The 247,197-nt window shown below is 40.9% G+C and overlaps 1 protein-coding gene across 3 annotated transcripts; it reads right to left on the bottom strand.

The window, feature by feature from the left end:
• Nucleotides 1-82,720: 82,720 nt before the first annotated feature.
• COMMD10 (COMM domain containing 10) lies at nucleotides 82,721-244,236 on the bottom strand. 3 transcript variants are annotated; one of them, XM_039545848.1, is made up of 8 exons: nucleotides 243,860-244,236; nucleotides 242,908-242,998; nucleotides 239,406-239,516; nucleotides 234,706-234,861; nucleotides 203,795-203,905; nucleotides 127,761-127,820; nucleotides 84,000-84,059; nucleotides 82,721-83,265 (listed from the first exon to the last, which is right to left on the bottom strand). In XM_039545848.1, exons 1-8 carry the CDS (start codon nucleotides 244,204-244,206, stop codon nucleotides 83,227-83,229), a joined length of 975 nt encoding a protein of 324 aa, XP_039401782.1. In that variant the 5' UTR covers nucleotides 244,207-244,236; the 3' UTR covers nucleotides 82,721-83,226. The 3 variants fall into 3 exon arrangements, with proteins under 3 accessions (XP_039401782.1, XP_039401784.1, XP_039401785.1); XM_039545850.1 differs by lacking the exon at nucleotides 127,761-127,820 and having other exon boundaries at nucleotides 82,722-83,265; XM_039545851.1 differs by lacking the exons at nucleotides 82,721-83,265; nucleotides 84,000-84,059; nucleotides 127,761-127,820 and adding an exon at nucleotides 160,866-160,952.
• Nucleotides 244,237-247,197: the final 2,961 nt, after the last annotated feature.

Here is a 247,197-nt window from a genome sequence, read left to right as displayed (position 1 = left end):
ATGGGCTTGTTCATCATCAAATATTTATGGCAGACTTGATAGTTTAAGAGCTCAAGGCTGCGATTTTATCGTTCATGGTCCACCAAAAATAGATCATTATACAGATGGGACTTCACTTCCCTGTTTTATGTATTAGTAAATTGGAGGGGGGGGTCACATTTTTCACATGGCAGGAATAAAACTATTAAATTTCATGGGCATGGTTTACAGGTTGTTATAACATCATATTAAACTTTAATTTTGCAAGAAAATGCTACTAAACAGTTAAAGAATAAAGGAGTTTATTTATCCATTCCTGGATGTTATTAAAAATTACCTGCATACTCAATATTGTGTAACAGAATTCCATAAATGTGGACCACTTTAAAAAAAAAGCTATTAAACCTTCAGATACCCATTATTTTAAGTTTTATAATATGAGTTTAAAGCTAATGGAAGTGAGGGCTACACTGTAATAATCAATGTTAGTCATCGTGCAGGCCATGCACAAGCTTTCCGAAATAGCTCTTGGAATGCAACTCACTCCTGACCTGCTATTCTGCCCCGATAGATCCTCATTACTAGCTCTCACATCTAGCAAACATCAGTTAATCCTCACAACATCCCAGTAAGATAAGGAACTACCGTTAAACCCCTCCCTCACCCCGCCCCCCATTTTACTTATGGGGCATTGGCCCATAGAAAGCTTAAAGATCTGATCCACTGTCCATTGAAATCAATGGGAATATTCTCATTGGCTTTAGTGGGTTTTGGATCATCCTTTAAGTAACTTGCCCAAGCCCATGCAGGAAGTCTGTGTTAGAGCCACAAACTCAAGTCTCTTGACCTTCTGTCCAGTGCCTCACCCACAAAATTATCCTTGCCTTTTTCCTGTCAGAACTAGGGTTTTCTTGAACAGATTTTGCCAATCATACTGAATTTTAGATGGGGCATGGATGCACATTTACTGATGACAAAGGTGAGTCTACCACATTCATTTGCATTTGCTCCAACCCTGAGTCTGATTCCACCAGAGGTTGCTTTCCCTCACTGGGAGTTGAGGGCTCTCAGCACCTCTCAAGAAGTGTTCAACATCTTGCATGATTGGCTCCTAGAAGTTTCATAAAAATCACGGAGTGTAGAAATGGAAACGGTCTATAGGGTACAAAGTATCCATCTCCTGCTAATGCATGAATATTCTCTCTGCTATGTTTTCTCCAGCCTAGTCTTAAATGTGCCAAATAATGGAGCATTTGCCACTGCCCTTGAGAAATTATTCAACAAGCTAAAAGATCTCACTATCAAGAACTTTTCCCTGATATTCAGTCTAAGGCTTCCCATTCATCCTATTATTCCTGGTTATTGTTCATATTAAATAAATAATTCCTCCATTTAGTGTTTTCCTCTTCAGATACAGCAGCTGTGAACTATAATCACATTCTGTCCTACTCTCATTAGTTGCTGCTTAACTAGGTTAGACATATTTAACTCTTTTCCTGTCCTCAGTTGTTCCAGCCCTCTAACCAGCCTCCAGCTGTGAATAGCTTTCCAGCAATGAGACAACACCCAAAACTGAACACAAAATTCTAGGCAGGGTTGCATTAGTGCATATAGGTAGGGACTATTGTCTAGCTAGGTACTTATACTGTGCTCTTCACTATACTAGCTGTGAAACTGCATTTACCTTTCTTGCCACTGTAACACATTCAAACTCATGTCTAATTTGCTGTCCACTGTCACTCCTAAGTCTCTTTCAACATTACTATTTTCCATGTTTCAACTTCCCATTGACTAATCACATCGGGATTGTTTTCTCCAGACATTAACATTAGCATGTATTCCATTTAAATTATACTATGCTAGGCCTAGCCCCATTAGCCTTTGGAACAGAATGAGAGGAAGACTGAGCTTTTGCTGTCCTGGTTTGCTTCAGAATACTGTTTCATACAGAACCTTTCTGCAAGTGAAAATTAAATTTATGGGGTTAAAAAAAGGAGGCCAGCTGGAAAGCCTTGTGCTGCCATGTAAGAGTTCTTAGACTGAGAGTGTTGCTGAGTTCTTAGACTGTTCAGCACTGAGGACAGAGAACACGTCAAACCCTGGTAGATCGAAGATTAGGAATGAAGGACTTTTTTGGGAACCCCACCCAGCTGTTTTCAGCAGAAGGATGGTAACGGCAAACCAAGGTCATGATGAAGAGGGTACAAAATCAGAAATCCTCTGTGGAAGACCCTTGGGGATCTGTAAATAATCTGCTTGTATGACAAAACATCTTTTTCTGGGATCAGGTGTAAGCCTCAAAGCCACTCTTCCTCCCGATCAACTTCTTCAAGGCAGTCTCTATAGTAGCATTAACAGTCTGTAGAGGCAGTCATTCATCCTGCTAATGTGCTGCAGTAATGGCCTAGTAGAGGAGGAATAAATGAGGAAGAAAAATATGCATCATGAAATAAGAGGCATTTTTCGTTTGCTGTTGAAAAAAAAATTGAAAAGGTGTCATTGAAGAAAATTAATTGTTGAGTACCATATAGCAGAAATTCCTCTGGTCTGGATGGGTCAAGCAAAAAGTGTCAGGAAAAAGCAATGGAGCTTTGAGCAGTTTAATCAATTTAATGACACAGTATTCATTGTTAATATTATTACTCATGATGACCTCATTTAGCATGTTATGATATGTGAAAGCTCATTGCAAATCAGCATTAATTTGCATAAATATTTTACACAAAATGAAAGATACTCTGGTAAATGAATCCAAAAAGTGGATTTTGTAGATACTGTAAATCCTTGTTCATTGGCTCCATTTAGGCCATTTTTACAGTGGTTAGCACTTACTATGATGGGTTCCCCAGGGTGCAACCTGAACTTGGGGTACTGCTGAGCCCTCTGTCTTACCAACCTGGGCTCCCTCTGACACTGATGCTGTGGCAAGCTGCAAACCCCTCCAGGTCCTGCACTTGTACAGACATCCACAGGCAGACACACATCCAACTGAGTTACATAAATGCTTTTTCCAGCCACTCATGAACCAACAATAGAGAAGCTCCAGCCCATTCCCCACAGCTCCCCAGCCTAGGACCCCAGAGCTGTACTGCCTTGTCCTGGTCCAACTGACCAGTGCCAGTTTATTACCCAGCCCACCCCTCCCTCAGTGTGGAGAGGACATGCACCAGCTCTTGTTCCTGAGCAGATTTCTCAAGTACTTCAAGCAAAACCCATTGTTTTAGGTAAAATATAAAACAAATTTATTAACTACAGAAAGGTAATTTTTAAAGGATTATAAGCAGTAAATGTACAGCTCAAAGTTTTCTCACCTAAGAAATAAAAGTAGAATCACAATCTGAGTTCTATAAAATAGACAGGATTTGAATCAAGCAGTATCTCACCCTATGGTATAGTTCCTTCAGACACAGGCTGGGATTCCTCTTTTCAGCCTGGGAGCACCTCCCCAGTTCAAAGTCTTTGTTCTCTAGATGTGTTTCCAGGAGTTGAGTTGTGAGTGGAGTGAGGACAAATGATAATGTCACTTCCCTTTCTTTATAGGTTCTTCCAGGTTCCTGGAAAGAACTTTTGCATTGATGTGAGTCAAGCAGTGTCCATTGTCTACATGCTCCCTCTGAGAAGTCTTCATTATATACAGATTCTGTAATAGTCCTTGTTCATGTGGATTCCCCTTAATGGTCCATCAATGCTGTCTGGCTTCTCCATTGTTGTACCTGAAAGGCTGGTTGTGGATGTTTCCAACTTCACAACACAACACACACAGAGAAAAACTTCATAACTGCACATACAATGATAGCTCATACAATTTAACAGGATATCAATGGTAAACTGGTCAAGACTTTTAAAATGATATCTCACAAGGCATACTTTGTACAAAACATATTATAATCATATCACCATGGCAAATATGGGGATGCCACGGTTTTGCTCTGGTGTACAGAGTGTGTCACACTCACATAAGCTGCTCCACTAAAGTCAATGGAACTATTATCATGAGTAAGTGTTCACCATTGTGAGGGATTGCACTGCCAGACACTTATGTTCAATTCATACAAAGGAGCCTAACCTCACAACGCAGACAGACATCAAAACATTTTTATCTGAGAAGACCCAGGCTTTGTACCACCTCCAACTCTAAAATCCATGAAACATTAAAGGCCACATTCACTGCCGTTGTGGTCCTAGGTCCTGACACAAGGACCTCTAACACGAGCAAGTCCATCAGGGCTGCCATCTCTTCTCTATTGCCAAAAGGGAGCCAACACAGCTTGAAGTTGGGTGGTTCTGGCCAGGCAAAAAGCTTAGCTAAACTGGCCTAGAAATGCAACCATTCAGTTTTTGTCTGTACTCATATTTTTGTTCAACAAGGATGAAATTCCCCCCGTATGTGGCCTGAATAGACTCTGCACTACAGAAGCCTTGCAGCACTGATGGTGCAAGCAGAGCAGCCACACCAAGGAGCTTCTGCACCATTGAGAGCTTTACCATTAACTTCAGTGGACACAGGGTTAAGCACCTCCTGAATTCTGAGTGTCGGACAGGAACACCGTGCCAGCCCCAGATAGCGTAGTGTGGAACTTCAGGGTCAGGTCAGAAGGAACAGTGGCCACAATAGCTGGGTACCACCACATGCAAAGGAACAGTAGCAAAGGAACAGCCTACAGTAGCTGCTATTTCATCTCTGTAGCCTGTCCATGGGTTGGGGTGGATTCTATCCCCACAAATCCTGCTTTATTCACCCCACAAAACCCATTTACTCTGGCTTTTAGTAGAGAGAAACAAATTTTGTGGAGTGGGAGCCAGGAAACTGACTGGAAAAGCAATAGATAAGCAATAGCTATTTAACTACTAACATGTATTTCCCAGAACTATGATACTCTTCCAACCAACAAATTGTGTTGCGTAACAGTCATATGCATCATGCTGATGAGTAGGTCTGCTAATTAGTCTCTTAGTAGTTTTTCTTTTTCTTTTTTTTAAAGAATGAAGTTAATTCTATTTCCCAAATAAACACTAAGACCATCATCACATGCCTTGAACAGAAAAAGGACAATGTGTTAGACTTATCTGTATGAATAGAAACAGGTAAATAGTCATCAATCCTTCTGACTTTGTAATTTAAACAGTGTAAGTCAGTAGGGAAGGGCTATAATTGGAGTCAAAGTAAGTGAGGTGAAAATTGCTAGGTGGCAGTGCCATCTGCATCTCCTTTTAATTAGGCAAGTTTATTATCTGTATTTAAAACTTTTGGTTATTCAAGGCTTTGGCTTTTTCTAACCATCAGTCTAAAGGGATTGTCACATGTCTAGGTGGGTGTGATTACTGATCAGCAAAGGAGAGCTATCCTTCCAAATGGTCTGGCTAACAGTTAACATGTCTGGGAGTAAGGATAAAAATACAACTAACCAAGATCACTGTCACATCTGCTTAGTGTTTCATGACAAACTCTATTAAGCATAACAACACCATTGTTAATTCAGTTAGATCAGTGTTTTCCTTTGCTGGTCATGATGCATTTAGAAGTTCAACAACTGTGTGCATAATGTGGATAGCAGTCCATTGCACAGAATAATAGCATCGTAAATAATAGAATAATAAAATATTGTCAGAGATCGTCGGAAATGTAGCTGAACTCTGGAGTACAACAAGAAAAAAAATCACAATGAGCATGATGGGAAATTATAACAATTATATATGACAGAATATGGGACTAGAACAGATCCATTAGGTCACATCTAAGCAAAGTGCAGTGGAAGCAAAGGCCAATCTACCTGCAGCAGTAAGTCATCAAATTGCTCAGAACTTGGCAGTCTATAAAATGGAAATTCTAAAGCTGACTTTAAACTAACTTTAAAATTAAAACAACAAAAAATGTAAAACTATGAACCTCAGAAATGTGAGCTCCCAGGACCCTACATCCTTCAGGGTTGAGAATCTGTAAGCTCTTCTTCACTATTCAGCATTACTGGTGATCTTCATGTCAGTGCAGCGAGCCTACAGATCCCTGTAGACAGTACCACTTTAAACCATAAGGGACAGATTCTTGTCTGGTGTAAATTTTCATAGTTCCTTTGACTGCAAAGAAGCTGGAACAATTTATACCAGCTGAGGATCTGCCCCTTAATGCAAGCTTCTTGCACTGGGGGGAAGCTCATCCTGCTGTAAGAGATGTCAGAAACAACTCAAGTCAGAAGAATATTCTTTCGTTCCTACCTTCTGAACCTTTTATTGCAGATGGGAACCCACAAATCAGCACATGCATCGCTCCTTGAAATAAAAACAGTGAGTAAAACCCAATGTCTATGGAAATCTTGTTCAAGTCTCTTGAATGCTCAGGAAGAAATAAATGTGTATTCCTCTCTCAAACAATAGTCTAGCATGGACATGCTGATAAGAGCCCCTAGAAATAATTTCATGGTTTTTTAATGTTGCCTTGGTGCACAGAAAAGACTTATCTACAAAAAAAAAAGACACACAAAGATTTTATTTCAGAGACTCCAGAAATAATGGCATAATCTTATCAATTTTGAATAAATTGAATCTAAAGCATGTAAGCCTCTGATAAAAGTATCACTTTCATTGGTGCCACAAACTGCAGATTAAGCTTTTTTTTTTAATGCTGCGTAAATTGCTTGTGATGCAACCTTTTATGAGATGTGATGGTTCAAACAATTTTGCAAAGGAGACAAAGAATTTGTTTTATACTGGACTGGTTTCCTAGGAAACACTGAAAAATGTAATACAATATCTCTTTGCGGTAGTTCAAGGACCAGCATATGTGTGTGTCTCTCTCTCTGTTTTTGTTTGTTTGTTTTGGGGTTTTTGTAGCATATAATATCTGCCTCTACCTTTCTCTTTAGAGGAAAGCCACAAGGACAGAACAAGTTTTGTAATACTGCAGCACTGAATCTGAAGGACTTCTCCCTGATAATCACGTGCCTGTTCTGAATAGAAAAGAAAAACTTTGAGCCACTCGAAGACTTCTTCATTTTTAGCAGGTTGGATCCACAATCAGGAAAACCAGAGACTGAAAACTCTTAGAGCAAAATTTCAGCCTTAGAACGATCCTCATGGCTGAGCTTGGTTATTTTGCCATCTGTATGGGCTCAAAGCTACACCACAAGTCAATGGTAAGGGACCTATAAATACAGAATGACCAATGTCTATTAGACAACTAGTCATGTACTGTAAAGAGATCAGAATATTAGTCTACACTCTGACTTGAGGGAAGAATTTTGCCCTTCTCCTATGTAAAATTAATGAGCCCCAGGAAAATATAAGTTATAATTCAGAAAAAGTCTGCCATTCCTCTAACCAAATAAGTACCTGACAGGGTCTATCTGGGTGCATGTTTCTTTTAATAACATTATTAATGCATTTGGATAATTATATATTTGCAATAGTTAACAGCAATACAGGGTATTAGGTGCATTATCCAAATTAATGCTAAAAGACTTTAAATACATCAACATGTCTCTCACCATGCCAGGGCCCATATATGGGTTAAAGACCTAGAAATAGATTCACAGATATGCTCTGGCTCCTTAGTTTGACTCTACTGATGCTAAACCCCTGTCAGTACAGGGTAAGGTGCCAGTTAAACTGGTTTTATGGTTGCTTTACACTGCTGTGGTGGCAGCTGGATTATACTGGTGACGCTATCCCCTAAACCAGGGGTGTCCAAACTGCGGCCCGCGGGCCAACTGCGGCCCGCGGGTCAGTTTTTATTGGCCCGCAGCAAATTCTGAAAATATAATTGAATATGGCCCGCACATGGCGCTTGAGCTCAACTCTGTTGCACTTCTCAGTTTCAACACTAGATGGAGCCAGTCACAGAAAAGGTGCTTCTCCACTAAACAAAATTAAGCAAAGAAAAATATTTACCACGAGTCACCAGAAATGGCAGCACCGAAGAAACGCAAGATAGCAAGTGAGTGTAGAAGATTTCAAACACGGTGGGAAAATGAATATTTCTTTAAAGAAATCAACGGAAAGTGTGTCTGTTTGATTTGCAATGAAGATGTTGCCGTGATGAAAGAGTATAATGTCCGTCGACACTATGAGACCAAGCATCAGAGCTACGCATCGTACACAGGTGCCGAACGAGCACAGAACTTCAAGCAAATGGCAGCTAGCCTGCAAGCTCAACAACAGTTTTTTTTTCGTGCTAACAAAATACAGGAAAACGCCACAGCAGCAAGCTATGAAGTCGCACAACTTATTGCCCAGCATGGCAAACCGTTCTCAGACGGTGATTTCATAAAGCAGTGCCTCATCAAAGTCACAGAAGTAATGTGCCCGGAAAAAGTGCAGGATTTCAACAACGTGAGCTTATCCAGAAATACAGTGGTGCGGAGAATCGAGGACTTGTCAGCTAACCTGAAACTTCAGCTGAGAGAGAAAGCTTGTGCTTTTGATTTTTACTCGATAGCATGCGATGAGAGCACAGATGCCACAGACACCGCACAGCTTTTAATTTTTTTGCGGGGAGTCGATGATAATTTTTGCTGTACGGAGGAGCTGCTTGATATGATGAGCCTAAAAGGCACAACGACGGGTGGAAATATTTTTGACGCTGTGTCAGAGGCAGTTGAAAAGATGGGGCTTAAATGGGACAAGCTCTGTGGAGTAACAACGGATGGAGCTCCGGCCATGAGGGGTGAGCGCAAAGGAATGGCATCCATGGTGTGCGTCAAGGTAAAAGAGAGCGGAGGTGAGGCTGTTAGGATGCACTGTATAATCCACCAAGAAGCACTGTGTGCCAAGACTGTCCAGCTGGGCGATGTGATGAACACTGTTGTAAAAACTGTCAACATAATTCGAGCTAGAGGACTGTACCACAGGGAATTTCAAGCTTTCTTATCTGACGTGGATGCTGAATACGGGGATGTACTCTACCACTCTGATGTGCGCTGGCTCAGCCGCGGCTCTTTGCTGCAGCGGTTTTATTCGCTGAGATCAGAAATCGACAAGTTTTTGAAAGAGAAGTGACCCTCTGTGGCTGGCAGACCTGGCATTTTTAGTTGATCTCACTCATCATCTGAATACACTGAACAAGAACCTACAAGGCAAAGAACAGCTGGTGTCACACCTGTATGCGCACATGAAAGCCTTCTGTGTAAAGCTCCGCCTGTTTGAGACACAACTACGAAGCTTTAATGCTGCACACTTCCCTGCGCTGTCTGAAATCAAGTCTGCTTTTCCAAAGGCAGACCTTTCTGCTAAAAAGGAGAAATATGCTTCTGTAATTACATCTCTCGTGACAGAATTCAACCAGCGTTTTCAAGATTTTTCTGTCATTGAAAAACAAATCAAGCTGTTCTCGACCCCCTTCCTGGTGGATGCAGAAGAAGTGGAGGAGAGTCTGCAGTTAGAACTGATTGAAATGCAATGTGATGATTCTCTGAAGAGTCAACATCAGCTTCTCTCCCTCCCTGACTTCTATCAGAGTTTGGATCATGCCAAGTTTCCTCTGATGAGACGCCACGCAAAAAGAATGATGAGCCTGTTCGGCTCAACATACATATGTGAACAAACATTTTCTCTGTTAAATCAGAACAAAAGCAGACTGAGATCCAGAATGACTGATAGCCATCTCTGTGAAGTCCGTGTCTCAACCACCAAACTTTCTCCTGACATCCCAGCCATCCTTCAATCCAAAGGACAGCATCACTGCTCCCACTGAGAGCAATGTTCTTCACATTATAGGTGAGTTAGAAATACACACAGTAATCATGTGTCAATATGTCACCTCTTGTGTGTGGCCCGGGCCTTTGCTTATTTTTCTGTATTTGGCCCTCACCAAAAAAACTTTGGACACCCCTGCCCTAAACTGAAGGATATGAAAAATAATAATGTGGGATCCATTTTGTTAGGAAAAATTATGGCTATCAATTAATTGCAGTTAATTCAAGCAATTAAAGCAAAACAAAATTAACTAGATTTAAAAAATAGTCGTGATTAATCACAGGTTTAATCACACTATTAAACAATAATAAAATACCAATTTAAATTTATTATAAATATTTGTGGATGTTTTTCCACAGTTTCAAATATATTGATTTCAATTATAACACAGACTACAAAGTGTACAGTGCTCATTTGATATTTTTCTTACAAATGTTTGCACTGTAAAAAAGGTAAACAAAAGAAATGGCATTTTTCAATTCACTTTATACAAGTACTGTAGTACAATCTCTTTATTGTGAAAGTGTAACTTACAAATATAGAATATTTTTTCACATAAGTGCACTCAAAAAGAAAACAATGTAAAACTTTAGAAACTACAAGTCCACACTCATTCCTACTTCTTGTTCAGCCAATCTCTAAGACAAAGAAGTTTGTTTACGTTTACAGGAGATAATGCTGCCTGCTTCTTATTTACAAGGTCACCTGAAAGTGAGAACAGGCATTCGCATGGCACTGTTGCAGTCGGTGTTGCAAAGTATTTTCGTGCCAGATATGCTAAATGCCCCTTCATGCTTCGACTTGTAGATTGCACTTTTATCTTTTTTTATAGTACAAATATTTGTAATAAAAAATAATAATATAAAGTGAGCACTGTACACTTTGTATTCTGTGTTATAATTTAAATCAATATATTTGAAAATGTAGGAAAACATCCACAAATATTTATAATAAATTTAAATTGGTATTTTTTATTGTTTAAAAATGCGATTTGAGCTGTGATGAATAACAACTATTTTTTAATCTCGCAACTGTGATTATTTTTTAATCATTTGACAGCCCTAGGAAAACATAATATTTCACATAACCTCAATTTGATTAATAGATTATAAGGCTAGTAGGTACCATTTGTTGTCTTCTAGTTTGACATCTAGTATAACACAGGCCACATGACTTCCCTGAATTCCTGTCTGAACTAGAGTATGTCTTTTAGAAAACCATCCAATCTTGATTTTAAAAGTTCCAGTGATGGGTAAACTATTCCAGCTTGGCAAATCTAATGATCCACCATTTCTGACATAGAGAGTCCTATGATGGTAGCAAGCTGTAAAGTGCATTCTAATTAATATGAATCTGATGCATTCACTAGCATGATAGGAACCGAACATACAACTGCAAATGGAATTAAAATAATTAAAATATACTGCTGGTATCAGGAAAAAAACACAAAATGAAGTCCTCAGATCTTAGCCCTTATTTATATCTGTGCAAAAGTCATTGAAAAAACAAAAGACTATGGACCAAGTTTTGCTTTCAAGTGTAAATGCTCTGGAGTAACTACTGAATTCAAGGGTGTGACACTGGAGTAAGCACACAGTAAATGAGAGCAGAATTTGGCCCAAAGTGTCCAGTTAACCTGGAAGAAATGGAAAGAATTACTGCTGAAAGCACAATTAGGCTGCAATCCAAAATATTTAAGAATGTTTAATTTTAAGCATGACTTAACCTAACCCTAGACTTTTTAGGCAAAAACTTTAATGCTTTTCTCAACTGGGGCCATGAAGAGCAGAACATACTAGTAAACCTAAGAACAGTGCTATCCTCCTTATAAACCATCTTACAGCAGATTGCCATGAATCCTCAGTAACAAGTCATTGCTAAAGCAAACAAACATCAAGGAATTATCTGACAGCATTAAACATGCAGAAAACAACTCTGTGCCAAAGGCGGCAAACTACTTATCTCTAAAAGAGATTCAGGCACTCAATCCTGCAGCCTTTGCTCACATAAGTAGTTCCATTAATTTTTGTATGGGAATATTAATTACTGTACATTACAACTACTGGATAGAGAAATAGGGTTGGGCCCAAATGGCAAAATCCTACTTATCTTACAGGCAAAATTATGGATTTTTTAAATGGTCAGTGCTTCAAATCAACCTGTAATCAGAAAAACAAGTTGGGTCCTTTCTGGCTTAATGCATCAAAAATAACGATTCTGCAACTGGAACTTGGTAACAATGCTCATGATATGTGAATCTAGTTTGTTCTTCCTTTTCTGTATTGGTTCTGCAGTGCTAATAGGAACAAGATGTATTAGACATATTTTAGTCATTAATGTCAGCAAATAAATACGCACAGCAAGCAGGTGCTACTATTACACAGTCATCTTTTCAGAGTAGAAACCTTGAGTTCATAGTATTTAATATATTTCATTGGATTCCAGGAAAATTAAACAGATCTGGTTTTAATCATTCACATTTATATTCCGACAAACTCAGTCTTTATAGAATTTTTATATCTAAATGTCTCGGAACTATGTTGAATTTGTATTTGATTTTTTTAAAGAACATTAAAAATACATTGCTGATGGAAATAATAAAAATAGGGCAACACAGTTAAATCTGATTTTAAAATGAAGGATTATCTTTAGATCTCTGTAATGATGAGGAGTTGGTAGAAATGCAGATCAGGAGAGTGACACCTGAGTTGCAGCTTGCACTGCTTTCTAAATTCAAATAGGATCCATTTACATGTTTTATATTAGCATTTCCAGAGGCAAATCTTGACCATAAACACACTTTTTGCAGGATCTTCTCTACTATTCAAAACCAGAATGCAAAATGCATTAGGGTGAGTAACAGAGCACTAAGTAGTCTCTTGGGTATTTCCTTTTAAACAAACATGACGTTTAACATAACTAATGCAACTCAATAGATTCTTTGTTCATCTTTTTTTTTTAACCTTTCAATACAAATCAACGATATGCAGTAGTCTATTTAAGGATTAAACCACCTTTTAATCCTTAAAAACCAGCTTTTAAAATGACGGAAGGGATGGCACACATCTTAATCCTAATGGTAGATGGTTTAAAAAAAAACATATTTAGAGTCTATGATTAATTTATATTTAGGTAAATACAGGGAAAATAGGAGAAAGAATAAACAGTGACAGTTTGTCAAATTAGTGAATAGGAGATCCCCCATACCACAACTATTTTACTACTACGTCATAAATAATTTAAAACTCTAGGATAGTGTGTTCTAAGTTCTCTACTATAGTTGGCATTCTACCATACCCATAAGAACCCTACCCATAGGACCCCTAACCCTAGATCTAAGTACCCTATCCATAGGAACCAGAATCTGAAGGTGGGGAGCCTTACCCATGGAAACCCAAAACCTTTGCTATAAGTACCTAACCCATAGGAACCCTAACCCAAGGGTGGGAAGCCTTGTCCAAAGGAACCCTAGCCCTAGCTCCAAGTGCCATACCCATAGGAACTCTAGCCCTAGCTCCAAGTGCCCTACCCATAGGAACCCTAACCCTAGCTCTGGAAGTCCTATCCATAGGCACCACAACCCTAGCTCCAAGTGCCCTGTTCACAGGAACCCTAACCCTAGCTCCAGGCACTCTCCCCATAGAAAGCCTAACTCTAGCTCTGTGCCCCATGCCCATGGGGACCCCAACCCTAACTCTGAGTGCCCTACCCATAGGAGCCCCAATCCTAGCTCAGACACTCCTGTCCACAGGAACCCCAACCCTTGCTCTGGGAGCCCTACCCATAGAAACCCTAACCCTAGTTCCAGGCATCCAACCTACAGAAAACCTAACCCTAGTTCTCGGTGCATTACCCATATGTACCCTAACCACAGCTCTGGGTGCCTGACCCATAAGAACTGTACCTTCTGTTTCGGGCCCCCTACCCATTTGAATGCTGACCCTAACTCCGGACACTCTATCCATAGAAGCCATAACCATAACTCCCAGAGCCCTACCAATAGGAACCCTAAACCTATCTCTGGAAATCCTACCCATAGGAACCATAGAACTATCTCCGGGAGCCCTAGAAGAAAAGCTGTAGCATGCTTGATTGCAGCATATCCCAGCCCTCATCCAAGTCCACCCTACTTTCCTTGCTCATCCATGGTCAAGAACTTGAGCCTTGCACTGCCTTCACCAATCAGAAGGGCAAGTGTATGGAGGGTAATTCCAAAGCATAGTCTTCTGCTCCACAACATTTTCTTATTTACCGTATATACTCATTCATAAGCAAAAAATTTTTAGTAAAAAAGGGAAGCACCAGAGAAGGGGGTCAGCTTATGAACGGGTATGGAGAGGGAGAGGTGGGACACAGCCCCTCTCCCCAACAGAGGGAGCAAAGAGAGGCAGCACAGCCAGCAGAGCCAGAAGGGAAGAGGCAGGGCCAGAGTCTCTCCGATTCTGGCCACACTGCTCTCCCCCCAGCCTCCAAAGCAGCTGCAGCTCCGGGCTGGCAGGCTGCAGGCATGCCACTCGGCCCTGCCCCCCAGAGCAGGCTGTGGCCGCACCGCCCAGCCCAGCCCTCTGGAACATGCAGCGGCCGTGCCACCTGGTCTGCCCCGCCAGGGCAGGCTGTGGCCACGCTGCCTGGCCTACCGGAGCAGCTCAGCCAGGCCAGAGACATCCTCCTCTGGCCCTCCCCAGATAAGGTGGGAAGGAATGTGATGGGGAGAGTGTGGGGGTCCCGGGCTAGGGGTCGGGTCATGTGGGGGGTAGTCACTGGGGTTACTCCCCTGACCCCCAGCATCTACCCCCCAAAAATGTCCCCACCAGTTGCTGTCCTGGCCTGTCAGGGTAAGCAGCTGGCGCGCCGGGACACTTTGTTTACTTAGGTTTACCTCTGTGCCTGCGGACGCTCGAGTTAAACAAACCATCTCAGCCCACCAGCAACTTATCCTGGTAGCCAAAGTTTGCTAACCCCTGAATTATAGGGTCGGCTTATGAACAGGTCATAAAATTTTTCCATTTTTACTTGGAGGGTTCGGCTTATAAACGAACCGGCTTATGATTGAATATATACAGTAATTCTTCGTATTATTTCTACGAAGTCCAAATGTGCTCCGTGCATTACAGGGAAAGAAAAGATGAGATTCCTCCCAAAGATGTTACTTGGCTAAATAATACAAGTAAGGCAGCAAGACAATAGGAGAAGGGGTAAGAGAAAGGAGAACATGAGGTTATACAGTAAGAATACGTGGTTACTTTGCTTCCCTCTGTATGTGTAACCCATGCTCATATGGTGTGGCTCTCTGATGGCCTTCTAGTTTTACTCCACATGTACAGATTTAAGAGTCTGCTACAACAGTAATGTGAAATTTAGCTCAGGCAGTAGACATTCATGCTTGTAGATTTAGAGGTGCTGGATTCAATCCTTGCTGGAGGCAACCCATCAAAAGGCATCATATTATATATACTTTGGCATTATATATATATATATACACACACACACATTATATATCTATTACTTACAAAAGCTATGTTGAAAGAACATTAAGATTGCAAAGTCTATCACTCAAAAGTTAAGAGAGGTCAGAATTAAAGTTGCATGGGCAACTTTAATTCAGCCCCCTTGTGCTTTATGATGCAGTCTTTAATTACATGGTCACATACTACTTTTCCCACAAGACCCCTGCACCATTCAGTGCATAGGGTGGAGGACGCTCACAGGATGGGTAGCTATTTAATACTTTTTTTTTACCCTCATCATTCAGTTTGTGGCTCCATTACTTATACAACACATATCAACCAAACCCTCCACTAAATGAGACATTTGTGAGTGGGTTTCATGATTATTAGTTGACAGCAGAGGAATGTTGTGACTCAGGAATCCTGGGTTCAATTCAAGATTCTGGAGAGGAGTGTGCTCTAGTCCTTACAGAGTCTTGCCCCTAGCCTGATTCCATCTGCCCTGTCCTCTGCTGTCTCTGCCCTCCCTGCTTCCCTCCACCTCTGCTACTGTCCTGTAACACACACCTGACCTTATCACACCTGTCCCAGGCTGAACACCATGCCTGACTCCATTCCTGACTTTTGCTCCTTACATTTCAACATTCTAGTCCAGCTGATTCCTCCTTCTTATCAACGCTACCTGGGTGCCAGCAGGGAAAGCACTGGAAGCACAGGAAAATAGTCTGTTACCAGACCAACCACCTGCCAGAAAAAGCAATTTCAGATAAAGGCCAGATGAGTTTCAGGCTGGAACATGCTCAGTGAGCTCTGTGGGTGGTGGAACATGCTCAGTGTGTATAGCATAGGCCTTTGTGAGCATGATGCACAAGGACTCCTTGGAGAATGTACCTCTACTGAGCATGTGCAAACAGTGATTTTCAGAAGGTTATATTGCAGCCAAATTTGGGTGGATTTTCACAGGGACAGCCAAAGGCACCTCCCTGACCACAGGGTGATCCTCCTGCCAAGTATCAAAACAAGGAAGCACTAGAAATTCTCAGTGACAGAGTTGTAAGAATTTTTTAACTGGCAAATGAACCTATTTCCTGACTTTGTTCACAGAAAAACCCATTGATCTTCGTAAGCGTCAGCCTTCAGCCTCATCCCTCTGTACTGGTTTATGCTATATAGTTGGAAAAAATGTTGGCTTCAATTAAAGAAGCCACTTTTTAATATATATTTTAGACAATGAGCTCTTTAAAACAAATTGAAATTTCAAAGAGAACTGAGGATACTGTGGTTGTGATATTTGCAACTATCACTTGCTTTATACTTGAGGAATAAAGAGGGCACTGAAAATGCTGCTTACTGGTAACATAAACTAAAATATTTGCAGATGAAACTAATCACAGAAGTAAAGGTTCCATATTTCTGCCTTACAAAGAGATTAAAAAAGCCATCCTGTTAGCAGAACAGACAACAGAAGGGCAGAAACCAACTGTGTCTATGAGATTTAGGGCCCTTAGCAACTTTCATGAATAGTGTAAATCTGTGAGGTATTTTGGTAAAGTACACAGTGTTTTTCTGTCCAAATCTGCATGATTGTTTCTGGGAAGAGACGTTGCCTTGCATAGAATGGGAGACTGAAAATCAGGATTCCTAGGTTCTATTCCAGTCACTCTTTGGTGTTAGGCAAATTACTTTAGCTCTTTGCACCTCAGTTTCCTCATCTTAAAACGGGAAAATCTTAAAATCTCTAGCTCAGAGAGTTGTTCTGAGGCTTAATTCATTAATGTTTATGAAATACTTTGAGATCCTTAAGTGGAAGGCATTGTAGAAATACAAAGTAGCTTTATTATTAATAATAATGTATTCACATCTCTAAAGTGCTTTAAGAACTATGGATAAAGGTGCTATGGGAGTGCAAAGTATTAATTATTAACGATAATTCTTTCAATTTTGTGTGTTTACTCAACCTTCATTTTATACATTGATACCAGATCTTAATACAAGATGCACAGAAGGCCTGAACAAATTTGTATTGGCTTATTATTTTGTCTGTCTTGCTCATGGAGGTGGTTGTATGGAAAACTTCTCTAGGAAAACGTACCTAATTCTGCAAGCCACAATGTAGTAGCTTTTCAGCTCATATGAAAACTCCAGCTCTTTAAGGAAAGTTGCAAACATCAATGTTATCTGAAAGATCAAAAATGGGGGGAAAAAGTTGATTTGCATAGTTAAAACACTTGCAGCTTCACTCCTTTGGAATGCCCTCACACATAAATGGAAAGTGAGGAAATTAAAGATTAAAGTGGGCATTAGGTCACATAAAAAAGAGACCAGACTAAACAATAAAGAGGACTGTGGTGGGGTCCAGGCAAGTCTGTTGCTTCTGATGGGCATTTTAAATGTATCTCAACAAGATGTCAGTCTAAGATCTAAAAATTTGGTACAAACTAATTAATTCCATTGTCTAGCTATGACAGGCCTGGTGATGACAGATCTAAAGAACACTTTAATGGCGTGTGATAGATAAGCACAGATATACCAATCAAATTTGTGGCATGTTTCTGGTACAATGATCAAGAGGAAAGTTGTTAACAACGTTGGCAACTATGCTTTTAAGATAAACAAGAAATGTTTACACTTTTTAGTTCTATTCTTTCATGTTATCTGCAGGTTTCCATGGGGGTTATTTCCATGCATTCTTCAGATTCATTTAAAAATAGCTTCTATCTATTCTGTCTGCAAAGGTACCCTATTAATTATAAAATGATGCAGTGTTGTCTTGCTAGCCCTGTCCACAAATGAGCATAATATATTTTGTGTCCACACCTCATTACAACGTGCCAAGAGCAATGTAACAGAACAATATTCAAACACTGCTAACAGGGCAGTTTCCATGGCTCTCACTGATTGTTATTGTTTGTCTTACAGTAGCATCCACCAGGATCAGGACCCCAAAAGGGCGAGAGGGGAAACAGAAATGAAGAGACTTGCCCAAGGTCTCACCTCAAGTCAATGGCCAAGTCAAGAATTGAACCCACATCTCCCAGTCTAGTACCCTATCCACTAGACCAGAGGTTCTCAAACTGGAGGTCGGGACCCCTTAGGGGGTCGTGAGGTTATTGTGTGGGGGGTCGTGAGCTGTCAGCCTCCACTCCAAAGCCCACTTTGCCTCCAGTATTTATAATGGTGTTAAATATATAAAAGAGTGTTTTTAATTTATAAGGGGAGGGGGGTCACACTCAGAAGCTTGCTGTGTGAAAGGGGTCACCAGTACAAATGTTTGAGAATCACAGCATCAGACCATGCTTCCGCTCCACTTGTAACAGTTTAGTGCCTTTGACCTTGTTGCAGACAAGCATTGTGGAAATGCTAAGCCAACTTTGAATAAGATTTCATTTAACATAGTTCAATGGTACACAAAACCCACTGGTAGCTTTTTGCTACGAGTAAGACAACACTCCCAGGTTATCTTGCAAACAGGAGAGTTAGAAATTTTATTTTAAATGAAAGCTTTGAAACTGCAGAACCCAAGAAAAAGCCAATGGAAATCTGTGGGAAGATTTTGGGAATTCATGACTTTTCTGCCTCCCCATGTGCCTACTATGCCAGGCCATGGCCTTTTAAAGGCTGCCTGATTTACAGAAGGGATAGCTATTAACAAGAAACTCTCATTTAAAAGAGAAAATAGGGCCCTATGCTTCTCAGGGCATTCAAAAACAAACAAACAAACAGAAGCACCATTGAACATGAACAACCAGTTATTGATTCAGGCTATGGCAAGACTACGGGTAGGAAATAGAGAGCAGCAGTAAAGATTCAGCTCCAAATTGGGTGTGTGGGGGAGCAGGAGAGAAGCGGAGCACTAAAACCAGTGAGTCAATGCTATCTCTCAGCCTCTACCCAGCAGGATTGTCTCAGCAACAGTTACAGCTCTGCTGCATGGTGGATATAGAAAAGACGCAGCTGGAAATGCCAACACTAGGCAGACACAGCTCAGCAACTTAAGTAAGCAGTTGAACTTGGCTTCCAGGCAGGCAGACAGTGTTCTGATAATTTTCTAAAGATCTGCAGATACTGCTAATAATTCAGTATACATTTTAAAATGTGCATTGCACATCCACATTATACTCCATTGGTTCCCCAGCTCTGCCCTCACTTACCCCTTACACATGTAATGCACTTCTTTACACCTCATGTTTAAATTACACATAATAAATGTTCTGTACTTATTACCATCCATCTCCTGTAAAGCCCACAGCAGGGTATGTTGACCTTACAAAATGGAACAATAAGCATCCAGCTAAAAGGGCTAAGAGCACATAAGGGAACAAAATTATTCATGTTATCCTTGTTCCAAAACAAACAACTGAACCCCACCCCCTAAAAAAAAAAACCCAAACACCACCACCACAACAAACTAGAGGCATCTGTTAGAAGTGATTCTAGACAGCTTTAATGTACAGTATCAGAGTGGTAGCCGTGTTAGTCTGGATCTGTAAGAATCAACAAAGAGTCCTGTGGCACCTTATAGACTAACAGACGTATTGGAGCATGAGCTTTTGTGGGTGCGTCTGACAAAGTGCCTATTCACCCACGAAAGCTTATGCTCCAATATGTCTTAATGTACAGGTTAACCCTGGGCTTAGATTTTTCACATAAACATAAGCTAATAAACTACACGGCTACATGAACACCCTCCTTTTCTACATCAGTCACTTATGCCTTCTTCTGTAGAATATTAACATTATGTGGCTCTGAAATGAGACAAGTGTGACATTCTTTAAGGAAACACTAAGATATACTGCCAAACATCAGGCACACACTAAAACTTAGATCATTAAAAGAATCCATTAGGGGAACAGCATTCAAATAGGGTAGGGGAAGTGCTGTGTGAGCACTGACAGTAAAGGAATCCGAAAGAACAGGTAATACGGATCCCTATACCAGTTACTGTTAATGACAAACTTCTTCTTTGAAATCCTATTTCATTCATTGTGTGTGCTGAAGCAAACTGTCATTCTCAGCCCTTTCTCAAAACAGAGAAAAAAATTGTTCTCACTTGTTTTCAAACTCGCAGAATTTTAATTTATCATTAACATCTTGTAATTGTGTAAAACAGTAATAAACCCACAATAAACATGATTGTAAGGGATCTATATGTTGGATTGCTCATTATACCCAACTAAATAATACCTAAAATATTTAAAACTATGATGGATCACTTTTCCAGGATTACCCACAAGATCACAGTCTACTTTGTAATGCAGATTCAATCATACTGCTTTCTCAAGTGCATTTCACACATAAAATGGCTTTTATTTGCCTATTCTCTTTTCAAATGATTGTGTTGTCTATAACAGGAGGAACAAGGGGAATATTATTAATTAATTATATTTTTTAAAATTGGGATTGCAGTAACCCTTAAAGGCCACAACCAAGATAGACTCCATAGTACTAGGTATGATATAAATATGACAGCATTTAAAAGAAAAAAATCAGATGATACACATATGATCAGCATATTGGGCCAATTACATTGAGATCAGTTGGTGTTTGCCTGAGTAAAGACTAAATAAGAATCAAGTAAGGCTCACAGGAGTTATTCCATTTTCTTGACAGATTCATGAATCCTTTCAAATCCTCTGAAAAAAAAAGGGATCTGGATTGAAGGATTGAAAATTTCTTGAGATCAGATAGCAGAGGAAGATTTCTTTATGCCTCTTATACTCTATGCAGAATTGCAGAGAGTGCCTGTCCTACACTGCCTAACTTTTTTGTTCATTGGTTTGAGCCAACCTACCAAATTACTGTTTGAGGACAGAGGCCATCAGGGACCACCTGAAAACCATGAATTAGTTTACTTTGGTATCCAGGCATGTTGTGGAACCAGTTGTCCCTTACATTGGAAATTAGATGAATCCAGGGTTTGAGTGTTTGGAATGTTAGGGGTGAGGGTAAAAGAATTGGCAGCTCCCAAGCACTAGCTGCTCTTCCCTCATTAAATAGTGGGTATGGATCAGGATAACCAGTGACATCATAGTCTTTCATAAAATAGAAATAGTTCATACTAAAATGACGCCTTTCATAGAATACAAGATCTGGAGGCAGCAGTAAATGGGGATGCCAGTGCACAGCAGGCAATTCAATTGACAAGTGAAGGACCTGCAAGGTCATGTAAAAAAGTCCCTTTGACCATGCAAAGCCTTTCTGGAAAAATTCCTATTACAGAAGCAACTATTCTCTGTTTAGCATAGCTATATCTGTACTTAATTATTCTGGAAGCAAGCTCTCTGCACTAGGGCAATACTGTTAATGGATGTTGTACTCACTGTGCTTTTCCCTTTCCCGTTTACATTCCCAGGAATTGGGAAGAGAGACAGAGACAGAGGACATAAGAATCTGCATCTATACTCCCTGAAATGAAAACCTGGGGAGTATTCAATGCAAAAGAATGAATTGTTGGCCTGCTTTCTTGTAAACTGATCTCTGATTTAGAGTCAGGCTTCCTCCCAGCCACACCCAACCTGAACTAGAACAAAGGAATAAAGCAGTCACTGGAAGCAAGTACCTTTGTGTTTGGGGGGAGTGGGGAAATATATCCAATCATTCCTGAGCTATAAACGTTACAAAACCCCACAGTTCAGAAGAGCTCATCTTCTAAGATGACCCTCCTGTAGCTCTGCAAATCCACTGTTAGATTGCAAATCAGGTGAGGTAAATGAAGGGGAAACAACAACAGGTATAAATACGAAATAGGCAAATATTTTATCTCGTTTTGAGGCAGCCTCCATCCTACTGAAAAGACTAAACTGAGAATAGGTTGCTGAGGAAATGTCCAGAACACAAGCAGCTGCGGTGCTCAAAGCCAAAGGCAACTAATTATCCCTGGCAAAACTTGGCATTTCCACGGCACTCCCATCTCATCAGAGACTGAAAGGACGATGGAGCAAAGAGAATCCAATAACTTGGGTTTGCTGTAGTCAAACAAGTTATTGGGCTCAATGCAGGGGTCAGGGGTGGCTCCAGGCCCCAGCACGCCAAGCGCGTGCTTGAGGCAGCATGCCGCGGGGGGCGCTCTGCCGGTCGCCGGGAGGGCAGCAGGCAGACAGCCTTCGGCAGCATGCCTGCGGAGGGTCCGCTGGTCCCGCGGCTCCGGTGGACCTCCCGCAAGCGTGTCTGCGGAGGATCCGCTGGTCCCGTGGCTTCGTGGCTGCCTTAATTTTTTTAAACAGATTTGACATAACAGCCTCAAGTAGCCTGGATTCATATGCAAACCAAATGGTGTATAGAGATCCATAATCTAGATATTTTGACTCGTCTTTCTCCACCCAGAATATGTAGGATAAGTGACAAAAAACTGTCTTCTACTGACTATTCTGACTTATTTCTCTTCCCTCTGCAATTTTAACATAGATTTGAAAATAAAGAAAGCCTAAATTTGTTTCAGAGGCATGAAATGATTAAGTTGAATGCGTCTCCTCACTGCTTCAGCAGTAAGCTTGCAACTTCTCCCTCCCTTTAGCACTTAAGTATTTCTACTCCATTTTTCCATGGTTGGGATGCAGTATTCATCTTTCAGGGAGATCTGTCCTCCTGAGAGGTTGGGGAGAAGGATGTTAAACAGCAGATGTCTCTGAATGAGATGGTGATGTGCTGGTTAAAAAAAGGAAGTATTTGGAGGGAAAAAGTTTCTAGTCTAAGCTATATTGGGTTTTTTCCGCCTCTTCAAGAATGTCCTTCTCTTTCTCACTCCGCATCGAGATATCTTCATTGATTTCTAATATTATCTGACCACACGTTGTAGAATGATGTGCTTTGACTGCTTGTGAGTCATGCAGCTTGGCAAAGGCCCAGTGACACCATGTGGTTCTGATTCTCCATGGCCTAAAGGAAAAAGCTGCTAACTGGAAAAGATTCTTCTGGAGCATAAGATGCTTTATAAAGATTAAAGAATACATTTACATGCCTCATTGACTCTCAGTCTCTTTTCAAATCTCATCTGAAAACTTATCTTTTTTCGTCTTCAGCTATGCCTCTTAATTTCCCACTCCCTCTGATATTATTTATTATTTCACCCTGCAGCTGTATTATTTAACTGTAAAGAAATATGAGATGCAGTTTGAATGAAAGAAGCTATACACAATAAAGTCATATTGTATATATTACTCTAAGACATTATGTTAAAAATGATAATGTAATATGTGCATCAAATTGTACTGTATGGGTTCTTACTTGAAATTGCTTTTAGTCCTTGTGTTCTTGGTCTCTGAAGCTACTGTAGAAGACGTTGGGTTGAAGACAATTTCTGGAGGTGGTACAAAAGGATGCAGTTAGGCCAGAGTACAATGAGTACTGAACTCAGACTTCAGGTAAGAGTGGTAGTGGGCTGTTTCTGGATTTTACTGTGTGAATACAATCACAGGACAAGATTCTGCCACACTTGCTCCTATTGAGCAGTAGTTAACTCCCAACTATTCAAGCAGTAAGGTACCACGCAGTGTCACCAAGAGTGGCAGAATCAGGCCCACTGTGGCTATATCAAACAAATATTAAGGCAAACAAGCACATTTTTATCAGAGGAGAGCTGTTCTGTTTTGCACGTGATCTACATTTTTCCTTGTATCACAGTATGTATGCACTGAGTTCATGTTGCATATGAACAGTAATTCTAAAATTTATAAGAAAGATATTAAAATACTCAAACATAACTGAACACTATGGGCCAGATTCTGGCACCTTTACGTACTTTACTCCATGAGTAGCCCTTTGATTTCAAGTCTGTCCATCTTAGGTGATTATATAAGCTCCATCACTAATATCTAGGTAGCTCACAATCTTCACAACAGCCTTGTGGGGCAGGGTGGTTCTATTATCCCCATTTTATCCAGATGGGGAACAGAGGCATGGAGAGACTAAACATAGTGCCCCAGTACACACTGAAGACTGGGGCAGAGCAGGAAATCCCAAATCCCAAGCTAGTACCGTAACCATGAGATGATCTGCCCTGTCCACTCAAACACCCTCCAAAGTCTATGGGGCTATTCATGAAGTAGGGTATTATTCATCGTGAGTAAAAGTGGCAGAATCTGGCCCTACATGATTATTACTACACAGGGGCCAGATCTTCAGCTGTTATAAATCCACTGACTTCAGTGGAGCTATGTCAGTTTAAACAAGCTGAGGATCTGGGCCATATGTCTATAAAGTATCTATTTCATATGCTTCCCAGAGCCCTTGTAACAAAACACTGGGAAATATATTGTAGGAAACAAATCTGCATTGGGAACAAGTTCAATTAGATTACCCAAGAGTTCTTTCTGTCTTTGTGATGACTACAGTCTCTCATAAATGCAGTAATATATACTAGTAAGTCCTTTTTGCATACCTGTGCAGTTCTCTGAAGAACAGACATACTTTGCAATTAACTTTTATTGCCACTATTTCCCATGTTATTCAGTTACATTAGGCATCTTAATTACTTATTTACAATGTGTTAGTGATGCCATGCCGTGTACCCGGCTTACTCAAGGACTGATGGCAGCTGGGCTCTCTTATACATTTGTTTTCTTTTCAGCATCTGAATTCAGTGGGCCTGTCCTACAAGACCCTTGTTCAGCAAAGTTTTTATGCATCTGGGTAACTTTAAGCACTTTGCTTAATTGGGGCCTAAATGAGACTGTAATATTTGGTTGCTTTCTGCGTTATCACTCTTTCTGTATTTTCCTGCCAAAGGTTTTCTCCTCTTGGAAGCAGAGGAAACAGTATGTGGTCTTTCATTCACCCTGCTGGTGTAGATATACTAACAGCAGATGTGGAAGCAACAGCAAGTCACCCAGCAGCAATATCAGCATCAGCAGAGAAAGATGTTGACATGGCTGTAGCAACAGCAAGAGGTTGAGAGAGAATCGCCACAAGGAATCCTTATTTATGGGACAATGTTTATAAAGCAAACAGATTCTGCTGCCATCATGCCTTGGGACCATAATTTAACAGGACTGAACACTTGTTCATCTTACCCATCTGGAGTTACACCTGTACTTAGGACTTTCCCTGTTTTACTTAATACACTGTACCCTTCATGTGTCTTTCCGAACCAGTATTGTCAGTTTACACAACCAGATGAATAATTGGGTGTATTAGATTTATCCTGGCCTCATAGATTTAGCAAACATTATGTTAGGTGATGCAAACCAAATATTGTATTAGGATATATTAATTTAAGGTCAAATGATCAGACTATATCTCTTTAACCAAAATACAGGCCTGACCTGACTCCCGCTTACTGCAATGGGAGTTTTACCATTGACTTCACTGAGGACAGAATTGATCCCTAAGCTCCCAGTCTTGTAAGTGGATCCACACAGCAAGCCCTGATTCTCTTTGAGCTGCTCAGGTGTGTATTGAACTGCTTGAAAATTGGAGGGGGGAGCACAGATTTCTGAGGGAATAGTTTAGAGAAGACACCAGCAGCTCAGTCTCTATGTACGTGGCTAGAATGACAGCTGCAGTTCCAGCATCTCTGTAAATCTCTGAATACTACCAGTTTAGTTTTGCAAGCATGGAGACTGCTCACGTTATCACCCAGCAAGGGAAGAGAGTGTGATTAAGAGGCAAACATAGCAACACCTAGAAGCAGAGCAAACGGGTAGCACTGAGGGATTCAAACCAAGAGGAATGTTGCATTTCCAGACCAAAAAAAACATTGCACAAGCATGGAAGTAGAAGCAAGGACTAGATCTATGAACAGAGCTGAACATGGGGGATAAAGATGTGAAAATGAAGGGAAAGCTTTTCCACTATTGCATTGAGTGTGTGGGAGAGGACAAGTAATGAGTGAGAGACTATTGCCAGGAATAACAGCCAAAATACTGCCACAGCTGATAAAGGTGTCTGATGACTACTGTGATCACAGACACAGTGTGATACTAGTGAGATATTGGTTTTTACCTGGAACTGAGAAGCAGAAAAGGAAATAGATATGTTACAGAATTGAGAACTCTGGCATCCATATGTAATTTTGTAGACATTACAGATTCCCTAATTAGTGACAGGACCATTTGTGGTTACGTGACTCCAGTTTACAGAGAGACTGTTGAGAGAAGCAGATGTAACCTGAGAGAAATGGCTCCAAATATCAAGGCATCTGGCCTGTCCAGGGAAAGGAGCACAACAATAACAGCCACTAGTGCAAAACAAATACACAGGCTCAACCTAAAGCAACCCAGGACAGAGCCAGGCCAACACAGAATGTAGAATGGAAAGCAACAGAAAAGGCAGAAAGAAAAATGCCCACTGGGCAACTGTACAAGGAGTCTGGGAGACAGAACCTCTTCATGTCCATATTAGTTCCATGCCCAATTTGATTTCAGCTGGATTATACAGTCAGCTGTCATGGAATCACAGCAACACCGATAAACAGCAATATTCGATTGGAGAAATGTGACCAGGTGCTGGTGACATACAGTAAAACCATTCTGCGGCTAGTGGACAAATGCAGGCTGCTGATCAGAAACCCACAAAACAAAAGACATTCTCACTAGGAGTTGATAGTAGCTGACACACTGGAGTCCCACTCCCTGCTAGGCAGCAGGGCAGAGTAAACCATGGATTCGATCATAGCACAGAACCAGCATATTCTCAATGTGGGAGAGGAGGAAGAACAGACACCTTGGCCCTGACCAGCATTCTAACAGAATATAGGGACATATTTTAAGGTGATGGACACCTATAGGGCAAACCAAATTTAGAAACAGACTCCCCAACATTCTGTCTGTGAGAATATTAAAACACAGAGTACCCTTAGCCCTGGGGGAGCTGTTGAAGAAGGAACTGGCAAGCCTGCAAAGAAGAGGCATCATTACCCCTTCCATGGAAACTAGCGCAGAGCAGATCAGCAGACTAGTAATTGTAAGAAAACCTCTGGGTAAACTGAGGATATGCATTGATCCAAAACCACTGCACAGAGCATTGACAAGAAGTCGCTACCCTTTACCAATGGTTGAAGACATACTACACGATTTATCCAGGGAAAAAATGTTCACTGTTTGGGATGTCAAGAATGGATTTTGGCATGTTGAGCTAGATTAGCAATCCAGCCTCCTGACAATCTCTGCGATAGGTGCTGATTCCGTGGGTGCTCCAGGGCAGGATCATCCATGGAAAAAAAAATTAATGGGTGCTTAGCACCCACCAGCAGCCAGTTCCTCCCGCTCCCCCCAGTGCCTCCTGCCAACCAGCAGCCCTGCTGATCAACTCCTCCTCCTTCCTCCCAGCACCTTCTGCCTGCCACAATCAGCTGTTCTATGGCAGGAGGCGCTGGGGGGAGGTGGGAGTGAGGAGGGTGCTCTTGGGGGAGGGATGGAAAGGTGGGGTCTTGGGGGAAGGGAAGAGGTGGAGTGGGGGCAGGAAGAGGAGGGGTGAGGGGGGGTGGGAGCAGGGGCGGCTCTAGACACCAGCGCGCCAAGCAGGCGCTTGGGGCGGCCGTTTCCCGGGGGGGCGGCATTTGGCTCCGGTGGAGCTCCCGCCGGCATGCCGGCGGCAGGTCCACCGGAGCCCGGGACGAGCGGACCTGCCGCAGGCATGCCGGCGGGAGCTCCACCGGAGCCGCGGGAAGAGGGGACCCGCCGCGGGACCGGGGAAGGGCGGCGCAGCGCTCCGCGCTGCTTGGGGCAGCCTACTGTCTAGAGCCGCCCCTGGGTGGGAGCGGGGCCTGAGGTAGAGGGGGACTGAGCGCCCCCGGAGCAAGGAGGAGGCCTATAGACATCAGCCTGGCTCCAAAGGTGTTCCAGTGTAAACTGAACCAGGCACTCCCAAACAGACATCGACATTGTAGCTCATGACATTCTTTATGTAGGGGTAGAAGAGATCAAGAAAGAAGCAATTCAGGGCCAGGATACTCAGCAGTGACAATTCCTAAACAGGAGCCAAATATTATTAGGCTGAATGCAACAAGCTGAAGCTGAGCAGAACTGAGGTTCCCTACATCAGACATGTGACTTCAGAGGGATGTTGCATGGACCCTGAGAAATTGAGACCCATTAAGGAAATGCCCAGACCAAAGGATGTGAAGGGAGTCCACAGTCGTATAAGGAAGAATGGTCAACTCTCTTCCCAGATTCTGCAAACCCCTATCAGAAGCCTGTGAACTCTTGAGACAGTTAGCGCTCAGTGATATAGCATGGGAATGGTCAGAGACCCAAAAATAGGCATTTGGAAAAGAGTAAAGAAAATCGTAAGTGAGGCACCAGATTTAAAGTACTACAGCCTGCAGAGCAGCTAGAGCTACAGTGTGATGCCTCAGGCGGAGGTCTCGAAGGAACATTCATGCAAAGCCAGCATCCTATAGCAATTCTTACTAGTGCTCAGACAGACACAGACAGGGGATATGCGCAGTCAGAAAAGTTGCTACTGGCTGTGCTCTTTGGAATGGAATGATTCCATCCGTTCACCTTTGGGCAGGAGTTGGATGTACAGTCAGATCACAAGCCATTACAAAGCATCATAGAGGAGTTGCTGCTGAGTGTACACAAGAGACTACAATGCCAGTTATTGCGATTCCAGTGCTATGATCTGAGGATAAATTCTGCTAAGGAAAGTCACCATTGATGGCAGATACACTGAATAGTGCATATATTCCAGAGGACAACACAGATGGCTCTGTGGGACAGGAGACAGTCCATCAGCATTCTGCAAAACCTTTGTATCTCTGATGGGAGGCTCCAGGCAATCCAGCAAAGCACTGAAGAGGATGGAGTGCTATAATATAACAGTTCATACCCCAAGGCTGGCTGGATCACAAGAAGCAAATGCCACAGTAAGTTACCCCTATTACCAAGTGAGCCATGAGCTGTGTGTTAAAGACAGGATTGTATTTAAAGGGAACTGAGCAATAATCTGAGAAGATTTCAGAGCTCCCATCAAGAGATGGTTATACATTGCACACTTAGGGGTACAGGCTTGCCTAAGACGAGCTAGGGAGATGTCTACTCTCTAGGCATGCCTGTCCAATTGAGAGTGTATAGGGAACAGTGTGAGGTGTACAAAAATTTAGTGCTCAGCTACAGAAGGACACTCTATGGCCTTGTGAAATCCCAAACTGATGCTGGGAAAAAAAGATCATAGCTAGATTTGAGTGGAAATGGTTTTCCTGTCCCATGAACATTTAAGATTTCCAAAAATTTTACATTCTGCATCAACAAAACCAACATCTTTTGACATTTTTGGGGGGGTGGGAGAGGAAACCAGTGAGAGACACACCACCCCAGAATAGCAGGCACCTGAACCTCTCACTTTTCCACATCTCATGTGACTGCCCAGACTGTATTCTAGAGTTCTCATACCCCCTCCCTCAACCAGGTTTGACCAAAAAAATCCATCCTGGACTTGAGAAACCTTCCAAACAGAAGTTTAATCAAAACTGACCCTTTCCCACAAAAAAAATGTTGGTTTTGACAAAATTGGCATTTTCTGACAAAACATTCCATCAAAAAAATCTCTACCAGCTCTAGTTGGAACCAGACCTGCTCAGTTTTAATCACAAGCACTACATAGTCACAGTAGATTACTATTCCAATTTCTAGGAGGTAGATCATCTGGAGGATACTCACACAAGACCTGTAATCAGAAAACTGAAGGTGCATTTTGTAAGCTATGACATACTTGACACACTATGCTAAGACAGTGGGCCACAATGCACTGCAGCAGAATTCAAATGATTCACTGCCAAGTGGGAGTATGAGCACAATACCTCTTCACCTTCCACAAAGCAACAGAAGGCAGAGTTATCAGTAAAGGCAGCCAAGAGACTTACTGGGAAATCCATCAATACATCCTCTGTGACATTACCCAGAGTATACAGTCTGGACTGATGGACAGCTGTTCCCTCAAATCTCCAACTTGGGGTGCCTTTTACCCTGTGTCATTGGGAGAGCAACCACTCCTGGCCGTCTGTCACACAGCCTCCCGCATGTAAATCACTCCCAGCTATACTGTATGAGTGCTATAACCAGCCATTTATGAATTACACAGCAGGGCAACACCAGCAAACCCCCAGTCCCAGACTTTTCCCCCAGAAATGTGTGTCTTGTACTTCCCAGCACCCTCCTCGACAATAGAAGCTCATATAAAGTCCATCACTTATTAATAGAAAATATGCACAAATCTTGTTCTCCCAAATGGATTTTCCCAAACACTTCAATCCAAACACACTGGTTTAGATGAAATTACTAAACAAGTTTATTAACTACAAAAAGATAGATTTTAAGCGACTACAAGTAATGAGGCATATATAAGTCAGAATTAGTTACAAGGAAAAAAAGATAAACCACAACTAACACAAAGGAAAGGTCTCTCTCTCCAGATGTTCCAGCAGTCTTATTGGCTACACCTCTTTCAGTCAGGATATCTCCCCTTGTTCAGTGCTGCTTCCTTTGTTCTTCAGGGGGTTGATGATACCATCAGTAGAGAGCAAGGGAGAGATGATTTGGGGGCATCTGCCCTCTCCTCTTATGGTCCTTTATTGTGCAGAAGAACCATCTCCAGCTGATGTTCAGGAGACAAAGTCTGTGTGGTCGGGAATCTTAAGCTGCTGCTTTGTCAAAATATAGATTTTTTTTTGCCCACACCCTCTCTCCTGCCACTTAATCAGCTGATGGTGCATTTGATCTCATTGATACCTGACTGAGGCATTGGCTAGCCTTTTTTCTCTGGGGAACTTGTTTGTGACTGCCCTTGAGAACATTTTGGATCATGTTTTGGAAATATTATACTATGGAATCTTATATCTTTACACATAATGTTGCTAAACATATTTTACCAGGACAATAATGATCAGCAGATTATGAGTTTTCAACTGATACATAGTATGCTTGGTACAAAGTTTAACATAGTCTTGTAGAAGGGATGAACACAGGGGTACAGGCTGTCACACATTCCCAGTCACTAGCCCAGCATGGGACTGATGGTTTGGAGAACCATGAGGGGATAGCCTGCTGCAGCCCAGCAGAAGAACAATAGACATAACACAGAAGTAGTTGAGAGAACACCAAAATAAGCAGGCAGCCTATTAGAAAAAGAAGCCAAGAACCCAAGGCTACTACACAGGTGAGCCAGTCTGGGCCTAAACTCCGAATAACCACACAAAGCAATGGCAAATGTAAGAGTCCAAGCTGCGGTGGGACATAGGTCATATGAGGTAGCTACAGACTGAGGTCAGTGGTAGAAATGACACCAAAGAACAGTGGCAAAGCAGCAGACAGCCAGCACACCCAGACAGACAGGGCCAAGGACAGGAGCAGGAGGGCATTGAAAGAGCTTCAACTATCAGCTGGCCAGATGCGGGAAAGTCAGAAGAAATTAAGTACGTGAGCAATGCAGAGGTCCACCCAATTGAATGAAGGCAGCAATAAGGTGGAAGCAAGTCTCCCACCAACAGCGATAACACAAACAAAAACTGGGAGGATATGAGGCCTAACAAGCTGCAATGGTATGGTGGTAAACACTCTGGCCCTAATGCCGGCTACGTACTAGTAACCTCTGGCTCCAGCAAGTCAGCAAATGCTTGCACAAAAGGCAATAACAACAAAACTGTTAAAAGGAAAGATAGAGCAACCTGCATGAAACTTTAAGGGAGGAGCACAGGTTGTTGGAGAGAAGAGTGTGGAGGTCATAGCTAGAATGCTAGCTGCAGTTGCATCATCTCTTTACATATTTCGCTTAATAAAAAGTCAGTTTAGTTTTACAAATATAAAATCCTTTAACATTATTTGCCTAGCACACAATACATGAAACAAGGGGCACTGAGCTTTTTGTGATGTGTGTGTTAAGTTCTCTAAAGCAACTATATGTGCTGAAGGGGAAAATGTAAAGCAAGGACTCTGAGGTTAACACCTACGCATAGCTGGAGATGTGAAGACATTCTGGAAACATTAGTACTAAATTTAACATAAATCTACAGAAACTACTATTATTTCATTATGCATTTTTTACACAGTGAAGAGGTTTTGATTGGTGAAAGAACTAATTTTAGATTTATTCAAATCTTGTGCACACAGTAAATCCCTATCAAATTAAGACCTGCCAAAAGAATAACACATTAAAATGAGGAAACACCCTCCCTGCTTTGCAGCTATGTATGCCAACCTGCACATAAGCATAAAGCAAAACCTTTTAAAATCCCATATATTGTAGATGCTGAAAATAAATCCATGCAAGTCAACATAATTGCATGCCCCTAACAGTAAAATATAACTATCAGCTTAGTTATAAAAATATCAACTGAGCTTTAATTTATACTGATGCCACAGAAAATTCTAAGTTGACAAATGCCTGCTACAGGATTACAATGTACTTAAAAGGTCTTCAATTTAACATGCACCGGAGAGGTGTGGAAAATTCAGAGCAAACTGACATATTCGATTTATTCTTCAAAGATCTCTGGAGCTCTGTCAACTTATCACAATTAATTCCAAAAGCAAAAAGAGCTTAATAGCGTTTGTGTGGTGGAAGAACTGGTTGATCTCTCTGACTAGAGACTATTTAAGATCAATGTTTGAGGTATTTTAGTTTCATTTCTTTGCTGTGACAGAGCAGCAGAGCTCACCACCACAAGATGACTAGTCTATGTTTTATTTTTTAAAACATCAGCAAACTGAAGAAGATATTACAAAGATTTTTCTCCTCCTCACCGTAAATTATGGCAGTTTAAGGAAACAGGAGTTGTTCCTCCAGGAGCTTTGAGCATTGTTACTCCACCACACCAGCAGGCTCAGACACTCCCAGATTCTGAACCCGCTCATATTGCACAAAACACTCTTGGATTTTTGAAAAATTTAGACAAAATATGTAGGTAGTAAGTGGCTCTCTCATTTTAATTATTCAGTGTCAGCCTTATCGCTACCAGAAATTGGGGCGAATCTCAGAAATCTTGGCCAGGTGGGAATCGGGGTTGGTAGCGATAGGAATATCCAAGCAGAGGAACTGGCCCAAAGAAGTTGCACATATTTGCATTTTACAAATTGCCTGCATCCTTTGGGGTAGAAAACATACTGGATGTGTAACGTAAAGCAGTCAGTAGCTTTAATTTGCCTGACTGGCACTCAGACAGGAAATCACTGCAGACCTCACTGACCTTGGCAATATTACAGGGATTTCTTTTTAAACAGGAATGAACCATTCCTGAACAATTTCTCCAATATATTAAATCTAAACAAGCCTTTCTTTCAAATCAGCCAAGCAGGTCTTCTGTGCCCAATCCTTTTGCTTCAAGAGAAACTTCCCTTGCAATCTCGACATTGTGGTCATACCGAGACATTTTCTCAGTTCGTTAATATTTGTTTGGGTTCATCTTAAAATAGCTTGGGGGCAGAGATGAAGTATAGAAGCTTGATCTTGCCTTTGTTAACACTCCAGTATAACAAAGGCACCTGTGCAGAGGTTTGATATTGATTTACCTTCGTCCTCTCACACAAAAATCCATATTATTATTTTGTCACGCAGATAAGGAGACTGCTTTTTGAGAAATCAAAGGTGGCAGGCTCTACCTGACTAATCTGCACTGAGAAATGTCTAGCCCTCCACCTCTCCCATAAGTGCAAATTATTTCAATACATTACGCACTGTTGGGGCTGCTTCTTGATGACAGAACAATTAACATGATTCCAGATGGCTAGATGGTGCAATGGGCTAACCCTCTGCATACCTGTGTACACAGAGGGGCCAGACTGTTTTTTAAGCCACTATCTGCATTATAAGGCCGTGAGGAGGGGCCACTCCCACAGGCGCCATTCCTGAGGCAAGTGTAATGAGTTTAGTTCTGCTTTAAAACTTTTACGTTGTTGTAACTATGATCAGAAATAGCCCCAATGACTCTAGAAATGCTGCAGCAGCACAAACCACAGTGGTTCCTATCACACACTTCTACAAATGCAATCCCCACATCTCAGCCCGCCTGTGAAAATTTGCACGTTCCATTTACTGCCATTTACAGTTGCTATTACCACTATTCCAGATTTATCAGCACAAATCAGTAGGTTACTCTTTCCATTAATTAAATAGATACTAGTAAATAAAATAAAGAGAAATACGAATAAGTACTTAGGATGACAATTTTTGTTACTGGCTGTATTTGTTGCTAAGTAAGCTGATTTTTGTGCTCCAGAAAGAGCACTAGAACTGAATTCTCTCTGCTCAGAACAAGTACCACTGAGTTTGGCAGAACAATTTCCGCATCTTGTTTTGCCAATATTTCCAAAATCATGCTCCATAGGGACCACATGCCAAGCAAAAGGATCCAGCAGTTCCCCCTTCAGCGCTCAGTCAGTCTTTGGCCTCTCCTGAAATTGCCAAACAACTAATGATATTGTTTGGGATGTGGTCACCTGTCAACTTGGGCATGGACTAAGACCACCAACTCATTTCATTTAAATGGTAATGATTTCTGGGTGCTACTAACCTAGGCTGAAATGAAACCAATGGCACATATTGATAGCTTGAGACCATCCATTCACATTATCAGCCATAAAGATACCTTCAGTCTGTGAGTTGTGAAATGTTTGGAACACACTGGAAAGCTGCATTTTGTAATGTTATTGTTCACTGATTTCTAAGATCCCTCAGTCTATCCCCTAAAATCTATTATGAAAACATCCTGACAACATCTCAGACTAAATATAAACCTACATTTTTCTTGACTACATGCATTTATCTATCCGACACCTTCACTACATGAAACTAACTATACTGCCAATGGATCATGAACTTGTATGGTGTCAATGTGATTTTACTTACCCTCTTAATGTACAACTTTGTAGTTAAGAAGACACTTCACACAAAAGAAAACATTTACTATGGAAGGGAATTCTGAAATCAACAAATGCAGCTTAAATTAGTGAGAGTCACAGAAAACGTATTGGGCCAAACGTATCCCTGGTATAACACAGAATTACACCAGGGATGCCTACAGCTCACTTGATAGAAATGGACCAAGAGACAGGGTAGCTGAGAAAGGAGACAGAGACAAAACTAGAAAGGTACACACAATTGTGGACTAATCGAGAACGAAGTTGAGCTATAGTCCAGATGTGCTTTTCAGAGTACCGAGTGCACGGCAGTGTAGTTCTAGTCCTCTCACAATGAAGAGTACTATCTAAAAAGAAAATAAATAAATAAATATGCAGGTTGCATTTGATGCCAAAAACTTATCAGCAATGAGGTCTAATGTTCCAATGAGTACTTGTAAGTTTAAGATCCACTTAACCTGATATGCAAATCACTTCACTGTAGGGTTATCTCACTAAAGATTATTAGTGATTTGGGGGATTTATATTATTGCCTAAACCTATATAAACACCATCTAGAACAAGGAATAATAATCTTAACCCTTTTTCTACCAGAAAGATGGTGTTGCATTTTTATATTGGATCTGAAAAATGCAAGTTCCAAGGGGGGAGAAAGCATTCAGTTTTCTTTTAATTCATAGACAATGATTTACTTATTACACATTTCTAAAGGGCTTAGTCCCGATAGGTCCAGTGGGAGTGGCAAGTGCTTAGTACATCTCAAGAGTCAGACATTTTGTGTATTATATACACTTAAGCAGTAACTATTTTGCAGTAACTAACATTATAACTATTTTTATTAAACTTTCAGGCAAGTCAGGGAAAATCATACTTGAAGATAAAACTGAATTCCTTCCTCGTATGATTCCATTGCAAAGAGGCAACCATGGAAGCCAAGGAATGAAAGCAGACATTTTAAAAATCTATTCTGGTGATGTCAAACCAAAATGACGATACAGGACTCATGTATTTTCATTCCTGGTGTCCTGCACACTTCCAACTATAATCAATTTGTGATACATCAGAATGCAGGTAAGAAACTGCACTGGATTTCCTGATCCCAGTCATGTGACCTGGGTCAGGGTTACACAGAACAATACCCATGTCACATGACAGGGAATTCCTCATATTCCAGGGGCCACTCACTTTTTAATGTGGCCACACTTCTGCACCATTCAATGGGACGAACTTGAGCTACAACATTTTCAGACTATCAGTTTTCCTAAATGTAAAAAGACATGAAGGCTTAAAAAACAACAAAATTCTGGAATTTGTCTGCAAGGTTCCAGAAGGAGAAAAACTTCCACAGCTGTTATTTAAACATATAATTAGTACTTTTAACCAAATGTGACACAATCAGTAATAGAGCCATGAAGTTGTGACAATTTGAATGAGATGGATTTAAAAAAAAATAAAATTTAAATGTTTCATGGAAGCAGTAGAATATATACTGAAACCCTTCATCATAGAGATTAGGGCTATAATGAAGCACAGAGGAAAGGAGAAGACGTGTGATGGTGCACATATAAAAATTTAGAGAAGGCGATTAGAGGGACATCTGTCCTCTGGGGAAAGGGGAGAAGATCTACAAACTCCTGGACCCTCTCTGCCTACAAGGTATCAAACATAAATATAAAACTAAATTATATTTACAAAAATTAAGGAAATACTACCTAAAAACTTCAGACCAGATCCTTAGCACTGTTCTCTCTTATGTCATGTGGCATAAATGGGCAGACAGCTGACTTCAATCCACAGAACCTCCTTGCGAAGGGAAATCTCTGGGTGGTGTGACAATGGCATAGCCAGCTGCACACCACCTATTTCCTGGCACAGGCAGAATTATGGGGGAGCCTGTGAAGGGCACAGCAGGAACATGCCATGTTCCAGTAGTATTGGGCTGGCAGGCTGCTCTAAATTGTGCAAGGACCAGACTGGATCGTGGTTGCCCCCTCATCTATTTGACTTTGTTTTTCCTCTTCAATATCATCCGCTCTCTCTCGTGTATGTGTTTTACACACACACACCCCCTCTAATCCAACTATTCCACCAACATGCTGGTAAGGAAGAAAGAATGATATACTGTTATTGTATTTGTTTTGAAATACTTGGGAAATGCTAAGATAATATGGTGATGGAGTTCATATAAGATATAACTGATGGAGAGACAGAAAGAAAGTAAACTCAAGGATGTCCACAGCTATAGAAATATTGATACTTCCGCAAATATTTTTCTTTCATAAATATTTGTATTAATTTTAATATATAAATACACAAGGCTCTCAAACGTACCCAGACAAGATATACATATTTAAATACAAGTAAAGCTCATGAACACAGACGTAGAAACCCATGGACAGTCTAATCTCCCAGACATGGGTGTAAATCAGGAGTAACACCACTGAAATCAATGGAACTACATTGGTGTAAAACTGACATGAGATCAGAATATGTCCCAGATGTTTTATTTTTTTTAAATTTTCATCTATTTCTTTCTAGAAATAATTCTCTATCACCACAGCATTTCCTAGAAAAAAACACTGGCATTTTAAATGGAAAGCTTGAAGAATTTTACCATTAGGTATCAGGATTTTCCCTTCGTTCTCTGGACTTGTGGATGGTTTTAGCATTCTCCTGGTATTACCTGCAGAAATACTTTGATAATACACTTTTGTGCTAGAAGAATGACAGCTCCCTGGAAATTCCTTCGCCAGAAACATTTAGACACACAAAAAATAAATATACAACAAAAAGGAAGGAAACATGATGTTCTAATTGATTTGAATTTAGTGATTTCACACCAGAGACTGCAAGTTTTGCAGGTGCCTAAAGTCAGATATGGCACATCATACTGAGACCTATCTTTGAAAGGAATTGGGTGCTTTAATAGATCAAAAAAATGTTATCAAGTAGCCTCAGGAAAAAAATGTTAAATCTCCATTGAGTATTCCACGTTATGTATAAAATCTAGTTATAAAATAAAAGATGTATAAAAAATACCCACTAGAGGCAACCTAAAGAATTCAGAGTTGGAAGGATGACAATTGCAGAATTTTAAAGGGATGTAAGAGGATGCTGGGAGGCCAGAGCCCTTTTTGATGCTTTTTTTTTTTTTTAAAGAGGTATGGTACTGAAACTTGCAATAGGTCGGAAAGGTACGTTAGTGGATTGGGCACTGGATTGGGACTCAGGAGACTTGGCTTCAAACCACAGCTTAGCTATGGAAATCATGTCTGAGCTACAGCAAGTTAATTATCTAACCTGTGACTCAGTTCCCTCCTCTGAAGGATGTTGTGAAGATACTAGTGTGTTGAGGCCCATGGAAGTACATAGACAGAGGATCACCAGTTCTTTGGCTACCATCCCCAAGAAGGCTGGACTAGCTAGTGCAAGGTTTGCAATTTGGTTCTGGGTTTTGAAAATAAAAATGTGAATTTAAGATTAACTTGATACAGATGGTCAGTCTGGAGTGGGAGAGCAAAATAATTGGGGAAAAAGAAGAAACCTCCAGAGATGGAGCAGAAGCAGCTGCTGCCCAGCAGTAGCAAAGTCAGTTTAATCCCAGTGGTGTATTTTTAAAATCAAATTAGTCTCCTGGCAGTTGGTAGCTTGATCCCATTTAGTCCACACAAATATCAAACTATTTTGTTTCTAAATAGACAAGTGAGAACTATTATGCAAATCCTACTTATCCTAATGCACAGGCAAATTATCAAATTAGAGTGATAGGATTCATCAATGTGATAGTTCAATTTAAAACATAAAAATACCAAGCTGACAATAGTTTTTGGTCTCCTTGTCAACCATACTCAACTATAGTATATTCCCTTCCTGCAGAAAACCCCTCTGGAGTGAGATGATGTACTCTGCTGCTGGAGCAAGGGCGAGCTGTAGCAGTGACCTCGCTCCAGCTGACTGAAAATCAGCTGTGTGAGCACTACATTTTTTATATCCTTTAAACCCTGCTCCCAATTAGCATACTGAGCAGAGCAGGTCCCTACTCGAGGCTTCTGCCATGTCTGGGGATTCCTGATTGGGTCTGGGAGAGAAAAGCTGCACCATCATGGTGCCCTTGCTCTCATTTCTTGATGCAATTAAATTAGCTTGATGGACCATAGTAAGGCTAATGCAATGTCACAAACTAGCTCTCATAAAGAACACCATATCCAGCAGTTGCATCAGAAGGGTATACAACAGGTATTCATATGCATGAATATAGGGACTACCCTGATGAATTAATAGAAGGTAAGATCACATTCTGTATTTCTAACAAGGAACTCCTTTCTGGATTCTAGCACCATAGGAAATGGCAAGTCCTATAATTTTACACCAGTGCTAAAATCCCATAAAATCCTAGTCCCATAAAAACTGGGCTTCTTAAGCTTTAAGGCAAAGTCTGTTGGCATTTGAGACTTTCACCTTCTTTTCTCTGCAGCAGCAGAGACAGCACAGACTGCTGTTTCACCTTCAACAAAAAAAAATCCATGGAAGATGCCTGATCATGATCAGATAAAGTACAGTAGAAGCAACACTAGGCTCGGACACAACAATTCTTGTAGAACACAATTTTGCTTTTGATCTCCGCCAGCTATACAGACATTTGTGGAGGAAAAAAAAAATCACGAGCAACTTTGGAAGTGAGATGGTTGGCTCTTAAACTCTTTATTTAAAAATCATTCTTGCTTTATTAGAAATATGCTACATGTTTACACCAGTCTTCAGTTTGGAAACCAGGTGGAAGTGAATGTTTTGTTTAGTTTGGATCATAGTGCATGGGGACAGCATCTCAACAAGGGCTGAAAAAGTTCACAATTTCTATTACATATAAACCCACTGCTTTTCTGCCTTGACCTTGAAGGGAAGCTGCTAGGATAAAATTAATATGTTATTAACAACCATCCTTATTTATGACACAAATTATATGACAAATTATTAAAAGAAAATAATAGTAACAAAGTCTAATTTGGATGTATGGTCATCGTTCCCTTTTGCATTTTACTTGGCTTGGACGATGAAACTACAGTAAACAGGACAGTTTCGCTTTCTCACAGACTAGGACAATGTTATGATGTTTGGGTTCACAACGCTGCTAGAGGATGTTTATATGAAAATATTTTTATTCATTTTGGCTACATTCTACCACTCTTAATCCCACTGAGTGGTACCTTATTCTGAGAGCAGTCTCATTTTATTCAATGGAGCTGCTTTTGCAGTAAATCTCTCTCAACAGGAGTAATTTAGGCAGAATCTGGACCATAACATTTTATGAAACTTTTTATTGTTAATATTATTTATTAGTAGTATTGTGGGAGCACTTTGGACTCCTAGTCATGGTCTAGGACCCCACTGTTTGTTGTGTCAGGCAACATAAATGTTGGTCTTATACTTTCTTGACAGAGTTTCTTTTAATTGAAAAGAGGCCATAAAAACATGGAATTCATATTTGCAGAAGAAGAAACATGTCAACATACACACAATCAAGGCTTCTTAACATAATTCTGTGAAACAGAATTGTCATCCATCCATCAACTTTACTGACTATGCTACACTGGAAAAATGATGATGTTAATATTTGTATCTTTTAAATATACTCAAGTATTTTGCTAAGCTTATTATGAAAATTTCCAAAAAGGAAGAATATTTTTAAATAAAAATATATTCTATGAATCAAATTTAAATGGTAATTGTTTTGAAAGCAACCTGAACAGGGTCGCCAGAGGGCGGGGCAAGTGGGGCAATTTGCCCCAGGCCCCGTGCCCCGCAGGGGCCCCCACGAGAATATGGTATTCTATAGTATTGCAACTTTTTTTTTATGGAAGGGGCCCCCGAAATTGCTTTTCCCCAGGCCCCCTGAATCCTCTGGGTGGCCCTGACCCTGGACAGGAATAGCATTTTCAGAGATATGTACTAAATTTAACTGGTAACTAGTCCACAACCACAATATATAGCCAACAGCCACATAAAATATTTGTCCCTAAGGTGAATGAAGTTTGGAATACTACCTTTCTTTGTGTTAAATGCGCATTCAACCCTGGAAGCTACTCAATAACAGAAAGAGTTACCAAACACAACGTGACCCCTCCCTAGTCAAGCATAGTTTCGGTAAAGCTTTCTTTTCTGCAAAGAGCGTAAAGAAAATTTATGTGATGTTGCTTATGAAAATTCATAACTAATACATCAATATTTTGAGATAAAACATCAAAAGATGGCGCAGTTTAAAAGAGATCACCTTTGCGTCATGTCTTCTACAAAATAAGCAATAAAGGTGTGTTCCTAACATTTGCTTACAATTCTACCTTAAGCCTATAAAAATGAGAACTTGTAGATAAGGAGCTGTACTTGTACTCCACTGAAAATGAAGAGCTGCTGAAGCAACGGCAGTGAAAGGGGAAAATGGTTTATAAGTGTAATAATTAATCTCCAGCATTGTACAAGATCTGGATTGCATACTCGATTAAATATCCAAACTAGAAGAAGATCTAATAACATAAAATCATGTCCTGCCACTTTCCCAAAATCTCATTCCCTATCCCTTAAAAAGAGTTTTGAATTGTGTTTTAGGGTGATTTTTTTCATTAAAAAGCTGACATCTTTGGCAGAAATTTAATGGTCAGGGGGTAGGTCGAATAGGAAGAGTTTTCTTTCCCCAGCAGTCTGGTTTCTCTTTTTTCTTCTATGCTTTACTTGGATCAGTGGGTAAAGGAAGGAATCCTAATGATAAGGAACACACTTTCAGTCCCAGGGTGAAAGAACGTAACAGGGAAATTAATTGGGATTCTGTTTTTAGCTGAAATATATCACTGTATATTCATCAGCATTGGGCATGACAGCACATAGGGAAAATCACTCATGTAGATGTGGTTTGTATAATAAAATATCAATCCGTGTCTGCAAAATAAAGTATTTCCTTGAAGGTTCATCCGTCAAACTTCTTTGGCACCCAGAGGTGAGGGGAGGGAATGTAACAGCACTGCAGTAGCACCACTTCATGTGGAAAGGTAATAAAATTATGGCACATTGAATGGTGACAGACAGGATTCTTTTTAGCACTTCACTGAAGTGTATTTCGAGAATCTTAGTTATTTCCATTTTTCTTCTCTCTGGTTTTCCATCTATTATTTGAATAAATATTGATATTTTTGAATATTTTACTTATATATGTTCATTCCTTACTCATCAGGAGTACCTGTGGCACTTTTTGCGGATACAGACTAACATGCTGCTACTCTGAATCCTTACTCATCGTAATTCCATCTAGTTACTAAGTGACAAGGCATACTGTTTCTGTGCTTCCTTTCTGTTAATTTGATGCTGTCATTCTCCAGATGCTGAAGAAAGCCTCAAAATAACCATTAGAGAAAATGTTAGCTTTATTTCAAGCACCAGATTTTTCCCACTTTTTTGTTACCATGTGACCCTTATTAATATAACAAATTTGTGGTCCCCTAGGAACTTTATTGTTGCTATTATGCTGTAAGCCATGGCTTCTCAGAGTTTCATGGTGACAAAGGGAATGGAATGCAGAACCACCTGTTCTAAAACTACAGTCCCCTGTCACTTGAGTTAAGTGAGACTCTTTTAGTTATTAGCTGTATAGTGAGTATGAACCATAGTATAGCAGTTCTGACTCCATCCAGAAGAGGACAGTAGAACTTGTATACACACAGCTCAAGACCAGTTCATGAGAATATTTTAGAATTCAAGTATTTGGATGATTTAATCACAATCCTTAGTTAACTGAGCCATCTCAGCTTTTACTCACATGCAGAGCTCAGATGAGACCATTATGATAATTTAATCATAATCTGACCTCCTACATAACCCAGGCCTTAGAATTTCACACAGTAATTCCTGATCAAACCCATCTGGGCATTAGTATGCAACATTTACATCAATAATACACTGTAACTTGCATACAGTATAAGACATTACAAATATGGCTGTATATTCATTAATGTTTATTCTGAAACAATCACTGATTTCATTTAACTGTACAGATACACTCATACCTCTCTCACATATATTAATCAGACTCCATATTAATGACAGCAACATTTTATTTTAAAGAAAAGAAACATGCTGAGTTATAGAACTGCAGTTAGAAAAAGTCCAGATCCAGCAAATATGCACATTTGCTTGTACTCCTGCTGCAATTTAAACATAGATGATTTTTTTAAAGGTGCTTTAAGGGATTAGACCTTGTCAGACAAGATTTTGGTTCAAGCCAATTTTTTCCAGTTGCTTATAAACCCCTCAAAATGGGTGTTCCTAATCCTATTATGAGCATAGTCAAGAAAGATATGGTTCTAAGTGAACACTTTTGTGACAACATTAATTACAGCTAATGGACGCATGTTAAGGCAAGCTTCATCTCTCTCATCCTATGTTGTATTCTCATGTTTCACACACTGCAAGTTATGTATCTCAGACCAACAGTTAGTTGATACAAACTTCAAATCTTGCTTTTCCTAAGCTTTCCTGTATTTTTTTAAGCTCTGATAGCAGCTGGTACCAGTACTTTGATAACTACATCTCCTTCTTTGTGCCTCTCATCCTCTCCCCCCGTCATGAGCCACTATGAGAGTTCTTTCACGATTTAATTGCTCTAGCTTAGCATGGATAGCAATTAATTTTAACAGGAAAAATAGTGAGCCAAAATTCACTGGTGCAGACAGAGAATTTCCAGTGAGGAAACCAAAAAATGCTCCTTGCTTCCTTTGAAGTCCAATTCCTGGCATGTTTAATTTAAAATGAATATCCCTCCTGCTGCGTGTATAGTCAGTTTGAAATTTGAAATGAAGTGATGTCAAGCTGCTCTGTGGTAATAAGTGGTAAATTTGCCTCAGCTTCCCTTCAAGAGGTATTTATTTTTGGTCTAAGAACTGTGCAGTTATTTTAAATAGGGCTGTTAGACTAGTGAACCATTAGTAACAATAAAGATTTTGTTTTTTCTATAGACATGACAGATAGACAGAAACTAATATTGTACCTTTAATTGTGCAGCTATGACAGATTCCTTTCAACTGTTTCTCAGGCTAAAGTATGTTTCCCTGTATGGGGTTATTTACTCTCAGATGCACCCTGTGCTTTATTTACTCATCTTTGGGGGAGACGCTGTACAGACAGCACAGCAGGCATTGCTCCAAATACGGGTAATAATTATTGGCCAAGGTAAAGCAGTCATTTTACAGAGTTTTTAGCAAAGGAGGAGAAGGGTAATGAGCTATTTCTCAGCTGGGATCTTTTGTTACATTTCTTTGTCCACGTGTTTGTGACATACAGTTCACATTTATCTATCAGGCCTTTTTCACTTTGCTTATCATGGCAGTATCTGAGCACCTAAAGTGAATGATTAAAAACAGAAGTAAAGAATGATAGATTCAGGCGTGATAGAGACAGATCAAAATAATCTTCAAAAAGAAGTCATCAGCCTTTAGATAGAAGCATTTTCATGTGGTATACTTAATAAAATCCCCTCCAGTGAATGTTAATCCGCATGATAAAATGTGACAGTTCAAAATGCCATCATATCTGTCATCAGCATTAATGTTTATCCTGATTTTAAATATATGTATTTTAGATCAATGAAAGTAAAAATTTCAGTGTTGAGATTCTATTTGTAGTTTAAAATAATTCTGTTTGAGTAACAGAAAATAAGTGATTTATAGCGCATCACGGATAAATTTCCAAGTTTCTGGATAATGGAGTTACCATTTTTCAGAAAGGTTGACTATTCCTGCATCTTTGATAGAGCCACCAGCTAGGACCATTGCCCCAACCAGCAAAAGGTAATCATAGGCAAAACAGGAAAACACTCCCACTCCAGCTGGTACTAGATTGAGGGTAAAGTGTCCATAACTACAGTGCAGTAGCTCAGGAAACCCATTGAAGCCACTAGCAACTGGTGTGATTGTGTGTGGAGAGGGGCTGATTGATCACAGTTTGGCTAGGACCTGAACTTAGCCTACTATTTGATGTGGAAGGACGAATAACCCTACTATGCACCATATTCTGCCACCCTTACCCACACTGAGTAGCACCTTACTACTGAAATGAATTGAACTATTCAAGGAGACAGGTCCTAAACGTGAAGGGATGGCAGAATCTGATAAAAAGCACTGTTTGACTAAAGAGGATATAGTGCCTATAATAACAAGAAACCAAGATAGCAGTATGTTACAGTATATGTGCTAAGACTTTCATAGTAATAGCTACATTGGCTTCTTACATTACAGGATATATATTGTAGACAGAATGTATTGGAGGAAGGGATGGGGGCTGACTCCTGGATCTTGCCATATCCTTTATGACCCAGGTGTATCACAGTTACTACTCACAAAGAGTATACAGCCCCTTTGTGCTAGCCCTATGGCACAAAGGGGTCACAAAGCTGCCCTAACTGGACAGATAAGCATGGCCCTTGGTCTGCACAAACTCCTATTTGATATAGAGCAGGTAGGACCTACCAGCAACATAGGGGTTATGTTGGGAGTGGGCCATGAAGGGGGAAGTATTGTATGAGAGAACTGCTATGCTCCAATCATCTCTAGCTGGCATAAAAGTCACCTGAAGGCCATTAACTGACCTATATCAGCTCAAGTGCAAGGCTGGCATATAACCACATTTCCTCTCCTTCCCTGATAGCTTGTACACACACAAGGATTGAGCTCTAGATGCTTTGGATTAACAGGTGGTGAATGTGCCGTACCCAAAAAAACATTAAATAGCAGCCAGATTCCTTAGCAGATGTCTTCTTTTTGTTTTACCATTAACTTTTCCATTAGTACTGTAGCAAAAATCAGGGAAATAACCCGACAGTTGTTAAACCTGGGGGAGGAAGTATGGGTCCTTTCCTCTAAATATTTAGCAGCTACTAGGAGGTGAGAAATTAAAGTGCAGTTCTACTCTGAAAATTGACTGCAGAAATGACACCTTCTCACATAACAGCTCTGCTCCCTCTGTGTATTCAGTCACGGTTGCTGACTTTAATGACTAAAATACATTTTTACTGCTTTTACTTGTTAGCCCTGAGGAACCAACACAGGCCAGAGAGCTGGATTCTATGCCTTCTTACACACCAACAGAATTGTTTACTAACTTCCAAAGTTGAAGACAATGAATTTCACATGTGCCTCTGAGGGTATAAGTTGCACTGCAGAACCTCAAGTAACCGGGTGATAAAACAAGAAAATGAAAAGCCCAGCTTAACATTCAGATCCCAGGTAATCAATGAGACACAAGAAATATGGAACCTTACAATGGCATCTTTCCAAAAAGAGTACAACACATTTTAATGCATTTATGAAGTTTAAAGGTGGTTTATAATACTGATAAACCCAAAACTAGTACCAGGGTTAAAAAAAAACCCTTTGTGTGGCAAAGCATAATCTGTAATGTCCAAAACCTATTCTCAAATCATCCTCCACAAAGATTCTTGGACATGTGGACGCATGATCACTATATATGAAAAAAGTCCACAGTTCAATTGCACTGCCATAGAATCTTTCTATCTGCATGAGTGGTCAGGATATATTATCCCAAATATGCCATTTTCAGGACCACATATAGTGGCATTGGTTCAGCGATAATGCAGAGGGAAGAGTGCCACCTACTGAATCACTAACATCACAGTACCCAAGTTTTCTTTGGAGGTTTTTCATTCAAGTACTGACTAGACCAGTTCCTGATTAGTTTATGACATTTGACACAACAGCTGAAGGTGGGGTGGCTACTGGGGTACTGAGCTTAGAGGGAGAATGAGAGAAGCTTGACTGCTTAACTAATAGAGATTGGGCAAATGAGAGAAAATCTAGGAAAGTGAGATATAACACTGTCACTATTGAGTGACTGGTTTGTTCAGTATAGGTATTTAGATACTACAGTATAAACACTGAAGAGATTAAAGATAATCACTTTCAATTGCACAAAGAAACACTGATGTGATAACAGAGTCTGCAACTTTATTTTAAACTATTAAACAACTGGATTAACAACCCCAAACTACCTAGCAGGGTTGTTCCTGTGTGGACCTCAACTGGCAACTGGCACTAATGGCCACAGGTATCATAAACTTGAGAATGGGTATGAAGGCCATGTCCTTTTGGAACCTCAGGTCAGCACTGGGCCCCTAATTTGAAATCAGGTTCCCTACCCACTCCCTTCCTCTACACAGGAGAGATGAGATAAGGGGAAGATATAAAATGAATGAGACATACGGTACGTCTACACTACCTGCTGGATCAGCGGGTAGTGATCAATCTCTTGGGGATCGATTTATCACGTCTAGTTTATGATACCTGTGGCCCTCTAGACGTGATAAAATCGATCCCCGATCGCTCTGCCGTCGACTCCGGAACTCCACCGTAGCAAGAGGCGGAAGCAGAGTCAATGGGGGAGCAGCAGCGGTTGACTCGATGCCATCCTCACGGTCAGGTAAATCGACCTAAGATATGCTGACTTCGGCTACGCTATTTGCGTAGCTGAAGTTGCGTATCTTAGGTCGACCCCTCGCAGTGTAGACCTAGCCTTAGACACATCTCCAGTCATTCTGCACTGCTGTTGTGCCCAGGTTCAAAGCCTAGGCAGCCCACCAAGTTACAGGGACCATTTTTAACCCACCAATCATACTGGAACCTGGCAAAGTTTTAATATAATTAATGCCAATCAACATGGGTTTATGGAAACTAGATCCTGTCAAACTAATTTGATACCTTTTTTGATTTGATTACAAGTTTGGTTGATAAAGGTGTTGATGTAATATACTTAGACTTCTCCAAGGTGTTCCATTTGGTACCGCATGACAGTTTGATTAAAAAAACTAAAAAGATGCAAAATTAACACAGCATACATTAAATGCATTAAAGGCTGGGTAATGATAGGATTCTAAATTTAACTGTAAACAGAAAATCATCATCAAATGGGCGTGTTTCTAGTAAGGCCCCACAGGGATTGGTTCTTGGCCCTACGCTATTTAACATTTATCGATGGCCTGGAAGAAAACATAAAATCACCACCGATAAAATTTGCAGATGATAAAAAAATTGGGGGAGTGGTAAATAATGAATAGGACAGGTGACTGTTACAGAGCAATCTGGAGCACAAAATAACAATATGAGTTTTAATGTGGCCAAATATGAGTTTATACATTTAGGAACAAAGAAGGGGGACTCTGTCCTGGGAATCAGTGACTCTGGAAAACAGTTGAGGATTGTGGTGGATTATCACCTGAACATGAGCTCCCAGTACAATGGTGTGGCCAAAAAGGCTTATATGGATCTTTGGGTATATAATAGAAGAATATCAAGTAAGAGTAGGGAGGTTATATTACCTCTGTATTTGGTCCTGGTGGGACCGCTGCTAGAATATTGTGCCCAGTTCTGGCATCTAGAATACAAGAAGGATGTTAATAAATTGGAGAAGGTTCAGAGGAGAGCCAGGAAAATGATTAAAGCATTAAAAAACATCCCTTATAGTGACTGAGCTACTTGAGTCAATCTATTTAGCTTAATAAAGAGAAGGTTAAAGGGTGACTTGATAACAGTCAGTACCTACATGGGGAACAAACATTTAATAATGGGGTTTTCAATCTAGTGGAGAAAGGTATGACATGATCCAATAGCTGGAAGTTGAAGCTAGACAAATTCAGACTGGAAATAAGGTTTAAATTTTTAATAGTGAGAGTAATTACCCACTGGAATAACTTATTAAGGGTCATGGTGGATTCTCAATAACTGACAATTTTTAAATCAAGATGGGATGTTTTTCTAAAAGATCTGCTCTAGGAATTGTTTGGTCTATGTTACATAGGAAGCCAGATTAGATTATCACAATTGTCCCTACTGACCTTGGAATCTATGACTCAACGAAAGTTGTTATGCTTGTAATTTAAAACACCCAAAACTAGAACTCTAGGATGCCAGATGGAAGGTGGAAACAATTTTGCCATATGGAAAGGATCCTTCAAGACTGCAAAACTGGTAATGAGCCTCGCCCCGGCATCACCAAAGACCCAGCATATTAGATTAAGGATGGGAAGGATCAGCTGAAACAGGAAGCCCAAAAGGGCTACTTGCCAAGGCAGCATACAGTAGCAACTTCTCTCACCCAAGCTTCTCCAGGTAGGAGCCAATCACCAGTACCATTACCACCCCACACTGCCCAAAGGCATCTTTGGTGGGAGAGACAGGCTCCAGTGCCTGGCTGCAGCATATGACACCCTTCCTCCCCCTGCAAACATGCCTGTACTGCAACATAAGGAAGGGAAGAGGGGAGGAAATAGAAAGAAGCAGCCCCCCAGCAATTTGGGGGTGGGGAGAAGCGTGTGGAGCACTGCCTTAACTGCTCCTGGTTTATATCTTATTCCTCCCTACTACTCCCCAATGGTGTTCTCCACTACTCCTGGCTCCACTTGCTAGTGAGATGAGCATTTTCCCCCTTGGTAGGATCCTGTGTTTCCCAGAGTGCTTAGATACTAGGCTGATGGAGATGGGGGGTGGGGGTGGGGATGGGGCATGTGTACAGATAGTGCTCAAGAACCCATATCATGCCACCCTCTTTAAGCTTGAAATCAGCCAACACCCTTCAAAGCCAGCCATTGCTGCTCCTTAAACAGGTGAAATGAACCACAGTTCAGCAATGTTGAATTACCTCCTTTCTCCAGAGCCTGCATGACCTGTCAACAGATTCCAGGCCCAGTGGAAAAAAGGAGAAAGGGACTGAGAAGTAAACCTGTGTTTCACATGTGCTAATGCAGAGCAAGACCAGTAACAAACTGTGCCCAGGCAGAAAAGCAGTTATTGCATGTGTTTCAGAATAAATGAGAAGCCAGTGTGAATTATGAAAGTCATGAGGGCTAGTGACTTTAAATCAGAGTTGTTCTTCTTCTTCAAGCCACTATTGATTCAATTACAAGCATTTAAAATGAAAATTCCACAAGAACTCAGTTATTTACTCGGAAAGGAGAGTATCACAAACATGAAATTTCACAGATGTGGATAAAAATCATCGTCATCATTTTCCACAAGGGAAACATGGCTTAGATCCTTAAGACCAGTCCCTGTGTACACAGCTTTACGCCACTCAACTGTAAGAAGTAGATTTTAATGGAGATTTGGGCAAGATTCTCAGCCAGTGTAAATCAGTTTCAGTGGAATGATACGAAGGATCTGTCCCTTTCATTTTAGGGATTTTTTTCCAATTGTTTGTTGCCAAAAAGAGGCAAAAAGGAATATGGGTGCATATCCACTTCTGTGACTAACTTTTCCAAAAATGTCCAAATTTTCCAGAGACTATCACTGTTACTTTATTGCTTAAGCAAGTTATACCTCTTTGGACAGGATTCCTATGTTCAATCTATACCTTCTTTTCACATATCCTTAACAGAGTCATAACGAGAGAGCTTTACATCCTGTGCATCTTGCCTTATGGAAAACTATAAATGAAAAGGGCACGAAGACTAGGCCTCATGTCTCAACTCAGGAGGAAAATATGAATCTGCCTACATTAAAAAAAAAGCATTATTAAGTCTGGAATAGAAAGAAAATATCTTTGAATATCTGATATGTACTGACTTACAAGAGTCGATCTATTCTCTTTGCCTAGTTCTTAAACAGGTAAATTATATAAAGAAAGCATCCAGATCAAAATCCCAAAGGGAAATCTTATCTTGTTTAAGACATAATGAATTCAGTCTTCAGAGACCATGAAGTCTAGGGGTTTTTAAGCTCTGTGATGTTGACTGAATAATTATCTAACCAAATGTGTATGTAGGTGAACTCCCTGTGATTTAGTTTCTTTCCTGTTACAAAATATAAGGTTGCTAACCTCTTGAGCAAAATATAGTGAAGCCAGGGAACATCAGGTTTGTATAAACATCGTTTCCCACTTGTATCCTTCAAGTATTATTGATATTTGATAAAACAACTCAAATTGTATAACACAGTTTTCTCTCCCAGTTGTATTTACAAACTAGTGGAGTGAAGTGTTAAAAAAAATAAAATGAAACACTTTGCCAATACATTATGTGCTAAATACGCCATCTTCCAAAAACCTTATGCTGAAGCAAACTGACATACTTCTTTTAAAGTAAAGGTAGGCAGAATTTATTTGGGTCAAATTAAACAAGGTGATTTTTAAGAAGCAAATCAACTACATTTACTTTAATTTTGTAAACTTAATTTAAATTAGAGCATTAGTTAAGTTGTAAAGTAATTATGTTCTTAATTTGATTACTCAATGTTTTCAAAAATGTTTTAAATTTAGGAAATAAAATCTGGCAGTGTGGTCCAGTGGGTAGGGTTCTGGACTAATAATTAGTCCATTAACTTGCTGTGCAACCATGGGCAAAGCTTATAATCTCACTGCCTACCTCACTTTCTTCATCTGTAAAATCGAGTTCATTGTGCTTACCACCCACTTTCATAAAGTGCTTTGAGATATACTGATAAAAAGATCTGTAAAAGTGATTGTTATTGTTATATGAACATTGAAATGCCAGTCATTGATTTCAAAAATAGCAGGTGGGACTGTCTCCTTGATTTTGGGATAAGGTTAAAATTACCAAACAAGACACTTGGATTTGAACCATCAGAAATTATTTCCCATGGCCAAAGGAGCAATAGACAGAAGCGCAATAAAGGTTGCATTCTCATATCCAATGGAAAAGATGAGCCTCAAGTTGCTCATGTGGCCAATCAGGAGTGGCATTAATAGTCTAAGCATATAGGTCTGATCCAATGCCAACTGAAGTCTATACAATGACTCCCACTGACTCCAATGGGCATTGGATTGGGCCTTGTAAGAGGATGCAATGAGGCCTAGTGAAATTGCAGATATAGTTCCCTCTAGGCTCTCTGTCAAAAAGTTCCAGATTTCACAACCTAGACTATTCTTTCTCCTTGACTTGAAAGCATTCCTAGTCTAAGACTATGAGGATCCATGACAAACACATCTGTATGAAGTTGGGGAAATCAGTGCTGGAGGAGGAGGAGGGTATGTGAACAAACAGAGACTCAACAAAAAGCAACAGGAGCATGTAGGAACATTTGCAGGATCCCACAAACACCTGCTACATTTTTATGTACTGCATGTATTTTAGATGAGAGTGGTAAGATAAGCATTTAGATAAGATGTTAGGAAAGTATCTTAACAGTATATGTGATCTGACAACAGACTGCCTACTATGGTAACTGAGGCTGTATCATTACGGGTGTTCAAAAAAGGGCCTGATAGACATCTAGAGGGATCTGGGTGGGTGGTGGAAAATTGTATGTGATGCAACAGGTGGAACTGAATAATATGAGCTTTCCTTCCTACCCCTTTCATTTGTAAATTGTGATGTCTCTTTAGTTACCTTAAATTATAGTCTTGATATCTCCCTTCCCTGTATTCTGCCTTCCCCTTTTCTCCCTCTTTCCACGGCTCCACATTCTCCCAATGCATTTTTTCTCTCTTTTATTCCACTCTACATTTCAGATGGCAGCAAAATAAAACTGACCAGAACTGTGATCCCTGACGCTGCTGTAAACATTGCTTAATAGTTTACTGTTCTAATTCAGCTTCATTTCGTTGCCAGCAAATCACCAAAAGGACAAATGTAACAAACTAAAATTGCAAACATCAAGGCACTGTCTGCCAGAACTTCACAGGTCAGGATTCTAGTCGACTTCACTGCTGCTCATCCAAAATAAAAATGGGAGGCGCCGATACAAAATTATTGTGTCACATTTGTTCATTTTCTTGTCTCATGCTGCCTGTTGTGTACTCACATGAGGCCTATCTATAATTTTAGAAAGAACTGAAGTTTTCTTTCATTCTCACTGCAGAAGAGAGAAAAGAACAGCCAGACTTCAGTATGCTTAATATGCTACATCTGTAGCCAGGATCCCAGGAAGACTTTAAACATTTTTTGTTTATTGTAAATCAAGAAGTTTTGACAAAATTCAGACTGGGCCCCAGTTCAGGAAGTATTTAAGCATACACCTAATTTTAAATATATGATTAATCCCACTCAAGTCAGTTGAGCTATTCACAGGCGTATATATTTAGGCATTTGTTTTAACTACATTGCTGAAATGGCCCGAAAAGCTTATTGATTTTCTAAACCTTCTTCTTAAGACTGCTTACTCTATACAACAGTTGTACTAATGTATAATTAACAACCCTCCCCCCAGTACTTACGTGATGTAGAGCACAATTTAAAAGTACAGGAAGAAACAAAGAGAACAATTGGAGAAAGATAAACATTACCAAGGCCTAGATTCTGATTGCCTCACACTGAATGACACCTTATATCGTGAGTAGCTCAACTGACTTCACTTGTGAAATAAGGTGCTATTTTGATGGGGGTAGGAATATCAGAATTTGACCCTTAATGAGCAAAAAAAACACAATGAAGAAGGCAAACAAAAAACAAACAAAGCACTAAGCAGACAAAGAACATTTGGTGCAACCCATGCTCCAGAGTCCACTTGCAAGATATTTAGAAGGGACCCATAGAAAAATAGTTTGGCTAAGCTGCTGAGTTTCTCATAAACTTGTCAACCGGGGAACACATTCCCTGTATTCAACCTTGTGCAGCCTTTGTGCCTGGTACACTAAGAGAAGCAACTCAGTGCAGCAAAAATAACAGACAAATAAACAAACATGTTTAATGGTTTTGTGTATGGGGGAAAACATTTCACCTATATCTGTTTTGCAGTGGTGCATTTTTGACTCCTCATATTCATGACTGAACTATGGACACAGAACAGTTCAGTGGGCAATATGTCATTCTCTTCTATCCCTGTTGGATATTTTCAGTGAATGCATGAGCATCATCTACTGCAGCCCCTGATACCAAGAATCCCAGTCACAAAGAAAGCCAACACTAGAAAGAGAAAATAATTTAGGGTTCAATAATAGCATTTTGTATAGGGATTTACAACTCCCCAGAGTAGAGAGTAAAACTTGTGTTTCCTTGGCTATTCAGTGCTTATACATTTCTTTAGATCTTACTATTAGCCTCATCTGTGACCCTGTGCAACCAATTGATACACTGGTGAAAAATCAAGAGTAACTACACTGAAGTCAATGTAAAAGCATTCTGAGATCAGAATTAGGTCCTTGGTTTTCAATCAGTCAGTTGTATAGTAGTATATGATGCTGATGACTTTGTGAAGAGGACCGCTGTCTTCAAAAACCACAATAAATTCAATTGTGAAGGGGTGAGATAGGCCCTGAGGCCCCCTGCTGGAGGCCTTGTGGCTCTGCCGCAACTCGCCCCAGAAAAGGGCAGTGGTGAGAGTTTTCCAGACTCCCTAGAGCGGTTGCATGGGACACAGCCAATGAGGAAAGAGGCTGCAGGGAGCAGCCAATCAGGCTCCAGCAGTCTTGTATAAAAGGAACTGCAGAGTGAGTTCAGTCTACTGGCAGGGACCAGGTGAGCAAGAGATGTTCCTGGCTGGGTGCAGAGGCAAACAGGCTGGATAGATCAATTGCTGGAAGGGACAGAGGAAGCCCAAGAATAGCTCCTGACTGGCTGTTGGGACTCAACTAAGACAGGCTATGGGAAAGTGGCCCAGGGAAACGCAGAGCAGCAATTACTAAAGGGACGCAGCATGAGGCGGCAATATTTAAAAGAAACAGTGGATTGGACCAGATTCCCCTAGTGGCTGGTGGGGGAAGTGTCTACACCCTAAAGAAGGGAATTAGAACTGTGACACCCCAGGGAAGAGGGCTGCACTACTGGGAGTGACTCAGCGGGGAGCTGGGGTTAGCAAACTGAGTTCAAGAACAGTGTCTCAGTAGGAAGGCTGGGGTCACTGAGGACTCAATTAGAGGCAAAGAGTCACCAGGGAAGAAGCCCTTGGGGTGCTGCTCAATACCAGAGTCAGAACTTTGCAATCTAGATGGACTGCTTAATGACTGAGTCCAGGGAGGACTACAGAAAGATGCACCAACTGCCAAGCATAATGGCTGATGGGGGCAGTGTGAGTGAAGAAAAAACTGCAGGCACACATGCACTCGACCACGGGATGCTCGTGTGGAGTGCACCCTGTTACAGCAATACACTCATTTAATTGTAGATATTGGGCAAATTAATCCTGATAGTATCTCCACTGACTTCAGAGGAAACGCACCAAGCAGAAATTTGGCTCATTAAATTGGATTTGAACTCAAATCAGAGAAGAGAGAGGATAATGTTTTATGAGTATCCATTAACTTAACTAGTGAAATATATAGTATTCCAGATTTTACCCATCTGATTTTATAAATGTTTTGAATAATAGAAACAAATCTAAACGGTGGATTTTATAAACTGTTCATCTGAATACAAAAGATGTGGATCAGCAGAAAAGTGGAGCATATGAAAGTTTAGCTTCAGCCTCCCTTTTGTTTTTCCCACCGTAATTTTTTTTCACTTAAGAATGATGCTTATTCTAGTCCAGAATCTGATTTGGAAAGAAACAGAATGAAATGAATCTGCCCTCTGGTAATTCTGGTATTGCCAGGCCAACTTGAGTCCAATTAAGAACTCTAACTGCAAAGCAGCTCTCAGATCTTTATGTTCTAGGAGTGAAAAACAGTTAAAATAGAATCAGAAGTGTTTTTTATAGAACAGTATATACATGTAGCATCAAAATGAACATAGGAGTGTAATTAATTCAAACAACAGAGTAACATCCTTCTTGGCTAAACTCTCAGTCTGGGTTGCAAGTTTGAAGGGCATGTCCATGAGAGCTAGAATAGTTCTTCTAAAACTACTGGTTTATAAACTAATAAACTTGAATAAATGAAAATCAAATCCGTAAATTAGCTTATTAGTATAAACCCAAACATATTTTAACATTAGTATTACTCCTGGATGGATGACAAACAAGTTGTGCCATTTCCCCTCCTGGCCAAGGTAGTTCTACTCCCTATTACTAGCGGCGTAAGCAGTATAGATGAATGCTCTTTCTCCCATGTGTGTCAGGTTCAGATCGTTGGACAAAGCTGAATGATGGAACTTGTACTGATGATGCATGTCACTAATAAAAATTGTTGCAAGAATCAGCCCCATTATTTGACTGAATTCAACATAATTTACAAGACATATGCTTCTGCATTACTTCACTCAAGTTCAACACTCACCTCCCACCCCAGAGGAATACTGGCTATAGCTATAGACAAAGTAAAGAGTCAAGTAAGAATGGAAAGAAAATAAGCTACTATTCCTCCTATTAAAGATAAGCATAAATACACTAGAGAACAAACCATAAAGAGCTTGGGCTAAATGTACAGTGAGTAACTAGAAACAGCATGGAATTCTTTATTTCCAAAAACTGTATCCCCTAAATCTTGAAGGTTTACCTTATAATGCTTTATAAAAGTACGGCTATTAAAATAGGTAACTGACTTTCAGATTCCCTCTGTAAAAGAGCTTGCTCCTTCTTCCCACGAGGCTGAAACTGAATTAAGAGTGTGTGCTTTAATCACATCTGGTGGCGATTTGCAGGCTTCAGATACGCAGTTTTTTAAGTCAACAAGTTAGTGTGGTTTTAAAGGTTTTCTTAATTTTGTATCTAGGCTGGAGATGTACAAACCGAGCTTGTGAAAGTCTGAAACCTAGTTCTCTTTAGGTACATTTTTAATGCCCTCCTCAGGGCCTCTGACACTAAACCTATGCCATAGCTTTTCTTTGCTATGTTTAGGTTCTGGATAGAATGATAACATTATGACCTGATCTACGAAAAACAGAATTCACTTTGAGAGTGAACTCTGCAGCAGTTCTTCATACTACACTATCCTGATGAATGCTGAAGAATTGAATTTCAATGGTCACAGCTCTTTTGATATTTTCCTTCATGAAGTTCTAACTTAACTGAAATGAAATATAAGGAATTCTTTCATCATTTATGTTGTAATAGCACCCAGAGGCCCATAGCTGGATGTGGACTTCATTGAACCAGACACTGTACAAATGATCCCTGCCCACAAAAATGTAGTTTGAGAAGACAAGTGCCATATGAAAGGTGTAAGGAAACAGATACAATCAAGCAAAAAGAATATACTCTAGAAATTATTTCTGGGAAGTTCTATGGCCTGTGTTACACAGGAGGTCACACTAAATGATCACAAGGGTTCCTTATGGCCTTGGAATCTATGAAGCATATACAATTTTTATATACACCTGTATTTTTATCATTTTAAACTGAGTGCAGCAGGTTTAGAAATTTTACTGTTACATTCTGTAGTGTAGATCAGTGGTGGGCAACCTGTAGCCCATCAGGGTAATCTGATTGCTGGCATCGACTATCTGCAGGCATGGCCCGCCACAACTCCCATTCCCGCAGCTCCCATTGGCTAATAACAGAGAACCGCGGTCACTGGGAGCTGCCGGAGGCCATGCCTGCAGACAGTTAACGACAGCAAAAATGTCTCGTGGGCCGCAATCAGATTACCCTGATGGGTCACATGCGGCCCACGGGACACAGGTTGCCCACCACTGGTGTAGAGCCTTAAGATAGTACTCCAAGAGTTAAGTAAATTGATGGTCCACAGGACTATTGTTACATAGAAAGAGTATGTATACATACAGGTTGAAAGGGGAGGGTTGTTGCAAAGGTGGTGTAAAACTCAACTTTGCATTCCTTTGCATTTGATTCATTGGGAATGGCCAGTCTTTAAAGGTAGGTTACAGCAGGGCTGCTAACGGGCCCAAACAACTGAAAGCTGAGCTGGGCATAAGACATAGCACAAGGTTTTCCTGACTCTGCCTCCCTTCCTTTAGCCATGCCCCATCTGGTAAAGGCAGAGTGATGGTGGTGTAGGAGCCTTTACGCTGCCTATATGCCATTACAGGATCCCACTACACCGGTTGATCCTCCCAAGGCTGTCTACACTTGCTTTATAGCAGAATCCATTGAGAGGATGGCACACATCAGCCACACTACACCCCACGATCTGGCCCAAAGAACAAATATGATGGTGAGATGTGGTATAAAGGTTTTTATCAGCATGAGCTTGGGGCGACTGCATTACCCACAAATGGAAAAGCACTGAATGACTTATGTTGGTTATCCCAAGCAAATGCCACTACATCCTGAATTCTGTACGTGTGTCACAGGGTCCACTCACCATTTGTTAGGGCACCTCCTCCTGGCCACTCTGGGGATTAGTTCCTTCCAGGGGCTGTGCCCTCCTCTAGCAGTCTCTCCACCCACATTCTCTCTTGCCCTGCAGCCCCTCTTGCTCCAGGAACAGCAGTTTTCTCTTCATGGCATAGACCTCCAGCTAGGTCACTATGGTCTTCCCCTTCCAGAGTATCAAAGTCTTTCGGGGAAAACTGCCCAAGGAAGTTCACTTTTCATGGCCTGGTCTGTGCCACTTCACCACTGGCTGGTAGGGGCACCTGGGCCTACTCTCTACTCCAGGTTCCAGCTCAGGGGCTCTCTTTTCAGCAGCCAAGGTCTGCAGTATCTCATTCCTTGCTGCTTTTCCCTGGAGCCTTTCCTCCTCATTTGCCAGCTCAAGTTCCCTCATCCCAGGGAGTAACTGTAGGGTACTTGCTTCATACCTCCAAACACACCTTCCTTCTCCCAGGAAGGGACAGCAGCCCTCAGCTGCTCTCAGCTCCTGGACTTTACACAGGGCGCTCCAGTTCCTGTCCAGCTGAGCCTCATCTAATTAATCCTTGCTCCCTGGCTTCTCCTCCTTCAGGTGCAGCCTGGGCAGTTAATTGGCCCCCCTAGCCACCTTAATCCTCTCAGGCCTTGTGTGGGGTGGATACACCAACAAAACATGCTATATATTTTACAGGGGAAAAACTCTAATTTAGAAGTGTTCTAGAGTATTTTGTTTTATATAGTGCTTTGTTTTTTCTATGACTGAAAAGCCAGGCTAACTTTGAATGATGATTTCAACTAGCTTCAGTGAGAGAGCATTACTAACAAATTTTGTAAACCTCTGAAAGTAATCTAAAACAGCTTTACTATCCAGGATAATGTTGCAGTTTTAAAGTCCAATATCTTTCAATCTACCATGGCTAAAACAAATTAATTTGGGCTTGGCTACACTGGAGAGTTGCAGCACTGGTGGTGGCTTTACAGCGCTGCAACTCACTCACCGTCCACACTTGCAAGGCACATACAGCACTGTCTCTCCCTGGCTACAGCGCTGGCTGTACTCCACGTCTGCCTGGGGAATAACGACTGCAGCGCTGGTGCTGCAGCGCTGGAGTGCCAGTGTAAACAGTGATTAATCTTACTTCGCTGTAACTGCAGCAAAGAATCCTGTGGCACCTTATAGACTAACAGACGTTTTGCAGCATGAGCTTTCGTGGGTGAATACCCACTTCTTCGGATGCAAGCAGTGGAAATTTCCAGGGGCAGGTGTATATATAAGCAAGCAAGAAGCAAGCTAGAGATAACGAGGTTAGATCAATCAGGGAGAATGAGGCCCTGTTCCAGCAGCTGAGGTGTGAAAACCAAGGGAGGAGAAACTGGTTCTGTAATTGGCAAGCCATTCACAGTCTTTGTTTAGTCCTGAACTGATGGTGTCAAATTTGTAGATGAACTGGAGCTCAGCAGTTTCTCTTTGAAGTCTGGTCCTAAAGTTTTTTTGCTGTAGGATGGCCACCTTAAAATCTGCTATTGTGTGGCCAGGGAGGTTGAAGTGTTCTCCTACAGGTTTTTGTATATTGCCATTCCTAATGTCTGATTTGTGTCCATTTATCCTTTTCCTTAGAGACTGTCCAGTTTGGCCAGTGTACATAGCAGAGGGGCATTGCTGGCATATGATGGCATATATTACATTGGTGGACGTGCAGGTGAATGAACCGGTGATGGTATGGCTGATCTGGTTAGGTCCTGTGATGGTGTTGCTGGTGTAGATATGTGGGCAGAGTTGGCATTGAGGTTTGTTGCATGGGTTGGTTCCTGAGCTAGAGTTACTATGGTGCGGTGTGCAGTTACTGGTGAGAATATGCTTCAGGTTGGCAGGTTGTCTGTGGGCGAGGACTGGCCTGCCACCCAAGGCCTGTGAAAGTGTGGGATCATTGTCCAGGATGGGTTGTAGATCCCTGATGATGCGTTGGAGGGGTTTGAGCTGGGCCTGTATGTGATGGCCAGTGGAGTCCTGTTGGTTTCTTTCTTGGGTTTGTCTTGCAGTAGGAGGCTTCTGGGTACACATCTGGCTCTGTTGATCTGTTTCCTTATTTCCTCGTGTGGGTACTGTAGTCTTGAGAATGCTTGGTGGAGATTTTCTAGGTGTTGGTCTCTGTCTGCGGGGTTAGAGCAGATATGGTTGTACCTCAGTGCTTGGCTGTAGACAATGGATCTTGTGGTGTGCCCAGGATGGAAGCTGGAGGCATGAAGGTAGGCATAGCGGTCGGTAGGTTTTCAGTATAGGGTGGTGTTAATGTGACCACCACTTATTTGCACCGTGGTGTCTAGGAAGTGGACCTCCCGTGTAGATAGGTCCAGGCTGAGGTTGATGGAGGGGTGGAAGATGTTGAAATCATGGTGGAATTTTTCCAGAGTCTCCTTCCCATGGGTCCAGATGATGAAGATGTCATCAATGTAGCGTAGGTAGAGAAGGGGTGTGAGTGGACGGGAGCTGAGGAAGCGTTGTTCCAGGTCGGACATAAAAATATTGGCATATTGTGGGGCCATGCGGGTGCCCATAGCGGTGCCACTGATCTGGAGATATATATTGTCATTAAATTTGAAATAGTTGTGTGTGAGGATAAAGGCACAGAGCTCAGCAACCAGTTGTGCTGTGGCATCATCAGGGATACTGTTCCTGACAGCTTGTATTCCATCAGTGTGTGGGATGTTTGTGTAGAGCCTCTACATCCATGGTGGCTAGGATGGTGTTTTCTGGAAGGTCACCAATGCATTGTAGTTTCCTCAGGAAATCAGTGGTGTCACGGAGATAGCTGGGAGTGCTGGTAACATAGGGTCTGAGTAGAGAGTCCACATATCCAGACAGTCCTTCAGTGAGAGTTCCAATGCCAGAGATGATGGGGCGTCCAGGATTTCCGGGTTTGTGGATCTTGGGTAGTAGATAGAATAACCCTGGTCAGGGTTCTAAGGGTATGTTGATTTGTTCCGGTGTTAGTGTAGGGAGTGTCCTGAGTAGATGGTGCAGTTTCTTAGTGTATTCCTCAGTGGGATCTGAGGGAAGTAGCCTGTAAAATTTGGTATTGGAGAGTTGTCTGGCGGCCTCCTTTTGGTCGTCAGACCTGTTCATGATGACAACAGCACCTCCTTTATCAGCCTCTTTGATTATAATGTCAGGATGGTTTCTGAGGCTGTGGATGGCATTGCGTTCTGCACAACTTAGGTTGTGAGGCAAGCGATGTTGTTTTTCCACAATTTCTGCCTGTTCACATCGGCGGAAGCATTCAATGTATAGGTCCAGACTGTCATTTCGACCCTCAGGAGGAGTCCATGTGGAGTTCTTCTTGTGCTGTTGGTGGGAGGGTAACTGTGTATCAGTGCGCTGTTCAGTGTTGTCCTGGAAGTATTCTTTGAGTCAGAGACGGCGAAAGTAGGCTTCCAGATGGCCGCAGAACTGTATCATGTTGGTGGGGGTGGCAGGGCAGAAAGAGTCCCCGAGATAGGACAGACTGTTCTTCTGGGCTGAGTGTGTGGCTGGATAGATTGACGATATTGCTGGGTGGGTTAGGGGTATCACGGTTGTGGCCCCATGTGGCAGGTAGGAGTTTAGACAGCTTACAGTCCTTTTTCCTTTTTAGAGAGGTGAAGTGAGTAATGTAGATCTCCTGTCTTATTTTAGTGAAGTCCGTTTGTATGGAAGTTTGGTTATTGATGAGAGTCTCTAGGTTGGAGAGCTTTTTTTTGATGTTTTCCTGTTTGCTGTAACTGACCTCCGGAATTTTCCCATAATGCTTTTAACTAAAGAACTCTCTTTGTTTTGTTATGATGACTCTCTTTGTTTTGTTGTGAACTCGGGGCTCCCGGAGTTGCTTATCTAAAAAACAAACACAACTACTGTTTGTTGTGAATGGGGCAGGCAGGGGGATGAATGTCCACAGCTAGTGTTTGCTTGAGGAGAGAAACAGCACGGCAGGGGGGCGGGGAGGGAAGGGAGTCCGTTGGAGCAGCTGCTTATCTAGTCTGAAGGCTATTTGCATTTAAGAGTGTGGGGGAAGTGGTCGGAATTTGCAAGGCAGGGAGCTGACACAGTGTTGGCTCCAAAAATCCACTCTCTCTCTCTCCCCCACACTCCCTGTCACACTCCACCCTACCCCCCTCTTTTGAAAAGCACGTTGCAGCCACTTGAACGCTGGGATAGCTGTCCATAATGCACCACTCCCAACACCACTGCAAATGCTGCCACACTGCAGCGCTGGTAGCTGTCAGTGTGGCCACACTCCAGCGCTTTCCCTACACAGCTGTACGAAGACAGCTTTAACTCCCAGCGCTGCACACCTGCAAGTGTAGCCAAACCCTTACACTATTACAAACAGGGGATTCCAGTCTATCAAGATTATTAGATTTTGCTTAGCATTGTATATTCCATCACCTTAGTTACTCCTTCTGCCAATGCAATGGTATAAGGGTTCTGTTTTTAACCCTGATGTGTCAACAAATATCTTATGTGCATCAAATCGTTGTCCAAATATCCCTTTCCTATGTAGCTCTGCCTTTCAGCATTTAAGCTCCCCTTGTTAGGCTAATTGTATCTGACTGTCATAATGATCACTAGAGAAATAGCTCCTTTTATATTGCTATGTTCAATGAAACAACTATGGATTTCAGTCTCAGCTGAGTTCAAATACTGTACCAATGGTCTTCATGGTACTTTTATAGCTATTACTCTCATATTGCAGAGCTACTCCATTTTTTTTGGTAGAGTCAGAGAAATTAATGGCATTGAAGGAGTAATTTTTACAAGTAGCAAGTGTATTTGGGGCTATTGCTGTTGGATTTCATGCTCTACTATAGAAGTGAAGCAGTTCATGTGTATGCAAATGCAAACTAGTTTATTTTGCTAATACAGATTATCCACTTGGAAACCTGTTGATTTAGGCTCTGTTTTATCTACTGAACAAGATAGTGAAGTGGTCATTTACTTAAATGGCTCCACGGAACAAAGAGCAAGCATTGCCCAATGTACTAGTCTCTGTCTGAAAGCAATAAAGTTAGTGGTGCACTGAGAATAGTGCTCCTTGTTCCAATTTGCCTATGTTGTGGCAAAGGCATTTGAAAGGCATTTTGATATATTAATATAGCTACTCAGAGGGCATCCAACTCTAGGAAACATTTTTTTCCTTCTGCTTCTATTCTCTGACAAGGGTTTTTCTTTGATCTGATAGGGGACCTGAGTGAGTGACTCATCCATTTGAACTGATATAATGCCTTCACTATGGATCCTGACAGCGTCAGTAGAAAAGATCCCTAAATAATTTAGTTTTCTGTCCAACCAATTATTTTTCTGTTGCCATTTTAGAGATTACCAAACACTTGCTGACATTGGAAGTCTCTTCTCGGTGCTGTCTGCACCTAGTTGTCCACCAGATAACTTCACAGTGTTTGCAGGGGTAAATTCGGCTCAAATAAAAATCTCTATTCCAAGGGGAAAAAACAGTTAAAACTAGAACTAAGGTTGTAAAGACTTGACTTAAAGAGGGCAAGAGGAACCTTAATTGAACATGCTAAATTAAAAAAAGACCAAAAAATCCCTGAACACAAGGATATGAAAAACTGAGATCTGCATCCAAAGTGAATCCAGACCATCCTTCACATGAGTAAGTTATTTACCTTATAGTAACTGGAGGTTCTTTGAGGTGTGTGGTCCCTGTCTGTATTCCACTGTGGGTGAGCATGTGCTCCATGCACCCAGACTTTGAGAAATTTTGCAAGCAGGACACATTAGTTCACACATGCACCCAGGGGCGGCTCTACCTTTTTGGCTGCCCCAAGCAGTCATGCGCGGGAGGCGCCCCGGAGCCGCGGACCTCCCGCGGGCATGACTGCAGAGGGTCCGCTGGTCGCTCGGCTGGACCTCCCGCAGCTGCGGACGGTTCACAGGTCCGGCGGCTCTGCTTGAGCTGCCGCAGTCATGCCTGCGGGAGGTCCAGCCGAGCCGCGGGACCAGCGAACCGTCCGCAGTCATGCCTGCGGCAGGTCCGGTCCTCCCGGGGCTCCGGTGGACCTCCCGCAGGCATGACTGCGGCAGGTCCGCCGGCCCAATCTGCCGCCCCCATGGGAAAGGGCTGCCCCACACGCGTGCTTGCCGCGCTGGGGTCTGGAGCCGGCCCTGCACGCACCCTTGTTTCCCTCATGCCTCAACCTGGGAGTATAAAGGGAAAAGTGGACCAAGTGCCTCTCTAATTCCTTCTCTATTGTGAATCCAGGAATGAGCTGAAGCAGAGGGGAAGGAGAGTGGGTAATGAAATACAGATAGGGACCACATATCTCGAAGAACCTCCAGTTACTATAAGGTATGTAACTTACTCTTCTTCTTCGAGTGCTGGTCCCTAAGTGTATTCCACTGCGGGTAACTGATGAGCAGTAATCAAGTAGGAGGAGGGTGCAAGGCTGAAGGTGGCAGAGCCATCTGAAGGATGGCTGTTCCAAAGGATGCATCGGCAGTGGAGTCCTGGACTACAGCATAATGTCTTGTGAATGTGCGGTTGAAACTTCACATAGCTGCCACGAAAATGTCAAGTAGAGATACTTCCTGAAGTGATACCATTTATATGGCTTGTGCTCATGTAGAATAAGCCCTTATCTCATGAATTCACGACCATGAAAAATGTGTCATGGACTGTGAAATCTGGTCTTCCCCTGTGAAATCTTGTCTCATGGGGGAGACCAGCATTTCTCAAATTAAGGGTCCTGACCCAAAAGGGAGTTGCAGGATGGTCACAATGTTATATTTTTGGGGGATCGTGGTATTGCCACCCTTACTTCTGCATTGCCTGGGTGGCTAGAGAGATGGGAGACCGGACAGCGGCAATACCATACCATGCCATCCCTACTTCTGTGCTGCTGCTGGCAGTGGCTCTGCCTTCAGAGCTGGGCTCCCGGCCAGCAATTGCCACTCTCCAGCTGCCCAGCTCTGAAGGCAGCACCGCCACCAGCAACAGCAATGCAGAAGTAAGGGTAGAGGTACCACAACCCCCCCTACAATAACCATGCAACCCCCCACGATTCCTTTTTGGTCAGGACCCCTACAATTACAACACCATGAAATTACAGATTTAAATAGCTGAAATCATGACATTTATGATTTTTTAAATCCTATGGCCATGAAATTGACCAAAATGGACTGTGAATTTTGTAGGGCCCTACTCCTGAAGGGAGAGATCATGTGACAGCTAGTAGTGGCATATGATACAACAGAGATCCATTGAAAGAGCTTCTGGGAAGATGTACCTTGACCTTGGAGTCATTTTGCTATGGCAAGAAACAGTCTAGGTGATTTTTTTTAATTGTTTTTGTAGGTAAAAGACCAAGGCTCATTATACGTCGAGGGAATAAACTCTTCTCTCTGCCTCAGATGCAGTTTGCTATTCTGAACTGAAGGCTAGGGAATGTGAAGACTTTCCTCCCCAACAAGTCTAGACATTTAGCCTCATTGTCAGAAGGAGTGGCTTTTGGATGTTGTTGTCTAGATCTCTCCATGGCAGCCTGAATGGCCAGAGAGTTGGGTGTGGGACGGGTAAAAAGAAATTCCACTTTCTTGGCTGGAACGAAATAGCGTTTCTCTGCACTCTGAGGGGTAGGGGCACATATAGCTGGTGTATGCCAGACTGCTCTAGCAGGTTCCAGAATAGCTTAATTCACTGGAAGTACTATTCGACTGGATCCAGTAGTTTGCAGTATTATCCACGAATTTATGTTGAGAGTCCTGTACCTCCACTAGGGAGACGTATACACTTAGGGGCCACCAGTTGAAGAAATGAGACTTCTCCCACACTGACACTTCAGCAGACAAATGCTTCTTGCATGTCTTCAAGCTGAAAAGGGGCTGAAGATAGTGATCAGTGACGTCTACTTCCTCTTTTTCTTCTCCCTCAGTGAGAGAGATCTTTGGGCTCTCTGCAGCTTCAAGTCCAGGAAGCTTGCAGATCCATTCTTTGATTTCTCTTCAGGTTTCTGTGGTGAAGGAGTGTAGCAGGGTGGTCATCCGCTCCTGTCATAAAGGGCTTAAAACAGCCCAGGAGAGGGCTGTGGCTGGAGGCAAGCAGCCCAGGCTGATTGGGGAAGCAGCCTCAGCTGTGACCATGCCCCAATCAGGGCCCAGCTGACCCTTCTAAGAGAGTAGTGGGCTAGAGACAGACTCTCTCTAGCCTGTTGAGAGGGAGGGACCTGGCTGCTGGGAGTGTACCAAGGTACCTGAGGCTAGAGCAGGGCTGGGGGAAGGCCCAGGGAGCTGGGGAGCTCCGGCTTGGAAATCCTCAGGCTGTGGCCTAGTGGAAGGCCGAATAGGTACTGGGGTTGCCAGGGGCAGCCCAAAGGGGTAGGCAGAGGCAGCAGGTACAAACCCAACCTTGCCTGTGATGAGTGGCATATACTGCAGTCCCCCCCAGTGAACGGGGACTAGATGGAGACTGGGCAGTAGCTAAAGTCTGAGGCGAGGTGGGGATAGTGGGTGGGGGTTGCCCGGGTAGGGGAGACCCAGAGACTGAGGGTGTACTGCCAGGGGACAGCACCCCAGGGTGCAAGGGGCACCGGGTCCAGGAGGGACATGGGGGACAGGGAAAGCAGGACACTGGCCTGCAGATGGTGCTCTGATGGGTGGAGAGCTAATTCCCAGAAGGTACCAGCAGGAGGTGCTGCAGGGGTGAGTCCCGCACGGTTACAAGGAGTCAAATGTCTTTGAGGCTGAGACTTGGCCTGGCCCACCTCATTAGCTCTAACTCCTCTCTTAAAATACCCCCCCTGTCATTTTGTGCCCCGGCAATAGTTGGCACAAGCTGTGCAGTATCCCTGCAGATACTTCTTGCTGAGACATAAGACCCAACAGACTTGTTGGCCCAAAAGACATCTGTCTTGGCAGTACGCAGAGCATTTGACGTCATCCTTCTTCTTAGTGTCATCCATTCTAATATGAGATGTTGACACAGAAATTGAAAGGAGGGCTATGGATAACGGAGCTGATCCTTGGGACCTCGAAAAGACACAAAACCTACTAGCAGCTATCTGAAACACTAAGAATAAAAATCAGTTTAATGCTAAGCTAGGAACCAGTCCAAGAAACATGCCAAATGTCAACAAAGAGAAATCACGAAAGAAAAAGCTCCAATTTCACAGCTTTGATGATTGAAAAAAACTGTGATGCCAGACGGTTAGATGAATGTTCAGATCTGAGAGGGTGTATACTCATTGCTTTCCAAAGCATAGAGAACTTCTGGGCCAAGGGATGTGTGCATTCTAGAAGCTGACTCTCCATGGACAATATTCAGAGACAAATCAATGTACTCTGGTTAGCAGATACATTTTTACAACACAAAGTTGGAGTACTGCGCTACAGGCCTCACAATGCCAAGACTTAGTGAAGGCTATCCTGCATTTTTCTTCTATACCAGAGAAATCTGACAGAGATCAACCATGTTGTAGTTTCCTGAAAAGAAATTCTGTCAGAAAATTTGAAATATTCCTGTAAATAAATACACAAAGTAAAGAAATAATACAGAAAAAGAAAAATGAATGTACTAAAGTATATGCTTCAAGTGAGAGTGCTCTAAAATGTAAACTGCTCTCAAAGTGAAAACAGAACTTTCAGTGGGTGACAGAGGTGGTTCTAAGGGGTGGTAAGTTTGGCAAATGCCCTGCAGCCACTGCATAAACTAAAGGGCATCAGCAGTGCTCAGGCTGGAAGACAGCTGGAAAGTAGTTGACTTCCCAGTTAACTCTTCAGCTCCATCCTTTCTTTCTTCCCCATATAGCTTCTTCTTTCTTCTACTAGCAGCCAACACTTCTTTCTTTTACTGGCAGCTTGAGAGGAGAGGGTAGAAGGAACAGCTTGCCATGTGGAAGCAGGTGACATCCCCAATTCACAGCAGATGTGCTTTTTCTGTGTAAAAAAAAAAAAGTAAAGGGACAGACTACTGTGCTCGACAGGCAGTTAGTTATACATCATGTAAATATTCAGAACTCATACGTCATGTATAATATTTAGGTCATTAATTTGTTAGATCCTTCAGCCAGGGGTTAACTCTTTAGATTTCATTTAGTACAAATAAAGTCCTACCTGAGGATGACAAAACACTTGGAAGCAGCAGCCCATGAATGTCTATGAGACTGTATGAATTCTAGCTATTATAGCCACAGGCGATTTGTTCCTAGTGCAACTTACTTCTCGAAGATGATAAACTACCATACTGAAACATTCTGTCTCTTGAATGTATGCACTAGCTAATGCACAGTAGAATAAAGCACACTCCACAAGATCTTCATAGAAGTATTTGTATTATAAGCAGCAGGACTGAGCTTCCAGCTGTATGGAGCAAGTTTGTAAAGAGGCAGTAGATTAAGGAAGTCACTTCACTCTGAGTACTGTCCCCCAGGAAGTGGGAAGCTAAGACATGTCTATCCTAGATGACAATGTTCTAATTTAGAGGTGTTCACTGAAAATTCTACAGATAGTATCTATGCTTCATTGGATCATTAGCCAAACAAATAGACCACTGTATGTAAATCACCACCCAAAGTACTGTATTAATTTAAAGTTTATGCTAATATACGGGGGGGGGGGGTTACAGTATACTACATACTGTCTGAAAAGAGCACCCCATGCATGTCCTCTGTGGTGAGAGTGACTATAATGGGGATTAATTACATTATAATGTGAATAATGATAATGACTTCTTTGCATTTGAAGATCTTTGGATGAAAAACTCTATATAAGATCTATGTTGTAGTATTACTGTAAGTTAATGGCAAGTTTAGCCAGTTGACTAGAAAAGTGATGTACTACAACTTGCTGTTTTCTTACTGCTCCAACTGTTTTGCATTCAGACAGTTAACAGGATAGTGTACATGAAGTAAAAAGCTTCAAAACAATGGCAAACAGAGCTCAAGACTCGACATGGTTGAACGTCTCTGTATTACAAAAGTACAAATAACAGAATATCAAGAGACTAATGGTCCAACGTTCAAAGGTGCAGAGCACCCACAAATCCCTGGAGAAAATCAGGCCATTTAAAATGTTAAGTCTAACTTTTTTTTGTTTAAAATATTAAACAATTCTCTGGATAACAAACTCAAGCTTGCATAAGAAAAGATTATTTAGCAGCCTTATATTACTATCATCAGCTTGGCAGTAGTCTCACTGTGAATATTCTAGTTCAATTCTGTACATTTATTGTAACATGGAATAGTTTGCACCATATAACTCAAGACATTTTGTATCCTTATCATTTGCTGCTGAGGGAAATCATATCAATATCGCATACTCAGCAAATAGAATTTATGTGTATCTTTGTTCTGATCATGAATCATACCTTAGCAGGAAATTAACATCTACCATGTAATAAGACCAAATTCATGCTTACAAAACATATCAATAAAAATCCTGCTAATGTCTCTTCAGAGGATTTAACTTGACCGTGTCACATTAATCACCTCTGAAGTATAGAAATGACTCAATTATTTTTCAGTATATGCAGACCTTGTGTTTATTTTTTCAGTTCCACAAGAAAGTCTGGGTCAGCACCACTGGCTATCATAAATCCCAATACTGCTGTGAAGTATACATTTTATTCTCTTTATTCAATCCAACATTATCATAATAAGGTAATAGTTAATGTGTAATCTGGATAAATTAAGGGGAGTTTTTAAGGACAAGGATTTCAACATTATATTTGTCTAGACAACTTTGCTCATATTAATCCTTAACAAAGAGGAAAAATGAGTTTATAAAATAGTACCATGTTCCTCGGGGTAACCCCAGACCCATTACTTTTCAGCCTGATAACTGAGAACTACTGTAAACCAATATGTAAATTAAATGGACCACATTCACTGCTAACAAACAAAAAGAAAAAAAATTTTAAGTGATCAAGGAACCAGCAACAAATTAGTTTCTTAATAGAGTCTAATATTGATGGAGCAGAAATCTTACTATTTTTGTGGATACTTTGACAATGTTCTCACAAGCTAGGTGGTTTCCAAATAAGGTCAGTCTCTTGAACAAGTTTCACTGTATTATTGTGTCCTTGTCGTGTTAGTTTATTTATTCTTTCCCTTTTCTAGGGCTGCATGTAAGATCAGGCAGGAATGACACTGAGCAACATAAGTATGAATAATGCATGTGTAGACACCTGACTACATTTAGAAAATAATTTTTCCATGGCTTGTGACCTTTCTTGAGCCCTTCAAAATAAACAAATACTCACTGTAGCAGGGTGCTGGTGCAAAAGCACCTAATTAGCCCCTGCCCAGTCAGCTCCAATCAGGGGAAGCAGACTGGGGCTCATGGAAAAGGCCTGATGCTGGCCTGAGGATTGGCAACACCTGCTGGCCTGACAAGCCAAGGGCTATAAACAGGGGCGGCTCTAACCATTTCGCCGCCCCAAGTACGGCGGCAAGCTGCGGGAGGTCCACCGGAGCCGCCTGCTGCCCTCCCAGTGACCGGCAGAGCGCCCCCCGCAGCATGCCGCCCCAAGCAGGCGCTTGGCGTGCTGGGGTCTAGAGCCGCCCCTGGCTATAAAGGCTGGGAGGGAGCCAGAAGGCTGGGGGGCAGCCAGGGAGAAGTCAGTCAATGAGGGAACTGGAGGCCTCCTAGCTGAAGGTTCACTCTGCCTGTAAAAGAGGTTGAATAATCCTGTAAAGCTTGTAAATAGATAGACACTGGTGGTAAAATAACTGTAAGTAAATAAAGACACGGGTGTTGCACAACCCTGAAGCCTCTCCGAGCCTTATTGGGGCAGCAAGCAGGCCCCAGGAAGAGGGGTGGGTCATGGACCCTGTTACACTCACCAAACAGAACCAGTTTCATTAATATACAGTAAACATTTATGGAAACTTTTGACATCAATTTTCAGTATAATTAGCAGGAAAAGAACAAAAGACAGCACAATCTCCTGATCCTGTTGAAAACTAACGGAACTGGTGAGTCCCAAGAAGGAAGTAAGCATAACAAATTGTTAAACTTTTTCATTCTGTGAACCTTCACATGAAGAATGGGAAGATTTATCTATGCTTACCTGAAAATAAGGTCCACAGACACCTTACAATGGCTATGCCAGCCAGCTTGCATCTTGGAGGCAGAACCAGACATATCAGTTACTGACAGCAGGGAAATGCCCCAACTTCTGAAGTTCCCTTCAGTTGAGATAACCTCTACAGACAGGTTGACTCAGATCTATTTTTCTAAATTGTAGTTTGCATTAAGAGCAGAAGCCAATTTCTACTATTACAGAGCATGGTAAATTCCATGGAAAGACAATAATCCCAAATCCTTGCATGTTAATTTCCATCCCTATTCTGGATGATCCATTTTCGCTAGTGTGGGCCAGATCTGCAGATTTTATTACCTGAATAAAGAACATTCACAGAAAATTTAACCTATTCTTCATGCTAAAGTCAACAGATCTGTTATGATGGGATTTTTATGGGAGCAGTTTACCTCCACGATGGACTTATTCTTTATATGTGGACATCCAAAATGGGATAGATTACATACAATATCTCATCAGTCTTCCCCTGGCCACTAAGGTGTGGCAAAGACTTCTGTCAAAAGACAGGAAATGGCGTTAGCTAAGATTGGATGACCAATATGCAGAATTTGGTGAATCTATGTATTGATGGCCACACGGTCACCCAGCAGATCTCAGTACAGGATACATGACTCCCTGCCTTGAGATAGCCATCAGTTCTAAGGATTGGATTTTGATGCTTAACCCAAGAAGGAATATTTCTTGAATTTATTAGGGAATGAATGTAATGACAGTTGTAAGGCCTACCTGCCTGAATTAAAAGTACAATATGGATTGTGTTAGAGAAAGCTTGCAACTTCAAATAAAGTACTCACCTGATTGGAGATAGTAGCCAGAAGGTCTACTCTAATGGACAGGAAGTGTAATGACACCCCCTGCAGACATTCAATCTGGGTATTAGTGTAGGGAGCAGAGTAAGATTCCAAGATCATGCTCCATGACTTACAGGGCTGGATTAAAGTTGATCACATAATATGCACTAGCTTAGGCCACACCTCTACAAAGGTCATAAGGAATCGTTTAGTGCTTCCTTTTCCTTGAACATTTATAATACAGACACCTGATCTCTTTGCTTGGAGACTCATGCATCCACATTAAGGCCCTCCTGGAGGAACTCAAGGCTATGTTTCTCTGATTTTACATGGCAGTTAAAATGTGGACTTTGCACCAGACAGTAGAATAAACTATTTATTCACTTCTCTTTTGAGGTTCATGAACACAATAATGACTTCATCCAAGTATTCATTCTGAACCTGCTGGACCCAGATGGAGGATTGGTTTTGCAACAGCAGACCTCTGCTGTGAGGTAGAAACATCTGAAGAGCCAACACCAAGTCAATCAAGCTCAAGTACCATAGTCCTTTCAGTCAGAAAGGCATAAACAGTATCACTGCCACTCTTACATTCCTATCTTTTGTATTGTCCTGAACAGCAGTGGAAAAAGGTAGGAAGACACTGCCCAACTTTGCAAACTATTATTCACCACCTTACATTCTGGGTCCTTTCACACAAAAGCCACAGGACGCAGCAGATAACCAAATTCACTTAGGATGAATGAGATATTTTTGGGTGAAGGAGCCACTCTGCTAACTGATTTCTGCCATGTAAGTCTTAAGCCTGGTCTACACTAGGCGTTTAAACCGGTTTTAGGAGCGTAAAACCGATTTAACGCCACAACCGTCCACACTAGGAGGCACCATATATCGATTTTAATGGCTCTTTAAACCGGTTTCTGTACTCCTCCCTAACGAGAGGAGTAACGCTAGAATCGGTATTAACATATCGGATTAGGTTTAGTGTGGACGCTGATCGACGGTATTGGCCTCCGGGAGCTATCCCACAGTGCAGCAGTGACCGCTCTGGACTGCAATCTGAACTTGGATGCAGTGGTAGGTAGACAGGAAAAGCCCCGCGAACTTTTGAATATTTCCTGTTTGCCCAGCGTGGAGCTCCGATCAGCACGGGTGGCGATGCAGTCCGAAATCAAAATAAAGAAAGAGCTCCAGCACGGACCATGCGGATGTGATCGCTGTAAGGGCAGGCAAATCCGTTCTATCAGCGCTCCGTTACAGAAGATGAAATTCAGAATCCTTTTTTAAAAATCTCCAGACAGACGCCATAGCAGGGACTCAGCGCACTGCAGCGTGACAAGCGTAACGGAAAGCCAAAGAATCAAATGGACGCTCATGGACTGGAGGACTGAAGCTATCCCACAGTTCCTGCAGCCTCCGAAAAGTATTTGCATTCTTGGCTGAGCTCCAAATGCTTCTAGGGTCAAACACAGTGTCCGCGGTGGGTCAGGACATAGCTTGGCAATCTACTCACCTCCCCCCACCCACCCCCAGAAGCGAAAGGGAAAACAATCCTCTGACTCTTTTACATGTCACCCTATCTTTACTGAATGCTGCAGATAGACACGATGCTGCAGCCGTAAACACCAACATCCTCACTCCCCCCCCGCCATGGGTGGCTGATGGTACAAAAGGACTGGTAACCGTCCTCGTCATCAGCCTATTGGCAGATGGGGCAGTAACCATGCTGATTAGCATCTGTGGGAGCCTGGCCCTAATTTTTTCTGGTGGATGGTGGATGGTGCAGTATGGCTGGTAACCATCATCATCATAGCAACAGGGGGCTGAGCTCCATCAGCCCCCACCCTTCATGTGTAAAGAACAGATTCAGTTGCCCCTGGACTAGCAGAGGGATGCTGGGCTTCTCTCCTACACACTGCTTAATGTCCTGTCTGGACTATCATAGCAGCTGGAGGCTGCCTTCCACTCATTTCTCACTAACAAGTCACCATGTCTTTTTATTCCTGCATTCTTTATTACTTCATCACACAAGTGGGGGACAATGCTACGGTAGCCCAGAAAGGCTGGGGGAAGAACGGAATCAACAGGTGGGGTTGTTACAGGAGCACCCCCTGTGAATAGCATACAGATCATAGTTTCTGCAGGATCTGACACAGAGCAGCTGTGCTCTCTGGTTCTATGATACAGTGGTTATCTAGTACACTTGCCTATATTCTAGGCAGGACTGATTCTATTTTTAGATACCAAAAAGGAGGGATTGACTCAGGGAGTCATTCCCAATTTTGGCTTTTGCGCCCCTGGCTAAGAGCAGCCAGGGGCACTTATGACAGCAGCAAATGGTACAAAAGGACTGGTAGCCATAATCATCCTCACCAGTTCCAATTTATGGAAGGGTTTGGATGGTGCAGTATGACTGGTAACCATCTCTGCTGTCATGCAAAAGCAAAAGCATGCTGCTGTGTAGCGCTGCTGAATTGCCTCTGTGAGTGGCATCTAGTACACATACGGTGAGAGTCACAAAAGGCAAAACAAGCTCCATGATTGCCATGCTATGGCATCTGCCAGGGCAATCCAGGGGAAAAAGGCGCGAAATGCTTGTCTGCCGTTGCTTTCCCAGAGGAAGGAGTGACTAACGACATTTACCCAGAACCACCCGCGACAATGATTTTTGCCCCATCAGGTACTGGGATCTCAACCCGGAAGTTCCAAGGGGCGGGGGAGGCTGCGGGAACTATGGGATAGCTAGGGAATAGCTACCCACAGTGCAACGCTCCAGAATCCGACGCTAGCCTCGGACCGCGGACGCACACCACCGAATTAATGTGTTTAGTGTGGCCGCGCGCACTCCATTTTATAAAATCTGTTTTACAAAACCGGTTTATGCAAATTCGGAATAGTCCCGTAGTGTAGACGTACCCTTAGGGTATGTCTACACTACAAGAGTAGTTCGATTTAACTTAGGTCGAATTTGTGGATTCGACCGTATGAAGTCGAATTTGTGTATCCACACTAAGGACACTAATTCGACTTTGTGAGTCCACACTAACGGGGCAAGCGTCGACATTGGAAGTGGTGCATTCTGGGCAACTATCCCACAGTTCCCGCAGTCCCCGCTTCCCATTGGAATGCTGGGTAGAGCCCCCAATGCCTGCTGGGGGGAAAATGTGTCGAGGGTGGTTTTGGGTAACTGTCGTCATTCAACCGTCCCTCCCGCCCTCCCTCGCTGAAAGCGCCGGCGGGAAATCTGTTTGCGCACTTTTCTGGTCAGTGACAGCGCGGACGCCACAGCACTGAGAGCATGGAGCCCGCTGCAATCATCGCTGCACTTATGGCCATTGTCAACTCCTCGCACCTTATCGTCCACCTCTTCCACAGTCAGCTGCTGAGAAATCGGGCGAGGAGGCTCCGGCAGCGCGGTGAGGACATGAAGTGTCAGAGTGGCACAGACCTCTCACAAAGCACGGGATCCCGCGCCGAGGAGATCATGGTGGCAATGGGTCACGTTCATGCTATGGGATGGCGATTCTGGGCCCGGGAAACAAGCACGGACTGGTGGGACCACATAGTGCTGCAGGTCTGGGATGAATCACAGTGGCTGCAAAACTTCAGGATGCGTAAGGGCACTTTCCTTGAACTGTGTGACTTGCTGGCCCCTGCCCTGAAGAGCCAGGACACCCAGATGCGAGCAGCCCTGAGTGTGCAGAAGCAAGTGGCCATAGCCCTCTGGAAACTTGCCACGCCAGACAGCTACCGGTCAGTAGCGAACCACTTTGGCGTGGGCAAATCTACCGTGGGGGTTGCCGTGATGCAAGTAGCCCACACAATCGTTGACCTACTGCTCTCAAAGGTAGTGACCCTGGGAAACGTCCAGGTAGTCATAGATGGCTTCGCCGCAATGGGATTCCCAAACTGCGGTGGGGCTATAGATGGGACTCACATCCCTATCCTGGGACCGGCCCACTAGGCCAGCCAGTATATTAACCGAAAGGGCTACTTTTCAATGGTGCTGCAAGCACTGGTGGACCATAGGGGACGTTTTACCAACATCTACGTCGGGTGGCCGGGCAAGGTTCATGACGCGCGTGTGTTCAGGAACTCTGGTCTGTTTAGACGCCTGCAGGAAGGTAGTTTCTTCCCGGACCACAAAATAACTGTTGGGGATGTGGAGATGCCTACAGTGATCCTTGGGGACTCAGCCTACCCGCTAATGCCCTGCCTCATGAAGCCCTATATAGGCGCCCTGGACAGTGACAAGGAGCTCTTCAACTACCGGCTGAGCAAGTGCCGAATGGTGGTGGAGTGTGCTTTCGGACGTCTCAAGGGGAGATGGAGGAGCTTACTGACTCGCTCAGATCTCAGTGAAACCAATATCCCCATTGTTATTGCAGCTTGCTGTGCGCTCCACAATCTCTGTGAGAGCAGGGGGAGACCTTTATGGCGGGATGGGAGGTTGAGGCAAATCGCCTGGCTGCTGATTACGCTCAGCCAGACACCCGTGCCATTAGAAGAGCCCAGCGGGAAGCGCTGTGCATCCGGGAGGCTTTGAAAGCTAGGTTCCTCAGAGAGCAGGGTAACCTATGACTGTCCAGTCTCTTTACAGAGAAGCTGAACCTGCCCCTGTTTCAGTTACTATTGACTTTTTTCAGCGGTTACATACCCCGTTCACCAGGTTTCCCCCCTTCCAACAGATGTTTAAAAATAAAGTTATTGGAACATTTTTAATTAACAAAGTTTTCTTTACTAACGAATTCGCGTTAAAGGGTTCAAACAGGGACACAGACTGTGGTGGGTACGGTGTGCAGTGATGTACAGACCGCTTCTACACTCGAGGAATGACAGGCTCCTGCTCCTACAGCGGTCTCTGGGGGGAGGACGGTTACAGGAGGGTGTGCAGGAAGGGGTGGGTTTGCAAGAAGGGGGGAGGGGTGTGTGGGAAGGGTGAGTAGGTGTAGGGGGATGATGGCTCTGGCTGGGGCTCAGGGCATTGGAGAGGCTCATGGCTAGGGTGGAAGGGCATGGTAAGGGCAGCCTGCCTTGCCATTTGTGGCTGCCAGGCGCTCGGACCCTGGGGCAGCAGACACCTCCCAGACTGACCTGGGGCAGCAGACACCTCCCAGACTGACCCGGGTGCCTAGTGACTACACTCTGTGTGTGACCTGCTGTTGATCCTGCCCCCATGTCTGTACCCTGGTAATGGTGGCTGTCCTATGCAATTAACAAACCCCTATCTCCCCTTCACACAAAGTCTTCTGCAAAGAAACATGACGGAAACAGTAATGAACAGCAAACTATTTTTAATACTCAACTACACAGTTGGGGGATGAAACTGGGATTTTGGATTGGGTGAGCCAGGAAGGGAAGCAATTCTCATACTTTAGGGAATGAGAGCTGTTTGTTACATGAGCGCTCTGCTGGGGTGGAGTGACAGTTTTCACGGCCCCTAGCGCCCCTCCTTCTTGTGATTTTGGGTGAGGGGGGGGACAGGACTTTGTGGCGGGGGAGGGCGGTTGCAGATACAGTTCAGGGGGGTTCTCTGCTCCTGCCTGCGGTCCTGCAGAACATCCACAAGGCGCCGGAGCGTGTCCGTTTGCTCCCTCATTAGTCCAAGCAGCGTTTGAGTTGCCTGCTGGTCTTCCTGCCGCCACCTGTCCTCCCGTTCGCTGTGTGAGCGCTGCTGCTGAGAGAGGGTCTCCCTCCACTGGCTCTGCTGGGCCGCCTCGGCTCTGGAGCAGGCCATCAGTTCAGCGAACATCTCGTCCCGAGTCTTTTTCTTTCGCCACCTAATCTGCGCCAGCCTCTGTGAGGGGGATGCCGGAGCAGTTCGGGAAAGAGCCGCAGCTGTGTGATGGGAAAAAGGAAGTGATTTCCTTGCAAAGATACATGTTTGCAAACACTGAACACAGTCTACTCAGTTTCTGTGAACGAGACCATACACAGCAACTATCTCATGCGCTCTCAGGACAAGTTCGAATTTTCGGCATTCGCTTTCATTGCCTGGGGTCTTGCACTGGAGATCAGACAAGCGGGGCAGGACAGCAGAATCCGTGTAGCAGCCAGGCCTGGTAAGCCGTAAACTTTAGGCCGCTTAACAGTTAATGGATAGCAGTGCCTTCCTGCTGCAGGCAATCTGGAAAGCATAAAGTCTGACCCTGTTCCACCCCCTCGCGGCTGTCCCCAAGAAAGACCCCTGTATGCTTTCCCTCTGCAGCCTCCACCACGTGGCTGTTAAATGACGGTCATTGTTATGCAAAGGAAAAGTCAAGCATTCCCAATAGTAACATTACACTAATTCCCCTAATTAGATGCAGCAGTCGCCGAGCGAGATCACCCTGAGGCAGGTCACTAAGAGAGACAGAGAGCGCATGCTGCGTGAATGCCTGCACAGACCAGGGCCCTATGCTGCCATGCTGGTCGAGGCAATGCTCCCACTATACCTCAGGATGGCCTGGCGCGGAAGAGTGTGCTTCCACGGAGCACCCAATAAGGCACCTCTCCCCAGGAACCTCCTGCGGAGGCTTTTCGAGTACCTCTATGAGAGCTTCATGGAACTCTCCCAAGAGGATTTCTGTTCTATCCCTATATGTATTGACCTTCTTTTCATATAGTTTTTATTCCTGTTTTTTAAAAAATAAATGTTTACATGTTTATAGCACTTACCGACTGATCCTTCCCCTGATTCAGAGTCCGGGTTAACGGCCGGGGAGGGTTGGTAGGGGATCTCTGTGAGGCTGATGAAGAGATCCTGGCTGTCGGGGAAAGCAGTAGTGTAAGCGCTGTCGCCTGCCTCGTCCTCCACAAACCCTTCCTCATCTTCCCCATCCGCGAACATCGCCGAGAAACTGCCCGTCGACACTATCCCATCCTCAGAGTCCACGGTCACTGGTGGGGCAGTGGTGGCAGACCCACCGAGAATGGAATGCAGTGCCTCGTAGAAGCGGCATGTCTGGGGCTGGGCTCCGGAGCGTCCGTTTGCCGCTTTGATTTTTTGGTAGCCTTGTCTCAGGTCCTTGATTTTCACGCGGCACTGCGTTGCATCCCGGCTGTATCCTCTGAGTGCCATGGCTTTGGAGACCTTCTCGTAGGTCTTTGCATTCCGTTTTTTGGAGCGCAGCTCCGAAAGCACAGACTATCGCCCCACACAGCAATCAAATCCAAGACTTCCCGGTCAGTCCATGCTGGGGCCCTCTTTCTACTCTGAGATTGCATGGACCCCTCTGCTGGAGAGCTCTGCATCGTTGCCGCTGCTGCTGAGCTCGCCCCGATGTCCAACCAGGAATTGAGATTCAAACTGGCCAGACAGGAAAAGGAATTCAAATTTTCCCGGGGCTTTTCCTGTATGGCTGATCAGAACATCTGAGCTCAGACTGCTGTCCAGAGCGTCAACATAGTGGTGCACTGTGGGATAGCTCCCGGAGCTACTAAGGTCGATTTCCGTCCACACATAGGCTAACTCGACATAGCCATGTCAAATTTAGCACTACTCCCCTCGTCGGGGTGGAGTACCGAATTCGAACCAAAGAGCCCTCTAGGTCGAACTAATTAGCTTCCTGGTGTGGACGGTTGCACGGTTAAATCGAATTAACGCTGCTAAATTCGACATAAACTCCTAGTGTAGACCAGGCCTTAGTGTTCATTTCCTCGTTAGTGGGCAGTGCACAGAGATAGGAAACTGTTCCATCCGGAACAGGAGATGTCTCTCTGGTGTAGGGCCAAATCCAGTCATTTTCTTCCCAGTTATTTTGAGAAGCCTATCAGACACAATTACTGTTATCCATGGAAGGAGTGGAGCTCTGAGACATTAAAGAATAGATTGTGGATGCCACGTTCTCTCTTTCTAGTACCCATTACCTAAGCTGAATTGGGAAGATCCCTTCAAAATAAAATCTGATTCTCAGAATTCACCAGTTGAGGGAGTGAAGAATATACAATTGGAACTAGATCTCTATCAAGGGGTGAGATGCAGAGGGGATACCTGAATATATGTTGTGAACTCTGGATCACTGAAACATTCCTGTGTATGAGATCAGAGTTTTCAACAGGTTCCAATAAGAATAGGATTTTTGGTTCTGTGACACTTGTTTTGCATTTTCATTTTCTGTTAATATTTTTCTGGGATGAGACCTTGTACCTGATAGTATTCATCCTCAGTCCAGGCCTATTACTGATTTCCTTGGCACTACAAGTCTGTGTTTATTATGAATCCAAGGTACTTATGGAACTGTATCACTCTGTATGTTTGCTTCAGCTTTCTCTGTGTACAGAACCCTAAAGAGAAAAAAAATGTCTGGGAAGAGATCAGATGAATTTCCTTCTTCTCTAAAGCAATATTATTGTTACCATGATACTAGGAGCACATGCAAGATCAATCATAGTGATCAAAGTAGAGGCAAATGGATGAGTATCCTTTTTTTTCCAAAACGTAAGAATGGTAGGTATGGTAAAGTGGGAATGCTTTGAAGACAAGCCTCTTTCAGGAACTTATTTAGATGCTTCAGACAGGGCTCTGCTCCATTTGTGCCCAGTTCTCTGAGGCTAGAAATAGGATGGTGAGCAGGCTGTAAAAGCTTTGATCTGTTGGGAATGGGAAAAAGCTGTTCTTATCCTTCACGGCTCCATAGGGTATCCCCTATGGACAATGTCATGTGACCTTATTTGATCAAAGTTACAGGCAGCCCTTTTAGTTCCAAATTCAAAGAGACTGGCACCAATCAGGGTCTAACTCCAGATAGGGCTGGTTGGATAACTCTGAGGCAACAAAAGGCAGCTTCTGACCCTGCACTTATTCTAGCTAGCACCTGTATAAATGTATTTTCTCCTGGTGTATTTCACAGACTGCTTCAGCTTGCCCTATAACCTGTATTCCTTTCTATACAATCTGGCAGAAGCCAGGAATGTAAGCCAACTTTTCTGATGACTGAATAGTCTCAGTTGTCCATAACGTTTCCCACTGTATCACTAAGATAGCTGGGAACTGATTTGTCCGAGCATCGGATCCCAAAGCCCCATATACCTGCATGAACAGATTTTAATACCATTCTTTTATTTCACTCTCTTCCAGGAAGAAGCCATTAGCTGTATGATTTTCAGACTGAGAAAGACCATATTTGCAACATTGCTCATCCATGTTAGTATTGCTTGTGAAAGCATGCAGGGATACTGAGAGTGTCAGATAACAATTCATATTGGATTGCGTGTTTATTTTTGTTGGTCTGATGCCACATGAGTTTTCATGGCCAGAGGACGGCACTGAGACGATGCCTGCCTGAAACTGCCTGTGAAGAGCGAGAAGGCTACTCTTTCAAGTAAAAATGTCCCCTAGTTAGAAATGCTGAGGCCCTTTTTACCAAGCAAAAATAGTTATGTTTATCTTTGGTAGTGATAAGACGTTAAATTTTGACTAGTGCACACTGAGAACTTATTGACCTTCTAGAATGGAGATGGGCAGAAAGGGAAAGTAGAAAAAAAAAATGGCAGGCCAAGAGGCTCCTTGCAGTCTGCTGGAGTCAAAACTGATTATGAGGCAAATGGAAGTGCTAGTAAATAATGCACTCAGCTGAAGCAGAGACATTCATTTTGTTTTTAAGATTCAGTTAAGATACAACTAAGCATATTATGTTAGATTAAGACAGGTCAATCTACCCATTTAATTTTAGTGTTTTGTGTCAATCTTGAAGTTCAAAATGTTTGCTTTCTGCCCCATGAAAAACAATACTGATTCAATATGCTTCAAGTGTACAATCTTTTTCTTGTTTTGCCTCTGCCCAGTGGGATCACTGCATTGATGATATCACACTATACTGCGAATGTGGTAGTATGTTATCAGCAATTAAAATATTCCTTCAGTAGATATGTTTGCCCAAAGACACTCGGCCTATTGGTTGTGATCTCTTTGGTGCCCTTTACTCACTCTTTCTTCTGGGTAGGCCGCTGTCCTCAAAACTTTTCCTCTAATCTTACAGCAACTGAAGAGTTCACTTCTCTTGTTTGAAATTTTGGAACTGACAACATCCTTCCTAAAAACAAAGTGAGTTGGTGATCTGTTATACAATATATGCCACAAATTAGGCACAAAGGGACCCAAATCCCAGATACTCAAAGTATGTTTTTGGTGATACTTAAAACTCATGTCATCCCCAAACTGAGATCTCAAGAGAACACCTACCAAATGCTGCACTGGGTGTTAACCAGGCCCACTGGAGGATTTGGAAGTGAAAGTGCAAAGCCGTGTTCACAAGTCGCTTAGCTGAAAAAAAGGCATGATAACATCTTGAATTTCTATTTCTTTTCACCTCCTATTAGCCCAGAATGGAAGATTCACTTACCTTTCCTATTATTAAGATAAAGTTTGTTTTCTGCAGTTATAGGCATGACGAGGACTTCTAGCCCTCTAACAGGATCAAGTGCTACTGGACTTAATTTCATCCCGCAATAATGTGAAAATATTGTTAACTTGGATTTTGAGAGATTTCACTCTATGAATACTTTTACTTACATTAATAAAAACAGACAATATTAGGAAGGATCAATGAATGGCTTTCAGGAATTTGGTCACATGACTAGTTCAGTGTTCTTAATTATCTATTCTCAGTATTTCATCCTCCCTTTTTATACTCAGTGATTATTATTAGTCCTTATCTGTACTACTGCAGTACCCAGGAGCCCTAGTTAATCTCAATGTCAAGAGCAAATATTCAAAGCAGTGACATCATCAAGAACAAAAAGAAACCAAAAATGAATATAAATGCAATTAAATCAAATTAAATGACCCAAACTAAGACAACCCACTTTTTTTCATTTTTTATTTATGTATTTTGGCTAATTTGCAATCAACACTATCTGCGGAGGGAGGGAGGGAAGGGAGAAATTCAAAAGGATGGAGACAATTCTGTCTATTTTTTGACTACTTCTACTAATGTCACTCCTTAAGTTTTATATTCTTCTAATAACTTTGATACAGATTTTATTCCTGTCCCTCACTAGTATGTGAATTGCCATCACATGTGTAATGAATCAAGCAACACAGGTAATAAAGTATAGAAGAACTATAAACCAACAGTATGGTATTACATTTTTTTCTCACATAACACTGTTCTTAACAAATGCTGTTGGTTCAAAAACAAGAGAAAGTCAATTAGAAGCTCAGAACTCTTAACAATGATCTCCCTTGGCTAATGTTACTGGTCTAAGAGGAGATAAGCCATATAATTTTACAGGAAGCAACCTATTGAATCCATCAGCGAACACAGCTTGGCAATCTATCTTCAATTCAAAATAATGAGGTGGCAGGAGTGCGAGGGAGAAACAAGTCTTCAAAAACATCACGTAAGGGAATCCAGCTGTGCTTGTATAGTCTCCAGCTATTTAAAGCAACAACAACAAAAAAGAATTTATATAAAATGTTGTGTAGAAACATGCAAACAGACAAGAAATAACAATCTGCAACTATGGATATTAAATCTATTCATATGGCAATACAAAATTCCTACTCATGAATATTGGTTTTTACATGAAGCTATTAGAATTCATTGTTGCAGTTTAAATATTCAAATTTTAAAGAAACAGTTGTCTAAGTACTTCCTTTTTTGCATGCACAGCTGTTTTGATGTGAATTTTCAATGCATAATAACAAAGTAAAAAAATAATAAGAGCTTATTTTGACTGGATTAAGAGCCTAGCTTTTGGGCTGAGGACAACACACAAAAACGCTCCTTCTAGATTGCTCCTCACCATTAGTCCTCAGCTCCTCTTCTAGATTTAACAGTAAGATATATTTAAGAATGACCAAACCACTGTATTAAATTTATTCTAATACTGAATGCAATCACGATTTTTGAAAATGCTTTATATGCAAACTAACAAATTCAATGGTTTAATAAAATTATTTCCATTTTTGTTCTAGTTTCATCAGATTTTATTCATATAGGCAAATGATTCCTTCTGAGGAGCATAAGGTATTTAACAAAGGAAGTTAAGTGCAAGCATCTCTGCAATATGGGGAAACAGTGATGCAGGAATATTTAATATGAGATTTATCAGTCTGAAATAGAAGTTATTAAAATATATTAGGAAATGGTAATGGTAAAAGCTAGACCTTGTTATAGAACTCAAACAGCTCCTGATGACTGAATTCCACAAACACTTTTTCCAGGTTCTATGAAGAAAAAATAAAAAGGAGGGAATTAGTGTGTTCAGTGAATTTCTTTTTTATTTTCTTACTCTTCATTTATAACAGAATGTTAATTTGTCATTGACTTTTGGGTTTAAGTTTAGCTGGAATGTACAATACCTGCATCAGTAACTCTAATTGTTTCTAAAGATCACAATGTCCCTAGTAAATACATGTTCCATTTTAGCAAAGAACTTGGGCGTACAATTACCTCTGTTCTTCTGGAAGTGATTCCACAAACCACAATAAAATATGTGCTAGGAAGAGAATGATTTCATTATCTATTTTTTTAAGTTGCAGATAAAACAGAAGATTATATTTCACTTTTCTCAGCAGTCCATTTGAGACCTAGTAAATACCATTATGCAGAGACACTGGAGGCAGTGTATTTGATTGAACTTACACATCCATTAATGCAATACACCAGCTCAGAGCTAATAGCTCCATCATTAATCTAACAGTTATGATCTTAACATGCTGAGATTGCTATCGTCATTTATGCACAGTCTAAGCCAAAGTTAACAACACAACAGATTCAAAGTAGTGCTTAAACACTAATAAAACCCAAAATAACACAACTGATAGAAACTACAGTGGATAAAACAGATGGCAGATGATAACCCTCTGCACGCATGTGCTTGTGTGTGTTGGGAAGGGGGTTAAATAAAAAATTCTATCCTGCTTTACTTGCTTACACAAAACAGGTAGTTTAATGCTTACCCCTGATTTCATTAGATTACTGATCTGGCAAATGTGTTCCCACTTCATACAATGTTATTTTGGTGTTTCAAAGAAAAATGGTGGGAGTCTGTATGTAGAAATATCTAATTTGACTGCACAGTATTATTAGCTATCTGCATTACCACTGCATCCACAGGTACCAATCAGGATTAGAGTCCCAGTGTGCTATGGGATGTACAACCATGAATAAGAGTAAGAAGTTGCTGCCTTGAAGCGTTTACATCTAGATTTAAACAAAAGGAAAATGCGTCGGTGTGGCGGACAAACAACAATGGGGGCAATAAGTTTGCACAGACCAGCTATGGGGGCAATAAGTTTGCACAGACCAGCTAAGTGTGCGCATTTGAACTTTTTAAAATAAACCAGAGATACTAATGCATCTCAATACATCACTTTAAGTTTCTCCTGCTACCACTGTTTACATTGAAGAGAGACATAATAAAGAGGGAAATAAAAAGGAGGATAAATGAGTTCATTTGTCCCTTTTATGGGCTCTATAGCTTCTTATGTTACTGGTTATTTTTCCACATCTACTTTTCTTAGTTTACCATGTCACTTTCTTATTTTCTTGTCACTGAATCTATAATCATTACTCAATATATTATATGTCAGTGCTTGACTTTCCAGGAGTTATACATGTTCTTCATGATAACAATGGCATTTTCAAAAAAGCCTTCTAAGGCTTGGTATATAAAATGTATCTATGGTCTTGTCAATACAAAAAATTTGCACCAATTTAACAAAATTAGTTTAGAAACCAATCTAGTTCAAATGGTGCCAACTCCTTGTGTGTACTCTCTTAAATTAGTTTAATAGTACCTTGTAACAGTGTCTCTTAAGTTAGTATGGAAATCTTTGCATTTACCAAGGACTATGGTCCAGATTTTGTTCTGAGTTACAATGGTGTTAATCTGGAATTAACTCAATTTACACTGGCCCAATGATGTCACAGAAGTAGCTGGAGAACTGAGTACTTAAGTTAAGTAATGCCTAATAGTTACTTCTAAAATGAGATATTAAAAGCCATAAAATTACTGGGGCCAGCGTGTTGCTCCAATGCCGCCTCCTCGTCTCTATAGAGAGGGCTTCTTTCCAAGGATTTCAAGAAGGTTACAAAGACCCAGAAATGGACCAGTAATTTGTATGAGAGACAAGTCTTCCCCCTGTGAGAGGGAACAAGGCAATTCTGGGAACGGGGTGGTGAATCAAAAAATCAAAGAAACAGTGGTTCTTTTTGCCATGATTCCAGCTGATCCCCTCTCCAGAGAACATAATACATTGACAAGAAAGTAAAAGTGTTTGTAAGAAATTCTATCAGCTAAGAAACCAAGAGAAAGCAAACAAGTGGTTTCTGCAGAAGCAAAAAGAAAAAAACCCACACACAGTACGAAATGGATCATCATTCAAGACTTCAGGTTTGGCATTTGCAGTTTCACTGCTTTAAAAAAAAAAGAATGTAACATAGAAACTCTGAAAAGTAAATGAGCAAAGTAAAAGAAAGATATTATATTACTTACAGTTTAGTAGTCATATTAAATAAAGTTTTGGTGAGCTTGTACAAGTATCAATCAAGATTTGACATCTTCCACTACTGCTCATAATTAACCAAGCTATGAGCAGTTTCACACACAGAAGTTACACTGAAAATATTTTCTTTATTACTCTTCTTTAAGTACACATGTGAATAAAATGTTACAACTGAGACACAAACCAGTGAAAAGAAAACAATTCTGAGCTGAGCTGCAAGTCTGTTTAATTTACCATAGTTTTGATTTACACTACAAAAACCCAACATGTTTTTGAGAGCTGGTTAGGACCACCTCCTCATTATTATTTAATATTTACATTCTGATAGCACGCAGAAAGCTCAATACGAATTAGGTTCCACTGTGCTAGGTAATGCACAAATATCTGTGAAGACGCCAAAGAGTTAATCTAAAAGCAAGCATGCAGTCTAAGAAATCTAACACACTTTAGTTACATCCGGTGGGAATATTTTTGTTGGGGGGATGGAGGGAAAAAGGGTGTTAAACACAACACAACCAGAGTGTGTATCTCTACCCTACTCTGCCTAAGCATACTTACATTAGAGCATTCTGGGAAAATGCAGGCAACTATGTCATATTGCCTTAGCAGAGGACAGTGTGACCAGTATACAAGGTGGCAGCAGCAAAACACTGGTCAATGCTCAATGTGATGCCCCATTACAGAATACTGAGAAGAAGAAACAGCAGCCAGTCTGCTTATAACAACATGGTGAGAGGTCTGTCTGCACTGCAGAATAAGTGTCATAACCGGATCATAGGAATATAATTCTATGCCAGCCTATGCTTCTATCAACAATTAATGGTTGCCACAATTACTATCTATCAATTACCCATATTCTGGTGAACACAAACTATGTTTAGAGCCAATCACAATTAAACTATAACTGAGTCAGGGGACCAGGTTACTACCCAGCTGTCTAATGACCCAGCAGAATAGAATTAAAATTGGTAGACTGGATGGGACCCAAAAATCAGGTTAAAACCTTGGCTCATCCACGGCTTTCGCTCAGGTACAGGATTACAATTAGGTCCTATCTACACTAAAACTTCTATATATTTTGCAATTGAGTCAAGGGACAAAAATGTTGTAGCCACAACCTACTGACTCAGTTGCCATTGTAAAGTATATAGTCTTGCTTGGTCTGTCTATGTCTTTTATCCATTCATTCAGGTTTTTGTAAGGGCTTGTCTACACTATCACACAGGGTCGATCTAAGATACACAACTTCAGCTACGTGAATAACATAGCTGAAGTCGACATACTTAGATCTACTTACCGCGGTGTCTTCACTGTGGTAAGTCGACAGCTGACACTCTACCATTGACTCCACTTGCGCTTCTCGTTCTGGTGGAGTACCAGAGTCGATGGGAGAGTGCTCAGAGGTCGATTTATTGCGTCTATACTAGACGCAATAAATCGACCCACGCTGGATCAATCACTGCCTACTGATCCGGCGGGTAGTGTAGACAAGCCCTAAGAGTGCCCATCACTATAGTATCTGATAGCCTCCCAAAGTACAAATACAGAAAAACCTGCCTTAGCAACCACCTCTAAAGAGAGACCACTTGTCACGAGCAGCTATTTGCAGAGGTCACGGAACATTTTCCCCCTATAATTTAAATGTGTAGAGCAACGACCCGTCATCTGTGACCGGCGACCATATTTGTTTATTCCTAGTCATTAAAAACAAATTTGTAGGAGAAACCGATCTTCCTTACTTCTGTGCTGCTGTTGGCAGTGGTGCTGCCTTCAGAGCTGGAAACCCGGCCACCAGCCACCACTCTCCAGCTGCCCAGCTCTGAAGGCCACACAGCCGTCAGCAGCAGTGCAAAAGGAAGGGTACCAACATCTTACTAAATATTATGAAATGAGTAAATTAACATACTTAGCCACCTAATATTATTGAATATATATTTACTGGTTAATTTTAACCCTAATGCTATTTTGCCTTTCTCCATGAAATCTAGTTTCATCCTTACTTTCCTCCCATGCCAATAATGTACCAGTTTGAGAACTTCTGGACAAGTCAAATAAGTCTAATTGATTAGGGTTGTTTTCCCCAACTTTAATTTCCCCACAACTCTCTACTCGCATTTTTATAGCCACTAAATTCTCCCCAATCTCTGACATGGGGTTTTTTGGCACTGATTTTGTTACAAAATAAAATTCTATTATCGGGAACATAATTCATCTTTATTAGTTCACAACATATGCTGGCTGGTGCTCATCAGTTCTGAAAGTGACCAATTACCTATTACTGAACCGTGTCACTCAACTCATAAAAATCATTCACAAAAAAATTAACAGCTGCATGGACAATATTATATCCCTACGTGTACAGCAATCACCGCATAATTCATACCAGGCTGCAAAAGAGCAGAGCTCTGTACAGCACATTACCACAACACACAACTACTCTAGCTCACTATTCAAATGGTCCTTCAAAGGCTCCCTGAGCTGCAGAGCTCCACATTGAGCTCTGCTAACAGCACTTGTATCTGGCTGTTCAAATTCAGCAGACAGCTGCTCCACATCTGTCCTCCACTCTCGTACAAATTTCCCCCCCTTTGCTTCACAGATATTATGCAGGACACAGCAGGCAGCTATAGCCATTGGGATATTTCTCACTGAAGTCCAATCTTGTGAGTAAACAATGCCAGCATCCCTTCAAATGACCAAAGGCACATTCAGCTGTCATTCTGCACCTGCTGAGCCAGTAGTTGAAGCATTCCTTGGTCCTCTTAAGATGGCTGATGTACAGCTTCATTAGCCAGGGGAGCAAGGAGTAGGCTGGGTCGCCCAGGATCACTCTTGGCATTTCAGCATTGCCAATGGTAATCCGCCAGTTGCAGATTTCTTAACAGTCCTGTGTTCTTAAAGATGTGAGCGTCACGCACCTTCCCTGACTAGCCCACACTGATGTCAATGAATTGTCCCCAGAGATCTATCAGTATTTGCATAACTATAGAAAAGCAACCCTTTTTGTTGATGTACTCTGAGGTAAAGTGGTCTGGTGCCAAAAGAAGGGTATGTGTGTCACCTATCGCTTTCCAGCAGTTCGGGAACCTCGTTGCTGCAAATTCATCCACTATGTCCTGCACATTGATGAGAGTCACAGTCCTGCATAGCAGGAGGTGATTAATGACCTTGCACACTTGCATGACGATGGTCCCCACAGTAATTTCCCAACTCCAAAATGATTCCCAACTAGCCGTCAGCAATATGTTGTTGCACGTTTCCACAGTGAGATCACCACTTTTTTCTCCACTGTCAGTATGGCTCTCATTTGGTGTGCCACTGCTGGAGGACTGGGGTGAGCTTGGCATACAGATCCAGGAATGTGGCCTTGCACATCTGACAGTTCCACAGCCACTGCTCATCATTCCAAACCTGCATTACGATGCAATCCCACCAGTCAGTACTTGTCTCTCAGGCCCAGAAGAGGTGCTCCACCACTTGTAGCTGCTCCATGAATACCACCAACAATCTTGACTCGGTTCTCGCCATGTCTCACAGCAATCTCTCCTCCAAGGAATCATCATGTTCCCCATGGCTCTTCTTGCAGCTCTGCAAATACTATAGGATTATGCACCCAATGATTGCAATGATAACGACAATAGTGCAGAGCTGTGCAGGCTCCATGCTTATGTCGGAGATAGTGGACAACGAGGAGAGCCACGCGGATTTGTGGAATTTTGAAAAAAAAGGCATGAAAATTATGGGATACAGATGACATTACAGGATGGAGACAGCTGCAGAATGGGAAGTTGACTCCATCCTCCCAGTCACCCCATGCAATTTGTTTCGGCTCCATCATGCACTGCCAAAACTTCCCAAAAGACAATGCACTGGATGGTAATGAGTTGCACACCGGGATAACTGCTCATGGCGCACTGCACTGTGCACTGAAACAAGCACTCCCGCTGAGTATGCATATCATCGACACAAGGAGCCAAGTATGCACACGCACAAGCGACATGCTAACTACAGGAGCTGTATGCTGATGTTACTTCAGTTGACACAAGCTTCTTGTGTAGATAGGGCCTTGGTCAATTAATGCCAAGTACTTCAAAGCAAACAGATGGAGAGACAGGTTGGCTTATATTTATAAATCATTGATGACAATAATGCTTTATGTATGCAATGTTATTGTAGCTGTGTTGGTCCCAGGATATTAGAGAGACAAGGTGGGTGAGGTAATATCTTCATTACTTCAGTTGGTCCAATAAAAAGATATTACCTCATGCACATTGTCACTCTAATATACTGGGGCCAACACAGCTACAACAATGAAAGATATTGAATTTTGTCGTCTGAAATGGAAGCTCCACAACACGAAGTGAAACTTAAGAGCGACATCTTCTTCCTGAGCAAATGCAAGAAACAAAACATCATCCTCATAGGTCTCACCGTCTGTAACCTTCTGACCACTGCATACAACTCCAAATATGATAAACAGCTCTGCAGAAGAACTTAAAACAAAACAAACCACGCTGAGGAACCACTTACTGCCCCTCATATACTCCAGAAGGGACCACCTCAAACAAAAAAAATCATCACCTGCACCCACACACTGGAAGAAAAAAAAATCAGGAAACTTACTTAGAAATCATGCAAGAAACCCAAACCAACAACAGAAACTAGTCCAATAAAAATACTACCTCACGTACCTTGTCTCTGTAATATGCTGTGTAGCTTTTAATTCATGTAAAACATTCAGTATATTCAGTGCAATTTGCTAAGAACAACTAAGTAGAGTCAACACAAACCCAATATATTCTTCATAGTCCCAGATTTTAATGCTACCTTAATGCTACCAGTAATTTTCTGGTCTGGGAAGTAAGTCCCTTCCCGCAGCTGTTCAAACAGACCAGAGTTCCTGAAGATGCAAGTGTCATGCACCTTTCTCAGCCATCCCACGTTGATGTCCAGTGAAATCTCCCTTGTGATCCACCAGTGCTTGCAGCACTATGGAAAAGTACCCCTTGCGGTTTACGTACTGTCCGCTCCGGCGTGCCGGGGCCAAGATAGGGATATGCGTTCTGTCTATTGTCCCGCTGCAGTTAGGGAACCCCTGCACATTAAAGCCATCCACAATGGTCTGCACATTTCCCAAAGTCACTACCCTTGATAGCAGCTGGTCAATGATTACGTTGGCTACTTGCAGCACAGCAGCCCCCATAGTAGATTTGCCCACTCCAAACTGATTCCCAACTGACCGGTAGCTGTCAGGTGTTGCAAGCTTTCACAGTGCTATGGCCACTCGCTTCTCAACTGTGAGGGCTGCTCTCATTTTGGTGTCTTTGCGCTTCAGGGCAGGAGACAGCAAGTCACGAAGTTCCATGAAAGTGGCCCTACGCATACGAAAGTTTCGCAGCCACTGGAAATCATCCCATGCCTGCAACACTCTGTGGTCCCACCAGTCTGTGCTTGTTTCCCAGGCCCAGAATCGGCGGTTCATGGCATGAACCTGGCCCAACGCCACCATGATCTCCCTATCACCACATGCCATGCTTCTAGGAACGTCTGTGTCCATGTCCTCATCAGTATAGTAATCGCGTTGTCATTGCTTCCTTGCCCGGTTTTGCAGGTACTGCACATGCTGCTGGATAATGTGCGAGGTATTTACAATGGTCAAAACTGCAGCAGAGATCTGAGCGGGCTCCATGCTTGCTGCACTATGGCGCCTGCATTGGTAATCCTGGAAAAAGGGCGCGAAACATAGGAGAGCTGTTCTCTTCAAGATGGCCAATAAAAGGCGGGAAATGGTTGTCTTCTGTAGCTTTCAGAGAGGTGGGAAGCTCGCTAGAGCTGCAAGAGCGGGAGAGCAGAGTTTGCAGCGGCAGCTGTGCTGCTCAGTTCACGGTGGCGGAAAAAAGGCGGGAAATGGTTAGATAAAAGAGTAGATAGAAAGATGAGAGGACATACAGGTGGATTCATATACCAGGAGACAGGCGGTGCACCATAATGCACCGTCTTCTGGCAGTATGGTGTCTGCCGTAGCTTTCACGGAGGGAGGAGTGAGTGATGATACACACCCAGAAACACCCATGAGAATGTTTCCGCCCCATCATGCACTTGGAGCTTAACCCAGAATTCCAATGGGCGGCAGGGACTGCGGAAACTGTGGGATAGCTACCCACAGTGCACCCCTCTAGCATTCGATGCTAGCCTCAGTACTGTGGACACACTCCACCGAATTCACGCGCTTTAGCGGGGGAACACAACACCAAATGTATAAAATCGCTTCTGAACATTCAAATAGAATAATTTCTAATTAATTTCATACTGTAGATGTACCCTTAGTAGCAGGTAAGGTGTCTTGCTGCATCCCTTTCCCTCCTCCACTCTCCTACCACCTGCTGGAAAAAGGTCTACTGAAGGCTTATTGTGATTAATCAAGGGTTGCCTTCTTTCCATGCCAGCTCCCTACCCTGCCCTTCATGTTCTTCTCTTTTTTGAACAATATGTACTGTACAAATAGCCTATTGACTCCCTGCCAGTTGCAATACAGCATTCACTAAATGTAATATGAAGTGTGTGCATGTGCAGATATGTCACTATAATTTTAAGACTCAGAGGATAGCTTAGCTGTGGCTGCCAAATGTAGTATATAAGAGAGGTCTTCGAAAATCATTAGTATCACTTTCTCATATTACTTTTCACCATTTCAGCGTACTCCACTGACTAAGCAAAGAACTGTGACAGGGTGTATCAGGCCCTTAGATGCCCCCTGCTGGAGGCCTCGCAGTCCTGCCATACCCCACTCCAGTTCCCCGCACTTAAAACACCTTCCCCCTGGGAAATCACTCTTCTTGGCCCCAGGCTGTCTTATCAGTCCTTTTCACCACCACTGGAGCTTCTGGCATCTGAGCGCAGACATCCTTTGTGACCCGAACCTCCCCAGGTGTCTCAGTGCTCTGCACATGCCAATAATCCCCCTTATCTCTGTTACTACAGGAGCAAACTGAACTTGCACGCCCCCCTTGTCCACAATACCTGCATCCGCTTAGTGGGCCTGTCTGACCCCTTTCCCTTTGGCATCTGCGACAGCCAGGTTTATTGGGATGCTGTTGTGGCTGCTGGGCTCCCTGCCAAGCCCAAGAGTGATGATGCTGAAGTTATTGTTGCTGCTGCAGCTGAAGTACCTCCAAGAGTACATTCTGCTGTTGTTGGGGAGCCAGCTGGGCCTCTTGTTGCTCTTCTGCTAGTATCCACTGGGTTTCAGCCCAGCTGTGCTGCTGCTGAGCTAGCAGTCTTATTAACTCCTCCATTGTCCCCTTGTTTTCAGGGGCTGGTCCGAAAAGATCCAACTTTTGCTAGCAGGTTGTGGCAGGGCCACTCGCCTCTTGTGAGCACCTCCTGTCAGTCAGGTGTGAACCTGCACTCACTTTCTCTTGATCCCAGCCCCCCTGTCAGCTATTAACCTCATCAGGTGGATTTTCAGAGGCACAGCCCTCGGGCCAAGTCACATACAGTCAATATGCATGAACGCACAAACCCCACCCAGGGTAAAAGGTCCCACAGGGCTTGTCCCTGTGCCCTTGGTAATGTTGTTAGCCCTGTCTCTGGGTTCAGTTCTTAAAGGTCCACCGGGGCCTATCACAGTGCCCTTGTCAGTATCTGTATCTGCAGCCCTGTCTCTGGGCTCAGTTCTCAGCCCCTTCTGGTCTATCTCTAAATCTGTTCCTGCCCTGTGATAGAGCAGCCTCCCCAGGGCTTCTTCCCTGGAAACTCTTTGTCCTCAGTGGTTCTCATTGACACAGCCCTCCAGCCAGGTCACCTCTCACATTCAGTCCCCTTCTGGGGGTAACAAAGTTCAACAAATGGTTGGCCCTCTAGTGTCTTCAGCCAAGTCCTTGAGCCCTTTAAATTCTATCCCCTTTCTTGAGCTTCTAAACAATACTTGTCCCCTTCTCAGGACTTGGCCACTCTGCTAGCGGGGGAACCAGGGCCCTGCCCACTACTCTGGGTCCCAACCCAGGGACCCTACGAATAACAGCCCCATGCTGCTTCCTTTTGGAGTGATACTCCATTGCTGCTATTCCCTGGGCCACTTTCCACATAGCCCCTTCCTCTTCACCTTTATCTCAGGGCTGAAGTTCTCTGTTTGTTCCCTGCCTGAACACGGTCTCTCACAGGCCCCCTCACCTAGAGAGTCTCAGAGCCTTCCTGTCCTACTTCATCCTTCTGGTCCCAGCCAGCAACTGATCTGTTCAGGCCCTGTGGCTCCTTTTCACTGAGCCTTTGGGCTCTGATTGTCTGCTTCACTGTAGCCTTTCAAGGTAGGCCCAGAGGCTGGCCTTCACTGCTCCTTTTCCTGGGGCAGGGTGTGGCAGGACCATGCGGCCTCCAGGAGCCGGGTACACCATCTTACAGGAACCAATAACAGTTCTCCTGCATTATCCGTTAATTTATTCTGTAAATAATATCTTATTCCTATTACTGCAGTAAATTCTCTTAAGACTCATCGACCTGGTTACAGATTTAAAACAGCTGTATTCCTCTTCCTAGCAAAATGTACTGTATCACATACAGCTAAAGGGTCCCTGGTGGGGATGCACACCTTTATCACTCCAAATTGCTCACATTCCATGTAGACAGAGATAAGAATGTAAACGTCTCTTCTCCCTTCTTCGGTAAAGATCTCTCTACTTCAGCCACTAAAGCATTTTATTCATAGATAGAAATTAACTTTTTATGTTCTTGCAGACTATGGCAGTACATATTTTGCACAGTAATTAAGTTACTTGCAAAGCACAGGGAAAAGGCCATTACAAATATAAGTGTATGTTTAATTTATTTCCATCATGTCCTGTCATGCCAGTCTTAAAAATCAAGGAAGTCAATATGTACACCTAAATGAGTGTTAATTTCACAATTTAGTTACAATTTACACTTTGGATTACTACAGCTAATTGAAATTCCTTTTACTGTAAAATGAAAACATGGGGAAACTACACACTTTACTTATCTTTCTGAAGCAGAGATTCACCGAAGCTGGCATAGGGATGTTAAATTACATCTTTGCACTGGAAAGGAAAAGCTATTCATGATACTTGCTAGAAGAGGGCAGTTTTAAAACCTGCCTACAGTAGTTTCCTAGGAATCCTGCCGCTGAAAGATGCTGAGAGGATTTTCTGAAACATGGCTCTCATGGTCACAGCCTCTACCCAGCTAATACAGTATATTTGTTAGGCTTTGATGGCCCCCTACAGTTTCTTGAGTTTTGGCTACTTTCTGTCATCTCACTCCAGTCAGTTTTCTGTTCCTGGTGCCTCTGAGTCTAGGGCTGGCAGAAGCCAGCATAAATGCTAGGGTGAATTTAGCCTAATATTTGGAATCTGAAAATTCATAGCACATTAAACTATTAATTATTAAAGGGCAAATATTACAGCTTGCAGAAGTATCATGAAAGACAGAGATGTGGAGATTCATTTCCCAAGAGCCATAAAACAGAATGACACAGATGTGATGTAGATCTAGTGGCCAAAACTCCCTACCAAAAGGAGTGTAAGTGGCTCCCCTGGTTGCTCAGCTACCTAGATAGGGAACATTCTGCTCCTACAGAACCTCACAAAGAACCTCTCTACAAAGCTGGCTTAGAGCTGACCTGGTTAACTATGTATCACAAATACTTCCATTGATGGTGTGTACAAATTAGATACGAGCCTGACCCCATCTCTGAACTTTGAGGAAGCTCAGATCCTGGTCCAAACCTTGTGGCTGCCAATCTATCTGGTTGCACTAAAAGTCAAACTTTTAGGAAGGAAATTTGGATCTGACCGGAACATGGTGGGTTGGGTCTCTCTCTAGCACATCTGTTTTGGCAGCAGTTTTATATGGAATACCCATCCAAATAAATGGAACGTCAGGACAAACAAAAATATTAACCATAAAAATGGCAGCAGTGACATGAAATGGTGGTAATTTAAAAACTAGCTATTTTGTTAAGCAAAACTATACTTTATACTTGAGCAAAGTATCCTTCTGGCTACTTTGAAATATCTGGATTTACCAACAGAAATAGAAAGTTTTAAAGACAATTGGAACAACTAGAGTTGGACACTGGAGAACTACACAGGATCAGAAAGAAGACTTTTCACCCCTCAGTATGCCAAGTGACAATGGAGGCTATTCTGCAGATGTTACGCCAGCCTGGTAACTAGAGAAATATTTGAGATTTAGATCTCATTTCTACAAGCTCTGTTGTGTGCAGGCAGAGCCCTGAAGTCAATGGAGCTTTGCACTGGGCACAGGAATCCACCTGTACAGGATGTTTGCAGGATTCGGGCCTGAGGGTTTATATTTAATGGAGGGAAAGGATCAGAGGATTCATGTTGTGCTGTTCTTGTCTCTTCCGTGCATTTCTATACATCCTCTGGCATGTGCTTCTGCACTGCCTCATGTAGGTGGCTTCCTTATGTACTTCCCCTGCCTTGTGTAGTGAAATAATGCCTGTCCTAGTGCCAGAAGACTCTCTTCACACAGATAAATGAGTCGGATTTTCCCCGTGGCAGAATGAATTTGGAAAGCATGGAAAAGGGATGGGACCAAAAAACTCCACTTCAGTTTAATGGATGTTTCCGCCAACTCATTATGTGACATGGTCAAAATCCCATTCAGTAGAAACCAACTGGAAATATTTAGAGAAATAAACATTTGGTATCTTTATTTGCAACAAAGCAGCATATTACTGTATTATATTCCTCTAAGTACCAGATATCCTGCAAAGCCTAATATAAGGACTTAAAATCCCATGTCCATGGAAATTTTATAACTGATTAATATGGTGTAGGTTCAGGCCCATAATACTTGACAGAATGGGAAAATATTCTAACTGTTATATTGTTTTCTCACACAATGAAAAAATAATCACACAGTTCACAGGGAATCTTACCATTAACATAGAGGATAAATATAGATATGTAACTAATATCTACCCGGGAGAGAAAAAATAATTTTTGGCTAATGCAGGTAATTTGGGAAATTAACTTTTAAAAATGACATTACATGGTCAATCTTGTCCCTGTCCTTATAGGAAGATTAACATTTTAAAATGAAAAAAGTTTAAGAAACATATTTATATGTCAGGATTGTATTTTTAATGGAAAAATAAGGGTTTATGGGGTCATTTTGCAAAAGTCTATTTCATCTTTATGAGAGAGGAGGAAATGTGGTACCAGCTTTATGGAATTACAAGGCTGCTCAGCTTCACTTTATTATATCTTGGATATAGGGAGATACTAAATTGCTTCTCTGCCTGAAGTGGCTCAAATGATATTGAATCCATGTAATTTGTTTAAAGTTTTGTCTACACTGATTATTAAAGATGATTAAAGTGTAATGAATAAGTCAGTCGTTAATATTAATTTTGTAACCTGGCAAGAAGTTAGAAACAAAAAAAAATCTAGCAAATGTCCCTATTATGTATGCAATAATAATTCTAGCTTCTAGAGATTTTTAAAGTCCTTTTTTATTTATGGAAGAAGAGAAGGAAAGGTATTAATGTATTTTTCCATTTAAAAGGAAAATATAAAATTCTAGCAAGTATATTTAAATATTTACTTTTACAACATTATTTAAGTGGTACAATTGGAAAGAATTAATAGGACAGACATTTTGAAGGGAAACATTAATATTAAGAAAGAATCTGAAATACGTATACAAGTTGTTTTTATTTACAGGTCATGTAGGAGTAAAAGAGTGACAGATGAGTGGAACATAGCATTAGATTTGCATTATTCTACAGATGACTAGAATACAATATTTGGGCAGGTTAGAATTGTGTCAGTTAATACCAAAAATGTTTTTTATACAAGTTCCAACACAATCTATTTAACTCCAAAATTACATTTTTCCCCCTTTCAAGTAAACAATGTATAATGTAAAAGTGATGGGATAGAACAGTGGTTCTCAAACTTTTGTATTGGTGATCTGTTTCACATAGCAAGCCTTTGAGTGCGACCTCCATAATAAATTCAAAACACTTTTTTATATATTTAACACCATTATAAATGCTGGAGGCAAATCAGGGTTTGGAGGTGGAAGCTGACAGCTCACAACCCCTCAGGTAATACCCTTATGACCCCCTGAGGGGTCCCAACCCGCAGTTTGAGAACCCCTGGGATAGAAGAAGGAACAAAAGGGGAAGTTATCAGAATGTTGAAATATTACTCATTTCTATCCTGACTGATTGTACACATAACATGCTGCATGTGCAATGCCTGTTTTTATGTACATTATGGGGGTTTTTTTTTGCATTTTTGTCTTTGTTAAACAAAGATTAGAAGAAACTTTCTTACTGGTTAATAGAAGATAAGGTAATGAATGAAACACAGCATATGACTGGCTTCAGAATGATTAGCAGGACTGAAGTGTAGCATTCCTTTAGGAAGATACAGTTATCGTGGATCAAATTTTCTGAAAGGACATTTGTGTCTACTTCTGCAGGATTCTATTTTGTCACCCCTTTTGTTCAATGAGCACATACATCTTCTAGGTAAGATAGTGAGAAGTTTTGGCCTGAAGCATCACCAATCCACAAAATGACACTTAGATCTACATTGCCTTTTTAATTAGATGAGATTCTGTGGTTCTGTATTTTCCAGTGCCTGACAGAAGTAGGGAAATGAATGAGATCAAACTGATTAAATTCAATTCAGACAAGATAGATTAGGAACCAGAGATTGAAAGCATGGACTGAACATCTGTAATTCAACCTCCTCATTAATCATGCCACGTTCTTCTACTACAAAGACATTGTAAAAGCAAGTCATACTGGTATTGTGCCATTCAGAGATCATCCCTATATCATCAATTGTCCCCCTCCCTCTCCCCCAGCAACAACATAGCAAATGTACTGTTCCAGGTTATCTACCATGATCAGAATTCTGATACACTATAACTGATATAATGTAGCATTAGTCAATGTGAGATTCTCCAGTTTACTGGACCATTTCTCTCCTTTAATAGATGAAAACTTTTTGACTCCATAGCAGACTGCTCAATTATCTGAATTGGGAATGCGTGACGGGATGGATCACTTGATGATTACCGGTTCTGTTCATTCCCTCTGGGGCACCTGGCATTGGCCACTGTCGGAAGACAGGATACTGGGCTAGATGGACCTTTGGTCTGACCCAGTATGGCTGTTCTTATGTTCTTATATAACAAATAAAAAGGTTGTTATTGAACTGCTAACACTGCAAACTCATACTGGGATCTAAAACCTATGCTTAGTAGAGTGGGTAGGAAAACCATTTTTCCCATTCTGCAAAAAAAATTTAAAATTTCAAAAACTTTCCCATTCTGTATTGGGATAAAATTGAGACCCTTTGAAACTTTCCATGAAAAAGAGAGACACTCACCGCAGAATAGCCCAGTGAGAACGGCAGAGCAGGGACTGGGTCTCCCACATAAGTGCTCTGATCATTGGGCTACAGAATCAGTCTCTCTTCCTCCCTCTTGGTTTTGACCAGAAATTCCATCCTGGACTTGAGAAACCTGTCCTGAGGAAAACTAGTATTTTCCCCTGAAAAAAGCTTAGCTTTTTTACAATTCAACGTATTTCGACAAAAAAAAGTTTAATGGGAAAATTTCCAACCAGCGTTAATGCTGAGCTCTCACTGGCTCACATATCACCAAAGGTATAGTGATATTGGAACTTAGTTTTTGCACATGCACAAGTCAGAAATATTCCAGTTCATTCTCTTATAGACATACTAGCTGTAAGTTTTACAGGAGTGAAAATTTACAAGAAGATGGAATTGAGTACCCACAAGCAAAAGTGGATAAGAAGAGGCCATTTCTAGTCACTTATGAGTATAACAACATTTTGGAGCACCAGTCATCATGACTGTGTGGCACACACTTGAAAGTGAAGTTATGCTGCTGGATTTAGTTTCATCTTAGTGTACTGAACTGCTTTAAAATGTTTATAGATTAACTGAAAGAACTGTTTACAGACTGGTATGTGATTATGTTACCAGGCAAACAGACTGAAGAGCTGCAGACAAAAATCGAAACTGATCTGCAAATCACTTTGCTGAAAGCCGTTACATACCAAGAGGCTCCTTGGAACATTTCACCTCCCTGAAGCAATACCATAGAGGGGTATTTTGACATTAACAATAATATTTACTAGAAAACATAGGTAAAATATGGAGATACAGCATCATAGCATCTCCTTAACACTCTCTTTTATACTGCTGCACATTTTACTGAAAATATCTAGAGGAAAAAAACAGTGTTAGCGGTCCATGATGTAAAGTTACAGTATTTAACAATAAAATATGTTATTGTTTATCTGTCAAAGTCAATGAAACTTTTAAAAGCGACAATAATTCTATATTTGTCTATGTGCTTCAGGTTCATGGTTGCCCAACGCATTTACCTCTCCAGTGAACACGTACAGAGCTGACAATGTTAAGCAGTTTTTGAAATGAAAAATGACCATAGAGTAAATCCTGCCACCTTCACTATAACCACTAAGGGCCTAAGATGGCAGCACAATTGTGGTGGTTCCACTGCATGGAATCGAGGAGTCAATGTTCAACGTTCAGTTAGCCTGCACCCACATTGTGCCATGGAGTAAACAGGGATATTATGGAAGATGACAGGGCTGGTGGATCCACAACTATAAATATCCACTGGTATTCATCCCAGACCTCACAAAGGAACACAAAAGGAGAAGAGGCTGAGTAGTGCCTGAAGAACAGTTCTGCTGTTGCTCCACAACCTAGGAGCTGGGAAAGAAGTGCATTCTTTTCCTACTGACCCCTATCAAATTCACACTGCATTCATCTCCTTAACACTCTCTTTTATACTGCTGCACATTTTACTGAAAATATCTAGCTCAGTTATTTGGTCTGTAACTTGTGATAGAGTTTTGGCCCTGTATAAATTATATCTTTGGTAGTGCAGGTAATATGAATTGGGAATCTCAGTCCAGTTCCAGTAAAGAGGTATAAACAATATCAAAGGCATGATCAAACTTAGCATATGTTAGTAGTCTAAGTGTAAAGATCAAGATATGAATCAGCACAGAGAATGAACTACCCTCTCACTCCTACAGGTAATCATTCCAGGGTCCTGGACAGGTATATGAGTACTGCTGTTCCATTCGCTGTGCCTGTTTTGTGAATATTGTGCAAAGTCCTTTTGAGCTATCAATCCATAATTTATCATAAGGTAAAATCCTCCATAGCCACATGCTCCCACCACCGTATGGAAGTGGGGGATACTAAGCACAGTAGAACTGCAATGGTTCTACTTTACAGGAAAGGGAGGTTGCAGGCACACTTTAGAGTACTCTTGGAGCAGCTCTCCACACAGTAATGCAAGGGTGGGAATGTGGGCAAAACAGAAAGTAGTGTGTAACCAGTAAACATAATGGAGAGGGAGAGAGTCTGTGGTCATGAAATAGAAAGGGAAAAGATTTTCTCCCACAACCCTGGAGAGAATCCCTATGTAAAGCCAGGTTACTCAGACTCTGTGCACAGCACAAAGACTTGGGCACAAATGCTACATTAATCAAGTATACATGAGAAAAAAAGTAGAGATTTTTAAAAAGAATGATTTTTGGAGTGGTAAAAGACATTCTGCTCCCTCCATTAAATGCCTTCCACTAAAAGACTTGTAGGAATGCATAGTTTTCTCAAAATGTCAGATTTTCTTCCAAATACAGCTACATTTCAGTAAACTACAATGAATTTGTACTTATTTGTGCATTCTGAGTGATTTCGTTTGTTTCTTTTTCTATAGACCAGCCTATTTATCCAATTTCAGAAACTAATGTCCTCTATCCTCCCATGGTGTGCTTGGAAAACCTAATATCCATAGTAAAAACCCTCATAAAATTTTGTGGTGAAATACCTGGGGCACATTTGCAGCATCCATTATTTAAGCTACTGTATATCCTGGCCTTTTAAACTCTTGTTTAAATTGAAGTTGTTTTTGAAAGATTCTTATAGGAAACAGGTATTTCAAATAAGTAATATGCTCTTTAAATGGCTAGTAGGTGGTTTGTTTTTTACAATAAAAAACCCTCCTGGGTAGATACCATTCATGCCAGAGTTTAGCTCAGAGCAAGTTTCTTATAGCCAAGTTTTTAGTCCCTGGAGAGGGGGGAAAAGGTTTATAATGGAAGTGCTGACAGAATCTTAGTTGTAGTAGAATAAAAGGTCCATGGTGATAAATGAAATGGTAGTTTATTAAAAAAAAAAAAGATGCAGTTGAGCTGACACACTTAAGAATTTACCAAATACCTATTACCTCTGTTAGTAGATTTCCACAGCATCCACAATATAATATGAGAATAGGCTGGCTTTATAGTATAATACTTTCTTAACTACTTCCCAACCACAGTTGATATGTTCGGTTTTTCTATTCCTTGAAACACAAAATGTATTCCGATGTTTTCTTGTTGTTTTTTAATTTCCTTTTTAGCCACAATAATAAAGGTAAAATTTTAAAAACTTCTGTTGCTGAAAAAGCTGAAGAGAATTTAAAAGTGTTAACTTGTCCTGGATGAGCAGATAATGTCTTCACTGCATCTTATATTATTTTAGTTTATAAAGAGTAGGGTGGGTTTGTGAAAAGGAGCAATAAACTAGGCTCTCACTTTTGACAGGGAGGGGCAGTAGCCTATTAGGACAATTTTTTTTTTAACCAAAGGTGGATATAAGAGAGCCCATGCATGTGAGCTTGTTTAAGTTTTTATATATATATCATATCAGAGCTAGTTTTATACTCCCGTAGAAAGAAAGTGTGAATCACATTGAAGACAAATTTTCTTACACTTTCACGCATACCTCCCCTCGGAAAACCAAGTAACGTTTACAGAATGCAAATGGTATAACAAAAAAATTGACGCCTGAAATCTCATTTGTAAAGGTATTCATTTTTCAAAAATCCAATTAACAAGAAGGGTTTAAACAAATCCATCTGTCCATTCCAACGGACAATTAATTGCTTTGCCCGGATTAGCAATTCCTCTTCATGGACACAGAAGGACTGACACTTAATTCACTCTGTACCATCCTGCTACGGGCAAGATGTAGAGGAGTTCTATTGTAAATCTTATTAAAATGTATGAGATTTTTTTTTTTTTTGGAAAATTTTATTTTTTTAAATTCATAACCCTTAAATGTCATGGCACTTTATAAACTAACATGCATTCCAAACAAAATAGGTCAGTACTAGACAGCATACATTAATAATAATCAGGCTATTAGCATGGAATCAGAATGCAGGTCTTAACATGAATAGATCACATGCTTGCAAAGGTAGTTGACTGACAATCTGAATTTTCTTAACACGCCAACCTTCTACCCTCAGACTTTTCCACACTAACTGTGGGTATATCTTTACATAGTGTGTCATGATAAAGCAAATAAATGACATCACTCTAGACACACATTTGTCATTGACCAGGAGGGATAATTTCTGGCAGTAAAAACAAACAAACAAAACAAAACAACGATGAGAAGGGCAGGGAGTCCATAAAATGTTGAAATGCCAGCTGCAATTACATGCTATCTTAGAAGATTTTAAAGACATTTTGAAACAAACATATTATGCAAAAAATGTATGCTTGCTTTGTATAACTCTGGTACCCCATGGGAGAACAACCTGTCAATGGCAAGTCTATTACAATATCAAAAAAATCAAAGGATTCCAAACACTTATGTATTTCTAATTAGACGCAGGTGGAAAACACAGAGCTGCCAGAAACAGCTGTAAAGAGGTTATGCTGGACCCTGCTGCTGACACAGAAAGCCTCCAGAGTTGAAGAGTCTCTCCACTCACCTCCTTTTTGAGGTGAAGAGCAGCTGGAGCTGCCAGAAAGGATTGTCTTTGACATTTCAGTAATCAGACTTCAGCACCATCTGATTGAGCATGCTTTTGTTTTCATAAACATAGGGTTGCCACCTGTTCAGAAAAGGGATGAGCCTGGGGAAATCTGAGGTAGCTGTCCCAGAAATGTGTAAGGGTGCTCAGTACACACAGCCAGTTGTGCAGTTTTATGGGCACAAGATCATCCCAGATGTCCCAGGTTTTTGTACCTCTGAGGTGGCAACCCTATATAAACATGCCCTCTGACACTGAAACAGAATTTATTGTGAACAGAAAAAGTACATTAGGCCAGTGATGCTGGTGCTGATTGTCTGGGACACCTAGGCAAGGAGTTATACTTTTGGGAAAACACGAAAACAAAATATAATTCATAAGAAATATACCTTGCACATTTTGTATATTTGATGCTTATTATTTGCTTTGTCTTTTTAGATTGCAACCATCTCAGGATGAGTTCCTATCTTTCTATGTGCTTGTACAGAACCTAGCACAATGGTACACAAAAACTGACTGGGTAGGACCACAGTACAAACAAATATCACAAGTGATAAGAGCTTTCAGTAGTATGAAATTTGGTTTTCATTCTCATCTGATGGGCTGCCCCAGAGCCAGGAAGCCCAGGCTGCTGAGATGCTTGGGACTCTCTAGGCTTCCAGGTTCCGGGCTGCCAGTCAACCCACCAGGTGGCCTGCTGTGGAGCCGAGAGCCAGGAAACCCAGGCTCCCTGGTTAGCCCATCAAGTGGGCTGCTGAAGAGCAGAGCGAGCGGGAAGGGAGAAAACCAGATAAGCTTCCAGTGGAAACCAGTATAGTTTCTATCACAATTTTGTTAAAATTGACATGGTCCTGTGGAATGTTTCAATTTTGACAAATAGGTAAATTCTGACAAAATGGTTTGCCAATTTTTCTAACCAGCTCGGATAATAATGCAAAAACCCAGGACCAGCAAAGCAGGAAAAGAACATATAAAAACAAAACCGATTATGGTCAAGTGAAAAGTAAACATGTCTTCCTGAATTGTGTGACTCATATGGGTACAGTCAGTGCACTTGTCACAGAGGTCCTTGGTGCCTAAACTTCAAAGTGCCTTCATTTCTATCATGCCAGTAAGAATTTCCTTTTGAAGCATAGGAGAAGCAGATGTCAGTGCTAGAAAATTACCTGCCTTCTTTCTCTCAGAATCTGACTGTGCTCATGTTTATGGTACATTCAGGGTTCCTGAGTGGCTATAGCAGCTGCAACTGGATAGTGGATAGCAGCTGCAACTCCTGACTGCTTCCTATCTACAAAGAGATGCGGGGCTACTGAATCCATGTAATCCTTCCCCTCATGTTCACTCAACTCTCAGTTCTGATCTATTTGGATCCAGGATGGAGACCTGCCTCCATGGCACACAGAAGGGATAACAATGATAGATTTGGTTATAGATTCTATTCCCCCACATCCTTCACTAAACTCAGTGCCCAAGATTATCTAATTTGGGAGGTTGGGGCAGGGAAGGCAATTTCACCCTACAGTAAAATCAGAGCTATGAAAAACATTACTAACAAGACCAAAAATGAAGTCCTCAGTGACATTTAGTAATGTTCATGAACTTGACCTAAGAGATTAAGGAAAATATGGGGTGTTTTGAATGAGCATGTCTCACATTCCCCATGCGTTCTGAGAAGAGATTTCTGGCATTGCTTAAAAAAAAAAATTCCAGAGTTGGGTCTGGTTTCAAACTTGGTAGTTTAACTCTGTGTTCTAGATTCATTTCAGGAACTATGAACCACAAACAACAAGAAATATTTTAAACCCACTGCAAACTGAAACCACTTAGTCCTATACAGATACACTTAATGTCTTCTCTGTAGCATTTTTGTTCAAGCTTGTTGTCTCCACTTATCTGTTTATATTTAAGTATTCCAACTGTTTTGTATTTAGAGTGGGTTGGTATCATTGTTTCAGTTCCCTGACATTTCGTGTACTGAAACAGGGTGTTCGGTTTTCAGAAGGCATCAACAAAGACCCCATTTAAAAAAATTAAAACCACAACACATCAAACACACTTAAATGTGTCTGTTACTGAACTAGTAAAATAATATGGTTGGGAATATTTTCTTTGTTATTAAAGTCTTTAGTTGATTTAGTCAAGGTTAAATACTCTCTCCCCAATGTTGGATTTAGGGATATAGGAATATTGAGAGAAACACACAGTCATTGTGGAACAAAGAACTGGGACAGGAAAAAAAAGATGAATAGGCAGTTCTCTTGAAGATATGTTATTTATCCAGACCTGCCATGTTCAAGATGTTAAATATGAAGAGGACAAAAAGATTAAGTAGGAGGAGTACACCATACCAAGGAGCTTGTTTCTTCAAAGTTAATGCCTCCTCCTTTTGAGGACAGACTTAATTTCAGCTGGAGAGAATTTAACAAATCTAAACAGATTTGTAAAATGTCTTTGTAACTTTCTGAAATTGCTGATCTCCTGGGTATTTGTATAATGTCAAAACAGGACCTTAGTTTTGATAAAAGCTACTTAAAGGCATACTGGGTTACTTTAAAACCTTGTGTGATTTTAATACAGTCATGTTATTAATCTCAATAATTTTTTTTCTGCCTGAAACTGCCAAACAGTTCCAGTGTCAGGCTGAGAGGAAGAAGATGTTAAAACACTATTAAAAGGGGTATACTGAACTTTATATTTTCTGACTTAGAACAGATATATTTTACAGTGTAATAGTAAGGAATTTTCTCTACCTAATTCCCAGTTACCACTGAAACCATCTTGCCTGCCAACACAGCTTCTTTCCACTTCCTATTCTGCATCTCTTTACTGCTGAAATCAATTTCCCCTCTATATGTAAAAGTAATAATTGGAGAGAGAATTTTACTTCCTTTCATAAAGTAGCAAACACTTGGTTGAGCAACAGGTGAATTTGGATTAGGGGAAAAACATGCTTAAAATATTGTCTCTGTTGTATGAATATCATTAATAATTATCATCATTAATATATAATTATTAAAATCACCAACTGGTTCTGTATAAGACAAGTAAATCCAGTCCCTGCCCTTATGTGTTTGTAACCTAAATAAGTTAGCACTGGTGGCTAAATCAGAGAAAAAAACATTTTTTGCAAGATTTACAGGAGGCAAATATTTCGGTTCTTTTCATGCTGATTTTTCACCATGAAGAAAGGACATTTTCATAGTCAAAATGTGTTTTCCCCGCTGAAAAATTACATTTTGTCGCTTGCATTTGAGAATCTCAAAGCACTCTAAAAGCAATAAATTAACTGAGCCTATCAACAACTGGTGAGATATGTTAGTGTTATTCTACCCATTTAGTAAAATGGAGCACAAAAGAGTTTATGCATCCAATCCTGTTCTCAGTAAAGTTAAGGTGAATTTTCCAATTAAATTAAATGGCAAAAGGAAATGGCCTAATTGACATCGTTAGAGATCAGAGTTTCAGACAGTGACAGACTAGGTAATAGAATTTACTCAAAGTCCCCTGTGCTAACCAATAGACTACTTTCCTTCTCTATGCAAAATCCCTATGCAAGAATAGAGGCCCAAAGAAGAAAAAAAAATGAATATATTAGTTTTGTCCCCAATTTCCTAGTAATTTAGTAAGGTGCCCTGCAGCATCTTTCCAGCCAGGGGTCTCCTTGGAGCCTGCTACAAGCAGCTACAATAGACTTTATTGAAACAAATGTTTCAAAATATGCTTCAGAAGGTTTGTACATCTCTAGTTAAATAATGTTTTCACCCCTCAGCCACTAGAACACTACATTAATGTCCAAAGGGTTAGAATCCAAACAAACCTGATATTGAGTGAAAATGGCTGCCATCTGTTCAATGGCTTATGTTAAATGAGTGGGTGATTTCAGTCTATTTCCAAGCTGTCAGGTATGCACACCTGAAAAACAACACTATAACAACTGGCACCCCCTCTTGGTAGTCTCAGTCAAGACCAAGGACTGCTCTGGAATGGAGGCTGAAAAAACCTTCTTGCCCCAAAACTAAGTATCTCAGAATAGTCTTCTGTAAATGTAGAATTACAATCTAAATAGATCCCATCCATCTGACATTTTAAAGTAGGCTTTTTTAAAACAAGATTTTTTTTTAAATGCCTGTGGGATGCTGAGAAAAAAATGGAATAGAAGTTGAAATACATTTCTAGTATTGCTTAAAGGTAGATGTTGACTTATAATAATTTAGTCTTGGCTAATCATTACAATGTCTGTATATTGGCAAGTGTCAGGAAGAGAATTATGTCCTCTCACCTATGCACTTAAATGAGAGGGAAAAAAAGGCAACCTGTGGTGTAATGCTTTCCCTTGTGAGTTTTCCTCTACCAAGCCTGTAAGTACAGATTCTGTAAGATACACTGATTGTCTCTTTTCTAAAAGGCAGTGATTTTAACATGGTATTAATAAATCCAAAGTCATAAGCATTTATAAAAAGTGGGGTGCTATAGATTATCTGCTATTACTGACAACCAGCTTGTGATCAAAGTTACTTCACTGCTATGCATGATGGTGTCCCCTTCGCCCCCACTTTTCACAACACCTTACCATTTGCCAAAATTTTAACTCAGTTCAATTTAAGGACAATTGGATAGTCTATTTACATTTCATACTCTTAGTTTGAATTTAATGACAGGCTCAGAAAAAAAACGATATTTAACCATACACACATTAACTATTTAAACACAGATTATTTACTTTTATGCTGAACCGCTTTTCCCTTCCCAAGAGATATGATGCATATTATATTAACATTTCTGTATGTTTTTAATAATTAAGAAGAACAGAGAAGTTTTCTTTGTCTTTAATACAGGGCTTACAGCTTGCAGTATATGATTGAATTGATAGCAACTAACACTGAGTTGTAATGTTAATAAAGTAGGTCTACAAAACTTTTTTTGTAATGAGTTTTTGTGGAAATTAATATTGTCACAGGCAATACTCATATTATGTCCCATATGTGAATAAGCAGAAATACCATGATAATGTTCCATTTGGGGTCTTTTCATCATCAATATGTTTATAATATTCTAAGAAAGTGCAGTCTCATGAGGCCTTGTGTCACAAAATAATGTCTGATATTTAAGTCTGATTTTTGCTCAACAGCAGTGGATTGTGTGGCTGGGAGAGAAAGAAGAAAAAAGAGCATGGAATATAGACACTAAACAGATAAAAAGTTAAAGGATATAAAAATCTATACAGAATTAGAAATCAGTACATGATACTGAGCTTTCAGAGTCAAAAATTATACTTATTCAATTACTAACATTAGAAAAAAAAATCTGTGTATTAATATTGGCCTTCCTGAGTGTGCCTATCTGCACTGTTTTAAAATTCTATAAAATGGCTGCATGGTTTTAGCTAGAGACCTTGTTGTATCCTATTAGATACAACTGCAGCAACTCTAGGAGAAGGTTGCAGAGACATGAATGGAATAGTTGTCAGTGTGAAGAAAAGTTTCTAAAAAAGAGAGACCTCCATAAACCCATTAATAAACAAAACAAAGACTTTGCTGAACATACTCATGGCTTAGACCCTGTGTATACAAGTAGTTTAATATTAGTTAACGCATTCTGAAAGTTTACTGGCATTTGTTTAGTGCAGAACTGCCTGAAATTAGATGGTTTATGATCTTATAGCTTGTCTGCAGAGTTCAAGCATAATATATTTTTCTGAGAGTTCATCCCCATAAAAGCACTGAACAAACAGCAATTGGTACTGATAGAACACCACATCTTTCTAGGAAAATTTAGCACCCCCTGAAAAGTAGAAGTATGTAGTCTTACTGCTGCAGTACATTCTGATGCAGAATTCCATTGTAATAACGATAGAAAATCAGGGCCGGCTCTACCTTTTTTGCCGCCTCAAGTGGCGAAGCAAAGGAAAAAACAAAAAAAGCGGCCACAGCAGTGCTGCCGAAGAAGAAGAAATGAAAAAGCTGCCACCAAACTGTCGTCAAAGAAGAAAAAAGAAAGAGTTGCCACCGAAGTGCCACCAAAAAAGGAAAAATGAAAGAGCTGCCACCAAACAGTCACAGAAGAAAAAAAGATAAAGCTGCTGCAGAAGTGCTGCCGAAGAAGGAAAAACGAAAAAGTTGCGGCCAAACTGCCGCCGAAGAAGGGGGGGGGAAACCAAACCAGAGTGCCGCCCCTTCAGATTTGCCACCCCAGGCACCTGCTTCCTTAGCTGGTGCCTAGAGCCCGCCCTTTTGAAAATATTTTATCAAGTTTATCTCCAGATCCCATATACACAGAGGGAGACATATAACCTCTGTGCAGCTACTGTGTAAAGCAAAAGTTGTGCAGAGCACCCTAACATGGGCCCATTTTGCACTTAGGTGCATTATACTCATATTGGATAAAGGCCTGATCCTGCAAAATGTTGATCACACTATATGTAATACTGTCTGACTGGAATAAACCTGTACGTGTAGCCTACACATTCAAGATGCACTGTGTATAACAACATGAAGAAAGATATAAAGGTCTAAATTATCACATGTGATTAGTGATCTGCGGTGCCCAACTTCATAGATTCCAAGGCCAAAAGTGACTATCGTGATTGTCCAGTCTGATCTCTTGTATAACAGGCTACAGAACTCCCCGAAAATAATTCCGAGAGCGTATTTTTTAGAAAACATTCAATCTTCGTTTTAAAATTGTAAATGATGGAGAATCCACCATGAGCCTTGTACATTGTTCCAATTGTTAATTACTCTCATCATTGAAAATGTATGCCTTATTTATGGTCTGAATTTGTCTAGCTTCAACTTCCAGCCATTGGATTGTGTTATATGTTTCTCTGCTAGACTGATGGGCCCATTATTAAATATTTGTTCCCCATGTACGTACTTCTAGCCTATAATCAAGTCACTCTTTAACATTCTCTTTGTTAAGATAAATAAATTTTGAGTTCTGTCTAGATCACTATAAGGCATGTTTTCTAATCCTTTAAGCATTCTCATGGCTCTTCTCTGAACCCTCTCCAATTTATCAGCATCCTTCTTGAATTGTGGGCACCAGAAATAGACACAGTGTTCCGGCAGCAGTCACACCAATGCCAGATATAGAGGTAAAATAACTTCTCTACTCCTACTCAAGATTCCCCGTTCATGTATCCCAGAATCACATTAGCTCTTTTGGCCACAGCATCTGACTGGGAGCTCATGTTTGGCTGATTAACCCAATGACCCCAAAATCTTTTTTCAGAGCCACTGCTTCCCAGTATAGAACTTCCCACCCTAGAAGCATGGCCTGCCTTCTTTGTTCGTAGATGTATACATTTAAAGTTAGCCATATTAAAATACATATTGTTTGAGTGCGTTCAATTTCCCAAGTGATTGAATCACTTTGAATTAGTGACCTGTACTATTCATTAGTAACCATTCCCACAATTTTTGTGTAATCTACAAACTTTATCGGTGATTTGAGACACCTTAAATTAGCCTGGTTTTCTGAAGATGCCTTGTTCAGCATTTTCTAAAAGTCAGATTCCTTTAGGGTATCTCAAGTTGGCAGTCAAAGACAGAAGAACTCAAAGCCCCTAGTTACTTTTGAAACTTAGGCCATTATACCATCGTACAACAACATCCACAAGAGTGCCACACAAGGTACATTTCTCTAACACTGTACACATAATGAACACAATCAAAAGCTTTGTTTAAGGACAGTGAAGGTCACAAAGTCACAACCTATCAACATTAAAAACAAGATCAGAACTTAAAGGAAGAGTTTCCTACATTCCTTTGTGTTTTCTCATTGCCTACAATGCTGTCAATAACACTCTAATGTGCATAAGGCTTTCGTTTCCATCTCCAGCAGAAACTGTAAAGTAATGTGCACCCTAAAATCAAACTTGCACTTTTCTTAAAGGCAACTTCATATTCTCTTGCATCAACATATCAGCACATTTTAATATCACAGTCCATTTATTTAGGAAGCTGTTTTGCTCTAATATTTGTGATGTGTAGAGAGATTAGAACTCCTGGTGTCTGGGATCTCAGCTCAGTGTCGTTTCTCCTAGTCTACAGAGTATTGGATACAGCAGGAGTGGCCAAACTTACTGACCTTCCAAGCCACATACAATAATCTTCAGAAGTTCAAGAGCTGCAAGACATTCACAACCTGCCCCATGAGGCAGTGCTTGCCAGGGCGCGGGGCTTCTGCCCCAACATGTCACAGCAGGGCTAAAGCCCTTAGACTTGACTCCCTGCAGGGCAGAAGCCACTAGTTCCACACACTCCCACCCCAAGGCAGAAGCTCAGGGCTCACACCCCCGCCATCCCATTAGGCAGAGAAAGGGGTTCCATGAGTTGCACTTTAACTGTAAAAGAGCTGCATGTGGCTCACAAACCAGTTTGGCCATGCCTGGTGTAGAGTATTGTGTGAGCCTGCCTCTATCTCTCACTCCTCTGTCGAACATCCAAAGCCTTGTGAGACTAAGTGATGACAGAAATTCTCCCAAGAAGACATTTTGTGTCATAGAATTGGAGAACTGGAAGGGACCTCGAGAAGTCTCAAGTCCAGTCCTGCCTTGAGTGCAGGGGACTAAGTATTATCTAGACCAGGGGTCAGCAACCTTTCAGAAGTGGTGTGCTGAGTCTTCATTTATTCACTCTAATTTAAGGTTTTGCCTGCCAGTAATACATTAACGTTTTTAGGTCTCTTTCTATAAATCTATAATATATAACTAAAACTATTGTTGTATGTAAAGTAAATAAGGTTTTAAAAATGTTCAAGAAGCTTCATTTAAAATTAAATTAAAATGCAGCGCCCCCCCAGACTGGTGGCCAGGACCAGGGCAGTGTGAGTGCCACTGAAAATCAGATGGTGTGCCACGTTTGGCACACATGCCATAGGTTGCCTACCCCTAGACCATCCTTTACAGGTGTTTGTCTAAAAATCTGCACTGCTCTTAAAAATCTTTAATGACAGAGACTCCACAACTTCCCTAGGCAATTTATTCCAGTGCTTAACCACCCTGACAGGAAGTTATTTCTAATGTCCAACCTAAACTGCAACCTAAACTTGCTGCAATTTAAGCCCATTGTTTCTTGTCCTATCCTCAGAGATTAAGAACACTTTTTCTCCCTCTTCCTTGTAACAACCTTTTATGTACTTAAACTTATGTCCCCCCTCAGTCCTCTCTTCTCCAGACTAAACAAACCCAATTTTTTTCAATCTTTCCTCATAGGTCATGTTTTCTAGACCTTTAATACTTTTTGTTGCTCTTCTTTGCACTTTCTCCAATGTGTTCATATTTTTCCTGAAATGTGGTGCCCAGAACTGGACACAATACTTCAGCTGAGGCCTAATCAGCATGGACTAGAATGGAAGAATGACTTCTCGTGTCTTGCTTACAATACTCCTGTTAGTAAACCCCAGAATGCTGTTTGCTTTTTTTGCAACAGTGTAACACTTTTGACTCATATTTAGCTTGTGATCCACTATGATCCCCAGATCCCTTTCGGTAGTACTCTTTCCTAGGCAGTCATTTCCCAGTTTGCATGGATGCAACTGATTGTTCCTTTCTAAGTGGAGTACTTTGCATTTGTCCTTACTGAATTTCATCGTATTTACTTTAGACTATATCTCCAGTTTATCCAGATCATTTGAATTTTAATCCTATCCTCCAAAGTACTTGTAACCGCTCCCAGTGTGGTATTGTCCACAAACTTTTAAGTGTACTCTCTATGCCATTATATAAATCATTACTAAAGATACTGAACAGAACCAGACTCAGAACTGATCCCTGCAGGACCCGTCGATATGCTCTTCCAGCTTGACTGTGAAGCACTAATAACTATTCTATGGGAATGGTTTTCCAACCAGCTATGCACTCACCATACAGTAGCTCCATCTAGGTTGTATTTCCCTAGTTTGTTTTTATGAGAAGGTCATGTGAGACAGTATCAAAAGCCTTACTAAAGTCAAGATATACCACATCTACCTCTTCCCCCCATCCACAAAGCTTGTTACCCTGTTAAAGAAAGCTATTAGGTTGGTTTGATACAATTTGTTCTTGACAAATCCATGCTGACTGTTAGTTATCACCTTATTATCTTCTAGGTGTCTGCAATTTGATTGCTTAATTATTTGCTCCATTATCTTTCTGGGTACTGAAGTTAAATTGACTGACCTGTAATTGCCCGGGTTGTCCTTATTTCCTTTTTTATAGATTGTCACTATATTTGCCCTTTTCCAGCCCTCTGGAATCTCACCTGTTTTCCATAACTTTTCAAAGATAATCACCAATGACTCAGATATCTCCTCAATTAGCTCATTCAGTATTCTAGGATGTATTTAATCAGGCCTGGGTGACTTGAAAACATCTAACTTCTCTACGTAATTTTTAACTTGTTATTTTCCTGTTTTAGGCTCTGATCCTACCTCATTTTCACTGGCATTCATTAAGTTAGATGTTCAATTGCTACTAACCTTTTTGGTGAAAACTGAAACAAAATCATTTTGCACTTCTGCCATTTCCATGTTTTCTGGTATTGTTTCCCCCCACCCCCATTGAGTAACAGGCCTACCCTGTCCTTGGTCTTCCCCTTGCTACTAATGTAGTTGTAAAACATTTTCTTGTTACCTTTTATGTCTCTAGCTAGTTTAATCTGTTATGTGCCTTCGCCTTGTCCCTACACACTTTGTAATCTGACCGAGTTTCCACTTTTTGTAGGATTCTTTTTTGAATTTCAGATAATTGAAGATTTTCTGGTTAAGTCAGGGTGGTCCCTTGCCAAACTTCCGACCTTTCTTATGCAGTGGGATAATTTGCTCTGTTGTCCTTAATAATGTCTCTTTGAAACACTGCCAACTCTCTTGAATCATTTTTCCCCTTAGACTTGCTTCCCAAGGGATCATACCTACCAACTCCCTGAGTTTGCTAAAGTCTGCCTGCTTGTAATCCATTTTCTTTATTTTGCTATTTTCCCTCCTACCATTCCTTAGAATTATGAACGCTATCATTTTAGGATCACTTTCCACTTTCAGGACCGGCTCTAGGCAACAGCAAACCAAGCACGTGCTTGGGGCGGCACAATTCCAGGAGCGGCGTTCTGGCTACCCGTTTTTGTTGTTGTTGTTGTTTTTTTGCTTTGGCAGTTGCACTCTCGGAGCTTGGGACGGCAAAAAACCTAGAGCCGGCCCTGTCCACTTTCAAATTCTCAACCAGTTCTTCCCTATTTGTCAAAATGAAATCTAGTACAGCCTCTCCCCTACTGGGTTTCTACACCTTCTGAAATAAAAAACGGTCTCCAATACATTCCAAGAACTTGTTGGATAATCTGTATCCTGCTGTGTTATTTTCCCAACAGATGGCTGGGTAGCTAAAGTTCCCCATCACCACCATGTTCTGTGCTTTGGATGATTTTGTTAGCTGTTTATAAAAAGCCTCATCCACCTCCTCTTCCTGGGTAGGTGGTCTGTAGTAGACCCCTACCGTAACATCACCCTTGTTTTTTTACCACTTTTATCCTTACTCAGAGGCTTTAAACAAAACTGTCTCCTATTTCCATCTCAACTTCAGTCAAAGTGTATATATATAAAAGACAACACCGCCTCCCTTTTTTCCCTGCCTGTCCTTCCTAAGCAAGCTGTTCTTTCTATACCAATATTCCAGTCGTGTATTATCCCACCAAGTCTCTGTGATGCCAACTATGTCATAGTTCTGTTTATTAACTAGTTCTTCCGGCTTATTCCCCTTACTTCTAAGATTAATGTACAGACATCTAAGATACTGATTTGATTTTCCCCCTATGTTCTCTCTTGTCTCTCCTTTATACCACTGTAATGGCCCAAGCTCCTCCCAGATTCCCCCAGCTCTCCATGTTTTTGACTCAGCTGTGGGCTTTTGTCTCCTGCTAAACACTTGTCATCACTGCTAAATATGCCACAGCATGATACTCTTAACGGAATTCTTTTCAGTTAATTTTTAAAAAGTGAAAAAATTGTTACATTCCCTATAATCTATATTGTGTTGTGGAGTAATTCCAAGAGTAGTTCATTCATCCACCATCTTTTGAGTTTTCTCAGGTAGGTGGTGCAGTAACTGTCTCCAGAATTCAGACATACAGTCAATTTCAGTTTTCAGTCTTGCAGTTGAAAAAGATTCCCCAAAAGGGCCAATTTTTAGGGTGTTAAAAGTGGGGAGTTTTTAACCCAGTTAAGGAGGATTACTTTTCATCCTAGAAAAAAAAGTGACAGTTCTTGGGCAGTTGTTAACTGAAGGAGGAAGCTCTTGACCCACTGTAGTCTTTATGCTTTCTTCCATGCTATCCTCTTAGGCCTGGAAGAGTCTCCTACTTATGCAAGAAATGACCAAATCCCTCTTCATTCAAATTATTCCGTAACACACACTTCTGTGAAGCCTTCGGTGTTAGACTTCTGGTGTTCTAAAACAGAATAGAAACTAATTTAAAAAATAATGGACACAGATTTTGCTCTTGGGCCTTCAACTTGCCAATCTTATCTGCACTTTACTGTCTGTCTACTTTAGCGTATGTCTCCCTTTAGGCATAGTACAGTGCCAAACACAGTGACAGCACTCAGTAAAGAAAACAATACTTTTTAGGTCATTCAGAAATGGTAGTTAATCTCTTAATTGATGAAGTAATTTTAGAGGGATATCAAAGATAATTCTGATTTCTAAAAAAAGAAATGGATTTTAAAAGCTGACATGTGGTGATGTCCAACTGCGGGTTAGAAGAGAGAAGGAAGGGAGTAATAAACAAATCAGTGACAGTGCTCTTTGTAGATTTCCTGTGGGAAATACATTTGCATGGTCATGTCCTGATGTCTGAGTGTAAGGATGTGGCAAAATTCACATTATAATTAAATATATCAAGAAGGATGTACACTATGTAAAAATGTAACACAATAAAAACATTCAGATAATTAAGATTTACTTTTCTGTTCCTGGTGCACTGTTCATATAAAGAGTCTAATCAAATATTAAGCTAATAAGGCAATACAAGAAGCTATGCCTAGCAGTTTAATGGAGCCACAGCATAGAATTCAGTCAAAAATGTTTTTAAAAGGAATGAAAAAGAGGGAGATTGTTCTAACCACAATGGCTTAGAGCCCATTTGAATATGACATAACAAGTCCTCAGCCATCACCAAAAGACAGTGAAATTTGCAAGAGAAGATGAAATGTCTAATTATTCAGCTTTGATGAAAATTGATTACAAAAGATATAAAGTAGAAACAGAGTTCAATTCTAATAACATGGATTTTCTAATAATGTGGAACAACAGAAAGCATGCCTGCAGTAAATTCTTATTTTTCCACACAGGACTTCAAAATTATCAACATATGAGCACAATTTAAAGCTGCATGAACTCTTGAGTAGGTCTCAAAATAACCAAACAATAATTACTTCCTGCTTTGATATTGCAGTTCTACTGAAAGGTTTACAAAATATAATAGATGAGAAAGCTGGTGTTAATAAGCTAGTACTTTAACTGGACATTTAAAGAAGTGTGAGGTACAGTATCCAAATATTACTTCCAACTCTGCTAGGCCCTTATTCACTGTTTGCATAAATTTATTTAAAACTCAAATATTACATAGTGCAGTGAATTACACAGTATTATAACCAGTGTTTTATGCTGTATATTATACTGAGAGATTGTGACTAGCCCAAAATTTTAGAGATGTGGGACACCCGAGAATAGGACTCTGCTTTCCTCACTTTCAGTCTCCCATTGTTACCACTATCCTGTCCTGCCCCCTTTGAATGGAGAATCTACTTTACAGCAGCTCAATAAATACTCACTTCGGGATCTAAGGATCCCAAGCTTAGTTTTCAGCTCTGATGGAATCTTCAGAAGAGGGATTAGTAAACTTTCATTAGACTTTTACAAACCCATTGTTGATTATCTCTGGGACAAGCAGTTAATATCAGAAAGAGAACTCAAGGTAGCCACTGATAAAAATTCAATCAAGAGTAGAAAATGATTAACGGCTAGATTGTGACTAGCCCTGCACCTCTATATTTTTAAATATCCATTTTAAATATGCCTCTAATGACAACACCTATGATTATAAGCACAAACGCCTTAGACCTGAACTATCCACCACCAGAGTGGAATAGTTCTTGGGTGGCACTCCATGTCCCAATCTGAATAGAGGTACAAGTCAAGTTGCTTGATGACAAAGTAAAATTTTTGGAGTCCAAAATACATTTAGATTAAAGTTTGAATAGACGGGGGGGGAGGGAGGGGGAAATGCACAAACTGAGAACTTCCAGGTTCCCACACTCCACAAAGAAGAGTCATCAAACTTCTTACAAGGTTTTAACCGCTCTCACAGGAACTCATCACTAACTCTAGATTCTTTTCTGGATATTTTGCTTCAAAGTTTACTTTTACATTACCTCAGCTATTATGGAACACACCAGAATATCATGGCTAGATAAACAACAATGGTGGCCTTTTTTTTTTGCCCCTCCACTTCCTTTTCCCCCTAACCTACCCTTACAATTATTGATGGGCTGGGGGAGGAGGAGGAGGAGGAAGGGCAAGGCTTCCAGAGCTGACATGGTCACCCATCTGCAGAACTGGGCATAATGGGGAGGAAGCTGAAAAATTTCACTCTGGTCTTCCAGAAATGGAAGTTTTTCAATCTTTCCCTCCCATGACAAATTTTGAATTTTTGATCTTTCATCCCAATTCAGGATGATTTTTTTTTTCAAGAATGTGAAATGTTTCATGGGAGGAAAAGACTGTTTTCTGCTCTACTTACAAAGATGCACCTCAAAAAACCCAAACGCCTGGATCTTCACTAGGATTAAATCGAAGATACAAGTAGCTATTCATTGTTGAAACATTTTAAATAAAAAGGAACAACATACTTGCTAATATGTCTCTAGTGACACTTCTTGTTTCTCCACTAACAGCAACACCCTAGTTTTACTCCTAGCAAAATCAAACTGCAATGTAACTTTTTTGGTGCATGGATAGCTGCAGCTCTTTCACAACACTTTAGCTGTCTGCCCCTCCTACCGCTAACATCTTTGCTTTTCCTGGGTTCTACAACTACTCTCAATGGTAGCAGTGGAATGGTGCACTTCTGCACTTTAATTGTCTTCCCATGCAATCAACATAGGTCTCAAAATCTGTTCTCACAGATTACTTCCATGGCAACCTCTAGGCCAAAGAACGTTGAGTGATTTGCTAATCTATAAACCCACTGTCTCATACTGAGTCTTATAATTGGGATGAAAAACTCATATTCCCAAACTACTGACAGGCCCTTCCAGGAGCTCATCCAAGTGATTCTCTCCTGCATTCAACATAAATGGATACATCTCCTGCCAATTGTGTGACCCAATATTTGAACTGCTATGGGTCACACTCTCTCACTTTGGCTGACGACTAGGATCTCTCAGGAAGTAGAAGCAGACTCCTACACTAGTCAGCATTCTAAAACCCTCTTGCCCGTCCATTATAGTCACACTAGGTGTGGTATAGCTCAACACTATTATTTGTATTATCGTAGAATCTAGTCATGAAGCAGGACCCCAGTGTGCTAGGCACTGTACAAAAACAGAACAAAAAAAGGATCCCTGACTCAAAGAACTTAGTAAATGGAAAAAATAAAAACATTAAGGCAACAAGACCTGAACCAGCTTTTCCAATATCACAGTAAGATCCTCAATCCAGGACTTTGCTTTCCTCCACACTTTCCCTGTTATGCCTGAACAAGGACTAGTTCCAATCACAGTCCCGATGCAGAGGGAGATATCATCTAGAGGCTTTTGCCGCAAAGGTGACATAAATGCCCTAACATGAGTTAAGATGAATAGTTATTTTATTCATTTCAATAGGGAAATATTAAGTGGACGAAAGTATGGTAAGGTGTTCCCTCCTTCCAATTTTATTTGTGCTAAAATCCATTTAACATGACAGATTTAGGGATTTTCCTTTTTCTAACTGGACCTGAAATCCTATCTGTGCAACATTCTAGGTTGTTTCATTATTGTGACATCACCAAAGAGAACCTACTGTTCAATCAAAACCTGGCTTTGAACAATCAGTTTCCAGACCAGAACCACACTTACACTGTTAACACACATTTGAAGCAGCAAAATACAAAGGAACTTATGTAATAATGTATATGTCGAGACAATAGAAATTCTGAACCATTCTGCATAAAATATTTAGCAACAGTTCTGGATTAAAAAATAATAAACGAACATAATCTATTAAACAAATGACACATGTAGATGTGATCATATAAACATAAAAAAAGCATTAATGGTGAGCATTACATCCTATGGTAATAACAGTATACTGTAAATGGTTACAAACACTAGCAAAATCCTTATCATCTGAGCACAACCAGTAAATCAGCTAAGGTGTAGTGCTCAAGTAAAATAAGCTTTGAAATGAAGTAAAGATACACAGTGCTGAAATGGATGAAGCTGATGAGGTGTCCAGTAATGATGTATTTAAATAAGCCATTTGGCAGGAATCCGCACTCATCTGTAAATAATGCATCAGATTTAGGAAAGCAGCCTCAAAAGCATGAGATGGCTAAAAGCTAAACTGAATATTTTGGTAGTGGTAAAATCCAAAAGGTACAAATCTGACTTTAATCTCTCCCCACCATTCAGTCCACAAACCTCAAGTCCATAACACTGGATCAGTGCACGGGGGTATTTCTCTCTCTTTTGAGCAAAACAAGTGGTAAAGCATAATGTGGACTTCATACAGTATTCTGCCATAGATACAATCTCCACCAGTGATCAGTGCATGCTATATATTAGAATTCAGAGCAAAAAGACAGCAGCTCCCATAATGTAGCCCTCACATATTAAACCTGCAGAACTCTGAGGGCTGAAACCTATTTGTCTTCTCTGCTGGTACTAAATTATACTCTTGGGACACTGGAAAAGGGCACATTTGGAAATCTTCAGTTGCCAAAATGAGAAAAATCAATCCTAATCCCACTCAAAGGACAAAAAATCCTTTTCCAGCAGAACTGAAATAGAATTTTTCAATTTCCTGGCTGCCTGCCTTTAAGGGTCTTCTCAATTTCATGCAGTGAAAGTGAAACTGACAAAAAGTCTTCCAGGAGGGCAGCAGGGAAACCATTTCAATTTTTCCAATGGAAAATGGATTTTTTGGGGGTGGGGGGGGAATTGCAGTTTTCCCACAGAAAATTTTCATGTTTCCAAATAGGGCATTTTCTATGGGAAAATCATTCCTATGAAAAATTCCAACTAGCTCTACTTACAATACTCATTGTGCCTTGAGAGTCTACCAATATATAGGGCTGGGACACAGTAAAACAAGAAGTGGGCAATGAAATAGGTTAAAGGTATCAAATTAGCAAATACCACCATTAACACATCTGAATGATTTCACGTGACCACAGTACAACATAAGATCTTGTGAGGAATGTACCACATCTTATAAGGAACATGTCTTATACTGTTGAGAAAAAATAGTCTGGGATTTCCCTTTCATTATTCTGAAAAAAACAACTTTTTATTAAGGAGAAATAAAGCAAATGGAGAAGAAACCTGTAGTCCAGATAATGAAAAAAATTGGCTCACATGCTGCAGAAACTGTTCAGAACAGTTTGTCTTGTGAAACGTGATCCTTGTAATAGTGCTGAAGTTGGGGAGACTCAGGCAGTGTTTGTACTAGAAAGAATCAATGATAGCTGTCCCTATTTTTCAAAACAACTGCAGCCTAACAGGTATAGAACGCTGTGTCTGGTCAGGAAGGAAACAGGGCAAGACAGTCTCAGCAAAAGCATCTGAGCTAATCCCCAGGCAAGACAAAAACAGTCTGAAAGCAGTTCATGCTCAAATGGTTTACATGTGGCTTGTGCCTGGCCAGACAAGCATAATAATTTTAAAAGTGTGTGTTTAAAATTACGTTCTTGCGCACATCCACATTATTAGAAGCAAAGAATATTTTCAGGCATCATTTTTAAAAACCTGGTTTAAATAAGTTCTAATACTATTTATATATCAGTTTAGAATGGACAATAGAACAGGGGAGAATTTCAAAACACCAGAATCATCTCATGTCACGGTGTCTCTCCACTTCTGGTATTAAAATGCTGTATTTAAGAAAGAGTGTGAAGAACAAAATAGAAAATAGAAATTAATAAAATCTGAAGTAATGGGTACATAGATCATGAGTTAATTCCATTAAAAAAGTGAGCAGAATTGTGTCAAAATGAAGTACAACACTGAATGCAGACTTCCTTCGTCATCCTTGTTAAGTGCATTAAACGCTCTTTCATATTTTCACTTGAGGCTTGAGCATCAATTAAAAGTGTCTAAACCAGGTCAGAACAAATTTTTCTGTGGCTGTTTCTCAGGTGAAGGGAGGACATTAAAGGAAAAAAATATATTGGCCAAACAAAATTTTCAGAATTTCATTAGCTGAGAAACCATGTATATTTCTTAAAAGTAAACATAATAAAGATTATTATTTCTGGGTCATAGGACAAATATTCCAGCACACATTTGAAGAAAAGATATTTAAAATTCACCATTAGATCAATTCTTGTATGTAGCTCTGACTAAGAATACTAGAACGAAGAGATAATAGCAATATCATGGCTCCATTCTCATATTATAACCTAGCAAAATAACGTAGATAAAGTAAAACATTATGAAAAGTTTGCCCTCCATAGTTTTCTCAGAAGAGGGTTCAATCATGTAAGAAAGAGTAAATAGAGAAAGTATCCTACAGCCTCAGGGGAGTACACAGAGCATGAATTAGGCTATGGCTACACTAGAGAACTTAGAGCGGCACAGCTGTACTGATGCAGCTGTGCTGCGGAAAGATCTCCTGTGTAGCTGCTCTGAGCTCTCCCGGCGACATAGCGCTGTGCACACTACCACTTACGCTGGTGAAACTTACGTCACTTAGGGGTGTGTTTTTTTCATACCCCTGAGCGACATAAGTTTTGCCGACATAAGTGGTAGTGTAGACATAGCCTAAGTATCCAAACTTCATCCCTTTAGTGGAGTTTGGCTTTACTGATCACTGAAAAATCTTAACAGAAACCTCAACCTAAACTTTCTTCCTGAGGCTGGTTCCTCTTAGGCCAGAGGTTCCCAAACTTGGTTCATGGCTTGTTCAGGGAAAGCCCCTGGCGGGCCACAAGATACTTTGTTTACCTGCCGCGTCTGCAGGTACGGCCACTAGCAGCTCCCAGTGGCTGTGGTTCGCTGCTCCCATTGGCCAGGAACGGTGAACCGCAGCCACTGGGAGCTGCGAGCTGCTGTACCCATGGATGCAGCGCTAGCACATCTGTCTGTTTGCACTGGTAAGCACCTTCCCAGCTGTTGCGTATGTGTACCCGTGCAAGGAAGGTCAGCCAAAAAAGTGAGTGGTTCTGGTTGAAAATGGGATGTAGAAAAGGATGTTGTCTTATTCAGTGCATCAGAAGGAATCCACAGGGCAAAGATAAAAGGGTGTGTTTTGTTGGGGGGGTGGGGAGTGATTGGTTATTTTTTGCAAGTCTAGGGTGGTTGGTGTGGAGTAGGCTCAGTGTTTGAGTGTAAGGCTGATGTAGCTATATCTGGCCTAAAGCAGAGTTTTGCTCATAAGAACATAAGAACATAAGAAAGGCCGTACCGGGTCAGACCAAAGGTCCATCTAGCCCAGTATCTGTCTACCGACAGTGGCCAATGCCAGGTGCCCCTGAGGGAGTGAACCTAACAGGCAATGATCAAATGATCTCTCTCCTGCCATCCATCTCCATCCTCTGACGAACAGAGGCTAGGGACACCATTCTTACCCATCCTGGCTAATAGCCATTTATGGACTTAGCCACCATGAATTTATCCAGTCCCCTTTTAAACATTGTTATAGTCCTAGCCTTCACAACCTCCTCAGGTAAGGAGTTCCACAAGTTGACTGTGCGCTGCGTGAAGAAGAACTTCCTTTTATTTGTTTTAAACCTGCTGCCTATTAATTTCATTTGGTGACCCCTAGTTCTTGTATTATGTGAATAAGTAAATAACTTTTCCTTATCCACTTTCTCAACATCACTCATGATTTTATATACCTCTATCATGTCCCCCCTTAGTCTTCTCTTTTCCAAACTGAAGAGTCCTAGCCTCTTTAATCTTTCCTCATATGGGACCTTCTCTAAACCCCTAATCATTTTAGTTGCTCTTTTCTGAACCTTTCTAGTGCTAGAATATCTTTTTGAGGTGAGGAGACCACATCTGTACACAGTATTCGAGATGTGGGCGTATCATGGATTTATATAAGGGCAATAATATATTCTCAGTCTTATTCTCTATCCCCTTTAATGATTCCTAACATCCTGTTTGCTTTTTTGACCGCCTCTGCACACTGCGTGACATCTTCAGAGAACTATCCACGATAACTCCAAGATCTTTTCCTGACTCGTTGTAGCTAAATTAGCCCCCATCATGTTGTATGTATAGTTGGGGTTATTTTTTCCAATGTGCATTACTTTACATTTATACACATTAAATTTCATTTGCCAGTTTGTTGCCCAATCACTTAGTTTTGTGAGATCTTTTGAAGTTCTTCACAATCTGCTTTGGTCTTAACTATCTTGAGTAGTTTAGTATCATCTGCAAACTTTGCCACCTCACTGTTTACCCTTTCTCCAGATCATTTATGAATAAATTGAATAGGATTGGTCCTAGGACTGACCCTTGGGGAACACCACTAGTTACCCTCTCCATTCTGAGAATTTACCATTAATTCCTACCCTTTGTTCCCTGTCCTTAACCAGTTCTCAATCCATGAAAGGACCTTTCCTTTATCCCATGACAGCTTAATTTACGTAAGAGCCTTTGGTGAGGGACCTTGTCAAAGGCTTTCTGGAAATCTAAGTACACTATGTCCACCGGATCCCCCTTGTCCACATGTTTGTTGACCCCTTCAAAGAACTCTAATAGATTAGTAAGACACGATTTCCCTTTACAGAAACCATGTTGACTATTGCTCAAGAGTTTATGTTTTTCTATGTGTCTGACAATTTTATTCTTTACTATTGTTTCAACTAATTTGCCCGGTACCGACGTTAGACTTACCGGTCTGTAATTGCCGGGATCACCCCTAGAGCCCTTTTTAAATATTGGCGTTACATTAGCTAACTTCCAGTCATTGGGTACCGAAGCCGATTTAAAGGACAGGTTACAAACCTTAGTTAATAGTTCCGCAACTTCACATTTGAGTTCTTTCAGAACTCTTGGGTGAATGCCATCTGCTCACATTAGGGGGGCTCTCTATCAGGAATCCCTAATCAAGTGAACCTGCAACTTGCTTGCTTTTGATCATACTCAGTTCCATTGTGCAGGAAACATGAGTGCACAATTCAGTCTTTTAGTTTCTCCCTATCTAGTCATTGCTAACTTCGTTGATAATGCTTCTAAAGTAAAATCAGAGTGTGCATGCAGATTATAGGGCACTTTACAATATCACTCTGAACCCAGAAATTTTGGTTTTAGGCAAAATTTTCAAAAGGAACAGAATGCAGGCAGAGAGCAAGGAATACTCACAAGTCACATGCCAAGGACACTATGCAGAGCAGTAGTGTAGTTAGAAGTAATTATTGGGCCCTCTAAATTAGCTGTGCTATTCAAGGCTACCTTCCTACCAGTGTAAAACCTTTATCCCACAGATGGAAAAATAGCAACTTGCCCAACAATCACTCTCACGTATCCGAGTAAAGAATGTGTAATTTATTATAATTAAGGAAATAGAGTCCTTTCTAAAGTAGCTGTACTGATTAGGGGACATTTCTCTGGAGCAGAGACAGATAGCAGCAATATGCCCACTAATCAATCTCACATTTCTGCCAAAGGCAGAGCTTGAACTCAAAGTGCAACTCAGCTTCAATGAACATAGCATGACCCTTTGAGCCACCTAGTTACTGTGACAACAGCTTGCCTGGAAGCCTTCTTGCTGCATATGTGTGCTTCATTTGCTTCAGCTAATGATACTCTTGAGTTCTTGCCAAACTTGATTTGAGCCCCAGATGTGGGCAAAATCATGTTTTAAAAAAAGAGTTGATTTTGTAAAACGCTGGTATCTTGAGAACCCCTTGCTCCTAAGACCCTGAATTTGGACCACTAACGCTATAAAAAAACCTCATGGGGCACAGCAAATTTCATTTCCAGTAAAAGCATGCAGATTTTAGCACACTTAGAGCTTATCTACATGAACATTTAGCCCGCAAGAAAACTAGGGTGTCAATTTACCCCATACTAGCCTGCCACCCAATAAACGTCCAAATGGACACTCTTATTGCTCACTTACAGTTCCCTAGTGCACTTTGATATACAGTAGAACCTCAGAGTTACGAACACCTTGGGAATGAAGGTTGTTCGTAACTCTGAACAAAACCTCAGGGTTGTTCTTTCAAAAGTTTACAACTGAACATTGACTTAATATAGCTTTGAAACTTTACTGTGCAGAAGAAAAATGCTGCTTTTAACCATCTTAATTTGAACGAAACAAGCACAGACACAGTTACCTTACCTTGTCAAATCTTTTTTTTTTTTTAAACTTTCCCTTTTTTTAGTAGTTTACGTTTAACACAGTACCGTATTGTATTTCCTTTATTATTATTATTTTGTCTCTGCTGCTGCCTGATTATGTACTTCTGATTCCAAATGAGGTGAGTGGTCGACTGGTCAGTTTGTAACTCTGGTGTTATTAACTCTGAGGTTCTACTGTAATTCCATTTCAAAGCAGGGTAAATCTAAGTGCACTAGAGAGCTGTTAGTGCACGGCAGCAGGATCCACATGGACACTTTTTGCACAGCAGGCTAGTGTGGGGTGGATTTTCATTCCATCTTGCTGTGAACTAAATGTTTATGTAGACAAACCCTTTGAATAGTTGACCTTCAGACAGAAAGTGATGCTCAACCTTACCTATAGCAGAGCTGGTGTTCTGCTATAAGAATTACTGCAATGAAGTATAGACAAGCAGATTAGATCACTTTAAGACAAACACAAGAAATGCATTCTTTGTTTCATAATTCACATTACTGTTAGGTCTCATCACATCTGACTTTGCACCTATCATATGATCAACCCACTTAGGGTCAAGGGAGAGAGATGTAGACTGCTGCTTTACCTCCAGAATGGAGACTACTTACATTCTAATAATACCAGCAGAAATAATGGGACTCAGACCAAATGGCAGCATGAGTCGCAAACAGACACAATTTATTGTATCAAGCTAATATTGCTCAATTTTAAACAAATAATCCAATTAAGGGGAAAAAAACAAAAGACAAAAATACCCTAAAACCAACTCAGCTACTGTGTGAGGATATTATATTCTTCCTGTTTTGTATGGATTTATAATGTTTGGAAATCAATATGACTCAAGTAATAAACAAAGTACTGAAAATAGTAACAACCAATGGCTCAGCAGGATGCAACATCCTTGAACTTTCTACAGAGCCTCACATGAAAGGATTTTTCCTGTAAGATTTGGCACTTCTGTACAAACTACTACTTTAGTACTGTTTCCATAAAATATTTATACTTACCATTATAAAATGACACTGGGAAATCCTGCACTTCAGTTGGTCTGTACAAGCGATAGTACCCTGGCAATTAAAACTACAGGTAAGGGACTTATTGTGTTTACTGAATCATATTTTTTGATAATCTCACTGAGCTTCCACCAGTTAAACAGTAGCTATTTATTAGTGAAAAAACACAGATTTATCTGAAGATGCATTGCAATGCATTTTTTTTAAATAAATGTAATTACATTCTCTACTTCCTTTTAACTTTCATGCGATTTTAGGAGATTTTCTACTCCAGTCATGTTTCTCTTCCCCTTACTGCTTCTCTTAGTCTCCAAATCTGGCTCTCTCTCTATATAGCTCATCTATCTCACCTATCTCCAATCCACCTTTCCTTACTGTCCTACCTGAAATCCTCTTAACCCTCTACCATCTCTCAATGTCCTGTGATCTTCAGAAGGCTCAGCCCAATCCCTTACTTCACTGACACTCATGGTAAGGGCTTCAGAGTTGCACCGTGAGCAGAGAATGGTGACTAGTCACAGGGGGTGCCCTCCCACCAAATACGCAGAGGCAGGAACTGTCTTGCACACATGATATTCTGCTCCTCCACACTGCTCTACCAGCCCTGCCATATTCCTAGTCAACACTGCTCTAGCAGGTGTCCTGCTGCAATTAGTGAAGTCCTTTTTCAGCTGGTCAGTAGATGCCACAGAGTGACTCTGCATTATGCTGAACAAAGCAGGCATTAATGCATGCATTTTCCACATCGAAATTTCCATGCTAGGCAGGGGATGCGCCTGCTGAGAGTGGCTGGCTTTCTCTTCCACTTTTATTTTGTCTCCTGAAATCCACCTGGAGCTCCTCTCATAGAGAGCATCTGTGAAGGGACATCCATAGGCTCCAGAAGAGGATTGGGTATGATACCATACATATCATTCCTTCTACTCTGGTAGATTGCCCTACACTGGTATAAAGACAGTGGATGATCTGCAACCACTCTCTTTTTTGCCTCCAGAAACAATAGGACATATTTTTCATAATATATTTTAGTGAACTTTATCCACTGCTCTGATTCCTACGATATTACAAAACACAGCTGTGTAAGGGACTCCACCCAACTCTCAATTCAGCTTTACACTAAATTTAAATAAAATGAAGCTTCTCACTATGGGCATTGGGTGGCCTAAACTTGCTGAGAAGCAGAAGTAGCTAGATGTCAGAGTTCAGAAGTGCTTAACATCAGACATCAGAAACTAAAGTCGCTTAATCAAATGATGCTTTATTTGTAGTCACTTGGCAAGATTCTCAGTTGGCATAAAATGTTTTAGCTCCATTGACTTCAATGAAGCTATGATGATTTACATTTGACCGTTAACTGTTTTAACCTTATTTATAGTTTAATGCTTTCTTAATGGGTGACGCTACTTTAAGTGGTATCAGAATACTTTTTATTACAAATATTTCACCATTTTATTTCCTTTTAAATAACTGTACTATATTTGTGTTTTGCTTTTTTCCCCCAGTAAGACAAGGCACATGTCCTGAGACAGTGCTACTGTACAGCAGCTGCAGCACTCTCATGATTAACAAACAGACCCCAACCATGGCAATATCCCAGCATGTCACAGTCCCTGATGTGTGTATGCTGATCACTGAAATAGAATTCTTGTAATACTATTGTTTGACATTTTCACCTTCGCAGTACGGCCAACACCACTTACTGTACATATTTTCTTAACACTGAAAATAGCCTCCTTTGTCTGTTCTTTAAGGAAATAGCTTTAGTCACATCTTATTAATAGTTGTGTTTTTATTAGACTGGTTTTCTGATACATTTTAAGTGGATCTTTTACATTCTGATCTGTTTATAATTCTAAAATAAATCCATCGGTATCACTCATTCATTCCTAAGTTTCAGTGGGAAAATCTGTGTCTTGGGGATCTTATGAGCCAACACACTCTCACAGCTTAAAAGGCAGGAGGTTTGTTGTCTATAAAAACTTAACTTTAAGGCAAACTGTATACTATTATTGTTTTCTAAAAGATTTCACTGAAATATGCCTTAAGTGCTATGCAACACAATTTCTATTTCAGCAATGCCATTATGAAGAAGCCACAACAACCCTTAACTTATCACTGTGTAACACTAGAGTTAGTAAATCGCTTTTGTCATTTACAAATACAGATCTTTTTAACATTGTCAATTGTTTAGATGAACAATTCTTAATTTGTTTTGAAGTTTACGAATTTAGCTATTCAAGTCTCTCTCAGGTATAAAAGTAATACCATCATAAGTACCAACATATGGCATGAAGAAACTAATTAAAAAGCAAAAAAAACATAGTTCTTCCCTAGATGTGATCAATGAGTTACTTAACTCTCGGGTGTTTAATGAAGGGACTACAAAAGAATAAAATTGTTTAACAGTAAACTTGAATTCTCAAACAAATTTCCAGTCAAAAGTAGAACATTGTACCTTTTGTTCCAGATGGCCTGGATTCAATAAAACATTTAGAAACATGCTTAACTTTAAACATGAGTAGTCCCACTGAAGTCAATGAGACTACACTCATGATTAAAGTTAATCACGTTCTAGCACAAGTAAATATGAGACCAACAAAAAAAACCCAAACATTTTATTGCATTTTTGATTAACAGACTTTTTGCATTCATCACGTCAATAAATGCAGAAAAATTACTAAAAATGTTAACCAAATGTATAACTATGAAAAAACTGTAGTTGTAAACATACTAATTTATTGTTGTCATTGATTAATTACAATAGATTTTTTTAAATAAAAACATTTAAATATTCCATCACAACCATAAAACATTAACTGGAAGAAACTACAATTTTATTATCTGATTTGTCAACTAGTAAACCTGAATGCTAAGTTAGAGTTGCAATAACCTCAATGGGAGTTGGACTGGACCTTTAAAAAGGAAATTCTGACTTTAGCGAGCGATGGGAAAAAACACACACAGTATTGCTTTTTTGTGGGAGAGGGGAAAAATTAGAGGTTTGCTCACATCCAGAAGCAAAATAAAATGTTGTTTCTCCACGCATCTCTCTTTAAAACCAGGCTTCAGTGCACGTATAAATGGCATTGAACAATGTCACTGGAATTTATGAGCTATTTTTAAGTCTAGTGAATCAATACATGTAAGCTACATATCCAGTATCTATATATCATCCAATTCTCCCCCACTGGGAATTATGCCATTTACACAGAAACGCTGGACTAGTTCCTATACATCCGCTATTGAATAAGCTACTGTAAACTTTGAGAACTAAAAAAATAAGATTTTCAACAAAATGGCAAAGCTTCACAAAAATGAAACCACAGGAGTAGCAGCTGTCATAATAAAACTGAACATGAAATCCCTTAGCGGTCTGTTTCTGAGGAGAATTACAAGCTTTCAAGTGTCCAATATTTGGATAGTAATCTCATGGATCCTATTTCACACTCCCAATTACTCCCTTTCTTTACTTTGTGTGAAAGTTTCACTATTTAGAACAATGATTTTATTTATTTGCATACATTTGGCCATGTAGTAGCTGGTAACAAAATAATCAGTAACCAATAACTAGAAGATGGAAGTTAAATTTGTTGTTTGTAGTTCCCGGTGCTGTCATTTGTATACATTATATATGATGGGAGCACTGGATGCTATTCTATATTACTATCAAAGGAGGACAAATAAATATTATGAGATATATCAATTACTGGTAAATGGATAACACTGTTATTATATCTTTTCTTTCAGCATGTGTCTCTGACTAAAGTAATGTAGAATGCTGAATTTCTAATCAAAATTACCGGTTTCTGAGCTATGCTCAAGCCTCCAAAAGATCTCTCCTATGACCTAGTTTCATGTGAAGTGTCCCTTACAACTTTAAGACACTGCAATAGGTCACATTTGTATTTCAGAACAAAAATATAATGGTCAAAATTTCACTCTTTTGCCAGTATTAGTTGTGTGATGCAATTCTTTTCTCTTGTTTTGCAAACCGACAGTTGGCATGCATTAAAACAAGAGTAACTATAGAATTGCAATATTACTAGCAATAAAATCATAACAAATCTCAAAGTTTGATAATGTGGTTTATTGTATTAGATGTTGCCACACAGGAAACCAGTCATCTCAACAGGTAATCAATTACAGCTTGAATTAAAAAAATTTAAATGTTGTGTGTGTGTATATATATATATTTTTTAGAGGGAGTTTCTTAAAGGAGGGGGCAATGTCTATGAGTGTACATAGACACACACACACACAGCGGAAACATGACCAGGTGGCCATCCCACAATTCTGTGTGTGTGTTTCATCTACCCCTTCAGGCCAGGGTGCTTTCATGGCCCCAAATGAATGAGTATGAATATTCAAGGGAAAAAACAGCTTTTCCCTTTTATATTTTCTGAAAAGTACCACTTTAGCCATGTAATAACTGAAGACTTACCAACCTTTTTAAAATTTATGATAAATAAGTTAGAGTCCAACAGAGTTAGAGATTTTCTGAATTGGGTATTGTATTCAATGTTGATTTTTTAGAGCTCTCCTCCCATCAAGAGCATACCAGAGGTGAGTCAGACATTGGTTTGCTTACATTTATTTATTTTAAAAGGAGTTTTTGCACCAAAAAAAAAAAAGGATGAAAGAAAACAAACAAAAAATCTTGTAACCAGATTATTTTTGGACTAAAGGCTGCATTAGCTCTTAGAACAACTTTGCCTTCATGAGAGGCTCAGTACTGCTGTTCCTCGGTAACCTCCAAAAACACTCCTTTCCAAAGTGATTGCAACCAAGATGACAATCTTTAAATATAGAAAATCTAAGGGCACTTCTGACAAGAGATCAAAAGAATGCTTAACCACGGTGTTTACAACAAGATTTAGTTCCCTAAAGGAACCTCTCCTCATTTGTACAGAGTTGAGAAGCGCAGCTATAAGAAATCATATGTCTGGATAAGAGGGCAATCCAAAACCTGCTTGCTATGTTTAGCGAGCTGGAAATAGTTACCACTCAGATATTACAGTTTGAGGTTTTAGGCCTGTATTAAGACTTTACTGTAAGAACACCAAAAAAAGACATGCTTTGCACTTGTCTTGACTGGATCCATCCATACTAATGCCTTACCTATTGGCAGGGCCCTGAATATTTCCTTTTTGTGGAATACTTTCTCAAAGTTAAAGGTGCGACAAACACATCTGAATAACTTATTTTAATTGGTATGTCTTCAGGATTCTATAGTTATATTATTTACTCTGGTCCTGGGTGTGGATTTTGGTCCTTGAGAGAAGAGTCTTCTTATAAAGGTAGCATAACAAATTAGTGCTATCTGAATTGGGTTCAAGAAACAGGATTTCTTTGGACAATGAGGGGCCTACTTTTGCCCTTTTTGTTTTAAAGATGTCCTGGAGAACATTATGAAGAGAAAAAGACAGTCATACTTTTTGCCAGGGAAGAACGTAGCCATGATCATGCCCTGACTATTAATCTCTTTATCTGGAATACGACTTCAGTATCTTTGTGTATTTTGGATGCAAAAGGTCTGTTGACAAAGGATGGCAACCCAGGGTCTGTTTCCCCATTTGAAGACCCTGACAGGTATATTCTTCTCTTCTGGATTTATCCTTTGCCCGCTTAACCAGCTGGTATGATGTTTATAACCTATTTACGTGTAGTGCTTGAGAATACAGATTTCTCTCTCTCTCTCCCCCCTTCCCTTTCCAATTCCTTCTCCCTTCACCCAAGAAACAGGGATTTTCATCAATCCCGCTCATAACAGGATTGATGAAAAAAGCCACTGCAAAGATGTTGTTAGATGTAGGTACATCTTGGCCGATCAGAACTGGAATTAAAGTTCTTAGGGCATAACTGATTATTCTGAGTTTGATCCAACTGTTACTGTGTTGGACATCTGCTCCTCCATTAACCTTGGATGAAACTGTTCCCTGAATTAGCTTCCCTGCACTTGAAGGTGGCATCAATTTGCTCCCCCAATCCTCTCCAATTTTTATCCTCTGGCCCTCTGAGTAACCCTTTACAACACCACAAGGAAGAACAAAGATTATGGGTCCTGTGGCCTCAATATATTAGGAAGCTTCTAGAGTGGACTCGTGGAACCTCACTCAATAGTATATTGGTGTAATGGACCAACAGTCACAGGTTGACTGTCCTCTTTAAGGGGAGACAGAGCCAGCCCTACCTGTGTCATAACTGATTTGCTGCCTCCCAGCCTGAGGGGGCAAGATTAAGTAGGGTTGGGTGATAGTTTAATGGACAGCTGGACCTTATAAAAGGCTGAGAGAAATCAGTCTAGACTGTGTAACCACAGGGAGTGGGCAGGCTTCTGTGGAAGGCCCTGAGCCAGGGTGTGCAAAAAGCTGTGTATTCCAAGGGAAACATGTTACCTGGGGACTCGGTGCTCTATAACTGAGTGGAGAGACTTAAAGGGAGCACAGAAGGTAGGCTCAGGGGAGGCCGAAGGGGGGAAAAATTCTCTCCACTCTGGGACAGAGTGCTGACTCCCAGAATTCTTCCCTGGAGTCCCTTTCACAGTCTCAGCCCCTCTAGGCTACCTTTCACTCTCTCTGCTCTGGGATAGAGTGCTGACTTCCAGGCTACTTTCCTAGAGTCCTCTTGACCCTACTTCAGGGCTTTCCATCCTATTATAGTATTAAAGTTTGGTCTTCTGTTAGCCCAAAAGGGAATTGAGCCACATGAATCTGTGGGAGACACAAAACCTGGGGGGAGGGGAAACTGAGGTTGGGAGAGCCTGCAGTGCCATGATCAGCCAGCAGGGGTGCTATGGTGCAGCCACACTCTGCAATACCGTTGTTCTAATCTGAGACATCAGAGCACTCATAGCTGTGACTGAATAACAAATTCTATTGTGTCTTGCAGCCACCAGCTTCTGAATCCTGCCCTGATAGAAATATTCTGTGGAGGTTGGTAGCTATGATAACTCTCGTAAATAATATCAAATGTGTGGAATCATTTGGCTCTTGGTAGTGTTGACAAATCCATGTTATTTCAGAATACAACCTGGGCTGTTATGTGGGCCTCTTGCAGGAAGGGTACTGTAGAGCAGGTCATTTTAGAGTGAGTATACATGAATTCTTTTCTGTGCAAGGAAAACAAAATGTTAATTAGTATTTTGGGAAGCACTCAGAGAGGCAGGTGGGCCAAGAGGTAAGTCAACATACGACAAACATTGTCTGTTGCATGCAAAGATGACATGTCTACTATGGGAGGTTCATATTATGATGTGCAGATAGGTGTTCTTCCAATCCACTGATGGGCAGGGAGGGGAAATAATTCCCCTTTAGAAATGGTTGCTAAAGTGGAATTTAAGGTTTCAATCCTGAACCATGGCTTCCAGAGGAATCAAGTCAAGAAGCTGAGGTTAGGCACCCCTCTGTTTTTGGAGTGCTTTGTGCTCTAAAAAGAAGATGGAGTACATTTCTAAGCTTTCTTGTTGCCTAAGGATCAATTACTGCAGTTTTAAGATGATATATTGCAGTCTTCATACTCTGGAGTTTCCGTTGATTGGAAGAATAATAGAATGTCATTAACCTTGGTTTAGGGGTTGCATTTAACCCTAAGGTTAGGCTGGATCTCTCTGCCTCAGATTCATTTTTCTGATGTAGTAGTGATCCCACACTTCAACATCTTCTGCCACTTGTCTCCTCTTTAGGAAACTACATTATGTAGTCAGACTCTAGCCATGTGTGCTTGAAGAATGAAGAAGGTTTTTCTGCAGTATCCCTTCTGTCTCTCATGTCACTTGGTGTGTTCAATCATCTAACGGATGTCCCTCATATAACTGTCATTTGGATCAAAGAGTGCCAAGACCCACAGTAGAGTCTATATTTCCATTTGAGCTAAAAGGCCCTTCTTAGATTTTTTTTTTTAAACTAACTAACTGAAAGGAGGTTTCCAGGGCAGCACAACCTACTAAGTCACCAAAGAGCCTGCCCCCTGGGATATTTAGTAGTAAATAGTACCTGTTTTGCCTGCGAATTAGCTTTCCATGCCCTTAGGTGGAGCTAGTGTTGTAACAACGTTTATATATATGTTATTATTAAACTGTCATGACACCATGATGTATATATATATATCATTGCTCTTCCTGTAAATCTTAGACTGTTAAAGGTGGAGGAAGAGGCATTTCCCACGACAGCCACTGCTAAAAAAATCTCTCTTAAAAAAGGCAGCCAGTCCAGAATATTTTTCTGATCTTGAATGATACAGCAGGCAATAGGGAGTATGACCAGGCATGTGTGGCTCTAGCACAAGACGTGAAAGCAGCAGATGCACTACATTTTAAATAAAGACTTTGGGGGAATATAAGCCAGGAGAGAATTTACTTCTTTTTCAAGTTCACTCCCAGGTGAAATCTCTCTCTGGAGGGAGTCAAGGAGTTCTTCTTGGTGTTTACTACCAGCACATGGTTTCAAAGATCTGAAAGAGAGAAAATCTTTGCTGCATTTTTACTATGTCCTGCTCAAAGCCTATATCCTAGAGCTACCCTTCCTGGGGCGGGGGGGAGGGGTGGGGAGTGTTTGAGTCAGAGGACAAATACCTCTTAGGCTTTTTGTACTTTTCTTTTCCTTTTTGCTCTCTCTGGATTTTTTGGCTCACTTTGCAGGAGTCATTCCCCAGCTGCAATCTTTTGTGGCTTGCTTTATGCAGCACTGTGAGCCCTCTGGATATGTCTCCCTCAGCGTCCTCCCCTTTGACTGGATTATGTGGTTTCGTAGTCAGAGTTCCCTAAATTGATTTAGGGAAAAGGGGAACCAAGTATGAGCCCCGCTTCTCTCCCAGGACAACTTAGGATCCATTTTAGTACTTTGGGGGTAAAGGGACACACACATGCCCTGGTGCCCCTTAAGGATTTGTCTTTCTGGTCCTGTTCTGTCCAAGGACTTACCCCTTGGTCTGTCTGGCTGAAGTCCTCCTCATCTTTGGAGTCTCTTCCTGTTTGGTTTTGTAGTTCCTGCTTGAGCTTTTCTATGTTGAAGTCGCAGTTCCTTGGGGCCCACAACAGCCAGTCTGACTTAGCCTGTACCAACACGCCAGGGTCAGCTCACTGAAGGACAGGAAGGGCATAATTTGCCTTCTAAAGAGCCTCTGAAAGCTGCCTCACTGCTTAGTGTTTGCAAGACAGCTCTGCCATGCCTGAAGGGGACAGAGAAGTCTGGCAGGGATGCACTGCAGTGCCGGCTCTGAGTGACTGAGACCACCTCAGTGCTCAATACCTAAGCCAGAACGGGGGACAGAAGAAAGACTAAAGACGAGGTATTTCTAGTAGGGATAAGGAGGTGCTAGTCCCGTTATATAAGGCGTTGGTGAGACCTCATTTGGAGTATTGTGTGCAGTTTTGGTCTCCCATGTTTAAGAAGGATGAATTCAAACTAGAACGGGTACAAAGAAGGGCCACTAGAATGATCCGAGGAATGGAAGGCCTTTGGTATGAAAGGAGACTTGAGGAGCTCGGTTTGTTTTCCTTAACCAAAAGAAGGATAAGAGGAGATATGATCGCACTCTTTAAATATATCAGAGGGATAAATACCAGGGAAGGAGAGGAATTATTTCAGCTCAGTGCTAATGTGGACACGAGGACAAACGGATATAAACTGTCAGTCAGGAAATTCAGGCTTGAAATTAGACGAAGGTTTCTAACCATCAGGGGAGTGCAATACTGGAACAGCCTACCGAGGGAAACAGTGGGGGCGAAGGACCTCCATGACTTTAAGATTAAGCTAGATAAGTTTATGGAGGAGATGGTATGATAGGATAACGGGCTTAGTCAATAGGTCAATTAAGTGCCACACTGGTAAATAGTACAATGGGTCAATGGTATGATATAACCTTTTCCAGAGGGTTTGGCTGGAGAGTCTTGCCCGCATGCTCGGGGTTCAGCTGACTGCCATATTTGGGGTCGGGAAGGAATTTTCCTCCAGGGAAGATTGGCAATGGCCCTGGAGGTTTTTCGCCTTCCTCCGAAACATGGGGCAGGGGTCGCTTGCTAAGGAGTGGGTGGATCGGCTTATGTGGCCTGCATCTTGCAGGAGGTCAGACTAGATGATCATAATGGTCCCTTCTGATCTTGAATTCTATGATTCTATGATTCTATGAAGAAAAATTACTCACCAATGCTTCAAAAAACAGACAACAAAAAAACGCTGGCAAAGAGAAGTCTGGAGCAAAGTGAACCGTCACTTGACTGCTGCCATTGAGGCAGAAGATCTGGCAGCAAGCCGGAGAGGGGGACACAGCTCTCATGGGCTGTGCTATAGATATGAACTGCCTCCAGAAACTGCAGACAGGAGGGGAAATGCCCATACATATCAGCATTGTGGGAGATGCTGAGCTGCAGAAAAATCTGTATTATGGTGAACTTCCCTGCACCCCTTGTTACTTGTTTTACTGGGAAAACTGAACCTTGGAAATTTCTCTGTGCAGGAGTGAACCCTGCAATCAGAATCTGTAGCATCCTTCCCTGATGTCTTTCCCAATTTCTCAGATTTGAGGGGGGAGATGAGTGGTGATGAGGAAAGAAGAGAGAAATCAATCTCTGAGGACTCTGATACTGAGGGTACCCTAACCTTACAGGTTCCCCTCCCCACCTTTGTAGGATACAGGGAGAGTGCTCCATGTTTTGAGACAAGATATTACTGAAGAGGGAATCAAAGAAAATTTACACCTGCAGAATGTGCAGGATCCTGTTGGCCCAGCAGATTGGGCATGGCCTGCTTACAATATATGAGCGAGATATGGTTAGCCCAGGCATTTTTGCACCCTTTCCTGCCTGCTTCTCTATTCCTCTTGTTGCCAGTGAGGTGTCCCAGTCAGAGAAGCCCACCTGGACATGCTGCACTGGAAGCTGCAACAGCCCGTTACCTCAGTATCAGAAGTGGTATTTCCAGCAAACTTGTTGCAAAGCTCCTGAGATTAAATAAGAGCTCACTAATGCTCAGATTCCCATAAGATGAATATTAAGAATAACCAGGATCCCTTTTTGTGGTTTTCGTTTGTTTTCTCATAGTGCTGAGCAGGAGTTCTGGTAAATCCTCCTTGCAGCTGCTGGAGGCAGATCAGTTTTGCTGGGGCTTCTCAGGTATGACTACTCCCAGTCTGCCAGGACCGACAGGTCTGGTTCTGCCTCCAAGGAGCTGCAAGTAGGGGTAAGACCCATTGTAATGGATCTATGTTCTTTCCCTGTGAAGAAGAATGACTGGATTAATTTAAATTATAGGTGAAAGTTTTCCCCATATTACATCCTATTTGATATCACAAGTAGTACCAATAGGTAAAAAACAGAAAGTAGACTGTCACAAGAATGCAATTTTTTAAAAGGTAGATAAAATTTTCAATAATGAAACTTCCCTCTCCACACAAAAATCCAACATGCAGCACTACCACAAGGTACACAGCCCTCTCACACTTTTTCCCTCACTGAGGTAAATTCAGAAACATCCAACATATAATCCACATATGATTTCAATTCCAAGAGGCAGCAGTCATGCAGTTCAATTTATAATTACAGAAAGATACAATGCATAGTGAAGGTAGTACAAAGGTATTTCTTCTCACCAAGGCATGCTTCAGTCCAACCCTTTCTGAGGCGTTAAGGTCCAAAGGATATTAGGAACCAAAACAACCGCAACTGACACCATCCAACAAACCCCTATACAGGGCTTATCTACAAGCAGTCTGTGCTTCCACTGATTCATCCCCAGGGTTTGGTCATCCCTTAGCAGGGGTTATCCAGCTGGCAAGCTACTTCAGTCTCTAGGCAGCAACCACACTTCTCTCCAATTAAGAGCCGCAGAGCTCTGCTTCTCTTCCCTTGTCAGCCCTGGACTGGGCTTCTTTTAACGCCTCTCTCCATGCCTGACATTTGCTGCAGGTGTAGTGGCATGGAGCCATCTGGAGCCCCAGGCTCTCCTTAATCCTCTCCTTGCTGGTGTGGAGCCTATCTGCCTCATTAACACCCTTGTCGTCAGGGAGGGGTCTATCTGCCATACCACAGTGATTAAATAAATGCTCTTTCCAAAACCTATAAACCTGTGTGTCTGACAAAACTCAGTGCATGTTTCCACTGTCAGTAATTGTATTTTAGATGTCTTTACAAAGTAAAATGTACTCGTGAAGTCACAGAAAAGAACGTCAAACAAATTAACTCAAAGTAGTGGTTTGGCGTACCCAAGAAAGGCAGAGCATTGCAAATGCCAAGGTACAGAGTGCAGCAGTACAGGTAATAGTATGAGACAGGGTAAGTTACCCATAACATATTTATGCCTTTTTATCTATGCAACCAGGAACCTCAAATCATACTTTAAACTTGTGACTCAAACAATCCTAAATCCAGCCTTGGTTCTCCAAAAACAAATGGTGGTGTGAACACTCATACAGTGAAACTGTGGAGTGAAGGGGAGAAGAGTTACACTAGCATTTTATCACAAATGTGCAGAGATATAATTTTAGAGAAAGATATTGCTTCATCTGTACACTTTGTTTTAGTTATTTATGATTCTATAAAAGTTATTAAAATGAATAGTCATGCAATAAAGAAATGAAAAGCAAATATATATCTCAGGAGGTGTTTATTAAGAACTGATTTTATACTCAGGCAATATTTTACTCCTTGTACCCTCAAATCTAGTCATGGTACAAATTGCAAACTATTGTATAGAATGACTTTATACAGAATTTATGGATTGGCATTTAACTCCACTCATTTTAATAACATTATTTCCATAATAAATAAACTGCTTAGAGAAACTGAAACAAAAAAAAAAGACTAAATTCTAATCGAAGTGTAGGGGTAAACATTTTAAAAGGATCTAAATGCATTAGGAGTCTAGGTACCATTTTCAAAAATTACTTAAGCACCTAAGACTCTTAAGTGCCTACGTCTCCTTTGAAAATGTGATTTAGGCACTTTAGAATTTTTTTCTGAGGTTATTGGCAAAAAATGTTTGCTCAATGGCTGTAAAAGTGATTTGCAGAAAAATAACACTCATCTGCAGGACGATAGTGTTATTGTCCACTGGAAGTCACTCTGTCAACCCAATGAATTATAGTTTTTCCCTGTAAAATGAAAAATCTAGTCAATTCTGCCTTTAAGAGTGTTCTACAAATTATTTTTAAAAGCTCTTCCTTATGATGTATAAAGAGAGTTGAAATGGTGGGGTTTTATTTTGTTTTTTTTGGTTTTACATTGCTTGGTTTTGTTTGTTTGTTTTTTATATTGGAATATCAGGAATGTCAATTCTATTCTTGCTTGTATTTTCTGTAGAGGATGTGGCGATCTTGGAGGTTGTACATTGTTAGCCCACACAACTTATTTTAGAAAGAGTGAGGGTGCAGTAAGGTAGCTACAATAATGCAAAGTGCTGTAGTCATGTCAGGCTCCACAAGGTTATTGGGCCCAACCAGACGGAGTGGTTCAATACCACTCACTCAAATTTGGTTCTACTGCGTCTCTGTTGGACGGAAGGGCAGCTGGGTCAAATTTGAGTGGCACTGCAACAGTATATGCAGGGTCACAGTGCCACTCAGGTTTGCCCAGCTGCCCCTCTGTCATGACAGAGGGGTGGTTGGGCTGAACCTAAGCAGTACTCCAACCCCATGCACCAGGTCGCAACACCACTCATTACTCAGATTTGGCCAGCACTGTGTGAGGGCAAGGTTATTGGCAAATTAATTTTTGCCAATGATGAGATGGAGCTGAGCTGCTGTGCAAAATTATTGGCTGGAGCTACCTAGCTCAAGTGGTGCCAGGGAGTGGTCAGGAAAAAAAGCTGGTTGATGAGTTGTTGCTGGGTTAGGGGTGAGCAGGGAGTGCTGGGGATCTGTGGGGCTAGGGGCGCGTAGATAGAGTACGTTATGATGCAGTGCAGTGAGCTGTTGGAGGAATGAGAGGTGCTGGGAGGCAGTGGGCTAGGTTGGGAGACTCAGATTTCAGAATCAGGAAGGGGGCCCTAACCTATTCTTGCACTAGGAACTTCTGTGGCTCTCTTATGCCACTGTGAAAGTGCTGAGTTTTAACAAAGACATCCTGTTAGTCACTGAAATAAAAAGGTGTAAACAAACATACATCAAAAACAGACCAAGATTTCCAAAACAGCTGTCTAAAGTTAGGCTCTTAAATCCTTATTTAAATGAAGAGATAAATAAGTGGCCTGATTTTCGAAAGTGTTGATCACCCAATAGCTCTCACTAAAGTCCTCCAGTGATGTAGCGTGAATACAATGAAATACACTGAACACAATGTAAAAAAGCCTTATCTGTCATTACACCTGAACATACTCTTTTTAACAAGGCACATGCGTGGATACAAAATTATGATGAAAAAATGCTTAACATGTATCTGAATATGCATTTCACAAAAATACAATCAGAGCTATGTTATATTAACCGGTCACAATGATGCATGGTGTATAATAGGCAATGTTATAATAAGTCCAAGAGAAAAAGCATAAAAATTTACCAGATCTTCACTCACATTCATTAAAAAGAACCGTGCCTTTATCTGTAGGTTTCACTGAAGCTCAGAATTAAAAAAAAGAAATCAAGCAATGGCCTATTAAACTATCTTCTGTAAGGTTTCTTCCACTTATGTTAGCCATTCATGGCACCTTTTAATTTAAGCCCAGCCTTCCATGAATTCTGTATCATTTTATCCAACTTTCTATTTTCACTTAAACTAAATAAGGTGTATCTTCAAAGATTCATTAAATGTGAGATCTTTTCTTACTATTTTCTGTATTTATAAAGGTGACCATCACTCAATAGCAGGGCACTAGTTTATGTGAGTGGACATTTAACTAAATCAACCGCAATTATTTGGAATTTATAATACAAATATTGTTCTCTTGGCAAAGAAGCACAATTTATTTGTATTGAAACATGAAGATTGAGGCTTTTACAAAATCATGAGAAAAGACTTGAGAGTTATGTGAATCTACATGGTTTTCTTCACTATTTCTCATTATCTGTATTCAAGCAGCATCCACAATGGATTCTCATCCACAGAAGAGCACAGTCCCTGCCCCAAAGAGCTTACAGTCTAAGCTAACAAGCAACATACCAATAATGGAAGAAAGATACAGTAAATATCTATAATTTTCATATACATCTTAACATACACGGCCTTTATTATAGGCAGGGCTGAGAATGTCTGGGCAAGGTGATTGGGACTGGGAATCCAGGGTGATGGGCCTAGCACTTGGCTGGCAAGTAGACTGGAACTGGGGGTAAGAATCCTGAGAAATGAAGACTGGGTCTAGGTAGTTAGGGAGACTGGACTAGAGACAAGGAGCCGGGGGTGGGGAGGAGCGAGCAGCCTGGGACAAGCAGATGATAGGGCAGAACAGACTATGACCACTACAGCACACTCCCCTCCAGAACCTGGAATAGAACCCAAGATCCCCGAATCTCATCATTCCCATGCTGCCAGCAAACATTTGTGAAACCAAGAGGTAAAGTATCCATAGAGGATGACAATCTGTGACTGCTATCAATTATCCATTAGCTCAAGTGGCAGAGATCTGTCAGTGGATCTAAAATTTCCAAACCCTGCTGATGATCCATGTGGCTATCAATATGATACTATATGATAGAAAAAAATCAGTTTGCTTTTTTAAAAATATAGGAAACTAGACACACACACATACCCTTACCTATGTTTAAAAAGCAATATTAAGATTTCAAAGTCAAGAACTCAAAAGTTAGAAAATGCCAGAATTAAGGTTGCCTGTCCATATCATAATGCATACAGTCTTTAATTACATGATCACATACTGTTTTTTTCCACAGGACCCCTATGGCTTGCAGTGGACAGGATGGACTTGCTCTGGGGATGAATCACAGTTTGTAGAGTGAAGGAGACTATGGTATAATCCATGCTTTATTTGTTAAAGAAACTGGAACAGGTGAACGAGGCAAGGAATTGCAGGAAGAGAAATAATGGTCTCAGGGTTACGGCAGTTGAGTTGGATTATATATCTCTGCCTCTGCCATACAGTTGCTATGTGGTGGTCTCTTAAATCCAATTTTTCACAGGGGGTCACTAATTTTGAATTCCTCATTTTCTGGGGGCCTGAACTGAGTCACTGGTGTCTGATGTGCAGACATACTGAGCGCTCATAACTGCAACTGAAATCAATGGGAGCTGTGCTTTGAATGTATAAAGTACTATGAAATTATATGTACTTTGAAAAATCAGGTCCTAGATGTCTCAAATTGGGTACCCAAAAGTAGTGGAAATTTCTGACCGTCATCTCTCTGTGCCTAAGTTCCCCATCTCTCTCTCTCTCGTGTGTGTGTGTGTGTGTGTGTGTGTGTGAATGTGAGAGAGTGTGAGTGAGAGTGAGTGTGTGTGAGAGAGAGAGAGAGAATACAACTAAGAAAACTTCTTATACCTATAGGAAAACAAATCTATAATTTTGTAACCTATAAAACTTGTAAAGCACATTTATGCATATGTGCATCTTTCAAATGACATATTACCTTCTCGCTTGTCTTGTCACCATTTACAGAAAGAACTAAGTATATTGAGTTTGATAAGTAATTTTGCCCAGTATGATGTCTGGCTCCCAATGATATGCAAGCACCAATGCTGTTAGGTGAAAAAAACCAATTCTTTCTTCTTGTGTTTTTGAGAGAACAGATATCCAACACTGGACAAAAAAAACTTCATTTCTAAACTGAAAAGCAGTAATAGTAGTGAAGGCTCTGCATCACCAGCCTATTGAAATATGTGCCAACATACGCTGATGAGCATCATAATGCTGTACAAAATGTCACAAATGAGGCTACAAAATACAGGACAAATTAGTTTACATGCATTAATATAAATATGACAAATCTTTCACCTTTAAGCCTGTCACACCTGTATTTGATAACTAATCTAGTATCCTTGAGCCTAAATTTTCCAGACATGTTTAGACTCTCAAGTTATTTCTCTAGAACTGTATTTAACCATAACAAAAATCTGCTGTTGCATTCAAAAAACAAGATAGTTTTATCAAGTCTATTGCATTCAGGGTAAAAAAAAAAGAATATTAAAAAACGGATAGCCATAGAAGCTGTTTTAAAGAAGAGACATATATGGACATTGTATAAAGATACCCATGTTATGCATAAAGAACACAGATAAATAGTAAAAGATTTTTAAGAGACTTTTAAGCCTTCAAGGAATCACAACAAAATTTTAAGCCTACTTTTAAAACATCTTAGAAAAAGACCTTTTTAAGAAAAATGTAACAGTTAGTATATGTGAAATAAAGTAGATAAGATAAAGTGACTTCATAAAGTGATTTTTAAAAAATACCACTCGCTATTGTCTCACTGTGCATCACTAAACAGGCTCATTTCCCAAATAATAATTTTAAAAAAAACAACAAAACCACACACACTTTCAAAATGGGCAAACTAAAACAAAGCCTTAAAACCTCCCTGAAGTCAAACATGGAACTATTTTCAGGTATACTAAGCAATGAACCCAACTAAAGTCATTAACTGTATCTATTCTTGTGACAAAAAGATGAAATTACATCACTATCAGTAGCACCAACCAGATGCAGACAGTAATCCGTAACTAATTTTACGGTATACTGTGGGATTAGTAAAGAACACATTACTAGATTCATTTGAATAATTTAGTGAGCAGATTTTGCAAGAAAAATCTTCATATAGGAATATTTAACAATGTCTGTAAGTAGCAAAGTATCTAAAAATCGACTGTACTAATGAATGCTTGAACCATATGGTCAGTTCAAAATCCATGTGTAAATGTAACTACAGCACATCAGCAGTAACTAAATATGAAATGCATTACAGCTAGATTCTTTTCCCTTTAAATCCTTCGCTGCTCTATTGAGTGCTTGTCTTCTCAATACTGGATTAAATTTAGCGACTATTAAACTTGGATGAATTTAAAAACACACAGTCATGATCCATCCATGAAGCTTACATTCTTAACACTTAAAAACTAGACTCAAACAATTTTAACAGCAATTTATGTTTTTAAAATATCCAGTAAAAAGATAAAACATTTAATGTCATCTAGCACACTGTTCACCAAATCAGACACATAGTGCCTGATTTGGTGAGCAGTGCAAAAATTAAAGACAGGCATTATACTATTTAATGCTGTTTCCTTCTACTAGATTTTGTGTGTACAATTATTCGGGTCAATCTTAAATATTGTGCTCTGATGCCAATATGGATTAGACAGGAATATAATTAATTCAATTTTCCTTATCTCTGTACAAATGATAGTGAGGTAGTTTTTCAAACGGAATTTTTATCTTGTAGAAAAATTACACATTGGGTCTGTCTTCTCTCATTTACAACAGTGCAAATTGAAACTAAATCCATTAAGGCCTGATCTACACTAAAAACTTAGATTGACATTGCTCAGGAGGGTGAAAAATTCTCCACCTTGAGTGCCCCAGCTATGCCCAATTTTTCACCTCCAAGAGACATAGTTGTGCTGACATAACACCTGTGGCTAGGTCAATGGAAGAATATTTCCATGGAGCTATCTACCATCACTCAGGGAGTTCAGTTCCTACAGTGATGGAAAAATTCCTTCCATTGCTGTAGTCTGCATCAATATAGCAGGATAGCTGCAGCTATGCTGCTCTAGCCCCCGAAGTGTAGACAACCCCTCAGTTAATGGAGTTCCACGAGTGCAAAACTCATATCAGAGGAAAAATAGATCTTTAAGTTTAGATAATCACATGTCCTAGTTTACTATGTTGTCATTGTTTTGAATTACTGCCCCTAATCAGCTCCACTGAACCTAATTTTGTCTCTATTTCAGTTGAACCATCTAGGAGAATGTTCAGCCACGTCTGTCTAAAAGGCCACTTTGAGGTCTCCTGCTCTATTCTCTTCTTGCCTCCGGTCTTGGCACTCTTTCCTGTAAGGTGCCAGGTGTTTTCAACTTCAATTAAAACCAATGGGAGTTCAGAATACGCAACACCTCATGAAGTCAGGCTCAACAGCCTGATATTTCACCCATCAGTCTCACTTGCTCTGAGCCTCATGTTCCTTTTCCTGTGCTTTGATTCTGCTGCACTACTGAGAGGAAATCTGAAGCACAATATGAAATGGTATCTTGTCCGGATCAGAGGGGAGGAGGAAGTGTATCAGAAAGAAAAGTGGGTTGGTGAACAACAGGTTAGGCAACAATAGATGCCGCTATTGTGGCCAACTATGGCAAAAAAGTAGGAGGTGGGAAGGGAGCTGGAGTTGCAGTGGGAGGAGAGGCATAAGAGGTTGTAAGGCTGGGGTGGAAAATGTAACATGTCCTCATCTCGTATATGGTGTGTCCCCCACCCAAACAAACAAGTTTGATCTCTTCATTCAGCTCTAATGATAAATCTAGTTTAAAAATCACCAACTAAACAATAAGCATCAAACTGTACATGAAAAATAAGATTTTCTTTAACTTTTTCAGAGTCAGTTTTAGGTGCACAGGTACTCTAGCGGAAGATTATTTTTAAATTTCTTACCAAAATGAAGAGATGTTGATATTTGATTTTAAGTAATAGATATAATAAATCACATCTCAAATCACATCTTTAAGAGGTATCCCTAAAATGCAGGTACGTTAATAAATCATATAAGAATGTATCAACCTTCAAGTGGTCTACCTTCCTTACTCTCTTTTCTATTTTCCTCTTCTTCCATCTCTCTTTCTTAGATTTTCTCTCCTGTATTTGGTTTATCTCCTTTTTCTCTCTCATTTTCCTTATTCCTTTATTCTATTTTCTTCTCTCTTCCCACATCTCTCTCTATTCTCATCCCATCTATTTCATTTTTTTTCCTCTTCCTCTGCATTTAGAATATTTTACATTCCTCCTATTTGCTCTCTGGCACATTCCTTGTTTCCTCACACCCATTCACCTCCCTAAATTCATTCCTTCTTCCCTCCTTCAAATATCACACACAGACCCATTAAATATTAGATGTATTCCAAGACCTTCTGCCCTCCATCTCCAGAGATGTACTCCTGGGAGTTCAAACTGGCCAGTCCATTTGTTTAGCCTAATGGCTCCTGAGATGGGCTCATGCGGTTACTTCATGGCCTTCATCTTCTAGAGTCTTTCCCTGTTTCTACTTCTTTATTCCTGATCTTTCCCACTTGCAAATCACCCTCCCCTACCTTCCTCCCCCCCCCCACACACACACAAACACTTTCATTTATCCATGAGTCTTCTCCTTTCATTCATTGCCTGGTCTGCAATTAGCCTGAAGTGTCTCTTTCTAAGATCTCAGGCTGGGGGAGGGGGAGAAGAGAGAAGGACGACAGCAACTGTTGCTGTGCATTCTCCCAGAAGGCAATACACACAACTTCTGTTCTCTACTGAAGGTGAGTGGTGGCTACTGGCTGCTAACATCCCATGAGAGAATTAGGAGTTTTATTTTATTTCATCTCTCTTTGGAGCACAGTGGCCCATATTTTTAAAAGTAATTAGGCATTGCTGCACCCACTGTTGTTACATCTAAATGATTTAGGAGCCTACGCCTCATTTTCAAAAGGGATTTAGGCACTTAGGAGCCTAAACCCCATTGATTCGATGGGATTTTGTTTCCTAAGTGTGTAAATTCCTTTTGAAAATGAGGCTTAGGTGTTTGCAGCACTGAGCACAGCAATGCCTAAATCCTTGTGAAAGTGTCTTTTGTTGGCCAGACACAGCAAAATCAAAATTTGCTTCATCAGAACAAGGAAAAAGGTCAAATAAAGCCTTTAGAGGATTATTTTGGCACTCTCTGCACCATTGTATCCTAGACGACTTCCTAAGGCACCTATGCCTAATGCCTCTACTAGATTTCTTTTCTTTTCTTTTCCAGTTCAAAATCAGGGTGCAAGGTTGCTAGAAAAACAGCACTACAGTACTTATCAATTTTCAGTGCTTCCTGCTCTCCAACCCAAAAGACAGTATAGACATGACACTCCTGTTATGGGAACTGGAATCTCATTTTGTCCTCTACCTTTGGTTTCTAACACCACAGTGCTCACCATTGAAAAGGACAGTCTAACATACAAAGGCTTGAATATGCCACTTTGAGGCCTATTAAGGCCTCACTGTCTGTAAAAGTTTATTGAAATAAATATTTCCAGTCTAATTCATATTACAATTCTGCATGTTCCTATTAAATGAAATTTCAGGTTGAGTAGATTTCCAAATTAATCTATTAAAATTCAATTCAAATGGCTAAAACTAACTTGTCCTAAGATAAGGTTGGGTTGTCTCACTCCCTTCCGCACTTGGGAGTATTTTCATTAAAGTGGGGTTAGTAGTGGAAGTTAAATTGAGCTTGAATGCCCCAGAAGAGTGTTTGGCGTCATCACAATGCCTTCCCTATTGTGCGCTGAGCCCAACATCCCATGAGAGAATTAGGAGTTTCTTTTATTTCATCTCTCTTTGGATTGTGTTTCGTACTCACTGACTACTGCACTGAGGTATCACAGTTTAGTCCTGGTGAATGGAGAAGATTCACAGCACCATGCTATAATGCTCAGCTACTTAAAGACTTTCCCACACTAGGAAAAACACTCTGCTTGAAGAGAGTTTTTTTGCTTTTCTATATTTTCTGCCCTAGTTTTTCATTGGGGAAATAGCATACCAATTTACCTTCTGCCCCATATGGTTTTATATTCATTTGATATTATACAGATATAAAGTCACTCTCAAATATGTTATTGAAAAGTGTTATGCACATGTATATTGTAACATTTACAATTTTAAAAGATTTTTTAATAAAATATTTATCAGGAATTTTCTGCTCCCAGATATTCATCTAAAGAAAGAATGTTCCTTTTGCTACAACAAAGTCATTTCCAGAGCAACCAATTATAAGGTCACAAAAAATAGCAATTACATTAACTGAAGAAAACACATCAGGGATAAATGAACCCTTAGGGACATCCATGAAAACAGGATGTTTGTTTTCAATATTAAGAACAGGAGAGGAGAAATAAAGAAAATATAAATTATATCTGAAGAATTGTTTCCTATACTAAATGGTTTTCAAAAGTGATCCATGAGATATTAACATGCCTCTAAGGAAAAGAAAAAAATGCCATGGGCAAGCAAAATGTAGACACCTTTTCACTCCTGGAAAGAAAAGCAGAATATATGAGGTGAGCTTGCAATGGGGACAGAAAAAAATTGCTCCACCATAAACCCCATTTCTTCTCCTTTTACTTCAATACCATCATAAGCAGCGTCTATTTGGGACCAGATTCCCCACACTTCTTACCCAAGCAAAATCCCTATTGACTTCAGTGGAAGTATTCACTGAAAAAGGAATACAATACTAGACACTGTTAGCATAACAGCACTACAGTCATTTAACAGCTGTGGAACAACCAAAAGCAGGAAAGAGATTCTTCCGGAGGGTACAGGAATTACCAGTATCACTAATGAACAGGTATACACTATATTACCTCACGCTTTCTGCAAGAGTCCTTTTGGTCTCCTTATTACCACTGGATCAGAAGACAGGCACTTCCATCTAGAATGAATCTGACATTTTCAGACCAAGAGCTGGACATGGTTATTTATGCATACATGACCTCCATGCTTGATTACTGTAATTCATCTAATGCAGGAATGAATCCATAAATTGCTGCAGCCCCACAGGTCACACTGAGCTCATCATCCCAGTACTCCACTGCCTGCACTGGCTTTTTGTTGCATTCAGAGCACTATTCAAAGTCTCTGTCTTACTATTTAAAACTTGCTATGGGACTGATCCTAAAGAGCACCACTCCCTTTACAACCACCACCACTCTGTGATTACACACAGTTATGTTTCATCATAACAGTGAAATTGTCAACCAATAAGAGAAGGCTCAAAAGTGCATGGGACGGAATTTTAGCCTGTGCTGAACAAAGATTGCAGAACTCACTACTATAAACGAAAAGAATGACAATGGATCTCAACTACACTCAGAACTAGAGGCAAGCACCAGTCCCTCAATTTAGCTTTCCCTCTAAGAATCACAAACACGTAACTACCTCCAACAAGCTAGGAAAGTAGAAAGAGATTGTTATTCCTACTTTTATATAGCTGGGAGGCACTCAGCTACTACAGTGATGAAGGCTAGAAAGGAAAGACAGAGTGTCTATGTCTAACAATCATGCTAGTTAAAGAAGCAACGCATGACTGAGGAGAATTCTCAGCAGATTGGAGCATATGTCTCTCTTGTAAGGAAAACACACTTCAATCCTCTATTCTGTTAGGATATACTGCAGTCCCAAAGCTATCTTGTTGGAAGAATATCATCAGTTTTGGTTTTAAATGCTTTTGAGTTTTGTTCTCATTTCAAGAAAAAAAAACCTTTGTCTTTCTGACATAAACTTAACAAAACAAAAAAACCAATCTTTTTTCTTTTTCTCCCACGGCATGTAACACCTGACTGAACCTAACTTAATTCTAACTTAACCTCTACATTCATGTAAAAATCAAATACATGAAAAAATCAAATTGCAGTCATTTGCTTATATCTTTAAAAAGTAGAGCTGGATTTTTTTTCAACAATAGTAACTTATAAAGAAGCACATTTTTAAATCAGAGAAGTTCAAGGGCCAAATTCACATGCACCTTTATAAGCCAACCAAAACTCCTCGTGACACTGGAGGAATTCATCCTGAAGGAAGTGTTTCCAAAGCCACCTTTCTTTGGGGATCCTTTTAGGTCTTGCAGCTTTACTTGATGGCCAGGGCTCCAATGGCCAGGGCTTCTGAAGGGATGGACTAAATAAAACCACATCTTGTCCACATCCAATTTTAAGCCAGCAACACACACTTTTTCAGCTGCCCTTCCCTCTGTGGGTATCTGTACACAGCAGCTAGAAGGGTGCTTTCCAGTGCAGGAAGACAGACATGCGCTAGTTCTGCTCAAGCTAGCATGCTAAAAATAGCAGCACGGCTGCAGCAGCACAGGCAGATCAAGCTAGCCGCACAAATACAATCCCATCCAATTATTTGTGTGCGTATGTACTTGAGCAGCTAGCCCATACCACTGTGGCTATATTGCTCTTTTACAGACTAGCTCAAGCAGAGCTAATGCATATCTGTCTACTCATGTTGGGAAGCACAATCCCAGCTGCCGTGTAGACATACCATATGTTCCACTGCTTCTTTCCCTTCCTCCTAAGGTACAAGAGAGGTTGTGATCACTTTCTCTGTAGCTTCCCCACCCTGAGGAACTGGCCACCCCAGGGTCCTCAATCAGCATTTACAGCACTGACATTAGCCAGCATCATCAATAGAAGAATTTGACCTTGGATCTCTAACAGTATTTTTCTCAGATTCTCCTAAAAAAAAAAATCTCCTTTCAATTTGTACAATTCATCTCCTTGTGAAGAGATCAAATGAAAGCTTAACATATATTACACTGCTCCATATAATTAACCAGTCTTCAAATGCTCACTCTTTTCCCCTGTCCTTACCATATAATCCCCCCAAAAGTTGGTAATAAACTAACAGCTGTTTCCTGCTGCATTCTGAAACAAACAATCAACTAATCCAGCATTTTTATCATATATTTAATATAAATTCCACCCAAAAGTACCAATATTTTACTTATATACAAGCCACAATAATAACAGAAAAAAAACTGCAGATGACTAACACTTTATTACATACTGCATATTAAACAAAAACTCCAATACACCAATGAGGTTGAAAATGTTAATGACATGAAGTCAATAAACTCAAAAACTAAGATTCCCACTGAAACGTAAACTTAGCTAAATTGTATATGTATAATATAGTAATTTTGATTATTTTTAAATTTATACTTTAATATTTTGCTTTTCTCATTGAACCACCCTGTGTTTTTGTTATTTTTGTAAAGCAAAAAACACCCATTTGATTCCCTGTGGTCTTATCTCAGCATGTAAGTACTGAAACAATCATTGGCATGGAACTAGTCTCACACTGAATTAATTAAATTAAGTGCTATATTTGAATGTCTAATCATGATTTATTTATTTTTTAAAATACAACACTTAAATAACAAGTCCTGAAAAAAAGAGAGCAGGAAGTACATCTCAAATCCTCAGCTCTCTCAGTTTTGCTGATTATTTGACATAAAAAACCTGAGATTACACTCTAGCAAGGGAATTAGAAGAAATATAATCTTATTTTATTACCCTATAAAGCTGTGCAAAGCAGGGCCTCTTGACAGTGAGACCTACTCACTAGCCTAGTTCATGGAATTCTGGACCAGTTGTAGATCAAAATATGGAAGGTCCTCTTTTTCACAGCTTATATACTATATGGCAGTAAAGTGAAGTCCTATTTCTTGTAATTGCTGTGAAGATTAATCCCTTGTAAGAATGGGCTCTTACAACATGTTAATTTCATGTCCAATCACTGAAAAATTCATCTGTAGTTATTTCTAGTGTGCACACTTCCAAATAGACAAACATTCGTATGTACATATAAATAGAATGGTTCATTTGGCGCACACATACTATCTGCTAAAGGAAATGAATAATATACAATATGCACAGTATGTCATTTTAAAAGGCTTTGAATTTTCTTACCTTTTTTCAATTTTACCAAAACACGTTTTTCTCATTAACTGCTAGCAAATATAGCAAATTTGCAATATTTAAGAGAAGCCAGTATTGATGTCCCACAAGTGCAGCCACTACCATCAGACACTGTGATGATACAAGGGACAGTGAACATACCAAATGGTTGTTTCCTACACAAAAGTTGTTTCCTGTGATGTAGCCCTACAGAATGTAGGAAGCTCATCAGCCTGTAAACACAGAACATTCTACTAGAAGTCACTATTAGAGGCAAAAGCCCCTTCAAACATGCAATATGAGGCTACAAAAGGAAGCATGGCTCCCCATCTCAATTCCTTTTTACCACTCAGTAAGGAGATACGACTAATCTGGATTTATTAAATGATGAATGGATAGAATTAATAGAATGCTATCCTACCTTATTTCTGAACTATCACGTTAATTTAATCATAAATTTAGATTCTATTTTATCCTCTTCCATTGTTGTATTGGTGTATTAACATAGTTAGGACTGGAGTACGTGACATTTTTCCTTTCAAGTCAGTACTGAACTAATGACTAGGCTTTGTATTTGGGAGTGATGTGCTGCTGGAGGTGTCATCTTTCAAATGAGAAGAGAAACACATAGATCCTAACCATTCGTGTTTATGAAAGATCCCATGGCATTTTTCACAAGTATTCTTGCCAAATTCTGACTTAGGTAATTACAGTCTGTGTACTTAAATTCCCTTGTTATTCACTTTGAATTAAATTCATTCAAACGCTGGTAAATCACACCTTGCCCTATGCACCATTTGCGTCTTAGTTGGTCCAGCAAAAAGGGCTTTCGTAAGGTGAATTTCACACTTCTTGAATAAAATTTGTACCAGGTTACAATTAATATGTATTTCAGGAGTGGATGAAGTGTGTGTACAGCATAAATAAAGGCACATTAAATGAATGTGAGACACAGAGAAGGGAAAAAAACCTCGCTGTAAATCCCTTTCGAATCCTTCAGGATGAAAGGCACTATATAAATGCAAGATGATTTCATAGCAAAGAACTGCTACATTGCTTATAAGTGAAGGCATCTTCCTGAAAAATGGTTTTATAGTTGCTATTCTAGGAATAGGTACAGTTGCAAATATATGCATGGATTGTATTGATTTAGAGACATTCTTTATATAATAGCCACATGTAATGCTACAATTATATTGAGAGGCATTGTTTTGGATTCTACAGGCACACAACTCTCCATATACAATTTACACGTTTGATGTCTATGACAGTGATCTGACACTTTTTCACCTAGTGATTTCACTTTTTCACCTACCATAAAAAGTGAAATTCTGTTCTTTGCTTAAACATTTCTTCAGTTTCCCTTTAAAAATTGGAGGGAATAATCTCTGTGGTCCTTGTAATGTTTTAAATAATTCACAAAATCATTATTCTTACAAAAAATCTGCTGATTATTGGATTTATTTGATAAAAGTGGCATCATGAGGGGTTTTGTGACAACTGAGAAGTTCCAAAAAATAATCAACAGCAATTTCAAGGAACGTTATTTCTAAACATCAAAATTTTAAAATTATAAAAAGATCAGAAACATTTAGATGACAGCACTGATTTTCTTTTTACTGAAAGATTTTGTTTGCCAGAGTTGGGCTGGGGAGGAAGGATATCATATAAGTCTGACAAAATTACAGTATACTGTCCTTGTGTTTTATGAACATAGAAAGACTAACTGATAACTAAAAAAGTTAATTTAATACTAATTTTCTAAATTCAATGTGACATTATTAGAAAATATTTAATATACTAGGGCAACTGTTTCTTCAATTCCAATGGCAACACCGGTTTTTAGGCAGATATTATGAACAGCAAAAAATTACTGATATGAGGAAATAAATCCAAAGTTGTTAATTTACAAAGGAAAAGATGCCACAAGGTGGTAGAATTTTCAAAAGCACCTAAAAAACGAATGAGATCTGTGCTTTTAAATCACTAAGTGCTTTAGAAAATCCTACCAATGGGAACAAAGAAAAATGGTTCAAAATACAGCATAAATTGATTCAGTGCCTTGTGGAGCTAAATCCAGGAGCACACACAGGGACCAGATTAACGTTCTTGAATTGTAGAGCACCCTCTGTCTGCTCCACTCTTGAATAGTTTGTGTATGTGATTCAATTTCATGTGCTGTAGGAGTTTTACATTACAAATATAAGAGGGCTTCACCCAAACTGTAACCATCTGACTACTGGATGGCTTACAGGAAGTGAATTATTAGTCTCAATCCAGTTTCCAGTAGGCAGGTGTCCACATTGAGATGGCTGTGACAACTGGCACCCTTGTTAGTAGTTCCGACACTGAGATTGAATTACATTCTCCCCCCCAGGTGGTCCCTCCATGTCAAGTTTGAAGCACATTGGGAGGGAGTTGTGAGGTAACCTGTATGGCTAATTAGTGCCCAGAATGTCCCGTTAGCTGTGGATACAACAGAGAAAGGACTTCAGTCTTCAGAACTATTTCACTTGAAAACAAAAGCATCATTCTCAACTTTTAAACTTTCCAAAATTTAAATGGAGAAATTTGGGAAAAATCGGATACGTTAATTTTGAGGCCCTGAAATTTGACCAATTTAACTGAGAGACTTTTTTCCCTAAGAATTCATTAGCATGACTACTCAAAGTTTCTCACAAAATTGGTAAGACAGCTAAGCTGTTGAAATGAACAGAGCATCAATAGGAAACCAAACTAGAATAAAATGTAAAGTAGTGGCATTAGAAAACAGAATAAAATTACTTGATGGAGTTATTCTGAAGAGAAGTTTTTGTTTAATAATAGCTGAGGAAAAAATCTGTTTGCCAGGAAAGAAGAAATATTGTAGAAGCCAAAAGTCCAATATTACAAATACTGCCAAAACAGTAAGCAGAAGGCACCAAGTTTTGTCTTGATCACTGAATTTATAAAACTAAAAAAAAGCTTTGATAAAACTTTATGAAACTCTTCCATTTCCATTCTGCAGATGCTGTGAAAAATTTAAAGCAGTGCAAACACTTAGATGGCAAGGAAATAAACTTGCCTTTTAAAACAGATTGCTGAAACTAATCAAGTCAAGATACAGTAGAACAGGGGTCGGCAACCTTTCAGAAGTGGTGTGCCGAGTCTTCATTTATTCACTCTAATTTAAGGTTTCGCATGCCAGTAATACATTTTAACCTTTTTAGAAGGTCTCTTTCTAGAAGTCTATAATATATAACTAAACTATTGTTGTATGTCAAGTAAATAAGGTTTCAAAATGTTTAGAAGTTTCATTTAAAATTAAGTTAAAATGCAGAGCCCCCCAGACCAGTGGCCAGGACCCAGGCAGTGTGAGTGCCACTGAAAATCAGCTTGCGTGCCGCCTTCGGCACACGTGCCACAGGTTGCCTACCCCTGCAGTAGAAGATGCTACAACAGAGGAAACTAGATGAACCTAGAGCTGTGTTTTTACTGAGTACAGTGTGGAAGAACAATTTTTCTCATAGCAACCAGTGCTTAAGGCCTTTTAGAAAAATTGTTAAAGTAATTGGAAGAATTAAGTAGGCCATGGCTGCATATATTTGTGGCAGCCACAGAGATAAGAAGCTAAAGCATGTTGATAAAACTGTCTGAAAGGGAGTTTTCTTCATATTTTGCTTTCTCTATAGTAGGTGATTTTTTCCATACACTGAAGGCCTGCACTGTGATAATAAGCCATTTTTAATTAGATTGAACACATTTTAAAAACAAGAACATTTTAAAATTCAACCTTTTATCCTTCTTTAAGTTGCTATATTGAGAGATGGAGGTATAGTATAGTACAGTATTATCATTTGTATCACAATAGCTCCAAGGGCGACAATGAATTCTGGGCCCCTTTGAACTTGGTATTGTACAAACACAGAGGTAGAGACAGTCCCTGCCCAGAAGAGTTTGCAAACCTAGACCCCAATTCTGCAATACACAATGTGCAAATGGACTGGGGCTCTGCAACAGGGCCCAACTGAAGTCAATAGAGCTCTGCGTAAATGCAGCAATCTGCCTATACTCCCTGCAAAGACTTAGGGCTTGTCTGCACTAACACTTAAGTCGATGTAACTTACCTCGCTCAGGCATGAGAAAAAACACCACAGAGTGACGTAAATTACATCAACTTGAAGTGGTGTTTACACCACACTGTCAGCAAGAGATATGCTCCCACCGACATAGCTTCCGCCTCTCGTTGAGGTGGAGTAATCACGTCTACAGAAGTGCGTTCTCTTGTTGAAATAGCATGTTTTCACCAGATATGCTACATCGGATGCAGCTGAGCCAATGTGGCACAGTAGTGAAGACAAGCCCTTAACTTCAAGCATGTGTAGTCCTGCTGACATTAAACATATCATATGCTAAGTTTTTGCAAGACTGAGGCCTAATAAAGACAAAATCAGAGTGCAACAAATACTAAGAAGGAAAGGGATGAGGATAGCTAATATGTTTCTTGGGTTAGAATGGCTAGCTATGTATACTCTTGTGGGAGTGTGATTTTTTAATATCTCTTTCTGCTTTTAAAAATGTTAACACTTCTGGGTTTTTTCATTATTATTAATTTTACATTGAAAGTTTGATTTGTCCATTTTAAAAGTAATGTGTTTCTTTTTAAATGATAGCACTATCCTAATGCAACATATTTTTATGCATGGAATATTTACACTGCAAAATATTTTATCTGAAGCTGGAAATTGAAGTAAATTAATGATTATATAATTCCATGGCAGGTCTGTATGAAACAGTTTCAGGCTCTCAATGCTGCCCAAACTATATTTTAATAAGCATCTTCTCCAGTTTTCAAACGTCATAGACCTGAAAACTTCACTTCGCTTCACTTCACTTCACACACACGTTTCTAAAAACCTCTCTCTGCAGGCACTGTAGATGACTCCAGGATGAGAACGCCAGATCTGAGCTTTACTATCTTTGGATAAGGTGAACTGGATTCTGGATCAGATTTCATAGTTCATATCCATTAGATCAGGGTTTCTCAAACAGGGGTCGCCGCTTCTGTAGGGAAAGCCCCTGGCGGGCCAGGCCGGTGTGTTTACCTGCTCCGTCCGCAGGTCCAGCCAATCGCGACTCCCATTGGCCGTGGATCGCTGCTCCAGGCAAATGGGAGCTGCTGGAAGCGGCGCGGGCTGAGGGACTTACTGGCCGCCCTTCCCGCAGCCCCCATTGGCCTGGAGCAGCGATCCACGGCCAATGGGAGTCGCGATCGGCCGGACCTGCGGACGGGGCAGGTAAATACACCGGCCTGGCCCGGCCCGCCAGGGGCTTTCCCTACAGAAGTGGCGACCCCTGTTTGTGAAACCCTGCATTAGATCCTGTATCTTTCCACAAAAGTATTTTATTAGTCTCTGGCATAGCACTGTTTCTCAGTGACCTCTTCAGTGTTTACCAATCTGGATCTCAATTAGGCAGACACCAGAGACAACCAAGCAGATTCTCCCATTTTAGTCTAATAGCCAGAGCAAGTCTTGTCATGTTTTACTCACTGTTAATGAGGGGCATCTGAGGCCCAATCCAGCAAATCACTTAAGCATATGCTTAACCATAAGCATGAGCTGTCTGAAGTCAATGGGAATACTCATGCACATAAAATTAAATAAGTACAGTATTGCCAACCCCAAACATTTAAAAATCATGAATCAGATCTGCAAAAAATTATGACACTAGTTGTAGAGCCCCCACTGGCTTAAAAATCGTGATTTTTATAAATTAATAAAATTTGGGTTATTTTTATTTACATTCTGGTTTCTAAGCCTTTATAGGGCACTCACATATTCTAAAGATTTTCTCCACCATACGGGCTAGACACCTTTTTTGGGGGTGAGGGGCGGGGAGACAGTTGAGGGGCTCTTAGAAAACACACGAAATGTTGTGGAACTTGCAGTAAAATTGCAAAAGTTAGCAACACTGTTCTTGACTGCTTTGCTGGATCAGGGTCTTAATGGACTACTGTCTTTACTTTGCAGCTGGTTGGCCCCTTTTCAAATTCTTTGAAGTGTGCTCACCTAGTTTTCTCACTCATCTTGTCTTTTCTTTGGAGGTGCAGAAAACAATGCAGGCTTGGTTTTCCCGTGAATCTCAAATAGGATATGAAGCTCAAGGTTTTCCGCACAGGGCAATGCACTACAAAGCATCTCTCAGGCCCAAAGTGAAGCAAGGTCTCTTTCATTTTTTAATTAATAGTATTGCTATATTTATGTGCTAAAATTTAATATTCTTACATTTTGCCATGTAAAGCTTACTTAAATCTACTAAGAAGACTAAAGTATTTATTCAGCTCAGCATAATTAATTTAAAGCTGAGACTTTTCAACTTAATTCATAGTTATATGTAAACACAGTCTATTTGCTGGGGTTTTAAACTTTCACGTTTTTTTTCTTCCAAATAATACTCAAGTAAGTTTTATTGCCTTTAATAAAATCAGCAACTGTGAAGAATCCATTTGTGTATTTGGTCCCTTTATCTTGAAATTCCTTCCTTCTTTAGGTTCAGGTAATTACAACTAAGGAACTTCGAAAGTGTGCACTATGGACACATTTAACATTTTTGACGAGGGAAAATGGTAGGGCGGTTAGTGTCTTATTACCTTAAATGATTGTGTTCAATAATGAATGGTGTTCTACAATGCAGCTATAGCGCGAACAGATCTGTTGACTGCCACCACATTGTTAATAAGGGATTATTTTACATACTTCCTAGAAAAATTTTTTTTTAAAAACCCCAGTGATAATTAAAGACAACCTCTGATTTAGAAACCTGTAATGGGACAATAAAAGTCCTATTTTTAACATTTTCAGTTTGGCATCTCTAGACTATTAGGAATTTGTAATGGATTCTTATTAAAGGAGCACCGTCAACCTGGTTCATCAAGCGCACACACAAAATCATTTCCTTAAGTTGGCTTCCCTTGCAGATGTGAAAGCAAGGATAACTGATTTTTTTAGAAAATTTGATCTTATCTAACAGGAGACTAACAAAAAAAATCAAAATTCTGATTTCTTTTAAAGGAATTACATAAAAGTGCCATACTTCATAGAATCAAAAACTTAGCATAATTTCCCCAAAATGCTATCAGTGAATCAACTTGCAGGCAAACTCCTAGTGACATTTTAATGTAAGAATCTTGATGGAACCTACCCAGACAAAGAGCCTGACTGTGTTTTATGCCCTGAGTTCTTACCACATCTTCTGTAGCATATACTGAAGTTCCTTTGGCTACACCAGATGGTCTTTGGTTTCATCTGAGAGACCTGCTAGCCCTGACAAATATAAAAGCATAGCTAAATGTTCAACATGCAGAAAAGGTTGTCCCAAAGATGAGGGCACAATCAATTTTTCATCATCTGAATAACTTCTGTTTTGCATTCATCCCCCTCAATCTTTCCTTCTGGAATCACAATTCAAGTTTCCTGTTCTTTTCTTTTGGCAGTTCTAAAGAATATGACCCTACTTCTTAATGGTCAAAACTCACCTTTGTTTAGAATCCTGCATAAGGTTCTCTTAACCAGTCAAGGTCCACAGCAGTCTTGTGTAGCATGCCCATAGAAGCAATGATCATGTAGAGAGAATCTCTGTATCCCCTGCATGGCACAAAGGGAAATTCCTACTGGCTTCCATATTGGAAGTACCTTCCCAGAGATCTCAGGTGAATTTCCTTCCTAACCCTGCTTAGCTGCCTGCACAAAGCCCAGTTATTTTGGGTTTGCATGGGAAGAAGTATTTGAAGTGATTTGAGAGTCACAGATACGTTTAATACATCCAGAAGGGAGAAGATAATCTCAGAAGACAAAACATTAAGCTTGCAAAATAAAGCTTATTTTATGAAGAAGTCATAATTAAGTCTGACAAACCAAATGCCATTCAACAAACCACCATCAAAAACCTGAACAAATAACTAGTTCAGGTCAAAAATATAAAAAAGCAAGACAAATACAGAATATCCATAAGCATGGAATTCATAATTATTTTCTCAATAGAATCAGATTTACTATGTCATCATCATGTTTTGCTTAAACTCAAGGACAGAATAATAGAATTGTTTAGCTTCAAAGTCAAAAGAGTATATCTCTGCAAATTCCATACCAAAATAAAGCTTTTCTGGGATATTTCCAGCACACCAGGACCTAGGGAATTTTACTAAAAATACCTAAGCAAGGAACTGCAAGGAAATGTTCCCCCTTTATTTTTTAAAAGAACATATTTTCCCTCTAACAATACAATAAACAGAACACTATTAATTTAAAAAAATACCAGACTTGGTAAACTACATAATAGACACTTTTGTGCAGTGGCCTTGGATGTTTATGTGGGCACTGCAGGGCTCCAACATGGCAGCAGCCATTGGAAAGTCAAAGATTCATCTAGCAACATACTCATCTAGTAATTTCAAGAAGTTCAAATAAATTCTGACCACCAGAAAGTTTGGAAATACTCATTAAGGTACCAACATCAACCTGAGTATCATTCAATTTTCAACCAGGTGCCACAGACCACTACCCTCAATCATTATCCCAAGGAAGACTCTACATGCCAGCATGTAAATTGAGACTCCCACCTATTAGGTGGGGGCTGGAGACCTAGCTTTCCTCCATCCTCTTGGTATGGATCTGATCCAAAATCCACTTAAGTCAGTGGAAATCTTTTCACTGAGTTCAATGGTCTTTGAATCAGGCCATTATGATTTACACTAGACCTCTGGCTTTCCATTACTCTGGTTTTGGTTTACATAAGGGTTTTTTTTTTTTTTTTTAAGTTCCCTGAATTTCCTATCTTAGAACTTGAAAAAAAAACCTATGATGTTCCAATCACACTGTTATAAATTAAAAGGTTGCTTAGAAGTATAATCCAACTGGTATGGTTTCTTTATTTGGGGGAGGGGGAAAGACATTTTTATAATGTTTGCCAAATATTCATGAAAACAGAGAAACACTGGGGAAATCATGAACTTCATAACTGAAAGAAAACAACTGATATTGTAAGTCATTTTGGGGGAATAGTTTGTCAAACTAGCTTTCCCTTAGTCTTAAACCATGAAAGCAGCAGATATAGGTCAGCCTGTTATTAAAGAATGTTTGACAGGCAATACAGTACTGCTGTTTGGAGAATGCAGCACCAGGCACCACAATGGGTCACTAAGAACAAGCAATTGCCAAGTACAGAATGTGGAGACAGCTACCACATAGTGTGTTCTTGTAGTTGAAGATGAAAGATGATGGAAACGTTCCTTTTATTCTATTGAAACAATATTAAAATAGTCCATTGCAACAGGGCCAGTTTAACCTTTTTCTTCCTTAACTTCACTCATCCAAAAAAATGCAGTTTTGATTTGATTTGATTTTCCTAGAGTTATTCTTCAGTCCCACTGGAGCCATAAGGACGTCCCTTCCTTCACTCAAGCTCTTAGTTTTATTGTACATATTGGTTTATAGATTTAAAGGTTTTAGTCAATATGGGGTTTGGACTGAATTGATAATTGTCATGACCTGTCCCTCTGTGGGGCTTAATGAAGTTTAAAAAAGAAAATCTGCAGCAGTTTGGCAGCCTCACAGCCTGTGAAGGTTCATTAAATAAGAGATGGCACGTTTTATCGTTCACCTTTGACTACCAAATTCACAAAGCTAACAGAAGGTTTACCATGGGAGGTAGAGAGAGATCAGACAATATCCTAAATTCACTCTTCCAGTAAAACAGCATGTGGTTACTACAATTACTATGGGAGCTCATCAGAAACATAGTTCTAGGTGAATTTGTTCTTTAACCTTTTATGCTACCATCTCAAGGAAAAACAGGTGGTGTGTTGTTTGTGCCCAGAATCAGTAAAACAAAACTCCAATTGCGAAACAGTAGCATGATAAAATATTTGATGTAGTCTTTGTCTCTAAGTTGCAGCATTTGATTAAGGAAAGCAAGTCTCTACATGTGTTCTTTGGTATTGCATTTCAGTTGATTTTAAAACATTCTGTAATTGCAGTGGAAAAGGAGAGGCCACAGTGAAAGGGTAAACAAGAGACAACTGTTTTCATTTGAGTCAGTGGGTCTTGTAATTTATTCTGCTCAATGTCTTAGAGGAAAGTACAGTTATCTTTGGGTATGTCCAGTCTGTAAATAAATCCTATTCTTGCCTAGGTGTGTTTTATTGTCTTTTGATCATGAAAATCAGAAAGGACTTTCGTACACAGAAAACTTTCAAATCCATCAGACTTTGAAGTTTAATCCAATGGTGTGTTATGTTTTTCACAGTTGTCCTTAACCATTTAGGCAAATTTCAGAAGTATTGATTAAAGCATTTTCTCCCTCATTTTACAATGAGCACATTTTAAAATATATAAATTTGTCCTCCAAGGTAGAGTTTCACAAGGACGTGGATATCATTAACTTGCTTTAATAAAATGGCCCAAAGTAGGCGTGGTTAAACACTAGAGCTGAATCAGGCCATTTATGATATAGATGTTATTAGCTAAAAAAAAAAACCAGCAGCCTTTTGGTGGCAATGAACAGGGCAGGGTAATGTTGCTTAACGAAGAAAGCTGCCAAAAGGCATACAAAAACCTGATTGTATTGAGCATGTTAAGTGTAAGAATCCATTTTGGGTCCTTGGCAAATGTATAAACAAATAAAACTGAGGATATAAAAATAAAGCTACTGTAGGAAGCTACCTTCAAGGTATGATTTATTTAACAAATACTTCTATAGCCTAGATATCCTGATTCACTATTTTGAAGTAATTTACAATAATAAAGTGAAACATTTCCAGATTTATGAAACAGATATTTGGTGTTAAATGAGAGATGCTTGAAAGGCAGGAGTATTATACTTTGTAAAATATATATGGTGAACTATGTTTACTTGTTCGTCTGCATTACAGCAAAATCATGTTTTGTTGATTATATCACACTTTAGCATACAAGATTTAGGATAATTCATTCCTGAAATGTATTCTGTTTGGGCCCACTTAAATCAGTTTCCACCGTAACCTCATTTTAAAATAATAAATGGATGGACAGATGCAAATCTGTATATGGTTTCATTTATACTGTTTTTTAAGCTCAGTTTTACTGTACACCATAGAAAATATCATAACCCAAAAGCCACTTGCCCACCCACCAGTTTGTTGTATGTGCCTTTTGTGTCAGAATAAGTATTGCCGTATGCCTTCCATTCAGATCATTTTTCATTACAGTCTGTGGTTTCAACTTTTTAGGTTTATTCGCCTTCTTTTTATATCCACATCCTCTCATTTTTTGTAATCACTCAGCCTGCCCTTCAAAAGGCCTACAAGTTATGACATACTTAAAAGTAAAATATTAATGAACGAAGAACAAAAGTTCAGTATAGAAATATATAACTGATTTAAGCCAGTATTAAAAAAATGAAAGCGATCAGGGGAGATTACTGACTGTGAGTGAATGGTGAAGTTTCAGACTTATGTTAGCAGGAGGAATACCATACAATACCACAAAACAAAATCAATAAAAATTGTAGCTCCTACTATGTCACCTATTCCAACATCAGTATGAATGCCAAAAAAATGTAACATTGTTAGATGGAAAATTAGAAGAGGAATGAACATTTTGCCACTTATTGTTTCTCTCCCCTCTCCCTTATAAAAAGGCAACAACCAAACAAAAAAAATATTCACATGCACATTAAAGTAGTACAGTATTTGCTTATAACAGACTGTGTCATTATTCTAATTTTAATTTGACCAGAATTAAGATATTTTGTGTAATGGTCTAGTGGGCAGGGCTTGGCTCTAATTCCTGGGTACACCATTTACTTTTTGTATGACCTTAAGCAGGTCAATTCACTCCCATGTGCAGTTTCTCTATCTGTAAAGCAGGTATAAATATACTTCTCTTCCTTTGTAAAGCACTTTCCAATCTACAGATGAAACATCTGTATACAAACTAAGAATGGTTATTAGTCCAACAAATTTATTTTTAAAGGGTACTTTCACCTACTAAATCAGAGTTCTTTCCTTTTGTATGCATTGTTTGTTCTGATAAACTCATCTTGTCTTTGAGATCAGCTAAAAACAAAAACTCCCTTTCAGGTCTCTGCTTCAGGGCAATACTACTACTCCAATATGTCAAGGAAAAGGCAAGATTTTCAGATTTTTCCAAAGGCTTAATCAAAATGTGAGTGTGTGTGAAATAAACCTGATTCTCAAAAAAAAAAAAAAAAAAAAAGTACTGGAATCAGGAAGGGGACACTCCACTGCATGATTTTTTTTTTAAATAAAAAAGCATAATTTTGAAGCTAAATGATCTACAAATGAGGAAGAATTCAAGTGTTACTACTACAGTTATATTCTGCAATGATCATAATGCAGTTAGTTATACCAATGCTGTTGGCAAGGATGCAGTTTCGCATGAAACTGGGCAGTGCCTAGCACTGGAAGAATACAGTTGTGTAAAACACCACTATGTTAGCAATGTTCAGTTGCCAGGGGTGGTTTTCTAGTAAATGGTTAATACGGGTTTTAATTTTTTAAACATTTATAAAATGTTATTTTATCTCCCAGTTATTTTCTTTTTATTCTTCAAACATATTAAGATAAAATAAGATTCCACTCCAATACTGTATCTGTATTTGGATTTTTATAAGATCTTCATATTCTGAACATTTTAAAAACACCATTCCCACAAGCCCACAATACTTTCTCCAACTGCCACCTTCTTCCTCTTGTCAGCCAAATTAGCTAGCAACAGCTTCAAGCAGCAATGCTGCATGACTCCCAGAAGTGCAGCCATCCTACTACCTCAGCTTGTCCTGGCACTCAATTCTACTCTATATAGATTCTTACTGAACTCTTGTAACCATACTCTCTGAACGCCTCACCTCCCAACCCACCCTGGTCACGAGCTGTACCTCTTTCAACATCTCCAACCTTCCCAACAACTCCAGCCACTCCTCCCCATCTCACTCCCTAGCTAGATCACAGAAATTCCCTGCTCTCTCTCTCTTTCCCTCCTGCCCCTAAAACCCTTCCACTTCTTTTCCTTCCCTCCTTTACCCCCCAGAGCTTCTACCTCCCCGTTTAGTGCCCTCATGGTTCCCCTCCCTCCACTGTCCCCCTGATTCCACTTCCCACCCACTGCTGCATCTCTCCCTTACAGAGCCCTTCTGCTTCTCCCTCCATTCCACACTCATGGTCTCTCCACCCAACTAGTGGGATGAGGAGAGAAACTGCATGTAGTGGATGGGGAGACATTATGTGTGAGAGATGGAGGGGAGGAAAGAAATAGAGTGAACTCTTGGCAGAGGGGGTACTTAAAAAGAGTGGGGTACTGCCTTCTTAAGGGTGGCAGAGGTGCACAGAGGCCAAGCAAAATGCAGAGTTGTCCAGTACCATTTACACAGACAGAACTGCAGTTCTCCTCTATGAAGTATAAGCACTACATTGAGATGAATAGCTAAGGAAAGCATTACAAAATTACAGAACACTTTCAGTAACAGGCTAGAGTATTAATATGATTGTGGTATGAAAGTCAACGACAAGAATTGCAGTTTTGACACTGTAATAAATAGTTGCGGGTAGCAGTTTGCAATTGTGGCAGGGAAGTGCACTTCTTCAATAAAGCAAAATGGATTTGGGCTGCAGGGAATTTATACTTTGTAACCTTGTTCAAATATTAGCTATTTGAAGCAACAAGTTAGAGAAATTCTCTCCTCTACTGATTTCATTTCTTCTTAGGGGAAATTATTTATAACATTTTCCTATTACACAAATACAGATATTACTCCTGGGGGGATTGTGTGTCACTGCGCGTGTACAGAATTCACGGGCCGTGCAGATTCCTTTGCTTCCCCACAGAAAAATGACTTCTGACAGGGAAGCAAAGGGAGGCCACAAGAGCGGTCAAGAGCCCCTCCCCAGCAGCGCAGACAGGTCGATTTGGGTACAGAAGCAGCTGGTAGAGATGTAAATCACTGCCGGGGGTGGGAACTGGGACATCATGCGTGTGAGAGAGAGAGACACTATCCCTCTCACTCGCTATTGTGGTACACTCGGTGTGGAGAAACAGGGCTTTGGGGTGTTTCTGAGGAGACACGCATGGGGCAGGCTCTGGCCTCTCAGACAGAGCAGAATGTAACAGCCTGCCTGCTTAGTGAATTGTTCCCATTGTCTTTGTGAATTCCCCCAGGAGTATAAAACAGGTGTAAAAGTTTTAAGGCTCCTTTACGTTGCCAGAGTGGTGTAAAGGACAGTATGGCCTTATAAATGCTTATGATGCTTTTGTAATTAGTCTACATTTTTTGACTGAAGAATTTTCCTATCAAAATGTGCTCCATGAACAGTTTACTATTGACCTTTCTGGAAACAGCCAATAGCCAATATAATTTGTGAGTTTGATTCCCCAGTCTTCACTTGCTCTTCAGTTGCCTATGATGTAACACTGAGCATATGGCTGTATATATATGTTGACTAATAACTAGAAGAAAAGGATCAATACTAGCTATATTACTATTAGCCATAGGGGCGTTGGGGATTTCCTCCAGTGCTCCCCACTCCTATTCTCCGTCCACTGTATCGTAGTTTAAATAAATTACCAAAATAACCAAAATTGGCATGATTATATTGTGTTATCTTGACTAATAAAATATGCAGAATTTTGCACAATTTTAAAATATTGTGCACAGAATTTTCAAATTTTTGGTGCAGAATTTTTAATACTTTGGCACAGAATTCCCCCAGGAGTAAGATATTGCACATTCCTTTCAGTAATGGTAAAAAAATTAAGTTCAGCATGTAAAATAAGAAAACTTTGCAAAGAGATGGACTATAAATTGATTTTAATAAACAGCATTTATCTTTGGTTTACCAAATTTCAAACTTTGTGAACCAGTAAAATGGAGGAGGGATAGATTAGTGAATAGTAGAAGATGAATTTAGATAGATAGATAGATAGATAGATATAGTCTCTTTGGATCTTTGGAATTCTATTCTGTTCACTAGACCTGATTTTCATTTGACTTACAGGGGTGTAAATCAGGACACTCTCTATTAAAGTAAATGGCGTTAACAATTATGAAACTGGTAAAGGATCAGAATCCAGGCCCATTGTAGTACTCATCCACACAGTAAATCCATGCAACTATAAGACCACCAAAAACTCTAATTTATGTGCACATGCTATTTTAATAACCAGTGTAAAAGTGGAATTCCACAAAACGAATATTCCATGAACAGTGATATTATTGCCATCTGGTCCTTTGTACTGCTTATTAAAATTACCTGGCTTTAGTACTTTTACTTGTACATCTCTGTCAAATAGTTCCTTATCATTCTGTAGGCATCACATAATGAATATAATTCCAGGTTACACAAAGTATTGTAATTCTTTTTAACATCTGACATAGGTCTATATCCTGCAAAGTGCTGAACAATTCATTATTTTACATTACCTTGTGGAGGTACTAAGTGTCTTTAACAAGAGTTGTGTAGTTCCACATTGTGCTTCTAGTGCTGTAGTACTTTTTTGTTTTTGTCTAATGTTAGCAGTAATACTGATGATTACTCACTAATGCCCCAGAAGTAAAAAGTGTGCCAAAGTGGCTAAATTTGCTTAAATTTGCAGTGTTAGTGGAAAGTACTGTACTAAATTAGGATTCTAGCAGAAAATGTAAGTGCAATTCTGTCTAAAATAAAAAAAGTTCTTTTCTGTCTTTAATTTCTATGATTCTATAGTTTCCTTCCTCTTTCCTTTCTTAAAGTCTGTCCTTATGTTTGATTCTTTGTGGCATGTTGGAATTTCCTTATGCCCTACGGTGCGGTACTGTTTAAAAAAAACAAACAGAACAAACCACATATATATAATTTTTAATTAGGCTATTAACCCTTTTTTTTTAAGGTTTCTGGAGTGTAATCTAACTAACCCTAGAATCTTTTCATAATTTAAAGCACATACATTTTACTTTAATCTGGAAACTACCTCTAGTTTAATCCTTTGCGAACACTTAGAACTCATTTAAAAACTTTTCAGCTACAAAACTATGTATCCTGTTTCTCTGCAAATTTCCTTTCACTAGTACTTAGTGATGCTGTTTCTTCTCTCCACATCAGTCTTTAACATTTCTGTATTTAATGCTGTATTGTTTTGTTTTTTCTGGACAATCTTCCTTACAATCTCTGTTTTGGCTGACAACCAGTTTTATTCCCCTTTCAGCTTTCTTTCATAACATTCTTTATCCCTTTTTCATTTTGCATCATTACACATGCTTCATACAATTTCTTCTACTCCTAGGACTTCCTTAGTTAGCCACATTGTTTTTCTTAACTTCTATTAATATTTTGAAGTGTTACACTAATTCCCCCAGCTTGGGCTAGGTTTTCATTTCCTTTCTCAGTCAGTAGCAGACATTCTGTATTCCTGTTGACCCTTTTAACTCACCCTGAGTTTTTCAGTTTTCCAGTTATATTTGGAGATTTCATCTTTTCCTCTATTAATATACATAATATTTACACCAGGAAATGGTTCATATTGCAATTTCCATTCCTTACTTCCTCCCCCTCCCCATTTTCTCCTTTGAGGATCCAGGGTAATTAAAATCAGACAAGTTATTGCTTCTATTCTAGTTTAATCCTTTTAAATATGGTATCCCAGAAGCTGTCTCTGTGTACCACATCTATAAATCACAATTTCCTTGATTGTTCCCTTTGATGGCATCCCCCAGTCTATGATTGGGTCATCAAGTCGCCTCTATTACTTAAGATTTGTTATACATTTTATTCTTCCTCCTTCACCATGTGTTTTTGTGGACCATAATTCTCCTCTCCTCTCCCCCCAATAAGATATAACAAATAGATTTTTAAAATAGCTACACTACTATGCGATTGATTCTTCAATCTGTGTACCTATGTGTCTGAACTGTACTGTGTGTCTGATCTAGAGTGTGAGCTTGTTGGGACAGGGACTATATATTCCTTTATGTTTCTGTAAGGTTAAGCATGCTGATGACATTCAGTAAATAATAATAAAAGGCTGAAGCTGAACCTGATCAAATATCTCATAAGCACATCATAAAAATTGCAGACAAATCTCCTGCTTTCAAAACTTTTAGGAATTCCTAAAAAATTTAATTCTCAACTTATTCACGCACTCTCTCTCGTTCTCTCTCCTGTAGACTCCATTAACAAGAGATTTATACTTTATTGATCTTAAGGGGCACTTTTCTCTCTGCCTCTGAACGTTCATTTTATGTTCATAACCTTACTATAATCCATATGAATTTATTATTAGCTGATGACATCAATTCTTCTAAAGGGCCCAGATGTTTATATAGGAGATCCCTGCTTTTTCTTATGTTCTCTTAAGACCAATATGCTTGTCTTGAGACTTTCACTAGAATCTACAGAGAAAAGAGAGCTGCAGTCCTTGAAAGCATGAATGTAGTACTTTATAAAAAGTAACTGGCATCTTTTAGATTAGCAACCTAGATTTAAATACATGCCTGAACAACAGTAAGTGGTATGGTTCCCCCGCCCAAGAGATCTGTTAATGTAGTCATTGACTGATTTATTGTTTTTGTGGTTTATCTTGAATTTCAGTTTTGTATCATTACAGAAGCCTCTCTGTGACATTTCAACCCTTTGACAAATTCTTGTTTTTTTTTATATATATACACACACACACACATATACACACACACACACACACACACACACACAGTGTAAGTATAAAGGGTATGTCAAAGGGTTGAAATATATATATTCTTTCACAAACAAAAACTTAAAGATTGATTGATACTACGTATCAGTGACTTAAGGATAAAAACTCTTACAAAAATGCTGTACTTAGTTTAACAAAACACACACACACAATTAAAAAAAACATGAAATTCAATCCCATATAAATCTACACAAGTACAGCCTGCTTTATCGCCCCAATTCCTCCCTTGGGCACTGGCCTCCATTCTGCTTGAACATTCCACGTACCTTTCTCCACTGACTCCCAGGCTCCATACAGTCAGCAACCATCATAATGGCACTTCCAGAGAAACAGGTTACTGTACTTTCTGGTCACATGTGTACCCCTCTCTAGAATTTTTTATGGCTATTTTTATTGGGTTAAAATTAGGGTTTAACTAATCTTCAGATAATCACAGAACTTGTTAGAAAAGTCCTATTGATCATCTGGTCCATCCCTTCACCAATGTATGATTGCTCCCTAACTTAGTCCACTCCACTTTTTCATGTTTTACAACTTAACATTGAATGCGTCTCATTAAACCCTATAAATCAGGAAAGACCAGCATTCAGGTTGCCAATACAACCTTTATTCTGCTCCCTTGTGTGTATGCATTATAATTATAGGATACAAGTATCAGAGGTACCTAAGTGACTTAGTAGCGTCACTCCCAATGATTTTCAAAGTGCCTAAGTCTCTTTTGAAAACTGAGATTAGGCTACTAAGCCACTTGGCCAATTTAGAAAATTTTACCCACTCTTTAATTATGTGATCCCATATGATTTCCCCACAGTACCCTGTCTTATTTAGTGATAGGATAGATGATGCTCAGGTAAAGAGGCAGATGTTCACTATTTCCTTTTACCCTTATCATTCAATGTGAGACCCCTGTCTTATTTACTGCACACATTCCAAACACTACACTGACTACTGAATTATTCATTTCTTCATGATCTTTTCTAAGGAGCTCAGCTCTGCAATATTTGAGTGACTCTCGACTATTAATGAATTTATCTCCCCTGTGAGATAAGGGTATTATCATCCCCATTAGTGAAATGGAAAAAAAAACAGAGGCTTGTTTGGGCCACACATTAAAACAGTGACAGTCAGTGTTAGAACGCAGGACCTTCTAACTCTTAGCCCTGTGCTCATTCCTGTAGACCACACTGCATTACTGTCAGAGGTGTGGAGCATCCACAGCTCTCATTTACTGCAGTTGTGAGCAGTCAGCTCTTCAGAATATCAGGCCTCAAGAGTCTCACGGTTAGTGGCTACCTGCCAAAATTTTGGTTTAAGTGCCCTGGTCAGCAACACAGAGCAGAGACGGGGACAGAACTGAGTTCTCCTGTGTAGTATTCAACTGCCAGAGGACTTTTCTTTGAAATCCCTTGCTTTCTTCTCGATACACCTTCTAATTTCTAGAGCAAATGAGGCAGAGATCCTACAAAGAGTATTATTCAATACACAACCTTGATTTATTCTTTTAACACCATCCATTGTATGCATTGAATGAGATGGGGGTACCCTGGCAAAATATGTAATCACATGATTAAAGAATGTATCATAATACATACACTCAATGGGACATAATTAAGGCTTCAAGGGCAATTCATTCTGTTATTTCCTTACTTCCTACCGCTTGACCTTGCAGTCTAAATATTCTTTTAATAAAGGATATTATATAGGAAAAAACTAAGAGAAATGGTCCAAAAATTCTATTATGTGCAACTATAACAAGCCCCCATCATGCAACATCAGCAGGATTTGAACCCTAAATAGTTAGCAATGCAGCACAGCTTGAGTTACAGGATTAACTACACTAGCTGACAGCAGAAGAAGGACGTTATCTCATTTGTGAGGAGTATGAGCTGCTGAAGCCATATGCTGGGTCTGGAACAGGTCATGGGGAGCCCAGCCCAGCTCTACATGCGATGGTGTGCTCCCACCTTATGAGGTATCCCTGGGGTGGGGTGAGGGGGAAGATGGGCAGCTGGTTCAATGTGCTGGATCCAGGAGGTTGTCAAGGGAAACCCAGCCCAGCCCTCTCCCTCCTGAAGCTACATGATCTGCTCCAGCAGCAACCATGCTATGTACTTCCCAGGGTTCCCAGTGCAATGCCATCTGCTGCTGCTGCTTTAGAAACAAGGGCCTTAGAGCAGAATGTGCATATTGATTTATTATTTTGGCCTGCTGCCATCATATTGCCAACAAAGCAACTAGCAAAAAGGAAATGATGATTTTTAACCATTTAAATTTCAGCTAAACTTGAATGGAATTTTATGGGTCAAAGACAAGGCACTTATTTAGCCCAAGAACTTTCCCCCTGTCAAATTTTGAACAACTTCTGCATACAATGCAGAGGTTAAAACTGTTCCCAAAAAACTGTCACAAGAATATTTTATAGTGGAAAGTATTAGGGCAATTACATATAGGTGTCACTAGCATCTCTCCCTATGATTAACCTAGGAGTAACTGTAAAGTTTAGACCAAAAAAAAAAAAAAATCGGAGATGGACGGCGGGAACCATATATAACTATATTTTAAAGAAATTTCCTTCAGCCTAAAATAATTCACTTTTTTCCCACAGAACCAAATCCAAAAGTAAATTATTTTTCTTATCTATGAAGTATGAAGACAACAATGTTACATTGATTCAGTAACAAAAGATTCATTTAAAACCGTTCCAGATCTCTTGATGGAGCAATATATTACTGGATATTTTTTCCAGTGGCAGTAATAACCTGCAGCCATTGTAGCAACACCTCATTTACAAGGTGTTTTGAAGGAATTAAACAAACCCATTCCACAGCTATATAATTCTTGAATTGTGGAGCATTTACAACATTTTCTAGTTCACAAGATGTATGAAATTAGTACTAGATTTTTCTTCTCAGTTGCAATGCTCTTTCTGCAAGTTCATAAGCTAACTCATGTTTGGTCCTTTTTTAAAAAAAGATACACTAGAAGCTAAAAGTAAAGAACTGAAGTTCTTCAGAAAATACTGGAAAAATCTTAGTGCTCAAAGCAATCATAAAAAAACAACAAGGGACAATTTTTGAAGCTGCATTGTCGATTTAAAAAAAACCCAGTAATAGTCTTTCATGTTTTCAAATATTAGCAGCATTCTAAAAATAGTCCTATTTAAAAATGTAAACTACTTGTAACACATTCAAACTGCTGTTTTGTGTTGGCTTGGAAGCTTTTTTAATTTTAGATTTTACTGAAAAAAATTCAGAATGAGACAAGAATGTGTCTTAGCTTAGGCACAGAAAAGTCCACGTCTTCTAAAGGGTTAAGTCAGATAGGTGTCTACTGCAGATCACCAGACAAGGAAGAGTGACGGATGAAGCTTTTTTTTAAACAACTAACAAAATCATCCAAAACACAGGACTTGGTAGCAATGGGGGATTTCAACTACCCAGAAATGTGTTGGGAAAATAATACAGCAGGGTAAAGATTATCCAAACACATTCTTGGAACGCAGAGACAACTTTTTATTACAGCTGGCAGAAAAAGCGACTAGGGGAGAGGCTATTCTAAATTTCATTCAGAAAAACAGGGAGGTACTAGCTGAGAATTTGAAGATGGAAGGCAGACTGGATGAACGTGATCAGGACATGACACAGTTCATAATTTTAAGGAAAAACAGGAGGGAAAACAGCTGAATAAAGACAATGGACTTCAAGAAAGTAGATTTAGCAAACAAACTCAGGTAAAATCCCATGGGAAGCAAGTCTAAGGGAAATAAAGTTCAGGAGAGTTGTCAGTTTTTTTAAAGAAACATTATTAAGCGCACAAGAGCAAACTATCTAAATGCGTAGGAATGTGGATTAACCAGGAGATGGTCAATGAACTGAAACTCAAAATAGAGTCATATAAAAAGTGGAAACTAGGTCAAATTACAAAGGATGAATACACAAGAAAACAACACAAGCATGTAGGCACAAAATTAAAAATGCGAAGTCAAAAAAGATTAAATTAGCTAGGAACATAAAGGGTAACAACATTTTACAATGTGGACAGGGTAGGCCCATTACTCAATGAGAAGAGAAAGACAATAACAAAAAATGCAGCAATGGCCAAAGTGTTAAATGCCTTTTTTGTTTCAGTTTTAACCAAAAAAGAAAGCAGTGACTGGACAACTAACATAGTGAACGTCAATGTAAATTAGTAGGATCTAAGGCTAAAATAGGAGAAGAACAAGTTAAGAATTATTTAGACAAGTTAAATGACTTCATGTCTGGAGGGCCTGACAAAATACATCCCTAGAATACTTAAGGAGCTGGCTGAAGAGATCTCTGAGCCATTAGCAATTATCTTTGAGTACTCGCGGAGGATGGGAGAGATTCCAGAGGACAGGAAAAGGGTAAATATAGTATGTATCTATAAAAAGGGGAATAAGCACAATTCAAGAAACTAGAGACCAATCAGCTTAACTTTGGTATTTGGAAAGATAATGAAGCAAATAATCAATTTGTAAGCACCTAAAAGAATATAAGGTGATAAGTAACAGTCAATATAGATTTATCAAGAACAAATCATGTCAAATCAACCTAGTATCCTCCTTTGACAGGTTAACAAGCCTTGTGGATGGGGTGAAGCAGATGATGTAGTGTATCTTGATGGGTTACTAACGTTTTTGATACTGTCGCACATGACCTTCTCATACACAAACTACAGAAACGTAGCCTAAATGAACCTGCTATAACATAAGTGCACAACTGTTTGGAAAAGAGTACTCAGAGTAGTTATCAATGGTTCACAATCAAGCTGGAAGGGCATATCAAGTGGGGTTCTGCAAGAATCTGTCCTGGGTCCAGTTCTATTCAATATCTTTATAAATGACTGGATAATGGCATAGAGTACACACTTACAAAGTTTGCAGATGATACCAAGCTGGGAGAGGTTGCAATCGCTTTGGAGAACAGAATTGGAATTCAAAATGATCTTGACAAACTGGAGAAATAGTCTGAAATAAATAGGATGATATTCAATGAAGACAAATGCAAAGTACTACACCCTGAGGAAGGAATAATCAATTGCACAAATGGGAAATGATTAACTAGGAAGGAGTACTGCAAAAAAGGATATGGATGTTACAGTGGATCACAAACTAAATATGAATCGACAATCTAATACTGTTGCAAAAAAAGCAAACATTCTGGGATGTATTAGCAGATGAGTCATAAGCAAGACACGAGAAGTAATTCTTCCACTCAACTCAGCACTGATAAGACCTCAGCTGGAATACTGTGTCCAGTTCTGGGCACCACATTTCAGGAAAGATGAGGACAAATTGGAGAAAGCCCAGGGGAGAGCAACAAAAATGATTAAAGATCTAGAAAACATGACCTATTAGGAAAGATTGGAAAAAAAAAGGGGGGAGGGGGGTGTTTAATCTGAAGAAGAGAATACTGAGAGGGGGACATGAAGAGAGTCTTCAACTAACAAAGAGAAGGATGACAAATTATTCTCCTTAACCACTGAGGGCAGGACAAGAAGTAAGGGGCTTAAATTGGAGCAAGGAAGATTTAGATTAGACATTATGAAAAACTTCCTAACTGAAAGGGTAGTTAAGCACTGGAACAAATTACCTACAGCAGCTGTGCAAATCTCCATCATTGGAGGCTTTTAAGAACAGATTAGACCAACACCTGTTAGGGATGGTCTAGAAAACATTCAGTCCTGTGTCAGTGCAGGGTACTGGACTAGATGGCCTACTGAGATCCCTTTCAGTGCTACATGTCTATGATAATATGATTCTCCATACACTGGCAGAAATATTTTGTCTTTACACCTTATAGCAACCAAGATGCAAAATTCATGTCTGATTTGTTTTTAATGAAAACCATTCTATTTTTCCCCCACAGATCTTTAAAGTATATGCTGTAGGTGTTCACTCTGATTGCTCAACCTGACATTTGTCAAGGTCTCCTCTTCAAAGAGCACTAAAGCAACACATGTTCTTTGTCCCAGACATCTTAGATTAAAATGCTACTCATTTTAAAGTAAACAATGGCTCCAAGTTCTTTGTAACTCCCTCAAGGCTTCAGCAGTTAATACTGTGGCTTAAAAAATGCTAAAGTGAATTTAAAAATAACCACACTAGTGGCTACCAGAGTTTTATAGCTTCAAGACTGCGCTACACTTGAACTCACAAGAGCTTAAGGAATTTTTCAGAACAACTCCCAAGCTCTGACAGAGTTAGCTATCAGGCTGAAAGAGACCCAGTGGGTAATCCTGCATAACAATTATCTTCCTATATATTCATTTCAATTTTTCCCCTAGTTTACAATTTAAATATCTCTAGTAGAAAAGTCTCAAGTGTGTAGAACATTTCATTGCCTTCTCTTTGCTGTTAGTTGCCCTTACTGACTTTTTCCTGGTTTAGTTTCATGCACTTGTTATGATGTTCTCAATCAAAAACCACTATGCAGATTAAATGAACTTGTCTTGCTCTGGTACCTTTGGCAAAGCCAATGCATTCCAGTGGAGCTAATGCATTCTGGGGCTATTCTAACTTATGGCAGCCTCCTCACAGCTTCCAATGGGCAGCTTCAAAACCCAACACGGCTCCAAAATCCAGAATAGCCGTAGCGCAAAGAGCTACAGCCACTTCCCCTTCCATGGAATACTCCTATGCCATAGGTTTCCAGGTTGGGAAAGCACAGGACCATTTATGTTGGCCCCACACTGCACATGGGGACCAAAACAGCTTCTTTAAGACCACTGTACATCGCCAGAGTAGCTCTCATGGACTAGAATCTGGCCTTAACAATTGTGTACCTGTCCACTCCCCTCATTCTCACCTTTTTTTCCTCCTTTTAAAATTCTTCTTTAACACAGTTCGTCCTGCCCTCCCCTCCCCTTCACTCACTCCATGCTTTTTTCTTTGTTGGTGATGGTGGGGAGGGAAACCAAAGGGAGGAAAGAGAAACAATATAACATTACTACCCCTTTTTAAACATGTCTGCAGCCATTCATGAATGTTATGACATTTCTTGCAGCTTCTGAGTGGGAGTTCTCTAACAAGTCTTGATCAGACACCACTGAAGAACGCCACACTAACCCCCATACCCCTAAGCAAAGAACCATTTGGAAACCTGCATTTACAAAGCCATTCTTGCACTATTTTTATTATACTTAGTGCACTGCACTGTGTTTTGTTCCTTTAGGAAAAGACAACAGCAACCTCAACAAGACAGCACTGTGCTGCAATTTATTTTTCATCTCAACCCATTTGCGTGGTTCCTTCTCACACTGGAGAGCAATAGCTTCAAACTCTTTGACTACGAAGTCATATTCTAAAGATGGCAGGAGTCCTGAAATAAGTTTCTCAAGAGGTCAGAAAAAGAAAGTGTTGTGGTAGCTTCCTCTTACATAAACACAACAATATAGGAGACTTTCCATTAAACTGCATTTGTTCTTGTATTGTTTCTGTATTGCCCTTGTAGTAACAAAAGGTTTCAAAATGTGTTCTTAGTAACACTATCTGTCTCATTAGGCAAAAGAGAAAAAAATAGCATGTTTTCTTTTCTTTGAAGTCTCTTTCTATTAGTATCTTGGCAGGCCATTCTTAGAAAGATGTATATGTTATTTCATTAGTAGTGATTTTACACAATCATACTACTTCAGCAAGATTTGCTCAGGGGCTGTACACTATGCAACATTGGTGGTGTTCTTTGTACTGAAAGAGAGATCGTTTTTCATGTATTTTACGACTGGAAAAGTTTGCTTGTCATTGCTGCTGTTAAACTTGGCTAAGTGTTAAGGAAAGCCGAGTGGCACAAACTTAGATGCCACAATAACTGCAGATTACAAGTTATTGACTGCTATAAATCACAGGAAACAGGATGGATGAAAACAGCTGGGCTTGCAACTGATTGGAGGTGATCACCTATACCACCTTCTTCCTCAAGCATGACTGTAAAGGGTGCCACAGTGTTGTTACCATTGACACCTGTTCAGTGTCAAATGCACACAGTATTGATAAGGGTTGACAGCATGTACCATATACTCAGTGCCTCAAGCAGGACAGATGTTAACAAGATGAGAGACAACATTCCATTTGTAATCTTTCAAGAATATATATTAATTCTTCAGGAAACCTGGTTTGGTGAGTCTGAAAAGTTCCATGTCGATAAAAACTCAAAGTTCTCATCAGGAGCAACTGCCAAGAAAGTAGATCTAGTGATTTTTAAAATGGCCAGAAAAAATACAAAGCAATCAGAATTCTTTTGAGGATTCAGAAACCTACAATTACCCTGCATGCTGTTTTAGGTTTGAATGTTTAAATCTCTGGGAAGATTATCCTTTCACTTATAATTCTGCATTGAAATGCACAGTGATTTGTCCAAAGCACACAAAGAACAGAAGAATTAGTGACAAAGGAATAGCACAAATTGTCATTTCACAAATGTAATGATATACTGCAGGTTATGTGGGCATTCTAGAGTAATTATTCTAACCAGTCTTAATGCACTTTGTCTATAATAGCATTGGTAATATAGACCAATGACTTGTACTTTAGGCTCACAACAGAAACACAGAGCGGTTAAAAATAGCATTCCTTGCTAAGCTCCCCATTTTCAATTGTTAATATATTTCTAAAAATAATACTTTAGGGATTGAAATTTCATGTTTGGTCTTACCTTAAAGGTGAATTCTTTCAAGAAGTCTGAACAAAAAACATATCTATTCAGCTATTTCTGAGGAAGTCAAGTGAGAAAGAACACTTTTATTCTTCTGCTAAAATTCCTCAAACAGTTGATTTTGGAAATTTCTTAGCATGTGGCTAGTCATCACTCAGGCATAGTTGCTTTGCTAAATTTGAAAGAATGAGTAACATTTAAAATAAAAGAAAAATTGATGGCAAACACTCCCCAATTTTCTATAACATGTTTGCAATTAATCATCCTCTCACTGATGTGGACACAGAAACAATGGCACACATAGTGACAGTATGGTTAAATGCAGAAATCACAACTTTGAGATTATTAACTAAAGAGGAACTCTTCCCCTTCAAACCATTCTGCAGGACTTGTGCCTTGTGGAATTCAACTGGGCACCAATGGCTCCAGTTTCTACAAATATGAGGATGGGTATGAGGGCAATGTACCCTCTACACCCTCAGGACTACCTAGGGACCCATCTAGAAGCTAGAATTCCAACCCATTCCCCTCCTCCACGCAGGAGGTAGGCGATGTGAGATGAGGGGAGCCACACTGTATAAGACATGAGGGCATATCTCCTCACCACATAATGTGCTTGGGGCTAATGCCCAAGCATCTCACTGGGTTACAGGGACTCGCCTCAGACCCTTTTTGAACCCACCAAAGTTGTGACAAATGTAATTTAAATCCCAAAACTGGAACTCAAAGATGTCAGTTGGAAGGTGAAAAAACTCACACAGCAGTTTGCCAATTTTGCCATACGAGGAAAAAAATCCCTTCCAGACCTCCAAACAAAAGATTGATGAGATCAGCCTAGCCCCCAGTGTCACAGGAGCACAGAATACTAGGTAAGGGCAGGAAAAAAATAGGGCTAGAACAGAGAGCCCAAAATGGCTACTTGGCTCAACAGCAAATGGTAGCCATCCCATCCCACTCCTCTTACTCCAGGAGTCGAGAATCAAGTAGCTACCCAACCTCAGTGTCTCAGGCCAATGGCAGCAGGAGTGAATGGGACAAGCTCCAATGCCCAGAGGCAATGTGAGATGGCCTGCACCCCCTCCGCACAGTACTAAGAAAGAGGGGAGGGTAAAGGAAAGAAGCAAACACATACACCCATTCTGTACTTCATTGGGAGGGGGAACCGGAGAAGGGTGTGTAGCACTGCCCTATCTGCTCCTGGCTGAAATCTCCCAAGGAGAGGGGTGTCTCCATTGCTCCTGACCCCAACCACCAAGTTGTGCAAACTATCCTAGATTCCACTTCCCAAATCAACACTTGAGACCCTCAGAACTTCTCCATCCATGTGAAGAGATTACTTATTGAATTAAATGAATATTATGTCACACACCCTAGGTGAGTAAAAGCACTGGAGAATTTCCAGAAGGAGGAGACGAATACAGGCACTACATTCCAAAATTGATTGGTAAACTAGTAGTTCAGAGGAGAGCAACAAAGTTGATTACTTTGCTGGAAGAGTTAATTTAAGAAGATATATTAAATTGACTAAATATGTATAGTTTGGTAAAATGATAGTTGAGGAAAAGTGACTTACTCCTTATGATGAGTGACTTTCAAGCTAAAATAGGATGTGACAAGCAAGAAATGGAAAAAAAAAATCAATGATGAAGCACGGGTTGGGAATCATTAACCAAAATGATAAGAGACTCATTGGACTGTACTTGGCATCCAATCTAGTTCTTCCAAACCCTCGATTCCCTCACAAAGACGTACATAAAAAAACATGGACTTTGCCAGATGGCAAAATGAAAAACTACATTAACTACATCTGCATTAGCTTGAGATTCAGGTCATCTGTCCAAGAAGCAAGGGCATATATGAAACAGCAAATGTCAGCAGAAATCACAACCTTTTCATTGCTAAACCTGAAACTAAACTTGAGATAGATCTTTAAACAGAAAGTGGTAAAGAATAATACCAGTACAAAGCTGGATACAAAAAGAGTACTGCAAGAAATTCCAACCTGAACTAAGGAACAAGTTTGAGGCAGTGACACAGGCAAAGGAAGGCAAGACACACACTGGGACTGAAATAAAATGGGCAATGTTCACTGGCCTGGGCATGTGATTCAAGCTGCAGCAGTCACAGCTGGATATCAACATAAAGCAAGAATTGGATAAATCAAAAGATATGGCATTTAACTGAGGACAGAAAAGTACTGAAAGGAAAACTCCTAAATGCTAAGACCAACAACATACTGGAAAAAGCAAAAGTGGAGTACAAGAAAGCAGAAAAAGCAATGAAGCAATGCAAGGGAAAGAGAAACAGAGATATGTTGAAGACCTAGCAACTGAAGATGCTGCTATGCTAAGAAACCACAGAGCCATGTATCACATGACTAAAATCCAGTGTGTACATTCCTAAACAGGAAATAGACCAATAAAAAGCAACAATGGAAAAATGTTTACAACTGGAGTAGAACAGAACAACAGATGGGCAGAGCATTTCAAAGTCATCCTCTACAGACCCAGACCCATTTCAGATGAAACATGTGAACCTGATCAACCTGACTCAACATCTGTCCAATAGAGATGTCAGAAGTACAGGCTGCAATCAAGTAACAGTAAAACAATAAAGGGGCAGGAGATGACCAAATCACAGCAGAAATGCTAAACACGTGTGACACAGCATTCTCACAAAACTGACAGAGTTGTTCTATGAAGTTTGGTAAAACGGATCCCTCTTAACCAGTAGGAACATGGAATCAATAAAACGGATCCCTCTTAACCAGTAGGAACATGGAATCAATAAAACGGATCCCTCTTAACCAGTAGGAACATGGAATCAATAAACCCAAACAGGGTGATCTTACTGACAGTAATAACTGGGAAGAAGTTGTATTACTTTCTGCTTTGTAATATATACAAATCAAAGCTGTACAACACTAGAACAAAATTGAGACTTTTCAATTCAAATGTAATCTTAGTGCTATAATACTACGAGGGCTAGAGAGCTACCAAAAAGTTAGACAGACAGATAGTTTCAAATATAAGTGTCTATGGAAGATTCTGGGCACTGTTTGGAAAGACCTTATTTCCAATGAAGAGATCCTAGAAATCACCACCTACCAGCTCATTTCTACTAGTATCAGAAAGCAGCCGTGGGTGTATTTTGGGCATAACCAAATACAGATGCCAACACACAGGTTCTCACATGAAGCTGTCAAGCAGAAACCAAATGGTGTAAGGAAATAAGGGTGCCCAAGAGAAACCTTGAGAAGAATCCTCAGATGGGAGGGCAAAACAGTCAATCACAACATGACAGAGCAGATGGAAGCATCAGAGAATGATAGAAAATAATGGAAGAGACGAGTCTCCACCCTGTGCATCAACATTGCCATGGGAAGGATGTATGTAGGTAAATACACGTAACAAATATTTGTACGCTATTGTAAAAATCAAGGAGAGAAAAGTTCCAAAAGGCTGAAATTAATCATGGAAAAACTGGAATAAATACCAGGAAAAGTGGCAAGATCTAGTACTGTGCAACATTCTCACATGAAAAGTGATAAAAGCTGCATCAAAGAACAAGTTATTGATTATATTGCAGGAAACACTCCTGCTCTGGCAGAGCAATGAATGAGATGACTTGTAAGTCTTATCCTTATTTAACTTCTATGGTTTTACTACTTACTTCGTATTGATTTCTTTAAACCAAAATAAATGCGCACACAGGAATTTAGAGGTTATTTTTTTAAACCAAAACTATGTTAATGAAACATTAAGGGTGTAAATGTAAACACACCAATAAGAAGAAACAAAAAGTTACCCTTCCACTACTAATGCAGCTATACAGCACATACATATTCAGTCATACATTTAACATACAACCAGTAAGCTAAAATACTAAACTGCATGTCATGTGTGCAATGGTGGAGAGTTAACATTTCTATAGGAAACTTTACTTTTGAGTTACTGGCATACTAAAGGTGTTTAAATTTACTACCCTAATGCTGTATTAACATTTTCCCCCACCGAAAATGAAAATACTGTTTCAGAGAAAATGCTGAGTACACAGTGAAAGTTCACTTCAAAATTCTGCTGTGCAGTATTCCAAAGATGAGATGACCAAGCTAGTGAAAAGGCTGGAGACCACTTAGATACCCCAGTTCAGTCAAAATATTTTGCTATTAAAAATTGAATGGCCATTTCCCCATGTTTCCGTCAGAGTAGACAATGATTTTATAAGGTAAAACATGAAAGCACTAATACTTTATGAGATTAAAAAAAGTCAGGCTGCTTCTTTATATTTTCTAATTACATTTAGAAGATAGAATACTGTCAATATGGTGCCATGAAATAGAAAGAAATGCCCCCGAAATTTAGTTTGGCTTTTTCAGAATGTTATCTGTGGTGCTGAAATGTTAGTGTTGACCTAGCATTTTCTTCAAACAATATAAAGACAGTGAACCCACCACACTTGTATTTTCTACCAATTTGTTCTCTGCCTCTCCTAATTTTATTTTGAGATCTTAAAACTAAGAAACAATCTAATTTGGTCTTGTTTAAAAATATGTGAAAAAAACCCAATTGATACTTCCTTCTCTACGCACAAAAAACCCACTTATGCCATCAATTTCACAGGGTACTCACCAGTTTTGAGGTCAATTGCAGTTAAAGATCACATCATTAAGGGTAGAACAGAGCCCTACAATATTCTGACAGCTTGTCCCTCACCCTTTTCCTAAAATCTTGAGGGAAACCTTTGAGTTTCACAAGGACTGACCAAGTTTTTACCAGAGTATAATTAAAATACCTAGGCCTTCTTCATTCCTCTCTTTTGGCCAACTTTTGTACAATGTCAGACAAATTCTACCACACTTTTCTAAGATGGCATTTATTTTACATTCTTGTCTCCTACTTAGTATCTAGTATTCCAAACTGCAACAGATTTCAGAAACAGACAGTTATTAAAGACAATGTAATGGTGTAAAAACACATACTTTTAATGGAGTTTTGCAATTTATCATGTCAGTCTCAATTTGGGTCGGCAGATAGCACACACAAGTTTAACCCTTTCAGGAATTTAGTGGAAATCTCCCAGTATGCAGCTGACTGTGTCCAAAGAGGTACAGTTCAGATTTTGTCATGTCAGACAACACATATCCATTTCCCTGGAAATTTAGTTAACATTCAACTTCAATATTTATTAAACCTCACAAGTACAAAAAACAAATTTGAACAACTAGGTCCACCACAATCACTAGGCTTCTGTCCAATGAAGTCTCACTAGTACTAGCTTAAATATTAAGAAAAAAAATCCAAGCAACATGACCCACTTTAAGGATAATGTCCAAAAAGGTAGCTGTTATGCATGAGGCAGTGATAAGCCAACAGTTATTCAGACCAACCTGACATGGAGAGTGAGACATGGCTAGGCCGGATTTAATGGATTTTTTTTAATGATGGTTAACAATGTTTTCAGCCAATTTTCCTGCATGAATCTTCTCTACTTTACTTGAATACTTAAGCAAAAGAAACCAAATGCACTATATTTTATAATTAATTAATGAGAGTCACGTTGGACTCCTACTGTACACACTGCAGTCAAAGACTAAAAAAATAACCAGACATCATGAAGTGAGGGTCACATCAGAGAGTCTGAATCTACTTAAAAAATAAGTTAACTGGTAGCTATAGGGTTCTGCAGTAGCTTTACAGAGAAATGTTAACTTGAGAGGCAGAGTTTTTTTGAAATAGCACAATGACAGGCACAAAACCACCTCTCCCATTCCTACTTACCAGTGAAAAGGAATGCTATATTTCTTATACATCTTACCCTCTCCCATGCAATTGGTCTATCTGCCCTTTAAGAGAAACTGAATCACCAGGAGTTCCACAGTTCCCAGACTATAACTCTAAGGTGCTAGATACAGGTCACAGACAGGGCAAAAAAAATAGTGAATATACTTGTCTACAAACTTTCCCCACAGGCTATGATCTGCCCATGAGATGCCAAAATGAGCAGAGACAGTTCTGCTTGGGCTTGCCCTACAGGCAGCCCACTAGATTGCTGCAAGAGAGTCCAGTCACTGAATCCCTCATGTATGCTAAGCTCCCCTGGGTCTCAGAAAGCTATAGTACTGTTTCTTCCTTGGCACATGTCCTGGCTCCTGACTCTCTTTTTGCTGCCTCTTCATGGAAATGGAGCCTCACAATCCTTCTACATTATGCACCCAGGACCTGTGCTGACCCACAATATACCCCAGTATCTTAAACACACACACGCTCAGAATCCCACTTTCTGGATTACATTTTAATTCTCTTGAGGGGTTGCATGGCTGGTGTAGCATATAATAAACACACATGCTTTATATGGAACTCTAACACATTATTGCTCTTTACTTAAGTACAAGAAATACAGAGTACAGATCACAGAGAAAATAAACATCCTAATCACAATACTACTCTTTAGCTTGCCCTTCCCCTGGGAGACTATCTGTGTTCAGATAGGCAGGGTCCTCCTCCCCAGCTCTTTGTGTCTGGTTACATTTCTTTTTCCTCATAGTAACAATTTTGTTAGCTCTGTTTAGGTGGGGAGACAGCCCAGAATCCAGCAGAGCCTATCAAAGAACTGTTGAGGATCACCATTAAGTGTTGGTATTTGACTCATCGGCACAACTCAAAAGCCAAAAGGCAGAAAATACTCTCTGCCAGATCCTGATTGTATTTCCTGACCACCCTGCAAAAGCTGCAGAAGCAGAACATAGTGGCAGACAAGGGAAGAAGGTATAGAAGATTTTTTTTAAATCTTGCAGGCAGCCAGAAAGCAAGGAAGTTGGGCAAAGACCAGATGGAGTGTAAGAGTCTCAGTACAGAAGTCAGACTAGGTGGGTCTGTGAGTCATCTTCCCCAGCTCCTTCCACTCTTCCAATTCTGTGAATTTTTGTTAGACTCAATCGCCTCTTTGCTTCTCCCACAACTGACTTTGTGCCTTCTTCCACTCCATGAGGTTCCCTACACATGGGGGCTCTTTGAGCTGATGCCTCGAGCGAGGCCACAACCCTGTGCTCCTGGAAGTCATTCTTTGAAACTTATTTCTACTGTGACATCTACAAGAAGCTAGTCAACTAATTACAGAGGTGGATGACTAGTTCGGGATAGTTGACATGCATCATTAAAAAGTGTGTGTGTGTGTGCGCGCGCGTGTGTGAGAGAGAGACTGTTTTTATCCCTCCCCTTTCATAAGTTGCTCAACTTCTTAGACTCACTAGGGACAGGGACTGTGTTTTCACATACATTTTGAACAGCACCTTCTGAGTGCTATAGAATACATATAAACAGGAATAAACACTCACTATGAATGATCCTCTTCCTGTCTTTGTTTCTAACACTTGTTTCTACCATAGAGACAGGGTAGAAAGCTGCAAGACAAAGCTCTGACTGCTTCCAATCAAACCTGCAGTGGTTACTACTGAAGGTAATGAGAAGCCCAAGAGCTGGACCTCAAGCAGCTGCCTTTCCCCACAGTACAGGTCCTAGATGAGACTCTGTTACCTACTCCATGATACCATGGCATCATGTCCTAACATGGGGACTGGGTGGAAGAAAATATGACCATTACTGACTTCTTGTGTTGAAGGAAGAAAGTATTTCGTCGTCATATCCCATTCCAGATCCACTATAAAGAATGGCAACTGGAAGCAGCACTATGTCACAATAGCCTACACAAAAGTGTGAAGGGGTTCCACTCACTACAGGTGCACCTCATTGGAACTAGGTCTGGGAATTAGCTCTTGCCCTGTCTGGTGCCACCTTCCTTTGCTTGCGTGAGCTGTAGCCCCTTTCTGTCATTTGCCAGGTCTCAGAGTGCTCCCACTTCATGACTCAGCCCTCCATTCAGGTCACTCTGAAGTCCTTCCCTTCCAGGGTAACAAAGGACTATGGAACTAGCTGTCTAAATGCCGTTTCAGGTAGTCTTCCATTTCAACTTCAGGTCCTGTGCCACTTTCCCCAGCGGCTGGTGGGGAACCCATGCCTGCCCCTCCTATTCCAGGTTCCAGCCCAGAGACCTTGTGGCTAGCAACCTAGGTCAGCTCAGTTTCAGACCCTGTTACTATTTTCCTGGGTTCCTTCCTATTCCACCTCCTTACCTATCTGTGGATTTACCACCAGAGCTTCCTCTATTCCCCACGGCTACTTTACTCCTCTGTGCCTCTTGTAAGACTCTAGTCCAGGACAGGACAGGACCCCAGGGCTTACTCTCCCCAAGATCTCCTACTTGTCCTTGGCCAACTCCCTTTTCCTCTAGGCAGTGACTGCAGACCTCCTCCCTGCAGCCACTTTCTTGCTCTCACTTCCTGGCTTTATACTCTTATACCAGCTCCTCTCTACCACTGGATTTCATCTGCCTTTAGGCCTAATCAATGCTTGGTTCCCCCCTCCATGTGCAGCATCTATGATTAGTTAGCCCCTCCTGGCCCACATTAACTCTCTCAGGTCTTGTGTGGGGTGGACACTCCATCGCAGAAAGCAATCACATCATCCCTTAATAAGATGGACAATCACAAGTGAGGATCTAGAATGTGCCACACTTTAGAGAAAGAGAGTTGTGTTCCTATAGATAAAATATTAATGAATCAGCTCTTAAAGATTGAAAACAACTGCAAGCCTGAATCTACCAGGGAAGAAACTTCATATTTTATTTTTAGAATTATAAATAATAAAAATATTTTTGAAAGAAAGCCACTTTAAAAATCCAAATCCTAAAAGGGACCACCTCCATTAGAACCACGCAGAGAGATAACGGATTAATGGACGCTACGACTCTCAGTATGAGTGAATCCTTCTAAAGTGTGAATGGCAGACACCAACAAGTTAAACAAGTCTTGCAGTTATTACAAATCACGCTTACACCATGTCACGGAATAACTGTCATGTATCATTCATTCATTGACGATCCCTCAATTTGAGGATGATCTCTACCACAAATTTACATCTGGGTCCTGAGATGGCTCAGGAGTCCGATCCTGGAACCGCAAATCCGTCGGTAGTAGGTACAGACATTTCGTGGCAGGCCAGTTGCCTGCTGGGAGAAAGTTCTCTCTTTAATTGTCATGTATATGCATAGGACAGTATCAAATTCCACTGCTTTAAAATGTTCAAAATCATCTCTTTCATTGTGAACATGAAACAGCTGTTATGACACCTGCAACAGTTTACATCACTAAGACCCTACTCCAACACCCACTCAAGCAAAAGCAAAGTCTCCCATTGTCTTCAATGGTGCAGGATCAGGATTTAAGAGAATAGCAGAGTTTGCAAAAAATGCAATTTTTTTTTTGTATTAGTGCATGTTAACTTGTAGGTATGCTCTAGATACTCAAAGATATGTATGATCTAAAATACTACTTTGTATTTATTTAGCGCTTTTTACCTAAGAATCACTTTACAAAAATGTATAAATATTATCTCCGTTTTACAAATGGGAAAACTGAGTCACAAAGAGGTTAAGCAAATTATTAGCACAGCCAAGACGACAATCCCAGTCTCCTGATTTCAGGTCTTCTGGACTAACTACTAGATCAAACTGGCCTCTTCACAACATCTTTTATCTTGTGTGAATATATATATAATAGTCTAAAGGTTCCAATTACCTGAGAAGTCTATTCTTCTACTATATCTCTATCTCATCCTGGTAGCTAACATCAGATTAGAGAGAACAGGACATGTGTCGCTCCTGCTGTTAGTTCTTTCAGCAGTACTGTTTAAGACTGGCAGTGGACCATTTTCAGTTGAATATCGTCAGGTAGCAAAGCTGCTCCCTTTGATGGGTCATCAGAGATAGAGCTCATGGACTTCAAGGCACAATGGTCTGGGTCTTGCAAATGGGATTTTATGGAATTATAGTATAATATATATAGTAAGTTGCTCAAAGCTACCCATAAAAATGATAGTCTAATTAATAAACTCTAGGATCAGTTGAACTGTGTGTGTATATATTTAAATATGGGCGTGTACAGATAAAAAAATATATATACACACATATGAATGACACGGGCAAGTCATTTAACATCTTTGTGGCTCAGTTACCCCCTCTGTTAAATAAATTACACACATACACACACTGTTACCCCCTCTGTTAAATAAATTACACACAGAGTGTGTATGTGTCTGGAGACACATACACACTGTATGTGTGTATGTGTCTCCAGACATCTTAATCAAGTCCTCCCAGGTTACTGCAATAAATTCTTCTATTCAAGCTAGTGAGTATTAGCAAGGAACTAGTATTCTTATACTTTTATTTCTGTATTTGCAATTCTGTGATTTGCTATAGAATTTCTTTAATTCTGTACTGTTATTGCTTTTACTGAGAAAGAAAGGAGGGGGGATTCTCTCCAGAGATTGATAAGTTTAGACCCTGTGTATTGTTCCATCTTAGTATTACAGAGACAAGTTACTTTCTTTTTATTCTTTAATAAATCTTTTCTATTAAGGACTTGGTTGATCTTTCCTTGGGTATTCTCAGGGAAAGGAGAGGAGGGAGGCATCCCTCAGTAGGTGGATCCCGGTATCTCTCCTAGGAAAAGGGAGGGGGGAGAGAAGAAGGGGGGAATGGTTTATTTCTCCTAGGTGTAAGAACTCCATGGATTTGGGGCTCTTGGGATCCCCAAGGATTTTGGGGAAGGACTGTGTCCCAATACACGTACATTATTGGGTGGTGGCAGCTTTTACCAGATCTAAACTAGGATTTAAGTTTAGAAGGATCCATGCAGGTCCCCATCTTGTGAACCCAACAGCTTCAAGTGGGGGTGACTCTCTCTCTCTTTTGTAATTGCACGTAGTTGCTGAGATATTTGTCAAAAAAAACCAACATTCAATTGTCATCCAAAAGAAGGAATTAATATGAATATTCCATGAATTTCTGAAAAGTAACAGAAACCATATGTGCTGCTGCCAGTGTGCCATAGAGTAACTAATAACACATAAAGAAACATAAGTCAAATGCTAAGACTAAAAGTTTGACAACCAATTGCCCTTTGGAATGGAAAATCCCATGAATTCTAACTTCCTTAAAAACAAAAATAAACAAATCACAACAAATATTGCTGAGGAATTTATACTTTTTTGGACATACAAAAACAATTTTGTGCTCCTGATGACACTTCATCAATGAGAGCTCAATTATAAGAAAAGTGGAGTATACAACATGAGCTAGAGGGTATTCAGCACCTCCATGGAAATGCTGAGCAAGCACCTTGAAGGTGTGGGCCCTAAAAACTTGAGCCTGTTCCCACTGCCACCAATGGAAGTTTTGCCACTAACTTCAATGGGTCCAGAATCAGGACCTAAACTACTGAAATAACAAAAGATAAATAAATACACTAAGAGAATGGTAGAAGACACACTGAGTAGTTTTGGTATAATACAGTGCAATGTAACTACAACAGCTTATTAAAAAAAAAGACAGCCACGCTGAATTCAACTCCAACAAAAATATGGGAAGAAATCAACATTTGCCAAATGGAGGGACAAAATTAAGACAAAAGAACCAAGTAAGTTTCTAGGCAAATATTAAACAAAGAGAGAAAAATAATATATAGTGCCAAGCACTTCTGTGATGTGCAGCCAGCAGCCATGAGTGCCAATATTCCTGGTAACAATATACCTGGTATCTGAAATGGGACAAAGGGGGGCAGACTGTACCTGTAGAGTAGATACTATTTGAGCACAAATCTCCAGAATAAAATGTAAAATACAGTTCTCTAACTTTGCTGTTTTCACCTGACGTTGTGGGAAAGCTAAGAAGACAGACAAAGAAGAGACACAAGCGAAGGTGCACAATAAAGAGAGGAGAGGAGAAAATAAATTAACAACCAAACAATAGCACACAGGCTTGGCTACACTTGAAAGTTGCAGCGCTGGTGGAGGCTTTCCAGCGCTGCAATTAGTAACCGCCCACACCTGCAAGGCACCTCCAGCACTGCAACTCCCTGGCTGCAGCGCTGGCTGTACACCTGGTCTGGTTGGGGTGTAATGATTGCAGTGCTGGTGATCCAGCGCTGCTTGTCAAGTGTGGACACACACCAGCGCTGTTATTGGCCTCCAGGGTATTAGCAGATATCCCAGAATGGTTTTATAAATTACTCTCTTTGTTTTGTTATGCAGCCTCTCTTTGTTTTGTTGTGAACTCGGAGCTCCGTTGATCCCGAAGCTGCTTATAACACAGCTCCTGTTTGCTTTGATCAATCTGTACCTGGCTGTGAACAATCAAATGAGATAATGAGGCAGGCAGGGAGTGAGTGTTTGCTTGACAGAGAAACAGCGGGGAGTCTGTTTGGATGCAGGCTGTTTGCAATTAAGAGTTAAGACTAAGGGGTCGCGAACATTTTCTGATTTTTCAAGGCAGGAAGCTAAACACACAGTGTTGGCTCCAAAAATCCACTCTCTCTCTCTCCCCCGCTCCCTGTCACACTACACCACCCCCACCCCCCTCTTTTGAAAAGCACGTTGCTGCCACTTGAACGCTGGGATAGCTGCCCATAATGCATCACTCCCAACAGCGCTGCAAATGTGGCCACACACCAGCGCTGGTAGCTGTGAGTGTGGCCACACACCAGCGCTGTCCCTACACAGCTGCACGACCAGCGCTGTAACTCCCAGCGCTGCAACTTTCAAGTGTAGCCAAGCCCATAGTCACAGAGTTTAAGGCCAGAAGGGACAACCAGATCATCTAGCTCAAACTGCCTTAAGGGAAGTAGGGATCAAAATTAAGACTGCTGGTCTATTGTGATTTTGAATATCATCGATTGAGAGGTGCTCAGATACCATAGAGCTGTATTCCATTATTAGGACAGATGCATAGGGGATGAATTTATATCCTTCACTTCCGATCATGAAACTACTGTGTGGTGTTTGTGTGCACAGTTGAATACCTGCAGCATATCATCTGAGAGGGACCTCTGCATTTCAGTGGTTATGTACACAAACACAGACACAGCAATTCTGTAAATTGTCTTGATGCTAGCAAAATGCACTATATAAGACATCTTTCAGAGTAGCAGCCGTGTTAGTCTGTATCCACAAAAAGAACAGGAGTACTTGTGGCACCTTAGAGACTAACAAATTTATTTCAGCATAAGCTTTCGTGAGCTACAGCTCAATTCTTCGGATGCATAGAATGGAACACACAGACAGGAGATATTTATACATGCAGAGAACATGAAAAGGTGGAAGTATGCATACCAACAGGAAGAGTCTAATCAACTGAGATGAGCTATCATCAGCAGGAGAAAAAAAACTTTTGAAGTGATAATTGACATGACCCATAGAAGGTTAGAGGAGAACTTAAGATAGGGAAATAGATTCAATTACTGTAATGACCCAACCATTCCCAGTCTGTTTAAACCTAAAGTTTGTTTTTCTCCTGCTGATGATAGCTCATCTCAATTGATTAGACTCTTCCTGTTGGTATGCATACTTCTCTGTATGTGTAAATATCTCCTGTCTGTGTGTTCCATCCTATGCATCCGAAGAAGTGAGCTGTAGCTCACGAAAGCTTATGCTGAAATAAATGTGTTAGTCTCTAAGGTGCCACAAGTACTCCTGTTCTTTATATAAGACATCTGTGATTTCATCTCCTATTTTATAAAAGCATATTCCATTTCTTCTCCAGTTGCTTCTGGATCACAAAAATCATATTGTATTTATGACAGCCATTCTTCCTTGACTCTAACTGCTGTTAAATTTATTGTAATTTTTTGTGAAGCAAGAATAGTGCTCATGTTTCTTGGTAATTAAAGGGTGGTTTACACCACTCATCCACACTTTTAAAATATGGGCACAGCTAATGGTATTTCTAAAAAATTAGTATTTAGTTTGAGACCATATTTTGGGTTTCTTAGTCCTTGCCTCCACTTTCTGAAAGAGAGAGCTAAGGTAAGTTGAGCTCTCCTACATACAACTAATATCCTTGCTGTTAGAGTAGGACACAGAAACAACATTTTCTCTCTTCCTCCCCCATCCCCACTCCTATCTCCTTCGTTAAGGAGTTGGCACAGGATAAAATGAGGGGAAATTCCCACAGTCCTAATAGATCTGGAAGAGGAGCACATAACTTGCTTGCTAATTGAAGGGGAACAAAGCCAACAAGGTAAATGGGAGAAAGGAAGGAGGAGAGTGCTGAGACAGAGAGAGATATTGACAGGCAAGGGGTGGTAGCAAGCTAATGTCCTGGTGAGAATTAGGGGGTGGGAGAGAGGAAGAGCTCCTGGTAATGGATCCAGGCTGGGGATAAAAACCTCCTCTCCCATCACTCTGTGCAGTTCCTGAAGTTGCCAGCACCAGCTAGTCAGTAGTTATCCTCCCCCCACATCTCCTACCACTCACAGTTTCAGTAGGCAGCTACGTTCAACTCCCTCAGCAAGCAGTTATTAGGCTCTGTTCCCCATTCCAAATATGGCTGCTGGTCTTTTGCACCCCCATTCCCATGCCTCCAATATTCAAGGATAAAATATCATGTCTCAAAGAAAAAAAATGAGGAGTCGTAAACACTTGTTACCAAACTAGCTTTACCTACTCCAGTATTATCAATGGGGCAAGATACATGCATTGGTTCAGACCACTGAATGAATACATCTTTTTTATGAATTGAAAGCATAATTAAGAACAGATAAAAACACCAAGGAGTGTAAATTCACCCCTCAACATGGATGTATTTACCTACCTCATTTCTGTTAACAAGAATTTGCATACGACAGGAAAATAGAATAGTGAGAGTACCATTAAAAAGTAATTTAGATTCTAGAGGTGGAGCAATTCTCAATTATGCCGCACATGGTATGTCAAACAGAATTTAAAAGAACTTGATATGCTGACATGACCAAAAAACCTATTTGGGTTTCCAGTTCAATTACATTTCATACTGCTCATACAATTGGAAACTGAATCTTGATTTCACTTGACAGCATAGCTTTATTCCAGTACACACAATATTACAAATGTGTAGCCACTGGTGAGTCTTATGAAAGGAGATTCAAAGAGCTTGGGTTGTTTAGCCTAACCAAAAGAAGGCTGAGAGGAAATATGATTGCTCTCTATAAATATATCAGAGGAATAAATACCAGGGAGGGAGAGGAATTATTTAAGCTCAGTACCAATGTGGACACAAGAACAAATGGATATAAACTGGCCATCAGGAAGTTTAGACTTGAAATTAGACGAAGGTTTCTCACCATCAGAGGACTGAAGTTCTGGAACAGCCTTCCAAGGGGAGAAGTGGGGGCAAAAGACATATCTGGCTTCAAGACTAAGTTTGATAAGTTTATGGAGGGGATGGTATAATGGGATAGTCTAATTTTGGCAATTAATTGATCTTTGACTATTAGCAGTAAATATGCTCAATGGCCTGTGATGGGATGTTAGATGGGGTGGGATCTGAGTTACTACAGAGAATTCTTTCCTGGGTGTCTGGCTGGTGAGTCTTGCCCAGGGTTTAGCTGATCGCCATATTTGGGGCTTGGAAGGAAGTTTCCTCCAGGGCAGATTGGCAGAGGCCATGGGGGTTTTTCACCTTCCTCTGCAGCATGGGGCACGGGTCACTTGCTGGAGAATTCTCTGCACCTTTAAGTCTTTAAACCATGATTTGAGACTTCAATAGCTCAGACATAGGTTATGGGTTTATTACAGGGGTGGGTGGGTGAGATTCTGTGGCCTGCGTTGTGCAGGTCAGACTAGACGATCATAATAGTCCCTTCTGAACTTAAAGTCTAAACTCTATTAACGTCTATGAGATTTGACACCGGAGCAGGGGCGGCTCTACCTTTTTGGCCACCCCAAGCAGTCATGCGCGGGAGGCGCCCCAGAGCCGCGGGAGCAGCGGACCTCCCGCGGGCATGACTGCGGAGGGTCCGCTGGTCGCGCGGCTCGGCTGGACCTCCCGCAGCTGCGGACGGTTCGCAGGTCCGGCGGCTCTGCTTGAGCTGCCGCAGGCATGCCTGCGGGAGGTCCAGCCGAGCCGAACCTGCGGCAGGTCTGGTCCTCCCGGGGCTCTGGTGGACCTCCCGCAGGCATGACTGCGGCAGGTCCGCCAGCCCAGCCTGCCGCCCCACCCCGGGAAAGGGCCGCCCCACGCACGTGCTTGCCGCGCTGGGGTCTGGAGCCGGCCCTTCTTGTGCTTCTTTATGAAAACTTCTCAAAATACTATTTATGTTTATTTAATTCTGAACTACATATTCCCTCCTTATGAAACTATTACTTTGGTTCACCAGATCCTGTTTCCATTGAAATCAACAGCAAAATTCACATCAATTTCTATGGGAGACAGATAGAGACTTTTTTAGCAATTTCATAAAACCTTAGAACATAGTACAATATATAATTTTTATAACAGTGAATTAGACTGCCTACAGTTATCATCAATGACAAGTAAAAAAGTTTTATGGGCTAAGATAAAAGAAGGAATAAAAGGGAATTTACAGTAAAAGCCTGCAATATACCACTAATTTAGAATGAAGGTAATGGTAATTTTGTTCGGAAACTGATAGAAAGGCTGACCAAAAGAAAAAAACCTCACAGGATCTAGACCTCATGGGCAATCTTACCTTCCCAGATATTATTCTAAGACTAATACAGCAACACAGTTCTTGGAGTGTGCTGAACATTGTTGCCAGTGATTCGACAGTTACACCTCTACTCCGATATAACGCTGTCCTCAGGAGCCAAAAAAATCTTACCGTGTTATAGGTGAAACCGCGTTATATCGAACTTGCTTTGATCTGCCGGAGTGCGCAGCCCCACCCCTCCGGAGCGCTGCTTTACCGTGTTATATCTGAATTCGTGTTATATCGGGTCACATTATATCAGGGTAGAAGTATATTTATAATGAGTCATGTTTTGTGTATAAAGCCCAATCCTGCAGTCCTTTCCCAGACAAAATTCCCATTAATTTATTTTGAAGTTAACTGCAGTTTTACCAGAGTAAAGATTGCAGGGTCAAGCCCACAATATTAGCTAAGAGGCAAATTTTCAAATAAACCATAAAAGAAAGAAAAAGTTAAAACTAGATTGACACCTTCAATCAGAACATCGTATGTCAAAAATATCAGGACATTTGAAAATCAGGAAATCTAGAGATACTAAGCATTAAAAGTCTTAAATTTCCAGAAACAAGTTTAACACTGTCCATACATCACCACACAGTGAATCACTGACTAACGTAATCTAAGTAATTCAGCTATTTTTCCAATTATTGAAATTAACAATGGAAAAATTATGTGCAGAGCTCAATTCACCTGTGCCGCCCCAGCCCTGCGCAGACAGCTGGCAAAGCAGACCTCGAGCAAACCACCCAATGACCACAAGATCTGTTAAGGGATGAAGGAAAACCAGCCAGGTTTATTGTCAACGAAGCACAGTGCTAGTATTCCACAGACTTTACCAGACTGCTAATATATGTATGCCCATAACAATGGACCAGCTCAGACAGCAGGACTTCCCGTTCCTCCCTAGGCCAGACAAAAATAGTCCCTCTGAGATACATTTTATACCCTGATACAAACAAGTTAGTACTGCCCCTCTGATATAGTTACTGTAGTTACTTTCTCCTGAGGTGGCTAGTTATTACTTATTCTTGTCATATTGGTTTAATTAAAACATCTTTATTACGTACTGTTACCCCCTCCTAAAGATAAGGTCAGGATAAGTGTGTTCCTGTTATCCTTGGGGAATGTTTTTGTACCATCTTTGACATCAGGATGTGTTTACGTGAGCACTCTGTGAGTAGCACTCCTTAACAAAGTGTATTTTTGCAATACAGTAACTCCTCATTTAACGTCGTCCCGCTTAACGTTGTTTCAATGTTATGTCCCTGCTCAATTAGGGAACATGCTCGTTTAAAGTTGTGCAATGCTCCCTTATAATGTCGTTTGGCTGCCGGCTTGTAAGATTCTGTGGAAGAGCAGCGACTTTACAAGGGAGCATTGTTTACAAGTTCCGCTTCTCCGCCTCCTCCCCCACCCTCCCAGTGCTTCCCCTACCGCCACGGTGCTTAGGACTTTCTGAGAGGTAGGGGGAGGAGCAGGGAAGTGTCCTGTCTCAACCCCTCCCTCTCCCTCCCAGAAAGTCCTAAGCATCTCCACTCCTCCCCCTCCCTGCCAGAAAATCCTAAGCGCCGCCAAACAGCTCTTTTGGCGGTGCTTAGGACTTTCTGGGAGGGAGGGGGTGGAGTGGATACGCGGGGCTTTTCTGCTCCTCCCCCTCCCTCCCAGCACTTCACGTTTAGGACTTTATGGGAGGGAGGGGCAGGAGCGGGGAAGCACTGCATCTCCAATCCTCTCCCTCCCTCCCTCCCAGAAAGTCCTAAGCGCTGCCAAACAGCTTAGGACTTTGGGGGGGGGGGTGGCAGATGTGACGTGCTCTGGAGAGGAGGTGGCCTGGGGTTGAGAAGAGGTGGACCTCGAGTGGAGTGACGACAGGAAGAAGCAGGCCTGGAGCATTCCCGGCAAAGTCTGAGCCTGTTCTTCTCCGGGGAAGCTACCACTGCTGCTGCAAAGGTGCTTCCTAGCGTCCTTGCCTGCAGTGAGCTGTGCCTGTGGGGGGGTAAGCCTGGGGCACTTCCCAACAACAGTACAGTACATGTACAGTACATGATGCCTTTTGTCTGCCCCCAAAAAATTTCCTTGGAACCTAACCCCCGCATTTACATTAAATCTTACGGAAAAATTAGATTTGTTTAACATTGTTTCACTTAAAGTTACATTTCTCAGGAACATAACTACAACGTTAAGTGAGGAGTTACTGTATTAGCCCAAACTTGCCAAATTTTGTGAGCAGGTTCTGCCTCATACCAGGCCTCTAATACAAGGGCTTAGGTTTCAGGCTCTCTTCCTACTACACTTAATAAGGGCTTTTTGAGAAAACAACATCTAGATAAGCCCTGATCCCTGAGAAATGAGGAAGCACCAAGCTCTTAAGAGGAATGGGAGGTTACCTCAGATGTAAATTTGTTCAGCCCTGCCTCCTGAACCTGGACCCCACCTGCTTAACTCTCTCGAAGGAAAAGAAGAGCCATCCTTGCTTCAAAGGCTATCACCACTGGCCACTTTTTCACACTGTTAAGCCCAAGCTGCAGACAAAAACCCCTTCAGAGGAAGAATGAAAAGGGAAACTTGATAAAGTTTCATACATTTTCCCTTAAAGATCCATAGTGCACTGGACTGCAGGTCATTTCTGTCTAGATGGCATGCAGACCAGAAACTACATTTCCATCTGAAGTCAGCAGATAACATAGCTCAATGAGAAGGAAAGCACTATTTCTCTTGATCTGCTCTGCCTTGCAGTTAAAGATGGAAGGAAATGCCCAGAATGGTGAACCTAATGAACAAAAAAGCATACTTTGTGAAGATAAGAGAAGCAGTAGACAGGATCCAAGCTTGTCAAAGTCTATCCATGCGCAGAAAATCTGTTAAAATCAGGGATGGGGCGAGCAATTGGAATCACAGTTTACAAAAAAAAAAAAAAAAAAAAAGTCTGTTCCAAATACTAATTTTAGACCTTTACGGATCTTTATTTTCATGTCCCTGTGTGATGATGCATTGCATTTCTGCCAAGTACAGTAAGACTGCTTTATTGATTTTAAAGAAATTATTAAAGAAAATCTGTTTAAAATATTTCTATTGCTATCTTCTTTCCTTTAAAAAGGTCAATGGCGTTATTAAAGTTGTCTGATAAAAATGACATAAGCATGAACATAAACCTGCTATAGTAAAATTATATTTTAATATGATCTGTCAGAAAAAATTGGGTGTTTATGAAAAATTGGCATCTTGTTAGTTTTGTTTTGTTTTGTATTATATAGCCAGCTTTGACAGGATCACCTGTGACAAGTTTTGGGAAGTAACAGAATACCTGAAAACTGCAATATACTCAGAGATATTATCACATGAACACTACAGATAGCAATTCTCGTAGAAAAGAAAAATATGAGCAAAAAGAAAAAAGGCCAATGTGGGCACAAAGAAGTACTTAAAGAGCCAAAGGTTAAAAAGAAGTTGTATATGAAATGGAGAAGGGGGGAAAGCAACAAGAAAGGGGAGAAATAAGTCAGTGGAATAAGATTTAATTTAGATAACTACAAGGTAATACATTTGGAGAAAAATAATACTAAGCAGAATACAAAATGGGAGAATGCTAGATAGGAAATGAGGATTTTCAGGTATAATACAGGCAATATATGTCCAATCTCAAAATAAATCACGTATGTCCTTTTCTTCCATTTTGTGTTGTCTGCTCCTAATGGAATGATGTGGCAGGAATGGCACTAAAGGAGCCATGATCCCTGAAGAGTAAAGAGGGGGACAGATGGACCAGGCCTCTAAACCCTTCCAGGAGCTCAAACACACTCATCCCCCTTTGGGAAGCATTTGGTACAAACATTAAGGCGATATCCTGAAGATCTCAAACTTTTCCATGAACTTCACCACACAAGTGTCTGAGATGGCCCCAGGAGATTCAGTGAATAATCCTGAGCTATTACAGAGATTAGGCTGAGATGTCTTTTGGAGATTTGTCATCTGCAATTTAGGTATAACTAATGCCATAGTCTCAAAGTATAATAATATCGTACCACCTCATTTTCTACATACATAAATTATTATTTATACATTATGAAAATGCATTTGTCTAGATAGGCATAAAATAAACATAGGGCATTTTCTTTTGATTACTTCTTTGTTTCCAAACCAGTATCATACTCGCGGCACAGCTATCGGAATAAGAATTATTAACTTGTATTCCCTCCACTGGTTAACTGGCTCTACAGCCATAAAGACAATAATACCCATTAGGTCCTAAATAAATTATCAGTTTTCTCCAATTTCTCAAACATCAGAATGGTAACTATTTACAGTAGGGAAAAAGTTGCAACATTTTAAAACCAATAAAATATTCACAAACATTTATTTTAGTGCCTCTTTAACAAGAAAAAAATTATTAAAATTACACAAAAGAAATTTTTAACAGCACTATTATTAAGAAATGTTATCAAAAACCTACATAAGAAATCCTTTTTAGATAATTTTCTAAGATTTAGAAATATAATTTAACATTTTTGATCCTCAAACTGTATTAGCAGGTCTCACTTTGACTCCAAGTTAAAATTTCCTTTCCATAAATAAAGCACCATCTGTAATCAGACTCCAATCCAATTTACCATAAGCTAAATGATGTTTTTGTTGTCAAGGTGATTTCATACCAGCTCCCCAGGAAAAGACAGATGAAACAAAAGGACTGAGAATAAGTGAAGACTGAAGCTTGTAGCAAATGAGGATACAAATTTACCAAAATTCAGATAATCTTAGTTTAATTATTTTAGCATTTTAGACAGCATATTTCCTTGGCAATTAAGATACTGCAACTAATAACACAAATAAACAGAAAAAGTCCAACCAGAATATTTCTTTGGGGTTTTTTCCTCGTATACCTTAAGTATTATAACTCTGAAAGTCACATTATACCTGTCAAACATTACTGCACTGAATACAAATCTGAGGTATTGTGTATCTTTCAACTCAGATTACCTTTGAACTACTTTAAGTTATAGCTGTGGAACAATAACACAGAAAAATCCAAGGGCTTAAAATTATTTCTCCAGGGAGGAAAATCAAGTACCAATTTTGAACGTTAGATTCTGACAAAGGAGCTCATGTTTGAGTGATCTTTAATTTAGTTAGCTGTAGTAAACATAAATGAATGTGATCATACTAGTACAATTAGCAAAAATGAAAATAAAGGCAAATTTCATTTACTTTGCTCTGGATATTTTTGATTAATAGGCATTAATTTTGTAACCGGGTGCAACAGAACTCTATTGTTATATACAGATTAGAAATGTAAACACTTAGCATTTCCCACAACTACTGACTTCACAATTGATTTTGAATGTTATTTCAAAAAACAGTCAAGTGCCAGAGTAGTATAATGAAGGGAAAGGGCACTACTGCCCCCTAATGAGCTAATCTAGAAAGAAATTTCTGTTCATCATTTCAATCTCTCTTCTTCATGGAGCAACAACAGGCCATTACATTCAAGCATGGAGGATAAATAGCATATATAAACAATTAGCCATTTTGAAATAGTAACTAGAATGCATACCAAAATCTGAATAAGAGGCTGCAATTACTTCTATGTATAAGATTAGGGAGAAAATGAGAAAAGCTGAATAACATTTAGGATGCTGAAATAAGTGCTTAGCATTTTCGTACACAGAACTTTGCTGATGAAAAGTACTTTACAAACATTAACTAATTAAGCCTCAACACTTTTATGAAGCAGATAGATGAGTGCCTGTCTGTCTTAAAACCTATCCTATACTCGATGTGACCAATAAGCCGCAAGGCAGTTGCTATTATTCTTCAGGTCAACCTAGATTTCTAAATTTCAGTGTGCAAAACATTACAGCATTTGTATGTTTTTGTTGTTGCACCATTCCATCTACTAAGCACCAATTTCAGAGTTGTTATTCAAGGCTCGTAGTAATTGCAAGAAAATCCAATTCCATCTGATTGCATCAATAAAAAGAAACAGAAAGAATCAACAGAAAGAGTTTAGGAACTGGAATTGTGTTTATAAAGGAAATGTGTGCTGGTGGATTGAACAAAATAAACTGTCTTTTGATTAAAAAAAAAACAACCACATGATCTATCGGTAAATACTAATATGTCACTACATGGCCAGGCAGAGGTGGAAAAAGCCACTTTTGATATATATGGCTTGAGCTTTCAACAGATACATCATACAGACAGACTGGTTCCATAGGAATCTAATGTCAATGAACAACCCAATGGATAAGGATTTTGTCTTTATATTTTTATAGCTGGAAACTGATGCAAAGGGTTACATACTCTTATCAAAACAACAACAAAACTTCAAGAGAAACTATTTATTAAGAAGGAATATTCCTTTATAGCAGCATGTGCATGTTTTTCCAGTGTTTTCTTTTAGTCATTTTTTGTAGCTGCATTTTACATATGTTGCTCATTACGACTTGTATACAAAATGCTATCTGCTTTCTGTATTAAGGTTTTTAAAATTCACCCTCAGGTAATCTACTGTTTTTTCTAAGAACAAAGAGCTCTGTTACAGGCGCCAATTTAAGGCACCAAGAAGACCAAGGGCCTAAGTCAGGAGTAACTCTATTCAAGTTAGTGGAATTACTGTGGTTTAAAAAAATTTTCCTCCATTTTTTTAAAATCTACTTTTTCATTAACACAGATTAAGGTAGAGACCACAAAAGTTGGGGGGAGGTTACTTTCCACTGGCAAGGTGAGGTGATTCTATCCTAAAATATGCAAAACCAGTAGATCTTACTATTCAAGCATAAACAAAACATTATTTGTATTACTTTGGAATTTTTTTAATGTACTTTCTATATTAGTCAGACCTTGCCTATATTAAGGTTTACCCACCACTGTATTGGTTAAATTCAAACCACTAGAAAAAAATACAACATAAATGTAAAAAGTAGTTTCCATTGACGTAGCATGTCCATTTCAAATTGAAGTAAGATCCACCAGCACAACCCAAGTTTATATTGGTGCAGCATGTTTACACCAGTGGCTAAAAACCACATGCTAGATAGGGCTGTACAATAAAAATGTAAAAACTCTGGCTCTCCACTGTCATTTACACCTGTATAGTGGTCTTAGAACACATGCATAATAATTTGATAAGATCTCAGCCCTACTTTGCAAAGTATAAATGAAAACAAAGTAGAAGGCAGTGGAAAACCAGGCGCAAAATATGTAAGAGTTATCAGTCATGAGGTACATACTATAAAATAACCTTACCCCATGGCATGTCCTGTCAATATCTTTATAGTACAAAGAACTGCTTATATGGCCTTAACCCCAAAACCTATTTAACGCAAATAACAATACGCCAATTCTTTATTAATTCCATTAAATTACCTTTAAAAAAATAAGTGAAAACACTGCTGTGAGATTAGTGACAATCAGTAGAGCTAGTTATATAGTCTTAGAACCTTAAAATAATAATACTTTAAAAAATTGCATAAGTTCACTCTGCCAGATAGTGGCTTTCCTACCTTTGAATCTTCATTGCTCATTCCAAGTTCTAATACAGCTTGAGGAGATTTCAGTTTCGCTTGGGTGGACTGAGCCATCTGAAGGTTAAGCTGCCATCCAATTGTCTCAAGCTATGAAACACAAGTTCAAATTAGAATCAGATGCTGCAGAAACACTAAGGAGGTGAGCTTTCAACATTTCTCAGTGGTCTGTGTCAATGAACATGGATGGCCAGGTTCTACGTAGGCATTAGAGTTCCTATGCAAAGTACATTATATAGTTGAGGGAGAATTTGCAGAATGTGGCTTGTTTTAAATTAATCTGCAGAAAAACCCTTTAAATATTGTTTATTCTATGGCAATTGTGACAGCCTTGAGGGTAAAGCTCTGGTACGTTCAAGTAAATAATTGTGTTCCTAAAATTACAGAGGACAGTGAATTACGCTAATTTCTGCACAATTGGGAAGCAATTTATAAATCAAATCTAAAAAAAATAATTTTCAAAGGTGCTGACCCCCTGAGGTTCCCACTTACATTGAGTTTTATACTTAAGATTCTATTTTTGGGAAGGAAATTTAACAGAAAATGTGGTCTGCTTTGGAAAGTGACTAAATAAAAATGGCAAATTGTTAAATCAGCAGGTCTGCTCCCTGTGTGCATTCCATTACGCCTGCCAGTACTCATGACAAAAATTATTCTGTGTTGCTTTCCACTCCTGTTAACACTGCAGAACTAAAACAGCTAGGAGTGTGACCTGCAAACTCTGTTCCTTCTTCAGTTACAAACAAAATGCACATAAAAAGGAAACCATACAAAACGCACTCTATATCACTTTTAAGTCAAGGACCTAAAGTGATTTTCAAACATTAGCAAATTATGCATCACAATACCCCCTATAAGGAAGGTATTACTACATAAACCACAGAACTAGGGGGCTTACAGTAAACATTTTCTCTAGGTACACGAGAAGAGAAGAAAACTGAAGGGCTGTTACCTGCTAACAGGTTTAATTAGCATATTATCACCTGCTTCTAGTTAGTTTTATAAAGTTTGTAAATTCTATTATTTGGAATTTCTTTACATTTTGTTCACAGGAATGCATTTTAAATTGCTTATGGAACTAAATATATTAAATGACAAAAATCTTCGTTAATGCAGAGTTAAGGGGGTCCAGTGATAGCTTCTGCCCTTCCTGAATGTCAAGTTCGGCATAACTCAAACTTCTGAAAACAGGAAATACAGAGTTAAAGTAAACACCCACACAACCTTAACTCTGCACTCAGAGCCTCCAATAGCCACTGGGAATGGTCTACATGCACTCCAGATACAGTCACATTGAGATGTAACTGTACTGAATGGGAGAGGAATAAGTTGGAGCTTCTTAGAAGAATTGTGATTGTGTATGGTAAGTGCAGTTAGCACCCGTCCATTAAAGTGAAAAGGCAGAGTGGGAATGTGTGTGTTATAGGCATTGTGGGACACTGCTCAAAGAGGGCACTGTAACGGTTGCATAGGAGTTACCTTAACTCTGTATTTCCTGATTTTCAAAAGTTTGAGTTTTGCTGAATTTGATGTTCTGGAAAGGCATGAGCTATTACCCAGCAACCTTAATGCTGCATTAACCATGTTTTTTGGCATTTAATGTCCTAGCTCTTTAAAAAGAAAGAGAAATGTTTGTTGGTAGCAACTAATAGTCATTTAGACAGTTCTATTTCTCACCTAGGTTTGCAGATGGCATACTACTGCAGCTAGGTAATAATGAAAAGACTCAGCTTTCATATAGGGCTTTTCATCTCAAAGTATTTTACATCATCATCCCATTTTACAGATGGGAAACTAAGGCACAGAGAAGGGAAGTCACCTAGCAGGCCAGTGGCAGAGCTAGGAATAGTCCCAATCCAGTAGTTTTTTCAATAGACCACATGGTTGCTATGTGACTCCTGAGTTTTCCTCACGTCTCCTGTACATTTTGTTACAGTGGAATGGGGATAATGGTTGTGCTTTGACATGCTTGCAATGTGTATTTGCTAACAGGGCTATTGAGAGAACTCTCACCCATGGTCTAGGTTCCAAAACCTTGACAGTTTTACTACATGATGGTTTCAGTGTGTGAGAGATGACTGGTGGCTGCATGCTACCTTGGTTAAGTAGCCTCAGCTTCACACTGAGCTGAGCTCCTCACTCCCATACGGGACTCCTGCCCCTGGTTCAACCAGGTTCCCCAGCTATGCCACAGGTCCATCCAGTCCGCTCCTCCTCAACACTGGGCACTCCCATCCAATCTCACACAACAGTGGGGTGTATATTAAATATTCATTTTCTAGATTTTAGATGTTTACATTTATGTTTCCTTCAGCCCCCTCCCTGGCCCAATCCAAGTTCACACAGAGGGACAGGAAGAGGGGCTCATATACCCCAAGAAGAGCAAGGTCCCCCAGATTCCAGCTCACATAGGGGGTATGGAGTGGGGCTTAGACCCAACCAGAAAGACAATCCCCCTCCAGTACCTGGTTCATATGAGGGAGCAGAGAATGGGAGGTTAAATGGGCTAGGGGATCCCAGATTGTGGCACACATACAGGAGAGAAATGAGGGGCCGACAGGCACCCCTGCCCCTATTCTCCCCCAGTCCCTCTGTCACTCACCCGCATGTCCCTCTTCCCAGTTTCCCCACCCCTCCCCTTGCACTCTCCATCCTCTCCCCATCACTTGATTCCCTATCATTCCCAATCACCTTTCCCTCCTAGTGAGCATTTGTTTATTTAATTTTCAAAAAAAAAACTGTTTGTGCCTTTTGAATATTCTGCTGTACTCAGATTATAGTTCCCCAAAATAAAAATCCCCCTTCATAAAGGCAGAGTGGAGCAATATTCCTGCTTTTTTTTTTTTTTTTTTTTACACTTCAGATTTCTGGCCTGGGTTGGATTTGAACTCAGTGATGTGATTGTGAAATCACCCTTGTTCTGTGAGAAAGAGGTCATTGTCTAGATAGGTAGCCTCTCTCACTGCACATGTGCAGTGTAATCCCTTTAGCACATCACTGAACATGCGAGGCTTTGGATGCTCTAAATGGAAGAAACAAAATCTGCTTCCAATAACTTTTTAATTTGCTTTCCTCCAAAGGACTAGTGGATGTCATGCAAACTGTTGGGGTAACCCTTGAGCATTGGACAGCCTGGTGTAACACTCTGAGCCCTCATTTGATCTCTGTGAGCAAAAAAGACTGCCAGAATCTCTCAACTCTAAGAAAAGTTATTTTTCCGGGGACTGTATCTCGGGAACCCATAGGTCCACCAGCCTGTTAGCATTCCAGAGCTGGAATGCTAACAGAAACCTAGAGCCCCATGAGGTATACCAAATTTCCATGCAATCCAATTAACCGTGTAGAATAGATTATAGATCACTTAGGAAAGCAGAGTTTTAAAACAGAAACCTGGTCTTAACCTTAATTATCGCAGAGCTGTCATCCTTCTATAATGAAAGAGTATATGAATACATGAAAAGGTACAACACCCTATTCCAATAATTAGTGAGCTCAAATTGGGTAGCTGATTAGAGGTGACAGACTGATCCAAAGGCCACAGAAATCAATAGAAAGACACTTATTGACTTACGGATAGTCTATGCAAAATTTAAAAACCAATTTAAACAAAGACAGTTTAAAAGACAAATTAATTAAAATTAGTGCAACTCTGTGGAGCAGACACTTGTTTTACATTAGAGTGCCCTATTTCAATTTTGTTTCAATTGAGTCCTAAAAAAAAACAAAATAGAGTACTCAGTGCCAAAATAAGAGTGTTCACACCAAAGGGTTTTACAGATTTAACTAAATACATTTAAAAGTGGTGCTCACAATGTGTGTAGACAAGGCATTAAGAGTCCCTGCTCTCATATCTGTTTGAATCTTTTATTTTAAACAGGATTAAGCTAAATCAAAATAAACCACTTGAACTGAAATATCTGTCTGCACACAAACTTGAACCACTTTAACTAAATTGGATTAAAAAAAACACACCATTATTAAAACTGGTGCAATTTGCAACATAGACAAGCCCATAGCACCTTGCTTTCCACTGGACACTAAGGACTTGGCTACACTTACAAATTTGCAGCGCTGCAGCAGGGTGTGAAAACACACCCTCTCCAGCGCTGCAAATTGCGGCGCTGCAAAGCGCCAGTGTGGTCAAAGCCTCAGCGCTGGGAGCGCGGCTCCCAGCGCTGTCCGTTATTCCCCACAGGGAGGTGAAGTACAGACAGCGCTGGGAGAGCTCTCTTTGAAGCGCTAAGTGTAGTCAAAGCGCCAGCTCTCTCCCAGCGCTGGCGCTTTGACTACACTTAGCGCTTCAAAGCGCTGCCGCGGCAGCGCTTTGAAGTGCTAAGTGTAGCCACAGCCTAAGTCCAGCAATAGAGGTTCCAAACCAGAATATTGGACTGTATCGGGTAATTTGTTCAAACACTATTTAAGGTGATATAGAGCAACAGTCCCAAGTCAGTGGTGATGGACTGGACTGGACATGGCAGCAGCACACCAAAGCAGTGAACAGCAGATAGTACCCCAGGCCTTTTTGTGAAAAATCAAGGGGAGGCCCTGTGCCAAGCTCATGACTGCAGGGTCAAACCAGGGGGTTGTGACTAAGGTTTGTGTATGGTTTCCAATGAGCAAGAATCTCTAGGGCCCCAAAAGAACGGCTAACAGGTACTATCAGAAAAAGACGGTTACTCACCTTTGTAACTGTTGTTCTTCGAGATGTGTTGCTCATATCCATTCCAGTTAGGTGTGCGCGCGCCGCATGCACGATCGTCGGAAGATTTTTACCCTAGCAACATTTGGTGGGTCGGCTGGGCGCCCCCTGGAGAGGCGCCACTATGGCACCGGATATATACCCCTGCCGACCCATCCGCCCCTCAGTTCCTTCTTGCCGGCTACTCCAACAGTGGGGAAGGAGGGCGGGTTTGAAATGGATATGAGCAACACATCTCGAAGAACAACAGTTACAAAGGTGAGTAATCGTCTTTTCTTCGAGTGCTTGCTCATATCAATTCCAATTAGGTGATTCCCAAGCCTTACCTAGGCGGTGGGGTCGGAATGAGATGTTGCAGAATGCAAAACTGCTGAGCCAAAGGCTGCATCATCTCTGGACTGTTGGACCAGAGCATAATGTGAAGCAAAGGTGTGGACCAAAGACCAGGTAGCCGCTCCTGGATAGGTACACGAGCCAGGAAGGCGGCAGATGAAGCCTGAGCCCTGGTAGAATGTGCGGTGAGGTGGCTCGAGGGTACATGAGCCAAGTCGTAACAAGTATGGATACACGCCATTACACACGATGAGATCCTCTGGGATGAGACAGGTAGACCCTTCATTCGGTCTGCCACTGCAACAAAGAGCTGGGGCATTTTATGAAATAATTTTGTCCACTCGATATAAAATGCGAGCGGTCTACGGACGTCCAGGGAGTGCAATTGTTGCTCCCGTCGTGATGAGTGTGGCTTCGGGAAGAAGACCGGAAGGAAGATATCCTGGTTGACATAGAATGCCGATACCACTTTAGGGAGGAATGCCGGGTGTGGACGTAACTGCACCTTGTCCTTGTGGAACACAGTATACGGTGGGTGCACCGTTAGAGCACGAAGCTCGGAAACTCGCCTGGCCGATGTAATGGCTATGAGAAAAGCTGTCTTCCAGGACAGGTATAGCAACGAGCATGTTGCCAACGGCTCAAATGGGGGAGACATAAGTCTGGTTAGAACCAGGTTGAGGTCCCTTGTTGGGGCGGGGCATCGTACTTGTGGGTATAGGCGCTCCAGGCCCTTAAGAAATCTAGAGACCATAGGGTGTGAGAACACGGAGCGGCCACTCCCCCCTGGATGGAAGGTAGAGATGGTCGGCAAGTGCACCCGCAATGAAGACATTGCCAGGCCCTCCTGTTTGAGAGACCAGAGGTAATCCAAGATGGTTGGGGTCAAGGCCTCAGTGGGGGTAACACTGTGTCCCACACCAGCATGAGAAACGCTTCCATTTGGCCAGATACGTTGACTGGGTGGAAGGCTTCCTGCTACCCAGGAGTACTTGCTGTACTGAGACAGAGCAACGCATCTCTGACTGGTTTAGCCATGCAGCAGCCACGCCTTGAGGTGAAGGGCCTGCAGGTCTGGTTGGTGAAGTCTGCCGTGGTCCTGCGTTACGAGGTCTGGGTGGAGTGGCAGGGTAATCGGGTTGGCTAGTGACAGGTCGAGCAGCGTGGTGTACCAGAGCTGCCTGGGCCACGCTGGAGCGATCAAGATTAGGTGCGCTCTGTCCCTGTGGAGTTTTAGCAGGACCTTGTGAACCAGCGGGAACGGCGGGAAGGCATAAAGCAGCCGATTCGTCCATGGCATCAGGAATGCGTCCGAGATCGACCTTGGTGAGAGGCCTTGGAAGGAGCAGAACATCTGGCATTTCCTGTTCTCGCGGGAAGCAAACAGGTCTATGTGGGGAAATCCCCACCTCTGGAAAACTGAATGAACAACATCCGGGCGTATCGACCACTCGTGGCAGAGGAATGACCTGCTCAGTCGATCCGCCAGAGTGTTCCGAACCCCCGAGAGAAAGGACGCTACCAGGTCTATCGAGTGGGCTATACAAAAGTCCCAGAGTCTGATGGTCTCCTGACAAAGGGGGGGGGGGGAGAGATCGTCTCCCTCCCTGTTTGTTTATATAGTACATGGCCGTTGTGTTGTCCGTAAACACTGAGACACCACGGCCTTGTAAATGTTGCAGGAACGCCTGGCACATTAGGCGGACTGCTCTCAGTTCTCGGACATTTATGTGCAGCGTCAGCTCCTGAGGTGACCAGAGGCCTTGCGTACGAAGGCTTCTGAGGTGCACGCCCCAGCCGAGAGAAGACACGTCCGTTGTCAGGGACACTGAGGGCTGAGGCGGATGGAACGGTAGCTCTGCACACACCCAGGAGGGAGTCAGCCACCAGTCTAGAGAGCCTAGAGTGCTCGAGGGAATGGTGACTATTGTGTCTATTGAGTCCCTGCTCGGGCAGTATACTGAGTTGAGCCAAGTTTGTAACGGACGGAGGCAGAGTCTGGCGTGCTTGGTTACAAACGTGCATGCAGCTATGTGGCCCAAGAGACCGAGACAAGTGCAAACCGAGGTCGTCAGGAAATTCTGCAGACCACGGATGATTGTTGCCATTGCTTGAAACCGCGGCTGTGGTAAGCAGGCCCTGGCGAGACTGGAGTCTAGGGTCACTCTTATGAAGTCTAACCTCTGTGTGGGAACCAGAGAGGACTTCTCTATATTGATCACCAGGCCTAGACGAGTGAATAGGTCCCTGACGATGCCCACATGCTGGGCGACTTGTGTCTCGGAGGTCCCCCGGATGAGCCAATCGTCCAGATACAGAAGCATGTGTATCCGACGTCGGCGGAGATATGCAGCGACCACGGCCATACACTTCGTGAATACCCTTGGGGCTGTGGAAAAGCCGAAGGGCAGGACTGTGAACTGGAAGTGCTGATGGTCAGCTACGAAGTGGAGGTACCTCCTGTGTGGAGGAAAAATGGTGATATGAAAATATGCGTCCTTTATATGGAGGGCGCCATACCCATCTCCAGATTCCAGGGATGGGATAATGGTCCCCAGGGATACCATACGGAACTTCAATTTTACCATAAACTGGCTGAGTCCTCGCAGGTCTAGGATGGGTCTGAGACCACCCTTCGACTTGGGGATTAGGAAATAACGGGAGTAAAACCCCTTGCCCTTTTCATTCTTTGGCACCTCCTCTATAGCCCCCATGGCGAGGAGCGACCGCACCTCTTGCAAGAGGAATTGCTCGTGAGAGGGGTCCCTGAAGAGGGACGGGGTGGAAGGGTGGGGTTGAAACAAATTGGAGGTGGTATCCATATTCCACTGTGCGTAGGACCCAGAGATCTGAGGCTAAGTGGGACCACGCCGGGAAGAAGTAGGAGAAACGGTTGGAGAAGGGAGGAGAAGGATCCTGGCCTGTAATTGGTACGCCGTCCTCGGGCGCACCTTCAAAAGTTAGATTTTGGTCCCACTGGTGGTTTCGAGGGACCTTGATTTTGGCCCCTTTTGGGGTCCTGATTGGCGTCTACGCCCACCTTGGCCGCACCGCCTGTCAAAGTCCTGTCTGTTTCTAGGCACAAAGTACGGATGGGGAGGTTGGGGGCGGAAGGGTCTGCGTTGGGTCACTGGCGTGTGCATGCCTAGCAAAAGCATTATGACCCTATTGTCTTTCAGGCTTTGCAGCCTAGGGTCAGTCTTCTCCGAGAAGAGGCCTTTATCATCGAATGGCAAGTCTTGGATGGTGTACTGCAGCTCGGGTGGGAGGCTGGAAACCTGAAGCCATGAGATACGCCTCATGGCAACACCTGAGGCCAGGAGTCCTGGCTGCTGAGTCGACTGCATCGAGCAAGGCTTGGAGGGAAGTTCTGGCCACCTTTTTTCCTTCCTCCAAGAAGGCCGCAAACTCCTGGTGGGAATCCTGAGGGAGTAGTTCCATAAATCTCCCCACCTCCGCCCGTGTTGTAATTATAGCGGCTGAGGAGGGCTTGTTGATTCGCCACCCGGAGCTGTAAGGCACCCGCTGAGTACACCTTACGGCCGAGCAGGTCCATTCGCCTAGCCTCCTCAGATTTTGGGGCTGCCACCTGCTGGCCATGGCGTTCCCTCTCATTAACTGATTGAACAACCAGTGAGCAGGGAGGAGGATGGACATATAAATACTCGTACCCCTTAGAGGGCACCATATATTTACGCTCGATTCCTCTGGCCGTAGGTGGGATGGAGGCCAGCGATTGCCATATAGTGTCGGCATTGGCTTGGATGGTACGAATGAACGGTAGGGCCACTCTGGTGGGAGCATCCGCCGACAGAATGCTCACTACCGGGTCCTCCACCTCTGGGACCTCCTCCACCTGGAGGTTCATGTTGAGTGCTACCCTCCTGAGGAGGTCCTGGTGGGCCCTCAGGTCGATTGGAGGAGGGCCCTCAGGTCGATTGGAGGAGGTCCCTGCCACCGCCTCGTCGGGAGAAGAGGAAGATGAGACACCCGGGATGAGAGGGTCCTGCGTGGCCTCTTGCTCCTGAGTAACCTCCTGCTCCAGTGGGACTGGGGAGTCCGGTGGGTGGACTGGAGCTTCCTCCGTACCAGCCGGAGGGGGACGGCTGATTGTCGCCTCTGGCACCCGGTGCTCTGATGGTGCCGAGCGGGACGGGACTACTGGTGCCCCTTGGGCCTGGTGGTACGCCCAAGGGGTCCAGAAGGACCACTGGTGTGGGCCTAGGTCCTGGGCCTGTGCCTCTTGGAAGACCCCAGTGGGCACATCAGACTCGCGGTCCTGCGCATAATAGCTGTCCGCGCGGGACAACTCTGAAGCGTGCCTGGAAGGCCATGGAGGAGCGGAGAGACCCTGAGCAGAGTCCATGTCTCTAGCTGGCCTAGCTCTACTCGGCACCGGATACCAGTACCGGGAGGCATACTGGTACCGGGAACGAGATCGGGACCTGCGACCGGAACAGTGCCGGGAGGTCGACCGCGATCTCGAGGCTCGGCGTCGGGAGTGGCTACGGGAGTCACGGTGCCTGGAGCGGTGCCAGGAGCTGGAGCGGTACCAAGAATAGCGGGCTGGTGACCGGGATGCCAACCGGAGCCGCGAGTGCGACCGGTACTGGAGAGGAGAACGGTGCTGGGACTGCGAGCGGCGACGGGAGCAGGAACGTCTGCAGGACCGTGATCTTGAACGGTGCCAGTCTGCTGTGCCGACAGAGGGTGGTCGAATCAAGGCCGGCTTGCCTATAGACTGTATCGCCCACACTGGCGGTGCCGGGGGCGGAGGCAGCGTCGACTCTGTCATTGAAATCAGATCCCTCGCCGTTGAGAACGTCTCCGGCGTGGACGGGATAGTAAGCTCTACCACGAGTCCAGCCGGGGAGCTGACAGGCACCGGACTCAACGGCCCTTGTGGGACCGGAATCGACGGTGCCGATGTCGTCAGTGCCGCGGTGGGTGTCGGCGCCGGGCGGTCCGACTTGGACGAGCTCTCTGGCTGCAGTGCAGGTGACACGGAAGCAGCAGGAGTCTTAGTCGCTCTCGACCTCGGGGAGAGGGAGCGGTGTCGAGCCGGCCTCGTGCCGGTGACAGGTGGTGCCGAGGAGCCTTGGCCGTACAGGCACGGTCCGGTGCCGAGGAGGTGCTTCTGCTCGAAGAGTGACCAGTGCTCAGTGACGAAGGCAGAGGGGTGAGAGCCGCCTCCATGAGGAGCTGCTTTAGCCTAATGTCCCGCTCCTTTTTTGTTTTTGGCTTAAAAGCCTTGCAAATGTGACACTTAGCTGTCAGGTGTGATTCCCCGAGGCACTTCAGACAGGAGTCGTGCGGGTCTCCTGTTGGCATCGGCCTGCGGCAGGCCGAGCACGGTTTGAAACCCGGTGAACCGGGCATGGGCCCCGGCACCGGGTGCGGGGAAGGGGCTATTCCCCAAACCCCTCTTAACTATTATTATACTAAATATACTATAAAGTGATAAACTAAGTTGAACTATATAAAAAGTTTTTTAACTATATACACAACAAGGAACAAGAGATCTACGAGTAGCTAGGGAAGTGGAGGTCAGCTAAGCCACGCTCCACTGTTCCAACGACCGACACGGGCGGTAAGAAGGAACTGAGGGGCGGATGGGTCGGCAGGGGTATATATCCGGTGCCATAGCGGCGCCACTCCAGGGGGCGCCCAGCCGACCCACCGAGTGTTGCTAGGGTAAAAATCTTCCGACGAACGTGCACGCAGCGCGCACACACCTAATTGGAATCGATATGAGCAAACACTCGAAGAAGAACTCTGAAGTCTGCCAAATATTTGAGAAAAGAAACGACGACTAATAATGAAGTAGTTTCTATAGCAGATTCTCAAGAAGCCCATGTGTTTGCTGTGTGGGGAAGGAATAACATTAAGGGAGTCCAAAGTTTTTGTTTAAATTTCTTAGAACTGCAAGTGTCAATAGGGTTTTAGGTGGGGGCTCGAGCCAAATGTTTGTTTTATTTTGAAAGGGACCTCTAGCAGTAAACTAAACATCATGTTGTGTTAGTAATGCAGATTTATGGCTTTTATTTCACTCCTAATTCATACTTGTTCTGGAATATTGCAGACATCTTAGAACAAACACAACATATATAGCGACACAACAATCTGAGTTAACAATAAAAGCCCTAATTTTTCTTATATTGGTTTACCTTAAAATTACTTTGTCTTTGGTAAGAATCGTGGATTTTTTTTTTCATTTTAATATAGCTGTATGAGAATTATATTTGATTAATATACTGTATGCTGTCTGAAACTTCAAAGTGGTTTGCCTATTTATTTTCTTGAAAGGGAGATAGAACCTATATTTTGCCATGGCTTTATTTATTTGGAAGATGCTCAAAATTCTGAAATAGTAACTAACCTTTTGTGAGTGGTAACAAGGTTTCTGTACAGTATTTATTTCCGAGTCACAGTACTTGCCAACAATTAAGTGGTACAACTTTTAGGATAAATTTTTCCAAAGGATAAAAATACATTTCAATTCTTTTCATTTCTAATATAATGTTCACTATAATGACCCAAAAAGGCTAGAATGATTTTCTAGTATTCACAATCTACTGTGATGTTTTAATGTAATCTCAGAGGTAATTCCTTGGATTTAAAATAAAAATAAATATATATATATATTCCTCTTAATTTATTAAAATAAATAGATGCTTTCAGTTACTGTAGACTTTTGGCATCTTTTCACAGTTCCTCATCAGCATACTTTATATATTTATATACATATACACACACACACTTATATATATTCTACATACACACACATTTATATGAAGAAAAGTTACCCTCTCTCTCTCAAATTTGAAGATAAATATGGTTTATGTGTTATTTTGCTACATAACATCTTACTGATAGCACTGACTTATCTAGTTTTAGCTCTTTTTATTTAAAAAAAATCACACACTTGACTGTCTGTAAACTAATGACAATGAAGTATAACTAGAAGATGGGAGGAAGGCAGTCGATATCACTAATACAAGTTAGCATTTATGGAACATCTTTCAGCTCTTTTCCTCTAGTACTACTGAGGATGACTCAAAGCAACTCAGAAATGGGGAACTTTTAAACTATCTTTGCAATCCCCTAATCCTGGGGCCATTTTGCACCACACTGGCTCCCCAGGAGGTCATCATGGTAGCTGAGGACCAGCAAGCTTAAAGGAACACAACCACACACCCTACACACCAGCTGTGTGGAAAGCCTGCCCATGTGAAACTTAAATGCCATTTAAGTATTATTTTCAGGGTTTAAGTGGTAGATAGGCCTTATGTGGATTCTCTGTACAACATGGATTTTACCCACTGTAAACTATGTCCACAAAGTTAATGTTTGTAGTCTTGTGTATACTGTTGCCTCCACAACTCAAATTAACTTATTTGTAAAATTACTCTATCAGGAAAGACACTCCTGTTCAACTCACTTGTTTGTAGTATGATTTAATGCAAGATAAACTGAAGGGGTGTTGCATGAAAATCTAATAAAACTGGAAAGAGTTGTTTTGGTTACATGACAGAGTCAAAGAATTTTATGAATTTTGACAAACAGCACAGCTACTAATAGGAAAGAACTATCCATATCAAACTATAGCATATTCAGAAGCCAACCTAACTCATAATGCTAAGGCAGCATTAACCAAAAGTCATCATAGCATAAGCATACAAAGTACATGGTGGATATCACGCACCATCTTCAGAGGCTAGCTGCTGGAAATCTACCACCATTTCTGGCAGGAAAAGGTTTCAAGTCATCTGTTCCCGCAATAAACTAAGCTTACCTTCAGCAACAGGCTCCCTTTCCTAACAGACTCCTGATCTACTCCCACTGGATTCCCTGTCCCCAACATATTGCCAGAGTAGTTGAGATGCTGAACCATATTTCATTGTCCAGGTAACCTTATTTTGAATACAACTGAAAACAACAGTATAGAATCATAGAAATGTAGAACTGGAGGGAACCTTGATAAGACATATAGTCCAGTCCCTTGCACTGAGGCTAAGTATTATCTAGACCAGTGGTTCTCAACTAATTTATCATTGTGGGCCGCATATGCAGCCCGACCCGGACCCCAGATTCCCGAGCCTGCAGGGCCAGGTGGCAGCCCGCCCCGGACCCCTGAGCCTGCAGGGCTGGTGGCAGCCAGCTCCGGACCCAAGATTCTGTGGGGCCGGGTGGCAGCCCACCCCGAACCCAGATCCCGCACGGCTGGCTGACAGCCCCGACTGCACCAGGCAGCCTGGACCCCGCCGCGCCGGGCAGCCATTAGCACATTGCTGAGCTGGGCCATAGCTGTGTGCTAATTGGGCTGTACGCAGCCCGTGGGCCGTTGGTTGAGAACCGCTGATCTAGACCATGCCTGAGAGGAGTTGGTCTAATGTGTTCTTAAAAACCTCCAACAATGGAGATTGCACAACCTCCCTAGGTAATTTGTTCCAGTGCTTAACTAGCCTGACAGGAAGTTTTTCTGAATGTCCAACCTAAATGCTCTTTTCATGCCCCCTCCCCTCAGTATTCTCTTCTCCAGATTAAACAAGACCTATTTTTTTTAATCTGTCCTCGTAGTTCATGTTTTCTAGATTCTTCATCATTTTTGTTGCTCTTCTCTGCACTTTTTCCAATTTGCCACATCTCCTCCAGAGTGTGGTGCCCAGAACTGGACACAATATTCCAGCTGAGCCCTTATTGGTGCTGAGTAGTGGAAGAATTACTTCTCATGTATTGCTTATGACACTCCTGCTAATTCATCCCAGATTGTTTGCATTTTTTGCAACAGTATCACATTGTAAATTCATATTTGGTTTGTGTCCATTGTAACCTCCAGATCCTTTTTTGCAGTACTCCTTCCTAGGCAGCCGTGTCCCATTTTGTATTTGTGCAATTGATTATTCCTTCCTAAGGATAGTACTTCGTATTTGTCCTTACTGAGTATCATCCTATTTATTTCAGACTATTTCTCCAGTTTATCAAGATCATTTTGAATTCTAATTCTGTCCTCCAAAACTTGCTATCATCTGCAAACTTTATATGTGTACTCTCTATGCCATTATCCAATCATTTAATAAGATAGTGAATAGAACTGGACCCAGGACAGATCCTTTCAGAACCCCAGCTGATATGCCCTTCCAGCTTGATTGTGAACCACTGATAACTACTTTCTGAATATGCTTTTCCAACAATTTTGCACCCACCTTATAGTAGGTTCATTAAGTTTACGTTTCTCTAGTTTGTTTATGAGGAGGTCATGTGAGACAGAATAAAAAGCCTTACTAAAGTCAAGGTATATCACATCATCTGCTTCTCCCTCCTCCCCCATCTTGTTAACATGTCAAAGGAGGATATTAGGTTGGTTTGACATGATTAGTTCTTGACAAATCCATATTGACTATTATTTATCACCTTATTTTCTTCTAGCTACTTACAAATTCATTGTTTGGTTATTTGCTCCATCATCTTTTCCAAGTACCTGCATGCCTGTCCTGTCCCTGGCACTGCGCTGCTCCACGAAGTGCTGCAGCCCCAAGAGGGGGGCGTGGAGGGCTCCGCATGCGCTGCCCTTGCTGCGCCTCCCTCAGAAGTGGCCGGCACCACGTCCCTGCAGTCCCCACGTGGGGGGGGCAGAGGGCTCCGTGCATTGCCCTTGCCTCCAGGCCCTGCCTCCTCCCCTCCCCCGCAGCTCCCATTGGCCAGGAATGGGGGAACTGCGGCCAATGGGAGCTTCAGGGGAGGCATGGCAAGGGCAGCGCACGCGGAGCCCTCCACACCCACATAGAGGCCACAGAGCTTTGTGGAGCGGCACAGGAACAGGGCAGGCATACAGGGAGCCTGCCCTGGCCCCAGTGCGTGTCACTGCCACCCCAGAGCCGCTTTAGATAAGCGGCGCCAGGCAGAGCCCGAACCCTTCCTGCACCTCACCCCTCAACTCCGTGCTCTAAGCCCCCTGCCTGCACCTCACACCCCTCCTGCACCCCAACTCCCTATCCTAAGCCCCCTTGTGCACCCCATACCCCTTCTGCACCCCAGCTCCCTGCCCTGAGCCCCCTTGTACACTCCACACCCCTCCTGTACCCCAACCCCCTGCCTTAAGCTCTCTGCTGCACCCTGCACCCCTGTGCACCCCAACCTCCTGCCGCACCCTTCCTGCACTCCAACCACCTACCCTGAGCCCCCTCCCACAGTCCACACCCCTCCTGCACTCCACACCCCTCCTCTGTCCCAATCCCTTGCCCTGAGCCCCTTCCTGCACACTGCACCCCCTCCACACCCTGCACCCCACCCCCTGCCCCAGCCCTGCATACAATTTCTCCACCCTTCGGCCCAAAAAGTTTGCCCATCCCTGGTTTAAACTGTAACTAAGGCTGCACATTGTAAGAGTAGCTGAAATCAACATTATCAGAATTTCTACAAAAGAAAGAAGCTTAGATAATTATGTGACAACCAATCAGCTAACGCTTTAGTATCAACATATTATGAATACCCTGGTTATTACATTCAGATCCTTGTGATTTCTTTCAAAAGATGTACTACATTTAAAATTACTAGCTTTTCACTAAAATACAATACAAATTGCATCTCCCATTTGTGCAGGATTCCCAGATGTGCGGCATTTAAAATTACTAGCTTTTCACTAAAAGGTAATACAAATTGAACCTTTCATTTGTGCATGATTACACCATCTATGTAATGACTGTTAAAACATATGTATTCAAATATCTAATAAATTCAAGATTTTGATATTATCTGATACGGTTTAGAATACATATAATGCAAGCACAATTAAACCATATTAAGCCTATAACACCGCTTTGTATTCATAGAAAACCTAGACCAGGAACGGTGTTGAATACCTTGTCATATACATCATTAGATCTCTGCATAAACAAACATTACTCCTGTTTACATATAAAAGGATTTGAACGCTGACTGGCTTTCTCCTGGTGTGACAAAGTAGAAGAATAATTTACATTTATCTCAGATAAATACATTGCAAATTCACCTTAATTACAAAATCAGAAAAGCATAGCCTTCTGGACAGAATACTTGTTAGCAAGCTTGACAGGGTGGAGGCAGAAGTAGTGCTAAATTGAGAGTGAGTATTCTATAATTTTCTGTGCACGGAACAGTAAGTTTAAGAAAGCCCAATGTAGGAAGGTAACACTACCATGCGTAAAGTATACATGCATGTATACTCCCAACAAAGTCAAGGTGATTACTTACGCATAGAAGTGTTGGAGGATCTGGCTCGTATTAAATCAGTATAAGTTTTTGGATAAGTTAGCTACCTAGTGGGAGTGGGACAGAATGGTACTTAAATTTAGCATGAAATGTAATACTGATTGGTCAGAAACTTAAAGTAAACTAAGTCTGTGACAAAGGACAAAACCATAGGCATCTTTTGTAGCCTACTTTGAAACTGCTAGATTACACAGTACTACTGCAACTACTGAGAAGAAAAATGTATACCAAGGAAATTATGATATGGTATTAAATCTCTTATTGATCTAGCTTACAATGAGCCCATCAGTCAGATCAAATCGGCCTCTAGTGATACAGTCACTGATTTTAGCATGACTGAAAATAAATATTAATATCCATTTTATAAATTTCAATCTTGACACAGCTCTGAGGCTACTTTCTAACAGTAATGACCTTTCTGGTATTAGCAATGTCTACTTAAGCCAAAGCTCCTTAACTATTGATGCAACAGCCATTTAAAGTCAAATACTCACATTTATAATTACTTTTCTCTAGAGTTAGTTTGCCAATTTGAAGATTTGCTGGAGCAGTGTGCCTCTGACTCTTCATTAGGGACAAATTTTGCCTCTCCCCTAGTGAGTATACAAGGTATAACTGGGAGCATAAATTGTGTGGTTCCAAGGCACGTGGTGGGAAAAATATGGGTCATCCCTACTAAAGGATCCACACCTACCGTGTGTGGAAGCAATTTTCCACTGGGAGATTCCTGTGTCCCAGAAGGGAGGAGGTTTGTGGGAGGAACATATAAGGACAGATCTGGAGAACATGCAACTACAGGTATGTGTACACTGCAATCGGAGATGTGATTGCAGCATGTGTACACACATCCAAGCAAGCTCTGATCTAGCAATGAAGCTCTGGCAATAAAGACTTCAGTACTGGTTAGCCACCTGAGCAAATACCCAGGGGGCCAGATGAAGTCCATACTGCCACAGCTTCACTACAACTGGTACCCAAACTGGCCAGATTAAAGCTAGTTTGGGTGTGCCTACATGTGCTGCAATCACATACCTTGACTGCAGTGTAGACAAACCTATGTGGCTCCATCAGCCATTTTCCCCACCCATGCACTACCTTGAAGCTGCAGCAGTGACTTGAGCACATCCGGGAGGACAAGGGAATGGAAGATACTTCCCTATGTGACTCTTCTTAGCTTCAAGCTTAACATAGGCTATGCACTGAATCCAGTTGCTCTTAATTATTATATAGTAGTTGGTAAGGTTTTGGAGCAGGTTGGCTAGGACAAGTTCTTGGAATCTAATTAGATTCCTACCTTCTTTGTTGGACCGCAAGCTGGAAACATTTCATAGATCAAGAAAGTCCAGGTTGGTAAGAAAACAGATTATTGTTACTATTACCTGTGTTTGATTATGGGAATAATGCATACTTCAGTACCTCTGTGGTGATCATAGCATATGAGGGTTGGAAGGGACCTCAGAAGGTCATCTAGTCCAACCCCCTGCTCAAAGCAGGACCAATCCACAAAGAGATTGTTGCCCCAGATCCCTAACTGGCCCCCTCAAGGATTGAACTCACAACCCTGGGTTTAGCAGGCCAATGCTCAAACCACTGAGCTATCCCTCCCCTCGTGATACTTCAGGCTGAAGGTATTATGTAATAAATGGCAGGACAGTACTTTCTTGTGAACTCAGAACCTACAGTAACTTTGCAAAGATCACAATCAAATTGCATTGGCCAAGTCTCCATGGGTAAAACAACAACTTTAGTTTAACTATACAGTATAAATGTGTTTCTAGCATATTAATAATCCCTTTTTCCTCAATCATAGACTTGAAATATAGCCTTTGCTTAAATCAATCTATTAATTTTGAAGTTCCTAGGGTCAAAAACTAACTATAGACGGTATTACGCACAATGGCATGTGGTTAAGATGCTATATTAATAAACTAAAATATAAGGTATAAATTTTAGGGTACTCAAAAAAGTGTGCTAGACACATCACAACGCAGATGAGTTGCTCCAAAATGTGTGCAATATTGTTTCATACATGCCACAGTGACAGGGCAACCAACAATGGGGTGAACATGGGGAGGAAAGACAAGGGTTACAGCAATAACATCACCCAACAACTCAGCAGGGACATGTGTACAGTATAGCTGAACACATTTTTGTCTAGCTTTTAGTAACTATACATTTGAAATAAATGTCAAAAATGTCTTGGTTGACTCACTTCTTGGTGGTGTCATGGAAGAAGGGAGTATTAAAAAGGGATCTGAACATCAGGCAGAATAGTAGTCTGACAACTAAACTGCTCTAACTGAGCAGCTGTAAACTGTACCAGAGCTGAGGCAGAATCAGAGAGCCACAACTAGCTCCTGGACAGTAGCCCTCTAAAGAAACCAGTGTAAGCTGCATGCACCAGAGACTCTAACCAGAGTTATCTAGCACTATCTGCACTGCCCACTCAGTGGGACAACTCTGCACACTCTTTCTTACAGACTATTGAATGAATTTGTATCTGATTAACATAGAAAAGGCTGAGTCCTACTCCCAACAGCTACAAGCGCTGACAAAAAAATCCCAATCCTTTAAAGCAGGGTTTTAAAAAATGAAATGAAAAACATTCAGTTTCTTGGCTTAGAAAAAGTTAGGGTTTGTTTTAGCTATGTTTCTTTAAAGGAACATATATTCATTTTACTCAACCCAAGTGTATGACAGTTCAAAGATAAAAAGCATTTCTCACGAAAAATATCTGAAATAAAAACTGTATCTTATATTTTATCAGGTCTGCAGTATTACTATCATTGCGAGTAAGGGAACTCTTTCAAAGATGATAGGATCTAAGTTTACTCTACTGCTTTATAACAGTTTGCAAACTTCAGAGGGTATCTGGAGGGCCACAGCATACGAGTATGTCTATGCATCTGGAAGCATGCTTCCCAGCTCAGGTAGACAGCCAAACGTGAGCTCTGCTCAAGCTAATGCACTAAAAAGAGCAGCATAGCCAAGGGGTAGCATGCATGGTGGCTTGGGCTAACCACCCAAATATGTACACAGAGGGCCTACATGGGTTTGCACTCAGATGGCTAGCCCAAGCTGCTGTCCATACTCCATTGCTATTTTTTAGCATGCTAGCTCAAACAGATTACTGTTACTATTACCTATGTGTATGGCTACCCAGGCTGGGAAACATGTTCCCAGTTAAAGTGAAGACACATATCTTGTGTTTAAGGATCAAAGAAAAGGATACACAACATTTTGATCAAAAAACTCTAATGATACAAAATTAACCTGGCACACATTAAAATGGATGAAAATTGGCTAACTGACAGATTTCAAAATTTAACTGTAAATAGGGAATCGTCATTAAATGGGTATGCTTCTATTTTTATCAATAACCTGGTAGAAAAATAATCACTGATAACATTTGAGGACGATATCGAGATTGAGGGAGTGATAAATACCAAAGAGGACAAGTGACAATATGTATTTCAATTTGGCACTGGTGCAACCACTACGGGAATACTGTGTCCAGTTCTAGTGTATAGAATTCAAAAAGGGAGTTGATAAATTGGATGGGGTTCAAAGAAGAGCCACAAGAATGATTAAAGGATTAGAAAATGTGCCTTATAGTGATAGACTCAAAGAGCTCAATCTATTTAGCTTAACAAAGAGAAGGTTATGAGGTGATCTGAACGCAGTTCATGAGTACCTACATAGGGAACTAAAATTTGACCATGGATTCTTCAGTCTAACAGAGAAAGGTATAACAAGATCCAGTGGCTCAAAGTTTACACTAGACAAATCCAGACTAGAGATAAGATGCAAATTTTTAATAGTGAAGGTCATTAATCACTGTAAAAATGTAGCAAGGGTTGTGGTGTATTCTCCATCACTAGCAATTTTTAAAATCAAAACTGGATATTTTTTCTAAAAGACACACTCTAGTTCAAAAAATAATTAATTCAGCCAAGTCCTGTGGCCTATGTTATACAGGAAGTCAGAGCAGATGATCACAGTGCCCTTCTGTCTTTTTAGTCTACCAATCTATGAATATCTGAAGTGCTTTTTAAAAACAGAATGCTAGCAGCCCAGCATTCATGAACTACTCTCTACAATAATGGTTTTCAATCAGTGGTCCATGAACCCCTGGGAGTCTGTAGACTATGTCTAAGGGGTCCGCTAAGGTTGTCATTACCAATAAACAGTGATTTTCAACTGGTGGTCCGCGGTCCCCTGGAGGTCTGCAGAATATGTCTAAGATTTCCCAGGGGTCCGCAGATTAATTTGAAATTTTTTGGGGTCCCCAAATGAAATAAAAGGTTGAAAACCACTGCATTACAACAGTAACACAGTATGTGCTGGCTGAATTTTTAACTCCTTCCTGACAGTACATTCGACACAAAGGACACCCCCCTCCCAAATTTCAAGTCTCTGCTCATGGAGGAACTAGAGCTGCTCAACTAAACAGATATTTTTTCCCCAGTATGGACAGAACAACATATTTTCCCCTAAGCTAATTCACAAAAACAGCTGAGCTATTTTAGTTGAAACTTGGGGGGGGGGGGCGCGGAACAAAGCAGACCCACAGCATGGAAAAATTCAGCCCAAACAGTTTAAGTGTGGCAAAGCTTTTCTCAACTGAAAACATGATCTATCATGGAATGTGTCAGGCAATCTTAACTACAGGCATCACTATCTATGCCATCTATTATAAAAAAAAGTTTTTACAATTTAGGACTAAAGAGGAATGAACAAATCCCAAGAGTTTTTAATAAAGTGAACTGTTTGGGTAATTGAAGAAATTCCCTATCAAGCACCTGGACACAGTTGAATCTAACTAAGCTATATCCTGTGCTGAGTGTATGAGTTTTTCATTTTTAAAAGCAATCCATAAACAGATTGTATCAAAAAGATTCATGAATATGAACAAACCCAAAAGCGGAAAAAATATGTTAAATGAAATTACAGTTAAGTAGTGCAACCACAGTGCATCTATCAAGAGAACACTATCTAGGAAGATGGGGAAAACAGAACAAAGAAGGCAGATGCTAGTGACTAGGAGATTTAATTTTCAGAAACATAAAACGTGCATGGGGGTATGTAGCAGAGACACAAACCTTCATGTTTTATTGCCTCTGGAGGAAAAACTACCATAACTGGACAAACTCTTGGCAGAAGCTAAACTGAAGCCAATTATTTTGATGTATATATAAGAAACAATGACAGTCAGCAATGGAACAGAGGTCTTAAAACTAAGGTAAGAAGTAATTTAGAAAGTATGCACAAACTTTTTAAAAAAATATATAGTAGTGTCAGTACTTCATGTACTGAATGACCCAGCATAATCTTTAGAAACTTACTTTTCCTCATTATCATCTTGCAAGACATTCCAATGCCAATCCATTAACGATGAATGACCAGCTCCCACTTGGTGAGATATTGCAGCAAGCAGTCTGCTGAGGTGACAACCAGTATCAGAGTATGCTGGAAACTGAAGCCTATCTAGAGAAGTGAGGTAACTCCAAAATTACTATTAAAAATAGTTTTGCAACGTTTCCAACACTTATCCCATACATAACACAAGATTAAAGAGAAAACTTTATCACATCACGCAACATTTTTAAATCATGGGCCTTGCCAAGTCAACTTTACAGACAATGGTGGTGGTGGTCTCATCACAAATAGAAAGCATCCAGAACTATCTAGCCTGAGCTAACCATCCACACCAATCTACAGTTTTTAGACCTATAGAAAGAAAGTTGCATGTCTAATGTTCCATCAGCATGGAAGCATGTCCTCTGGAATGGTGGCCGAAGCATGAAGGGGCATACGAATGTTTAGCATGTCTGGCACGTAAATACCTTGCAATGCTGGCTACAAATGTGCCCTGCAAATACCTCTTCTCACTTTCTGCTGACATTGTAAATAAGACGTGGGCAGCATTATCTCCCTTAAATGTAAACAAACTTGTTTGTCTTAGCGATTAGCTGAACAAGAAGTAGGACTGAGTGGACTTGTAGGCTCTGAAGTTTTACATTGTTTTGTTTTTGAGTGCAGTTATGTAACAAAAAAAATCTACATTTGTAAGTTGCACTTTCATGATAAAGAGATTGTATTATGGTACTTGTATGAGGTGAATTGAAAAATATTATTTCTTTTGTTTATCATTTTTGCCGTGCAAATATTTGCAATAAAAAATAACATACACTTTGATTTCAGTTGCAATACAGAATACAATATATATGAAAGTGTACAAAAGCATCCAAAATATTTAATAAATTTAAATTGGTATTCTATTGTTTAACAGTACAATTAAAACTTCAATTAATCGCAATTGTTTTTTGAGTTAATCGCATGAGTTAACTGCAACTAATCAACAGTGTGTATATATATACACACACACACACACACACAGAGACATATACGCACACATTATATATTTATGCAATCACTCTGAAGTTAGAAATTCCAGAATTAAGGTTGCCTGTGGGGAAGAGATTTCTGATAGTTAGATTGCTCTTTAATGTAATGAAAAAAGGCATAATGAGATCCGATGGTTGAAAGCTGAAGCTAGACAAATTTAGACTAGAAATATGACACAATTTTTTAACGTTGAAGGTAATGAAGAATTGGAATGACTAGGGATTCTTTGTCACTTTAAGTTTAAATAAAATGTGGACATCATTTTAAAGGATATGCTATTGCCTAAATAGAAATTACTGGTTGAGGATCCATGTCCTGTGTTGTGTAAGAAATCAGATGTAATATTCCTTTCTAGTTTTAAAATCTATTAATTTTGCAAGGCGGCGCACACAAAGAAGTTCTGATATTTTATGTGCAAAACTTCATAGGCCCTTTTCTCCTGTAACTTTTTAACGCTGATGGAGGAGTTAGAGGAAGAGAAACTTCAGAAAAATACCCACTGTGATGGGGGCAGCTGCCCCTCACTAATAGGTAAGGGGTTAAAGCCACCCTGGAGAGGCTGCATAGGAGGCAGCCAATGAGGAAAAGGCTTATAGTGCCAGCCAATCAGGAGAAGCTTTATTGGAACAGCCAATCAGGGCCAGGTTGGCCCATATAAGAAGGGGCTGCTGAGCAGAGAGGAGGCAGTTACTCCATGAAAAGTGAGGGAGGACTGGCTGTTTAGAAGGCTGGAGCACCATGGACAGAGCAGTGCTGGGCACAGTCAGCAGAGTAGGAGAAAGCTCCAGGCTGCCAGACTGAGGCCCTGATACAAGGACAGAGAAGATACTAGGGCTGCAGGGAAGCGGCCCAGGGAAGGTGACAGCAGAGTTGGAGGAGAGGCAGTATATGGCTGCCAGCTATAGGGTCTCTGGGTCGGGACCCAGAGTAGTAGTCAGGCCAGGGTCCCCCCCCTTGCCACTTAGGGGAGCGGCTGGAGAACAGACTGCAGTTTGCCACTGAGGCAAGTGGTTGGACTAAGGACTGTCGGTCACCCGGAAGGGGGGAAGAACCAAGTGGGGCACAGCCGGAGGGCTGTGTCCAAAAGGGGACGATGAGAGACACCACTAGACAAGGGCCCTCCGGTGAAACGAGATCTAATTCCCAGGACAGCCAGCAGGAGGTTCCGCGGTGGTGAGTCATGCCCTGTTACACCCACCCCCTATCAAAAGATGAACATTTGATGGGGACAGATGTTATTCAGGTAGAGAGGTGGAAGAGAGGAAAGAGAAGAGAACTACTAGTGCATTGGCTTCCTCTTCTAGAGCTGAGCCTTATATCCACACTTTCTGGGGCAAGGACTGTTATTCAAGAAATGGACTTTTTAGTCACTCATGATGACATAACTGAACCATTTTGGCACTTACATTGTCATCTTTTGAGATGGATAGTTGCCAACACTTCCTTTACATGGTAAAACCCAGCTGTTAGGTGACAACCAGAAGGAGAAAGAGAGCAGACAGCCTGGACAGGAGAATTACAGGGGGAGCATCAAGTCAGGGGAGAAGTTCCCGAGGATCGGAACCCTGAATGGAGACTGGAAAGCTGAGGAAGCCTACCAGAATCACAGTACAGCCCCAAGGGGGGAGGGATAGCTCAGTTGTTTGAGCATTGGCCTTCTAAACCCAGGATTGTGAGCTCAATACTTGAGGGGGCCACTTAGGGATCTGGGGTACAATCAGTACTTGGTCCTGCTAGTGAAGGCAGGGGGCTGGACTCAATGACCTTTCAGGGTCCCTTCCAGCTCTATGAGATAGGTATATCTCCATATATTATAAGGAGAAGGGCTGGGAGCCCCTGAAACCAAGGGGAAGGAGTGACCAAGGAAGGCTCTGTGGAATGCGGCAGCAACATAGATGCTGGTGGAGGGCTGTGGAATCCTTTAACCAAGAGGAAGGGGTTGTAAGTTCAGGGACCAGGTGAACACTTGTACAAAAAACTCTAGAGATCAGGTCCCCTCCCTGCATTCTAGGCAGAACCTCGACCCACAGTCTAGCCTCAGAGCTGGGCAAAAAACAGTTTTCCCATCTTGTGAAACTTTTTGTGATTTCAAGTGTTCCTGTTCTGCATTGGAACAAAACAGATGTTTTGAAGTTTTTTGTGCAGGAGAGAAGAGAAAGAAGGGGGAAAAAATATCTGGGATGTGGGAGATGCAGGTTGAAGTCCCTGGTCTAAATCAGGCAGATTAATTAACTGAATTTGGATCTCTCACAGCCCATCTGAGTGTCCTGGCCATGAGGCTATTCTGGGGAGGGTCTCTCTCTGGTTTTAACCAAAAATTCCCTCCTGAACCTAAGAAACTTTTCCTGATGCTTCCCCCCCACCCCCCAGGTCAGTTTTGACAAATCACCATTTTCCAGACAAAAAATGTTTTGCTGAAAAATTCCCATCACTGCTCTATACCTCATGTCCTTTAACCCTCCCACCTAAACTCACCCAGCCAAATTCAAAACTTATTTTACAATAAGTCTGTAAATACTCAAGTGCAGCTTATTATGGTCTAAAATAAATGTGTACAAAAAGGATAAATTTGCATGTGGTACATCAAACATCAATATCTGAACCAATAAAGTTTCGGAATTACTGCTCTAAAAGTGTCCAGATTTTCAGAGGAGCTGAGCACCCTATTGACTGGAAGTCAATGGGAATTGCTTGTACTCAGCATCTCTTAGCATCTGATCCCTTATTCAGGATTTGAGCACCCAAGTTTGAAATTTGTGGCGTAAGCTTGTGCATGATAAATTGCTGAATGCACCTCTTTGGGCTTGTCTACACTGACACACAGTTCAGCCTACGCAGGTGTGAATAGCAACATGCACCAGTGCTATGTTATAACTCCCCCATGTGGAAACTGCAGGCACTAACTAAAACATTCCTAGTTCGCCTTAACATAGTCGTGTCTGAAGAGGACTATATTAAGGCAAACTAGGCATCTTTCAGTTTGCACCCACAGCAACCACCCAGGGGTGTTACATTGCAGCATTTTGGTGCACACTGCTATTCACAAACCCCTCCCCCCCCAGTCCAAACTGCAGGGCAGTGCAGTTATCGCATCAGTCTGACTATTAGAGAAACTCATAATGCATTAGTAAAGTTACTGGAATTTGGTACTTTACCTTTGCTAGGATCATCCTAATATTGTGTCTGTCTCTCTCATTAAAAGGACAGCATCTGATTGGATTAAAACACTAATACACTGGAAAGTAACATAAAAGGGTACATCTTAACAATAATGGAGCTTCATATGGGAAAAAGACGTTGATGAATGTTACAGGACAAGTTCTCAAAGAGGCTTTGTTATTTTTTTTGCACACAAAGATGATTAATGTACAAATGGCCAATTTCATCTGCAGGGATAGGCAGCACAAATATTTTGTACACATGGGCTAAGCTTTTTAGAGGAGCCTAAGGAAGTTAGTTGCTGAGCTTCCATTAAATGTCTATGGATTTGGGCACGTTAGACTCCTTTAAAAATCCCACAAATATATTCTATCATTTGCACATGTAAGTAATAACATGTGAAAACTACACATGCAAAGGAGCATGCATATAAACAGTTACCATATGTTGAATACTTGGCCACATAAATACAGCATACATGTGCAAATATACACACACAAGTACAACCATAAGAGTGTATTTAAACAGTTCCAAATATTTTGAAAAATGTTACCTCAAAGATCTTCCACATTTTATATACACATATTAGGATACTGTTGTCAAAGAGTATTTATAGCTAGATTATTCACCTCTGCTTTCTATGCAGATGCTATTCCCGTCTCAGTGAAAACATCTCTTTAATTGTTTCCAGGGATGTTCAGGATTCCAATATATTTGTATTCTTTCATTAGGGGCTGATGAAAATATTACAGTGAGGTTACTGCTAGAACTAAAATATATTCCGAATAAGAAAACAATGTATATTTTTCCAATATTGCCAACAGTACACACAAAAACCATTTTGTGAAAATAAAAACTAAGTGATGACACCAAATAATCTTTTGACTTTGATGATGGTTAAATATTTTTGGACTTTATGATTGAGTGTACAATGGTTAAGAAAATCCAGTACTATGCAATTACTTTAATAATACATAAATAAACATTGAAAGGTTAGATGAAAGAATTTACAAGGATATGCTGAACTCATATGACACCAATAATATAGCGAAACCATAAACAAAGTCCTGCAGGCTTAACCTATTTTGATTTTTAAATTCTTTCTATTTGGAGCTGATTAGGCAGCTGAGAAGATAGAACTTAGAAATGCAGAACTAGCCACTTAGTAAGGGAAACCTCCCATTAACTTCAAGGGGAGATTTTTCCTGAGTAAGATCTGCATGACTGAGTCCTTAAAGATTTCTGAAGCAAGCAGCCAAAATAAATTCATAACACTATCCCAATATTCAACTTAGAGAGTGACACCTGGTTCCTTACATTCCTACACTCAGCTCTCTCTCAAGTTTGAGTAAAGTATCATACAACATCCTGACAACCCAGAAGTTGCCCCACAGAAAAATGGTAATTTAAATATATGTCTAGGCACCCAGGTTAAACCTATACTTGTTCGGGTAAACAACTAAGGTGAGTGCAACATTCCATTATTGCACTAGAAGACAGTTATTCTACTGGAAGATTATTAATTATGAACCATATTCAGAGTTTGTTTATATTAGGAGGCTTGAGTGTAATACACTGGACACAATGTGGTTTCACTACATGAGATGAAGACAAAGACATGAAGAATCGCCAGAAAGGGCCTCAAGATGAAATATCAGATGCAAGTCTCCAAAAGCAAACACAAAGGAGGGAAGCAAAGGCATATCACCCACAAACAAGGCCATGGTTAGCACTCACAGAGCAAGATTCAGGATGGACACAACCCCAAACAGTGGAGGCCAAAAGGTCATATCTGGTAAATTTGCATATGCCCAACAGTAGTCAACAGCAAGCCAGCTCCCAGTATGTAGTTATATGCTATGCATGAAGAGAACTCGCAGTCATGCTGTTCCATAGCATATTTTAAGACCAACAAAGCCTTTTCATTCTGGCTTTATTCTCTTTGTCAGGATCACACTTCATTTTAACAGGCAGTTTGTGTATTCTAGGAAGTGTATTTTGGTTACTCACTCATTTGATACACAAGTGACATTTGCTGTTAAAGTCGGAGTGACACTACTCTAGATTAACTAACTTCTGGCATTTCAGTGTACAAAACCTGAACATCTAGGTGTTTGTAAACATATCTTTTTCAAAAGAGGGGAAGCCCCATGTGCAAGCCCCATGTGCAAATCTAGTATTCGTGTTCCCAAACTATCAATTATTTGCTTCACTGGATATCTGAGTGCACAAATACTTGATTTGCACAGTAACTGCATGCCTTAATGAAGTCTTTGCTTCATGTCTTGGCTTCAGTCTTCACGGCTGAGGATGTTAGGGAAATTCCCAAACACGAGCCGTCCTTTGTAGGTGACAAATCTGAGGAATTGTCACAGATTGAAGTGTTTAATTTAGAGGAGGTTTTGAAATTAATTGATAAAATTAACAACAAGAAGTCACCAGGACCAGATGGCATTCACCCAAGAGTTCTGAAAGAACTCAAATGTGAAACTGCGGAACTATTAACTACGGTTTGTAACCTGTCCTTTAAATCAGTTTCTGTACCCAGTAACTGGAAGATAGCTAATGTAAGGCCAATATTTAAAAAGGGCTCTAGAGGTGATCCCAGAAATTACAGACCAGTAAGTCTAACGTCAGTACTGGGCAAATTAGTTGAAACAATAGTAAAGAATAAAATTGTCAGACACATAGAAGAACATAAATTGTTGGGCAAAGGTCAACATGGTCTCTGTAAAGGGAAATCATGTCTTACTAATCTATTAGAGTTCTTTGAAGGGGTCAACAAACATGTGGACAAGGGGGAATCCAGTGGACGTAGTGTACTTAGATTTCCAGAAAGCCTTTGACAAGGTCCCTCACCAAAGGCTGTTACGTAAATTAAGCTGTCATGGGATAAAAGGGAAGGTCCTTTCATGGATTGAGAACTGGTTAAAAGACAGGGAACAAAGGGTAGGAATTATTCAGGGTAAATTTTCAGAATGGAGAGGGGTAACTAGTGGTGTTCCCCAAGGGTCAGTCCTAGGACCAATCCTATTCAATTTATTCATAAATGATCTGGAGAAAGGGGTAAACAGTGAGGTGGCAAAGTTTGCAGATGATACTAAACTGCTCAAGATAGTTAAAACTAAAGCAAACTGTGAAGAACTTCAAAAAGATCTCACAAAATGGCAAATGAAATATAATGTGGATAAATGTAAAGTAATGCACATTGGGAAAAAATAACCCCAACTATACATACGATAGGGGCTAATTTAGCTACAACTAATCAGGAAAGAGATCTTGGCATCATTGTGGATAGTTATCTGAAGACGTCCACGCAGTGTGCAGCGGCAGTCAAAAAAAGCAAACAGGATGTTAGGAATCATTAAAAAAGGGATAGAAAATAAAATGGAGACTATCTTATTGCCCTTATATAAATCCATGGTACGCCCACATCTTGAATACTATGTACAGATATGATCGCCTCATCTCAAAAAAGATACACTGGCATTAGAAAAGGTTCAGAGAAGGATAACTAAAACAATTAGGGGTTTGGAGAGGGTCCCATATGAGGAAAGATTAAAGAGGCTAGGACTCTTCAGCTTGGAAAAGAGGAGACTAAGAGGGGATATGATAGAGGTATATAAAATCATGAGGGATGTGGAGAAAGTGAATACGGTAAAGTCATTTATTTGTTCCCATAATATAAGAACTAGGGGCCACCAAATGAAATTAATGGGCAGCAGGTTTAAAACAAATACAAGGAAGTTCTTCTTCACACAGCACCCAGTCAGCCTGTGGAACTCCTTGCCTGAGGAGGTTGTGAAGGCTAGGACTATAACAGGGTTTAAAAGAGAACTAGATACATTCATGGAGGTTAAGTCTATTAATGGCTATTAGCCAGGATGGGTAAGGAATGGTGTCCCTAGCCTCTGTTTGTCAGAGGGTGGAGATGGATGGCAGGAGAGAGATCACTTGATCATTAGGTTCACTCCCTCTGGGGCACCTGGCATTGGCCACTGTCGGCAGACAGGATACTGGGCTGGATGGACCTTTGGTCTGACCCAGTATGGCCATTCTTATGTTCTTACACAACCGTGCAAAAGCCTGAGTTTCTGCCTTTTAGAAAATTAGGCCCTTAATACTGTTCTAAGTTTCTCTACTCTCTTCCATGCCCCAATTCTTTTGTCCCAAAATCTGGATTTAACTGTGGCAGGAAGTTTAAAATTTGTGACCATAAACAAATACATTCATTTCCTGTCAGTGTATTAAGTATTATTTATGTATTAGTTTTGTAAAATATATATTTTTTACTTCTATACCAATAAAAACACAATAAAATTATCAAATGATCAACTGTTATCTTAAGACAGACAAAGCACAGAAGCAAGACTAGTTTTCTCCAATGCTGTCCAACCATTTTACAATACTAATCATGGCATCTTGTAATATAAGGGCCAATCCCACATATACTTACTACTGAGCAAAATGCTTACAATTGTAAGAAGTTCTTTTAAAGTCAACAGAAGTATGAATTACACCTGATCAAAAGCATTTGTAGGTTCAGGCCCTAACATGGAGATAGTGGAACAACACACACACAGCACTTATAAAGCTCACTTTTTTAATAGGAGGAAAGAAGCAAACATGTTTAAAGCTAATGTCCTCTATACTCTACTTAAATTACACAATATTTAAGGACCCATATACTGTGCATTTTATCTACTTTCATGTCATTCATTCATTGCTTCATACACATTGTTACAAGATGTACTCAACCAGATTCTTGGTTGGTGAGCTGCATTATCTTCAATGGAGTTATACTGATTTCTGATTTACACCAGTTTACAACATACTTTGTGTAATGTAAGTAGAATACAGGATTTTAAAGTGTCAAACCTATGACATACATTATATATAAAATTTTCTTATTGATTTTTTTAATTTCCTAGTTGGTCAATAAAATTTGTCCTTACAGAACAAAAAAGGAATATTGTAATATTTGTGTCCTAATAATTATTGTTTTAACTACTAGTTCCACTTAAACTAGAACAATTGCTACCTTTTGAGGGGCCAAAATCCTCTGCCTGAACTTTTCAATTGTATCTTGACCTGCAGCAATCCATGCACTGACAAATGCTTCTGCTTTGTCTTGATCAAGGTGAATGCTCTCCAGCTGCTGTTGCAGAATAGCTGGTTTCAGGTTATGATAGACTGCCTGTATAGCAGAAAAAACAAGTTAACTCCATTTTGGTACATGCAACTTTAGTACTTGATTAAGAAAAGCACTTTTCTAAATAGGGATGTTCTTCTCTATAGGGGTCTAAATGGTTCGGTTTTTCAGTCTAAAATAAAGTACTCTATTAATGCAAAACAAAAGTATGTGTTACATGATTACTATGACCCTGGGAGCCCCTTAATGCCAGTTGACAAAGGACCCACCATACTGTATCTCACATCAGGCCTGACCCACTCATTACATCCAACACACTGTTGTCATAATATTATCTGAAGTGTACCATATATGGTATCTTATGTAAACTGCTGACCCGCAGGTACCAAAAATCATTATGTGGTATACATACATGTTGTGTGTGTGCTGTATTTGGGAGGCAGTGCATAAATCCAGCTTGTCCTAGACAAAGGAATGTGTATTTATCTGTCTGACTGGCTTGCTTCCAGGCAGAGGGCAACTGAAGTATATTTACATTAAAGTGAACAAAGCCACCAAGCTAACAAGGAGGGGAGAAGACAGTGTAGTAAACACATCTGGGGGACAGAATCTGCAGCCCAGTAAGCCTTCCTGGCTCTTGAGGCAGAGAAAATGGACATTGGAAAATATAAGGAGAGCAAAAAGCCATTGGAGTTATCTATCTCTTTGGGGACATAAGGTACAGCACCCTCTGAGCCTGTGAAAATTGGATCACCTACTTCAGAGGCTAAGGATGTTGGTAACTTGATGGAAGTAAGAAAACTGCTTAGGCAAATACTGTAACTTGCTAAAATTGAGTTTTAGTCACTAGAAAACATGTTTTATTTTGTTTTGCTTGTAACCAATCCGGTCTCTTTTTCTCTTGCTTTGCATCACTTAAAACTCTGTTCTTTGTTAATAAACTTATTCTTGTTTTACTATAAAACCATCTCATTGCTGTGTATTAAAGTGAAGTGTGAGTCTTCAGCTACTCTAACCAGGTGATGCATTCTGTTTCTTTGGAGGCAGAAAACAATTACTATGAGTGTCCAGTGAGAGGGAATGGACACTGTAAGGAGACCTGTCTGGGGGAATTCAGGTTCACTGATTGTTACCTGCAAGGCAAGGTTTGGACTGGCAGAGTCTTGAAGAGTTTGCTGGCTACGCAGACAGGCTGGTGTGCCAGGGAGCTGACAGACAGCTTGGCAGTAGCAAAGCTCTCACTCTTTCTGGGGCAGAGGGATAACACAGTAGAGCTCAGTTCTGGTTGTCTTGAGCAGAACGTCACAATTACATTTTTTCAAAACTATTATTCAAAACTATTATTTTCCATGCAAAAGTTACAATGGCCAATGTATCTTTCCATCCATTAAAAATAAGTGTTCTATTCTTTATGGCCTAGTATATCACCTTGGCACTTCTTCATGGAAACAAAAAAAGAAAGTGAAGCCAAAAACCATTTAACATTTTCTGTCTTTCTTTCCCAAACTGACCTTTTCGTAAGATTTTATTAATTTTTTATATGAGTAAAGCACAATCCAGCACAGAAGCATTTTGACTGAGTTTATTTACTGACAAAAATATTGACACTTTCTGTAAGAACGATATTTAAACACTTAGATTAGAGATGTAATTTAGCCAAAATGTATGCAAAACAACATGGAACCAAACTGCAGGCCCAAGCCTGCAAATTCTTACTCATAAAAGTAGTCCCACTTAAATGGGATTACTCGTGTGAATAAAGACTGATTACATAAGCACATTAGAACACAAGAACGGCAATACTGGTCAGACCAAAGGTCCATCTAGCCCAGTATTCTGTCTTCTGACAGTGGCCAATACGAGGTGCCCCAAAGGGAATGAACAGAACAGGTAATCATCAAGTGATCTATTCCCTGTCAGCCACTCCCAGCTTCTGGCAAATACAGGCTAGGGACACCATTCCTGCCTATCCTGGCTAATAGCCATTGATGGACCTATCCTCCATGAACTTATCTAGTTCTTTTTTGAACCCTGTTATAGTCTTGGCCTTCATAACATACTCTGGCAAGGAGTTCCACAGGTTGACTGTGTTGTGTAAAAAAATACTTTCTTTTGTTTGTTTTAAATCTGCTGCCTATTAATTTCATTTGGTGACCCCTAGTTCTTGTTATGAGAAGGAGTAAATAACACTTCCTTATTTACTTTCTCCACACGAGTCATGATTTTATAGACCTCTATCATATCCCCCCTTAGTCGTCGCTTTTCCAAAGCCCCAGTCTTATTAATCTCCCCTCATATGGAAGCCGTTCCATACCTCTAATGATTTTTGTTGCCTTTTCTGAACTTTTTCCAATTCCAATATATCTTTTTTGATATGGGGCGACCTCATCTGCACGCAGTATTCAAGAGGTGGGCGTACCATGGATTTATATAGAGGCAATATGATATTTTCTGTCTTATTCTCTATCCCTTTCCTAATGATTCCCAACATTTTGTTTGCTTTTTTGACTGCCACTGCACATTGAGTGGATGTTTTCAGAGAACTATCCACAATAACTCCAAGATCTCTTTCTTGAGTGGTAACAGCTAATTTAGACCCTATCATTTTATATGTACACTTTGGATTATGTTTTCCAATGTGCATTACTTTGTATTTATCAACATTGAATTTCATCTGCCATTTTGTTGCCCAGTCACTCAATTTTGTGAGATCCTTTTATAGCTCTTCGCAGTCTCCCTGTATCATCTTCAAATTTTGCCACCTCACTGTTTACCCCTTTTCCAGATCATTTATGAATATGTTAAATAGGGCAGGGCCCAGTACAGACCCTGCGGAGGCCACCACTATTTACGTCTCTCCATTCTGAAAACTGACCATTTATTCCTACCCTTTGTTTCTTATCTTTTAACTAGTTACTAATCCACAAGAGGACCTTCCCTCTTATCCCATGATAGCTCACTTTGCTTAAGAGCCTTTGATGAGGGACCCTGTCAAAGGCTTTCTGAAAATCCAAGTACACTGTATCCACTGGATCCCCCTTGTCCACATGCTCATTGACCCCCTCAAAGAATTCTAGTAGATTGGTGAGGCATGATTTCCTTTTACAAAAAACATGTTGACTCTTCCCCAACAAATTATGTTTATCTATGTGTCTGACAATTTTGTTCTTAACTATAGTTTCAGCCGGTTTGCCCAGTATTGAAGTCAGGCTTACTGGCCTGTAATTGTCAGGATCACCTCTGGAGCCCTTTTTAAAAATTGGCATCACGTTAGCTATCCTCCAGTCATTTGGTACAGAAGCTGATTTAAATGATAGGTTACATACCACAGTTAGTAGTTCTTAATTTTCACATTTGAATTCCTTCAGAACTCTTGGGTGAATACCATCTGTTCCTGATGACTTATTTCTGTTTAGTTTATCAATTTGTCCCAAAACCTCCTCTAATGACACCTCAATCTGGGACAGCTCCTCAGATCTGTCACCTAAAAAGAATGGCTCAGGTTTGGGACTCTCCCTCACATCCTCAGCTGTGAAGACCAATGCAAAGAATTAATTTAGTTTCTCCAGAATGGCTGTACCATCCTTGTGGGCTTCTTTAGCATCTCAATTGTCCAGTGGCCCCACTGGTTGTTTAGCAGGCTTCCTGCTTCTGATGTACTTTAAAAAAAAAATTGCTATTGCTTTCTGAGTCTTTGGCTAGCTAGTCTGCAAATTCTTTTTTGGCCTTCCTAATTATATTTTTACACTTCATTTCCCAGAGTTTATGCTCCTTTCTATTTTCCTCACTTGGATTTAACTTCCACTTTTTAAGTAGAGGCTTACATGATTGATATCTTAAGTAATAAAGCTATTGCAGAGTAACTTTGTACAATATTATGAAATATTTATCTAAATCATCATCAAGGAGGAAATGTTTCTCACAGTTTTGCAAGTGGGTTTTATTGTTGTTGTTTAAATATTGTATGCAACATTTTAAAGTATGTCAATGTATTTAGTGGCTTAGATTTTTTGCCACCCACAAAAGCAAATGTTGCTGGCACCCCCACAAGCAGCTGAGTTTCCAAAAAAAATAAAATAAAATAAAAAAAAGCTTGAAGTGATGTGTCATGCCCCAGGAAGTTGGGGCCCAGGGCCCCTAAGACTGGCTCTGGCACTTGGGGCCAGATTCTGATACTCGATACATAGCACCTTACTCCATGAGTTCTCCCGTTCACTTCAACAGAAACAGAGATGTATCTGTGAAGCTTGATACTGCTCAGTGTGAGTGAGAGGATCATAAGCTGGTGCTCAGAGATGTGTTGATAAGTACAGAATACAGACTGAAGGCAAGCTTCTACCCTCCTTTAGTCACATTAAGTAGAACCTTGCTCCTCAAGTACAACCCTAACTTCAATGAGACTACTTGCCAAGTAAGATACTATGCAACATTAGTAAAGAAGGCAGACTCAAACCTTGAATAAATAAATAGCAAGACTGTGATATTTGTTTTCGGGAAGTGTCTATTTTAACTTGCTCTGTATAGTAATTTTTCTACCAAACAAGCATTAGTTTCAAATATTTAACAATTCATACTAATAAAAATGGTACCTGTTCCAAAATAAATGATATAGTTTCAAGGACTAAATGAAGATCTTGCTTCTCCATTGAAAACGCAGCTTGCAGTTTTTCTTCCTCCTCTTCACTGAAACTGCTCTCAGCCTGAAGCACAAAAATGGGTTTATTCCTAGTATTCCATCTGCCATTCTCCAAAAGGCAAGTTTAGTTAAAACATTAAAGAGTCAGGGTTTTCTTTGTTTGTTTGTTTGTTTTTAAATGGGAGAGGAAAAAGAAACCTTGTCAGAGGAAAAAATATATCAGGATACCAAGGGCCTGACCAAAAACCCACTGACTTCAGTGAGCCGCTCCATTGCTTTTAATGGGGTTTTGATCAGGCTTTATGAAATATGCATACAAGTGCACACTTTTCTCTCTGTATATAAAAAACATGTTTGAAATTACTATGCAAAAAAATCATCTTTTGACCATATTTGATAATATGCATTATGCGGAAAAAGTTACTTATTTATACTTGACAATACAAACCAATGAAAACACTATAATGCGTACTGGCTGGACTAGAAATAAAAGCACCAAAGAGAAGGCAAAGATGTAGTACGGATATATATGCTTCTCTTGGTTTGCTTTTGACATTCCTCTGGTCTGAACACAGTCTATTTTCTTCTAAAAGACTAATAATAAAGGTCTATTTGGGGAAATTTAGAAAACCACATACAAAAAGTCAAAAATTTACAACATGTCGTATTAAAGATCACTGAATGGAAAATCTTACTGAACTAATGTACTGAATGTTTAAACATAATGCAAATATTGTCATCTGTTAAAACAGAATGTTCTATGTTTTAGACATCAAACAACATAGTGAGGCCAATTAGCAATCCAGTAACTGCACAGCTACTCAAAAAAAGCAATTGAGCTGTCAGAGCAAAGATGATGTAATTATAAGGAGACCTGGATGGTCAAAATATTTGAATCTCTAACAAGAATGCAAAAATGAAAAGGTTAGTTTAATCTTTGTATGCAGTGTTGTTGTAGCCACACGGGTCCCAGGGTATTAAAGAGACACAGTGGGTGAGGTAATACCTTTCATTGGACCAACTTCTGTTGGTGAGATAGACAAACTTTCGAGTTTACACGGAACTCTTCTTCAGTCCTGAAGGAGAGCTCTGTGTAACCTTGAAAGCCTGTCTCAGTTTAATCTTTAGCTTTTAGAAGGAAATATGCAGCTTTAAGTATCTTCACTAACACAAGGAAATTTATTTAAAATTTCCACCAATTCAGTGCTCCCTACAGTTAGACAACTCATGGCTCATGAAACTGGTAATGTAATACAGAGTCTTCCACCCAAATCATTCATTCAAATCCAGTGCAGGCCAATAGTCACCAAAAATTATTATGCTATATAATGGTAATTTAATAGTTTAGGTGACATTAAGTTAATGGCTCTTTCCCCCTTCTAGTGGGCCAATATCTTCATTCATAAATAAATCACAGTTACTATTACCAGACTCGTTAGCAATTTCATCAGAAAAATCAATAATTGAATCAAAGAGATGAAACAACCCTCATATTCCTAGAGGTGGTCCCATTAGAGCGTAGTTTGAACAATAAAGGTAAATTTGTATTATTATTTTTAGCCACACAGTGCTGTCCTATGTCTAGACTTCAATTTCCAGTGCTATCAGTTTGGCACCTTCTATAATTCTAAATTCTTTAAAAAAAATAAAAAAAAAATACAAGTTTGCATCCATCAAACACTGATACAATGACTAGGGGAAGTTGGAAACAAATGAGCAAATATGTACCCATGTACCTGGAGGGCAAGACCAAGTTTCCGTTACTATTGTTCTCACTATTATATATTGTGCTTTTCTGTTCTCTTATAAGAAAAATTAATAAAAGATTTGCCTCTAATCTAATTAATCTAGCTACTAGTCTTCCTTTTCCATTTTATATAGGCCACAAATGCAGATTGTGCATAGGCTTGATTCTATTCAATCTGACCCATCTAGATTCATCCATTCTTGGCATGTACACAGAGGCACATTTTTTGACTAAATATTGTACAAAACCTAACTTAGGATCAAAAAAAATATTTCATAGAGTCAAAAAAAAACTTCCAACAAAAACAGCATTTGTTTGGATTTAAACATTTTCCTCTAGCTTTCCACTGGAGCACTTTTCTGATTCATTAGTGCCAGAATGTCAATTTAACACCAGATATAAACAGAAGTGACTACTACTGACTATTCATTCTATTTTCATTACCCAAACTGCAAGAAATGAAACACAGGCAGCCAGCATAAATGGTGAATAATTAATTATGGGCTTTATTCTCACCTCTAACATCGCAAGGGCATAAGAGGGGAAAGCCAGCTCCATCCTTCCTCCCAGACCAATGGAAGCTCAACAGTGGTCCATATCCACAAATAAACAAGGCAGGGTCAAGAGGCAGCAGAACCCATATTCACTTAAATCCATTAGGCAATCCTGTGAAACCTACTGCAGAATCTACAATACCTTGTGGTTCCCTGGGAAGGCAGAGGGCTGGGTAGGAGAGATTCTTCTTGACTTTGGAAGATCCCTCCAGATTCACATTTTGTAACCCCAGGGATTTAATCCGGAGGGGCAAGGGTGGGGTATGTACAATAAAAAGGAAACTTGTGCCTCCCAATGGAAGAATTCCAAGGGAAAAGTTTCATTACATGGCATTTTCATCCTCCTATGCAAAATTAACACGAATAGACGAGATCATGAACACAGATTTTAAAAATACCTACAGTTTTAATAATCCTGAGTGTTAGTACAGGTTAGAACCACTGTTTTAAAATATTATTTGAAACCGGTGTTTCCTTTGAAAATATGCTTTATTAATATCTCTTGCTTGACAATATTTCATAACTTTTTTCAAAGGTTAAGGGTCACAATTGCTCAATTTTGCTTCATAATTCTTACAGGCCAGAGGACATACATGTTGATACACTTGTCAAACAAAAAAGTGACCATCTCCATCATACAGAATAGTACAACAACAATCATAACATCCTTTACAAATAAAAAGCAGAAGAGCTTCTGCAGATTATTGTATTATTGTACATGGTATTGTACAGGGTCTGTAAACACTGACATGATTTAGGATTTTAGGTATAATTTATGATTTGTAAGTTAAAATTTGTAGCAACTGCATCTTTATATAAATTGGATCTTGAGGGCTCTTTGTGCCCAGTCTTGCCTTTATGCTTCTACCAAACAAAGGTTCTATTTTATTAGATCTTTGTTTCATCTTGCATATTGAGCAAGCAAGTAATGTCAAATCACAGAAAAAATACACTTATTTCCCCCCCCCACAGATAAAGTGCTTGTGTATGTGTATGTTAAACATGCAAGACAAAATCTAAAGATTTAAGAAAACAGTATCTTATGACCTGATTCAAAAAAGTATAAAATACACAGTAACTGACATTATACATTATAGAGTTTTAAAATTTATTAAAAAGTGAGGGGTAAGGGGTTATTGTTAGACTATACAAACCTTTAGATGAAGCTTTTGAAGGATGCGGGAGAGTAATCTAGGAAATTTGCCTGGGTCTATCATGTTAATGAGCAACACTGCTTTTTTGATGCTAAATAAAATGAAAGATCAGGTAAGTTTCCTAATGTAAACATATTGGCTTTAAACAATGTAGTACAAATATTTTTGTTTTATAATGTTTCACACACAAAGCACACTAGTGCTACTGGCTTCTAACTTAAATGAATTTGATACTTGATACTTCAAACACAATTTATAAAAATTATAAAAATTCACTGAGAGAGAAACAGAACCAGTGTCCAAGTACTGTAAGGATCAAAATAGAAATAGTTCCACCCTCCAATTAAACCAAGGCAGAGCTGATGCCCTGGATGGTTCAGCCCAGTCCACTGTATGATATTGACATGGTCTCACTGTCCCATTAGTGGAGAAACCCACATGCTGGAAACCTCAAGAGGCACAGTACTGACTCACTGGGGACACAGGCCCTGTGCCACTGGCACACTGAGTAGTTTGTGTCCCAGCCCAGATGTCCCAGAGTTTCGGGGAGGAGGGGGTCACTGCCCAGGTGTCCCTGGCACACTGCAGAGTTGGGGGTGGGTGTCCCAGCCCCGGTGCCACTGATACACTGGGGAGTTGGGGGGGTGCCCCGGCACACTGGGGAGTTGAGGGGTGCCCTGCCACACTGGGGAGTTGAGGGGGTCCCAGCCCAGGTGGCCCCGGCACACTGGGGAGGTGGGGGGGGTCCCAGCCCCGGCACACGGGGCAGTCGGGGGGGATGGGCACACTGGGGAGTCGGGGGGGGTCCCAGCCCCGGCACACTGGGGAGTCGGGGGGGTGGGGTCCAGCCCAGGTGTCAGGCTGGGGCGAGCCGGTGACGCGGGGGCTCCCGGCTCCACCCTCCCTGCCGGGCCGGGGCTCCCCAGGCGCCGCTCTGCCGGGCGGTCCGTACCTGCCGCTCTCGGGGATGATGGGCGCTGCCATCCTGGCCGCCGCCGCCTGGTTCCGCCGCCAGCACCCGGCACCAGGGGTAGGCGGGGCGGACGGGAGCCCGGCAGGCTCAGCCGGCCCCGCCCCCGTTCCGGGCGGCGCTATGGGCGGCCCTGGCTGGCCGGCCCCCTCCGCCAGTGACTGTGCTGACGCCCTGCTCGCTGCCCGGCGGGAGGCGCCCGGGAGCTGAGGCTGCTCGGCCCCCGCCGCGCTGCGGATCCCGCCCTGGCCGCTCCAGGGGGCGCGGGGCCTGCGCTGCCGCGTGTTTATCCGACCCCCGACCGTCCCCGCCGCGCGCCTACAACTCATGTTTAAAACGGCCGAACGCTGCCCCGCAACAGGGTCTTGTGCAGCGAAGCGTCCCGTGCGCGTGGTTGGCTGTTTGATTGCGGAGTCGGCACAGACACCCGGCAATCCGGCGTAGCAGAGCCAATGCCAAGTGTACAGAACCTGAGAGCAGAAGGAACCGACACAGGAGGTTTAAAAATCCCACGGAAATCTGGTATTTATACAGCTCGACGCTCTTCTCAAGCCTTGAACCCGGTCCGACACTAAAGGGGAAACTGACTATAAACCAGAGGGAAATTGACTCGAGTGGTTTTCCTTGTCCAATCTGGGGGAAATGAAAACACAGCCATACATTTTCAAAGGCAATTGCATTCTAAAAATTCTTTACATTGATATCATCTATCAGATTAGGATTTGTTTAGATTAGGATTTAAAGGTGTGTTGCTAGAACATGTTATCTGACATGTTCTAACTAAACCTAATTTCCCCCTACTGTTACTCACACCTTCTTGTCGACTGTCTGAAATGGGCCACTCATTACCACTTCAGAAGTTATTTTTCCTCCCTTGGTATCCTGCTGTCAATTGAATTGTCTCGTTAGACTGACCTCACACTTGTTAAGGCAACTTGCATCTTTTCATGTACACCTCTACCCCAGTAGAACACGACCTGATATAACACAAATTCAGATATAACGCGGTAAAGCAGCAGGGAGCCCAGGGCCCTTTAAAGCGCCACCTGAGCCCCGCTGCTTTACTCTGTTATATCTGAATTCGTGTGGAGCCCCGGGCCCTTTAAATCACCACCCAACCCCGGCAAAGCTCCGGTGGTGATTTAAAGGGACCAGGGCTCCCTGCAGCAGCTGGAGCACTGGGCCCTTTAAATCCCTGCCAGGGCTCTGGCAGCCAGGCTCGGGTGGTGATTTAAAGGGCCAGAGGCTCCAGCCACTGTGGGGAGCCCAAGCTCCACTGCCGGAGCTCCAGTGGTGATTTAAAGGGCCCAGGGCTCCCTGCAGCGGCTGGAGCACCGCGCCCTTTAAATCACTGCCGGGGCTCTTGCTGGTATGCTGTACTGGACCAAACCTCATATAACGCAGTCTCACTTATAAGGTGGTGAGATTTTTTTGGCTCCCGAGGACCGCGTTATATCGGGGTAGAGGTGTATTTATACCTGCTCCTGTATTTTCCACTCCATGCATCTGATGAAGTGCCTTCTAGTCCACGAAAGCTTATGCCCAAATAAATTTGTTAGTCTCTAAGGTACCACAAGGATGCCTCATAGTTTTTGCTGATACAAACTAACACGGCTACCACTCTGAAACTTGAAAAGGCTAAGCTTCCCTCTTGACTTTATCTCAACTAGTTTCATGTTCAGTACACGCTATCTATGGTAAACTTTTCAAATGTGTTAGTTAACTAAAATATTTTAACACATGTTTTTATTCTAGTCTAGATACAACCAAATTCACTACCCCAGTGTGGGTGTGAAGAAGTGGCTGAGTTATCATAGTTGAAATCCTGCCATTAAAAAAAAAAAAAAAAAATTGGTGTTCCCTAAAAGGCAGCTTTGAGGACATAAGAGGAGACAAAGAGAAGATCATTCTGTTCTTTGGTAACTACAATCCTGTCCCTACATCATCTCTTCAATGTTCACATCAGAACCAGGCTCAACTCTTGAAATTTGAGGCTGGTGTGGAACTTTCTGTATGCTGGCTGCTCAGGCCCTCCAACTCCCATTGATCACACCAGCTCCACACCATTTTCAGACAGCACCTTTCTCCAGAGTTCAAGGCAGCAAGGAGATAAGCTTTAATGAATCTAGTACTTTCCACCCGACAATCTCCATTGCATCACCTCACCCAGCACCCCTCCCAACAGTAGCAACTTCAACACCTTTCATTAGCAACAAGCCCTGTAGCACTACCTAACACAGGGGAGGGGAAACTACAGCCCATGGGCTGGATCCAGCCCTTCAGGGCTTTCAATCCAGTCCATGGGATTGCCATCCCTGTGGCGCAGCAGGGCTAAGACAGGCTCCCTGCCTGCCCTGGCCCCATGTCGCTTCCGGAAGCAGCCAGCACCACGTCCCTGCAGCCCCTGGGGGAGGGGAGATGGGTGGGACAGAGGGCTCGTGCTCTGCCCTTGCCAGCAGGCACTGCCCCCCGCAGCTCCCATTTGCCAGGAAGGGGAACCATGGTCGATGGGAGCTTTGGGGGTGGTACCCACAGGTGAGGGCAGCGTGCAGTGGAGCTGCCTGCCCTGCCCCACCCCACCCCCAGGAGCCACTGCTGGACGTGCTGACCACTTCTGGGAGCAGGGTGGGGCCCGGGCAGGCAGGGAGCCTGCTTTAGCCCTGCTGCACGCCGCTGCCACCCTGGAGCTACTCGACGTTAGCAGCGCCGGGCTGGAGCCTGCACCCCAACCCCCTGCCTTGAGCCCCCTCCCGCACTCCGCACCCGCTCCTGCACCCCAACCCCCTCCTGCACCCCAACCCCCTGCCCTGAGCCCTCTCCCACATTCCACACACCCCCTACACCCTAAACCCCTGCCCTGAGCCCCCAATCCCCTGCTTCACCGTGCACCCCTCTTGCACCTCAACCCCCTGCTCTGAGCCCCATGCCGCACCCCGCACCCCTCCTGCACCCCAACCCTATGCCCTGAGCCCCTTCCTGTACACCCCAGTCCCCTGCCCCAGCCCTACATGCATGGCCCTGCATACAATTTCCCCACCCAACTGCGGCCCTTGGGCCAAAAAGCTTGCCCACCCCTGACCTAACATCACTATTTTACCCCCACCCAGAAACACACATGCCACCATTAAAGCAATACTTCCCAACCCACTAGCACTAAATGTATGTATGTATTTTTATTTTAGGTTTATAAAATAGGCAATTGTAAAGCCTGGGTGCATTTATTATAATAAAAAAATGAAAACGCTGAAAATAACAGTTAAATGTGGTTGAAAAGGTTTGTGAGATATTACCAGAAAGGACTTGCCAGCAGATTGTAGAGA

This window comes from Mauremys reevesii, linkage group 6 (assembly GCF_016161935.1).
Source record: "Mauremys reevesii isolate NIE-2019 linkage group 6, ASM1616193v1, whole genome shotgun sequence".
Taxonomy (NCBI): domain Eukaryota; kingdom Metazoa; phylum Chordata; order Testudines; family Geoemydidae; genus Mauremys; species Mauremys reevesii.
The sequence above is the reverse complement of the archived record's forward strand: the minus strand, read 5'-3'. Positions and strand labels throughout refer to the sequence as shown.

What these genes read in the sequence shown, in the direction of transcription:
- COMMD10 (XM_039545848.1), bottom strand. Translation starts at nt 244,206, where the DNA reads ATGAGTTGTAGGCGCGCGGCGGGGACGGTCGGGGGTCGGATAAACACG. An exon ending in ATCATCCCCGAGAGCGGCAG is followed by an intron (nt 242,999 to 243,859) that starts GTACGGACCGCC and finishes CATTTTATTTAG; the next exon opens with CATCAAAAAAGCAGTGTTGC. An exon ending in TTCAAAAGCTTCATCTAAAG is followed by an intron (nt 239,517 to 242,907) that starts GTTTGTATAGTC and finishes TTTGTGCTTCAG; the next exon opens with GCTGAGAGCAGTTTCAGTGA.